Raw genomic sequence first — 238,351 nt, 5'->3', positions numbered from 1 at the left:
AGCCGCCTGCCCGCAGGACAAATTCCAACAAGCACATTCCTCAGGAGAGGGAGCGGCCTCTCTGCTGAAATCAAACCAGCCGGCTCGGTAGCTTACTGTCAATCGGTGCTGAAGGAACTTGGATTAATATATTATTTAACCATTCATTTTCCACGTATTGGCAGCAAGATCGATACAGAAGTAATATTTCTGTGATTTAGAACTCCAGAGTGAAGCAGTACCCATTAGAGTTGTTGCCCGAAATGCTGAGGGTTTATAATCTTTTCTTTTTCTTCTTTATTTTTGTATTCGGTGCACTTCCCTGATTCTTTCAGGTTGTTACAGCCGGGGTGGTATGGGGACAAGGTCCCACTGCCTATTAAATGCTACCAATGACGTTCGCCTGAATTAGCCTTTGACAACCACCTCCGACTCCTGGCTGTCACGTGTGGCTTAGCTGCTGACTCCCGCGGAACCGTTTCTACTGACAGGAGAAGGGGCAGGAACTTTAATACCAGTCGCTTCGGGCAGATGGGGCTGTCCAGCCGCGGTTGGCAGCTGGTTTAGAAGGGAAACTCTGATCTCAAACCTCCGCTGCCTTATGGCTAGACTCACTCATGGTGAGGCTTCGGGAGTAAACCCAGAGAGAAAAATCCGGAGCTGGACTTCCTAAATTGAGTTCAACGCTGCCTGGTAACTGCTGCGACGCTGCCGGTACCAAACTGTACCGGTCTGTGCCGATCATTTGTGTTCATTAGGGGCGTGGAGCGGGGGAGGCCTGCTACATGGGCAACAGCTTGCTCTTCGTATCGCACTGACCTGGATTGCGTATCTCGACAGCTGGGACACAACAGCGATGCTCAACTCTGGCCGACGGGGGCCCTCACCTCTCACTGCCCTATGAAAAGGAGCCAAATACCCGGGTGTCCGATTGTGCCCTATGGCCCTTGACCGATTCCATACCGCGTCTGTGGGAGAGGGATCCAGCAGGACTGGTAGAACCACTGACATCCTCGGCCTGGGGAAAAGGTCGTCACGGCGGTCCCGTTCCGCCCACCTGACAGAGCAGTCTGGTCTGGCTTTGGCGCCGGTGCAGAGGAGGTTCACCAGACTGATTCCAGAGCTGAGGGGTGTTAAACTATGAGGAGAGATTGAGTCACCTGGGACTGTACTCGCTGGAATTTAGAAGATTGAGAGGAGATCTGATAGAAACATATATAAAAATGAAAGGGATGGATAAGATAGAGGCAGGAAGATTTTGTCCAATGGTATGAAAGATTAGAACTAGGGGATATAGTCTCAAGATTCGGGCAGTAGATTTAGGACGGAGATCTTTTTTTTTTCCCCAGAGAATGGTGAATCTTTGGAAATCTCTGCCCGATAAAGGAGTTGAGGCTACCTCAGTAAATATATTGAAAACAAGGTTGGATATGATTTTGCATAGTAGGGGAATTAAAGGTGATGGGGAATAGGGGGGCAGGTGGAGATGAGTTCATGGTCAGATCAGCCATGATCTTATTGAATGGCACAGCAGGCTCGACGGGACAGATGACCGACTCCTGCTCCTATTTCTTATGTTCGTATCTTCTTATCTTCGACCAGGGCATGTCGGACAGAGGGCCGAGGAGGAGTACAGAGAACAGGGGAATTAGAGTATCAAGGTGAAACACACGCAGTAATTCTAGAAGCTACGTTAACCTTACCTCACGTTCGCAAGTAGTTTCTCAGTTGATTTCTGCGCAGATCTGACAAGTTCTCCCTTGGTTCTTCAATCCCAGCTGTCACACACCTGGCGCCCGCGGATAATGGCAAGGGCCCATGGCATCTAATCGGTCGGGAACGCTTGCTTAACCCCAGATCTGAGGCGGATGTTCGCTCGTTAAAGTCTGCAAGTCCCAGGCTGTGAATTCGAGCCGCCCACACTCTGGGACGTTCGAAGCTCCACCCAGCAGGTCCGGTCTGCCCGGGACAAGACGAGTTTCAGCTTAAGCGTCTCAGCAGATTCACCTGCCCAGTTGGAATCGAGGCAAAGCCCTTCCTCAGCTCCCTCCCACTTCAACTGTGAACAAGATAAGTCATGCGCTTTGCCAAGCAATTCCATTTGCAGGGAATTCAGCAAAAACTAATCTGTAAACCAGTTTCCCTGTTTCTTTTGTTTTTAATTACAGAGGTTTGGCTATAAAATTCATGTTATTTTGCATGCATTTTTTTTTTGCTGAAAAAGTTGTCGCAGAACCCCCGCCGCTCATATCACCCCCGTGTAAGTTAATTCATACCAAAGAGGAACCGTCCAATATAACGAATCAGGAAGTTTGCTTTTCTGGCTCGATGGGTATTTGCTCCTCTCGCCGGATCAGTTTCAGTCGGGTTTCGGGAGCCTGATGTTGGCTGTCTGACTGCTCAGCGGCATGTCTCTCAAATATTCGCCGGCCGCCATGGGCACTCAATATTGGGTATCTCCTGCAACCAATAAAGTGGCCACCGACTGTATGTGCTCCTGGTCTTCTGCTGCTGTAGCCCATAGTTCCTGGCGGGAAACGTCCTGTAACATCGGGGATGCCGATCGGAATACCCGAGGTAAATTTCCGTTCGAAATCTCATCGGATAGACAGGGCCCCATTTCACTTGTATATAAATCCGTTGGTCATTAGCGGGAGCAATGGAACACTTTGCAACAGGCAGCTGTGTTGAATGTAGATGAGGAAGAATTTCGTTAGCAAGAGAGTGGTGAATCTATGGAATTCTTTGCCTCTGGTGCCTGTGGAGGTCAACTCTTTATGTATATTTAAGGCAGAGTATGATAGATTCTTGATGTGCTCGGGCATGAAGTGATATTGGAGAACAGAGAACATAGAAATCTACAGAACATTACAGGCCCTTCGGCCCACAATGCTGAGCCGACCACGTAACCTCCTCTAGAAAATGCCTAGAATTTCCCTACGAAATAGCCCTCTATTTTTTTCTAAGCGCCATGTACCTCTCTAAGAACATAGAATAGTACAGCACAGTACAGGCCCTTCGGCCCACAATGTTGTGCCGACCCTCAAACCCTGCCTCCCATATAACCTCCCACCTTAAATTCCTCCATATACCTGTCTAGTAGTCTCTTAAACTTCACTAGTGTATCTGCCTCCACCACTGACTCAGGCAGTGCATTCCACGTACCAACCACTCTCTGAGTAAAAAACCTTCCTCTAATATCCCCCTTGAACTTCCCACCCCTTACCTTAAAGCCACGTCCTCTTGTATTGAGCAGTGGTGCCCTGGGGAAGAGGCGCTGGCTATCCACTCTATCTATTCCTCTTATTATCTTGTACACCTCTATCATGTCTCCTCTCATCTTCCTTCTCTCCAAAGAGTAAAGCCCTAGCTCAGGGGTCCCCAACCTTTTTCGTACTGCGGACCGGTTTCATATTGACAATATTCTTGCGGACCGGTCGACCGGGGGGGGGGCGGGAGGGTTGCCAACCTACCAGAGTAGCAGTCAAATACGTTGGGTTTACCCCGAGAAAGACTACAATGACCATGAAGCCTTGCGCGGGCACCAGTGCGCATGCGTAAAGCGTTTACGTGCCGATTTCTTAAAAATTGCTTTTGCCAATTCTGTTGGCGGCGGCGGCGGCGGGGTGTGTTAATCACGACCGGAATATAGGTGATAAGTGGCTAATACACTCAATTTCGTTTCTAAAAGGGTTTATCTGACGAATTTAGTATTAAACACACAGCGCATATTTTCCTCGCATGAATATAGCGATAAGACAAATATCAGGGGAGGACAGAGGAGCTTGAAGTGTTGAACGAACTTCCAGTAGAAGTGGTAGAGGCAAGTTCGATATTATCATTTAAAGAAAAATTGGATGGGCATATGGACAGGAAAAGAATTGGGGGTTATGGGCTGAGTGCAGGTCGGTGGGACTAGGTGAGAGTAGCGTTCGGCATGGACTAGAAGGGGCGAGATCGCCTGTTTCCATGCCGTAATTGTTACATGGTTATATAAGTCACTTATAATAGCATCGTAACATTTTAAGTAACGATTAGATATCAAACACACAGCGCATATTTTCCTCGTATGAAAATATAAAATCATTGCAACGCACCAATATCGCTGAATCAGTGGGAGCCCTGGGCTTGTTTTCCTGCAACAAGACGGTCCTATCGAGGGGTGATGGGAGACAGCGATACTCGAAGGGAGTTCCTTATGTCCAGTCTATTCCGCAATTTAGTTTTCGTTGCATTCATTGCAGAGATATATTGGAAATGGAAGCAACGTTTTCAGTGCTTTCCTGACCATCTCAGGATATTTAGCCTTGACTTTGATCCGGAATGCCGGCAGAGATGTTATGTCAAACATACTTTTCAGCCCGCCGTCATTTGCAAGCTCGAGGAGTTGATCTCCTTCCCGCGCTGACATGGATGACGCGCGGGTAATGACCTCGCGTGCGTTCAAGATCAACAGTGGGCGTGACAGGGAATGAGGAAAGGTGCAGCTGACTCCTATCGCCAAATCATATCGTTTCCTCGCGGCCCGGTAGCACATGCCTTGCGGCCCGGTGGTTGGGGACCGCTGCAATAAACATAATAGAGACCCCAAAAAAAACCTGAATTGTAAAACCTGTAAAGTGTTTGTGTTGCCTATGTGTGGGTATATGTGCATGGATGGCTGGTTCTTTACTTGTGAAGAGTAGGAGGTAGCAAGATGGCACATCATTAAAATGAGCTCAATGATGTCCTGCGGCCTCTGTCACAAGTCGGCTGCTGACACTCGTTGACTTCGATATTTTCCTGCTGCTTAAATTGGTCTTTGCGTCTCTTACCATGAGAGAGTTCTCTGTGGAGTACTGATTTCAGTAACCTGCAGTTGTCCCTGCCAGACACGTGGCCCGGCCAGCGGAGCTGCCTGAACAGCAAAGTGGCTTCAGTGTTTGGAAGTTGACCCTTCTCCCATACTTTGTGTTGGAGACACGATCCTGCCAGCTGATACCCAGATGGACCGGAGGTAGCGCTGATGTAAACTCTCGAGCATAATGTTTATGTATGTCTGTGTTTGTGTGTGTGTGTGTTTGTGTGTGTGTGTGTTTGTGTGTGTGTGTGTGTTTGTGTGTGTGTGTGTGTTTGTGTGTGTGTGTGTGTGTGTTTGTGTCTGTGTGTGTGTGTGCATGTGTGTGTTTGTGTGTCTGTGTTTGTGTGTGTGTGGGGGGGGTGAGTTTGTGTGTGTGTGTTTGTGTGTGTGTGTTTGTGTGTGTGTGTTTGTGTCTGTGTGTGTGTGTGCATGTGTGTGTTTGTGTGTGTGTGTGTTTGTGTGTCTGTGTTTGTGTGTGTGTGGGGGGGGTGAGTTTGTGTGTGTGTGTTGTGGGTGTGTGCATGTGTGTGAGTGTGTGTGTGTGTGTGTGTGTGTGTGTGAGAGAGAGAGAGAGAGAGAGAGAGTGTGGGGGGGCGTTGAGATAGTTAAATTAAACAAGTAGTGAAAAAATAGTGAGGCACTATCAGTGGATTCAGTGTCCATTTAAAAATTCGATGGCAGAGGAGAAGCTGTTTCTGAATTATTGAGTGTGTGCTTTACTTCGAACCTGTAGAGCAGCCCCAGACAGTGATGCAGCCATTTCCATTGCTCTCCAAAGTACATCTGTAGAATTATTTGAGTGATGAAATATGGCCACTGTTGTGCTTTTTGTAGCTGCATCGATATTTTGGGTCCAAGTTAGATACTGGGTGATATTGGCACCGAGGAATTTGAAATTTCTCACTCTTTCCACTTCAGATCCCTCTATGAGGACTGGTGTGTGTTCCCTCATATTGCCTTTTCTAAAAATCCACAATAGGTTCTAACGATATCTTTTCATCAACGCAAGTAGAATACTGCACTCCATGCAAGCATATGAAATTCTGATAAGGAGTACACATCACTGAACGTAAATGAAAGCATAACCCATAAAAATGAAGAAACTATCATAAGAGAAGAGAGGTAACCATTGGAAGAGTATGACTCCCCATTGTAGACATCCCCACGATTCTGAGCGGAATAGATGTCGACAAGGAAGCGTCGCAGTTGTTGACCTATTCACAGAAACAGAAAGGATCATTGCAACAATAGAGGGCAAGGTAGTTAACACATATAGTTATCAATAATACAGAATAAAAGACCAACGTGTTCAAGGTGATATATGCTGAAAATTACAAGAGAAACCGGAAACATCACAAAGAGGATAAGTCCCCGGGGCCTGACGGAATATTCCCCAGGCTGCTCAACGAGGCGAGGGAAGAGATTGCTGAGCCTCTGGCTAGGATATTTATGTCCTCGTTGTCCACGGGAATGGTACGGAGGATTGGAGGGAGGTGAATGTTGTCCCCTTGTTCAAAAAAAGTAGTAGGGATAGTCCGGGTAATTATAGATCACAGAGCCTTACGTCTGTGGTGGGAAAGCTGTTGGAAAAGATTCTTAGAGATAGGATTTATGGGCATTTAGAGAATCATCGTCTGATCAGGGACAGTCAGCATGGCTTTGTGAAGGGCAGATCGTGTCTAACAAGCCTGATAGAGTTCTTTGAGGAGGTGACCACGCATATAGATGAGGGTAGTGCAGTGGATGTGATATACATGGATTTTAGTAAGGCATTTGACAAGGTTCCACATGGTAGGCTTATTCAGAAAGTCAAAAGGCATGGGATCCAGGGAAGTTTGTCCAGGTGGATTCAGAATTGGCTTGCCTGCAGAAGGCAGAGGGTCGTGGTGGAGGGAGTACATTCAGATTGGAGGATTGTGAGGATTGTCCCACATGGATCTGTTCTGGGACCTGTACTTTTCTTGATTTTTATTAACGACCTGGATGTAGGGGTAGAAGGGTGGGTTGTCAAGTTTGCAGACGACACAAAGGTTGCTGGTGTTGCAGATAGTGTAGAGGATTGACGAAGATTGCAAAGAGATATTGATAGGATGCAGAAGTGGGCGGAGAAGTGGCAGATGGAGTTCAACCCGGAGAAGTGTGAGGTGGTATACTTTGGAAGGATAAACTCCAAGGCAGAGTACAAAGTAAATTGCAGGATACTTGGTAGTATGGAGTAGCAGAGGGATCTCGGGGTACATGTCCACAGATCCCTGAAAGTTGCTTCACCAGTAGATAGGGTAGTTAAGAAAGCTTATGGGGTGTTAGCTTTCATAAGTCGAGGGATAGAGTTTAATAGTCGCGATGTAATGATGCAGCTCTATAAAACTCTGGTTAGGCCACACTTGGAGTACTGATCAGTTCTGGTCGCCGCACTATAGGAAGGATGTGGAAGCATTGGAAAGGGCACAGAGGAGATGTACCAGAATGCTGCCTAGTTTAGAGAGTATGCATTATGATCAGAGATTAAGGGAGCTAGGGCTTTACTCTTTGGAGAGAAGGAGGATGAGAGGAGAGATGATAGAGGTGTACAAGATAATAGGAGGAATAGGTAGAGTGGATAACCAGCTCCTCTTCCCCAGGGCACCACTGCTCAGTACAAGAGGACATGGCTTTAAGGTAAGGGGTGGGAAGTTGAAGGGGGATATTAGAGGAAGGTTTTTTACTCAGAGAGTGGTTGGTGCATGGAATGCAGTGCCTGAGTCAGTGGTGGAGGCAGATACACTAGTGAAGTTTAAGAGACTACTAGACAGGTATATGGAGAAATTTAAGGTGAGGGCTTATATGGGAGGCAGGGTTTGAGGGTCGGCACAACATTGTGGGCCGAAGGGCCTGTACTGTGCTATACTATTCTATGTTCTATGAGTTGGGGTCCCAGAATAGATCCCTGAAGCACACCACTGGTCACCGACCTCCATGCAGCATATGACCCGTCCACAACCACTCTTTGCCTTCTGTGTCAAGCCAGTTCTGGATCCAAAAAAACAATGTCCCCTTGTATCCCATGCCTCCATAATTTCTCGATAAGTCTTGCATGGGGTACCTTATCAAGTGCCTTGCTAAAATCCATATACACTACATTTACGGCTCTACCTTCATCAATGTGCTTAGTCACGTCCTCAAAAATTCAATCAGGTTCGTAAGGCCCGACCTGCCTTTGACAAAGCCATGCTGACTATTCCTAATCATATTATGCCTCTCCAAATGTTCAGAAATCCTTCCTCTCACGATCTTCTCCATCAGCTTACCAACCACTGAAGTAAGACTCACTGGCCTGTAATTTCCTGGGCTATGCCTCCTCCTCTTCTTGAATAAGGGAACAACATCCGCAACCCTCCAATCCTTCGGAACCTCTCCCGTCCTCATTGATGATGAAAAGATCATTGCCAGAGGCTCAGCAATCTCCTCCCTCGCTTCCCACAGTAACCTCGGGTGCATCCACTCCATTTTCGGTGACTTATCCAACTTGATGCTTTCTAAAAGCTCCAGCGTATTCCCTTTCTTAATATTTGTATTCTCAAGTTTTTCAGTCTACTGCAAGTTATCCGTACGATCGCTACTATATTCCCTTTTCTGCAGTGAATACTGAAGCACGATATTCAGTAAATACCCCCGCTATTTCCTCCGGTTCCATAGGCACTTTTCCATTCTCACACTTGATTGGTCCTATTCTCTCACGTCTTATCCTCTTGCTCTTCATATACTTTTGAATGCCTGGGGATTTTCCTTAATCCTTTCCACCAAGGCCTTCTCATAGTCCCTTCTGGCTCTCCTAATTTCATTCTTAAACTCCTTCCTGCAAGCCTTATGATCTTCTAGATTCATATCATTACCTAGTTTTTTTTATCCTTTCGTGGCTCTTCTTTTCTGCTTGTCTAGATATACAACAGCCTTTGTACACCACGGTTCCTGTATCCTATCATCTTTTCCATGTCTCATTGGAACGTACCTAATCAGAATTCCACGCAAGTATCCCATGAACATTTGCCACATTCCTTCCGTACGTTTCCCTGAGAACACCTGTTTCAGGACCCTGTCACAATCCAATGGGAAAAGCCTGGAGCTGGAGTCCCTAAGGCAACCTTAGGTTATGTCCAACGCAGATTGGCAACGCCTGCGGCGCTTCTGGTGCCAAACGGTATCGGTCTCTGCCGTTCCTTTGGGTTCATCAGATGCATGAAGATATGGAGCTAGCTACATGGGCAACAGTTTGCTTTCCATATCGTAGTGTCCTGGCTTGCGTATCCAGTCAGCGGAACGCAACATCCGTGGTCAACTCTGACAGACAGAAGACTCCAAATACAGCGCGCCACACTCGCACTGCCAGACTGATCAGTAGCAGTTGCCAAGACTTTACCCCCTCTTCCAGAAACACTATGTAAATCACTCAGACGCTTGTGGTCTCTCCCAGTCACAGAGATACCGTCTTTCACCGCTCCTTCATCTCTAAAACTGAAAACTACCCATTTTCGTTCTTGTCATTCCGATGGGTTATCGATACAAAACTTCACTGTGATTCTCTCCACAGATGCTACCCGACTTCACGCATATTCCCCTCCTGTTTTCATACAAGAGCAGTGGACACCTGTGACTCCCCAGTGTGCAGATTTGCCAAAATGCACAGCGTCCTGCTCTCCATATTTCTCCACTAGATGAACATTAACAACGTCTGTTAATGATGCAAGTAGTGTGTTAAATACTGTGAGATGTTGTAATGGAAGTGCAGTCCGGAGTGCAACATGATTCCAGGGGAAAGCTCACCTTCGCAAGTAATCGGTACCAGATTATGAGGACTGGACATTTTCTGGGACATTCATCGTTGTAAATTCAGGTGTCTGTCAACAAAATTTTACTTTATGTCCTAATATCCAAGGAGCCTTGAATTAATTCATGTAATCTCAAACACTGAATGTTGCAATGCAGTTAAAAAGCTCTTTGTCAGTTGAGCTATTTAACATTTTGACAATGTTCTCTGTTCCCGTGGAAGATGGTCAACAGAAACACAAGGAGACTCTGCGGGCGCAAACTGAAACACTGAGAGTGAACACGATCCTGTTGAGGGAGAAGATGAAGGTTTTCCAGCTGGTTGATCGATACGCTGAGCTCACGGTCATTTCTACTGTTCGAGATCGGACACTGGTGGAACATGAGCTGCTGGCAAGAGGCAGAGACCACCAGGAGTGGAGAGAGAAACATCTCCGCGGAGAGCTGGAGAAAATCCGCATTGATCATCTGTTTCAGAGGAGTTACTTACATAGTCTTTGGGGAACAATGAAAAGATTCTTCACACGATCATTTTCGGGATGTTCGGCTGTCGTGGTCGGAGTCCCGGGGATCGGGAAAACCACAATGGTTCAAAAGATTGTTTACGACTGGGCCACGGGGAAATTATTCCAACAATTCCAGTTTGTCTTCAGTTTCAAATTCCGGAATTTAAACACCTTTAACTGTAGAATAAACCTGAGGTAACTGATTCTTGATCAGTATCCCTACTTTGGGAATATCCTGAGAGAGGCCTGGAAGAACCCAAAGGGATTGCTGTTTATATTCGACGGTTTGGATGAACTCAAGCACAAAATCGATTTCGCTGACAGTCGGAGATACAGAGAATCCAAGCACTAGTGGTGTGAAGTGTCTGAAATTATGTACAGTTTAATCCAGCACAAGCTACTCCCAGGGTGTTCAGTGCTGGTGACCACCCGTCCAACTGCGTTAGATTTATTGGAAAAGGCGGAGATCAGTTTCTCTGCTGAAATCCTGGGATTTGCTGGTGAGGAACGTGAGGAATATTTCATCAGACATTTTGAAGATAAGGCAGTAACAGAAGCTGTTTTCAAACATGTGGACAAGAACGAGATCCTGTACACCATGAGCTACAACCCCTCCTACTGCTGGATCCTCGCTCTGGCACTGGGCCTCTTCTCCACACAAAGAATCAGGGACCCGCAGCGAGTTCCCAAGACCATCAGCCAACTATATTCCTACTATATTTACAACATCTTAAAAAACCACGGCCGTGAGATTGAGAACCCCCGTGATGTGTTACTCAGGGTTGTGGCCAAGAAGAAGATTCTGTTCACAGATGGAGATTTGATCAGCTACAATCTGCAGCCTTCGCAGTTCCTCTCCGGGTTCCTGATGGAGCTTTTGGAGAGAGAATATTTTGCCCAGAGTGTGGTGTACACATTTGCACATCTCACAATCCAAGAGTTTGTAGCTGCAGTCGCACAATTCCTGAATCCACATTCCGGGAATATCCTGAAATTCCTCACTGAAGTCCACAACACAACAGTTGGGCGATTTGAGGTGTTTTTGCGTTTTGTTGCTGGTCTCTCCCCGCCCCCCCCCCATGACAGCTCGGGGCCTGGAGTACTTTCTGGGTCCATTTCCTCATGAAACAACCTGCCGGGTTATTGACTGGGTGAAGGAGGAGGTTGAACGTCAGATTCAAAACATTGGGAGTGAAGCTGGTAAAAGGAGTCTCCTGAACAGATTGCATTATCTGTTTGAGTCTCAAAATCATGGGCTGGCTCGGGCCGCAGTAGGATCTGTAGAAACACTTTCATTCCGCGGGATGACACTAACCCCGATTGACTGTGTGGTCCTGTCTCATGTCATCGGACTCTGTGATACAATAAAACAGCTGAAACTGGAGTGCTGCCTTATTCAGTGTGAAGGAATCCAGCGGCTGGGACACGGGCTGCACAAGTGCCAAGATTTGAGGTTTTTTTTTAACTGTCACTCTGAACAGCGAAACTGTTCCATTGTCTTGTTACCGGGAGCGGTGGGCCCCACAGGAAATTGACTGTTTAATAGACGATAGTAACCATTTTTTAAAGTAAGTGTATTCACAGTCTTGTAAAATTGGAGTGGCTGTACCTTGTGTAGATGTTGTGCAAATAAATTTTGATGATTTAAAAAAAAGGGTGAGCAGCTTACCAGTTCCCGGATGTAACGCACTGTTTAATTTACATTTGTCATAATGAACTCAATAGACCGCTGTAACGCCTCGTCCACGAAGACAAAAACGAATGAAGAGATTAGAAGCTCCGATAAAATATCAGGCGTGAGTCCACAGAGGTCCCGAAGAGGAGAGGCTAGAACACCGACACTAAACACGTCGTGAAGCAGCATCCTGTCACACACTCTCAGGGTCAGATACAGACTGAAGCACCCTCCGCACCGTCCCATCATACATTACATTACAGTGAAACCCCCTCACACCGACCAATCAAAAAATAAATCCCGAGTCAGACACAGCGTTAGTACACCTCTTTTATTGGCCTTCGTTAGTGTCGTGAGACCTTGGATTTGTGCCTTGGAAATTTCCAGGGTGCAGGCCTGGGCAAGGTTTTATGGAAGATGGGCAGTTACCCATGCTGCAAGTCTCCCCTCTCCAACGATGCTGTCCAAGGGAAGGGCATTAGGACCCATACAGCTTGGCACCGGTGTCATTGCAGAGCGATGTGTGGTTAAGTGCCTTGCTCAAGGACACAACACGCTGCTTCAGCTGAGGCTCGAACTAGCGACTTTCAGATCACTAGACGAAGGCCTTAACCACTTGGCCACGAACCAACACCTCTACAGCATCCGAAACAACTCACCAGTTATCAGACACATGGTCAGACACAAAGAGCAGCTCCCTCCACACCGTCATAACACACAAAACCAGGGTCAGACACAATATGAATATCCCTCCATACCGTTTCATCACAGACTACCGTAGTCAGATTCAGAGACAAGCTCCCTCCGACAAAGCAAGTCCTTCAGTGTACAAAGTGCTGACTTCTCCAGGTGACGGAGGTATGTGTTGGGGACACTTCGGGTCTAATGATCACAATACCATCAGATTCAATATAATTATAGAGAAGGATAGGACTGGAACCAGGGTTGAGGTTTTTGATTGGAGAAAGGCTAACTTTGATAAGATGCGAAAGGATTTAGAGGGAGTGGATTGGGACAATTTGTCTTATGGGAAATATGTAATAGAGAAATGGAGGTCATTTAAAGGTGAAATTTTGAGGGTACAGGATCTTTATGTTCCTGTTAGGTTGAAAGGAAGGGTTAAAAGTTTGAGAGAGCCATGGTTTTCAAGGAATATAGGAAACATAGTTCGGAAAAAGAGAGGGATTTACAATAAATATAGGCAGCTTGGAGTTAATGAGGTGCTCGAGGAATATAAAGAATGTAAAAAGAATCTTAAGAAAGAAATTAGAAAAGCTAAAAGAAGATACGAGGCAGCTTTAGCAAGTAAGGTGAAAATAAATCCAAAGGGTTTCTACAGTTATATAAACAGTAAAAGGATAGTGAGGGATAAAATTGGTCCCTTAGAGAATCAGAGTGGACGGCTATGTGCGGAGCCAAACGAGATGGGGGAGATGTTGAACAATTTCTTTTCTTCGATATTCACTAAGGAGAAGGATATTGAATTGTGTAAGGTAAAGGAAACAAGAACGGTAGTTATGGGAAGTATGACGATTAAAGAAGAGGAAGTATTGGCGCTTTTAAGTGGATAAGTCTCCGGGTCCGGACAAGATATTCCCTCGGACCTTGAGGGAAGTTAATGTGGAAATAGCAGGGGCTCTGACAGAAATATTTCAAATGTCATTAGAAACGGGGATGGTGCCGGGGGATTGGCGTATTGCTCATGTGGTTCCATTGTTTAAAAAGGGTTCTAAGAGTAAACCTAGCAAGTATCGGCCTGTGAGTTTGACGTCAGTGGTGGGTAAATTGATGGAAAGTATTCTTAGAGATGGCATATATAATTATCTGGATAGACAGTGTCTGATTAGGAACAGTCAACGTGGATTTGTGCGTGGAAGGTCATGTTTGACAAATCTTATTGAAGTTTTTGATGAGGTTACCAGGAAAGTTGACGAGGGTAAAGCGGTGGATGTTGTCTATATGGACTTCAATAAGGCCTTTGACAAGTTTCCACACGGAAGGTTAGTTAGGAAGGTTCAATCGTTAGGCATTAATAACGAAGTAGTAAAATGGATTCAGCAGTAGCTGGATGGGAGACGCCAGAGAGTAGTGGTGGATAACTGTGTGTCAGATTGGAGGACGGTGTGTAGCGGTGTGCCTCAGGGATCTGTACTGGTTCCAATGTTGTTTGTCATATATATTAATGATCTGGATGATAGGGTGGTAAACTGGATTAGTAAGTATGCAGATAATACTAAGATAAGTGGCGTTGTGGATAATGAAGTAGGTTTTCAAAGCTTGCAGAGAGATTTAGGCCAGTTCGAAGAGTGGGCTGAAAGATGGCAGATGGAGTTTAATGCTGAAAAATGTGAGATGCTACATTTTGGTAGGATTAATCAAAATAGGACAAACATGGTAAATGGTGGGGCATTGAAGAATGCTGTAGAACAGAGTGATCTAGGAATAATGGTGCATAGTTCCCTGAAGGTGGAATCTCATGTGGATAAGGTGGTGAAGAAAGCTTTTGGTATGCTGGCCTTTTAAAATAAGATCATTGAGTATAGGAGTTGGAATGTAATGTTGAAATGGTATAAGGCATTGGTTCGTCCAAATTTGGAGTATTGTGTACAGTTCTGGTCACCGAATTATAGGAAAGATGTCAATAAAATTGAGAATTGAGGTGTTTAAAATTATGAGGGGGGTTGATAGATTGACGTGGATAGGCTTTTTCCATTGAGAGTGGGGGAGATTCAAACAAGAGGACATGTGTTGAAAGTTAAAGGGCAAAAGTTTAGGGGTAACATGAGGGGGAACTTATTTACTCAGAGAGTGGTGGCTATGTGGAATGAGCTTCCAGCAGAAGTGGTTGAGGCAGGTTCGATGTTGTCGTTTAAAGCTAAATTGGATAGATATATGGACAGGAAGTGAATGGAGGGTTATGGACCGAGTGCAGGTCGGTGGAACAAGGTGAGAGTAGGAGTTCGGCACGGACTAGAATGGCCGAGATGGCCTGGTTCTATGCTGTAATTGTTATATGTTTATATGGTTAAAAGTGGATGATACCATATCAAACAGCTGAAATGGGTGGGGCATAAACAGGAATGTTATCACATAACAATTGATGTAAATGATCACCCTGATTTGGGAGACCTGAGGATGGAACAACTGCTCCAAGAAGATGCGAACAGGCACTATCAAGGGGGTGATCTTCAGTCCTCTCATCCTGAGAATCAGGGAAGTTTTGTCAAAAGATCAAAGGAAAAGTAAGATTAGGCAGAGTTTATCCCTCCTATCCTGAATCGAAAATGGGTAAGAAAAGACGGACGGCTTGAGTCCAAAGACAATTGGGAGCCTAGATTCGATGGGTTAAAAGAACAGATACAAAATATGGACATAAGATAATTTAAGACTAAAACTAGAAATAACAGCAGATATTACTCTTGTGCGTTACAGGTTTAATTGAACATGAAGAGAATAATGTATTTTACTCCGATCCACCATGACTGGGGCCACGGTCAGTCTTGTTGCAGAACCAGTACAGCGGACAAATGTGTCAATAGTGGTGTCGTTGCTTGGAAAAACTCAGTGAACAGAAACAAATCATTTCAACGGACACGGGGAATGCGGTCTAACAAACAGGAAAAGCTGAGGACACAAGCTTGTGTCATACTGGTGTGGGTGGCTTAACATACGTGGACAAAAGATACAGTTCCTATGCCATAAAGCTGTACAGGTGACATTATTCAGTATCCCAGATGGGATATATGAGTCAGTATCTAGGTCCATTTATTGAGCAGCCTTCTCAAATGTAGCTTCTATCATCATAAACTGTCCACAGGGGAATATAGTACACGGCGAGAGTAGAATGGGGAAAACACTGAAGGACACGGAGAAGAGCTTTTGTCAGGGGCCAATCCCTTTCCAGGTTTTCAATACTGTTAGAAAAATCCCTACTCCATACCCACAAGTGACGGAAGCTACACCAGAGCCTAAAAGTAGTGAGACCCAGCGTAATACAAACGGGGTAGGATTAGTGTCAGAGGAATTTGTCTCTTTGGTACCAGGGTAGCAGCATGTGCAGGTAATCTTTAATCTAACTGAAATAACGGTGGCGGAATGGTGCTCATCTACGGCAAAACAATTATTTACTCACCTTCTTGGAAGACAATTAAGCAGGAGGGAGTTTAAGCCAGTCAAAAATAGGAAAAGAGGATTGGAATTAGTGGAAGCAGGTTGTGCATCAGGGGTAGCAATGGTCAACACCAGAGATATAGCAGAATTAGAAATACAGATACAGTCTCTCCAGCAGAAAATACAGAATATTGCTGGAGGAAATTACAAAGATCAAGTACAAACTAATCAGCTCTGGCGAGATTTATCCCAGGTAACTCTGGAGGCGGTAAATTACTGAAGCTCCTTCAAGATACAACAAATCTGATTATTGACTACATAGACCTCAGGTCTAAGGAAATGCATAAAACTGAGATCTGTGATACATGTGCTAGTTGGTTGCATACCATGATTGGCACTAATTTATTACAGCTTGATGCACATCAAGTGCCAAATTAGGTCTGAAATGAGGAGCTAAAAGAATGGGTTGGAGAACCGGTGCCATTGAGTGATATTAGAAGCATTCCAATAACAAACAGAGTACTGTGATGATGGTAAAGGAAGGTTTAATGCTGGAACAGTATTCCACATTCCCCGACATGGAAATAATTCAACCTACCCTTTGAAAAGGGTTTATAGTGTTGGCAGGTATCATGAGAATACATGGATATCCTTACGTAACCCAAGAACATATGCTATTGTTGTGAATAGTACTGGGAAAGGGATAGATATATCACGATGCCATGAAGGGGGGAGACCACTGGTCTTGTCCAGAAGAAATGACAAAGTAGAAGCTTACAAATTGCGATTTCAGTACTTATGAAAATTGTTCTTTGTCTATTCTACCTGTGAATAATCACTCCTTCTTACAATATGCATTGGTGGGGCAGACATATTATATAGCAACAGAGGCCACAAATTATACCAAGGGATGGAAACAATGCCCTTTGGAAAGTCACAAAGTCGCCATAGGGAACGTAACTTTAGATCTGACCATTGGAGGACGAACCTTGGGTCAGCCAGCAGGAGACACAGTAAGGGAGGAAAACTTCAAGATCCAACACACTGATACAGATAACATCTGTGGGAATATATTGTTACTGAATTGCCACCAATTCCTCACTTGACTGCAGACTGGACAAGTGTTGTGGAGGAGACAAGGGAAATAATCCATCAGTGGACTAAGCACACTAAACTAATTAAAACACACGCTGATAAGGCAAATGAACTACTGAGTGACCCAGGCTTTTGGAGTAAACTTTGGAATTGGGGACAAATGTTCAAATACATCCATGGGTAAAAATAGTATCATATGCTGCTGCAATACTAATTTTATGTACCCTGATAAAAGTATTGCTTAATGTATATTAACAGAGAAGATGGAAGGCTGAAATATTAGGAAAAATCGAGGATAATGCTTTCATGAAACAGCAGAGGTGATTGTCAGTATACGGTGGGTGAATTTAAATAGTAAATGTCAATATTATTTATAGAATGTTAGTGTTGCACACCTACTGGGGTTCCATGGCAGTGGTATGGGCAGTCAACTGAATGAGAAGAGGATAATGATCCTCAGATAAATATTTTTGGATCACGAGGAGGGAGATGTTGGCCAGAAGAAACTGCAGTTTGATCAAGGACAGGGGAAGCAGACAGGTTAATTTGTTTCCCCCATTTTGTGGACTCTGAACAGTTTCCTGCTCTTAGATAATCTAATCAGAGCAACTGAATGTGGACACAGGAAGCTTCAGGTAATGATCTGCTAAACCTGAGATGGAAGAAGCCAGAAAGTGGTGGTAGAGAATTGCTTCTCTGAGTGGAGGCCTGTGACTAGTGGTGTGCCAGAGGGATCAGTGTTGGGTCCATTGTTATTTGTCATCTTTATCAATGATTTGGATGATAATGTGGTAAATTGGATCAGCAAGTTTGCTGATGATACAAAGATTGGAAGTGTAGTAGACAGTGAGGAAGGTTTTCAGAGCCTGCAGAGGGACTTGGACCAGCTGGAAAAATGGGCTGAAAAATGGCAGATGGAGTTTAATACTGACAAGTGTGAGGTATTGCACGTTGGAAGGACAAACCAACGTAGAACATACAGTGTTAATGATAAGGCACTGAGGAATGCAGTGGAGCAGAGGGATCTGGGAATACAGATACAAAATTCCCTAAAAGTGTCGTCACAGGTAGATAGGGTCGTAAAGAGAGCTTTTGGTACATTGGCCTTTATTAATCGAAGTATTGAGTATAAGAGCTGGAATGTTATGATGAGGTTGTATAAGGCATTGGTGAGGCCGAATCTGGAGTATTGTGTTCAGTTTTGGTCACCAAGTTACAGGAAGGATATAAATAAGGTTGAAAGAGTGCAGAGAAGGCTTACAAGGATGTTGCCGGGACTTGAGAAACTCTGTTACAGAGAAAAGTTGAATAGGTTAGGACTTTATTCCCCGGAGCGCAGAAGAATGAGGGGAGATTTGATAGAGGTATATAAAATTATGATGGGTATAGATAGAGTGAATGCAAGCAGGATTTTTCCACTGAGGCAAGGGGAGATAAAAAACCAGAGGACATGGGTTAAGGGTGAGGGGGGGGGGAGTTTAAAGGGAACATGGGGGGGGCTTCTTCACACAGAGAGTGGTGGGAGTATGGAATGAGCTGCCAGACGAGGTGGTAAATGCGGGTTCTTTTTTAACATTTAAGAATAAATTGGACAGATACATGGATGGGAAGTGTATGGAAGGATATGGTCCGTGTGCAGGTCAGTGGGACTAGGCAGAAAATGGTTCGGCGCAGCCAAGAAGGGCCATAGGGCCTGTTTCTGTGCTGTAGTTTCTATGGTTCAATGGTTCTATTCTCAAACAAATAGCCATTTGTTATATAAAGGGCATCGACTCTGGGACAATCTAATCAGAGCAATATACTTGAGACCATTCTCAGAGGAGTAGCTACTTGTTATGTAAAATGCCAGACCTGCAATCGGAAATATCGATAGACTCTGTCTGGGTTGCCTCATTTAACTGGTTTGGACCAGTCAGAGTGCAAAGACACAAATACACAAGGCTGGGGTGGGCAGAGCCATGAAACAATGTTGGCTGTAGCCCTGTACAACGACCGGTAAGCAGGTGACCCAGGTAGGTCAGATGACCTTGAGCCAACGGGATGGTAATCCAATGGTTCACTTGATGAGTTGCAGTATAAGTCTCAGGAGCTTTGGTATACTTTGGTATACTTTGGAAGGATAAACTCCAAGGCAGAGTACAAAGTAAATTGCAGGATACTTGGTAGTATGGAGTAGCAGAGGGATCTCGGGGTACATGTCCACAGATCCCTGAAAGTTGCTTCACCAGTAGATAGGGTAGTTAAGGAAGCTTATGGGGTGTTAGCTTTCATAAGTCGAGGGATAGAGTTTAATAGTCGCGATGTAATGATGCAGCTCTATAAAACTCTGGTTAGGCCACACTTGGAGTACTGATCAGTTCTGGTCGCCGCACTATAGGAAGGATGTGGAAGCATTGGAAAGGGCACAGAGGAGATGTACCAGAATGCTGCCTAGTTTAGAGAGTATGCATTATGATCAGAGATTAAGGGAGCTAGGGCTTTACTCTTTGGAGAGAAGGAGGATGAGAGGAGAGATGATAGAGGTGTACAAGATAATAGGAGGAATAGGTAGAGTGGATAACCAGCTCCTCTTCCCCAGGGCACCACTGCTCAGTACAAGAGGACATGGCTTTAAGGTAAGGGGTGGGAAGTTGAAGGGGGATATTAGAGGAAGGTTTTTTACTCAGAGAGTGGTTGGTGCATGGAATGCAGTGCCTGAGTCAGTGGTGGAGGCAGATACACTAGTGAAGTTTAAGAGACTACTAGACAGGTATATGGAGAAATTTAAGGTGAGGGCTTATATGGGAGGCAGGGTTTGAGGGTCGGCACAACATTGTGGGCCGAAGGGCCTGTACTGTGCTATACTATTCTATGTTCTATGAGTTGGGGTCCCAGAATAGATCCCTGAAGCACACCACTGGTCACCGACCTCCATGCAGCATATGACCCGTCCACAACCACTCTTTGCCTTCTGTGTCAAGCCAGTTCTGGATCCAAAAAAACAATGTCCCCTTGTATCCCATGCCTCCATAATTTCTCGATAAGTCTTGCATGGGGTACCTTATCAAGTGCCTTGCTAAAATCCATATACACTACATTTACGGCTCTACCTTCATCAATGTGCTTAGTCACGTCCTCAAAAATTCAATCAGGTTCGTAAGGCCCGACCTGCCTTTGACAAAGCCATGCTGACTATTCCTAATCATATTATGCCTCTCCAAATGTTCAGAAATCCTTCCTCTCACGATCTTCTCCATCAGCTTACCAACCACTGAAGTAAGACTCACTGGCCTGTAATTTCCTGGGCTATGCCTCCTCCTCTTCTTGAATAAGGGAACAACATCCGCAACCCTCCAATCCTTCGGAACCTCTCCCGTCCTCATTGATGATGAAAAGATCATTGCCAGAGGCTCAGCAATCTCCTCCCTCGCTTCCCACAGTAACCTCGGGTGCATCCACTCCATTTTCGGTGACTTATCCAACTTGATGCTTTCTAAAAGCTCCAGCGTATCCCCTTTCTTAATATTTGTATTCTCAAGTTTTTCAGTCTACTGCAAGTTATCCGTACGATCGCTACTATATTCCCTTTTCTGCAGTGAATACTGAAGCACGATATTCAGTAAATACCCCCGCTATTTCCTCCGGTTCCATAGGCACTTTTCCATTCTCACACTTGATTGGTCCTATTCTCTCACGTCTTATCCTCTTGCTCTTCATATACTTTTGAATGCCTGGGGATTTTCCTTAATCCTTTCCACCAAGGCCTTCTCATAGTCCCTTCTGGCTCTCCTAATTTCATTCTTAAACTCCTTCCTGCAAGCCTTATGATCTTCTAGATTCATATCATTACCTAGTTTTTTTTATCCTTTCGTGGCTCTTCTTTTCTGCTTGTCTAGATATACAACAGCCTTTGTACACCACGGTTCCTGTATCCTATCATCTTTTCCATGTCTCATTGGAACGTACCTAATCAGAATTCCACGCAAGTATCCCATGAACATTTGCCACATTCCTTCCGTACGTTTCCCTGAGAACACCTGTTTCAGGACCCTGTCACAATCCAATGGGAAAAGCCTGGAGCTGGAGTCCCTAAGGCAACCTTAGGTTATGTCCAACGCAGATTGGCAACGCCTGCGGCGCTTCTGGTGCCAAACGGTATCGGTCTCTGCCGTTCCTTTGGGTTCATCAGATGCATGAAGATATGGAGCTAGCTACATGGGCAACAGTTTGCTTTCCATATCGTAGTGTCCTGGCTTGCGTATCCAGTCAGCGGAACGCAACATCCGTGGTCAACTCTGACAGACAGAAGACTCCAAATACAGCGCGCCACACTCGCACTGCCAGACTGATCAGTAGCAGTTGCCAAGACTTTACCCCCTCTTCCAGAAACACTATGTAAATCACTCAGACGCTTGTGGTCTCTCCCAGTCACAGAGATACCGTCTTTCACCGCTCCTTCATCTCTAAAACTGAAAACTACCCATTTTCGTTCTTGTCATTCCGATGGGTTATCGATACAAAACTTCACTGTGATTCTCTCCACAGATGCTACCCGACTTCACGCATATTCCCCTCCTGTTTTCATACAAGAGCAGTGGACACCTGTGACTCCCCAGTGTGCAGATTTGCCAAAATGCACAGCGTCCTGCTCTCCATATTTCTCCACTAGATGAACATTAACAACGTCTGTTAATGATGCAAGTAGTGTGTTAAATACTGTGAGATGTTGTAATGGAAGTGCAGTCCGGAGTGCAACATGATTCCAGGGGAAAGCTCACCTTCGCAAGTAATCGGTACCAGATTATGAGGACTGGACATTTTCTGGGACATTCATCGTTGTAAATTCAGGTGTCTGTCAACAAAATTTTACTTTATGTCCTAATATCCAAGGAGCCTTGAATTAATTCATGTAATCTCAAACACTGAATGTTGCAATGCAGTTAAAAAGCTCTTTGTCAGTTGAGCTATTTAACATTTTGACAATGTTCTCTGTTCCCGTGGAAGATGGTCAACAGAAACACAAGGAGACTCTGCGGGCGCAAACTGAAACACTGAGAGTGAACACGATCCTGTTGAGGGAGAAGATGAAGGTTTTCCAGCTGGTTGATCGATACGCTGAGCTCACGGTCATTTCTACTGTTCGAGATCGGACACTGGTGGAACATGAGCTGCTGGCAAGAGGCAGAGACCACCAGGAGTGGAGAGAGAAACATCTCCGCGGAGAGCTGGAGAAAATCCGCATTGATCATCTGTTTCAGAGGAGTTACTTACATAGTCTTTGGGGAACAATGAAAAGATTCTTCACACGATCATTTTCGGGATGTTCGGCTGTCGTGGTCGGAGTCCCGGGGATCGGGAAAACCACAATGGTTCAAAAGATTGTTTACGACTGGGCCACGGGGAAATTATTCCAACAATTCCAGTTTGTCTTCAGTTTCAAATTCCGGAATTTAAACACCTTTAACTGTAGAATAAACCTGAGGTAACTGATTCTTGATCAGTATCCCTACTTTGGGAATATCCTGAGAGAGGCCTGGAAGAACCCAAAGGGATTGCTGTTTATATTCGACGGTTTGGATGAACTCAAGCACAAAATCGATTTCGCTGACAGTCGGAGATACAGAGAATCCAAGCACTAGTGGTGTGAAGTGTCTGAAATTATGTACAGTTTAATCCAGCACAAGCTACTCCCAGGGTGTTCAGTGCTGGTGACCACCCGTCCAACTGCGTTAGATTTATTGGAAAAGGCGGAGATCAGTTTCTCTGCTGAAATCCTGGGATTTGCTGGTGAGGAACGTGAGGAATATTTCATCAGACATTTTGAAGATAAGGCAGTAACAGAAGCTGTTTTCAAACATGTGGACAAGAACGAGATCCTGTACACCATGAGCTACAACCCCTCCTACTGCTGGATCCTCGCTCTGGCACTGGGCCTCTTCTCCACACAAAGAATCAGGGACCCGCAGCGAGTTCCCAAGACCATCAGCCAACTATATTCCTACTATATTTACAACATCTTAAAAAACCACGGCCGTGAGATTGAGAACCCCCGTGATGTGTTACTCAGGGTTGTGGCCAAGAAGAAGATTCTGTTCACAGATGGAGATTTGATCAGCTACAATCTGCAGCCTTCGCAGTTCCTCTCCGGGTTCCTGATGGAGCTTTTGGAGAGAGAATATTTTGCCCAGAGTGTGGTGTACACATTTGCACATCTCACAATCCAAGAGTTTGTAGCTGCAGTCGCACAATTCCTGAATCCACATTCCGGGAATATCCTGAAATTCCTCACTGAAGTCCACAACACAACAGTTGGGCGATTTGAGGTGTTTTTGCGTTTTGTTGCTGGTCTCTCCCCGCCCCCCCCCCCCCCATGACAGCTCGGGGCCTGGAGTACTTTCTGGGTCCATTTCCTCATGAAACAACCTGCCGGGTTATTGACTGGGTGAAGGAGGAGGTTGAACGTCAGATTCAAAACATTGGGAGTGAAGCTGGTAAAAGGAGTCTCCTGAACAGATTGCATTATCTGTTTGAGTCTCAAAATCATGGGCTGGCTCGGGCCGCAGTAGGATCTGTAGAAACACTTTCATTCCGCGGGATGACACTAACCCCGATTGACTGTGTGGTCCTGTCTCATGTCATCGGACTCTGTGATACAATAAAACAGCTGAAACTGGAGTGCTGCCTTATTCAGTGTGAAGGAATCCAGCGGCTGGGACACGGGCTGCACAAGTGCCAAGATTTGAGGTTTTTTTTTAACTGTCACTCTGAACAGCGAAACTGTTCCATTGTCTTGTTACCGGGAGCGGTGGGCCCCACAGGAAATTGACTGTTTAATAGACGATAGTAACCATTTTTTAAAGTAAGTGTATTCACAGTCTTGTAAAATTGGAGTGGCTGTACCTTGTGTAGATGTTGTGCAAATAAATTTTGATGATTTAAAAAAAAGGGTGAGCAGCTTACCAGTTCCCGGATGTAACGCACTGTTTAATTTACATTTGTCATGATGAACTCAATAGACCGCTGTAACGCCTCGTCCACGAAGACAAAAACGAACGAAGAGATTAGAAGCTCCGATAAAATATCAGGCGTGAGTCCACAGAGGTCCCGAAGAGGAGAGGCTAGAACACCGACACTAAACACGTCGTGAAGCAGCATCCTGTCACACACTCTCAGGGTCAGATACAGACTGAAGCACCCTCCGCACCGTCCCATCATACATTACATTACAGTGAAACCCCCTCACACCGACCAATCAAAAAATAAATCCCGAGTCAGACACAGCGTTAGTACACCTCTTTTATTGGCCTTCGTTAGTGTCGTGAGACCTTGGATTTGTGCCTTGGAAATTTCCAGGGTGCAGGCCTGGGCAAGGTTTTATGGAAGATGGGCAGTTACCCATGCTGCAAGTCTCCCCTCTCCAACGATGCTGTCCAAGGGAAGGGCATTAGGACCCATACAGCTTGGCACCGGTGTCATTGCAGAGCGATGTGTGGTTAAGTGCCTTGCTCAAGGACACAACACGCTGCTTCAGCTGAGGCTCGAACTAGCGACTTTCAGATCACTAGACGAAGGCCTTATCCACTTGGCCACGAACCAACACCTCTACAGCATCCGAAACAACTCACCAGTTATCAGACACATGGTCAGACACAAAGAGCAGCTCCCTCCACACCGTCATAACACACAAAACCAGGGTCAGACACAATATGAATATCCCTCCATACCGTTTCATCACAGACTACCGTAGTCAGATTCAGAGACAAGCTCCCTCCGACAAAGCAAGTCCTTCAGTGTACAAAGTGCTGACTTCTCCAGGTGACGGAGGTATGTGTTGGGGACACTTCGGGTCTAATGATCACAATACCATCAGATTCAATATAATTATAGAGAAGGATAGGACTGGAACCAGGGTTGAGGTTTTTGATTGGAGAAAGGCTAACTTTGATAAGATGCGAAAGGATTTAGAGGGAGTGGATTGGGACAATTTGTCTTATGGGAAATATGTAATAGAGAAATGGAGGTCATTTAAAGGTGAAATTTTGAGGGTACAGGATCTTTATGTTCCTGTTAGGTTGAAAGGAAGGGTTAAAAGTTTGAGAGAGCCATGGTTTTCAAGGAATATAGGAAACATAGTTCGGAAAAAGAGAGGGATTTACAGTAAATATAGGCAGCTTGGAGTTAATGAGGTGCTCGAGGAATATAAAGAATGTAAAAAGAATCTTAAGAAAGAAATTAGAAAAGCTAAAAGAAGATACGAGGCAGCTTTAGCAAGTAAGGTGAAAATAAATCCAAAGGGTTTCTACAGTTATATAAACAGTAAAAGGATAGTGAGGGATAAAATTGGTCCCTTAGAGAATCAGAGTGGACGGCTATGTGCAGAGCCAAACGAGATGGGGGAGATGTTGAACAATTTCTTTTCTTCGATATTCACTAAGGAGAAGGATATTGAATTGTGTAAGGTAAAGGAAACAAGAACGGTAGTTATGGGAAGTATGACGATTAAAGAAGAGGAAGTATTGGCGCTTTTAAGTGGATAAGTCTCCGGGTCCGGACAAGATATTCCCTCGGACCTTGAGGGAAGTTAATGTGGAAATAGCAGGGGCTCTGACAGAAATATTTCAAATGTCATTAGAAACGGGGATGGTGCCGGGGGATTGGCGTATTGCTCATGTGGTTCCATTGTTTAAAAAGGGTTCTAAGAGTAAACCTAGCAAGTATCGGCCTGTGAGTTTGACGTCAGTGGTGGGTAAATTGATGGAAAGTATTCTTAGAGATGGCATATATAATTATCTGGATAGACAGTGTCTGATTAGGAACAGTCAACGTGGATTTGTGCGTGGAAGGTCATGTTTGACAAATCTTATTGAAGTTTTTGATGAGGTTACCAGGAAAGTTGACGAGGGTAAAGCGGTGGATGTTGTCTATATGGACTTCAATAAGGCCTTTGACAAGTTTCCACACGGAAGGTTAGTTAGGAAGGTTCAATCGTTAGGCATTAATAACGAAGTAGTAAAATGGATTCAGCAGTAGCTGGATGGGAGACGCCAGAGAGTAGTGGTGGATAACTGTGTGTCAGATTGGAGGACGGTGTGTAGCGGTGTGCCTCAGGGATCTGTACTGGTTCCAATGTTGTTTGTCATATATATTAATGATCTGGATGATGGGGTGGTAAACTGGATTAGTAAGTATGCAGATAATACTAAGATAAGTGGCGTTGTGGATAATGAAGTAGGTTTTCAAAGCTTGCAGAGAGATTTAGGCCAGTTCGAAGAGTGGGCTGAAAGATGGCAGATGGAGTTTAATGCTGAAAAATGTGAGATGCTACATTTTGGTAGGATTAATCAAAATAGGACAAACATGGTAAATGGTGGGGCATTGAAGAATGCTGTAGAACAGAGTGATCTAGGAATAATGGTGCATAGTTCCCTGAAGGTGGAATCTCATGTGGATAAGGTGGTGAAGAAAGCTTTTGGTATGCTGGCCTTTTAAAATAAGATCATTGAGTATAGGAGTTGGAATGTAATGTTGAAATGGTATAAGGCATTGGTTCGTCCAAATTTGGAGTATTGTGTACAGTTCTGGTCACCGAATTATAGGAAAGATGTCAATAAAATTGAGAATTGAGGTGTTTAAAATTATGAGGGGGGTTGATAGATTGACGTGGATAGGCTTTTTCCATTGAGAGTGGGGGAGATTCAAACAAGAGGACATGTGTTGAAAGTTAAAGGGCAAAAGTTTAGGGGTAACATGAGGGGGAACTTATTTACTCAGAGAGTGGTGGCTATGTGGAATGAGCTTCCAGCAGAAGTGGTTGAGGCAGGTTCGATGTTGTCGTTTAAAGTTAAATTGGATAGATATATGGACAGGAAGTGAATGGAGGGTTATGGACCGAGTGCAGGTCGGTGGAACAAGGTGAGAGTAGGAGTTCGGCACGGACTAGAATGGCCGAGATGGCCTGGTTCCATGCTGTAATTGTTATATGTTTATATGGTTAAAAGTGGATGATACCATATCAAACAGCTGAAATGGGTGGGGCATAAACAGGAATGTTATCACATAACAATTGATGTAAATGATCACCCTGATTTGGGAGACCTGAGGATGGAACAACTGCTCCAAGAAGATGCGAACAGGCACTATCAAGGGGGTGATCTTCAGTCCTCTCATCCTGAGAATCAGGGAAGTTTTGTCAAAAGATCAAAGGAAAAGTAAGATTAGGCAGAGTTTATCCCTCCTATCCTGAATCGAAAATGGGTAAGAAAAGACGGACGGCTTGAGTCCAAAGACAATTGGGAGCCTAGATTCGATGGGTTAAAAGAACAGATACAAAATATGGACATAAGATAATTTAAGACTAAAACTAGAAATAACAGCAGATATTACTCTTGTGCGTTACAGGTTTAATTGAACATGAAGAGAATAATGTATTTTACTCCGATCCACCATGACTGGGGCCACGGTCAGTCTTGTTGCAGAACCAGTACAGCGGACAAATGTGTCAATAGTGGTGTCGTTGCTTGGAAAAACTCAGTGAACAGAAACAAATCATTTCAACGGACACGGGGAATGCGGTCTAACAAACAGGAAAAGCTGAGGACACAAGCTTGTGTCATACTGGTGTGGGTGGCTTAACATACGTGGACAAAAGATACAGTTCCTATGCCATAAAGCTGTACAGGTGACATTATTCAGTATCCCAGATGGGATATATGAGTCAGTATCTAGGTCCATTTATTGAGCAGCCTTCTCAAATGTAGCTTCTATCATCATAAACTGTCCACAGGGGAATATAGTACACGGCGAGAGTAGAATGGGGAAAACACTGAAGGACACGGAGAAGAGCTTTTGTCAGGGGCCAATCCCTTTCCAGGTTTTCAATACTGTTAGAAAAATCCCTACTCCATACCCACAAGTGACGGAAGCTACACCAGAGCCTAAAAGTAGTGAGACCCAGCGTAATACAAACGGGGTAGGATTAGTGTCAGAGGAATTTGTCTCTTTGGTACCAGGGTAGCAGCATGTGCAGGTAATCTTTAATCTAACTGAAATAACGGTGGCGGAATGGTGCTCATCTACGGCAAAACAATTATTTACTCACCTTCTTGGAAGACAATTAAGCAGGAGGGAGTTTAAGCCAGTCAAAAATAGGAAAAGAGGATTGGAATTAGTGGAAGCAGGTTGTGCATCAGGGGTAGCAATGGTCAACACCAGAGATATAGCAGAATTAGAAATACAGATACAGTCTCTCCAGCAGAAAATACAGAATATTGCTGGAGGAAATTACAAAGATCAAGTACAAACTAATCAGCTCTGGCGAGATTTATCCCAGGTAACTCTGGAGGCGGTAAATTACTGAAGCTCCTTCAAGATACAACAAATCTGATTATTGACTACATAGACCTCAGGTCTAAGGAAATGCATAAAACTGAGATCTGTGATACATGTGCTAGTTGGTTGCATACCATGATTGGCACTAATTTATTACAGCTTGATGCACATCAAGTGCCAAATTAGGTCTGAAATGAGGAGCTAAAAGAATGGGTTGGAGAACCGGTGCCATTGAGTGATATTAGAAGCATTCCAATAACAAACAGAGTACTGTGATGATGGTAAAGGAAGGTTTAATGCTGGAACAGTATTCCACATTCCCCGACATGGAAATAATTCAACCTACCCTTTGAAAAGGGTTTATAGTGTTGGCAGGTATCATGAGAATACATGGATATCCTTACGTAACCCAAGAACATATGCTATTGTTGTGAATAGTACTGGGAAAGGGATAGATATATCACGATGCCATGAAGGGGGGAGACCACTGGTCTTGTCCAGAAGAAATGACAAAGTAGAAGCTTACAAATTGCGATTTCAGTACTTATGAAAATTGTTCTTTGTCTATTCTACCTGTGAATAATCACTCCTTCTTACAATATGCATTGGTGGGGCAGACATATTATATAGCAACAGAGGCCACAAATTATACCAAGGGATGGAAACAATGCCCTTTGGAAAGTCACAAAGTCGCCATAGGGAACGTAACTTTAGATCTGACCATTGGAGGACGAACCTTGGGTCAGCCAGCAGGAGACACAGTAAGGGAGGAAAACTTCAAGATCCAACACACTGATACAGATAACATCTGTGGGAATATATTGTTACTGAATTGCCACCAATTCCTCACTTGACTGCAGACTGGACAAGTGTTGTGGAGGAGACAAGGGAAATAATCCATCAGTGGACTAAGCACACTAAACTAATTAAAACACACGCTGATAAGGCAAATGAACTACTGAGTGACCCAGGCTTTTGGAGTAAACTTTGGAATTGGGGACAAATGTTCAAATACATCCATGGGTAAAAATAGTATCATATGCTGCTGCAATACTAATTTTATGTACCCTGATAAAAGTATTGCTTAATGTATATTAACAGAGAAGATGGAAGGCTGAAATATTAGGAAAAATCGAGGATAATGCTTTCATGAAACAGCAGAGGTGATTGTCAGTATACGGTGGGTGAATTTAAATAGTAAATGTCAATATTGTTTATAGAATGTTAGTGTTGCACACCTACTGGGGTTCCATGGCAGTGGTATGGGCAGTCAACTGAATGAGAAGAGGATAATGATCCTCAGATAAATATTTTTGGATCACGAGGAGGGAGATGTTGGCCAGAAGAAACTGCAGTTTGATCAAGGACAGGGGAAGCAGACAGGTTAATTTGTTTCCCCCATTTTGTGGACTCTGAACAGTTTCCTGCTCTTAGATAATCTAATCAGAGCAACTGAATGTGGACACAGGAAGCTTCAGGTAATGATCTGCTAAACCTGAGATGGAAGAAGCCAGAAAGTGGTGGTAGAGAATTGCTTCTCTGAGTGGAGGCCTGTGACTAGTGGTGTGCCAGAGGGATCAGTGTTGGGTCCATTGTTATTTGTCATCTTTATCAATGATTTGGATGATAATGTGGTAAATTGGATCAGCAAGTTTGCTGATGATACAAAGATTGGAAGTGTAGTAGACAGTGAGGAAGGTTTTCAGAGCCTGCAGAGGGACTTGGACCAGCTGGAAAAATGGGCTGAAAAATGGCAGATGGAGTTTAATACTGACAAGTGTGAGGTATTGCACGTTGGAAGGACAAACCAACGTAGAACATACAGTGTTAATGATAAGGCACTGAGGAATGCAGTGGAGCAGAGGGATCTGGGAATACAGATACAAAATTCCCTAAAAGTGTCGTCACAGGTAGATAGGGTCGTAAAGAGAGCTTTTGGTACATTGGCCTTTATTAATCGAAGTATTGAGTATAAGAGCTGGAATGTTATGATGAGGTTGTATAAGGCATTGGTGAGGCCGAATCTGGAGTATTGTGTTCAGTTTTGTTCACCAAGTTACAGGAAGGATATAAATAAGGTTGAAAGAGTGCAGAGAAGGCTTACAAGGATGTTGCCGGGACTTGAGAAACTCTGTTACAGAGAAAAGTTGAATAGGTTAGGACTTTATTCCCCGGAGCGCAGAAGAATGAGGGGAGATTTGATAGAGGTATATAAAATTATGATGGGTATAGATAGAGTGAATGCAAGCAGGATTTTTCCACTGAGGCAAGGGGAGATAAAAAACCAGAGGACATGGGTTAAGGGTGAGGGGGGGGGGGAGTTTAAAGGGAACATGGGGGGGGGCTTCTTCACACAGAGAGTGGTGGGAGTATGGAATGAGCTGCCAGACGAGGTGGTAAATGCGGGTTCTTTTTTAACATTTAAGAATAAATTGGACAGATACATGGATGGGAAGTGTATGGAAGGATATGGTCCGTGTGCAGGTCAGTGGGACTAGGCAGAAAATGGTTCGGCGCAGCCAAGAAGGGCCATAGGGCCTGTTTCTGTGCTGTAGTTTCTATGGTTCAATGGTTCTATTCTCAAACAAATAGCCATTTGTTATATAAAGGGCATCGACTCTGGGACAATCTAATCAGAGCAATATACTTGAGACCATTCTCAGAGGAGTAGCTACTTGTTATGTAAAATGCCAGACCTGCAATCGGAAATATCGATAGACTCTGTCTGGGTTGCCTCATTTAACTGGTTTGGACCAGTCAGAGTGCAAAGACACAAATACACAAGGCTGGGGTGGGCAGAGCCATGAAACAATGTTGGCTGTAGCCCTGTACAACGACCGGTAAGCAGGTGACCCAGGTAGGTCAGATGACCTTGAGCCAACGGGATGGTAATCCAATGGTTCACTTGATGAGTTGCAGTATAAGTCTCAGGAGCTCCAAATACGCGGGGCGATAACTCTCCGGCTGCCAGAGACCAACCGTCGCGGATAAGGAGGACCCCACGGACACGTGGAGATCGGGACCACGAGGACCGCCTGGACATCATAGATTCCTTTCCCGGGTAATGTCTTTTTTCTCTTCATTGACTGTTCAAGGAGTGTCATGGGTTCTAGTAGGGAGCGCACAGGTAGGTAAGAGTGTGAATCCACCTGCTTTTTTAGCTGAAATAATAAAAGTTACTTGTCGGTAAATACAGATTCTCTGTGCCTCACTGATCATTACTACAAGGGGTGATTCTTATAACAAGTTAATCCCGTGATTGCACCCTTTCCCTCTTGATGGAAAATTAACAATTTAATATGCAGACTAGGGGGCGGGCATTTAGAACTGAATGTCATATTAACATGCTAATTGTGTTCGGATATTCAGTCACAGCCCGTGGTCAATGATGACGGGCGTTATTATTGACAGCAAAATTTTGTTAGTTGACGAGTTTAAATATGAACGTCACTGCTGTGTCCGAGCTGTAATAACAGTATTAGTTTAATGCGGGATGTTCTGAATAAGCAATTAGTTGATCTGTGCAGATAGTCATGGACCCGATAAAACCATTTCTCACATGATTGCCGATATGGAGGGGGTGTTTCTCCAGATGTTCCTCTGTGCTTCTCAGGGCTGTCTCCATCAAATCAGGATTGTGCACGGCCCCTATTTAACAAATACGATATCAATTCGGAGCAGCCGTGCGCGCTAAGTCGCGCGACCATCTTATCATCCCTTCTTTTCCATCCTACTGAAAGAGATTATTCCCTTTTTTCACATGTCTATCACACTTTATCATCTGCCACCTCTGCATTACAGTTGGGTAAATCGCCTGGACCTGATGGGTTCTCTGCAGAATTCTATAAATTACTTTCTTCACTGCTTTCGTCTCAATTATTATTAGAAACCATAGAAACCATAGAAACTACAGGCCTTTTGGCCCTTCTTGGCTGTGCCGAACCATTTTCCGCCTAGTCCCACTGACCTGCACACGGACCATATCCCTCCATACACCTCCCATCCATGTATCTGTCCAATTTATTCTTAAATGTTAAAAAAGAACCCGCATTTACCACCTCATCTGGCAGCTCATTCCATACTCCCACCACTCTCTGTGTGAAGAAGCCCCCCTCCCAATGTTCCCTTAAAAAACTTATCCCCCCTCACCCTAAACCCATGTCCTCTGGGTTTTTTTCTCCCCTTGCCTCAGTGGAAAAAGCCTGCTTGCATTCATTCTATCTATACCCATCATAATTTTATATACCTCTATCAAATCTCCCCTCATTCTTCAATGCTGCAGGGAATAAAGTCCTAACCTAGACAACCTCTCTCTGTAACTGAGTTTCTGAAGTCCTGGCAACATCCTTGTAAACCTTCTCTGCACTCTTTCAACCTTATTTATATTCTTCCTGTAATTTGGTGACCAAAACTGAACACAATACTCCAGATTGGGCCTCACCAATGCCTTATACAACCTCATCATAACATTCCAGCTCTTATACTCAATACTTTGATTAATAAAGGCCAATGTACCAAAAGCTCTCTTTACGACCCTATCTACTTGTGACGCCACTTTTAGGGAATTTTGTATCTGTATTCCCAGATCCCTCTGTTCTACTGCACTCCTCAGTGCCTTACCATTAACCCTGTATGTTCTACCTTGGTTTGTCCTTCCAACGTGCAATACCTCACACTTGTCAGTATTAAACTCTATCTGCCATTTTTCAGCCCATTTTTCCAGCTGGTCCAAGTCCCTCTGCAGGCTCTGAAAACCTTCCTCACTGTCTACTACACGTCCAATCTTTGTATCATCAGCAAATTTGCTGATCCAATTTACCACATTATCATCCAGATCATTGTTATAGATGACAAATAACAATGGACCCAGCACTAATCCCTGTGGCACACCACTAGTCACAGGCTACCACTCGCATCACTCAGAGAAGCAATACTCTACCACCACTCTTTGGCTTCTTCCATTGGGCCAATGTCTAATCCAATTTACCACCTCTCCATGTATACCTAGCGACTGAATTTTCCTAACTAACCTCCCATGCGGGACCTTGTCAAAGGCCTTACTGAAATCCATGTAGACACTATCCACTGCCTTCCCTTCATCCACTTTCCTGGTAACCTCCTCGAAAAACTCCAATAGATTGGTCAAACATGACCTACCACGCACAAAGCCATGTTGACTCTCCCTAACAAGTCCCTGCCTATCTAAATGCTTGTAGATTCTATCTCTTAGTACTCCCTCCAATAACTTACCTACTACCGACGTTAAACTCACCGGCCTATAATTTCCCGAATTACTTTTAGATCCTTTTTTAAACAAACGGAACATGAGCCACTCTCCAATCCTCCGGCACCACACACGTAGACAGCGACATTTTAAATATTTCTGCCAGGGCCCCCGCATTATTAGCTCAATTTGATTCGTTTAATCGTGGTAAATTGCCAGCATCATTTGACGAGGCATGTATCATTCTTTTAGGCAAAAAAGATAATGATCCAACAGTGTGTTCTTCGTACAGGCCGATTTCTTTCTTAAATGTCGATGTTAAAATTTTGGCTCGTAGATTAGACCTTCTATTGTACCTTCTATTATTTCTGAAGATCAAACTGGTTTTATTAAAATCGCCTTCCATTTTATAATATACAGTGCTTATTTAATATATTATTTTCGCCCGCAATTGGGACTCCTGAATGCGCCAGAGTCCGAGATATTTCTGATCGCGTCCAAGATATCCTGACGTGGGAGGGAGAGGAATCAGTGGTCGTGGTACATATAGGTATCAATGACGTAGGTAGAAAAAGGGGAGAGGTCCTGAAAGGGGAATATAGGGAGATAGGAAGGGAGTTGAGAAAAAGGACCGCAAAGGTAGTAATCTCGGGATTACTGCCTGTGCTGCGCTACAGTGAGAGTAGGAATGCAATGAGGTGGAGGATAAATGCGTGGCTGAGGGATTGGAGCAGGGGGCAGGGATTCAAGTTTTTGGATCATTGGGACCTCTTTTGGCGCAGGCGTGACCTGTACAAAATGGACGGGTTACACTTGAATCCTAGTGGCACCAATACTCTGGCGGGGAGATTTGCGAGGGCTACTGAGATGACTTTAAACTAGAATGGTTGGGGAGTGGGAATCAAATTAAAGAGACTAGGAGAGAGGAGGTTAGTACACAAATAGAGAAAGCTAGTAGACAGTGTGTGAGTGGGGATAGGCAGGGGACAGAGATCAGGAGCACTCAGACCAAAGATGTAGGGGACAAGGAAGAAAAAGATAACCAAGTTGTTTGCTCCATTAAAGATAAAAAGAGAGAACAAGGTGGAGAGTTTCTTAAATGCATCTATTTTAATGCTCGGAGCATTGTAAGAAAGGTGGATGAGCTTAGAGCATGGATTAATACCTGGAAATATGATGTTGTAGCTATTAGTTAAACGTGGTTGCAGGAGGGGTGTGATTGGCAACTAAATATTCCACGATTTCGTTGCTTCTGGTGTGATACAATAGGAGGGACAAGAAGGGGAGGTGTTGCAGCGGTCCTCTGGCAGAATAGATTAGTGGACTCATCTAGGGAGGCTATTTGGGTGGAATTGAGAAATAGGAAAGGTGTAGTGACGCTTATAGGGTTGTATTATAGACCACCTAATGGGGACCGAGAACTGGAGGAGCAAATTTGTAAGGAGATTGCAGGTATTTGTAGTAAGCACAAGGTTGTGATTGTGGGAGATTTTAATTTTCCACACATAGACTGGGAAGCCCATTCTGTAAAAGGGATGGATGGTTTTGGAGATTGTCAAATGTGTGCAGGATAGTTTTTTGCAGCAATACATAGAGGTACCAACTAGAGAAGGGGCAGTGTTGGATCTCCTGTTAGGGAATGAGATAGGGCAGGTGACGGAGGTATGTGTTGGGGAGCACTTCGGGTCCAGTGATCACAATACCATTAGTTTCAATATAATTATGGAGAAGGATAGGACTGGACCCAGTGTTGACATTTTTGATTGGAGAAAGGCTAACCTTGTGGAGATGTGAAAGGATTTAGAAGGAGTGGATTGGGACAACTTGTTTTATGGGAAGGATGTAATAGAGAAATGGAGGTCATTTAAAGGTGAAATTTTGATGGTACAGGATCTTTAGGTTCCTGTTAGGTTGAAAGGAAAGACTAAAAGTTTGAGAGAGCCATGGTTTTCAAGGGATATAGGAAACTTGGTTCGGAAAAAGAGAGGGATTTACAGTAAATATAGGCAGCTTGGAGTTAATGAGGTGCTCGAGGAATATAAAGGATGTAAAAAGAAACTTAAGAAAGAAATTAGAAAGGCTAGAAGAAGATACGAGGCAGCTTTAGCAAGTAAGGTGAAAATAAATCTAAAGTGTTTCTACAGTTATATAAATAGCAAAAGGATAGTGAGGAATAAAATTGGTCCCTTAAAGAATCAGAGAGGACGGCTATGTGCGGAGCCAAAAGAGATGGGGGAGATGTTGAACAATTTCTTTTCTTCGGTATTCACTAAGGAGAAGGATATTGAATTGTGTAAGGTAAAGGAAACAAGAAGGGTAGTTATGGGAAGTATGACGATTAAAGAAGAGGAAGTATTGGCGCTTTTAAGGAATATAAAAGTGGATAAGTCTCCGGGTCCGGACAAGATATTCCCTCGGACCTTGAGGGAAGTTAGTGTGGAAATAGCAGGGGCTCTGACAGAAATATTTCAAATGTCATTAGAAACGGGGATGGTGCCGGAGGATTGGCGTATTGGTCGTGTGGTTCCATTGTTTAAAAAGGGTTCTAAGAGTAAACCTAGCAATTATCGGCTTGTGAGTTTGACGTCAGTGCTGGGTAAATTGATGGAAAGTATTCTTAGAGATGGTATATATAATTATATGGATAGACAGGGTCTGATTAGAAACAGTCAACATGGATTTGTGCGTGGAAGGTCATGTTTGACATATCTTATTGAATTTGTTCAAGAGGGTAAAGTGGTGGATGTTGTCTATATGGACTTCAGTAAGACCTTTGACAAGTTTCCACACGGAAGGTTAGTTGGAAGGTTCAATCGTTAGCCATTAATATCGAAGTAGTAAAATGGGTTCAGCAGTAGCTGGATGGGAGACGCCAGACAGTAGGGTGGATAATTGTGTGTCAGATTGGAGGACGGTGTGTAGCGGTGTGCTTCAGGGATCTGTAATGGTTCCGATGATGTTTGTCATATATATTAATGATCTGGATGTTTGGGTGGTAAATTGGATTAGTAAGTATGCAGATGATACTAAAATAGGTGGCGTTGTGGATAATGAAGTAGTTTTTCAAAGCTTGCAGAGAGAGTTAGGCCAGTTAGAAGCGTGGGCTGAAAGATGGCATGAAAAATGTGAGGTGCTACATTTTGGTAGGACTAATCAAAATAGAAATACATGGTAAATGGTAGGGCATTGAGGAATGCTGTAGAACAGAGGGATCTAGGAATAATGGTGCATAGTTCCCTGAAGGTGGAATCTCATGTGGATAGGGTGGTGAAGAAAGCTTTTGGTATGCTGGCCTTTATTAATCAGAGCGTTGAGTATAGGAGTTGGGATGTAATGTTGAAATTGTATAAGGCAATGATGAGGCAAAATTTGGAGTATTGTGTACAGTTCTGGTCACCGAATTATAGGAAAGATTTCAATAACATTGAGAGGGTACGGAGGAGGTTTACTAAAATGTTGCCTGGGTTTCATCTCCTAAGTTACAGAGAAAGGTTGAACAAGTCAGGTCTTTATTCTTTGGAGCGTAGAAGGTTGAGGGGGGACTTGATAGAGGTGTTTAAAATCATGAGGGGGATTGATAGAGTTGACGTGGTAGGCTTATTCCATTGAGAGTGGGGGAGAGTCAAACAAGAGGACATGAGTTGAGAGTTAAAGGGCAAAATTTTAGGGGTAACATGAGGGGAAACTTCTTTACTCAGAGAGTGGTGGCTGTGTGGAACGAGCTTCCAGCAGAAGTGGTTGAGGCAGGTTCGATGTTGCCGTTTAAAGTTAAATTGGATAGAAGGGCCGAAATGACCTGTTTCCGTGCTGTAATTGTTATATGGTTATATTTTTCTTGATGCGTAGAAAGCGTTTTATCATGTGGAATGGAATTACCGTTTTGAAGTTTTAGAAAAAATTGATTTTGGACAAAGTTTTATTACATAGATTAGATTGTTATATTCACGTTCCACCGCTTCTGTTTTGACCAACTCTCAGTAATCCCAGTCTTTTAGCCTTAAACGTGGCACCCGCCATGGGTGTCCTTTAAGCCCCTTACTTTTTGATTTGGCTATAGAGCCAAATATAGAGCGATTACGTTTCGTAGCTGTGCTGAATTGATGGGGATTTGGAGGGGAGTTATTGTGCAAAAAGTTTCCCTTCATGCTGATAATCTTTTAATTTTTATATCAAACCCGACCACCTCCTTACCCCCAACGTTTACACTTCTTAATAAATTCTGTCAGCTTTCCGTTTATAAACTTAATTTACATAAGAGTGAACAAGTTAGTGACCTTGAGGCGTGCCCCCTTCGATAAAATTAGAACTGCCTAGGAGCATGATTTAAATATTTCCTTATCTGATGCGGTTTGGGATTCAATTCTTCAGTCAGTTAACTCAACCTCTTTATGTGCTCGCCACTGCCTTTTGCAGTTTAAAGTTATACACAGGGCTCATATGTCAAAAACTAAATTATTGTGGTTGTACCCTGACATTAGTCACGTTTGTGATAAGTGCAAAGGGGCGGGCTTCTCTTATCCATATGTACTGGGCCTGCCCTAGGCTAGAGAATTTCTGGAGAGACGTTTTTTCATCTCTGTCCCATATTCTTAATTGCCACTTAGAACCTAACCCTCTTATTGCTCTTTTTGGCACCTTGGGCGAAGTGGACTTGCACTTGAGTCCGACTAAACGTCGAACATTATCTTTTGCCTCTCTCTTGGCTGGACGGTTAGTTCTTCTTAGGTGGAGAGATTCTGCCCCACCCACTCATGCTCAATGGCTTAGTGATATTATGTCCTGCTTAGACCTCGAAAAGATTCATTATTCACTTCTTAATTCGGACACAAAGTTTAATAAGGTGTGGGGACCTTTTCTTGAATACTTTCATAACTCCTCTTTAGATTAAGTTTATCCTTAGTACTACAATCTCTTACTTTCAGCTTTTTCTGTAATTTTTACGGTTTTTTGTTGTGAATTACATTATAGTTTTGGTAGTCGGCATTATATTTTCTTCATATATATATATATATTTACAACTCTGTGGGGTTGAATGATGGGATTAATTTTCCTTTTATACATAGAAATGGTTGGCCAGGGGTTTTATCGTGGGAGGCTGGGGAGGACATCTAATCTTATATGAATTTATTTTGGGTGTGTTTTCCTTATTGTTATGAATTATATGTTGGGCATGTTTGTTTCGCGCTGTATAAATCTCCATTTCGTTGATGTTTTATTTTGTTGCTGATAAATGACAGATGAAATTTAATGGAAGAAACGGAATGTATTACATATAGACATATTAGATATACATGTAAACTGAGGGGTATTGAGTTATAAAGCGCGTTGTATGAGAAGTATTTGGGCGCCCTGGTAGAGTTCCTGGATCACTGTCGACATCTGCAGAATACACAGAAGCGATTAAGAAGGCGAATAGAATGTTGAGCTATATAATGTTCTCAGTGGAGTTCAAGTTAAGAGCCGTTCTCCTTAAGCTGTATAACACGGTTGTGAAATTCCAGACTTTCTTTGACAGAGAATTGTGGACAAAATGGAGAATCTTCCTGGCTGTGTTCTGGATAGTGGTACCTCAGAGACTTTCCAATCTGAACTCGATAACTATTTACGCACTACGTGGCAAGGAATTTGGCAAGCTTTGTTGGGCCGAATATCCTGCACTTGTCAAAAAAACTTTCTCGTTTTCTAATGTAAAACACAGCTTGATAAAACTCACCTTCATCTGCCTCTGCTCCTGGAGAGCCACTACCCGGATTAAGTTTACTCGATAGCAGTCGTGAAGCCGATGTAATGTTCGAGCGTTGGAATGTTTGCTGCACTGGTTTATTGTTCAAATAAACTCTTCCGTTCGATAGCAGAATGGTCTACACTTTTATTATCACGTCTGCAACGCTGATGTTATCACTTCTTCTCTGGAAGCATCAGTGATCTAAGATGATGAATTTACTCTGGCCGCGCTGACAGCGTCATTACCAATCTGCGCCATTGGTGATAATATTGTTGACTCTGCAGAGTCAACTGACCAAACCGATGATATCACAGTGTATCCTTGTTATTCACTGAAATGCACTCCTAAGACATCCATATTTTAAATCTCTCCTCGATGTACAAACTTCAGCTGGTGATATATCCAACTCCTTTTGTAATCACTGCAGTCAGGAGCTTAATCAAAGCAATCAACTATACTGTATATTACTGCCTCCGCTTGTTACGTGCGTGGCCCGGTTTGGCATTAATACCCCAAATAATAGCGCAAATCACAAAACAGGTGGAGAATTAGTCCAGATGCTATTGTGGTGCAGCTGCACCGCTAACCAGGAATATAGGATCACACCCTACACAGTACATCGGCGTTAATCTTAAATATGAAACTAATAAACCGTTACCCTACTGCAAGTAGATTTTAGTTTGTCAGAATAAAAGCTGGTCTCATTTCTATACAGATAATCCACTTCAGTAACGGACGGCAAAGTGAAAACCACGAGGTGGCGCAAAACAAGAGAGAAAGGAATCTGAACACAACAGGCAACAAAGTAAACTTTAGGCAGGTAGAGTAAAAGCTAGATCACAGGTTGATGCCGACTGGTTTGACATTTGACATTGATACGGTGGTTGAGAGCTGGGGTTAAATGGGCTGCAGATGATGAGTAAGAAACAGATGGTAGGTGAATGCTATTAAATGGGTGGATAGGAATCTGCCTGCATGTGCACGCTGAGAGATGTCAGCAGGAGCAGGCCTGCATAGAGCCCAGCACATACACCACCCCCCCCCACCCACCAACCATCCTCCTCTAGTTCCACACCTCCGCCGTTCCCTGACGTCCATAAGACAATCCGACTGGGTTCGATGAAACTCATTGATGTGCGATGGATGCAAGATGCACTTGGACTCCGGGTCTTATCCTTTGTGGAAAACTGTCCTAGGCAAGGTGATTCCACCAATTTGGAAGCCGCGTACTCTGGACGACCCTCCACTATCCTAGTTGCCGGAGATGCAGAGTCAGATAGATTGATTGCGACATAGACCACTTGACAGTGGGGCAGGACACTTAAAAGTTAAGTGAGATCCTGAAGGATGTTGCGGCAGGTAAGCGATTGGATAGATGCCCTTCAAATGGCCTATGAACTGGTGCAAGGGATTCTATACGCAGAATTGGATCTCAAATGGACAGCCTGACTAATTCTCAAGACTTGCGTAGTCTCGCTTGGAGCCGAAGGTGGTTAGCATGGCGACAGGAGGTGTAGATTGCAGCTAGAATGGTCTTCCGTGCACTACAGGTCCTGGCTGACGAAACCTGAAAGGAGGGTTTCTCTGTAAGGAACCATGAAGACAGCATCGGGGCAGGCGGTTCGCCAGAAATGGGCGACGATTTCAGAGATCCTGTCCGGGACGTGGAGTCGAACTATGTGTTGCAGACCTAGCTCCGTCTTAACGGCTGACATAAACCTGGAGTGGGCAATGAAATTATCGTGTTTGATGAACCGCCATTCTCAAGATCACTGTAGCCCAATCGAAAGGTGGCAAACCCATGATGAAACGCATGGCGATTTACGACTACGGGCGCAAGTGACCGGAGGGCTGCAGGTTGGAGAGATTAGAATTTGAACGCATATGGCAGACATCGATAAACTGATGTACTTCTGGCCTCGCAGAAAATCCATTCAGTCGTGCCTCCTGGGTTTCTGGAGACAGGCGAGGATTAAACCCACTGGAGTGCATGAGAACTGAGGGGCACCATCTTGTACTTGCGGTTGTCGGGAGCATCACTCTTTGTAGAGCCTCGCAGACCAGGTTATCAATGTTTCAGAAGATTGGCTCAAAGTTCTGCGAAGTTCGCATGATGGGGTGAGGATTAAATTCCGTTCCAACAGGGCTCAGGCGTTGTGTCAAGGCGTCTGAATTCGCATTCTTCGAGCCGAGTCGGGCGCTGATTGTGAATTGATCGAGGAGTAGGGTCCATCCAGCCTGACGTTGAGTGAAATGACGTGTCTGTTAAATGGACATAAGGTTGTGGAGGTCAGGTTAGATCAGGAAGTGCTCGATGTTTCAGCCGATGCCGGAATCCATTCAGGGCTCATTTACTGAAGAGTAGCTCCTTATCTCCTACTCCTTAACCGAACTGTGTCGAATTGAAATTCAGCGTGAAGAAGGCCTGCCCATAGGGTCCTTGCTGGTAGAGGATGGCACCGGCCGCCACATTAGATGCGTTTACATCTACGACGAAAGAACCGGATCGGTTTGGATAATGGAGAATGGAAGCTGTGGTGATAGGGCGTCCCTCTATCCTGAAGCTGTGTCCTCTTAGGCTAGACTCTCTCCACCATAGGAAACAACCTTTCCACATCTACCCTGTCTTGGCCTTTCAGCAATCGACAGATTTCCATGAGATCCCCTCTTCGTTCTAAATTCTAGCGAGTAGACCCAGAGCTATTAACACATTCCTCCTATGAAAATCCTTGTGAATCTCCTCTGAACCCTCTCCAATGCCGGCATGTCTTTTCTTAGATGAGGAGCACAAAACTGTCAACAATACTCAAGATGATGTCTCAACAGTGCCTTATGAAGTCTCAGCACCATAACTCAGCTCCTGTATTTTAGATCACTTAAAGTGAGTGCTAACATTGCAGTTGCCTTCCTCACCAGCGCCTCAACCTGAAAGTTAACCTTTAGAGTATTCTGCACAAGGACTCCCAAGTCCCTTTGCATCTCAGATCTTTGGATGTTCTCCCCATTTAGAAAATAGTCTGCACATTTATCTCTACTACCAATGTGCATGCATTTTCCAACATCTTATTTCATTTGCCACACTTTTGTCCATTCTCCTAAGTCTTTGGTATTTTGCTCTTCCTGCTGCCCACCATTATCAGGGTGTCGGATCACCACCAGATCAGGGTACTTCTTCCTTGCCGACCAGTATCTTTGATGTCGGTTCCTTTTACCAATATTGTGACACACGGTGCCGTTATTATTAAACGTAGCCACTGCGCTGATTCTTGCAGACCCGAATGTTCCTTCTTCCGCACAACGTCACTGGTCACCGTTGACCCCTCACATGTATCAGATACGCCCATACTCCAGAGCGTGCAATTAAATGCGACCACAGTGTCTGCTCAGAGAGTTTTCAAATGTGTCCATCACCGCTGTCTGGAGCCCCATTAGTGCCAAATGCACATCGGGAAAGTCTTACAGCACCACCAGCTGTTTACAAAGCAAACATCTATGCAGTCTCTTCATAAATGCAGGAGACTTTACACAGGTTAACCTGCGGGATAATTTACCCAAATTCTACTCACACAGCACCAAGACCACCATGGGTCACATACACTGGACCATATTTATACAAACAGATACGTCTTGTGTAATATGTCTCACCTGTCACCTGCTACCTCGTTAGGTGTGTCGAAGACGTCGCAACTTCAAGCACGGTCATCTTATTTCCCAGTCAGAATCCCTGACGCTGACTTCGTCTGGATTCAAAATAGCTCTCAGAGTAGCAGGCAGTCACAGACTATCTAGGCACAAATTCAAAAATCAGGAACACCTTTCTGATAACGGTATGCAGCTGGGCATCTGGGGCATTATTGGTGACGCGAGGATAAATAGTGTCGAATGTAGCAGTGAGTCCTCCCTTCCGAATCTCTAAAACAACTGCCACTGTCTGCAGCAGCATCAGTCACGAGAAGGACCCTGCATCCATTATAACTCGGCCCCGTGGTCTTAAACATTTGATGATGCACCACGCTCCAAAGAATACAGACTTCCTCCCCAGCATTTCTCCTTGATTCCGAGGAACATGCACTATATGCAGTTTAATGGCGTCTTTCATACATCTACCCGATCAAATCTGAACAGAATACCCCACGAACAGTCTTATTGGACATCTGTAGGGGCCTGAGGAAAGACCAATCTTCATGTTCGATTCTGTACACGTATTTTGATACAGTCACTATGCCAAAAGCCTTCTTTATATGTCTGTGTACGTATGACTTCAATCTGAGGGAATTATGCACTTGAACTCCCTGTGTTCCACAGCAGACCACAGGCCGATACTGTTCACTGTGAATATCCAAGTTCAAAATATAAAGTATAAAGTACATCAATGTTCAAAATTCACCGTCCATTTATTATCAACTTGAGTACAATATACGGTATACAGCCTTGAGATTCGTCTTCTCCCAGGTATCCACAAAATCGGTAAATTACAAAAGAACCACTTTAAAGAACAAAAACAAAGCACAAAAAAGACCCGAGGTGTGGGGGGGGGGGGGTAAGAATCGTGCAAACAGTAAGAGTAAACAAGTAAACACATAAATCATAAGTGCAGATTCTCCTAAGGTGAGTCCGTAGCTCGTTGCCAGTGACTGCAGGCCACAGTTCCAGAACCCGTTCAACTGATTTGCACTGACAAATCGCAAACATATCAAAATTAAGTAAACACGAACTCTAGGACAGTGATAGATGGAGTCCCCAAAAGTGAATTAAGAGCTGTGGAACTGGTACAGCGCTGGGACGAGTGAATCCCGTGCAGAATTTTGAAGGTTGCCGGGCAGTAACCGCTCCGGAACCCGGCGGCGTGGGGCGTAACCGTCCTGCGCATTCCACCGGCAGCAACAGTGAGAAGAGACCGGTTAAAAGTAGGCAGACGGCTGTGAAATCCTCTTCGGTGTCCATGTTTAGTCCTCGATTTGCCCGATGGTGTCCCACTCTTTAATCTGCGAAGAGTAATGTAGCCAACACGAGAGCTTGCTGTACCACAAAGAGCCGACTCAGAATTTCATCCACTGCGAGTTCCGCAGGGGAACACAGACGCGCCAGGTTATTGAAACGGCCCGGGATGCATTTCTAAAAGGCCATTTGCAGGCTTCAATCGATGCAGTTCAGAAAAGGAAGAATTAATTTAGCAGAGTATACTGCCTGCAAGAATTCCCTACTGCTCAGCAGTGTATTTTGAGTCTTACCTTGATTTGATATTTCAAAGTGCAGTTCCGTAATCTCAGCTGAATTAAACAATATTCAAGGGGCCATTTTAAGCTCAAGTTAAAGTTTACTAATTTTCATTCTTTAGTAAACAATTGTTCAGGAGAATGAATTGTTTGTTGCTCCCGATCTGATGCCGCCTATAGAGAAAAAACATCAATCATGGACTGGGTTTTGAGCAATGAGGAAGGGTTAATTAGCAATCTTGTCGTGAGAGGCCCCTTGGGTAAGAGTGACCATAATATGGTGGAATTCTTCATTAAGATGGAGAGTGACATAGTTAATTCAGAAACAAAGGTTCTGAACTTAAAGAGGGGTAACTTTGAAGGTATGAGACGTGAATTAGCTAAGATAGACTGGCAAATGACACTTAAAGGATTGACGGTGGATATGCAATGGCAAGCATTTAAAGGTTGCATGGATGAACTACAACAATTGTTCATCCCAGTTTGGCAAAAGAATAAATCAAGGAAGGTAGTGCACCCGTGGCTGACAAGAGAAATTAGGGATAGTATCAATTCCAAAGAAGAAGCATACAAATTAGCCAGAGAAAGTGGCTCACCTGAGGACTGGGAGAAATTCAGAGTTCAGCAGAGGAGGACAAAGGGCTTAATTAGGAAGGGGAAAAAAGATTATGAGAGAAAACTGGCAGGGAACATAAAAACGGACTGTAAAAGCTTCTATAGATATGTAAAAAGGAAAAGACTGGTAAAGACAAATGTAGGTCCCCTCCAGACAGAAACAAGTAAATTGATTATGGGGAGCAAGGACATGGCAGACCAATTGAATAATTACTTTGGTTCTGTCTTCACTAAGGAGGACATAAATAATCTTCCAGAAATAGTAGGGGACAGAGGGTCCAGTGAGATGGAGGAACTGAGCGAAATACATGTTAGTAGAGAAGTGGTGTTAGGTAAATTGAAGGGATTGAAGACAGATAAATCCCCAGGGCCAGATGGTCTGCATCCTAGAGTGCTTGGGGAGGTAGCCCGGGAGGTGGTGGATGCGTTGGTGATAATTTTTCAAAACTCGTTAGATTCTGGACTAGTTCCTGAGGATTGGAGGGTGGCTAATGTAACTCCACTTTTTAAAAAAGGGAGGGGGAGAGAAACCGGGGAATTATAGACCGGTTAGTCTAACGTCGGTGGTGGGGAAACTGCTGGAGTCAGTTATCAAGGATGTGATAACAGCACATTTGGAAAGCGGTGAAATGATCGGACAAAGTCAGCATGGATTTGTGAAAGGAAAATCATGTCTGACGAATCTCATAGAATTTTTTGAGGATGTAACTAGTAGAGTGGATAGGGGAGAACCAGTGGATGTGGTATATTTGGATTTTCAAAAGACTTTTGACAAGGTCCCACACAGGAGATTAGTGTGCAAACTTAAAGTACACGGTATTGGGGGTAAGGTATTGGTGTGGGTGGAGAATTGGTTAGCAGACAGGAAGCAAAGAGTGGGAATAAACGGGACCTTTTCAGAATGGCAGGCGGTGACTGGTGGGGTACCGCAAGGCTCAGTGCTGGGACCCCAGTTGTTTTCAATATATATTAATGACTTGGATGAGGGAATTAAATGCAGCATCTCCAAGTTTGCGGATGACACGAAGCTGGGTGGCAGTGTTAGCTGTGAGGAGAATGCTAAGAGGATGCAGGGTGACTTGGATAGGTTGGGTGAGTGGGAAAATTCATGGCAGATGCAATTTAATGTGGATAAATGTGAAGTTATCCACTTTGGTGGCAAAAATAGGAAAACAGATTATTATCTGAATGGTGGCCGATTAGGAAAAGGGGAGGTGCAACGAGACCTGGGTGTCATTATACACCAGTCATTGAAAGTGGGCAAGCAGTTACAGCAGGCGGTGAAAAAGGTGAATGGTATGCTGGCATTTATAGCGAGAGGATTCGAGAACAGGGAGGTACTACTGCAGTTGTACAAGGCCTTGGTGAGACCACACCTGGAATATTGTGTGCAGTTTTGGTCCCCTAATCTGAGGAAAGACATCCTTGCCATTGAGGGAGTACAAAGAAGGTTCACCAGATTGATTCCTGGGATGGCAGGACTTTCATATGAAGAAAGACTGGATGAACTGGGCTTGTACTCGTTGGAATTTAAACGATTGAGGGGAGATCTGATTGAAGCGTATAAGATCCTAAAGGGTTTGGACAGGCTAGATGCAGGAAGATTGTTCCCGATGTTGGGGAAGTCCAGAACGAGGGGCCACAGTTTGAGGATAGAGGGGAAGACTTTTAGGACCGAGATTAGGAAAAACTTCTTCACACAGAGACTGGTGAATCTGTGGAATTCTCTGCCACAGGAAACAGTTGAGGCCAGTTCATTGGCTATATTTAAGAGGGAGTTAGATATGGCCCTTGTGGCTACGGGGGTCAGGGGGTATGGAGGGAAGGCTGGGGCGGGGTTCTGAGTTGGAGGATCAGCCATGATCATAATAAATGGCGGTGCAGGCTCGAATGGCCGAATGGCCTACTCCTGCACCTATTTTCTATGTTTCTATGTTTCTATAAAAGAACTTATATAATTACGTGAGATTAGCTGATCAACAGGCTGATTGCATGTACATTACGTGACACTAGGCAAGGCAGTATCTCTACATTTTCGTACTCAAAAAGGAAATTATGTCGTTAGCTGGTAGAGTGTGGTGGTGTGGGTTAAGTGTTGGTAGTATTGCGCAGGCTGGCTGCTTGTGCAAATAGCTCTTTTTGAGTCTAGTGGTCGAGAACTGAATGACGGTTGGCCTCCTCCCTGTTGTGAGTGGGACAAAAGTCGATTAGCAAGGTCGGGGAATCCCTCTTGATATTGCTGGCCGTTTTTCCGCACCGGTCTTGGCATATGCCCTTTATGGGTTAGGCTGATACTGGAGATGTCTCTGATTGAGGAGCCCGCCTGTTTCAGTGGAGCGGTTCTCCACCATTCAGAGATACAGAATAGAAGGATTCTTTCAATTGTGCATGAATAAAAATTCGTGTCTGCTGATGTGAAGTCCAGCTTGGCGCAATCTCCTCATGAGATACAATCTCTGCAGACCTTTCTTGAATGTGAAGGTGCTTTGGGATCATGGGAGGATATTGAATATGCAGTCCCGCGAGAGTGAAACGGCTCTCAGTTTCTACTGCTCGTGGGGTTAGGTATCTGGTAGGAAGTCTCGATCTCTACTACCTCCCCTCTGTAGGTCGTATTATCTTACTTTGTGATCAGCAGAACTACTGTCTTACATTGTACAGTCGCATGTGGGTAGAGAGTAGTGCATTGAGCTCAGCATACAGTCCTTCGAGACACCAGTGTTGAGGATGATGCGGAGAGAGATATTGGTTACGTCCTAAATATCTCTCCAATGCGAACGCATTCTTTATTAGATAAAGTGCCTGACACCGCTTATAGTACTCTGAGTGCTGTCTGACCAATGACTTACCAAGCCTCAGCATAACATCCTCCCCTTAAACCTTCAGTCCACACAAGATGAATGCTGACATTTCATACCGCTGATTTGATACACCTGCAGGTGCTGAAGATGTCCATGAAGACGTCAGTGATCCGGGATGCACATTGCCTGAGTGGGATCTTGACGTCCGGCCACCTTACAAGGACTGGCTCCATGCAAAGTCCTTGTCATCTCTGCCGCTGCTGCTGCTGAGTAGGCGTCCACCATGAAGGCGTTATGTATACGGATACTGGGTCTATACAGGGTCCTTCCCATGTCTGCTACTGCTGCGTCAGTGGCTGCGCACTTGGAAGGCGTTATGTTGACGGGGACTTGCTTTCTGCAGACTCCTTCTCATGTCTATCGCTGCTCCGGCAGTGGCTGCGCACCTAGAAGGCGTTATGTGCACGGGTACTGGGTCAATGCAGTGTCGTTCTCATGTGTTGTCGCTGCAGACAGTGGCTGCGCTCCTGGATGGCGTGATGTTGCTTCCCACGGTATGTGCAAATTATTTGTTTTAGAGATTCGTGAGGGAGGCCTGACTGGAACATTCGACGCCATTTTTTCCTCGGGTCGTCAATAATGCCCTGATGCCCAGCTACATACCGTTATCAGAAAAGTGCTCCCGTTTATTGAAGTTGTGTTAGACAGTTTGTGCCATTTTGCTAGTCTGAGAGTTATTTTGATTCCAGACGAAGTCAGCGTATATTCGGACCCTCTGTGCGGCCTGGCGTTTCGTTATGCCCAGGAACGGACTTGACGTTCTGCTGTCGGAGGAAAGCCTGCGCAGTCGACCGATACCATCTCTCGCTCTCAGCTGATCGAGAGTGACAGCCTATCGGTTCTCTAGACGGGAGGCTTGGAGAAGCGACGCGGGAGCCGGTAACATCAAAAAGAGAGTATCTGGTTCCGCTCACGGTTTGCAGTGGTTGGGGGGATGGGGATGTGGGTGGGAGAGCCTGTGTGAGATACACAAGTGCTCGGTTATGGTCTGCAGTTTTTTGATGGACTGCAGATCAAGTTATCTTTTATTACACTGAAAGTGCAGACAATTGGGGTGAACGGGAAGAGTTCCAGTCCGATTGGGACTGCGGAGGGTGGCAGTGAATTGAAAGGGGTTAGGGATGAATGGGAAGGGTTGGTGTCCCATGTGAATCCTGACGGTGAGAGTGAATGGGAAGGAGTGGGTTTGAATTGCGTATCCAGACCGTGGGAGTGAATGGGATGGTGTGAGATTACTTTGTGTATGCGGGCGGTGAGAGTCAATGGGAGTGTGGATAGGGGGAGTGCATGGGAAGGGGTGTGGTGCCGCTGGATGGTGGGAATGGATGGTAAAGGGCGGGGTTTCGCTGGGGGTCAAGTGAAAGTGAAAGCGAATGGATGGCGTCCCGTTAGAAGTGCAGTCTGAGAGGTTGAGAATGTATGTGGTCCCCTTGTAACAAAATAATTATCTTCGATTCCATCCATTGATACTTCTCGACAGTCAAAGTCAAATGAGATTGGTAACTGCTAAGATTCTGCGATCCACCTTTACACCTCTGCACGTCTGTATCCCCCTCACTCCCTCCTCGTTTCCGCGATGTGACTCATTCCTCCGTTACCGCCTCCCCACCCGAGTGTCCCAGACGTGACGGAGATGGTAAATATTCAAGGGGTGTGCTCACTCTACCCTTTCCGGAGCGTCCTTCCTCTCCAATGTCCTCTCTTACATGGCTGCTCCTCCTTGCCTCTCTCTCTCATCCATACCCTTGCCTTCTAGATGCCACCTTCTCCTCCCCGCTTGCTGAACGCTCCTCTCTATCCTTACCGCCTCTCCTGCCGTCAAGTGTCTGAGGATACCAAAGTATTTTTTCAGCTATAGATTGTGGATATGACGATTGAGAGGTAACATGGCGAGGCAAGAAATGGCGGACGGTTTTAATAAGTATTCTGAATTGCTCTTAACCGTGGAAGACACCATCAGGGTGCAAGATATTAAAGAATGTCAGCAGGCAGGATTTAATTAATTGCTATTAATAATGGTTCAATGGTTCAATTTAGAATGTACTTCGGAAGATGAAATGTCTGAAGGGAGATATATCACCTGGAGCAGATGGACTACACCCCAGGGCTCTGAAAGAGGTAGCTGTAGAGGCTATGGAACCATTGGTAGTGATCCGTTATGAATCAGTAGATTCTGGAATGGTTACTGAGGACTGGAAAATTGCAATGTGCTTTTCAATCCTCAGGAAGTCAGGGAGACGAAAACAGGAAATTATAGGCCAGTTAGTCTGACTTCAGAGGTTCGGAAAATGTTGGACTACATTCTTCATGGTGGGGTTTAACAAAACTTGACACATGCTGAAACAGGCGAAATTTGGAAATACATAGTGCTCTTCAGTGGAAATCTTGCCTGGCGGATCTGTTGTAATTCTTTGAGGAAATAGCAGGCAGTGTAGACTACGGGTGGTCGGATAAGAAGTAATGGTATTACCGGAAAGATGATAGCATGGATAGTATAGCAAACAAGAGAAATTCCGCAGATGCTGGAAATGAAAGTAAAGCACATTCTATGCTGGAGGAGCTCAGCATGCCAAGCAGCATCTGTGGAAAATGGCAAACAGTTGACGTTTCGGGCCAAGGCCCGTTACTGGGACTGGAACAAAAGCGATGGAAATTCAGCATAAGCAGGTGGTGGAGGGGGCGGGAGATGTTCAAGGTAGTAAGTGATAGGTGATACCAGGAGATGGGGAGAGGTGAAGTAAGGAGCTGGGAAGTCGATTGATGAAAGTGATAAGAGTTCAATAAGGGGGAACTTGATAGGAGAGGACACAGGCGAAAGGGAAGACCGAAGCACAGTAGAGGGCAGCTGTTGGCCAGGTAAGGAGATGAGAGGAGAGAGGGAAATCGGAGGGGGGCAATGATAATGGTACGATTACCAGAAGTTCATGCCATCAGACTGGAGGCTACGCCGACAGAATATGATGTGCTGATTCTCCACTCTTGAGTGTGGCCTCATCCCAGATGTGGAGGAGGCTATGAACCTGTGTCGTTCATGCCCAGGTTGGAGGCATGGATAGAAGAATGACTGAATATCAGGTTGCAAAGATTGCGCATAAAACTGGATCTTTCTGGTTGGCTGTCGGGAACTAGTGGTGTTCCGCAAGGCAGTCGGTATTTGAACCACTTTTTTCTGTCAGATGGAATTGATCTGTGGCGAAGTTTCCATGAGATACAAAAATAGGTGGAGGAGCGGGTGGTGTTGACGGAGCAGGATGACTGGAGAAGGACTTAGTCGAATGGGAAAATGGGTAAAAACTGTGGCAGATGGAATACTGTATCATGTAATATATGCCCATGAATTTTGGTAGAATGAATAACAGCATAGAATATTTTCTAAACGGGGAGAAAATTCAATAATCAGAGGTGAAAAAAAGACTAAGGAGTCCTTGTGCAGGATTCCCTAACGTTTAACTTGCAGGTTTATCTGTGGCAGGGAAGGAAATGCAATATTAACATTTATTTAGAACAAGAAGGGTCAGAGCCGTCTCTATTTCCTGAGGAGACTGAGGTCCTTTAACATCTGCTGGATGATGCTGAGGATGTTCCTCAAGTCTGTGGTGGCCAGTGCTATCATGTTTGCTGTTGTGTACTGGGGCAGCAGGCTGAGAGTAGCAGACATCAACAGAATCAACAAAATCATTCGTAAAGCCAGTGATGTTGTGGGGATGGAACTGGACTCTCTGACGGTGGTGTCTGAAAAGAGGATGCTGTCCAAGTTGCATGCCATCTTGGACAATGTCTCCCATCCACTACATAATGTACTGGGTGGGCACAGGAGTACATTCAGTCGGAGACTCATTCCACCGAGATGCAACACAGAGCGTCATAGGAAGTCATTTCTGCCTGTGGCCATCAAACTTTACAACTCTTCCCTTGGAGGGTCAGACACCCTGAGCCAATAGGCTGGTCCTGGACTTATTTCATAATTTACTGGCATAATTTAGATATTACTATTGAACTATTTATGGTTTTATTACTATTTAATTATTTATGGGGCAACTGTAACGAAAACTAATTTCCCCCAGGATCAATAAAGTATGACTATGATTATGACTATGACTATTTCAGGAGAACCAAAATATTGAAGCAATGATATAATGCGGAAGATATATAAGATATTAAGCAAACCACGGATGGAACATTGTGAACAGTTGTCGGTATTCCAGCGACCCAATCGAATCCACCGTGCCAGACGATGCAGCCCACCGGTCCGTAAGTGAGATTCAAAAAGGACATTCAGCATTGTCCACCGGCTCAATTGAATCGCGATTCATTGGAAAGGTGAAATGAAAATGAAGTAGGGACAAGTGGAGCGGCCATTGTGTGAGTGGAGAGAGTGGGAACGTGTTCACTCCTTGTGCTTCAGCGACCATTGGGCGGGTTTAATATCCGGTAGATTTCCGCTCCATTTTTCGTCTGTTCGTACATAGTAAGGACAGTCAGAATAGCCGAGGGGCTGTGCTGTGTTCTTTGGCAGAGATGTGGGAGTTCCGGGAGACCTCTATCTCCCCTGATAACCACATTTGTACCAGGTGCAACTCTTCAGACAACGTGTTAAGAAACTGGAGCTGCAGCTCGATGGTCTTCGGCACGTACGTACAACTGAGGATGTGATTCCTTGGAGCTGCAGGGAGGTAGTTACCCCGAGGTTGCAGGAGTGAGGTGCCTGAGTGAAAGCAAGGAACTGGAAAGCAATTGGGAAGCCAGTTCATAGTACCGCACTGGTCGTTCCTCTCTGTACCACTTTATATTCTCTTGGTGTTTGGGGAGAACTGCAAGGGGGAAGCCACAGCAAGCGAGTCTCGGCGACTGAGTCTAGCCTTGTGGCTCAGCAAGGATCGAAGGGGTGGAGAAAAGAGGGCTGCAGTCTTGATATGGGACTCCATAGTTAGAGGTGTAGACAGGAGGTTCTGTGTGCGCGATAAATACACGAGGATGATATGTTACCTGCCAGGTCCGAGGATCAGGGATGTCTCGGTCAGGTACACAGCACTCTAAAGGGGGAATCTCTTGGTACATCTTGGCATCAGTGACATACTTGCGGAAGGACGGGAAGTCCTCACGAGAGAATTTTGCGAGGTATGTAGATCAACAAAAACAGGACCAGGCTAATCATAGAACAGAGAACATAGAATAGTACAGCACAGTACAGGCCCTTCGGCCCACAATGTTGTGCCGACCCTCAAACCCTGCTTCCCATAGAAGCCCCCACCTTAAATTCCTCCATAATCCCGTGTAGTAGTCTCTTAAACTTCACTAGTGTATCTGGCTCCACCACTAACTCAGGCAGTGTATTCCACGCATGAACCACTCTCTGAGTAAAAAACCTTCCTCTAATATCCCCCTTGAACTTCCCACCCCTTACCTTAAAGCCATCTCCTCTTGTATTGAGCAGTGGTGCCCTCGGGAAGAGGCGCTGGCTATCCACTCCATCTATTCCGCTTATTATCTTGTACACCTCTATTATGTCTCCTCTCATCCTCCTTCTCTCCAAAGAGTAAAGCCCTAGCTCCCTTAATTTCTGATTATAATGCATAGTTTCTAAACCAGGCCGCAACCTGTTAAATCTCCTCTGTACCCTTTCCAATGCTTCCACATCCTTCCTATAGTGAGGTGACCAGAACTGGACACAGTACTCCAAGTGTGGCCTAACCAGAGTTTTATAGAGCTGCATCATTACATCGCGACTCTTAAACTCTATCCCTCGACTTATGAAAACTAACACCCCATAAGCTTTCTTAACTACCCTATCCACCTGTGAGGCGATTTTCAGGGATCTGTGGACATATACCCCCAGATCCCTGTGCTCCTCCACACTACCAAGTATCCTGCCATTTACTTTATACTCTGCCTTGGAGTTTGTCCTTCCAAAGTGTACCACCTCACACTTCTCCGAGTTGAATTCCATCTGCCACTTCTCAGCCCACTTCTGCATCCTGTCAATGTCTCTCTGCAATCTTTGACAATCCTCTACACTATCTACAACACCACAAACCTTTGTGTCGTCTGCAAACTTGCCAACCCACCCTTCTACCCCTACATCCAGGTCGTTAATAAAAATCACGAAAAGTAGAGGTCCCAGAACAGATCCTTGTGGGACACCACTAGTCACAATCTTCCAATCTGAATGTACTCCCTCCACCACCACACTCTGCCTTCTGCAGGCAAACTAATTCTGAATCCACCTGGCCAAACTTCCCTGGATCCCATGCCTTCTGACTTTCTGAATAAGCCTACCGTGTGGAACCTTGTCAAATGCCTTACTAAAATCCATATAGATCACATCCAATGCACTACCCTCATCTATATGCCTGGTCACCTCCTCAAAGAACTCTGTCAGGCTTGTTAGATTCGACCTGCCCTTCATAAAGCCATGGTGACTGTCCCTGATCAGACCATGATTCTCTAAATGCCTATAAATCCTATCACTAAGAATCTTTTCCAACAGCTTTCCCACCACAGACGTAAGGCTCACTGGTCTATAATTACCCGGACTATCCCTACTACCTTTTTTGAACAAGGGAACAACATTCGCCTCCCTCCAATCCTCCGGTACCATTCCCGTGGACAACGAGGACATAAAGTTCCTAGCCAGAGGCTCAGCAATCTCTTCTCTCGCCTCGTGGAGCAGCCTGGGGAACATTCCGTCAGGCCCCGGGGATTTATCTGTCCTAATGTATTTTAACAACTCCAACACCTCCTCTCCCTTAATATCAACATGCTCCAGAACATCAACCTCACTCATATTGTCCTCACCATCATCAAGTTCCCTCTCGTTCGTGAATACGGAAGAGAAGTATTCATTGAGGACCTCGCTCACTTCCACAGCCTCCAGGCACATCTTCCAACCTTTACCTCTAATCGGTCCTACCTTTTGATTCCTGCAAGTCACAGGCGCCGATAAGGCCAAGAATAGAATGATCAAGCAAAATGAACGTTTGACTGAGGAACTGGTGTGAAGGCTAAGGGTTCAGCTTTCTTGCTCATTGGGATAGCTTCCACCCCTTTTTGACCTGTGCGATAAGACCGGCTACATCGGAAATGGAGACGGAACAGCATCCTTGTGGTCAGGTTTGCTAGAACAGTCAGGGAGCGTTTAGCACTCACTTGGCAGTGGTGATGGAAAATGAGTCATAGGACTGCGAATGGGGCAGTTGGTATACAAACAGGATGGGGGTTGTCCCAGCACGGGAAGGACGCCAAGGTTTTCGAGAGGGCGCAGATGAGGTTTACCAGAAATTTCTCTGTATGCGAGGGCATGTGCTATAGCGAATGGTTGGAGAAACCTGTGTTACTTTCTCCGCAGCGGTGGAGGCTGACAGGAGACGTGATGGATGTGTATACGATTATAAGAGGCATAGAGTGTCTTTATCCCAGGTAATAATTGCAATTAGCATTGCGGATATATTTAAGGTATGAGATACGACGGGCAATTTTTTAATCAGAGTAGTGGGTGCCTGGAATGCTCTGCCGAGGACGGTGGTTTAGGGGAATGCATTATGCACTGTTAAGAAATGTTAACATCGGCACATTTTTACTGTGTTTGGAGGAAAGCTTAGGGGAAATGTCAGAGGCAGGTGTAGTGATTACAGTGAGTAATGGGTGCTGAGGGTATCAGTTTAGACAGATGCGTTAGGAATATTTAAGGAACCCTTAGATTGGCACATGGGTGGTTATAAGCTGGAGAGTTATAAACTGTGTTTGGGATAGTGGAAGGAAGGAGCGCTTTACAACTCCTTTGGTAGTGTAAGCTGCTTCTTCCTTCCGCTAATCTGCAGGACATCCTGGGGCATGTAGTGGTGCCTACTACCCCGCCCCTACCCAGCGTTACATGAAGCCATTGGAACTGTAAGTGGGTTGTCACTTGAGCAGCTGGTGCATATTAAAAGTCCTGGATATGCAACTATTGACACCAGGCTGATAATCTCTGAAGAGTATTGATGATGGCTACTGTCACCCGTCTTGTAAAGATACTGCCCAGAAGAATGTAATGGCAAAGCACTTCTGCAGTAAAAGCAATGCCAAGAATAATAATGGTGAAAGACCATGATGGCCCACTTTATACGACATGGCACATAATGATAATGAAGAGCAGGAAGTGATCAATCTATGGCAGAATGCATCCTTTATTTTGGGAGGGACATAATAAATTCCAATGTATCGGTGATGCAGAACGAAGTGAATTACAGATGTATGATAGATGAACTGTCGACGTTAATTGGGAAGAGACACATGTCGTAATAACGGTGGAACAGCAGTAGCTAGGGTTCTCTGGAGCATTTCAGAGGGTACAGCTCAGATATATCGCAAAGATGTAGTCTTATTCAAAAGGGAGTATTAGGCAATTAGGAATGACAAGGGAGATCCCGGACAATATAAAAACAGAAGATAGGGCAAAACTTCATGGGAGGTTCGAGGAATCGAAAGTTTTAAACACCAATGGAAGATAATTTTAAAAAGTCATTCCGTGAGAAATGATGAAATATGAAGGAAACCTAGCGAGCAATATAAAAGATAATATGCAAACTATTTTCTGACATATAAAGAGCAAAGGGAGGCGGGAGCGGCTATTGCACCGCGGATAAAATGACGCTGGTGTTTGGATTGTCGGTGGTTGGGGAGGAGGAATTAAAGAAATACGTGATTATATTAAATGCATTTCCGTCAGTTTCCATTGCGGACAAATATAGTGCAATGTCAGAAATTATAGTGTCTTGGGATGAAGTGCGTGTACTTACAAGGAGAAGCGACGCGAGCCGGGTGGTGGAGGTGAGGGACTGGGAAAAGATCGTAAACCACACTGAGATCAGTGGAGCAAGGTAAATGAAGGATCGGGATGGGTTCAGGCCTGGAGCGAGTAGTGGGGGGAGGAGAGAAGTCGGAGAATGTCGGTGGAGATTACATGGCAGGGACTGGTGCAAGGACAGTGCGAGGGGACCGGGAACAATACAGCGCTCGGAGGAGCGAGGAGAGAGCTGCGGGCGAAGGCAAGGAGGGCAGGGGTCCACTCGTCTGCTAGAATGGGACAAACCCGGAGCGGTAAGCGAGAAGTGCGCACGGCTGCCGGAACGAGGAGAGCATGAGAGGGGGAGGGGATGAGTTGTGGGAGGTAGTAGAGGTGGGAATGGGAACGAGTGGAACACAGAGGTTCGAGCAAGGACAGAACGCAGAAGGGGTGTTGGTCGAGCGAGGAAGCGGCACGAAAGAGCGTGGGTGTTGAGGGGGAAGAGACCCTCAGTCTGGAAGAGACGCTGCTACGCCAGTGTAAGGATCTCTGGAGCACCGCTGCATTACACGGGGTGCACAGGTCAGCAGTAACTTTAGTCATTGTTTCTCCTCTAATCAGATTCAGGTTCAACATCAAGACAGGAAGTTTCAGCTTGAGTGCAGTCTCCGAGGACACTGCAGATCCAGGGTCTCACCCGAGGTACTTGTCAATGTAAAAGACTACAGAATATACTGTCCTCACCAAAGTGAGCAAAGTAATTCCCTCCAGGATATTTCCAGCCCGGTGCCCTGGTGCATCGACCCAAGCTCTTCCTGTTTGTGTAATTGTCCAGCACATCCTCACCCACCTCCAGTTAAAACCAAGAGACGAGATTGAGGAAATTAAAACTGGAGGGTCGTCATTAAACGAATAGATGGTCGTTAAAGGGCTGGGGGAGTATGAGATCAGCCAAAATGTCCCCATCCTGCGGGCGGTGATTTTGACACATTTGGTTTTTCACGTGGTCACTCTCAGTCCGGGTCTGGGATCCTGCAGAGACATCAGTTCCTTCTTCCCTGTCTCACTGAACTGATTTCTCCAAAGCCTGAAACAAATGGAACAATAAAGAGGAAATAAACAGATTACACAACAATGTCATTAACGGGGAACTAGGTTAATGCTTCAACAACACTCACAGTCAAATATCGGCAGAAACCCCGCGATTCCATTGATATTTTATCACATTGAACATTAACATAAACACTCACCCGATCCATTCCAGTCTCGGGAGCGTCAGTATGAGACTTCGGAGAGCGGGGACAGATCGGTCTGTGAGCCTGTTGAAACTCAAGTTCATCCCATTCAGTGATGGGATTGTACTGAGAGCGGAGACGAGTTCTTCGGCACCGGAATCTCTGAGACCGACATTGTAGAGCCTGGAGATGAGAGACAGTGAGGGTGAAGGACACCGAGAGACAGGAAACTGCAAAAATCCCCGGTGTTTATTCGTAACACAAGTACTAATCACATTCGTGTTCAGTGTCTGAAACACAGTCTCCCGGAGTCTGGTACTTACCACAATTTTTGTATTTTACACTCCGGGTTCCTCAAAGCCGTAGACAACAGTTTCACTCCTGGATCTCTCAGTGTATTCTCCCCAAGTCTAAGTATAATCAGGCAAATTGATGAACTAAGTGATTGAAACCGCGGGCATAAGAGAATTTCATCACTCGGGTACTTCCAAAGTCAAATCCATCAGAATATCACTGATTAGTTCACTCACCATCAATGTCCCTCACTGACCAGCTCCAGAGTATTAGTGAGTCTAAACCTGTAAATTCCCCAGATGCTAATATCGGATTGCTCTACCGCATATCCTTCACCCTGTGGCAACTCTCTTCCTATCCCCCTGAATTGGGAGGGTCAGAAGGGTCAGGGGTGAAGGGTGAGGCAATATCCACGAGTAATGGCAAAAGAGAATCCCAACAGGAGAAACTAAATAAGAAGGGAGATCCCCACAGGAGGAAAGGGATGGGGCTGTAGGTCCAACATGATGAATAGGAATGGGGCAGAGAGATCGGACATGTGGAAAGGGAAAGTGGATGAAAGGTCACACACAAGGAAGGGGGCTGGGAAAGAAACATCCTGCAGGTGAAAAAGAAGATGCAGAACAGAGGTCCCACAGGGAACATGGGGAGAGAAAAGTGAGATCCCAACCAGAAGACTGAGGAAGGAACAGTCTCACACAAGGAATGGGTATGGAGAAAAAGTTCCTACAGGTGGAAGGGGATTGGGGAACAGAGTTTCTACTAAATTTTGGCAGTATGGAAGAGAAATTACGCAGGAAGATGGACGCTGGGGAAGAGACCTCCAACAAGAGGAAGGTGGACGGGGAAGAAAGATGCAACATGAGGAAGGGGGTTCCCCGCAGGAGGAAGGAGGAACTGGAACAGAGATCAGACACGAGGAAGTAGTATGGGAAAAGAGATCCCGCAGCTGGAAGGAAGATGGGGATGAGAGGCCCCACAGGAGGATAGAGACCATGGGGATGAGTGACGTTATACAAGGAAGTGTGAGAGGGAAGAGAGATCCCACAGGACAAAGCGGGATGGGGAAGAGAGATCCCAAAGGAGGAATGGGGCTGGGGATGAGAGTTCCCACAGGAGGAATGTAGAAGGGAAAGAGAGATCTTACAAGAAGAAGTCTGGTGGGGAGATCCCACAGAAAAAAGGGGCATGGGAAAGCGGGATCCGACATGATCAATGGCGATGTAAAAGTGAGATTCGACAGAGGGAAGTTGATGGGTAAGATGGACCCACCGGATGAAGGCAGCGTGGCGGAGGACGATGCATAGGGGCATGGGAAAGAGATATCTCACAGAAGGAGGGGGCTGGGGAAGAGAGATCTAACAGGAGGAGGCAGGTAAGGAAGAGAGATCTAAGGGGAGGAAGGGGGATTTGGAACAGACTTCTCACACGAGGAAGGATATGGCGAAGAGACAACTCACAGGAGGAAGTAGGATTGGGAAGAGATGCGCACAGTAGCAAAGTAGATGGTGAATAGATCACTACTGGAGGAAAAGGAATAGGACGGGAGATCCAACCCGAGATAGGGAAGAGCGGCCCAACAGGAAGAGGTGGATGGGGAGAAGGGATCTCACAGGTGGAAGTGGGATGGACAAGAAAGACCCACACTAGGAAGGGGGATGGGGAAGAGAGACCCGATAGAAGGCGGGATGATGAAGAAGGATCCCACACAGGGAAGGTGGATGAGGAAGAGATTTTCTTACAGGCAGCAGGGATGGGAAAGTCAGATCCCACAGGAGAAAGCGGGACGGAGTAATAGATTTTCTACAGGAGGACAGAGATGAGGAAATATGATCGCACCAGAAAAAGGGATACGGAATTAGATCAGACGTATGTTAAGGCCTGAATTCAGGCGTACATTCGGAAGAGGAGATAACGCACATGTGGGCTGGGTATCAAGTATTGAGCAAATTCACACAGATAGAGTGATGGAGAAGGGCAAGTGGACGACAATCTCACAAAGGTGATCTCTCCCTCTCACTGGGGAAGTCCGTTGACCCTCTCTTGCCCCTCATCGCGATGAAGGCAAGAAGCTCTGGACCAGCTGCGACAGCCAGTGTCAGTAAAAGTGAGAAGGAACATTGTTTATGGACGTGTCACAGGCAGCGAGAAATGCGGTCATTCCAGCGATTTATTTCCATTAAACCAATAGCCGTTGTTCACTGATCAGATCAAGTCTCTGACACGCTTCACAAGGAACCACAGAACCCTTCTATCTTTGGGGAATTACAGACCGCTCCCCCGGTCATTTGTCACAATTCTGCACGATCGGACTTACTATAGTTATATCCAGATTCCTCTGCATGGAAACAAACAATGGGGCAGCTTCACTGATCAGAGTGAGAGATAAATCAAGTTACCTCAGTATCTGACACTTGTGCAGCCTGGGTCCCAGACGCTGGATTCCTTCACGCTGAATGCGGCAGCGAGTGAGGTCCAGGTGTTTTACTGTATCACACATACCAATAAGATGAGACAAGACCGTGCAGTCAATCAGGGTTAGCCGCATTCCACTGAGAGAAAACCTTTGCTCAGATCCCAGTGTGGCCTGAGCCAGTCCAGGATGCTGACACTCAAACAGATAGTGCAACGTGTTCGGCCGGCTTCTTTCGCCAGTTTCACTCCCAGTGCTTCCACTCTGGCGTTTCACCTCCTCCTTCATCCAGGCAATCACCCGGCAAGTTGTTTGATGAGGAAATCCACCCAGAAACTCCACCAGGCCTCGAGTTGTCATTGGGGAGGAGAGACCAGCAACAAAACGGAGAAATACCTCAAATCGCCCATCTGTAGTGCTGTGGGCTTTCGTGAGGAATTTCAGAATATCCCCGGGATATGGATTCAGGAACTGTGCGAGTGCAGCCATAAACTCTTGGATGCCGATATGTGGGAATGTGTACACCGTGCTCCCGGCAGAATCCTCTCTCTCAAAAAGCTCCATGAGGAATCCTGAGAGGAATTGGGAAGGCAGCAGATTATTGGTGATCAAATCTCCATCTCTAAACACAGTCTTCCTCTTAGACACTGCTGTGAAGGCCATCTGACCAACCCTGAGTAACACATCGCAGGGTTTTTGAATCTCACCAATGTACTTTTTCAGGATGTTGTAAATATAGTAGGAATATAGCTGGGTGAAGGTCTTGGGAATTCGATGCTTGTCTATGACTCTTCGTGTGAAGAAGGGACCCAGTGCCAGAGCTAGGATACCACAGCAGGAGGGGTTGTAGCTCATGGTGTACAGGATCTCGTTCTCCTCCACGTGTTTGAAAGCAGCTGATGCCACCCTCTGATCTTCCAAATGCCGCATGAAATATCTGTTCCTTTCCTCACCAACAAATCCCGTGATTTCAGCCCAGATACCGATCTCCGCCTTTTCCAATAAATGTAACGCACTGGGACGGGTGGTCAGCAGCACTGAACACCCTGGGAGCAGCTTGTGCTGGATTAAACTGTACACAATGTCGGACACTTCACAGTACGATTCGGGATCTGGACATTGGTGCTGACGTTCTGTGTATCTTCGACTGTCGGCAAAATCGGTCCTGTGTTTGAATTCATCCAAACCATCAAATATAAACAGCAGTCCTTCTGGATTTTTCCAGACCTCTCTCAGGATTTTCCCAAAGTAAGGATACTGATCCAGAATCAGTTCCCTCAGGTTTATTCTACAGTTAATGGAGTTTAAATCACGGAATTTGAAACTGAAGACAAATTGGAATTGCTGGTATATTTTCCCCTTGGCCCAGTCATAAACAATTTTTTGTACCATTGTTGTTTTCCCGATTCCTGCGACTCCGGCCACTGCTGCCGAACTCCCAGATTGCGATTTACTCCGGGAAAAGCTGCTCTGGAATAACTGATCAGCCCGTATTTTCTCTAACTCTCTGCGGAGATGTCCCCCTCTCCATTCCTCGTGGTCTCCGCCTCTTGCCAACAACTCAATGTCCACCAGTCTCCGATCTCGAACAGGAGAAATGACCGTGAGCTCAGCGTATCGATCAACCAGCTGGAAAATCTTCAACTTCTTCCTCGTCAGGATCGTGTTAACTCTCAATATTTCATTTTGTGCCCGCAGAATCTCTCTATGTTTCCGTTGAACATCTTCCATGGGAACAGAGAACATTGTCAAAATGTTAAATAGCTCAACTGACAAAGAACCTTATAACTGCATTTCAACGTTCAATGTTTGAGATTGCACGAAATAATTCCATGTATATTAGGTCAGAAAATGACATTCTATTCAGGGACACCTCAAATAACAGCAATGGATGTCCCAGAAAATATCAAATCCTTATATTCCTGTACTAATTACTTGTGAATGTAAACATTCCCCTGATATCCAATTGCAATCCCGCCTTCACTGCTGTGGACGTTTTCATTTGCAGCAACACGTCACTATTTTTTAAGCATTGCTTACATCATTAGCAGATTATGCTATTTTTGATCTGGTGTGGAAACAGAGCAAGACACACACTGTGTATTTTGGCAAAAGCTGCACACTTGAGACTCTCAGATGTCCATCGCCCGGTGCATGAAAAGAGGAGCAGAATATGTGTGAAGTACTCAAGTCGGGCAGCGTCTGTGGAGAGCATCATGAAGGTTTCGGATCGATAACCCAAGGAAGGACAAGTCATATAATTGGTAGAATTTAATTGTAGGGATGGAGGAAGGATGGAAAGATGGAGGGGTATCATCGTGAATGGGAGAGTCCACACGTGTATCAGTGATGTAAGTCGTGTTTGTGGGAGAGAAGGCTGGCAACTGGGGAGTGGGGCTGTGATTTATTGACAATAAATTCGGTAAATTGGTTTATCATCGTCTGACGTACCGAGGTACAATAAAAAATATTTTTTGTCCGCTATCCATATTGACTAGGCCCTCACATCAATACATTGAGATAGTACAAGTAAACGCAGAGAAGAATAGTTCAGGGAAACAGCGTTCACAATAATGTATAAATCCAGCTTTTTTTTTGAAGAATTCCCTGAAACAGTAAAATTCAAAACCTCAAGCTGCAGTACCGAATTGCATATGCGTGTATGGAGTGCCGAATCCCAAATTCCCTGATGAAATTATGTCCTCAGAAGTTTTATCTGGCGTTTGTGTAAGTTTTATATCTGTTGTTCCACTTCTCCCTGCTGTCTTTGGTAGAGTTAATCTAAGTGCGTTCAAGTGTACATAGTGTTTGTCACTTCAGTTCTTGTTTTTTCTTTGGGTATTTCCCATATCTGTTTCAGAACAGATATGATAACAAAAGAATATGTTAATGTGGGTATAGCGAGAATATATATTGCTTTTATTGCATTTTAACTATTGAGCTGTTTGGCCGAAATTCTTAAGTCTTGAAGTAAATTCTCTCGAATCACTTCCCTTTATCGCCTATGGAATATTTTCTGTGATTGTTGATAACCCATGTACATATATGTTCCACATTCATCCGACGCTTGTATTGTAACATCCTGCTCTGTATTATAGAAACATAGAAAATAGGTGCAGGAGTAGGCCATTCGGCCCTTCGAGCCTGCACCGCCATTTATTATGATCATGGCTGATCATCCAACTCAGAACCCCGCCCCAGCCTTCCCTCCATACCCCCTGACCCCCGTAGCCACAAGGGCCATATCTAACTCCCTCTTAAATATAGCCAATGAACTGGCCTTAACAGTTTCCTGTGGCAGAGAATTCCACAGATTCACCACTCTCTGTGTGAAGAAGTTTTTCCCAATCTCGGTCCTAAAAGGCTTCCCCTCTATCCTCAAACTGTGACCCCTCGTTCTGGACTTCCCCAACAACGGGAACAATCTTCCTGCATCTAGCCTGTCCAATCCCTTTAGGATCTTATACGTTTCAATCAGATCCCCCCTCAATCTTCTAAATTCCAACGAGTACAAGCCCAATTCATCCAGTCGTTCTTCATATGAAAGTCCCGCCATCCCAGGAATCAATCTGGTGAACCTTCTTTGTACTCCCTCTATGGCAAAGATGTCTTTCCTCAGATTAGGGGACCAAAACTGCACACAATACTCCAGGTGTGGTCTCACCAAGGCCTTGTACAACTGCAGTAGTACCTCCCTGCTCCTGTACTCGAATCCTCTCGCTATAAATGCCAGCATACCATTCGCCTTTTTCACCGCCTGCTGTACCTGCATGCCCACTTTCAATGACTGGTATATAATGACACCCAGGTCTCGTTGCACCTCCACTTTTCCTAATCGGCCACCATTCAGATAATAATCTGTTTTCCTATTTTTGCCACCAAAGTGGATAACTTCACACTTATCCACATTAAATTGCATCTGCCATGAATTTGCCCACTCACCCAACCTATCCAAGTCACCCTGCATCCTCTTAGCAACCTCCTCACTGCTAACACTGCCACCCAGTTTCGTGTCATCCGCAAACTTGGAGATGCTGCATTTAATTCCCTCATCCAAGTCATTAATATATATTGTAAACAACTGGGGTCCCAGCACTGAGCCTTGCGGTACCCCACTAGTCACCGCCTGCCATTCTGAAAAGGTCCCGTTTATTCCCACTCTTTGCTTCCTGTCTGCTAACCAATTCGCCACCCACACCAATACCTTACCCCCAATACCGTGTGCTTTAAGTTTGCACACTAATCTCCTGTGTGGGACCTTGTCAAATGCCTTTTGAAAATCCAAATATACCACATCCACTGGTTCTCCCCTATCCACTCTACTAGTTACATCCTCAAAAAATTCTATGAGATTCGTCAGACATGATTTTCCTTTCACCAATCCATGCTGACTTTGTCCGATGATTTCACCGCTTTCCAAATGTGCTGTTATCACATCCTTGATAACTGATTCCAGCAGTTTCCCCACCACCGACGTTAGGCTAACCGGTCTATAATTCCCCGGTTTCTCTCTCCCTCCTTTTTTAAAAAGTGGGGCTACATTAGCCATTACATTAGTGGGGATTTATCTGCCTTCAATCCCTTCAATTTACCTAACACCACTTCCCTACTGACATGTATTTCGCTTAGTTCCTCCATCCCACTGGACCCTCTGTCCCTTACTATTTCTGGAAGATTATTTATGTCCTCCTTAGTGAAGACAGAACCAAAGTAACTATTCAATTGGTCTGCCATGTCCTTGCTCCCCATAATCAATTCACCTGTTTCTTGTCTTCAGGGGACCTACATTTGTCTTTACCAGTCTTTTCCTTTTCACATATCTATAAAAGCTTTTACAGTCCGTTTTTATGTTCCCTGACAGTTTTCTCTCATAATCTTTTTTCCCCTTCCTAATTAAGCCCTTTGTCCTCCTCTGCTGAACTCTGAATTTCTCCCAGTCCTCAGGTGAGCCACTTTCTCTGGCTAATTTGTATGCTTCTTCTTTGGAATTGATACTATCCCTAATTTCTCTTGTCAGCCACGGGTGCACTACCTTCCTTGATTTATTCTTTTGCCAAACTGGGATGAACAATTGTTGCAGTTCATCCATGCAACCTTTAAATGCTTGCCATTGCATATCCACCGTCAATCCTTTAAGTGTCATTTGCCAGTCTATCTTAGCTAATTCACGTCTCATACCTTCAAAGTTACCCCTCTTTAAGTTCAGAACGTTTGTTTCTGAATTAACTATCTCACTCTCCATCTTAATGAAGAATTCCACCATATTATGGTCACTCTTTCCCAAGGGGCCTCTCACGACAAGATCGCTAATTAACCCTTCCTCATTGCTCAAAACCCAGTCTAGAATAGCCTGCTCTCTAGTTGGTTCCTCGACATGTTGGTTCAAAAAACCATCCCGCATACATTCCAAGAAATCCTCTTCCTCAGCACCTTTACCAATTATGTTTTACAAGCTCTAGTGAACCTTTCTTTATGTTTAATATTCATGTTTATATCTTTTGAAAATATTTCTAATATTTGAATTAATTGCTTTGGCTTAACTGCTGAAGGAGTGTAAAATTTCAATTGCCCACGAATGAACACATTCCAAGATATATTTAGTGATTCCGGATTTGATAGCCGATTTTCATTCAATTCAATAAACTAAAGACCGGATTTTAAGATGCACAAAACGCTACTGCGTTTCGAGATTCGACCTGATAATTGCCTCCGTTTTTCTCACTAGCTGCTGATGCTCTGTTTTAGTTGCTAATATGCGGTGTGATTCTCATACGCTGGTGCTTCATGAGGTATTTCAGCAGCTACAGGCACAAGCAAACACACCAGTTTCTCGTTTCAGACTATTCTTGGTTATTTATCCTGGCGGCTTATTGTGAATTCTCCTATCTGTAATATTGTATCTGTCGTAGTATACCTTGTAGAGCTCTGACCCAAAACTGAATCAGGATCAAACACAAAGTTAAAGTTATTATCAGGGTTCAGACAGGTTACCACATAAGACTCTCAGATTCCTTTTCTCCGGTCATGCTTAGCAAATCTATAGAACAATAACTGCAAACAGGATGTGTAAACTGTAACAATCCGAAACCGTGAAGTTTAAACAAACTGTATAAATGCAGATAGTAAATAATAGCAATAAATAACAAACATTACATAGCAAAATAAAAGAGCACTGAAATGTGTGAACTTTTCTTCAAGAGCATAATTGTTGAGGGGTAGTAACTGTTGTTGGACCTACTGGTACGAATCCTGATAGCAGCAGTGAGAAAAGTGCATGTTCTGGGTAGTGAGAATACTTAATGATGAATGCTGCATTTCTACGGAAAGCAGCCAGTCAATATACTGTCAATCACGCAGAGGACAACTCGGCAGGGCTTCCGTCAGACAGGGTGTTCTTCGTGAAGTTTATTGTTCTGCAGCAGCGCCACATTGCAGTATATAGCAATAAAACTGTAAATTACAGTAATGCATCCAGTAAAAACACATTCAATCACGCAGGGGTTAATTGGGCAGGGCTTCCGTCAGACAGGGTGTTCTTCGTGAAGTTTATTGTTCTGCAGCAGCGGCATTTTCCAATGCATAGTAATAAAACTGTAAATTACGGTAAGAACAGATGATCGCAATGCAGCCAGTCAATACACTTTAAATCACGCATCGATAGAAGATTGCCAAGGTATTCGATGACGTGCTGAATCTCCACAGGCTCGTGAAGAAGCGCAGGCGATGTTGTGCTTTCCTCAGAAATATATTTATATGACGTGCCCAGGACAGGTCCTCTGAGATAGAGACACCCACGAACCCCTCTCCATCTCTGAGCCACGGGCGAGAACTGCCGCATGGAACTTCAGTTTAATCTTTTGGGGTCTGCAATCAATTCCTTGGTCTTATTGACATCGAGTGGGAGAATGTTATTATTACAACATTCTGGACAATTTTCAATCTCTCGCCTGTATTGTGATTAATCTTTGATACAGCCCAGAACAGCGATCTCATCAGCAAGCTTGCGTATGGGGTTGGAGCTACTGTATGTGAGTGCTACAAGAAAGAGTGGATGCATTAGTGATAATTTTTCAAAACTCTTTAGAGTCCGGACTAATTCCTGAGGATTAAAGGGTGGCTAATGTAACCCCACTTTTTAAAAAAGGAGGGAGAGAGAAACCGGGGAATTATAGACCGGTTAGCCTAACATCGGTGGTGGGGAAAATGCTAGAGTCAGTTATCAAAGATGCGATAACAGCACATTTGGAAAGCAGTGAAATCACCAAAGTCAGCATGGATTTGTGAAAGGAAAATCATGTCTGACGAATCTCATAGAATTTTTTGAGGATGTAACTAGTAGAGTGGATAGGGGAGAACCAGTGGATGTGGTATATTTGGATTTTCAAAAGACTTTTGACAAGTTCCCACACTGGAGATTAGTGTGCAAACTTAAAGCACACAGTATTGGGAGTATGGTATTGATGTGGATAGAGAATTGGTTGGCAGACAGGAACCAAAGAGTGGGAATAAACGGGACCTTTTCAGAATGGTAGGCAGTGACTAGTGGGGTACCGCAAGGCTCAGTGCTGGGACCCCAGTTGTTTACAATATATATTAAGGACTTAGACGAGGGAATTAAATGCAGAATCTCCAAGTTTGCGGATGACACGAAGCTGGGCGGCAGTGTTAGCTGTGAGGAGGATGCTAAGAGGATGCAGGTTGACTTGGAGAGGTTAGGTGAGTGGGAAAATTCATGGCAGATGCAATTTAATGTGGACAAATGTGAGGTTATCCACTTTGGTGGCAAGAACAGGAAAACAGATTATTATCTGAATGGTGGCCAGTTAGGAAAAGGGGAGGTGCAACGAGACCTGAGTGTCATTGTACACTAGTCATTGAAAGTGGGCATGCAGGTGCAGCAGGCAGTGAAAAAGGTGAATGGTATGCTGACATTCATAGCAAGAGGATTCGAGTACAGGAGCAGGGAGTTTCTACTGCAGTTGTACAAGGCCTTGGTGAGACCCCACCTGGAGTATTGTGTGCAGTTTTGGTCCCCTAATCTGAGGAAGGACATTTTTGCCATAGAGGGAGTACAAAGAAGGTTCACCAGATTGATTCCTGGGATGGCAGGACTTTCATATGAACAAAGACTGGATCGACTAGGCTTATACTCGCTGGAATTTAGAAGATTGAGGGGGGATCATATTGAAACATATAAAATTCTAAAGGGATTAGACAGGCTAGATGCAGGAAGATTGTTCCCAATGTTGGGGAAGTCCAGAACGAGGGGTCACAGTTCAAAGATAAAGGGGAAGCCTTTTAGTACCGAGATGAGGAAAAACTTCTTCACACAGAGAGTGGTGAATCTGTGGAATTCTCTGCCACTGGAAACAGTTGAGGCTAGTTCATTGGCTATATTTAACAGGGAGTTAGATATGGCCCTTGTGCCTAAAGGGATCATAGGGTATGGAGAGAAGGCAGGTACAGGGTTGTGAGTTGGATGATCAGCCATGGTCATACTGAATAGCGGTGCAGGCTTGAAGGGCTGAATGGCCTACTCCTGCACGTATTTTCTATGTTTCTATGTTTTTTTATAACTATGTTCCAGTGTCTTTGCTCCTCTGTTTCCACAGGTGATATGTTGGTGATAATTGTTCGGAAACTTTTTAAAGTCGGCCTGGTTAAAATCCTCCAAAATGATAGGGAAGGCATTAGGGTATGCTGTTTCATTCCTGTTGATTACGTAAATCAGCTCATCTAGAGCCGGTTTGACACAGGCCAGAGGTGAGATATACACTGCTACCAAGATGATGGCTGAAAACAGCCAGACAGATAATATGGACGACGCTCGATCACTTGCTGTTTCAGATCGGATGAGCAAGAGTGAGGTAAAACCGCCACGTTTGTCCACCGCAGGGAGTTAATAATGAAGCGCAGTCCTCCACCTCTGCTTTTGAATACTCAGCAGATCGGCTCGTTGAGACGAATGTGAAGCCAACGAAATGTATTGATGACCCCAAGCCAGAAATCCAAGTCTCCGTGTAATTAAAAAAAAAACAACAGCAACGATGTACCCGAATGTCCCTCTGGTACAGCAGTTTTGCTCAGAGCTTCGATTTCCTTTATCAGACATAGTCGGTACTATTCATACCAGCAGAATAGTCGGTAGTGGAAGTTTGAAGCCTTAACCAGACATTAAATCCAGCATGGCATCCTATATTCCGCGACTGGAGACTGCTATCCGAAATTTTGAGGCTTTCAGTAGTGATAAAATTTTTTTAATCACCTTAAAACAATTTTACTTACTGTGTTGTCCTTATCATTAGCTGTATATTGCAACGGTAGCAGTCTATAGCCGGAATATTCGATCATCTCCATCAAGCTGCTCGCATGTGTCACCGCCTTAATGGCGCCTCAGAATCTGTTGAATACTCTGCACTGATCTCGTCCAAAGTTGATGCTGATATCTTTTTGATGTTGATATCTGTTTGATTTAGCTTTACTGATGACGGAGTATATACGTCAAAATCATCCACGTATAGAAGGTGTGTCAAGGTATAATTAGCTTGGTATTTTACTGATGTGATTCAGTAAATTGGAGAGCGGGATTAAAGCTGCAAAAGGACGATAGTGTGCTTAGAGAATCACCCTGAGAATTCTCTGTTTATTTTGATAATGCTGTATTTTTGTTGTTTATAGATCGGGTGCTTATTGTACGTCAATGCTTCATCAGATGTTGCAGGAATTTCATAAGAAGTGGGTGTAGCTTATATGTATGTATTCTATAATAATATACCTTCTTTTAACCATGAATGTGAGCAGAAATAAATGCTTTATGGTGGTCAAGAAAACAATATAACAACATGAAAGAGTTCTGCTTTTCTATAGGGATTGATATAGAATTACAGAATCAATACCAAATGTTCTTTACATCCTTTCATACGCTTACGGCATCATTTCATCTCTTCAACAAGTATATTGAGTTTATCTAAGTGAATCGTGATTAATTGGGAAATACATGATGTTACAATTTTATATATAGTTGGTAAACAGTTAATAGGACGATATTTTGATGGACTATTTGTGATTTCTCCTCTAGGTACTACTACCACCTTTAGGTAGGAGATATGATTTACCTTATTATTATATTTATTATTATTATGAGCCGATGTTAATAAAGTGGGTGACAATTCAATAGTCTTGGAAATATAGACTTAAAGTTGTCAGTTATGGTGGCAGTACATACATTTAGGCCTTTGCATCTGCTGCTCAATGCGAGTTGGAGAAGAGAGAATGTTTGAGGTGCACAAGAAGTAAGCAGGGAGGCTTTACACACGGCAATTAGCGTCATCCAAACTTTAAGCAGGGCGTTTGACAATCCTACCGAAAATCAACATGCTTGTGAACTGTGGCAAATTGGCCTTTTGGAATTATAATTGTCTTCCCCATAGAAGACAGATGTTAATGAGACTTAGTCTGGCTGCAGTTCTTTGACAAGTGCTGTTCCGCAGAAATACGCACTGGGATTTTCCATATCCAGATTTATTTTTATTTATAAATTACCCAAAATAAAATGTTGATTGGAGTTTGCAAAGATTAGTGATATTGTGGAGAGTGTAGAAGACTACTAAAGGAAACAGTGCAGTGTAGATTAGTTGCAGAAATGGCGTTGTTTAAATTGGTCAAATGTGAAGTGTTGAAACTTAGAACATAAACATACAGTGCACTGTTAAAGGCAAGACCATTAACAGTGTTAAGGAGCAGAGAGATCTTGGGGTCAAAGCTCATATTTCCCCAAAAAATGGATTCAAGGGCTGGTACGGTGACAAGGAAGCCACGTCGCTTGCTTGTATTTATTAGCGCAGGATCTTAGTTCAAAAGCTGGGTAGTTATGTTGCAGCTTCACAAAAATTAATTTAGGCTGAAAATTCGCCCTCCAAAATGATGCCTTTGTGTCAAAGTTTGTAGGAGTACTCAGATAGATTTGGAGAATGGGCAACACAAAACTGGCAGATGGAATACAGTTTAGGAAATTGTATGGTCATGCACTTTGTGAAAAGGAATGAAGGGGTAGACGATTTTCTAAACGGGGACCAAATTCAGAAATCAGAGCTGAAAAATTACTCTGTGGTCCTCGTGAAGGATTTCCTAAATGTTGATTTGTAGATTTTGTCGGTGGTAAGGAAGGCATGTGTAATTTTAGTATTCATTTCAGGAAGACAATAAAATAACAAGGATGTAATTTTGAAGCTTTATAAAACACAGGTCAGATCATATTTGTAGTATTCTGAGAATGGCCTACCGATGGAGATTTGTGGAAGGTAACTCAATTTCCGAGGAGGAGAACACCAAGGGCATTGAGCAGTTTCGAGTCATGTTACTGTTCAGCATTGAAGGGAGGTATTTTTCAGTGTCGTTGCCCAATGCCGAACGCAGTATCTCCTGAAAAATCACAACATCGCAAAAGGGCAGGTTTAGCATAGGTTTCTTGGTGCCCAGAGAATCTAGGCGTGATCACTCAATTGATCAAAGTGGTACGAGAAGGTAAGGGAGATCTCTCCGTCCTCTGACTGTATTTACAAATGCATGTAATTCAACACCGCATGAGATGGTTAAAGTCTCCATCAAGCACGACCATGTCCTATTCAGGACAGGGAACTCTTTCTGAACTACTACAGTAATTGCAGTCTGTGAGTCAGCTCTGGGACAGTCACAACTGATTGGCATCGTCTTGAGAAGGTGATCGTAACAGGATGTACAGTGTCTGTAGTACTCTTCCCCCTGGCGACGACCACGTTGCCCAAGTCATCAGAAGTACAGGGCAGAGTCCCGAGTCACGAAGTCGGGTCTGGTGTCCATCAATCATCTGAGAGTGCACTCACGGGCACCAGACCTGACTGTAAGAACAAGGTCAGTGCCAGGATGCAGACAGATCCTCCAGGGTCTGGAGAAGCTCACGCTTGGGTAAGTATGACCATCAATCCTAACAAATCAAGATTCATTACTTCATACAGGAAAGGGAGTTGACAAATTCAGCTTTAACCTGTGAGGCGCCCAATTTCTAAGCCTATCTGAGAAGCCGGTGAAAACCCTAGTCAAGGCGTTTACCAGCATCCATTGAAGAAAATATTAGTCAAGCATCCGCGTCCATCAAAGCAGCCGCAGAAGAGCTGCAGTAATGGTTGACGGCTGTTGATAGGTCAGGGCTGCCAGAAAAATTCAAGGCTTGGATTTAGCAGCATGATATTAGAAACAAACCATAGAAACCATAGAAACTACAGCACAGAAACAGGCCCTTTGGCCCTTCTTGGCTGTGCCGAACCATTTTCTGCCTAGTCCCACTAACCTGCACACGGACCATATCCCTCCATACACCTCCCATCCATGTATCTGTCCAATTTATTCTTAAATGTTAAAAAAGAACCCGCATTAACCACCTCGTCTGGCAGCTCATTCCATACTCCCACCACTCTCTGTGTGAAGAAGCCCCCTCCAATGTTCCCTTTAAACTTTTCCCCCCTCACCCTAAACCCATGTCCTCTGGTTTTTTTCTCCCCTTGCCTCAGTGGAAAAAGCCTGCTTGCATTCACTCTATCTATACCCATCATAATTTTATATACCTCTATCAAATCTCCCCTCATTCTTCTACGCACCAGGGAATAAAGTCCCAACCTATTCCACCTTTCTCTGTAACTGAGTTTCTCAAGTCCCGGCAACATCCTTGTAAACCTCTCTGCACTCTTTCAACCTTATTTATATCCTTCCTGCAACTTGGTGACCAAAACTGAACACAATACTCCAGATTCGGCCTCACCAATGCCTTATACAACCTCATCATAACATTCCAGCTCATAACATGTTAGTAGGGAAGTGGTGTTAGGTAAATTGAAGGGATTAAAGGCAGATAAATCCCCAGGTTCAGATGGTCTGCATCCCAGAGTGCTTAAGGAAGTAGCCCAAGAAATAGTGAATGCATTAGTGATAATTGTTCAAAACTCGTTAGATTCTGGACTAGTTCATGAGGATTGGAGGGTGGCTAATGTAACCCCACTTTTTAAAAAAGGAGGGAGAGAGAAACCGGCGACTTATAGACCGGTTAGCCTAACGTCGGTGGTGGGGAAACTGCTGGAGTCAGTTATCAAAAATGTGATAACAGCACATTTGGAAAGCGGTGAAATCATCGGACAAAGTCAGCATGGATTTGTGAAAGGAAAATCATGTCTGACAAATTTCATAGAATTTTTTGAGGATGTAACTAGTAGAGTGGATAGGGGAGAACCAGTGGATGTGGTATATTTGGATTTTCAAAAGGCTTTTGACAAGGTCCCACACGGGAGATTAGTGTGCAAACTTAAAGCACACGGTATTGGGGGTAAGGTATTGATGTGGATAGAGAATTGGTTGGCAGACAGGAACCAAAGAGTGGGAATAAACGGGACCTTTTCAGAATGGCAGGCAGTGACTAGTGGGGTACTGCAAGGCTCAGCGCTGGGATCCCAGTTGTTTACAATATATATTAAGGACTTAAGACGAAGGAATTAAATGCAGCATCTCCAAGTTTGCGGATGACACGAAGCTGGGCGGCAATGTTAGCTGTGAGGAGAATGCTAAGAGGATGCAGGGTGACTTGGATAGGTTGGGTGAGTTGGCAAATTCATGGCAGATGCAATTTAATGTGGATAAATGTGAAGTTATCCACTTTGGTGGCAAAAATAGGAAAACAGATTATTATCTGAATGGTGGCCGATTAGGAAAAGGGGAGGTGCAACAAGACCTGGGTGTCATTATACACCAGTCATTGAAAGTGGGCAAGCAGGTACAGCAGGCAGTGAAAAAGGCGAATGGTATGCTGGCATTTATAGCAAGAGGATTCGAGTACAGGAGCAGGGAGGTACTACTGCAGTTGTACCAGGCCTTGGTGAGACCACACCTGGAATATTGTGTGCAGTTTTGGTCCCTTAATCTGAGGAAAGACATCCTTGCCAGAGAGGGAGTACAAAGAAGGTTCACCAGATTGATTCCTGGGATGGCAGGACTTGCATATGAAGAAAGACTGGATGAACTAGGCTTGTACTCGTTGGAATTCAGAAGATTGAGGGGGGATCTGATTGAAACGTATAAAATCCTAAAGGGATTGGACAGGCTAGATGCAGGAAGATTGTTCCCGATGTTGGGGAAGTCCAGAACGAGGGGTCACAGTTTGAGGATAAAGGCGAGGCTTTTAGGACTGAGATTAGGAAAAACTTCTTCACACAGAGAGTGGTGAATCTGTGGAATTCTCTGCCACAGGAAACAGTTGAGGCTAGTTCATTGGCTATATTTAAGAGGGAGTTAGATATGGTCCTTGTGGCTAGGGGGATCAGAGGGTATGGAGGAAGGCTGGTGCAGGATTCTGAGTTGGATGATCAACCATGATCATAATAAATGGCGGTGCAGGCTCGAAGGGCCGAATGGCCTACTCCTGCACCTATTTTCTATGTTTCTATGTTTCTATACTCAATACTTTGATTAATAAAGGCCAATGTACCAAAAGCTCTCTTTACGACCCTATCTACCTGTGACGCCACTTTTAGGGAATTTTGTATCTGTATTCCCAGATCCCTCTGTTCCACTGCACTCCTCAGCGCCTTACCAGTAACCTTGTATATTCTACGTTGGTTTTTCCTTCCAACGTGCAATACCTCACACTTGTCTGTATTAAACTCCATCTGCCATTTTTTAGCCCATTTTTCCACCTGGTCCAAGTCCCTCTGAAGGCTCGAAAACCTTCCTGACTGTCTACTACACCTCCAATCTTTGTATCATCAGCAAACTTACTGATCCAATTTACCACATTATCATCCAGATCATTGATACAGATGACAAATAACAATGGACCCAGCAGTGATCCCTGTGGCACACCACTAGTCACAGGCCTCCACTCAGAGAAGCAATTCTCTACCACCACTCTCTGGCTTCTTCCATCGAGCCAATGTCTAATCCAATTTACCACCTCTCCATGTATACCTAGCAACTGAATTTTCCTAACTAACCTCCCATGTGGGACCTTGTCAAAGGCCTTACTGAAGTCCATGTAGACAATATCCACTGCCTTCCCTTCATCCACTTTCCTGGTGACCTCCTCGAAAAACTTCAATAGATTGGTCAAACATGACCTACCACGCACAAAGCCATGTTGACTCTCCCTAATAAGTCCCAGTCTATCGAAATGCTTGTAGATTCTGTCTCTTAGTACTCCCTCCAATAATTTACCTACTACCGATGTTAAACTTACCGGCCTATAATTTCCCGGATTACTTTTCGATCCTTTTTCAAACAACGGAACAACATGAGCCACTCTCCAATCCTCTGGCACCTCACCTGTAGACAGCGACATTTTAAATATTTCTGCCAGGGCCACTGCAATTTCTACACTAGTCTCCTTCAAGGTCCGAGGGAACACCCTGTCAGGTCCCGGGGATTTATCCACTTTAATTTTCCGCAAGACAGCAAGCACCTCCTCCTTTTCAATCTGTACAGTTTCCATGATCTCACTACTTGTTTCCCTTAATTCCATAGACTTCATGCCAGTTTCCTTAGTAAACACAGATGGAAAAAACTATTTAAGATCTCCCCCATTTCCTTTGGTTCCACACATAGCCGACCACTCTGATCTTCAAGAGGACCAATTTTATCCCTTACAATCCTTTTGCTCTTAATATACCTGTAAAAGCTCTTTGGATTATCCTTCGCTTTGACTGCCAAGGCAACCTCATGTCTTCTTTTAGCCCTCCTGATTTCTTTCTTAAGTATTTTCTTGCACTTCTTATACTCCTCAAGCACCTGATTTACTCCCTGCTTCCTATACACGTCTTACAACTCCCTCTTCTTCTTTATCAGAGTTGCAATATCCCTTGAGAACCAAGGTTCCTTATTCCTATTCACCTTGCCTTTAATCCTGACAGGAACATACAAATTCTGCACTCTCAAAATTTCTGCTTTGAAGGCTTCCCACCTACCGATCACATCCATGCCAGAGAACAACCTGTCCCAATCCACGCTTTTTAGATCCTTTCTCATTTCTTCAAATTTGGCCTTCTTCCAGTTACGATCCTCAACCCTAGGACTAGATCTATCTTTGTCCATGATCAAGTTGAAACTAATGGTGTTATGATCACTGGAACCAAAGTGCTCCCCTACACACACTTCTGTCACTTGTCCGAACTCGTTTCCTAACAGGAGATCCAATATTGCATCCCCTCTAGTTGGTCCCTCTATATATTGATTTAGAAAACTTTCCTGAACACATTTTACAAACTCTAAACCATCTAGACCCCTAACAGTATGGGAAACCCAATCAATATATGGAAAATTAAAATCCCCTACCACTGCAACTTTATATTTCCTGCAGTTGCCTGCTATCTCTCTGCAGATTTGCACTTCCAATTCTCTTTGACTATTGGGTGGTCTATAATACAATCCCACTAATGTGGCCATACCTTTCCTGTTTCTCAGCTCCACCCACAAGGACTCAGTAGACATGTTCTCTAATCCGTCCTGCCTGAGCACTGCTGTAATATTTTCCCTAACAAGCAATGCCACTCCCCCACCTTTCATTCCTCTGCCTTGATCACATCTGAAACATCGGAACCCTGGAATATTAAGCTGCCAGTCCTGCCCCTCCTGTAGCCAAGTTTCACTAATTGTTACAACGTCATTATTCCACGTGTCAATCCACGCCCTCAACTCATCCACCTTCCCCGCAATACTCCTAGCATTGAAATATATACACCTCAGAAGATTTTTACCACCACTCACAACCATTCTATTAGTGGATTTGCTTGAACTTTTAACATCATTTATTTTCACCCCAGCCACCCTGTCAGGTCTGGTACTGTGGTTCCCATCCCCCTGCAAATCTAGTTTAAAGCCCCCCCCCCCCAACAGCATTAACAAACCTCCCTGAAAGGATATTGGTCCCCCTGTAGTTCAAGTGTAACCCGTCTCTCTTGTGCAGGTCCCACCTGCCTCAGAAGTGGTCCCAATTATCCTGAAATCTGAAACCCTGCCCCCTACACCAGTTCCTCAGCCACTTGTTCATCCTCCAGAGCATCCTATTCCTACCCTCACTGGCACGTAGCACAGGTAGCAATCCTGAGATTACCATCCTCGAGGTCCTGCTTTTCAACTTCCTACCAAGCTCTCTATACTCACTGTCCAGGACCTCCTCACTCTTCCTTGCTATGTCATTGGTACCGATGTGCACCACGACATCTGGCTGATCACCCTCCCACTTCAGAATGTCATGCAATCGATCAGAGACATCCTTGACCCTGGCACCCGGGAGGCAACAAACCATCCTGGATTCTCTGTCACGACCACAGAACCTCCTATCTGCACCTCTAACTATCGAGTCCCCGATCACTACCGCTCTCCTCTTTTTCCTCCCTCCCTTCTGCACTGCAGAGCCAGACCCAGTGTCAGAGATCCGGCTACTGCAGCTAGTCCCAGGTAAGTCATCCCCCCCCCAACAGTATCCAATGCGGTATACTTGTTGTTGAGGGGAATGGCCACAAGGGAGCCTTGCTCTGCCTGCCCTTTCCCCTTCCCTCGTCTGACAGTGACCCAATTTCCTGTCCTCTGCTCCTTTGGCGTAACTACCTCCCTGTATTCTCGCTCAGATCCAGTGGACTCTGCTAGTCCCTAATGTCCCACTGTCAACAGCAGGAAAAAAAAAATCAGCTGGTACCTAGGACCACGGTTATGTCTGCTTCGGAAGCTAACCAGCATCGCCTTTTGCGGGAAGCAAAACAGATTGAAACTGCCCATGAAAAATGTGAGCGAGGTGTTATTGGTGTAATATAGAGCGCCCAAGTACCCGAAGGTCCCACACACTGGCATTGATCTGAGGATACTACTGAACAAGCCGAAGCACGCTGCACCATTGAGTGCTGGTGGGCTCTGTCGGATGCGGGGCAGGCCGGCTTGGGTTGCTTCCCAACAGTCCGCTGTGATAAAGTGCAAGGAAGAGCGAGGCGCCAGTTGCTCCAGAAGGAAGTGCGAACTGCTGAGGAGGAGCTACGTACCAGCAAGATTGATGGCATACGTGAACAGGATGGGACCAAGTAATGGAGTGCAACATCTCGTTGGGGGAAATTTTGCGAGCTGAACCCCACGGCATCACGGTCCTGATCCAGTCGGTCTATGTCGGCTTGACAAGCCCTGCGAAACTCAACTGCTGGACCAAGGCAGGAACACCTGCATGTTCTCTTTGCTGAGGGAAGAGGAGCACATCCTCAGCAGCTGCTCAAAAGCCCTGGGGCAGGGCAAGTATCGTTGCTGCCAATCAGCTGCCGAATACAGTGGAAGACACCTTGCGCATAGTCATCACCCAGGCGAAACGCCGTCATCCGGCAAAGCTTTTACTGAGGCAGGGTTAAGGCTCACATCCAACCTAAGGCTTCTGCCGACCTTCTGGGAACACCAAAGGACTGGCATTTGAGTGTCAACCAAGGGAAACAACTCTGATTCCCTGAGCACATCTGCTCGGCCTTGTATGGGCCAGACATAGTGCTGCTGTCAGTCATCAAGACTGGTGGTCCTGTTGGAGCTGATCGTTCCCGGGTAAGACAGATTGAGGAGGCCCATGGAAGGAAAAAGACAAAGTACCAACACTACCTTGTGGGGTGTTGCAGCATGGGGTGGCTGGCACACTATATGCCCATAGAGGTGGGCTGCAGCGTGTTTGCCCGTGTATCCTTCTGCGAAGCCTACAGCCGCTTGGGCGTCTCAGGATCCCAGAAGAGGAATGTCATCAGGTTAGCACAGCGGCATCAAAGCAAGCCTCAACATGGCTGTGGATCAGGAGGTGTGTTATGTGACAGAATATCACTCAGACACAAGTTGGGGCTTGATCAATTACGGCTGGGTTGACCGAATGTGTTGGATGTTGAAGGACCCGAAATACCCTGTGACCGTGGTGACATCACGATGATGTGTCTGAGTTCATCTCTGAGCAGGCTGGACTCAATTTCTAAAAGAAAAATGGATGTGCTAGCATTAGAGAGCAGATTCACAAAAATGATCCCATGAATGAAAGTGCTGACCAATAAGGAGAATTTTACTGCAGGAGTTTATAAGAATAAGATATATCCCATTGAAACCCATCCAAAATTGGAAGGCAGATATAGTGGACATAAAAAATGTATCCTATAATCCAGGAATTTAGGACTGGGGGCACATTCTTAGAATAGAAGTGTGCCTGCTCTCAACAGAAATAATGAGAAATTCTTTGCTGGCGAGTTTATTGCCGATAACGGTTGTGGAGGATGCGACTGGGTATATTTAAAGCAGACACCGATTGGCTCATGATCTATAACAGTGTCAAAGTTTACTGCGAGAAGGAATAACAATAGGATTGAGAGGATTTGTGGAGCAAATTCAATCAGCCGGATGGTCTAATTCTGCTCCTCAGTCGCATGGTCGTAGGCTGCACGTGGAGTATTGATTTCACTTCTAATCTCAAACTGTCGGAAGAACTGGAGAGGGTGAAGGAAATGTTCACCAGTATGTTGCCTGGATTCGACTGCATGTGCAACAAGGAGATGTTTAACAAACTGGGTTTGTTTACTGTGGATATTTTGAGAGATCTGATAGAGGTGTATCAGATTGAGAGACAGAAAGTTAGAGTAGAGAGCCATTACATTTTATCTGGGAGTGAAGTATCTAATACCAGAGGGCATTTGGTTTAGGTGAGATGGGTACATTGAAAGAACATGCAGGACTTTGTTTTCGGCAGTTTTCTTTTTCTTGGCAGTTGATCGGGACAGGACTGCGCAAGCACGTGTAAGTCGGATCGTGAGGCAGCGGGAGTATTTAAAAGAGAGCAGTTTGTGGAAGTCGGCAATTTTCTTCGGCAGTTGAACAGGGCAGGACTGCGCAAGCACGTGTAAGTCGGACCATGAGGCAGCGGGAGTATTTAGAAGAGAGCAGATTAATGGAGCGGGTGACATTGGAGTGGGCGACGGATTAGAGGGAGACAGAGTAGGAAGGCTTTGGCTCCTGAGGCTTCGGTGAACAGAGGCTGAGAAAGAGCTTCACTCCAAGTGAGGTAAGTCCGGGTAAGTTCCTTTAATAAATCGAATTACTGTAAGAGTAGGTAATGGAGGCAGCAATTAGGGCAGTCGAGTGCTCCGTTTGCAGGATGTGGGAAGTCAGGGCGAGTACAGTCGTCCCTGATGACTACGCCTGTGAAAGGTGCATCCAGCTGCAGCTCCTGACAAACCGGGTTAGGGAACTGGAGCTGGAGCTGGATGAACTTCGGATCATTCAGGAGGCAGAGGCAGAAATAGATGGAGTTTCAGGGAGATAGTCACCCCTATGAGTCAGGAGACAGGTAGCTGGGTGACTATCAGGAGAGGGAAGGAGAATAGACAGAATGAGCAGAGCACCCCTGTGACCGTTCCCATCAATAATAAGTACATCGTTTTGGATACTGTTGATGGGGTTGACCTACCAGGGACAAGCTGCAGTAGTTGCCTCTCTGGCACTGAGACTGGACCCTCAGCTCAGAAGGGAAGGAGGGAAAAGAGGAGAGCAGTAGTGATAGGGGATTTGATAGTTAGGGGGACAGATAAGAGGTTCTGTGGAAGAGATCGAGAATCCCGGATGGGTCTGTTGCCTCCCTGGTGCCAGGGTCCGTGATATCTCGGATTGAGTTTTCGGAATTCTCAAGAGGGAGGGTGAGCAGCCAGATGTCGTGCTCCATGTAGGCACCAATGACGTGGGTAGGAAGAGTGACGAGGTCCTGAAAGGTGAGTTTAGGGAGTTAGGTGCCAAGTTAAAGGACAGGACCTCCAGGAGAGCAATCTCAGGATTGCTACCAGTGCCACGTGCAGGCAGGTTTAGAAATAATAAGATAGCGCAGATCAACATGTGGCTGAAGACATGGTGCAGGAGGGAGGGCTTCAGATTTATAGATAATTGGGCGGTTTTCCAGGGAAGGTGGGACCTGTTCCGGCGGGACGGTTTACATCTGAACTGGAGGGGGACAAATATTCTCGCAGGTAGGTTTGCTAGAGAGGCTCTGGTGGATTTAAACTAGATACAACGGGGGAGGGGAACCAGAATGTAGGAACAGATGTAGGGAAGAAGGAAGAAAAAGAAAATAGTAAAGTTGTTTGCACCGTTAGTGATAAACAGAGAGTAAGGGATGGAAAATTTCTTAAATGCATTTTTTAATGCTAGGAGCATTATAAGAAAGGTGGATGAGCTGATACCTAGAAGTATGATATGGTAGCTATTAGTGAAACATGGTTGCAGGAGGGGTGTCATTGGAAACTAAATATTCCTGGATTTAATTGCTTCAGGTCTGATAGAATTGGAGGAATAAGAGGGGGAGATGTTACATTGCTTGTCAGAGAAAATATTACAGCGGTGCTCTGGCAAGATAGATTAGAGGGTTTGTCTAGGGAGGCTATTTGGGTGGAATTGAGGAATGGGAAAGGCGTAGTAACTCTTATGGGTGTGTATTATAGACCATCAAATGGGGAGCGAGAATTGGAGGAGCAAATTTGAAAGGAGATAGCAGATATTTGTAGTAAGCACGAAGTTGTGATTGTGGGAGTTTGTAATTTTCCACACATAGACTGGGAAGCCCATACTGTAAAAGGTCTGGATGGTTTGGAGTTTGTAAAATGTGTGCAGGATAGTTTTTTTGCAGCAACACATAGAGGTACCAACGAGAGAAGGGGCAATGTTGGATCTCCTGTTAGGGAATGAGATAGGCCAGGTGATGGAAGTTTGTGTTGGGGAGCACTTCGGGTCCAGTGATCACAATGCTATTAGTTTCAATATAATTATGGAGAAGGATAGGGCTGGACTCAGGATTGAGATTTTTGATTCGAGAAAGGCTAACTTTGAGGAGATGTGGAAGGATTTAGGAGGAGTGGATTGGGACAATTTCTTTTATGGGAAGAATGTAATAGAGAAATGGAGGTCATTTAAAGGTGAAATTTTGAGAGTACAGAATCTTTATGTTCCTGTTAGGTTGAAAGGAAAGGTTTAAAGTTTGAGAGAACCATGGTTTTCAAGGGATATTGGAAACTTGGTTCGGAAAAAGAGAGATATCTACAATATATATAAGCAGCATGCACTAAATGAGGTGCTTGAGGAATATAAAGAATGTAAAAAGAATCTTAAGAAAGAAATTAGAAAAAGCTAAAAGAAGATACAAGGTTGCTTTGGCAAGTAAGGTGAACATAAATCCTAAGGGCTTCTACCGTTATATTAATAGCAAAAAGATAGTGAGGGATAAAATTAGTCCCTTAGAGAATCAGAGTGGACAGCTATGTGAGGAGCCAAAAGAGATGGGGGAGATTCTGAACAATTTCTTTTCTTCGGTATTCACTAAGGAGAAGGATATTGAATTGTGTAAGATAAGGGAAACAGGTAGGTAAGTTATGGAAACTATGATGATTAAATAAGAGGAAGTACTGGTGCTTTTAAGGAATATAAAAGTGGATAATTCTGCAGGTCCGGACAAGATATTCCCTAGGACCTTGAGGGAAGTTAATGTAGAAATAGCAGCGGCTCTGACAGAAATATTTCAAATGCCATTAGAAACGAGGATGGTGCCGGAGGATTAGCACATTGCTCATGTTGTTCCATTGTTTAAAAAGGGTTCTAAGAGTAAACCTAGCAATTATCAGTCTGTGAGTTTGATGTCAGTGGTGGGTAAATTAACAGAAAGTATTCTTAGAGATAGTATATATAATTATCTGGATAGGCAGGGACTGATTAGGAACAGTCAACATGGATTTGTGCGTGGAAGGTCATGTTTGACAAATCTTACTAAATTTTTTGAAGAGGTTACTAGGAAAGTTGACGAGGGTAAAGTGGTGGATGTTGTCTATATGGAGATCAGTAAGGCCTTTGACAAGGCCCCACAAGGAAGGTTGGTTAGGAAGGTTCAATCGTTAGGTATTAATATTGATGTAGGAAAATGGATTCAGCAGTGGGAGACGCCAGAGAGTGGTGGTGGATAACTGTTTGTCAGATTGGAGGCCGGTGGCTAGTGGTGTGCCTCAGGGATCTGTACTGGGTCCAATGTTGTTTGTCATATACATTATTGATCTGGATGATGGGGTGGTAAATTGGATGAGTAAGTATGTAGATGATACCAAGATAGGCGGCGTTGTGGATAATCAAGTAGGTTTTCAAAGCTTGCAGTGAGATTTAGGCCAGTTAGAAGAGTGGGCCGAAAGATGGCAGATGGAGTTTAATGCTGATAAATATGAGGTGCTAAATTTTGGGAGGACTAATCAAAATAGGACATACATGGTAAATGATAGGGCATTGAAGAATGCAGTAGAACAAAGGGATGTAGGAATAATGGTGCATAATTCCTTGAAGGTGGAATCTCATGTGGATAGGGTGGTGAAGAAAGCTTTTGGTATGCTGGCCTTTATAAATCAGACAATTGAGTATAGGAGTTGGGATGAAATGTTGAAATTGTACAAGGCATTGGTGAGGCCAAATCTGGAGTATTGTGTACAGCTTTGGTCACCAAATTATAGGAAAGATGTCAACAAAATAGAGAGGGTACAGAGAAGATTTACTAGAACGTTACCTGGGTTTCATCACCTGAGTTACACAGAAAGGTTGAACAAGTTGAGGCTATAAGGCTAGAACTTGCGGGTGTGAATTGGGATGATGTTTTTGCAGGGAAATGTACTATGGACATGTGGTCGATGTTTAGAGATCTCTTGCGGGATGTAAGGGATAAATTTGTCCCGGTGAGGAAGATAAAGAATGTTAGGGTGAAGGAACCATGGGTGACAAGTGAGGTGGAAAATCTAGTCAGGTGGAAGAAGGCAGCATACATGAGGTTTAGGAAGCAAGGATCAGATAGGTCTATTAAGGAATGTAGGGAAGCAAGAAAGGAGATTAAGAAGGGGCTCAGAAGAGCAAGAAGTGGGCATGAGAAGGCTTGACGAGTAGGGTAAAGGAAGACCCCAAGGCATTCTTCAAATATGTGAAGAAAAAAAGGATGACAGGAGTGAAGGTAGGACTGATTAGAGATAAAGGTGGGAAGATGTGCCTGGAGGCTGTGGAAGTGAGCGAGGTACTCAATGAATACTTCTCTTTGGTATTCACCAATGAGAGGGAACTTGATGATGGTGAGGACAATATCAGTGAGGTTGATGTTCTGGAGCATGTTGATATTAAGGGAGAGGAGATGTTGGAGTTGCTAAAATACATTAGGACAGATAAGTCCCCGGGGCCTGACGGAATATTCCCCAGGCTGCTCCATGAGGCGAGAGAAGAGATTGCTGAGCCTCTGGCTAGGATCGTTATGTCCGCGTTGTCCACGGGAATGGTACTGGAGGATTGGAGGGAGGCGAATGTTGTTGCCTTGTTCAAAAAAGGTAGTAGGGATAGTCCGGGTAATTATAGACCAGTAAGCCTTGCGTCTGTGGTGGGAAAGCTGTTGGAAAAGTTTCTTAGAGATAGGATCTATAGGCATTTAGAGAATCATGGTCTGATCAGGGACAGTCAGCGTGGTTTGTGAAGGGCAGATCGTGTCTAACAAGCCTGACAGAGTTCTTTGAGGAGATGACCAGGCATATAGATGAGGGTAGTGCAGTGGATGTGATCTATATGGATTTTAGTAAGGCATTTGACAAGGTTCCACACGGTAGGTTTATTCAGAAAGTTAGAAGGCATGGGATCCAGGGAAGTTTGGCCAGGTGGATTCAGAATTGGCTTGCCTGCAGAAGGCAGAGGGTGGTGGTGGAGGGAGTGCATTCAGATTGGAGGATTATGACTAGTGGTGTCCCACAAGGATCTGTTCTGGGACCTCTACTTTTCGTGATTTTTATTAACGACCTGGATGTGGGGGTAGAAGGGTGGATTGGCAAGTTTGCAGACAACACAAAGGTTGGTGGTGTTGTAGATAGTGTAGAGGATTGTCAAAGATTGCAGAGAGACATTGATAGGATGCAGAAGTGGGCTGAGAAGTGGCAGATGGAGTTCAAACTCCAAGGCAGAGTACAAAGTAAATAGCAGGATACTTGGTAGTGTGGAGTAGCAGAGGGATCTTGGAGTACATGTCCACAGATCCCTGAAAGTTGCCTCACAGGTGGATAGGGTAGTTAACAAAGCATATGGGGTGCTAGCTTTCATAAGTCGAGGGATAGAGTTTAAGAGTCGCGATGTAATGATGCAGCTCTATAAAACTCTGGTTAGGCCATACTTGGAGTACTGTGTCCAGTTATGGTCACCTCACTATAGGAAGGATGTGGAAGCATTGGAAAGGGTACAAAGGAGATTTACCAGGATGCTGCCTGGTTTAGAAAGTATGCATTATGATCAGAGATTAAGGGAGCTAGGGCTTTACTCTTTGGAGAGGAGGAGGATGAGAGGAGACATGATAGAGGTGTACAAGATAATAAGAGGAATAGATAGAGTGGATAGCCAGCACCTCTTCACTAGGGCACCACTGCTCAATACAAGAGGACATGGCTTTAAGGTAAGGGGTGGGAAGTTGAAGGGGGATATTCAAGGAAGGTTTTTTACTCAGAGAGTGGTTGGTGCGTGGAATGCACTGCCTGAGTCAGTGGTGGAGGCAGATACACTAGTGAAGTTTAAGAGACTACTAGACAGGTATATGGAGGAATCTAAGGTGGGGGTTTATATGGGAGGCAGGGTTTGAGGGTCGGCACAACATTGTGGGCCGAAGGGCCTGTACTGTGCTGTACCTTTCTATGTTCTATGTCCTATGTTCTATGTTCTATGTTCTACGTTCTATAAGTTGGGTCTTTATTCACTGGAACGTAGAAGGTTGAGGGGGGACTTGATAGAGGTACTTAAAATTATGAGAGGGATAGATAGATTTGATGTGGATAGGCTTTTTCCATTGAGAGTGGGGGAGATTCAAACAAGAGGAAATGAGTTGAGAGTTAAAGGGCAAAAGTTTAGGGGTAACATGAGGGGGAACTTCTTTACTCAGAGATTGGTAGCTGTGTGGAACGAGCTTCCAGCAGAAGTGGTTGAGACAGGTTCGATGTTGTCATTTTAAGTTAAATTGGATAGATATATGGACAGGAAGGGAATGGAGGGTTATGGGCTGAGTGCAGGTCGGTGAGACTAGGTGAGAGTAAGAGTTTGGCACGGAATAGAAGGGCCGAGATGGCCTGTTTCCATGCTGTAATTGTTATATGGTTATATGGTTTATTGATTTATGCATTTGTTTGTTAGCTTGTTTTGTTGATAGAATTATGTGTACCGGGAATGTACTGCCTGGATGGTTACTCAGGCAACTATGATAGTCGTGTTGAAGGTGCTCCTCGATATGCACATGAATGCAAAGGATATGATCAATATAAGAGAGGGTATTAGGGGTTTGCTTTTGTTTAACTACAGATATAAAGAGATGTAAAATCAGTCAGCTGCACCATGTGTGCCAGTTTCACCATGTATGCCAGCTTTACCATACGTGCCAGCTGTACCATGCATGCCAGCTGCACCATGCGTGCCAGCTGCGGTACTATCCAAATATCTTCACAGAATTATGCCTCACAAAGTCGCCGACCGTCATGAAACATCTCAATCACTCAGCACATGCCATCTCGTGATTGTTACCGTCAGCAACGGGACGGGGTACAGAAGCCTGGAGCATACACTCAATGATTCTGAAACAGCTTCTTCCCCTAAGCCATCCGATTGCTAAATGGACATTGAAACCATGCACACTACCTCGCTTCTTTGTCAGATTTCTGTTGTTGCATTATCTTTAATTGAACTATTCAGTTATATATTTAACTGTAGGGGACTTACTGTCACTCATTATTTCTTTATTATCATGCGTTGCATTATACTGCTGCCACTATATTAACAATTCTCATGACATATTCTAGCGGTATTAAACCTGATTCTGATTAATTTTGATTCCTAGGTTCTGCTAAGCCACAGTCTAACATTTGAGGTGTGGTTTGAACTGAGCATTCCATCACTCACCTTTCAGTTTAGTGGGAAACTCAGATAACCCTTGGGCGAAGTTCATGTATTCCTGTGGATCAGGGCCTGTTTAAATCAAAAGCTTTCATGAAAACAGACTTAATATAATTAAAACTGTTTATTTCAATGTGACTGTGTCCTGTGTGTGGCTTTCACATACCGAGCACCTGTATTTCCTTCAGTATTTTGTCCAACTCCGGTAACTCAGTCCTCATTTGCAGAAAGGATTCCCACATCGCCCTCCGGGTCCGCGAGCCTTTCCCCATCACCAAACTGAGGAAGAGTGCAGAACTCTCTGCCCGGTTTCTCTTCTCTGTCAGTTCAGTGACTTTCTAGAAAGAGAAGCAATGAATTTATTGTGGCAGACAGAAAAGATAGAGCATGTGGAGGAAAGTACATGTTCATTGTGCCGGAAGCTCCGGACCAGATGCAGTCACTGGGCAGCCGTCTCAGACAGTAAACCTCCAGATTCTCTCATTAACTGAAGGAAAGTCTAAATCAATACAGTGTAAGAATACGGCTTTACTGACATTCCGCAGTAGATGCAACGTGATTAATATCCTCGATCTTTCAACGTGCAACATTACAGCAACAGCATGTGACAACAAGAACGCTAGAAGGGAGAGTGAAACAGTTGGAAAATCGATGACAACCATCACTGAATCATGGCTGAAAGGAGATGATAGTTGTGTGCTTACAACCAAGGATACATATTGTATCGAAATGTTAGGCAGATAGGTGGTGGGTTTAGATTGACTCTGCTGGGAAATAAAAACTTAGAATGAGGTGACATCGGATCGGACTATTTTGAAACCTTGCAGGTGGGTAGAAAGTACAAAGGTAAAATGACCAGGATGGAAACTATATACAGGCCTCTGAGCTGTAGCTAGGATGTGGTTTACAAATTACAACGGGAGATAGAAAATGCATGCAAAAAGATCAATGTTAAAATAGTCACGGCGGATTTCAATCTGCAGGTAGCTTTGGAAAATTAGTTTGGTGCTGATTTCCAAGAGGGGGATTTTTAGTATGCCTACGACATGCATTTTAAAGCAGCTTGTGATTGAGGCCACTATGGGAAAGGTGGATCTGTATTCTGAGTTGTTAGTTATACCGTATTTGATTCGGGAGCTTAAGGTGGTCGTAATATGATAGAGCACACCCTGCAGTTTGAGAGGGAGAATGTTAAGTTCAATGTATCGTGGATAAATGGAATTAAAAAGGTGTGGGAGAGGAGCTGGCCAAAGATAATTTTGAATATGACAGGGCTGATGGCAGGGCAGGAATGCTTGGAGTTTCTTGGAGCGCTTCTGGAGTCTTAGGGGAGATCATCCCAAAGATGATGATTTGTTTGAAAGGGAGGGTGAGCATCCATGGCTGGTGAGTATAATAATAATGGCCCCGTCTGTATAATAATGGATGTGCCCGGTTTAGGACTCAATTGGGTGTGGAACAGCGTCGGCTGTGGCTGAATAAGCCGATTCTTGAGCGACAGTCCGGGCACAGACCTGGGCAATGAATATGGAGATCCTGGGCTGCCCAAACATCAAGGTCCCCCTCTTGGCCTCGTGGATGTTGTCCTAAGGAATGCAAAGCAGTACATTTGTCATCAGCTTGGCTGCAGGAGCTGCCGGGAGGTGACGTGATACGTCATCCAACCGCTTTAGGGGCTCCACTCCGGATTTGTGTAGGGTTTACTTCTTAGCCTTCTCTTCTCCCGAAGATACCCACAAGGCAGTGGGATCCGTAACCCTGGATAGGGCCGATACCCGGTACTGTCAGCCAGAGCCAGCTGAGCCCGGCCCTCATGGCTGGCGAGTAAGCCAGCAAAAACCACAGGAAAGGGCATAGAATACAGCAAAAGCAATGGAAAGCTGGAGGGTGTTGAAGCCTTTAGAAATCAACTGAAGGCAACAAAAAACCCTCAAGGAGAAAACATGAAACTTGCAGGTAAGCTTGCTAATAATATAAAGGTGTTTTTCAAAATGCTCTTCAGATATGTAAAGAGTGAAACCGAGGGTATTGTAGGTACCGGACTGCTGGGAAATGTAGATGGTGTGGTAGTAACGGGGGACAAGGAATTGGTAGAAGATATTAGTACAGCAAGTACTTTGTATCAGTTTTATTTGTAGAAGACATTAGAAATGTACCAGAAATTTGTGAATGTCTGGGTGGGGGGTGGGGGGGTGGCGCAGAGGTAATGTAATTTCAGTTATTAAGGAGAAGATCCTTGGGAAGCAGAAGGTACTAAAGATTGACGTGTCACGTGGTCCAGATGGACTACACCACATTGGCTCTGAAAGAGGTAGATCAAGAATCATTGTGGAGGTATTTGTAATGATCGTTCCAGAATCACTAGATTTTGGAATCATTCTGGATGGCTGGAAATTTTAAATTTTACTTGCACCGTAAGAAAGGAAGGAGACAGAAGAAAGGAAACAATAGGCAATTAACCTAGTTAATGATTAGGAAGATGCTAGGAGTCAATTATTGACGATAAGGATTCGGGGTATTTGGAGGCATATAACAAAATAGGCCAAAATCTATTAGGGGGAATCTTGACTAACAAATCTATTGGAAATATTTGAGGGAATAGAAAGCAGGATCGACATAGGAGAGTCGGTATAGATTGTTTACTTGGCTTTTCATGGGACCTTCGTATAGGTGCCGCACATGAGGCTGCTTGACAAGATTAAAAACCAGTCGTGTAACAGGAAGGATACTGGCGTGGATACAGAGTCCATGTTTATTCCGAATTAGACATTTGGCTGACTGAAAGGAAGGGAAGAGTGGGAATAAAGAGGGTCTTTTCTTCTTGGATGCCATTGATTAGTTGTGTTCTGCAGGGGTAGGTTCTGGGATGGCTTCTTCTCGCATTGTACATCAATGATTTTGTCCACAGAATGATGGCTTTATGGCCAAGTTTGTGGAAAATGCGAAGGTAAATCGAGGATCAGAAAGCATTGAGAACGTTGGGAGTTCATAAAAGCAAAAGAACAGATTGAAAAAATGGACAAAGCAGTGCCAGTTAGTAGACAGTATAGGGAGGTATATGGGCATGCAATTCTGTAGAAGTAATGATGACGCAGACTATTCAAATTTGGGAGAAAATTCAGAATTCAGAGTTGCAAAGGGTCTTGGGAGACCTAGTACAGGGGTCTCTATTGATTGAGCCGGTGTTGAGAATGGCAAACACAGAGTTAGCAATTATTTTTGGAGGATTAGAATATAAGACAAATGTTGTAATATTTTGGCATTGGTCGAACCTCACTTTTGTATTGTGATCAGTGTTGGTAGCCTTATCTGTGAAAAGATATGATGCTATTGGAGAATGTCCAGAGGAGAATCAAGAGAATGAACCCTGGAATAAAAAGGTTAAATTATGAGGAGCAGTGGGTGACCCCGTGCCTGTACTCGGTAGAGGTTAGAAGGACAAGGGTGAATGTCATTGAAACTGACGGAATGTTGAAAGATGTAGATAGAATAGATAAGAGAGGTTGTTGACTATAATAGGGACGTTTACTGTAATGGGGATTCTTGAACTGGAAGACACAGCCAGCAAGGGTCGTTTAGAACAGATGAGGAGGAACTTCCTTAGCCGGAGGTAGCGAATCTGTAGCATTTATTGGCACAGACAGCTGTGGGTATCGAGTAATTGGGTCTATTTAAAGTAGAGGTGAGTAGATCTGCAATGTTTACCGGGAGAAAGCAGAATAATGGGGTTGAGAGAGATAATAAATCAGTAATAATGGAATGGAGGACAGGCCGAATGGCCCATTTATGCTTCTATGCTTTCTGGTCTTATGATTGACATGTGAAAACAACACAATGTCCATGCAACTGTCTCAGGATTCAGATATTTACTGCCTGTCACTAATGCTCTAGAATTGTGTCACTTCCTCAATGCAGGATGGGCTTCCTGATCAGCCGGGGAATCCTAAATTAAACATCTTCAACCATATTATCTTACCATGGATTGAAGGTCATTGATAATGCAACTAAAAAATGGATGGGTCTTAGAAATTGTTCTGAGAACAAAAAACTGCTGTGATATTCTGGAGTTCAAATGATTGATCTCCAAGATAGGTTATCAAAAGAGAAATGGAAAGATGCTCCATAATAGGAATAATGGACAATAATCATGGAACGAATCAGCATAATTTCTTGAGGTTCCACTGCACTGGAAAATAATCCCAGCTTCACTACAACTAGGTCTGAGGAGTTACAGTTGTGAAAGGGATTTAAAGATGTAATTTCCATACTACTAAATTTGAAGACTTCAGATGATGAAATTATAGATGAACATACATATTTACAGATGACTCCTCTTTACTGAACAGCGGACTTTAGATAACACCTGTCTATTATAGACAGCTCCACTGAGTCCCAATGAGAACAGAGTCACTCACAGGTGTAAATCATTTAATATTCTAATACCACTCATGGCTGGACAGTTCAGATCTTGGATATGACCATCAGTGTTTATGAGGTCCATGGACAGTGGCCTGAAATATCATGTTCATGTCTATCTTTAGGTAGGTATTCAGCAAGTCAACAGTTTTCTTTTTTTTTTTTTTGGTTTGTCCTTTATCTGCCCTTTTAGGGCAACCTAGTGATTTCTGGTGTCATGAGTTGTCAGATTCCTGTATGGTAGATCGTGTCTTATAGAGTTTTTCAAGGATGTTACCAGGAAATGTTGATGATGTCTCGGAAGTGGATGTGGTCCACCTGGGCTTTAGCACACATTCGGACCAGATATCACTTCATTCGGATATCGCCCATGCACGAAGAGAGAGGCATTGAAGCGGGTCAATATTTCACAAGCTTTAATGTTAACAAAGTTAGAGGGAAAGGAAAACAATAAACGCTACATCAAACAGGCCGTTAACAATTACTCTCAAATGGAAAAAGAAGCCAACACCGTGGCTGAAAGGAATAGCTAAATACATATAAAAAGGAAAACAATGAAAACTGGTAGACTTCAGAGACAGTTGACTCGACTGCCCAATTTCTCATGCAAGACCAAATGCAAGCAGGCAGCGAACCGATGCTGTGCTTCCGCAAAAAGAATAGAGTTAAATACCATCACAATGAAATAATACTTCGTTGACACGTGCATATTCACGAGCGCGATTGCTGTATCTGCTCAGCTGCCGAATCCGTGATTGTAACAGGAACCACTTCCCTCGGCTCCTGAGGCGCAGAAGACCTCTGTGCGCCAGAAGTCCTGGATGAGCGACTTGTCCATGTTCTTCGCCGGGATCCAAGTACATTCTTCTGGACCATACCCTTCCCAGTCCACAACGTACTGAACTTTACACGTACCGGGCGAGATACCAGGAGGTGACATAGTCCATCTACCAACCAGCAAGAATGGAGAAGTGGGGTGACTGCGCCCGTGGAAGAGGTAGCAAACAGTTTAAGCTGGGAGACATGGAATACTCGGTGAATCTTCAGTGATGCTGGTAGATGCAATCTATATGAAACATTGCTGCCTGCCTTTTCCGATTCAAGCAGTCCCACATCGCTCGTTGCTAATTTGTGGCTCTCATCTGCCAGGGGAAGATCCCTTGATGACAACAATACTGCCTGTCCTGGGACATAGATGGCCACTGCCATTGTCTCTTTATAAACTCCTGGGTCCGGTGCATTACTGGATCTCCAGCCAGACGAGTTGTGTGTCCTCCTTTAGACACGTTAGGCGCTCCGCATCATGGACAAACAGCCATCAGGAAGTTCAGCCGCCCGGGCTTGTGTCCGACTGTCAGGCGATCCTCATCTCCGCCTCTATCCTTCAGATCACCATTGGAACAATACATGAGCAAGGAAGAATGGGTTCTGTATCGGAATTGTCCTCAGATCCTTGGAACTGTCGGTAGAGAGCGTTGGCCTCAGTATTCTTGCTGCCGGAAGGATAGGTGAGGATGGAATTGAACTGTGCGAAGAGGAGAGTCCACTCACCTTCTAGATAGATGAGTTTCTTTGCATCGTAAATTTAGGGGAGATCCTTGCTATGTATGTAGACCAAGAAAGGATGTTCTGCCCCCTCCAGGCAGTGTCGTCATTACTCCCTGACAGCCAAAATTTCCCGGTTTCAACATCGGAGTTTCTCTGAGCTGCAGTCAAGCGAAGAAAAAGAAATATCCAAGAGTGGAGCCCGCTATCCGCAGAAGAGCGCTGAGAGAGGACAGTTCCAATGCCGACAATGGCTCTGAATGATTGTGATGTGCCTGGTGAGTGCATTTATGGTAGACGCGATAGAGCCGAAATTCCGGAAGAATCGCCGATAAAAGTTCGCAACCCCCATGAAGTGCGCACTTGTTTGTCTGTAGATGGTCTTGGAAACTCTATAATTGTCTGATCTTTATTCTGGTCTTTTTGAACAGTGGATGCGTTAAGTATATAGCCCAAAAAATGACTTTATGAAACTTACATGTTTTGTGCTTGGAGTACAGGCTGTTTGCAAGAAGTTCTATGTGCACCCTCCGGAAATGCGAGATGTGTTCCCGATGAAAGCGGCAAAAGATAAGGATGACAACTAAATATACAAATCTAAGCTGTTTCATCATGTCCCTGAGTATTGTTAACTGAGGCCTGGAATACAGCGGGTTTGTTGGCCACACAAAAAGGCATTGCCAGATACTCATAGTGGCCATTAGAGGTGTTAACAGCTGTTTTCCACTCATCTCCTTCTTTCCTGCGAACTAGATTGTAAGCATTGCGCAGATCAGTTTTGGAAAACATTGTTGCTCCCTGGAGATGTTCAAAAGCAGAGGCCAGCAGGGGAAGAGGGTAGCGGTTCTTCATAGTGTTGTTATTCAGGGGCCGATAATTGATGCAGGGACGGAACTTGTCATCTTTCTTGCTCCCAGTGAAGGCTAATTCTGCCGGCGAGGTTGACGGACGCATAAACCCCGTGGCCAATGCCTCCCGGACGTATTCCTCTATGGCTACCGTTTCAGGACGAAAGAGTGAAAAGAGCCAGCCCTGGAAAGGGCCAGTGCCAGGTAGCAGGTCTACAGCACAGTTGTGTGGCCGGTGTGGGGGTACGGAAGTAGCCTTCTTTTTTCACTGAGGAACTCAAGAAGTTACGCATATTTATTCCCAGACAGGTCCACATCTTTAGCTGACACAGGAGAGGATTCATGGAACGGAGCTTGAGCTGACTGGTAGACAGGGATGATGGTCCCCACTCTTGGAGTGCGTTCAGAGACCAGTCGATTCGTAGTTTATGCCGGGATTACCAGTGGAGACGAAGTACCAGTGGCTGTTCAGGCAATTCAACCAGATGGAGAGTTCTTCACGATGGTCGCCTTCGGGCACAAGTTTGCGGGGTTCGACAGAATGATGGCAGTGGCTCAAGCGCGGATGACGACCGTCCAGTCCCTTGTCGTTGGTTTGAGATGTCTATGAGACTCACGGCTGCAGCAGAGTCGATAAACTCCTTGCGGTCATGGGTCCAACACCCCCACGATAAGGCAGCAGCTAGTATTACATAATTAGAGAAAGTTTATGAAATACATAAACGACTCGTCAGGACTTCCCTCCCTACTGACGGGTACCCTCTTTTACTGGACGGTTGGAACATGCCACCTGCAGATGTCCTGTACAGCCACATTAAAGGCAGGAACCTGCTCCCCTGCGCCTTCTTGTTCTTCCTGACACAGGCGCACGCGCCACGCATGCACAGGCGCCTCCGTTGACTGGGTGCTGGGTTGTGACAGAGTGGGAGGACCGGGAGTGCGGTGAAAGATGGTGATCAGAGAGAGCGTGGGAAGCTTGAAACATACTCTCCGTGCGCCACTCAGTTACCCATCATCAACTCGAATAGCCAGGTTAGTCAGGTCATCCAGACTGTCCTACGCGTCTGTTCGGAACCCCTGTGTTCTGTCCACGCTGGAAAACAATGATGTGGGATCACTCATTCTGACCCGCCTTGACTGTAAGAATGCAGAATTTGACTGCACAGGCTCTCACTGTCCCTTTGCTTTGGCGCAGTCCAGGAGACAGTGGGCAGGTTCCTTCGCCCGTGCTGCAAAACCATCCTTCACTCTGCAACAAAATGTAGGAAAGACTGGACTGCGGGGTATCCTTGCTACCGTAAAGTGCAGAACAGGCTGATTTGAGATCCATCTGGGAGTTTGACTCATGTACGACAGTCTTCGCGCATATCAATAAAACTAGCAAACTGGGCTTGAATGCCAGCTGACACTGGGTAATAAAATACGTACAGCCATCAGGATCTTTCTGGTGGAGGAATACGGTTCCTGTCTGTCGGGTTTCGAATGCGTGAGTCAGTTCAGGTCCGACAGCGGGAATATTAGTAGCAGAAGACCTGCGAGATGCTGAGAATGAGACTGACGCGTACTGAGGTGCTGAATTGGCGAGAACGCTAATGGCTGGCAGATGACGCTGGCTGTCCGCACTAAGCTCGTGGACATCGTCCGTGAGACAGGTTACCACAGGCAACTGACTCTGATTGTCTGTGGTGAGCGGTTGTATAGTTGCTGCGAGGGATGATACCTGTTCCTCCATATGAGTCTCACTTGTCGGCACGAGATTATCTCCCTCATTGCTTCTGTAACTTTGCTCAGAACAGATTCAATTGCCTCTAGCTTGTCCCCTATCTGATCAAGCAATCTCAGAGGCAAGGTCGGCAGCTGTCTCTCTCTGCTGGGTCCACCTCTGTGTATCGAGACTTGCTGTCAGTATCTTCGGATATGACCCAGGAGCGGAGAGAGCGAGAGAGACACTAGAACTGGTCAATAGTTCACAGACGTTAATGTGAACAGAGTTAGAGGGAAAGGAAAACAATAAACGCTAGGCCAAACAGGGCTGTTAACTAAATCTCTCAAATGGAACACCAAGCCAACAATCTGGAAGAAATGAATAATTGATTTCATTTCATTTTTAACACCTCTTTATTGATACAAAACATTCTACAGATATAAAATGGTACAAGATTACAAGAAATTAATATATATAGTTAATAAAGCTGAAAAAAATTATCAAAAAATAATAATATGATAATGAAAAAAATATTTTTTATTAAAGAAAAGAAGGAAAAAGAGAACCCCAACTACTAAAAAAGGGGGGGGGGGAACAGTAACTACAAGAGAAAGAAAAGGGAAAAAGAAGAAAAAAGAGAGAGGGAAAACCCCATTAGCAACCAGCTCCTGGAGCAATACGACTTACAATCATCTATATAAATAAAGAAGAAAAATCATCAACTGCCAATTCACATTTATATAAAATAAGATTGGAAGGGAACCATATAAATTAATTCAAATTAAATGACAATATTTGGCAAAAGAGCCCCATCTTCTCTCAAAATCAAATCGAGGATCAAAAGTTCTACTTTTAATTTTTTCCAAGCTAAGACATAACATTACTTGAGAAAACCATTGAATTAATGTAGGGACAGAGGTATCTTTCCATTTCAATAAAATAGCCCTTCTTGCCAAAATGTGACAAATGCAATTACATGTTGGTCTGAAGATGAAATACCCTGAATATGATGTGGAACTATTCCAAATAATACAGTCAATGTATTAGGTTGTATATTAATTTTCAGAGCTTTAGAAATTGTAGAAAATAAAGATTTCCAAGAGGATTTTAATGAAGAACTTGACCAGAACATATGTGACAAAATGACTACTTCAGTTTTACACCTATCACAATAGTTATCTATGTTAGGAAATATTTTGGATAGTCTCTCCTTTGTTAAATAATAACGATGAACAATTTTAAATTGAATTAAACAGTGACTGGCACATATCGAAGAAGAATTGATAATTTTCAAAACTTGCAACCAATCTTCATTAACAAAGGTCATATTAAGTTCTCTCTCCCAGTCTTGTTTAATCTTTAGTGAGAGGTTACCTTTTTGTAGTAAAAATAAATTATAAATTCTACCAATGGAACCTCTCACTGAAGGATTCATATTTAAAATAGTATCCAACAAGTCAGATTCTTGCTTATATGGAAACTTAGATAAGTATTTTTGTAAAAAAATGTCTAACCTGAAAATATTGTAACAAGTGTGTCTGAGAGAGAGAATATTTGCTGATTAACTCTTCAAAAGTCATCAATCGACCACCGCAAAATAAATCTACAAAAAAAACAGATCCCCTTATTTCTCCATAAGAGAAAAATGGGATTGGTTATTGATGGTTTAAATAGAAAATTTCAATATAAAGAACTAGACAATTTAAATTGTTTCAAATTAAAAGAGTTGAGTGTTACGTACCCCGTAACTGGGTTGCCAAACCAGCAGAAATGGATCACTCAGTTGGAGTCTGGATTACTAGAACTAGGAAAGTTTTATTAAAGGAACAAGCAACATAGTAATCGAAAGGATAATAAATGCAACAGTTCAGCAATGATAAACACACATGTGCACAGAATTAAGATAACAGCATCAATCAAACTCTATCGTTGTCTAGGGGTAAATGACCAAATTTCAAAGTGACACAAAAGTTCAGTCCAATTTAGTTCAGTTCGCAGCAATCATTGCCATGGCGATGGACAACGTGGGGGGAGAGAGAGAGAGAACGGGAACGACTGATCATTCAGACACGGCTTCACTCATAGACCGGCGATATGGCTTACAAGCAGCTTTTGGGCAGGTCCTTGGTGATATCACCTGAGGTCACCGACTGTGACCCCTCCTCCAGATGCGGTCGATCCTCTGCAGTGAACCCGGCACCCAAGCGAGGGTGGACACACACCGGGTTCCCGCTGATCGTACCTTTCCACCCTGTGCGTTTAAGGTCCGATACTTCCCACCGACTCGTGAGAGGCGCACCACTTCCAGGGTCTCGTTACCTCGGGTGTTGTGTGTGTCCTGCCTTAGCGAACCTGTCCCTTTTTATCCCCCTGCTGGGGTATCACCTGTCCATCACTTCAAACAGTTCAGGGTTCAAAGGGGGAGCCGCTCTAGACAGCTCTCTATACATCTCCAGGTGCTGTTTCATTGTGTCCCTTATCTCTCTCTTGAAGACAGGTGGCAGACCAACTGCTGTTCACACAGGACAGCTAACATCTTATCTATGTGTATTCGTCACATGAGAAACTGAAACCAAATCTGTAAGGACTGTTTAATAACAGGGTAGAGATTTAAATCTGGAATTTTAGCAATTTGTAAAGGTAATGGAGCTCCTAATAATGAGGTTAAATAAAATTGTTTGATAGCTTTTAATTCCAAATCAATTCAAGCTGGTTTTTGGCTCCTATCGAGCCAATATACCCAAAAGCATAATTGTCAAATATTAACAGCCCAATAATACAATCTTAAATTAGGTAGTGCAAGTCCACCATCTTTTTTTAGATTTTTGTAAATGATACTTATTAATGCTTGGGTTTTGATTATTCCAATTAAAGGACGAAATAATAGTATCAATTTGATCAAAAAAAATTAGTTAAAAGGATAGGTATATTTTGAAAATTATTTTAAAATCTAGGTAAAATCATCATTTTCACGGCATGAATATGACCTATTAAAGAAAGTGTAAGTGGTTTCATCTAGAAAATAATTGTTTCATAGAATCCATTAAAGGAACTACATTAGCTTTATAAAGATCTTTATTTTTTTTAGTAATGATAATAGCTAAATATTTAAAAGAATTCACAATTCTAAATGGAATTTCGTTATATATAAAAACAGGAGCATTTAATGGAAACAATTCAGTTTTATTTAAGTTGAGTTTATAGCCAGAAAATTTTCCAAAATCATTTGATGTTTCCAAAAGATTAGGAATAGATTCTTCAGGATTCGAAATATACACCAAAAGATCATCTGCGTAAAGAGAAATCTTATGTGTGGTCCCATTTATTGAGATACCATGAATATTTTTAGTTTCAGGGAGTGTTATAGCCAAAGACTCCAGTACAAGATTAAATAATAAAGGACTTAATGGACATCCCTGTCTAGTTCCTCGTGGGAGTGAAAAAAGGAGACCTGAAATTATTAGTAATAACGGTAGAAATAGGATTCTTATAGATCATTTGAATCCACGTATTAAAATTATTACCAAAGCCAAATTTTCCTAATACATTAAACAAATATGTCCATTCAACTCCATCAAATGCCTTTTCTGCATCAAGAGTAATAAGACATTGGGGTATCTTGGATAGTGATGAGTATATAATGTTCATCAATCTCCAAACATTGGAGAAAGAGTACCGGCCTTTAATAAAACATGTTTGATCCGTAGAGATGATTTTAGTTAAAATAGTTTCCAAATGGTTAGCCATTATCTTAGAAAGAATTTTTGCATCCACATTTAATAGCGAAATATGTCTATGTGATGAGCATTCAGTGGGATCTTTATCTTTCTTAAGGATTGAGGAAACAGAAGCTTCATAAAAAGGAGGTAAATTACCCTTCTCAAAAGATTCATGAAATATTTTCCAAAAGATAGAGGAAAAAGTAATTTTTCAAATTTTTTGTAAAATCCTACCAAATAACCATCAAGTCCAGGAGCTTTACCTGATTGCACTGACAACACAGCTTTCTGAATTTCATGCTCAGTAGTTGGACCATCAAGGATCTATTGATCTTCGACAGTAATTTGAGGAAATTTAATCTTATGTAAAAAAAAACCTTCATTTTGGAGGAGTCTGCAGGAAATTGAGATTTATAAAGCTCGGAATAAAAGTCCTGAAATATATTATTAATGTCTTCATGATTACTTACTATATCTCCATTATCATTATGAATCTTTAAAATTTGTCTTTTAGCTCTCGCTGCCCTTAATTGGGAAGCTAAGAGCCTATTATTTTTATCCCCAAATATATAAAACTGACTTTTTAATTTAAGCAAATATCCTTCAATAGGATAAGTTAATAATAAATAATATTGTGATTGTAATTCCACTTTTCTTTTATACAAATCAACGTTTGGAGAAATTGCATTGATGTTATCTAACTCTTTAACTTGCTTAGAAATTTTATCTAATTCCACATCCTTCCTATAGTGAGGTGACCAAAACTGGACACAGTACTCCAAGTGTGGCCTAACCAGAGTTTTATAGAGCTGCATCATTACATTGCGACTCTTAAACTCTGTCCCTCGACTTATGAAAGCTAACACCCCATAAGCTTTCTTAACTACCCTATCCACCTGTGAGGCAACGTTCAGTGATCTGTAGACATGTACCCCGAGATCCCTCTGCTCCTCCACACTACCAAGAATCCTGCCATTTACTTTGTACTCTGCCTTGGAGTTTGTCCTTCCAAAGTGTACCACCTCACACTTCTCCGGGTTGTACTCCATCTGCCACTTCTCAGCCCACTTCTGCATCCTATCAATGTCCCTCTGCAATCTTCGACAATCCTCTACACTGTCTACAACACCACCAACCTTTGTGTCATCTGCAAACTTGCCAACCCACCCTTCTACCCCTACATTCAGGTCGTTAATAAAAATCACGAAAAGTAGAGGTCCCAGAACAGATCCTTGTGGGACACCACTAGTCACAATCCTCCAATCTGAATGTACTCCCTCCACCACCACCCTCTGCCTTCTGCAGGCAAGCCAATTCTGAATCCACCTGGCCAAACTTCCCTGGATCCCATGCCTTCTAACTTTCTGAATAAGCCTACCGTGTGGAACCTTGTCAAATGTCTTACTAAAATCCACATAGATCAAATCCACTGCACTACCCTCATCTATATGCCTGGTCACCTCCTTAAAGAACTCTATCAGGCTTGTTAGACACGATCTACCCTTCACAAAGCCATGCTGACTGTCCCTGATCAGACCATGATTCTCTAAATGCCTATAGATCCTATCTCTAAGAATCTTTTCCAACAGCTTTCCCACCACAGACGTAAGACTCACTGGTCTATAATTACCCGGACTATCCCTACGACCTTTTTTGAACAAGGGGACAACATTCGCCTCCCTCCAATCCTCCAGTACCATTCCCGTGGACAACGAGGACATAAAGATCCTAGCCAGAGGCTCAGCAATCTCTTCTCTCGCCTCATGGAGCAGCCTGGGGAATATTCCGTCAGGCCCCGAGGACTTATCTGTCCTAATGTATTTTAACAACTCCAACCCCTCCTCTCCCTTAATATCAACATGCTCCAGAACATCAACCTCACTCATATTGTCATCACCATCATCAAGTTCCTTCTCATTGGTGAATACCGAAGAGAAGTATTCATTGAGGAACTCGCTCAATTCCACAGCCTCCAGGCACATCTTCCCACCTTTATCTCTAATCGGTCCTACCTTCACTCCTGTCATCCTTTTTTTCTTCACATAATTGAAGAATGCCTTGGGGTTTTCCTTTACCCAACGCACCATGGCCTTCTCATGCCCCCTTTTTGCTCTTTTCAGCCCCTTCTTAAGCTCCTTTCTTGCTTCCCTGTATTCCTTAATAGACCCATCTGATCCTTGCTTCCTAAACCTCATGTATGCTGCCTTCTTCTACCTGACTAGATTTTCCACCTCACTTGTCACCCATGGTTCCTTCACCCTACCATTCTTTATCCTCCTCACCAGGACAAATTTATCCCTAACATCCCGCAAGAGATCTCTAAACATCAACCACATGTCCATAGTACATTTCCCTGCAAAAACATCATCCCAATTCACACCCGCAAGTTTTAGCCTTATAGCCTCATAATTCGTCTTTCCCCAATTAAAAATTTTCCTGTCCTCTCTGATTCTATCTTTTTCCATGATAATGCTAAAGGCCAGGGAGCGGTGGTCACTGTCCCCCAGATGCTCACCCACTGAGAGATCTGTGACCTGACCCGGTTCATTACCTAGTACTAGATCTAGTATGGCATTCCCTCTGGTCAGCCTGTCCACATACTGTGACAGGAATCCGTCCTGGACACACTTAACAAACTCTGCCCCATCTAAACCCTTGGAACTAATCAGGTGCCAATCAATATCAGGGAAGTTAAAGTCACCCATGATAACAACCCTGTTATTTTTGCACCTTTCCAAAATCTGCCTCCCAATCTGCTCCTCTGTATCTCTGCTGCTACCAGGGGGCCTATAGAATACCCCCAATAGAGTAACTGCTCCTTTCCTGTTCCTGACTTCCACCCATATTGACTCAAAAGAGGATCCTGCTACATTACCCACCCTTTCTGTAGCTGTAATGGTATCCCTGACCAGTAATGCCACCCCTCCTCCTCTTTTTCTGCACTCCCTATCCCTTTTAAAGTACTGAAATCCAGGAATATTGAGAATCCATTCCTGCCCTGGTGACAGCCAAGTCTCTGTAATGGCCACTGCATCATAATTCCATGCATGTATCCAAGCTCTCAGTTCATCACCTTTGTTCCTGATGCTTCTTGCATTGAGGTACACACATTTCAGCCCTTCTACCTTACTGTCTTTACACCATTTATTCTGCTTCTCTTTCCTCAAAGCCTCTCTGTATGTTAGATCTAGCTTTACTCCATGCACTTCTTTCACTGCTCTATCGCTCTGGGTCCCATCCCCCATGCAAATTAGTTTAAACCCTCCCGAACCACGCTAACAAACCTACCTGCAAGGATATTGCTCCCCCTCGAGTTCAGGTGCAACCCATCCAATCTGTACAGGTCCCACCTTCCCCAGAAGAGATCCCAATGATCTAAAAGTCTAAAAGCCTGCTCCTTGCACCAACTCCTCAGCCACGCATTCAACTGCCATCTCCTCCAATTCTTACCATCACTGTCACATAGCACTGGCAGCAATCCTGAGAACGCCACCCTTGAGGTCTTGTTCTTCAGCCTTCTGCCTGGTTCCCGAAACTCACACTTCAGGCCCTCATCCTTCTTCCTGCCTATGTCGTTGGTCCCAACATGTATCACGACTTCTGGTTGCTTTCCCTCTCATACCAGGATGTCGTGCACCCGGTCAGAGACATCCCAGACCCTGGAACCCGGGAGGCAACAAACCATGCAGGTGTCCTTCTCACGTTCACAAAATCTCCTGTCTGCTCCCCTGACTATAGAGTCTCCAATGACGACAGCTCTCCTCTTCTCCGTCCCACCCTTCTGCACCACAGGGTCAGACTCAGTGCCGGAGGGCCTACCACCGTGGCTCACACTTGCTCGGTCGTCCCCGCCAACAGTATCCAGGATGGTAAACTTATTAATCAGGGAAATGGCTGCAGGGGTGCTCTGCACTACCTGTCTGCTCACCTACGCTTTCCCCCCTCTGACTGTCACCCAATGACCTGCTTCTGACAGCCTCGGTGTGACTACCTCCCTGTAGCTCTCATCTATGACTGCCTCATTCTCCCTTATGAGTCGAAGGTCATCCATCTGCTGCTCCAGATTCCTTACACTGTCTTCCAGATCGCCCAGCCGTATGCACTTCTGGCAGATGTGACTCTGTGGGAGAGGGGAGTTCCCCCAAGACTGCCACATCTCACATGAGAGGCACATCACCATCTCAGGAGACATTGTAAGAACTAACTGGGAACAAGTTCGTCCTCCGCCTCTTCTCGTCGAAGCCCCTCGAGTCAAAGCCTCAAAGCTCTACTCCTTCACTGGCCGCTTTCCACTGGCCACTTCGCTTGAGCTATCCCTCTACTTATCTGTTTGAGCTTTTGAAAATGTTTGGTCACTTGACCTCGACTGCCCGATCAGCAGCTTTCTGCTGAGTCTGAGCTATTCAAATCTTGATTGTTAAAACACTTAACTGTTTAAATATCATGAGACTTTATATCTAGAGAAAGTAATTAGATGCATGTTAGGATAAGGTAATTGAGAATGGTGGAGATAAACAACAATAATAGTAATTTGTGTACGCTCCAGAATTCCATAATGGGGATAGAAAATGAGAAAAGAAAAAAGGAGAAAACCCACCCAACCTACAAGGCCCGGGAAGAAGTCGATATCAATCCACGCAAGCCCCAAAGACTGCATAAGAAGCAATTATAAACTCCACCTGCCTGAATAAAAGGTAAAAATGGAAAGAATAATCTCTGTCTCCCTCTTCTGGATATACAACTCATTGCAGTCGGCATACGGCTCATTACAATTGCGTTGAAAACAACAGTTAATTAGAAACGACCTTCAGTTTTGAAAGTAACTTTCATAATATTAGATAAGGAAGAAAAACACGTCCAAAAAAATTCTTGAAATATTTGCTCAGGAGAAAAACAATCGCCATCTTTAAATTATTAAATCTATCTTTAAACCGTAAAGAAACCCGAATAATTACTTACAAATTCTTAGCAAAGGCATACAAAGAGAAAAAGCAATTAGTTCATTTAAATGCTACAAGCAGAAAAAAATTCTAGATGGCTGAAAGTTATCTAGTCTTTTGACAGTTCCCACATTAATCTTCTGAAGTTAAAACCATCTAAACCAGTCTATAACAGAGCCAAAAGTACGTTTTAAGGCAAAGACTTTCTATACCCATCAAATCTTCCGACCTCATCACTCCTTACGTCACGAGACAATCAAACAATTGTAAATCATTTAAACTTCAGGCTTCAGACTCTTTAGGGAGAGAATTAATAAAACGCAATGCTTCGGCTGGGTCCTCAAAAATACGAACCCCAGAATTTTTGACAAAAAGCCTCAATTTAGCTGGATATTGAAGAGATGGATGCAACTGTCTTTGATGAGCCGTACGCATTGCAGCAGTGAATCCAAAACGTTTCTGAACAATTTCACGTGGATAATCTTCGAAAAAACGAATCTCAGAGCACTGAAATTTGAACAACCTGTTTCCTTGCAAGCTTAATAGTACGGTCTTTGTGTCTGAAACGAAGGAAGCGTACAACGACATGCCTGTTTTTACTTTAATCCGAGAATTTTAAAGCACCAACCCTATGAGCCATTTCAATTTCTGGCGGTTCCACACAAGCCTCCAGAAATAACGATTGAAACATTTTAGCAAACTAGTCCAGTGTGTCGGCGGATTCCGATTCTCTTTTAATCCAACAATTCTAATATTGTTCCGACGAGAGCGAGCCTCCAAATCCATGATCCATTGTTGAGCCTTTCCCAGACCAGAAGAAGTATCAGCAGCATTTCGACTCACCTCTTTAAGATCAAGGCTCAAAGAGTCGATTTTTTTCCTCCAAAGGGAGAAATCTTTCTTTTAGTTTGGTTAATCCAATAACGATATAGCTGATTTGAGACTCTAATCTATTTACCCAGGGTGGCTCCTCTGAAGTCTTGACAGCTTTTTTCGGTTTACCGTTGCCTGCTTCAGAATTTCTTTTGGTGCTTCTTGTGTTAGACACAATTATAACTGTCACTCTACAAAATCCGACTGAATAAAGTTAAAATTTCAAAATTTGAGTCAGAAAAGGGAGAAATTAAAGGCGGACAGAAAGAAACTGTGTCTTACATGTCCACAAGCGGAAGGCGGAGTCTGAATAATTAAATACAAAACGTCTACCGCTAGTCTGCAGAGTCAGTTTACTAGACAGACCAACTTCTGAAGCAAGACCGAATGCAAGCAGGCGGCTCAGGTCTCGACAAGCAGTATGATGAAAAGAATGGAGTTAAATGCCGTCACAATGAAATAATAATGAAATGACACTTGCATTTTGACGAGCGCAATGGTCGATTCTTCTGTATGCCGATCCTTGGTTATGACACAATAAGTTCAGTTACTCAGCATTCAGGATGAGGTAGTCAATTGGAATAGGCATTGCCTTCCTGGAAGAAGCCAAGGAGGTGTAGTAGATAATTAAGTCTCTGACTGTCGGCCTGTAACTATTGGAGTGTCGCAGGGATCGATGGGTGCTGGGCCTATCGGTCTTTATCATCTATATCAATGATCTGGATAACAATATGGTTAATTGGATCAGCAAATTTACAGATGATACCAAAACTGGAAGTTTAGTGAACAGCGAGGAACGCTATCATGGCTTGCAGCTGACCAGCTGGAAAATGGGCTGAAAAATAGCAGATGCAATTCAATGCAGACACGTGGCAAGTGTTGCCCCATGGTAGAACCACACAGGGTAGATCTTGCACAGTGAACACAAAATAATCTGCAGATGCTGGGATCAAAGCAGCACTAACAACACGCTGGAGGAACTCAACAGGTCGGGCAGCATCCGTGGAAATGCTCAGTCAACGTTTCGGGCCGGAACCCTTCGTCAGGACTATAGAGGGAGGGGGCAGAGGCCCTATAAAGAAGGTGGGGGGAGGGTGGGAATGAGAAGGCTGGTAGATACCAGGTGAAAAACCAGTAAGGGGAAAGATAAAGGGGTGGGGGAGGGGAAGCAGGGAGGTGATAGGCAGGAAAGGTGAAGCAGGAATAGGGGAAAACACAATGGGTAGTAGAAGGAGGCGGAACCATGAGGGAGGTGATAGGCAGCTGGGGGAGGGGGCAGAGTGACATAGGGATAGAGGAAGGGAGGGCGAGGGAATTACCGGAAGTTGGAGAATTCTATGTTCATACCAAGGAGCTGGAGACTACCTAGATGGTATATGAGGTGTTGATCATACCCCTTGGTAATTACCGATAATTACAGCAGGTGCAAGAAGAAAAGGGTACGCTGAACCTGTAGTTTCCAGTGCTCCCCACCTGAACAGGCTTTTACAACTGAAACCAGATGTGCTGGAGACAAGCCAGAAATATAATTCCCAGAGTCAGATATAAATTCTAGAACGTGCAGGCGATTATCACTATTCCCTCTGATATCAACAGTTACGTGACAATACATTAAATACTCACCTCATTTTCTTGTGCACTGAAATGCCCCTCCTTTGTCAACATCCAGCCCAGTCTTTCAACCTTTTCTTCAATTGCTTGTTTCAGTCTGTCCCTGTAGAACTTTGTTAGCTGGTACAGTCGATATTCACCCCACTGTGCCAGGAAATCAGAGATTGTAGATTCTGTAGCTGTGAATATAAAACGGATAAGGTAGACATCAACTCGAATATCCCTCATCTCCACTGCTGTCACCTTACGCAGCAAACCAATCATGTCTCGAATCTTAGTGTTAACTACATTTAGCTACAAAACACGGATTTTCTCCTGATCTTTTAAAACCAACATAACAATGCTCTGGACATCAGTTTACCAGAAGGACCAGTTCCCCGGAGACCTACTCCCAAACCACCCTCTCATCCAGTTCAATTATGGCCAATAAATACTGGGGCTGTCAATGATTCTTGCTTCTCTGAGATACTCTCTTCATCCAAGCGACTACATTCCCTTAATTCACACCAAAGGAATTCTCTTAATCTGGACAGCTGCATTTCCTCCAATACACATCATACAAATCTTCGCTTCAGGTAGTACATTTCCTGTAGTGGGGTAACCGGTGCCTCACTACACCACATGTACCACACTCACATAATATTTTCTCCTCTCTGACCAACCCTCCAAGTGCATCTATTCCTTGGCGCACTTCCCTCCATCCCCGAGTAAATTTATAATAAATTTGAATGGCCTTGACAGAGTAGATGAGGAAAGGAAGTTTCCCATGGTGGGAGAGTCTGGGGCAAACAGGTACAGCCTCAGGATAAAGGGGCGCCCTGTCAAAACAGAGATGTGGAGAAATTTCTTTAGCCAAAGGATGGTGAATTTGTGGAATTTGTTGCCACATGCAGCTGTGGAGACCAGGTCGTTGGGTGTATTTAAGGCAGAGAGTGATAAGTTCTTGATTGGACATGGTATCAAAGGTTAAGGAGGAAAGGCTGAGAACTGGGGTTGAGGAGCAGGAAAAAAAGAGGATCAGCCATGATTGAATGCTGGAGCAGACTCGATGGGTAGATGGCCTAATTCTGCTCCTATATCTTATGATCTTATATTCCCCTTCATTGTCCAATGTACCAGCAATTCCGGTAGCATTTGCAAACGTACGAACGACATTGACAACTTTATCTGCCAAATCTTTAATACAGATAGCAAACAGTGGATCCAGCACCCATAGATACCACTGGTCACAAGCCAACAATCTGAGTAGTTTTCTATCATTAACATCTGATTCCTTTCACCTGGTCATTTTTGTATCCAGTTGTGCAGATTGTTCACAAGGAAATTAATCCTGGACTTGTATATGGTGACAGATGTATACTTTGATAATAAATTCACAGTGAATTTTGAATTTTTAATAAATGCAAAGGTCAGTGAATGTAACGGCTCAAGTCGGCAATGTGTGGAGGCAATTGTTAACATTTTGACGTCATTTGTTGCAGCACAGAACACACTTGCAGGGAGGTCTTTTGACAATTTGATAAGCTGGTTGGGCCAGTCAGAACAGCGTGTGCACTTCTAGTGACAATACAACCGGATGGATGTATTTGTACTGAAGAGGGTGCAGAAAAGATTCAGCAGGGTATTGCTTGTGACTGAATATTTCAATTACAGGAGATTGTATCGATTGTTTCTGATTCGGAGTTTCGGCCCAGACATTGATTATTCATTTCCCTCCATAGATGCTGCTTGACCTGCTGAAACCCTCCTGAATATGTGTGTTACCCGTTCTCGTTACCAAGTTGAAATGTCTTGGGATTCACATTAATCCTACCCCTGATGGCCTTCTTTCATTCGTGTTTGTCTCCTGCTAGTTTATATTCTTCAAAGACTCTGCGCCATTTCCGCATAGAAGGACCTAAAGCATCCTTTTAGAAAACTACGTTCACCATTTGTCCTCAGCCCAGACTTTGATTAGTGCATTAAAATATCCAAACAGACCACAATTTTCTCTGTAATGAGCTGTCTCCTGCTCCTGGGCCATTCTCAACACTGGTAATATTCTCAGCTCGGCTACCAAAAACAGATTCTGAAAACACCCTTCATCTCCATTCCACTGCAGCCCAGAAAACCAGTTGGAAATTAATGATTGTCCTTCCAAAACCCAAAATTCTCTGTTAACGCGCAATCTCTTAAATCCCAGAAATGCTTCAATTATCTGGCGGTGACTTTCAGAAATTAATGCTAGAGGTGTCTTCAATATCAGTGCCTGTCTAGAGGTGAAACAGACTTGACTGTTCTCGTCACATAGTCATAGTCATAGTCATACTTTATTGATTCCGGGGGAAATTGGTTTTTGTTACAGTTGCACCATAAATAATAAATAGTAATAAAACCATAAATAGTTAAATAGTAATATGTAAATTATGCCAGGAAATAAGTCCAGGACCAGCCTATTGGCTCAGGGTGTCTGACCCTCCAAGGGAGGAGTTGTAAAGTTTGATGGCCACAGGCAGGAATGACTTCCTATGACGCTCTGTATTGCATCTCGGTGGAATGAGTCTCTGGCTGAATGTACTCCTGTGCCCTACCAGTACCTTATGTAGTGGATGGGAGACATTGTCCAAGATGGCATGCAACTTGGACAGCATCCTCTTTTCAGACACCACCGTCAGAGAGTCCAGTTCCATCCCCACAACATCACTGGCCTTACGAATGAGTTTGTTGATTCTGTTGGTGTCTGCTACCCTCAGCCTGCTGCCCCAGCACACAACAGCAAACATGATAGCACTGGCCACCACAGACTCCACCACTTCCATCACTCACAAGAGCTAAGTAAGCCAATAATATTAAATCGGATAGCAACTGTTTCTTCAGATACAAAAAGTGTAAAAGAGAGTTAAGAGTGGATATGGAAATCAATATGTAGTGTGCATCAGTTTTCACAGTGGAAAACACCAGCAATATGGTGAAAGTTCCAGGTGTCAGGTGTCATAGAAACATAGAAACATAGAAAATAGGTGCAGAAGTAGGCCATTCAGCCCTTCGAGCCTGCACCGCCATTTATTATGATCATGGCTGATCATCCAACTCAGAACCCTGCACCAGCCTTCCTCCATACCCCCTGATCCCCATAGCCACAAGGGCCATATCTAACTCCCTCCTAAATATAGCCAATGAACTGGCCTCAACTGTTTCCTGTGGCAGAGAATTCCACAGATTCACCAATCTCTGTGTGAAGAAGTTTTTCCTAATCTTGGTCCTAAGAGGCTTCCCCTTTATCCTCAAACTGTGGCCCCTCGTTCTGGACTTCCCCAACATCGGGAACAATCTTCCTGCATCTAGCCTGTCCAATCCCTTTAGGATTTTATACGATTCAATCAGATCCCCCCTCAATCTTCTAAATTCCAACGAGTACAAGCCCAGTTCATCCAGTCTTCCTTCATATGAAAGTCCTGCCATCCCAGGAATCAATCTGGTGAACCTTCTTTGTACTCTCTCTATGGCAAGGGTGTCTTTCCTCAGATTAGGGGACCAAAACTGCACACAATACTCCAGGTGTGGTCTCACCAAGGCCTTGTACAACTGCAGTAGTACCTCCCTGCTCCTGTACTCGAATCCTCTCGCTATAAATGCCAGCATACCATTCGCCTTTTTCACCGCCTGCTGTACCTGCATGCCCACTTTCAATGACTGGTGTATAATGACACCCAGGTCTCGTTACACCTCCCCTTTTCCTAATCGGCCACCATTCAGATAATAATCTGTTTTCCTATTTTTGCCACCAAAGTGGATAACTTCACATTTATCCACATTAAATTGCATCTGCCATGAATTTGCCCACTCACTCAACCTATCCAAGTCACCCTGCATCCTCTTAGTATCCTCTTCACAGCTAACACTGCCGCTCAGCTTCGTGTCATCCGCAAACTTGGAGATGCTGCATTTAATTCCCTCATCTAAGTCATTAATATATATTGAAAACAACTGCGGTCCCAGCACTGAGCCTTGCGGTACCCCACTAGTCACTGCCTGCCATTCTGAAAAGGTCCCGTTTATTCCCACTCTTTGCTTCCTGTCTGCTAACCAATTCTCTATCCACATCAATACCTTACCCCCAATACCGTGTGCTTTAAGTTTGCACACTGATCTCCTGTGTGGGACCTTGTCAAAAGTCTTTTGAAAATTCAAATATACCACATCCACTGGTTCTCCCCTATCCACTCTACTAGTTACATCCTCAAAAAATTCTATGAGATTCGTCAGACATGATTTTCCTTTCACAAATCCATGCTGACTTTGTCCAATGATTTCACCGCTTTCCAAATGTGCTGTTATCACATCTTTGATAACTGACTCCAGCAGTTTCCCCACCACCGACGTAAGGTTAACCGGTCTATAATTCCCCGGTTTCTCTCTCCCTCCTTTTTTAAAAAGTGGGGTTACATTAGCCACCCTCCAATCCTCAGGAACTAGTCCAGAATCTAATGAGTTTTGAAAAATTATCACTAATGCATCCACTATTTCTTGGGCTACTTCCTTAAGCACTCTGGGATGCAGACCATCTGGCCCTGGGGATTTATCTGCCTTTAATCCCTTCAATTTACCTAACACCACTTCCCTACTAACATGTATTTCGCTCAGTTCCTCCATCTCACTGGACCCTCTGTCCCCTACTATTTCTGGAAGATTATTTATGTCCTCCTTAGTGAAGACAGAACCAAAGTAATTATTCAATTGGTCTGCCATGTCCTTGCTCCCCATAATCAATTCACCTGTTTCTGTCTGTAGGGGACCTACATTTGTCTTTACCAGTCTTTTCCTTTTTACATATCTATAAAAGCTTTTACAGTTATTAAGTGTATGAAATTATCATTAGTAACGAGAAGGGTCTTGAGAAAATGAAAGGTCTGAAAGTACAAAAGTCACCTGGACCAGATGTTGCACTTTCCAGAGTTCTGAAAGAAGTGGCTGAAGTAATCGTACAGGCATTAATAATGATTTTTCAAGAATCAATAGATTCTGGAATGGTTCCAGAAGTTTGTAAAATCCCAAATGTCCATTCCATGCTTCAAGAAGGGAGAGAGGCAGATGAAAGGAAACTATAGGCCAGTTTGTCTGACGTCAGTTGTTAGGAGGATGTTGCAGTCTATTACTAAGGATGTCTCAAAATACTTGGTGGCACATGATACAATAGGTAGTAGGTCATAGCTTTCTCAGCAAAATATCTTGCCTCACAGATCAATTGGAATTCTTTGAAGAAGGAACAAATAGACAATAGTGAATCAGTTGATAGTCTGTAGTTAGATTTTCACAAGGCCTTTAAAAAGATGCCACACGTGAGGCTGCATAATTAGCTACGAGCCCATTGTAATACAGGAATGAATCGAGAATGGATAAAACAGTAGTTGTTTGGCAAGGTGCAAAGAGTGCCAATAAAGGGAGCATTTTCTGGTTGGCTGTGTGGGTAGTGGTGTTCCCCAGCGGTCTGGGTTAGGTCTGGTTCTTTTTACGTTATACTGTATGTCATTAATTTGGATGACAGAATTTATGGTTTGCTGCAAATTTGCAGGCGATCTGAAGATAGTTGTGGGGGCAGAGATTTCGAGGAAGTGGAGATGTTACAGAAGGACTTTGACTGATTAGGAGAATAAATAAATAAATGGTAGATGGAGTACAGTGTTGGGAAGTGTACAGTAATGCAATTCATAAAAAAGAAATGAAAGTGTTGACTATTTTCTAAATGGAGAAAAAAATACAAGAAACTGAGGTGCAAAATAATTGGGAGTCCTTATGCAGGATTTGCTACGGTTAATTTGCAAGTTGAGTTTGTGGTGACTAGGCAAATACAATGTAGGCATTCATGTCAAGAGACGAGCATATCGAACCAAGGATATAATGAAGATTATTTATTTTAGAAAATGGTGAAGCCTCACTGGGAATATTGTGAGCAGTGTTGAGCCCCTCATCTTAGAAAAGCTATGCTGAAACTGGAGATGGTTGAAAGGAGGTTCACAAAAATAATTGCAGGATTGAACGGCTTGTCACATGAAGAGCATCTGATGGCCCTGGGCCTGTATTCACTAGAATTTAAAAGAATGACTGTGACCTCATTGAAACCAATCGAATGGTGAAAGGACTTTTTTAGATTGGTTGTGGAGAGGATGGCTGTAATGTTGGAAAAGTCTAAGACCAGCCTCAGAAGAGAATGGCGTCCTTTTAGAATACAGGTGAAGACGAATTTCTTTAGCCAGAGAGCAGTGGCTCTGTGGACTGGACAAAATCGCAAATCAACAACTTCTTCCTCCATCTCATTACCATAAGACCATATGACAAAGCAACAGAATTAGGCCATATGGTCCACCGAGACTGCTCGACCATTCAATCAAGGCTGATCTTTTTTTTAGTCTCATCCTCAACCCCAGTTCCCGGCCTTTCCCCATAACCTTTGTTGCCATGTCCAATAAAGAATCTATCAATGTCTGCCTTAAATAAAACCAAGAACGTGGCCTTGTCATGTGACCAGCAACAATCATTATCAATTGAGTCAGGTTTTATAAAAACAAACAAACATTTATTAAACTCTGCTCAAAAATAGCGAAATGTATTTACACGACTAACTTAATCAGAGGTTAACTGCTATACGGCAACTCTGGAACTGTTCTTACAACACGCAGGAATCTGCCTCCAGCGTGTTGTGAGTGTTGCTTTGATCCCAGCATCTGCAGATTATCTTGTGTTCTGGAACAGTTCTTAAAAGGGTAAATGCTAAAACAGTTCCAAAAGTGGTAAATTCGAACACAGTTCTTAGAATGGTAAATTTGAAAGTCCAAGACATTTATACAGTCAATTGGGAGAGACTTTCCTGAAGTAAAGAATTCCTTGAAGATGTTACGTTACTGCCGATCCCAGCAGGAATCTGCCTTGTCCGCAGGATTCACGACGATGGAAATGAAATGGTTTAAAGGAACTGACATTTTCCTCTGGAGAATAGACAGTGCACAATCCTTCCTGCTTTAGCAGAGGATATACCATAGAAACCATAGAAACTACAGCACAGAAACAGGCCTTTTGGCCCTTCTTGGCTGTGCCGAACCATTTTCTGCCTAGTCCCACTGACCTGCACACGGACCATATCCCTCCATACACCTCCCATCCATGTATCTGTCCAATTTATTCTTAAATGTTAAAAAAGAACCCACATTTACCACCTCTTCTGGCAGCTCATTCCATACTCCCACCACTCTCTGTGTGAAGAAGCCCCCCCTAATGTTCCCTTTAAACATTTCCCCCCTCACCCTAAACCTATGTCCTCTGGTTTTTTTCTCCCCTTGCCTCAGTGGAAAACGCCTGCTTGCATTCACTCTATCTATACCCATCATAATTTTATATACCTCTATCAAATCTCCCCTCATTCTTCTACGATCCAGGGAATAAAGTCCCAACCTATTCAACCTTTCTCTGTAACTGAGTTTCTCAAGTCCCGGCAACATCCTTGTAAACCTTCTCTGCACTCTTTCAACCTTATCTATATCCTTCCTGTAATTTGGTGACCAAAACTGAACACAATACTCCAGATTCAGCCTCACCAATGCCTTATACAACCTCAACATAACATTCCAGCTCTTATACTCAATACTTTGATTAATAAAGGCCAATGTACCAAAAGCTCTCTTTACAACCCTATCTACCTGTGACGCCACTTTTAGGGAATTTTGTATCTGTATTCCCAGATCCCTCTGTTCCACTGCACTCCTCAGTGCCTTACCATTAACCCTGTATGTTCTACGTTGATTTGTCCTTCCAACGTGCAATACCTCACACTTGTCAGTATTATACTCCATCTGCCAGTTTTTAGCCCATTTTTCCAGCAGGTCCAAGTCCCTCTGCAGGCTCTGAAAACCTTCCTCACTGTCTACTTCACTTCCAATCTTTGTATCATCAGCAAACTTGCTGATCCAATTTACCACATTATCATCCAGATCATTGATATAGATGACAAGTAACAATGGACCCAGCACTGATATCTCAAAATGCAGGTCACTATTTCTTGAACGAAGGTTCAATAGAGGTTGATCCTCTCCAAAACCACCAAACGACATCAGCTTTACTCGACTCATCGAATTCCTGTGCTTTGGTAAGGTCTTCACTCTCCAATACTACTTACGATAGAAAGTGGAACTCCACTTTAAAACGAAACTGCATCATAAGACAATTATGCAGCATAACGGAGTATCTGACGAATTAAACAACAAACTAAACTTAAAACTCAACTGGAAAAACTAACTGTGTCACACCAGAGGTCTCCCTTTATATACCTGGTGAGAACATGTCATCATGTGACCTCACATCGGCGGGGAAATTACACCATGTGACCTCCGCAAGACCATTACATCATGCTCATCAGATACTCAATTACACCATAGTCATAAGACAGACACAAAATACCCATGAGTTATGTAACAGCCTCCACAGCTGCAAGTTCCATAAATTCACCGCCCTTTGTCTAAAGAAATTTCTCCGTGTCTCATTTTTGAAAGGACGCCCCTCTATCCTGAGGCTGTACCCTCTTGTCCTAGACTCTCCCACCATGGGAGCCATCCTTTCCACGTCTTCTCTGTCTATGCCTTTCAACATAAGACCATAAGACCACAACATGTAGGAGCATAAGTAGGCCATTCAATCATGGGCTGATCCACTTCATCCAGTCATCCCCACAATCCTGCTTTCTCCTCATACCCTTTGATGCCCTGGCTAATCAGGAACCTATCTATCTCTGCCTTAAATGCACCCAATGACTTGGCCTCCACAGCCGCTCGTGGCAACAAATTCCATAGATTTACCACCCTCTGACTAAAGTAATTTCTCCGCATCTCAGTTCTAAAAGGACGCCCTTCAATCAGGCAGCGAATGGGAATAAAATTATCCTTTTCTGGTTGGTTGTCCCATGACGAGTGGTGTTCCACAGGGGTCGGTGTTCGGATCACGTCTTTTCCTGCTGTATATAAATGATTCAGATGATGAAATAGATGGCTTTGTTGCCAAGCTTGTTGCTCCTATAACGGAGTCTGTCTTGCCTCTGCACTCGGGTTCCGATCTTGAAATTTACCACATGTTCTCTTATTCCAATGTCTACAAACTGCAAGTGTGTAGAATGATCCACGGATCCAATGCCAGAATAAACAGTCTGTGATTCCTCATTTTATGTAAAAATTGGCAGGATACATATGGGGTGGGGGGATGGGGGCGGTAACGCTGCTTGACTCATGACTACCAGCCACTCGTCAAGCCATGAACGCTCTGCATGAAGAATGTGAGAAAATGATCCCCACTGAAACCACGGATGCTGAGGAAACTCTGTAAAGTTGTCGCAGCCCGTTAAATGCAAATTACTGAACCAGCTAAATGTAGGTGGAATTGGTGATCACCAATGTGAGTGTATGGATTCAGAATTGCTTTTTGTAAGGCAGCGTACAACAGCTCCATTCGAACGGTCCAGGGTGACGGTTACTGTCCAGCAAGAGTTCTCACTCAATGTCAGCAAGTCTAAGGAACTGATTACAGCCTTCAGGAGAAAGAGACCAGAGGTCCCTGAGCCATTTCTCGTCAGACAACCAGAAGCGGAGTGGGTTAGCGACTTCAAATACCGAGATGTTATTATTTCGGAGGAACTGTCTTGTGCCAAGCATATGAGTGCAATTCTGAAGAAAACACAGCAGTGCCTCAATGTTTGAGCATTTTTCGGAGATTTCTCATCACATCTGAAACGTTGACAGATTTCCATGAATATGCAATGCAGTAAATTGACAGGCTGCATGACAGCCTGGCATGGATGCACCAATGCCCTAAAATGTAATGGATACGGTGCAGATCATCAAGCGCACAGCCCTCCCAAACATGGATCCTGCCATCATCTCCACGTTTCTGCAGGCGGTTATCCACTTATGTGACAACTGCTCTCCACAGATTTGTGTTGCCCGTACTCCTCCACTTCTCCACTCTTCTTCTTTTCATAGAACATAGAATAGTACAGTACAGGACAGGTCCATAGGCACACAATGTTGTGCCGACCCTCAAACCCTGCCTCCCATATAAGCCCCCACCTTAAATTCCTCCATATACCTGTCTAGCAGTCTCTTAAACTTCACTAGTGTATCTGCCTCCACCACTGACTCAGGCAGTGCATTCCATGCACCAACCACTCTCTGAGTAAAAAACCTTCCTCTAATATCCCCCTTGAACTTCCCACCCCTTACCTTAAACCCATCTCCTCTTGTATTGAGCAGTGGTGCCCTGGGGAAGAGGCGCTGGCTATCCACTCGATCTATTCCTCTTATTGTCTCCTCTCATCCTCCTTCTCTCCAAAGAGTAAGGCCCTAGCTCCCTTAATCTCTGATCATAATGGATACCTTCTAAACCAGGCAGCATCCTGGTAAATCTCCTCTGTACCCTTTCCAATGCTTCCACATCCTTCCTATAGTGAGGCGACCAGAACTGGACACAGTACTCCAAGTGTGGCTTAACCAGAGTTTTATAGAGCTGCATCATTACATTGCGACTCTTAAAAGTCTATCCCTCGACTTATGAAAGCTAACACCCCATGAGCTTTCTTAACTTCCCTATTCACCTGTGAGGCAACTTTCAGGGATCTGTGGACATGTTCCCCGAGATCCCTCTGCTCCTCCACACTACCAAGTATCCTGCCATTTACTTTGCACTCTGGCTTGGAATTTGTCTTGGAATCTGATGGAATATTCCCCAGGCTGCTCCACGAGGCAAGAGAAGAGATTGCTGAGCCTCTGGCTAGGATCTTTATGTCCTCGTTCTCTACGGGAATGGTACCGGAGGATTGGAGGGATGCCAATGTTGTCCCCTTGTTCAAAAAAGGTAGTAGGGATAGTCCGGGTAATTATAGACCAATGAGCCTTACGTCTGGGGTGGGAAAGCTGTTGGAAAAGATTCTTAGTGATAGGATCTATAGGCATTTAGAGAATCATGGTCTGATCAGGGGAAGTCAGCATGGCTTTGTGAAGGACAGATCGTGTCTAACAAGCATGATAGAGTTCTTTGAGGAGTTGACCAGGCATATAGATGAGGGTAGTGCAGTGGATGTGATCTATATGGATTTTAGTAAGGCATTCGACAAGGCTCCACACGGTAGGCTTATTCAGAAAGTTAGAAGGCATGGGATCCAGGGAAGTTTGGCCAGGTGGATTCAGAATTGGCTTGCCTGCAGAAGGCAGAGGGTAGTCGTGGAGGGAGTGCATTTAGATTGGAGGATTGTGACTAATGGTGTCCCACAAGGATCTGTTCTGGGACCTCTACTTTTCGTGATTTTTATTAACGACCTGGATGTGGGGGTAGAAGGGTGGGTTGGCAAGTTTGCAGAGGACACAAAGGTTGGTGGTGTTGTAGACAGTGTAGAGGATTGTCAAAGATTGCAGAGAGACATTGATAGGATGCAGAAGTGGGCTGAGAAGTGGCAGATGTAGTTCAACCCGGAGAAGTGTGAGGTGGTACACTCTGGAAGGACAAACTCCAATGCAGAGTACAAAGTAAATGGCAGGATACTTGGTAGTGTGGAGGAGCAGAGGGATCTTGGGGTACATGTCCACAGATCCCTAAAAGTTGCCTCACAGGTGGATAGGGAAGTTAAGAAAGCTTATGGGGTGTTAGCTTTCATAAGTCGAGGGATAGAGTTTAAGAGTCACGATGTAATGATGCAGCTCTATAAAACTCTGGTTAGGCCACACTTGGAGTACTGTGTCCAGTTCTGGTCACCTCACTATAGGAAGGATGTGGAAGCATTGGAAAGGGTACGGAGGAGATTTACCAGGATGCTGCCTGGTTTAGATGGTATGCATTATGATCGGAGATTAAGGGAGCTCGGGTTTTACTCTTTGGATAGAAGGAGGATGAGAGGAGACATGATAGAGGTGTACAAGATAATAAGAGGAATTGATAGAGTGGATAGCCAGCGCCTCTTCCTCTCAATACAAGAGGACATGGCTTTAAGGTAAGGGGTGGGAAGTTGAAGGGGGATATTAGAGGAAGGTTTTTTACTCAGATAGTGGTTGGTGCGTGGAATGCACTGCCTGAGTCAGTGGTGGAGGCAGATACACTAGTGAAGTTTAAGAGACAACTAGACAGGTAAATGGAGGCATTTAAGGTGGGGGCTTATATGGGAGGCAGGGTTTGAGGGTCGGCACAACATTGTGGGCCGAAGGGCCTGTACTGTGCTGTACTATTCTATGTTCTATGTTCTAATGTACTTTAACAACTCCAACACCTCCTCTCCCTTAATATCAACGTGTTCCAGAACATCAACCTCACTCATATTGTCCTCACCATCATCAAGTTCCTTCTCATTGGTGAATACCAAACAGAAGTATTCATTGAGGACCTTGCTCACTTCCACAGCCTCCAGGCACATCTTCCCACCTTTATCTCTAATTGGTCCTACCTTCACTCCTGTCATCCTTTTTTTCTTCACATAATTGAAGAATGCCTTGGGGTTTTCCTTTACCTTACGCACCATGGCCTTCTCATGCCCCCTTTTTGCTCTTCTCAGCCCCTTCTTAAGCTCCTTTCTTGCTTCCCTATATTCCTCAATAGACCCATCTGATCCTTGCTTCCTAAACCTCATGTATGCTGCCTTCTTCCACCTGACTAGATTTTCCACCTCTCTTGTCACCCATGGTTCCTTCACCCTACCATTCTTTATCCTCCTCACCGGGACAAATTTATCCCTAACATCCTGCAAGAGATCTCTAAACATCGACCACATGTCCATAGTACATTTCCCTGCAAAAACATCATCCCAATTCACACCCGCAAGTTCTAGCCTTACAGCCTCATAATTTGCCTTTCCCCAATTAAAAATTTTCCTGTCCTCTCTGATTCTATCTTTTTCCATGATAATGCTAAAGGCCAGGGAGCGGTGATCCACTGTCCCCCAGATGCTCACCCACTGAGAGATCTGTGACCTGACCCGGTTCATTACCTAGTACTAGATCTAGCATGGCATTCCCTCTGGTCGGCCTGTCCACATACTGTGACAGGAATCCGTCCTGGACACACTTAACAAACTCTGCCCCATCTAAACCCTTGGAACTAATCAGGTGCCAATCAATATTAGGGAAGTTAAAGTCACCCATGATTACAATCCTGGTATTTTTGCACCTTTCCAAAATCTGCCTCCCAATCTGCTCTTCTGTATCTCTGCTGCTACCAGGGGGCCTATAGAATACCCCCAATAGAGTAACTGCTCCCTTCCTGTTCCTGACTTCCACCCATATTGACTCAAAAGAGGATCCTGCTGCATTACCCACCCTTTCTGGAGCTGTAATAGTATCCCTGACCAGTAATGCCACCCCTCCTCCCATTTTTCCACCCTCTCTATCCCTTTCAAAGCACTGAAATCCAGGAATATCGAGAAACCATTCCTGCCCTGGTGCCAGCCAAGTCTCTGTAATGGCCAGTACATCATAATGAACTGGGCTTGTACTCGTTGGAATTTAGAAGATTGAGGGGGGATCTGATTGAAACGTATAAGATCCTAAAGGGATTGGACAGGCTAGATGCAGGAAGATTGTTCCCGATGTTGGGGAGGTCTAGAACGAGGGGTCACAGTTTGAGGATAGAGGGGAAGCCTTTTAGGACCGAGGTTAGGAAAAACTTCTTCACACAGAGAGTGGTGAATCTGTGGAATTCTCTGCCACAGCAAACTGTTGAGGCCAGTTCATTAGCTATGTTTAAAAGGAAGTTAGATATGGCCCTTGTGGCTACAGGGGTCAGGGGGTATGGAGGGAAGGCTGGGTTCTGAGTTGGATGATCAGCCATGATCATAATAAATGGCGGTGCAGGCTCGAAGGGCCGAATGGCCTACTCCTGCACCTATTTTCTATGTTTCTATGTTTCTATAATTCCATGTATGTATCCAAGCTGTCAGTTCATCACCTTTGTTCCTGATGCTTCTTGCATTGAGGTACACACATTTCTGCCCTTCTACCTTACTGTCTTTACACCGTTTATTCTGCTTCTCTTTCCTCAAAGCCTCTCTGTATGTTAGATCTGGCTTTACTCCATGCACTTTTTTCACTGCTCTATCGCTCTGGGTCCCATCCCCCATGCAAATTAGTTTAAACCCTCCCGAACCACGCTAACAAACCTACCTGCAAGGATATTGCTCCCCCTCGAGTTCAGGTGCAACCCATCCAATCTGTACAGGTCCCACCTTCCCCAGAAGGAGATCCCAATGATCTAAAAATCTAAAAGCCTGCTCCTTGCACCAACTCCTCAGCCACGCATTCAACTGCCATCTCCTCCAATTCTTACCATCACTGTCACGTAGCACTGGCAGCAATCCTGAGAACGCCACCCTTGAGGTCCTGTTCTTCAGCCTTCTGCCTAGTTCCCGAAACTCACACTTCAGGACCTCATCCCTCTTCCTGCCTATGTCATTGGTCCCAACATGTATCACGACTTCTGGTTGCTTTCCCTCTTGTACCAGATCAGAACAATCTGTTATGTTTCAATTCACTGCCTGAATCTGATCTGACTGACCTGCGTCAGTTTCTAACTGTATCTGGCCCAAGGCTACAACGATATTGTCTCATGTTGTTTTTACCCAAGACTTGCAACCTAGATCATTTATTTTGTTATTTCCCACTCAGACTAGTTCAAACCCAAACAACCAGGACAGCCGAAACACTGGGCCCAAACCATCAAAGACAGGCTGCATTCCCAAATGTAAGCCGTGGAAGAATCAAGCGGTTCATCATCTGCTGAAGGCTAGATCTGTGACATTAAAGGCTGGCGACACAGATCTGTACCAAGGGACCAAGTATGAGGTGAATGGCTATCACAAGGGTGAAAAGACAATTTCCTATGATGTTGGAGGTGACATTAGATGTCAACAACTCTGGCAGAGTTTGCAAACCATTAATTCCTACAAAGCGAAACCCAATAGAATGCATGGTAGCGATGCTTCACGACCATATTAACCCTAAGCCTCTATGCCCACATTGAAAGGAAGAATATAACTACAGCTGTGAAGATCCCTGATGCTCTCAGTGACCCTGTGATCTCTCTGTCAGGGGCCAATGTTACGATGTCTTTAAAGAAACCAAACCCCCGCAAGGCGGAAGGTGCAGATGCAGAACATGGTAAGGTGCCAAAAACTTGCGCTAACCAACCGATGGGAGTATTCAAGGACATTTTCAATCTCTCACTGCTATGGGCGAAAGTTCCCACTTGCTTCAAAAAGGCAACAATTATACCAGTGCCAAAGAAGAATAATGTGTGCTGCCTTCATGACTATTGCCCAGTAGCACTGATATCTACAGTGATGAAATGATTTGATAGGATGGTCATGTCTAGACTCAGCACTTGCCTCAGCACGGACCTGGACCCATTGCAATTTGCCTATCACCACAATAGGTCAACAGCAGGCACAATCTCAGTGGCTCATTACACGGCTTTAGACCACCTGGACAAGACAAACAGCTGTCAGGATGCTGTTCATTGACTGTAGCTCAGCATTGAAGAACATCATTCCCACAATCCTGATTGAGAAGCCACAGAATGTGGGCTCCTGTACCACCTTCTGCAATTGGATCCTCGACATTCTTACCGGAAGACAGCAATCAGTGCAGATTGGTGATAACATCGCTGCCTTGCTGTCGATCAGTATGGTGCAGCTCAGCCCACTGCTCTACTCTGTCTACAGTCATGACTGTGTGGCTCGGCATAGCCCAAATACCATCTATAAATCTGCTGATGATACAACCATTGTTGGTAGAATCTCAGATGGAGACGAAAGGGAGTACAGGAGTGTGGTATGCCAACATGTGGAGTGGTGCCGCAGCAACAACCTGGCACTCAATGTCAGTAAAGCGGAAAAGCTGATTGTGGACTTCAGGAATGGTAAAACGAAGGAACGCATACCAATCCTTATAGAAAGATCAAAGTGCAGAGAGTGATCTGGGTGTCAAGATCTCTTGAGGACCGAACCTGGCCCCAAAATACTGAAGTAACTACAAAGAAGGAAGGCAGCGTCTATACTTCATTAGGAGCTTGTAGAGATTTGGTATGTCAACAAAAAACACTCAATAACTTCTATAGATGTACTGTGGAGAGCATTCTAACAGGCTGTATCCCTCTCTACTATAGGGGAGGGGGCTACAGCATAGGATGAAAGAAGCCGCAGAGGGCCGGAAATTTATTCAGCTCCAGCTTGGGTACTAGCTAACAAATCACCCAGGACACCTTCAAGGAGCAGTGTCTCTGAGAGGCAACGTCCATTATTCAGGACCTCCATGGACCACCAGCACCAAAGGCATCCTCGTTTCGCACTTTTACCATCAGGTAGGAGGTACAGAAGCCTGAAGGCTTAGGGAACACCTTCTCCCCCACTGTCATCCGATTCCGAAATGGAAAGTGATCCCTGCATCATGTCTATTTTGAAAGAGTCCTTCAGTGTTCCAGAGTGGTGACATTGTTGGCAGTGCGTTCCAGGGCATCACAGGACACTTCAGCTGATGTGCGGGGGTTAAACTGCCCACAAGATCACACAAAGCAATTATCATCTCAACACCACACACACACATGAACAGTCACACACACACACACACACACACACACACGCGCGCGCCCAGATGCTAAAGAATTAATGTGATTCAAAACACGGAATGGGATTATCCAGTTCGAATACTAAACTAAACAGTAATGAGTGAACAATTGAAGTAAGTTCTGTATCGAAGAGTAGTTCTTTTTTGAAGTAAACTGGCGTAATCATGCCGGATGTGAAAGTCAGGCTGAGCTGGGAGTCACACGGCCTCGGGTTCCACAGCCACAAGCCCCCACGATCTTATTTTGTCCACCCAGCCGACACCTATCCGGCAAGATCTCATAGCAAACATAGGGCAGAGTTATCCTATGCATTGGCTAACATTTCCCAATCAATAAAAGATAAACCTTCAAGATGTCAGTGACTTACAGTGTAACAAAGTAAGTTGGAAAGTGGAGATAAAACAAATAAAAAACAGCAACCCTCCAATACATGAGCGAACAAGACCAACGTCTCACTTACCAGTGACTTCGAGAGTGACAGTCGCTAAGGTTTTTGGGCCACGGATTGGAGCCATGTTCACACGGTACACCCCACTGTCTGACTCGTTCACCGACTTCAGCAGTAGCGACCCGGTGGAGGTGAATAGCTCTGCTCGCGATGTATACAAATTATCAATAGACACGAGTTGATCGATCCACTGACAGACCGTTTTCCCGTTAAAGGTCCAGCTTCCACTTGAGATCTTCCCCGATGGCCACACTGAAAAGAATGCATCTCCCCCGATGGCTGCATATATTTTACTGTGCTCTACGTTGATGGTAAAGTGCTGAGACTCACCTGAGGAAGAGGAAATTCGTATGAGGGTAAAGCGACAAAGGTGCAAAAACTGGAGAAATGTACGTACAGTAGCTCAGTAATTATAGATATTTATAATCTATACGCAGCTCAATACGTAGATCGCCTCTTGTAAACTAATCTTCTGTCCACTGCTCTGTTGATTCTCTGAATACCAGCTGTCCGAGAAACCCTCACCAGCGGTTATGAAGAAACAAAGAACAAGCGCTGGAAACGGCAGCAGCGCCATATCGAGAGAACAGCATCTGCCTTCTATTACACTCGGGGACAGAACCACACTTCCTGCTCTCCGGGCTACATCATTTGCTTCAGTCGTCAGAAGTGCCAGAGCTCATTGGACCGAACCCCATCCAGCGAATCTAATTTGCTTGCACGCACATGCAGACAAACAAACACACACACACGTTTCCATCCAGGGGGTCAGTGTGGACATGGTGGAGGATTACAAATACCTGGAGATACGAATTGACAATAAACTGGACTGGTCAAAGAACACTGAGGCTGTCTACAAGAAGGGTCAGAGCCGTCTCGAGTTCCTGTTGAGACTGAGGTCCTTTAACATCTGCCAGACGATGCTGAGGATGTTCTCTGAGTCTGTGGTGGCCAGTGCTATCATGTTTGCTGTTGTGTGCTGGGGCAGCAGGCTGAGGGTAGCAGACACCAACTTCTTGGAATTTCTTGGAATGTATGCGGGATGGTTTTTTGAACCAACATGTCGAGGAACCGACTAGAGAGCAGGCTATTCTGGACTGGGTTTTGAGCAATGAGGAAGGGTTAATTAGCGATCTTGTCGTGAGAGGCCCCTTGGGTAAGAGTGACCATAATATGGTGGAATTCTTCATTAACATGGAGAGGGACGTAGTTAATTCAGAAACAAAGGTTCTGAACTTAAAGAGGGGTAACTTTGAAGGTATGAGTCGTGAATTAGCTAAGATAGACTGGCAAATGACACTTAAAGGATTGACGGTGGGTGTGCAATGGCAGGCATTTAAAGGTTGCATGGATGAACTACAACAATTGTTCATCCCAGTTTGGCAAAAGAATAAATCAAGGAAGGTAGTGCACCCGTGGCTGACAAGAGAAATTAGGGATAGTATCAATTCCAAAGAAGTAGCATACAAATTAGCCAGAGAAAGTGGCTCACCTGAGGACTGGGAGAAATTCAGAGTTCAGCAGAGGAGGACAAAGGGCTTAATTAGGAAGGCGAAAAAAGATTATGAGAGAAAACTGGCAGAGAACATAAAAACGGACTGTAAAAGCTTTTATAGATATGTAAAAAGGAAAAGACTGGTAAAGACAAATGTAGGTCCCCTGCAAACAGAAACAGGTGAATTGATTATGGGGAGCAAGGACATGGCAGATCAATTGAATAATTACTTTGGTTCTGTCTTCACTAAGGAGGACATAAATAATCTTCCAGAAATAGTAAGGGACAGAGGGTCCAGTGAGATGGAGGAACTGAGCGAAATACATGTTAGTAGGGAAGTGGTGTTAGGTAAATTGAAGGGATTGAAGGCAGATAAATCCCCAGGGCCAGATGGTCTGCATCCCAGAGTGCTTAAGGAGGTAGCCCAAGAAATAGTGGATGCATTAGTGATAATTTTTCAAAACTCGTTAGATTCTGGACTAGTTCCTGAGGATTGGAGGGTGGCTAATGTAACCCCACTTTTTAAAAAAGGAGGGAGAGAGAAACCGGGGAATTATAGGCCGGTTAGCCTAACGTCGGTGGTGGGGAAACTGCTGGAGTCAGTTATCAAGGATGTGATAACAGCACATTTGGAAAGCGGTGAAATGATTGGACAAAGTCAGCATGGATTTGTGAAAGGAAAATCATGTCTGACGAATCTCATAGAATTTTTTGAGGATGTAACTAGTAGAGTGGATAGGGGAGAACCAGTGGATGTGGTATATTTGGATTTTCAAAAGGCTTTTGAAAAGGTCCCACACAGGAGATTAGTGTGCAAACTTAAAGCACACGGTATTGGGGGTAAGGTATTGGTGTGGGTGGAGAATTGGTTAGCAGACAGGAAGCAAAGAGTGGGAATAAACGGGACCTTTTCAGAATGGCAGGCGGTGACTAGTGGGGTACCGCAAGGCTCAGTGCTCGGACCCCAGTTGTTTACAATATACATTAATGACTTGGATGAGGGAATTAAATCCAGCATCTCCAAGTTTGCGGATGACACGAAGCTGGGTGGCAGTGTTAGCAGTGAGGAGGATGCTAAGAGGATGCAGGGTGACTTGGATAGGTTGGGTGAGTGGGCAAACTCATGGCAGATGCAATTTAATGTGGATAAATGTGAAGTTATCCACTTTGGTGGCAAAAATAGGAAAACAGATTATTATCTGAATGGTGGCCGATTAGGAAAAGGGGAGGTGCAACGAGACCTGGGTGTCATTATACACCAGTCATTGAAAGTGGGCATGCAGGTACAGCAGGCGGTGAAAAAGGCAAACAGTATGCTGGCATTTATAGCGAGAGGATTCGAGTACAGGAGCAGGGAGGTACTACTGCAGTTGTACAAGGCCTTGGTGAGACCACACCTGGAGTATTGTGTGCAGTTTTGGTCCCCTAATCTGAGGAAAGACATCTTTGCCATAGAGGGAGTACAAAGAAAGTTCACCAGATTGATTCCTGGGATGGCAGGTCTTTCATATGAAGAAAGACTGGATGAACTGGGCTTGTACTCGTTGGAATTTAGAAGATTGAGGGGGGATCTGATTGAAACGTATAAGATCCTAAAGGGAGTGGACAGGCTGGATGCGGGAAGATTGTTCCCGATGTTGGGGAGGTCCAGAACGAGGGGTCACAGTTTGAGGATAGAGGGGAAGCCTTTTAGGACCGAGATTAGGAAAAACTTCTTCACACAGAGAGTGGTGAATCTGTGGAATTCTCTGCCACAGCAAACTGTTGAGGCCAGTTCATTAGCTATGTTTAAAAGGAAGTTAGATATGGCCCTTGTGGCTACAGGGGTCAGGGGGTATGGAGGGAAGGCTGGGGCGGGGTTCTGAGTTGGATGATCAGCCATGATCATAATAAATGGCGGTGCAGGCTCGAAGGGCCGAATGGCCTACTCCTGCACCTATTTTCTATGTTTCTATGTTTCTATGAATCAACAAACTCATTTGTAAGGCCAGTGATGCTGTGGGGATGGAACTGGACTCTCTGACGGTGGTGTCTGAAAAGAGGATGCTGTCTAAATTGCATGCCATCTTGGACAATGTCTCCCATCCACTACATAATGTACTGGGTGGGCACAGGAGTACATTTTCATTTTTTTTTTCTCCAACGGCGTTCAGAGAGGCGGGACTGCGCAGGCGTGTGACGTCGGCCAGTGCAGCACGGCAGATTTAAAAGGAACAGACCTCATAGAGCGGGCAGCGTAGTTTGAGGGCGGCGGAGTGAGCCAGGAGCAGAGTGAAGACTTAAGGGCTTCGGCTCAGCGGGCTTAGGCGGAAACGGGCAAGGCGAGGAAGGTTTGGCATTCATTTTCTGTTGTTATTTGAGGAGAGGGGCAGTATGAGTGTGAGGGCAGTTTGCTGTTCTCGGTGTCGGATGTGGGAGGCCCTGGAGTCTCCAAGCCTCCCGGACATCTACATCTGTGCCAAGTGCATCGAGATGCAGCTCCTAAGGGACCGCGTTACGGAACTGGAGCTGCAGCTCGATGACCTTCGTCTGATTGATTCCTGGGATGGCAGGTCTTTCATATGAAGAAAGACTGGATGAACTGGGCTTGTACTCGTTGGAATTTAGAAGATTGAGGGGGGATCTGATTGAAACGTATAAGATCCTAAAGGGATTGGACAGGCTAGATGCAGGAAGATTGTTCCCGATGTTGGGGAGGTCTAGAACGAGGGGTCACAGTTTGAGGATAGAGGGGAAGCCTTTTAGGACCGAGGTTAGGAAAAATTTCTTCACACAGAGAGTGGTGAATCTGTGGAATTCTCTGCCACAGCAAACTGTTGAGGCCAGTTCATTAGCTATGTTTAAAAGGAAGTTAGATATGGCCCTTGTGGCTACAGGGGTCAGGGGGTATGGAGGGAAGGCTGGGTTCTGAGTTGGATGATCAGCCATGATCATAATAAATGGCGGTGCAGGCTCGAAGGGCCGAATGGCCTACTCCTGCACCTATTTTCTATGTTTCTATGTTTCTATGTCTGGTCAGGGAGAGTGAGGAGTTGATAGAGTGGAGTTGCAGGCAGGTGGTCACACCGGGGCCACGGGAGGCAGACAAGTGGGTCACGGTTAGGAGGGGGAAGGGGAAGAGTCAGGTAATAGAGAGTACCCCGGTGGCTGTGCCCCTTAACAATAGGTACTCCTGTTTGAGTACTGTTGGGGGGGACAGCTTACCCGGGGGAAGTGACAGTGGCCGTGCCTGTGGCACAGAGTCTGGCCCTGTAGCTCAGAAGGGTAGGGCAAGGAAGAGGAGGGCAGTTGTGATAGGGGACTCGATAGTAAGGGGGTCAGATAGGCGATTCTGTGGACGCAGTCCAGAGACCCGGATGGTAGTTTGCCTCCCTGGTGCCAGGGTCCGGGATATTTTTGATCGTGTTCAAAATATCCTGAAGTGGGAGGGTGAGGAGCCAGAGGTCATTGTACATATAGGTACCAATGACATAGGTAGGAAAAGGGATGAGGTCCTGAAAGGAGAATATAGGGACCTAGGAAGGGAGTTGAGAAAAAGGACCACAAAGGTAGTAATCTCGGGATTACTGCCTGTGCAACGCTACAGTGAGAGTAGGAATGCGATGAGGTGAAGGATAAATGTGTGGCTGAGGGATTGGAGCAGGGGGCAGGGATTCAAGTTTTTGGATCATTGGGACCTCTTTTGGCGCAGGCGTGACCTGTACAAAAAGTACGGGTTACACTTGAATCCTAGTGGGACCAATATCCTAGCAGGGAGATGAGCGAGGGCTACTGAGGTGACTTTAAACTAGAATGGTTGGGGGTGGGAATCAAATTAAAGAGGCTAGGCAAGAGGAGGTTAGTTCACAACAGGGGGGTGGGAACGAGTGCAGAGAGACAGAGGGGTGTAAAGTGAGTGTAGAAGCAAAAGGTACTAAGGAGAAAAGTAAAAGTGGCAGGCCGACAAATCCAGGGCAAGCATCAAAAAGGGCCACTTTTCAACATAATTGTATAAGGGCTAAGAGAGTTGTAAAAGAGCGCCTGAAGGCTTTGTGTGTCAATGCAAGGAGCATTCGTAACAAGGTGGATGATTTGAAAGTGCAGATTGTTATTAATGATTATGATATAGTTGGGATCACAGAGACATGGCTCCAGGGTGACCAAGGATGGGAGCTCAACGTTCAGGGATATTCAATATTCAGGAGGGATAGACATGAAGGAAGGGGAGGTGGGGTGGCGTTGCTGGTTAAAGAAGAGATGAATGCAATAGAAAGGAAGGACATAAGCCGGGAAGATGTGGAATCGATATGGGTAGAGCTGCGTAACACTAAGGGGTAGAAGACGCTACTGGGAGTTGTGTACAGGCCACCTAACAGTAGTAGTGAGGTTGGAGATGGTATTAAACAGGAAATTAGAAATGTGTACAATAAAGGAACAACAGTTATAATGGGTGACTTCAATCTACATGCAGATTGGGTGAACCAAATTGGTAAAGGTGCGGAGGAAGAGGATTTCTTGGAATGTATGCGGGATGGTTTTTTGAACCAACATGTCGAGGAACCAACTAGAGAGCAGGCTATTCTGGACTGGGTTTTGAGCAATGAGGAAGGGTTAATTAGCAATCTTGTCGTGAGAGGCCCCTTGGGTAAGAGTGACCATAATATGGTGGAATTCTTCATTAAGATGGAGAGTGACATAGTTAATTCAGAAACAAAGGTTCTGAACTTAAAGAAGGGTAACTTTGAAGGTATGAGACGTGAATTAGCTAAGATAGACTGGCAAATGACACTTAAAGGATTGACGGTGGATATGCAATGGCAAGCATTTAAAGGTTGCATGGATGAACTACAACAATTGTTCATCCCAGTTTGGCAAAAGAATAAATCAAGGAAGGTAGTGCACCCGTGGCTGATAAGAGAAATTAGGGATAGTATCAATTCCAAAGAAGAAGCATACAAATTAGCCAGAAGAAGTGGCTCACTTGAGGACTGGGAGAAATTCAGAGTTCAGCAGAGGAGGACAAAGGGCTTAATTAGGAAGGGGAAAAAAGATTATGAGAGAAAACTGGCAGGGAACATAAAAACGGACTGTAAAAGCTTTTATAGATATGTAAAAAGGAAAAGACTGGTAAAGACAAATGTGGGTCCCCTACAGACAGAAACAGGTGGATTGATTATGGGGAGCAAGGACATGGCAGACCAATTGAATAATTACTTTGGTTCTGTCTTCACTAAGGAGGACATAAATAATCTTCCAGAAATAGTAGGGGACAGAGGGTCCAGTGAGATGGAGGAACTGAGCGAAATACATGTTAGTAGGGAAGTGGTGTTAGGTAAATTGAAGGGATTGAAGGCAGATAAATCCCCAGGGCCAGATGGTCTGCATCCTAGAGTGCTTAAGGAAGTAGCCCAAGAAATAGTGGATGCATTAGTGATAAATTTTCAAAACTCGTTAGATTCTGGACTAGTTCCTGAGGATTGGAGGGTGGCTAATGTAACCCCACTTTTTAAAAAAGGAGGGAAAGAGAAACCGGGGAATTATAGACTGGTTAGCCTAACGTCGGTGGTGGGGAAACTGCTGGAGTCGGTTATCAAAGGTGTGATAACAGCACATTTGGAAAGCGGTGAAATCATCGGACAATGTCAGCATGGATTTGTGAAAGGAAAATCATGTCTGACGAAATCTCATAGAATTTTTTGAGGATGTAACTAGTAGAGTGGATAGGGGAGAACCAGTGAATGTGGTATATTTGGATTTTCAAAAGGCTTTTGACAAGGTCCCACACAGGAGATTTGTGTGCAAACTTAAAGCATACGGTATTGGGGGTAAGGTATTGATGTGGATGGAGAATTGGTTAGCAGACAGGAAGCAAAGAGTGGGAATAAACGGGACCTTTTCAGAATGGCAGGCAGTGACTAGTGGGGTACCGCAAGGCTCAGTGCTGGGACCCCAGTTGTTTACAATATATATTAATGACTTGGATGAGGGAATTAAATGCAGCATCTCCAAGTTTGCGGATGACACGAAGCTGGGTGGCAGTGTTAGCTGTGAGGAGGATGCTAAGAGTATGCAGAGTGACTTGGATAGGTTGGGCGAGTGGGCAAATTCATGGCAGATGCAATTTAATGTGGATAAATGTGAAGTTATCCACTTTGGTGGCAAAAATAGGAAAACAGATTATTATCTGAATGGTGGCCGATTAGGAAAAGGGGAAGTGCAACGAGACCTGGGTGTCATTATACACCAGTCATTGAAAGTGGGCATGCAGGTACAGCAGGCGGTGAAAAAGGCAAATGGTATGCTGGCATTTATAGCGAGAGGATTCGAGTACAGGAGCAGGGAGGTACTACTACAGTTGTACAAGGCCTTGGTGAGACCACACCTGGAGTATTGTGTGCAGTTTTGGTCCCCTAATCTGAGGAAAGACATCCTTGCCATAGAGAGAGTACAAAGAAGGTTCACCAGATTGATTCCTGGGATGGCAGGACTTTCATATGAAGAAAGACTGGATGAACTGGGCTTGTACTCGTTGGAATTTAGAAGATTGAAGCGGGATCTGATTGAAACGTATAAAATCCTAAACAGATTGAACAGGCTAGATGCAGGAAGATTGTTCCCGATGTCGGGGAAGTCCAGAACGAGGGGTCACAGTTTGAGGATAAAGGGGAAGCCTTTTAGGACCGAGATTAGGAAAAACTTCTTCACACAGAGAGTGGTGAATCTGTGGAATTCTCTGCCACGGGAAACAGTTGAGGCCAGTTCATTGGCTATATTTAAGAGGGAGTTAGATATGGCCATTGTGGCTACGGGGATCAGGGGGTATGGAGAGAAGGCTGGGGCGGGGTTCTGAGTTGGATGATCAGCCATGATCATAATAAATGGGGGTGGAGGCTCAAAGGGCTGAATGGCCTACTCCTGCACCTATTTTCTATGTTTCTATTCAGCCAGAGACTCATTCCACCGAGATGCAGCACAGAGCGTCATAGGAAGTCATTCCTGCCTGTGGCCATCAAACTTTACAACTCCTCCCCTGGAGGGTCAGACACCCTGAGCCAATAGGTCCTGGACTTATTTCCTGGCATAATTTAGATATTACTATTTAACTATTTATGGTTTTATTACTATTTATTATTTATGGTGCAACTGTAATGCAAACCAATTTCCCCCGGGATCAATGAAGTATGACTATGACTATGACTATCTCTCACACACACACACACACACACACACACACACACACACCTGTCATGTAAGACCCTGATTTTCCTGGTGATGTTGTTAGTGAGTCTGCTTACAGTTCGTTCTACCCAATTACCATACCACCCACCTACGACTCTGGTGTTTGAGCACCTTCCCAGCTCAGCATCAGAATCAGATTTATTATCGATAGCATGTGTCGTGAAATCAGCTACTCATTTGTCACCGCTCAGGATGTATTAGTTTCATGTAAGCTCCTGAATCGGTGTAATTTGGTGGGGGAGGATATCCAAAACCAGAAGAAAGGTTCTGAGTGAGTCGTCATGCAATCATGGACGTGTTTTTACTCAAAGCGGGTGGTGAACACTTGGCATTCTCTGACTTGGAGAGCTCTGAATATGGTGCTGGTTGGGGTCAGGGAGGGGGGACGCTTAGTATTGCTATCATTCAGAATTTCCAACCGAGTCTGAAGAGTGCTTGGACTTCTTGGATGCTGTATGTATCGGAGCATGGATATGAGACAAAGTTCAGATTAGCCTTCATCGTCTCTTGGGAGGAGCGAGACGGGGGAGCCACACGTTCTGCTCCACGTTCTCATGTTTAGATCTTAGTAATGGCCGTTTCTCAAGTCCGGGTTTCGATCTTAGAAAAAGGGAGTGCAAGTCAGAATTTTCACTATCTACCTTATCAATCTCTCTCAGCATTCTTATACATGATCAATGACTATCCGGTTGGCGTGATATCTCAATGCATGTCTGCCTAACCCTGATGTAATGTACGCTGGATTTCATGTGTAATTCCCCCCAAGCCCTGTGCAGTTTAAGCTATATTTCAGATCTTGATTTTCCAAAATCGTTGTTATAACACCACCATCACCTATGTTTTCAGAGCATGCTATAGGTTCATGTCAAATTAACATTATTCCCCATATTTACTCAAATAAATCCTCCTACCAACACGAACAAAAATACACACCTATTCACCATTATTTCTGCAAAGTAGAATTTGCTTAGTGTATTCATGGAAACTGCGACTGTTGCTACAAAATATCCTTTTGAAAATCAACATGAATAAGCAACAACTATATTTTTAATTCTGTGGAGCATATAATCATTAATTTAGCTGCTGTGACCATGGCACATTTTGGTCCAACATAAATAATTGTTTGTTTTTTTGTCCCCTGTGCCTCCCTATTCTGGGAATGAAGGTGAAAGTGTTGTGAAAGTTCAGATAGTTCTGATGTTATCTCCCTTTGTAATCGGTTCATTCACCATTAACCAAACTCAATAATGTGGGTTCTCTCCACCAGCTTCCCATGTAGATAATGATTAGTGTAGTCTCCTAACTACAAAGAGAAAGACATGCTACCCATTTTCAGAATAAATTATGAAAGAGAATTAAGCAATGATACAGAGTGGTTCCCATCTATGAAAAGGGTATTCCTGTTCTCGGCAGCTTCATTTCCAAGACTTTTAATCGATGCACATAGTATCCATGACTTCTTCAATGCGCCATGTCTCAAAAAGGCGACGTGCATCATTGAAGACCCACAACACAAAGGTCTTGCCCTCTTCTCAGTGGGGCAATCGGGAATGAGGTAGAGAAGCCTAACAGCGCACACTTGACGATTCAGGAACAGCTTCTTCTTTTCTGCCACTCGATCTCTGAATGGGTACTGAACCTATGAACACTACCCTGTACTTTTTTCATGACTTGTGCCAATATATTGCACCTGATTCTGACAAAAGGAGATTCACAACTGCACACTGTGATAACTGCCGTCGGTGATAATACAATACCGGCCGTACTTTCAGTGTCTCAGTTGTAAGAGCAACTGCACAGAACGCAGGCGAGAGCACGGTCCTACAGGGGGACAGTGCACAATCCGCGGGCCTGGGGTCACTATGGAAGGCAATGGTCACTTGCGTCACCAAGCCATCTCCACCTTGCAGGTTGGTCTGATCTGATCTCGCACCTCGGCTCCCCTATCTGCAGAATCTTTACTGTCGCCTTAACGACGAGTAACACGACACGACTATGGCATCCTTGACACAGTGGTGTCAAGAAAACAACCTCAATGTCGCAAAAACAAAGCAGCTGATTGTGGACTACAGCAGAAATGGAGCCAGGCTAACCCCTATTGACATCAATGGATCCGGGGTTCAGAGGGTGAACAGCTTTAGGTTCCTCAGCATCACGTCACTGAGGATAATATGTAGTCTGTAAGAGGCGCTGTTGCACCTTTTTCACCTCAGACGGTTGAACAAGTTTAGTATGGGCCCCCAAAACCTTAGAACTTTTAGAGAGGGCACAATTGAGTGCATCCTGACAGGCTGCATCAGTGCCTAGTATGGGAACCTCAATCGCAGGACTCTGCACACAGCCCAGCGCATCTGTAGATGTGAATTTCCCACTATTCAGGATATATTCAAAGACAGGTGTGTAAAAATGGCCCGAAGGATCGTTGGAGGCCCGAGTCAGCCCAACTACAAATGTTCCAACTGCTACCATTTGGTAAATGGTACCGCAGCATAAAACCCAGGACAGCTTCTTCCACCGGGCCATCAGACTGATTAATTAATATTGATACAATTGTATTTCTGCATTGTATTGACTGTCCTGGTGTTTGTACTATTTATTATCATCTTCATGGCTTGGCTTCGCGAACAGAGATTTAGGAAGGGGGCTGCCTACGTCTGCTGCAGGCTCGCTGGTGGCTGACGAGGCCAATACGGGACAGGCAGGTCCGGCCACAGCGGCTGCAAGGGAAGTTCTGTTCTGGGTTTGGTGCTGCTGTGTCACGGTTCTTCCTCCTTCTCCTTTTGTCCTCAATGCCAGCCCTGCGTGCATTCTTGAAGGAGGAGACAGGCTGGTGAATGGTGTGTCGCCAGGCCTCGCGATCGGAGGCTAGATTAGACCACTGGCAATGGTCAATGTGACAGACACCAAGGGATTTCTTCAGAGAGTCCATGTAATTTACCATAAATAATTGCACATTGCACATTCAGATGGAGATGTAAGGTAAATATGTTTACTCCTCATGTATACGAAAGATGTAAGTAATAAAGTCAATTCAGTCATTCAATTTATTCCCGGCCAATGTACCTTCACTGGAGTGCAAGTCATAGGAGCTAGGGGTAAGACTGCTGTATTGGAGGGACACAAGTGATTATTGTGTTTTCTGTTTCACTGAGACACTGCTCATCTCTCAGTCCACCAGATGGACCGGTCGGCAGCATCAGGTACGAACAGAGGCAGCGGCGGAGTCTGCTTCGTCATTAACCGATCATGGTGCTCTGGCAGTGGGGAATACTGTGTGAATGTGGCTCCAAATAATGTCCCCATGACCTCACCGATCATCACTCTGCGAGTCGTTGTTGAGTGACATTTAGTCGTATACGGTTATGCATTCTCTAATGATTACTTTCATTTTATTCCTGTGACGAATGCGTAATGCCCTGGTTCACATCTTTACTGTTATGCTGTAGGTTTTTCGCTTGGTAGTTCTGTGGGAGGGGGCTGTTCTGTTTCAGCCTCCTTTGGTTATTGTTGAAGATAAGGTGTTGAATGTGTGCCATCAATTAGCAGGAGGTTTTCTTGATGGGGGCAATAAGGTTGGTCATGGGCTTTTGGTTCAGTGGAAGATGAAAAGAAAAAAACGTAGCATACGATCTGGTTGGAGACCGATTGTTCAAGATGGATTAAAAAATTAGATGCAACAAGATGGCGCTGCGTACGGTGGCCATGTTGCGAGCTCTGTTCCAAATCTACAGTATACTACTAATTTCTACAATTTCCTTCGCATTTTCTGTTCAAGTAGCTGACAGTCACATCACATACGATAGACTGACCCTTCTGAACATTGGAAAGACATTACTTATCCACTATGTGCCGCCTTTCCCACGCTGGGATCCCCTGCTTGTGCGATCCATGGGAGACTCATCTCGCCACTACCTCGGAGGAAGGGATGAGACGGTGAGGCTCTGCCTCTGCCTCTGGTGAGGCTGAGACGGCGTGCTAATCGGCCGCGGCTCCCTTGCATATCCCTGGCTAACGTTCAGTCCCTGGACAACAAGTTATGCGAACTGAGAGCAAAAATCTTCTACCAGCCAGAAACAAAGGAATGTAACATTTTGTGGCTCGTGGAGACCTGGCTGACGGAGGAGATACCGGACCACGCTGTTGAACCCTCTGGGTTCTCCCTGTTCCGGGCAGATAGTCAAAAAAATCTCTGGGAAGAGTAATGGAGGAGGGATATGCTTCATGGTCAAAAATGTTTGGTGCGATCCCCGGAATGTGCATGCCCTCAAATCCTTTTGTTCCCCAGAGCTGGAATAACTGGTGCTGTTGTGTAGACGCTACTGGCTGCCGAGGGAGTTCATCACGGCTGTTATCATCACAGCGATGTATATTCCGCCGCAGGCTGATACTGACCTGGCTCTCAAGAAACTGTACCATCAACACGCTGGAGACTGCGCTACCAGAGGCCGCCTTCATCACCGTCGGAGATTTAAATCAAGCGTCGCTGACGGAAGTCTCTCTGAAGCTTTGACAGTACATCCAGGTGAGCTCTCTGGGAGATAGAACACTTGACCACTGCTACTCTCCCTTCCGCAGCACCTACAAAGCTCTCCTTCGCCCAGCTTTTGGAAAATCAGATCACTCTTTGTTCCCGTTTCTCCCGACGTACGGGCAGAAGCTGATACAAGAGGCTGTCATGGATACAACTGCCCACAGTTAGTCTGACCAATCGGTCTCCATGCTGCAGGATTGCTTCCATGATAAATATTGGAATGTCTTCCATAATAGCAGGCAACTGCAGGAAACATAAAGTTGTGGTGGTAGGGGATTTTAATTATCCATATATCGATTGGGACTCCCATACTGTTAGGAGGCTAGATGGTTTAGAGTTTGTAAAGTGTGTTCAGGAAAGTTTTCTAAATCAATATATAGAGGGACCAACTAGAGGGGATGCAATATTGGATCTCCTATTAGGAAACGAGTTAGGACAAGTGACGGAAGTCTGTGTAGGGGAGCACTTTGGTTCCAGTGATTATAACACCATTAGTTTCAATTTGATCATGGACAAGGATAGATCTGGTCCTAGGGTCGAGGTTCTGAACTGGAAGAAGGCCAAATTTGAAGAAATGAGAAAGGATCTAAAAAGCATGGATTGGGACAGGTTGTTCTCTGGCAAAGATGTGATCGGTAGGTGGGAAGCCTTCAAAGGAGAAATTTTGAGAGTGCAGAGTTTGTTTGTTCCTGTCAGGATTAAAGGCAAAGTGAATAGGAATAAGGAACCTTGGTTCTCAAGGAATATTGCAACTCTGACAAAGAAGAAGAGGGAGTTGTATGACATGTATAGGAAACAGGGAGTAAATCAGGTGCTTGAGGAGTATAAGAAGTGCAAGAAAATACTTAAGAAAGTAATCAGGAGGGCTAAAAGAAGACATGAGGTTGCCTTGGCAGTCAAGGTGAAGGATAATCCAAAGAGCTTTTACAGGTATATTAAGAGCAAAAGGATTGTAAGGGATAAAATTGGTCCTCTTGAAGATCAGAGTGGTCGGCTATGTGCGGAACCAAAGGAAATGGGGGAGATCTTAAATAGGTTTTTTGCCTCTGTATTTACTAAGGAAACTGGCATGAAGTCTATGGAATTAAGGGAATCAAGTAGTGAGATCATGGAAACTGTACAGATTGAAAAGGAGGAGGTGCTTGCTGTCTTGAGGAAAATTACAGCGGATAAATCCCCGGGACCTGACAGAGTGTTCCCTCGGACCTTGAAGGAGACTAGTGTTGAAATTGCGGGAGCCCTGGCAGAAATATTTAAAATGTCACTGTCTACAGGTGAGGTTACGGAGGATTGGAGAGTGGCTTATGTTGTTCCGTTGTTTAAAAAAGGATCGAAAAGTAATCCGAGAAATTATAGGCCGGTAAGTTTAAAGTCGGTAGTAGGTAAGTTATTGGAGGGAGTACTAAGAGACAGAATCTACAAGCATTTGGATAGACAGGGACTTATTAGGGAGAGTCAACATGGCTTTGTGCGTGGTAGGTCATGTTTGACGGATCTATTGGAGTTTTTCGAGGAGGTTACCAGGAAAGTGGATGAAGGGAAGGCAGTGGATATTGTCTACATGGACTTCAGTAAGGCCTTTGACAAGGTCCCACATGGGAGGTTTGTTAGGAAAATTCAGTCGCTAGGTATACATGGAGAGGTGGTAAATTGGATTAGACATTGGCTCAATGGAAGAAGCCAAAGAGTGGTAGTAAAGAATTGCTTCTCCGAGTGGAGGCCTGTGACTAGTGGTGTGCCACAGGGATCAGTGCTGAGTCCATTGTTATTTGTCATCTATATCAATGATCTGGATGATAATGTGGTAAATTGGATCAGCAAATTTGCTGATGATACAAAGATTGGAGGTGTAGTAGACAGTGAGGAAGGTTTTCAGGGCCTGCAGAGGGACTTGGACCAGCTGGAAAAATGGGCTGAGAAATAGCAGATGGAGTTTAATACAGACAAGTGTGAGGTATTGCACGTTGGAAGGACAAACCAAGGTAGAACATACAGGGTTAATGGTAAGGCACTGAGGAGTGCAGTAGAACAGAGGGATCTGGGAATACAGATACAAAATTCCCATAGAAGTGGCGTCACAGGTAGATAGGGTAGTAAAGAGAGCTCTTGGTACATTGGCCTTTATTAATCAAAGTACTGAGTATAGGAGCTGGAATGTTATGATGAGGTTGTATAGGCATTTGGTGAGGCCGAATCTGGAGTATTGTGTTCAGTTTTGGTCACCAAATTACAGGAAGGATATAAATAAGGTTGAAAGAGTGCAGAGAAGGTTTACAAGGATGTTGCCGGGACTTGAGAAACTCAGTTACAGAGAAAGGTTGAATAGGTTAGGACTTTATTCCCCGGAGCGCAGAAGAATGAGGGGAGATTTGATAGAGGTATATAAAATTATGATGGGTATAGATAGAGTGAATGCAAGCAGGCTTTTTCCACTGAGGCAAGGGGAGATAAAAAACCAGAGGACATGGGTTAAGTGTGAGGGGGGGGGAAGTTTAAAGGGAACATTGGGGGGGGGGCTTCTTCACACAGAGAGTGGTGGGAGTATGGAATGAGCTGCCAGATGAGGTGGTAAATGCGGGTTCTTGTTTAACATTTAAGAATAAATTGGACAGATACATGGATGGGAGGTGTATGGGGGGGATATGGTCCATGTGCAGGTCAGAGGGACTTGGCAGAAAATGGTTCGGCACAGCCAAGAAGGGGCCAAAAGGCCTGTTTCTGTGCTGTAGTTTTCTATGGTTTTCTATAAGGATCTCTCCAAGTTCACGGATGGAGTCATGTGCGTCATCGGGAAGTACTTCGACGATATGGTCCACCAGAAGTCGGTCAGGGCCTTCCCGAGCCAGAAACCCTGGATCAATGGTTCCATGCAAGCAGGATTTACCGCTGGACACAGAGCTTACGTTGCCAATAATCAGCAGGAGCTCAAGAAAAGCAGCTACAATCTGTGCAAAGCCATCAAGGCTGCGAAACAACAATACAGGGACAAGACTGAGTCAAGAGTCTCTACGAATAGCACATGTGACTTGTAGCGAGGGTTGCACACCATCGCAGACTGAAGCCAAACGTAGTGGCGCCAACATCACAGCCTCTCTCCCAGGTGAGCTCAGTCGCTTTTACGCTCCGTTCGATGTCGCTAACTTTGAACCTCCAAGGAAAGCCACTGCTACAACCTGCAACGTGGTCATCTCCAAGGCTCTGGTACACAGATGTTTCCAACGACTGGATAGTCACAAGGCTGCAGGATCGGAAGGCAGCCCAGGGTGAGTACTTAAGATGTGCGCAGCACAACTGGCAGGTGTGTTTACAGACATTTTTAATCTCTCCCTCTCCCAGTGCCGTCCTGGACTTATTTTCCATCTGGCACAGTTTGCATTTTGTTGTTTGATTGTTGGAGTTTTTTGTATTGCTATATTTACGCTCTATTCTTGGTTGGTGCGGCTGTAACGAAACCAAATTTCCCTCGGGATTGATAAAGTATATCTATTTATCTATCTATCTATCTATTTGGAGAAGGAGGATGCTTATGTGAGAATGTTGTTCTTGGACTACAGTTCTGTATTCAACACCATAATTTCCTCCAGGATCGACAGGAAGCTCAGAGACCTCGGCCTTGACCCTGTCTTATGCATCTAGATCCTGGACTTCCTGTCAGATTGCCGGTAGGTGGTAAGAATGGGCTCCCTCATCTCCAACCCTCTGACTCTCAATACAGGAGCCCCTTAGGGCTGTGTACTGAGTCCCCTCCTTTACTCCCTGTATACCATAAGACGATAAGACCATAAGACAAAGGAGCAGAAGTTGGCCATTCGGCCCATCGAGTCTGCTCCGCCATTTTATCATGAGCTGATCCATTCTCCCATTTAGTCCTACTCCCCCGCCATCTCACCATAACCTTTGATGCCCTGGCTACTCAGATACCTATCAATCTCTGCCTTAAGTACACCCAATGACTTGACCTCCACTGCTGCCCGTGGCAACAAATTCCATAGATTCACCACCCTCTGACTAAAAGAATTTCTTCGCACTTCTGTTCTGAATGGGTGCCCTTCAATCCTTAAGTCATGCCCTCTCGTACTAGACTCACCCATCATAGGAAACAACTTTGCCACATCCACTCTGTCCATGCCTTTCAACATTTGAAATGTTTCTATGAGGTCTCCCCTCATTCTTCTAAACTCCAAGGAATACAGTCCAAGAGTGGACAAAGGTTCCTCATATGTTAACTCTCTCATTCCCGGAATCATCCTAGTGAATCTTCTCTGTACCCTCTCCAACGTCAGCACATCTTTTCTTAATTAAGGAGACCAAAACTGCCCACAGTACTCCAAATGAGGTCTCACCAGCGCCTTATAGAGCCTCAACATCACATCCCTGCACCTATACTCTATTCCTCTAGAAATGAATGCCAACATTGCATTTGCCTTCTTCACTACTGACTCAACCTGGAGGTTAACTTTAAGTGTATCCTGTACGAGGACTCCCAAGTCCCGTTGCATCTCTGAACTTTGAATTCTTTCCCCATTTAAATAATAGTCTGCCCATTTATTTTTTCTGCCAAAGTGCATAACCATACACTTTCCAACATTGTACTTCATTTGCCACTTCTCTGCCCATTCTTCCAATCTATCCAAGTCTCTCTGCAGACTCTCCGTTTCCTCAGCACTACCGGCCCCTCCACCTATCTTCGTATCGTCAGCAAACTTAGCCACAAAGCCATCTATTCCATAATCCAAATCGCTGATGTACAATGTAAAAAGCAGCGGCACCAACACGGACCCCTGTGGAACACCACTGGTAACTGGCAACCAACCAGAATAGGATCCCTTTATTCCCACTCTCTGTTTCCTGCCAATCAGCCAATGCTCTATCCACGTATGTAACTTTCCCGTAATTCCATGGGCTCTTATCTTGTTAAGTAGCCTCATGTGTGGCACCTTGTCAAAGGCCTTCTGAAAATCCAAATATACAACATCCACTGCATCTCCCTTGTCTAGCCTACTGGTAATTACCCATGACTGTGTCGCCACCCACAGCTCCAATCTGCTAATTAAATTTGCCGATGACACTACATTGATTGGCCTAATCTCAAACAATAACGAGGTGGCCTACAAGGAAGATGTCATCTCTCTGACACAGTGGTGTCAAGAAAACAACCTCTCCCTCAGTGTCGTAAAAAAACAAAGGAGCTGATATTGGATTACAGGAGGAATGGAAATGGGCTAAACCCTATTAACAGCAATGGATCTGGATTTGAGAGGGTAAACAGCTTCAAGTTCCTCAGATTCCACATCACTGAAGATCTCACGTGGTCTGTACACACCAGCTGTGCAGTGAAAAGGGCGCAACAGCGCCTCTTTCACCTCAGGCGGTTGAAGATGTTTGGTATGTGCCCCTAAATCCGAAGAACTTTCTACAGGGGCACAACTGAGAGCATCCTGAAATGCCTGTTATGGGAAATCTAACTTCCTCAATCACAGGTCTCTGCAGGGAGTGGTGCGGATAGCCCAGCATATCCGTAGTTGTGAACTTCCCATGATTCAGGACATTTACAAAGACAGGTGTGAGAAAAGGGCCCGAAGAACCATTGGGAACATGAGTCACCCCAACCACAATCTATTCCAGCTGCTGCCATCCGGGAAACGGTACCGCAGCACAAAAGCCAGGAGCAGCACGCTCCGGGACAGCTTCTTCCACCAGGCCATCAGACTGATTAACTTGAATTGAGTGTTACATTGTTACATTCTATGTTACATTGACCGTTCTATTTATTATAAGTTATTATAAATTACTGTGATTGCATATTGCACATTTAGATGGAGACATAACTTGCAGATTTTTCCGACTCATGTGTGTGAATGATGTAAGAAGTAAAGTCAATTCAATTCTGATCAATCCTGTCACCAATGATTTTTTAAAAGCTCCATCTTTGTCCGGTGTCCTTTACTTGTGTAACATTTTGCGAGTTTTTGTCTTATGCCATCGGAATTTGTTTTTGCAACATTTCGGTCTTTAACTTAAGTGTCTGTTCTATCTGTTTTGTGTAACAACCTGGTAATGAGGTCACTGGCACACAAGCCAATTACACATTCTCATTCACTCACAAGTGGTCCAATCCAACCATTTGACTTCCATTACCATTTGCGTCATACATAATAGTTGTTCATCCATCGTTGACGTCGATGAGGACCTCAACACCATTATGATGGTGTCAAGACTAGAGCTTGATTTGGATTTAAGTGAGGGAGAGTTGCGTAGCGTCAGCCTCACTCTCTCTTCCCAATTCCCATCTGGATCCAGTGGCAAGACAGAGTCGAGACATGATAATACATTCCTGGAGGCAATCTAAACAGTCGGCACTTAGACAGCCCCAGGCAGTTCACTTCGGGAAAGGGGGGTAATAATGGATATGACGCTGGAGAAGTAATGATGGGAACAATGAAATGGCAGATGATCTAAATAATTATTTTGCTTCAGTCTTCACTGTGGAGAACACCACAGTCTGCCTGAAATTGTACAGTGTCGGGGCAGGATTGACTGTAGTTGCTATTACTAATGAGAAGGTGTTGGGTAGTTGAAAAGTCTTAAGGTAGATAGGCCACCCAGACCAGATGGGCTATGCCCTATTTCATGAAAGAGGCAGCTGAAGACATTATGGAGACATTGATAGTGATTATTTAGGAAGCACTAGAATTTGGAATGATGTCTGAGGACTAGAACATTACAGAAGTTACCCTGCTCCTTAAGAAGAGAGGGATGACAAAGAAGGGAAATTATAGGCCATTTACCTGACTTCAGTGGTTTGGGACTTGTTGGGGTCCATTATTAAGAATGATGTTTTGGGATACTTGCAGGCACATGGTAAAGTAAGCCAAAGTCAGCATGGTTTCCTTAAGGAAATATCTCCGCCTGACAAGTCTCCTGTCATTTTTGAGGAAATAACTGAGAAGATAGACAAATGAGATTCAGCGGATGTTTGATAGTTGGATATGCAGGAGGCCATTGATAAGGTGCTGCACAATCGAGAGGCTGCTTAACAAGATAAAAGCTCATGGTATCACAGGAAATATGGAAACATAAAAAGATTGCCTGATCGGCAGGAGGCAAGGAGTGGAGACAAAGGTGTATTTTTTGATTGGCCGCCGGTGGCTGGCGATGTTTCTCGGGGGTCAGTATTGGAATTGCTTATTTTCACGTTCAAAGCTCTGAGTTGCAAAGGGAATTGTAAGTCCTCTTGCAGGGTTCCCTGAAGGCGAGATTATAAGTTCCGTCCGTGAGGAGGAAGGAAAATGGAACGTCAGCATTCATTTCAAGACGGCTAATACAAAAGCAAAAACTGCCGCGCCGAGCCTTTTTAAGGCACACGAGGTCCCCAAAGCGTTAATTTGAGCAGTTTTGGGTCCCTTACCTAAAATAAAACATGCTGACATTGGAGAAAGTTCACAGGTGTTCACAAAAATGAATGTGGTATTTAATGGCTTATCGTATGAGGAGCGTTTGATGGCTCAGGATCCGTTCAAACTAAAATGAATGATGATTTCATTGAAACCCATCGTATGTTGAAAGGTCGAGATAGGGTGGATGGTGCGAGGACGGTTCGTGTACTTGGGAACCTGGAACCAGAGGTCGTAACCTCACAAAGCAGGGATGCCCATTTAGAACGGAGGTGAGGAGGAATTTCTTTAACCAGAGTGTGGTGAATCTGTGGAATTCCTAGTCACGGGCAGCTATGGAAGGCCATGTCACTGGGTCTGTTTACGGCTGAGGTTAGTCGATTCTCGTCAGGACGAAGGTTACGGGGAGAAGACAGGAGAATGGGGTTGAGAGGGAAATGGATCAGACGTGATCAAGTGGCGGAGCAGACTCGATACGCCCGATGGACGAATTCTGCGTCATGTCTCATGGCCTTCTCTAAGGAAGGATTTGCTGGTCTTCCAGAGGATCTACAGGAGGTTTTCGAGAATGATCCCGGGAGTGAAGGTGTTCGTGCATGAAGAGCGTTTGATGCCGCTACACCTGTACATGTCATGATGGAGTTTATGGGGGGGGGGGGAATCGCATTGAAATCTATCGAATATTGAAAGGCCAAAATAGACTGGAGATGGAGAGGATATTTCCTATAATGAGGGAGTTTAGGACCAGAGGGCAAAATTTGGATTAGATGAGGCTCTCTTTTTAACAGCGATGAGGAGCAATTTGCTTAACTGGAGGGTAATGATTCTGTGAAATTATTTGCTGCTCGACTACATTTTTTTTTTGCGGCACTGAAGGATCAGGTCTGGACTATTTTTCTTCTCTCGTGACTGTATCATACTGACATCTTTATATTTTTGATACAGGTGTCCCCCGCTCTTTGAACGTTCGCTTTATGAAACCTTGCTGTTACGAAACACCTACATTAGCTACCTGTTTTCGCCCCGAGCAGCCAAGTTCCTCCCCTGGAACTGCATTCTAGCCAGCATTGCTTAAACACTTGTCTGTGAGCAGCCGTTAGCAAGATGAGTTCTAAGGTATTGGAAAAGCCTAAAAGAGCTCGTAAGGGTGTTACACTTAGTGTAAAACTAGACATAATTTAAGCGTTTTGATCATGGTGGACGAAGTAAGAACAAAGTGAATTTGGTTTGTGGAAGCTGACGAAGATGATGTTGAAGAGGTTTTGGCATCCCATGACCAAGAACTGATAGATGAAGAGCTGATGCAATTGGAAGAGGAAAGGACAACAATTGAAACCGAATGCAGTAGCAAACGGACCGAAAGTGAAGTCGTCCAGGAACTGAATGTGAAGCAACTGCATGAGATTTTCACAGCAATGATTGCAGAAAAGTACGATTTTAATTTTGAAAGGGTACGTAGGTTTAGGGCATATTTGCAGGATGGTTTGAATGCTTACAAAGAACTGTATGATAGAAAGATGTGCGAGGCTAGCAGTCAAGCATACTGTCGTTTTTCAAGCCTTCCACATCAGCCACAGCAGATTGCCGATTGCATCGCTTCTGATCTGGGCCGACATTTACGTGCAGGGCGGCACCTAATTAATGAGCTTGTATATTTCGGCTTTTTTCTTAAAGATGTGTTGGGTACGTCCCGGCTACCGCTGCACCGCTGCATTCTCCACGGATCGGTATCGATCGGCAGCCTGGAGGTTGGGACCTCTGCACCACCCCAACCTCCGACAACTCAGCCTAACAAACCACCATCAGTGTGCTCGGGCTGTCTTCCCAATTCCCGTAAGTGATACTACACTGTACATACATTATTTCTACTTTATGTAGGCTGTGCATTTTTACGCGTTATTATGCGAAAAACCCATTTAAGATCTCCCCCATTTCTTTAGGTTCCACACATAGCCGACCACCCTGATCTTCAAGAGGACCAATTTTATCCCTTACAATCCTTTTACTCTTAATATACCTGTAAAAGCTCTTTGGATTATCCTTCACTTTGACTGCCAAAGCAACCTCATGTCTTCTTTTAGCCCTCCTGATTTCCTTCTTAAGTATTTTCTTGCACTTTTTATACTCCTCAAGCACCTTGTTTACTCCCTGTTTCCTATACATGTCATACAACTCTCTCTTCTTCTTTATCAGAGTTGCAACATCCCTTGAGAATCAAGGTTCCTTATTCCTATTCATTTTGCCATTAATCCTGACAGGAACATACAAATTCTGCACTCTCAAAATTTCTCCTTTGAAGGCTTCCCATTTACTGATCACATCCTTGCCAGAGAACAACCTGTTCCAATTCACGCCTTTTAGATCCTTTTTCATTTCTTCAAATTTGGCTTTCTTTCAGTTTAGAACCTCAACCCTAGGACCAGATCTATCCTTGTCCATGACCAAATTGAAACTAATGGTGTTATGATCACTGGAACCAAAGTGCTCCCCTACACAGACTTCCGTCACTTGTCCTAACTCGTTTCCTAATAGGAGATCTAATATTGCATCCCCTCTAGTTGGTACCTCTATATATTGATTTAGAAAACTTTCCTGAACACACTTTACAAACTCTAACCCATCTAGACCCCTAACAGTATGGGAATCCCAATCAATATGTGGAAAATTAAAATCCCCTACCACCACAACTTTATGTTTCCTGCAGTTGCCTGCTATCTCTCTGCAGATTTGCTCCTCCAATTCTTGCTGACTATTGGGTGGTTGCATGTAATTGCATTCATTACACTATTGGCCAGAAGAGCTATTTTGTTGAAATGGAAAGATGCTTCTGCTCCCACTTTGATACAATGGTTCTCTCAGGTGATGCTATGTCTTAGTTTGGAGAAAATCAGAAGTCGAGCTTTTGATCCTCGATTTGATTTTGAGAAAAGGTGGGGTTCATTTGCCCATTACTATCACTTGATTTGAGTTAATTAATATGCTTTCCTTCTGATTCTTGTCTAAATGGATTTGAGTTGGCGAATGGCTGTTTTTCTTTTATGGAAGCTTGTATGACGTACTGCTCTGGGGTTGTGCTCCCAATGAGATTTTTTTTTCAGTTTTTTTTAGTTAGTAGGTGTTTTTTTTCCTTTCAAAAAATACATTTTTAACACCTTATTTTTTAAATTATTATTGACATATTGTTTAGCTTAGTTAATCAGTTATTTGCTAATCTAATTCTTTATTGTATATATTGACTTGATTACTTTAGTGCATTTTGTTTTTGTTGATCTTTAATGATGATTAATAAAAATGTTAAAAATGAAAAAAAAAGAAACAGACCCTGTCTATTCCCTGGACTCTTACATTGCCCATAAAAACCGTTGTCATAATGCTGTCAGCGTTTCATCTGTATCTGCCTGATTCAGGACATCCTGATCCCTTACCTCATAAAAGTTTCCATGGGAAGAAGAGTAATTCGACCTGTTCCTGTACTCTGTTCCTGTGCCTGTGCCTGTTTGATTGTTCCAGTACCCAAGGCCGCTTTACAGGATTGATGAACCCATTAGATGGCATTTCTCTCTGTTCCCCTTAGCGCCCGTGTATGTCTCTTTCACTGGTCTTTTTGGCTATATTTGCACCATCAGGACAAACGTTTAATTGTACAGATCCCAGTGATCATACCTGTGTCCATTCTGATTCTGACTGATGATTACTGATTGTCGTCTTCTTGATTACACTTTTATCCCGGTGCAGGAAGCCTCCATCTGCTGGTGATTCTATGAATTACACACAACAAGCAGACAGTAAGTCATTGAGAGCAGGATTACTTTGCAAGGTATGATGGTATCTCCATCCCCTGTATCAGAGCAGCAGTTGGCTTAGGGACCAAGCTTCCCCCATTACCATCAATTTCCACGTCATGTCTGTGTGTCTGTCCAGTGATATCTAGCGCATCCCAATGATAGAGTCACAGTGCAATACCCGACGGAATCAGACACTTTGGCCCACTGAGACCATGCTGACGATGATGCCCACCATGATGGTCCTAATTTCCTGTGATGGGCCCACATCCCTCCATGCCATGCCTCTCCATGTACTCGTGCAAACTGCTTCTGCCACTTCCTGCGACATCTCACTCCACATAATCAGCAGACTCTGCGTGAAGAATATTGCTGTTCATATTCCTTATAAATCTTTCCCTCTCACCCTAAATTGAATTCTCTCGTTTTGGTCTGCATCTACAAAAAGGAAACCTGCGAAGAGTTCTGTCACCGAACCAGGTTCATTAGCTTGTACTAGATACGGTATGGCACATCTCCCAGCTGGCCCATCCACACAGTAAGTCAGGAATCCTTCCTGGACAACAAGCATATTTTGCCCTGTTTAACATTTTTGAATCAGGAGGTGAGAATCAACATTAGGGAAGTTGATGTCAACAAAGACAATGACTCTGCGATATTTGCATCTTTCCAAAACATGTCAACTTATCTGCTCCTCATTGTTCCGGTGGGCTTTTTAGTGGTGGTGGGGGTTTGGGACTATAGAATCCACTGAGAGTGATTACTCTTTCCCTTCTCTGAATTTCACCCACACTAGACACCCCCTCCCCCTTCATTTCTGCAGCTGTGGATTACCAATTCCACTTGTCTTCCTTTCACTTCTCTCCATGTGCCTTTGAGACAAATAAACCCTGTTACATCAGACATCCAATCCTGCCCATCTAACAGTCATGTCTGTGTAATGGTGATAACATGTATCATCCACAGACTGAATCAAGTTCTAAATTATTTTTATTTTAAATATTGTACTGAAGCAAACAGATTTCAACCCATCCAGTGATGTCCTTTCCACGGCCCATCATTCCACAGACTCTCTGACATCTACCTTTATATCAACTGCTCCACTATCTGACCTAACATTCTCTTTCCCATCCCCTGACCAACCGAGTTTAAACTGACCTCGGAAGCTGTACCAGTCCTGCCTAGAAGGACATTGATTCATTCCAAGTACAGGTATAACCCGTCCCTACAATACATTGTCAAATAGGAACATAATTTCCATCTAAATCACCCTTCTTCTTAATCACAGATTCATATGCACTGCAAAATTAATTAGCAGAAAAGTACTCAATGAGGCCTGGTGTATATAAATGTAAATTATTTGTTGGCAATTGCTAGTTTGGACTGAAGGAGAAGTGCTGTTGGATGGTTCTGGGGTTCTCCATGGGAGCTATTCGGCTGTACCTCGGCTTAACAACCGACTAGGCTTACTGGACTAACTTGAATGTTGAAATGCCAAGCATAAGCAATTGTCAATACTTGGCAATTTTCCTCAAATAGAAACCATAGAAACCCTAGAAACTACAGCACAGAAACAGGCCTTTTGGCCCTTCTTGGCTGTGCCGAACCATTTTCTGCCTAGTCCCACTGACCTGCACACGGACCATATCCCTCCATGCACCTCCCATCCATGTATCTGTCCAATTTATTCTTAAATGTTAAAAAAGAACCCGCATTTACCACCTCATCTGGCAGCTCATTCCATACTCCCACCACTCTCTGTGTGAAGAAGCACCCCCCCCCAATGTTCCCTTTAAACTTTTCCCCCCTCACCCTTAACCCATGTCCTCTGGTTTTTTTCTCCCCTTGCCTCAGTGGAAAAAGCCTGCTTGCATTCACTCTATCTATACCCATCATAATTTTATATACCTCTATCAAATCTCCCCTCATTCTTCTACACTCCAGGGAATAAAGTCCTAACCTATTCAACCTTTCTCTGTAACTGAGTTTCTCAAGTCCCGGCAACATCCTTGTAAACCTTCTCTGCACTCTTTCAACCTTATTTATATCCTTCCTGTAATTTGGTGACCAAAACTGAACACAATACTCCAGATTCGTCTCACCAATGCCTTATACAACCTCATCATAACATTCCAGCTCTTATACTCAATACTTTGATTAATAAAGGCCAATGTACCAAAAGCTCTCTTTACGACCCTATCTATTTGTGACGCCACTTTTAGGGAATTTTGTGTCTGTATTCCCAGATCCCTCTGTTCTACTGCACTCCTCAGTGCCTTACCATTAACCCTGTATGTTCTACCTTGGTTTGTCCTTCCAACGTGCAATACCTCACACTTGACTGTATTAAACTCCATCTGCCATTTTTCGGCCCATTTTTCCAGCTGGTCCAATCCTCACTGTCTACTACAACTCCAATCTTTGTATCATCAGCAAATTTGCTGATCCAATTTACCACATTATCATCCAGATCATTGATATAGATGACAAATAACAATGGACCCAGCACTGATCCCTGTGGCACACCACTAGTCACAGGCCTCCACTCAGAGAAGCAATTTTCGACCACTACTCTTTGGCTTCTTCCATTGAGCCAATGTCTAATCCAATTTACCACCTCTAATTTTCCTAACTAACCTCCCATGCGGGACCTTGTCAAAGGCCTTACTGACGTCCATGTAGACAATATCCACTGCCTTCCCTTCATCCACTTTCCTGGTAACCTCCTCAAAAAACTCCAATAGATTGATCAAACATGACCTACCACGCACAAAGCCATGTTGACTCTCCCTAATAAGTCCCTGTCTATCCAAATGCTTGTAGATTCTGTCTCTTAGTACTCCCTCCAATAACTTACCCACTACCAACGTTAAACTCACCGGCCTATAATTTCCCGGATTACTTTTCGATCCTTTTTTAAACAACGGAACAACATGAGCCACTCTCCAATCCTCCGGCACCTCACCCATAGACAGCGACATTTTAAATATTTCTGCCAGGGCCCCCGCAATTTCAACTCTCGTCTCCTTCAAGGTCCGAGGGAACACTCTGTCATGCATTTCTCATCAAAGAATCAGCGGAGGGTGAGGGCTCTGGGAATGGAACCAATAAATGAAATAAACAGATAAAAACCAATTCACTGGTCTGTAGAAAAAGCAGATTTATTCCATCCTTATGTTGTTTTAGGATCTATAATAGTGAAAAAGAGAGTGAAGTGTGTTTGAAGTTTCAAACACAACTTGCTACGTGTGTGATTCTCACAGCTATGGAAAAATATGCACCATAATATTTAATTTGGAGTTGCTTCCTGTGCAAATATGAACAATGGTGCTTGTGGTTTCCATCTACAATCTTACATGCAAGGTTTCAAGAGTAAATTGTGGACATTCACTGAGAATATAGCACGTTGCTCATGCTAATGAATTGGCAATGTGATACAATAATTGAAATCAGTTCACAGCACATAGTTTCACCAATGAATGAGCTATGAAAGAAGAGCCCCAGACATGAGACTAATCTCTTGACACCATTTGTAAGAGTTTTTTAGCTGCTTCCAATCAGTCATGTCAGGTGTGTGATGGAATACGTTTCACTTTCCTGGGGAGGAGTATGTCCTCACAGTTATTTTGCAAGTCCATTGTTACTGTGAACAGGTAGGAAAGTGGAACTGAGGCTAAGACAGATAGATCGATACTTTTCGACCCCAAAGGAAATTGCAGTGTCACCGTAGCATTACAAATGCATAAATATTAAAAGAGAAGTAAGAAAGAAGTAAAAATAAGTTACCTCAAACAATCTAACTGAAGGGGATATCCACTTCCCAAGTTATAGAGTGACTCATTAGAGAGCTTAATGGCCGAGGGATAGAATGACTTCATAAAACACTCTTTGGAGCAGTGCATGCCTTAGCCATCACTGAAGGTGCTCCTCTGTTCAGCCAAGGTGACATGCAGGGGGTGAGAAACATTGTCCACAATTGCCAGGATTTTCCATAGCATCCTTTGTTCTAACTCAGCCTCCAGTGTGTTCACTTTGACTCATATAACAGAGCCAGGCTTTCTAATCAGTTTATTGAGCCTGTTGGCATCACCCGTTTGATGCCATTGCCTCAGCACACCAACGCATAGAAAATTGTTCTGGCAACAACAGACTGGTAGAACATGTGAAGGAGGGACCTGCATACTACAAAGGACCTCAGTCTCCAGAGCAAGTAGAGGTGTCTCTACCCTCCTCGTACACAGCCACTGTGTTGGTCTCCACACAAGCCTGTCATCCAGGTACTGGTAGATTCCCACCACATCCATACCCTCACCATCAATAGTAACAGGGAGCGGTGCTGGCTTAGTCTTCCTAAAGTCCATCACCATCTCCTTGGTCTTACTGACGTTAAGCTGCTGATGATTCAGCTTGCACCTTTTGACAAAGTCCTCCACCAGGGCCCAGTACTCATCCAACCATCTTCCCTTTACCCAACCATTGCTGAGACGGCAGAGAATTTCTGCCGATGACATGGCTTAGGGTTGTATCTGAAGTCCGAGCTAGGTACAGGGTAAACAGGAAGGGATGCAGTGTAGTCCCCTGTGGGGCCACAGTGCTGCTCATAGCCATGTCTGACACACAGCTCTGAAGCTGCACAAACTGTGGTCTGCCAGTCAGGTAGACCCACATAGTCCAATGGAGCATCGAATGGTCAAATGGCCACATCATTGGGCTTACGTACATTATGCTCACTGTATGAGGATTATAACGGAACAGTAACTATGGGTCTTGCCACTGTGATGGGATCCTGAATTACCCCTATGAACTGTGCTTTTGATGAGAGAGAGAGTTATTTAACACCAACAGCTTGTTTGTAAAAGAGAGAGAGAGATAGAGACGAAGACTAACGGTTAGGCTGTCACTTTAAGGCACTGGAAGTAACTTTGGATTTCTACTGAGTTGGAGTTGGAGACAGCACCGAGCAGCTCTTAAGTTGCTATGGTGACCGAAGGCGGTGTTATTTAATGGACACTTGATGTCCTGACTTTCGGCAGGCTGTTGATACTCCTTCAAGGACTTTTTGCCTGCTTGTATTCCTTCACAGAGAGAGGAAGGGGGAGTTAATTGAGTGACAGTTGATGCTCAGCACGGGAAGATAAAATAGGAGGTCAGATGATACAGACCTCAGACACATGTTTGGACACTGAATGAGCATTGTTGTGCCCGCAGGAAAAGTTGGTTTTGGAGGATCGATCAGGCGGATCGATCCAATTGCTCTTGCAGTGGAAAGAGGAAAAGGGTTGACTGGTGAGGAGTTGTCCATGTGTCCACCCTCGCCTGGGGGATAGCTCCACCACAGAAAATGAGTCCCCTTTGTTAAGGTCACAGTCGGTGACTTTTAAAGGATTTTGAAGGACAACAAGAAGATCGACGGTGTCAGCTCACCTGAAGACTCAAATCTCTCCCTCTCCCTCTCTCCATCACTACTCAACTCAATACCATGAACTGAACTGAACTGAACTTAACTCATCATCGTAAGACTGTATCTTTTTACCCCTAGACTTAAAGAAGCTTGGTTTTTCATACATATGTTTCCACACTTACTGATATACTTACATATATATATAATCATTGCTAACCTGATTGATTTATCTATATTTATATTACTGTATTGTGTAGTTACTAATAAATATTGTTAGTTTATAGCAATACTGGACTCCAAAGTGTTTTCCATCTCTGCTGGTTCTTTATTCCCGTCACAGGGTTCGTGACAAAATTGGGGCCTGCGTCCGCGATATTAACAAGTTGGTCAGGAGGCTGGTTTGAATTGATTGGGGAAAATTCCTTTTGATTTGGTTGTGTGGAAATACAGCTGAAATGGATGTTATTGTTGAGGAGTTTATGTTGGAACTGTTACGAGAATACACATAAAATTAAGATGTTTGCTGGCCTGGGCTAGCATCAGTGGCATCAGCAGTTGGTCTGCCACCTGCCCTCAGGGGAAGGAGAGATAAGGAACAATGGAGCAGCGTCTGGAGATGTGTAATGAAGGGATGTGGGAGGAAGAGCTGTCTGGAGCGGCTCCCCCCTTTGAGCCCTGAACTGTTTGAAGTGATGGACAGGCGATACCCCAGCAGGGGGATAAAAAGGGACAGGTTTCGCTAAGACAGACACACACGCCACCCGAGGTAACGAGACCCTGGAAGCGGTGCGCCTCTCACGAGTGGTGAGAAGTATCGAACAACGCACAGGGTGGAAAGGTACGATCAGCGGGAACCCGGTGTGTGTCCGCCCTTGCCTGGGTGCCGGGTTCACTGCAGAGGATCGACCGCATCTGGAGGAGGGGTCACAGTCGGTGACCTCAGGTGACATCACCAAGGACCCGCCCAAATGCTGTTTGTGAGCCATCTCGCTGGTCTGTGAGCCATCCCGCTGGTCTGTGAGTGAAGCCGTTCTGAATGATGAGTTGTTCCTATTCTATCTCTCTCTTCCCCCACGTTGTCCATCGCCATGGCAACGATTACTGCGAACTGAACTACTAAACTGGACTGAACTTTGAGTCATTTTGAAATTGGTCATTTACCCCTAGACAACGATAGAGCTTGATTGATGCTGTTATCTTAATTCTGTGCACATGTGTGTTTATCATCACTGAACTGTTGCATTTATTATCCTTTCGATTACTGTGTTGCTTGTTTCTTTAATAAAACTTTCTTAGTTCTAGTACTCCAGACTCCAACTGAGTGATCCATTTCTGCTGGTTTGGCAACCCAGTTACGGGGTACGTAACAGAACCAACCCCGGAAGCGATGGATGATGCTGCAAGGGTTGTGCTATTGGGAGTTGCTCAAAAGTTAAAACTAAAGGTGACCACTAAAATGAGGAGAGCTCACTTACAGACGATGATAGTCCAGCTTTATATAGATAAGTGAACGTTTGATGAGGAGGTGAGTTGTTTGTTGGAAGGAAACCGTCTGAGGATGAGGTTCAGTTGAAATTGCAATTGAAATTAAAACAGCTCGAGGCTGTTGAAGCAGAAAAGAGGAGGGTCCGTGAGGCTAGAGAGGTAGCAAAACAGAGAGAAGAGGCAGCAAAATGGAGAGAAGAGGCAGCAGAACGGAGAGAAGAGGCAGCAAAATGGAGAGAAGAGGCAGCAAAACAGAGACAGCTCGAGAGAGAGAAATAGCAACGTGAAGATCACGTGGCAGAAAGACAGAGACAGTTTAAAAGGGAGAAGTTGCAGCAGAGAGGTTTACTGTCAAACCCTGATGATTTTTACAGCTCAGAAGGGCTTGTTTTGTGTGATGAATTTAAAAGGTGTTCCTGTTGATGTAAGGGCATGCCCAGATGCAGAGGATGCCGCTGCCTTGCAGGGGTCTGATAAGAAAGCAAACGAAGTTGTTTTAACCCACAAGCTTGAGTTTACTCCAGATGAGAGTTTGCCAGAAAATAGCTGGGAGGTTCAGGGTGACCTTGAATTTGAAACTGGGACAAGTGATGACAGCCCAGAAGAGGCAGTTGTTCCAATTGAATGTGTTCAGGTTGTGGAAGTACCTGTAAGTTCACAGGATTCTGAACCTTATGTTGAGGCTCAGTTAAAGTCTGAAGTGTCTGACTTGGTTGGAAAGGAATGCAGTCTTTGTGTGTCAGATGATCTTGGTTCAGTGAATAAGGGGTTAACTTTGGTACCAGTGGAATGTGAGGATTCTCAGTCACTTGTATTAGACCGTGTTTTAAAAGTTGGTGAAGAAGTGGAAATTGATGAGGTCAGTGTTGCTGAAAATAATGGCAAAAGTGCTATTCCTGAACTTTTGGATAAAGTGCTGGAAAAGGTTGGATTGGTTGTGCGACCTTTGACCCTGCTTGCAGGACAGAGGCCTGCTGAGAAGGGATGTACTCCTCTGTTGAATTTTGTTTGGACATTTGAGCACCTGCAAGGTTATAATGTTATTCAGTGTAATGTTGTGGAGAAGAAGGAGGAAGTTTGTTATGGTTTTGGAGTGGAAGTTGCTATGGAAGCAAGTCATAGTGAAGGTCGGAGAAAGTTGATAAAGGGATTGTTTGGCCTCTTTCATAATGTACACATGATTCTCATATGCCTGATAATGGTGCTAAGTTTAGTAAACAATGGAGGCATGTTGACACCTCTCCAAGATAAGAGTGTTTCAGCTATTCAGCTGATGAGTAAGCAGCTTGTGAGGTCTATGATAGCAAAACCAGAGGCTTAAATTATGATGATGTGTCACAGACTTTTCTACCTTCCAGATTTCAGCAGGACTTAGAGGGTATTACAGCTGATCAGAGTAAGGTGTATGAGAAAGGTTTGTCTTTATTGAGGAAGGAATGTATAGAGGAACCGAAGCAAGATTGTGAAATGGTGGCTTTTTGTGAAATGGATTGTGAAATGGAGTACATTCAGTCAGAGACTCATTCCACCGAGATGCAACACTGAGCGTCATAGGAAGTCATTCCTGCCTGTGGCCATCAAACTCTACAACTCCTCCCTCGGAGAGTCAGACACCCTGAGCCATAGGCTGGTCCTGGACTTATTTCCATCTGGCATATTTTATATATTATTATTTAATTATTTATGGTTTTATATTGCTATATTTTTACTCTATTCTTGGTTGGTGCAACTGTAACGAAAACCAATTTCCCTCGGGATCAATAAAGTATGACTATGTCTATCTCTATGTCTATGTTAAGGAACATAGCTCTCACAGGAGAGGAGGTTCAGTGAGAGTCAGGAGGATATTACCTTAAAGATGGGGTGTTGATGAGGAGGTGGAGACCAGCCACTGTGCCTGCAAGTCACGTGGTGGTTCTGAAAGTTTACAGAGCTGAAATTTTAAACATGGCTTACAGTATGTCTTTAGGTGGACCCCATGGAGTGAGAAAGAAAGACAGTAAATTGGATTGTGAAGGAATTTTACTGGCCTAGTTTAAGGAAGGATGTAGTGAATTGTGTGGGCCCATTGCGAAAGACTGTAGCTGGTTATCAGTACGTGGTAACAATTGTGTGTGCTGTGTCTAGGTCCCCTGAAGCAATGTCTTTTGAAAACATCTAGGCCAAGACTGTGGTAACAGCATTCAGTAAGTTTTTCACACTGGTAGGTCTGCCCAGAGAAATTCAATTTGACCAGGGCAGTAGCTTTACTTCGGGAACATTCCAGGGGATAGTTAGAGAATTGGAAGCTTAAACACATGGTGTCATCTACATATCATACAGAGTCCAAGGAAGGCTTGGAACAGTTCAACTCAACTCTTAGGACCATGATTAAAGTACATTGTGTGAGAAATAGGAAAAATTGGGATGAGGGCTTCCCCTCCTCTTATTTATTGTTGAAGATTCGATTCAGAAGGCATTGGAGGGTAGTTTATTGAAACCTGTATTCAGTTACAGGCCAAAAGGACCTTTGACCCTACTCAGAGAACTATGGTCTGATTTAGAAAGATGTGTCAGTGTGTTCAAGTATGTTTTAAAATTCTGGAAGGGATTTAGTAAGCTTTGTGTCCTTGCAAAGGAAAGTTTACAAGATGGTCAAAGCAAAATAAGACACTTGTTTGCTAGAATTGCAGCTAGAAGAATTGTTATGGAACAAAATGGAGTCATGGAATCTGATAATGGAGTGGAAAAATATTTTTACCCACTAAATCTAGTCTCACCAAAAAGTCAGAATTCCATTGTTTTGGAAAATATTACTGATAAGCTCCATCAGTTGGACCTTAAACCGCAAAAACAAGTAAAAGGACTAATTGACATTTTGAAATGGTGCGCAGGTGCAGTGCATCACGTCATTATAAATTCAGCCCAGCCTATGAAACGGCATCTTCACAGAGTGAACTTTGAGAAAAGTAAAATGGTTGAAGAAGAAATTAGAAACAAGGAAGAACAAGGAAAGAGAATGGATGACTGTATTGATAGAGTGGGGAAGGCTAAATACCTTATTAAGATTGACTTATTAAAAGGATACCGGGGTGTTCCTTTGACAGAGAGGGCTAAAGATATACCAGCATTTGTGACACTGTCTAGACTGTATGAATACAATGTTTTACCCTTCAGGATGAAAAATGCTCCAGAAACGTTTCAAAGAATAATCAATTCTGTGATTAGAGGGTTAGAAAGCACAGGAGTTCTTATCAATGATTTAGTGGTCTGGAATGACACGTAGGAAGAGCATATTGCAGCTGTAGAGAAATTGTTTGACAGACTTTCCAAGGCCACTCTTACCGTGAACCTCGCTAAGAGTGAGTTTGGCCAGGCCACAGTTGCATATCTGGCTTATGTGGTGAGCCAGGGCCAAATGGCTCCTGTGCAGGCCAATGTTCAAGCTATTGATGAGGTTCCTGATCTGACTGGCAAGAAGCTTTAAGAAGGTTTTTAGGAATGGTTGGGTATTATCATAAGTTATGTAAGGACTTTGCTGACATCGCTCTACCCCTAACAAAACTCCCGGGGAAGAGTGAAAGATTTGTATGGAGTGATCTTTGCCAGGAGGCATTTGAACATCTGAAAGGGATACAGAGAGAGATGATGAGAAATAAATTAAGGGAGTTGGGGATGCAGGAATTCACATTAAAAGGGTTGCTGGGCATGGGTGAGAGAGCACGTCCGGGTATTTTTAGCGTTTTTAAGGGGTACAGGGGTTTTTTATAGAATATGATGAATAAACAGGAATAGGATACTAGGATGGTCAAAGATGGGAGGGGGTGGGTGTGTGTGTGTGTGTGTGTGTGTGAGAGATTGGGTGAAGGGATTTAGAATGTATGTCTAGTGCACATTCTGGAGCAGAGGGTGGCGGTAATGCACCATTAAGCTGGATGCCAACAGCCGTAAAACAAGATACAGACAGAGACAGACAGAACATCTGAAAGCCATCCTGTGTTATCAACCTGTGCTCAAAGCACCTGATTTTTCAAAGCCATTTTTTATAGCAGGTGTTAGTGATGAAGCTGCTGGGGCAGTACTGTTACTGGAAGGAGTGAATGACATTGAACATCCAGTAGCTTATTTATCAAAGAACTTTAATGTCCACCAGAAAAATTATTCAACTGTTGAAAAGGAATTATTAGCATTTATTCTGGCCTTACAACATTTTAAGGTCTATGTTAAAAAAAAGAGACCTCAAAATCTTTCTGTTGCCCAGAGACCACTTGTGGTTTACATGGGTTATAATCCGTTGGTGTTTCTAACTAAGATGAAGGATAAGAATAGAAGGTTGTTAAATTGGAGTCTGATATTGCAGGAAGATGACAAAACTCAAACATGTGAAATGTCGAGGGTCTGTTATAGCTGATTAGTTATCCAGATATTAGGTTGGAAACTGTACACAGTTTTGCTCTGTCATCTGATGATTTTTACCTGTACTATTTCAAACTCTAATTTACATTTAGGAAAAAAATTCGTCTTCGTCAATTTTTTTTTTCCTCTGAGGAAGGGGAGTGTGATGGGATCCTGAATTACCCCTATGAACTGTGCTTTTGAAAAGAGAGAGAGAGAGAGAGAGAGTTATTTAACACCAACAGGTTGTTTGTAAAAGAGAGAGAGAGACAAAGACTAAGGGTTGGACTGTCACTTTAAGGCACTGGAAGTAACTTTGGATTTCTACTGAGTTGGAGTTGGAGACAGCACCGAGCAGCTCGCAAGTTGCTATGGTGACCGAAGGCAGTGTTATTTAATGGACACTCGATGTTATGATTTTCGGCAGGTTGTTGATACTTCTTCAAGGACTTTTTGCCTGCGTGCGTTTCTTCACAGAGAGAGGAAGGAGGAGTTATTTTAGTGACAGCTGATTCTCAGCACGGGAAGATAAAATAGGAGGTCAGATGATACAGAACTCAGACACATGTTGTGCCCGCAGAAAAAGTGGGTTTTGGAGGATCGATCAGGCAGATTATCCAATTGCTCTTGCAGTGGAAAGAGGAAAAGGGTTGACCGGTGGGGAGTTGTCTATGTGTCCACCCTCGCCTGGGGGATAGCTCCACCACAGAAAACCGGTCCCCTTTGTTAAAATCACAGTTGGTGACTTTTAAAGGATTTCGAAGGACAACGAGAAGATCGATGGCATCAGCTCACCTGAAGACTCAAATCTCTCCCTTTCTCTCTCTCTGTCACTACTCAACTCAATACCATGAACTGAACTGAACTGAACTTTACTCATCATCGTAAGACTGTATCTTTTTACCCCTAGACTTAAAGAAGCTGGTTTTTCATACATATATTTCCACATTTACTGATATACTCACTTATATATATAATCATTGCTAACCTGTTTGATTTATCTATATTTATGTTACTGTATTGCGAAGTTACTAATAAATATTGTTAGTTTATAGCAATGCTACACTCCAAAGTGTTTTCCCTCCCTGCTGGTTCTTTATTCCCGTCACGGGGTACGTGACGCCACAGCTACTCTTATGTACATTATGCTCACTGTATGAGGATTATGACGGAACAGTAACTATGGGTCTTGCCAGAGCTGCTCTTAACCAGAGTGTAGGTAACAATAAATGTACCCTCCCTATATTGGCGATAATGAAATGAAAAGTAATTAAATAATATGCTGGCTGCTGTCCTTTCAGGAAGGGAACCTCCTCTCCAAATATCCATCAGGAAACCCCAACATTGGAGATCATTTATACCGTCCTCCTAGAAATGACTTAGTGATACTTTTAATACAATGGTATTTAGAAACAGGAAATGAGGCCGATCTTGCACGCAATGTCACATCACACAAACGTATAAACGAAACAAATTCCCAGGTGCCGCCACCCTCCCGGGCCCCGGTCTCAGTGATCCCAGAAACTGAGATCAGTGCGAAGGGTGAACCAACCTCCTGCCACTGGAAACACTGGTGAGTGGAGATGGTCTGGGCTGCGCTGTCCTTAAAAATCCGTAGCTCTGGCTCGACGTTCAAAACTGCAAGGGAAGGGGGACAATTTCATTAATATTTCAAACAGCAGTGGGTGCGGGAGTAATACAGTACTAAGCAATTTTGTTAATTAAAATCGTGGAAGAACACCTTTAAGAATCAATATATCACATATCCATTGTCTATTTGATAATTTAGTAATTTCCGAGCATTACTGTTCAATTACTGTTCAGTGCCTTGATAGTGTGAGTGGACAGTGATGGAGAGGAAGACGATGGATGACTTCTCTCAGTATATTACCTCGTGTATACCCTCCTGATTCTGATCCCAGCAAGTCAGCGTTATGGTTGCAGAGGTAAATTAACAAACACGAGTAAGTTTCAGCTCCATTTGGAAAACATTAACTAAGCTCACATCCAGCTCCTGGGCTCAGTGATTGCTCGGAATCAAGCTGTTCGCTGCAACTTGGACTTTTGGAGTAAATTTGTCAGTTTACTCACTTTTCTTATGTCCATGTCTGGTAACAGCAACTATGCTTTGTTTGGCCCTTCTGTCTGTGCTTCAGAGGAAGCATAGCGAGATCAGGCCCAACACAATATTATGCTTCAGTCGCATTATACTTTTCACAACACAACTCGTTTATTACCCACAGCAAACTCCAGATGATAGGGGCCGGGGTTACTGTAACATCACTGGCCCCCAGACACCAATAGAATGCGCATGGCTTGCTAAGTATTCGATTGTTTTTCTCTTGTTATTTCCCACAGATACTGATTGTACACATTCAAACTGTAGCTGGGCTGAAATTGGCAAAAAAGGACGTGAAGAAGCAGATCTGCTCCTGATTATTGCATTTAAAAAGAAACCACATGTTCCAACCTGGATGCAAGATATTGATGAGGCTGCAGAGTAGGCAAGCTATATTTCATTCAGAGCTTGAGATTTGGTTTGTCACCCAAAATACTCGAAAACTTCTACAAATGTACCGAGGAGAGCATTCTGACGGGCTGCATCACTGTCTGCTGTGGGGGAGGAGGGTGGGTCCACTGCACAGGACCAAAATGAGCTACAGAAACTTGTGAAATTAGTCAGCTCTATCATGGGCACTAGCCTCCGTAGTATCAAATACATCTTCAATGAGCGGTGCCTCAGGAAGCCGGCGTCCATCATGAAGGACCCCCGTCACGCAGGACCTGTCCCTTTCACGTTGTTCTCATCAGGAAGGAAGTACAGAATTCTGAAGGCACATTCAGCGATTCCAGAACAGCTTCTTCCCCTCTGCTATCCAATTTCTGAATGGCACAGAGCCCATGAACACCACATCACCACATTTTTATTTGTTGTTTTTACACTACATATTTCAACTGAAATAGTTAATAGACATACATATACTGGCTGGAATCCAGTATTTTTCTGTATATTTATTGTAAGGTTAAAGTTAAATTGGACAGCTATATGGACAGGAAAAGAATGGAGGGTTATGGGCTGAGTGCAGGTCGGTGGGACTAGGTGAGAATAAGAGTTCGGCACGGACTAGAAGGGCCGAGATGGCCTGTTTCCGTGCTGTAATTGTTATATGGTTATATGATTATATGAGATGCCCTCATTTCAGAGGGAAATTGCTCATGGGTAGACAGTTAAATTTGGAATTTTAAGTTAACATTTTGGAAGATTGGAATATTTGGGGAACAATCCTAAATGTTGTTTTTACTCAGAAAACTGCCTTCTTTTTACAGAACATAAAATATGTTGCTCAAGACTTTAGACATAGTGATTTTTGCGTCTGAATTTCCTTTAAAAATGGTTATGATGTAGTGTTTGTCATGCAAAATACCAATTTAAATATTAGGCTGGTTCAAAAAGCAGTTTGGCATTAATTGCCTCACCATCTTAACATACACATTTATCTAGCTGCTGCTGGATTGTTGAGTCAAAATGATTTGGGCAGTCAGCCCTGACACTGTGGGGCTGAGATGTAGTTGTAAAGCACTCTAAAATTTTCTACCTCCCTTGCAGATAACGTTCACGTACTGGAGAAAAGCACGGATGCCATGATATGACAGCAGATTATCTCCAGGGACCATTTGTATCAAAACGGAAATGGAGAAAGTGGAAGGAGATCAGATAAAGCAATACACAAGAACAAAGACACAAAACAAAGGGGAAACATCCTTTTTTGTGTGTATAGATTAATATCCTGTACAGGATGGCGAGCAGAGAACCATGCATTACGGTTACAGTCATGAGGGTGAAAGTTCACTCAAAATTACCCTGAGGGGAATAGGAAGGCTGACGAATCAAGGTGATTTAAATGGGCAGGAATGGCTGCTGCAGACTGGCAAGATCGGAAGGCAGAAGGAACAACAGGTTAGGCTTACGGGTCTACCAAAGAAGAAAGAGGACTCAAATATGTACTACGCTGGGGAGAACAGTGTGACGGGCGTGGACAAAAACCTTCTGTTTTCCAGAAGTTGCGAATGTACAGTTCTGAAATAAAATTTTCGAGATGAAGCATTGCAGAGTGAATAATAATTATCAGCTTTTAGGCCCAATGATTGAACAGCTTTCAGGTAATGATGGCCATGGAAAGGTTACAGTACAGTGGGACTAGGCTCACGTGAACATTGAGCCGGACAGTGACTCGCACAAGAGGCATATCGGTTGAGGTGGTTACACCAAGCATTTTTCGATTATTATAAAATATGATGTTATTATAAAATAACATTATAAAATATTCACAGGAAGACATCAAACGCCAGGATAGTAGATGGAAAGGGCATTAAAGGACATGGATAAGTGATTCCTTCAGGGCCCAAGACCCTTCAGATTTTTCAAAACTACTAGAAAACTGACTGTCCCACATCCTGAGGTAACTGAAACGATCCCAGAGTCCAGGGTAACACAGAGGGGTTGCGAATAGGGTTAGAAGATGCCAGCAAATTTGTCACTTTGGTATCAGCATACCAGCACCTGCAGGTAGTTTATATTCAAACCAAAATAATGGTGCTCACCTGCAACAAGACAGTTATTTACTTACCTTCTTGGAAGGCAACAAAGCAGGAGAGAGTTTAAACCTGTCAATTACTGGGAGCAGGTTATGCCTCAGGGGTACTCACTGTCAATACCTTAAATACAATAGAATTAGAAAGCTAGATACAGCCCCTTCAGTAGAAAATACAGGATATTACTGCAGAAGGTTATCGAGATCAGTAGCAGACTAATCAGATTGTCCGTGGTGTATCCCAGGTAACTCTGGATGTAGTGAAGCCCCTTCAAGATACAATGAACCTGGTTTCTGACCACATAGACTCAACTATGAAGGAAACACAGAAGATTGAGATTTGTGCCAAATAGTCTACATGATTAATAGCCATGATTGGCACAAATTTATTACAACTTGATCCATATCAAGTACCAAACTGGGCATCAGGAGGCAGAGAAAAGAATGGCTTGAAGACAAGGTACCCTTATGTCACATTACATGTCTTACACGAACCAACAGTTCACTGGGTACAGATGGTGATAGTAAAGGGAGGTTTTATGTTACTGCAGAGTTCCACATTCCGCAACAGGGGAATAATGTAACCTGCCCTTTGAAAGGGATTCACATTGTTGTCAAGTGTCATGAAAACTCTTATAGGTCAGTACTGATGAGAATTGTTTATTGTCTATTCTGCCCGTGAATAATCAAGTCTTTCTTGCCATATGCATTGGTGGGACAGTCATATTACATATCAACAGCAGGCACGAGTCTTCCAAGGGCTGGAAACAGTGTCCCCTAAAGTAAATTTTACCTCTATCTGTATATAATGTGATTGTAGCACACCTGCTGGGTGTCCATGAATAGTCAACAGAATGAGTGGAGGATCATGATCCTAAGATTAACATCCTTGGATCAAGATGAGGGAGATGTTGGCCAGACGGAACTACAAGAGTAAACCCTACATCAGACTACCTTTTGATGATTACAGCTTCATATTCAACACAAATATACACTCAGTTCTAATCGACAAGCTCCAAAAACCTGAGTCCCTGTTCCTTTCTCTGAACTGGATTGTTAACTTCCTCACCGGGAGAGCACGGTCTGTGCAGATCGGAAACAGCTTCTCCACCGTCCTGACAGTCAACACTGGTGCACCTACGTGCTTAGCCCACTGCTCTACTCTCTCTATACCCATGACTGTGTGGCTAGGCACAGCTCAACAGTCAACTAGAAGTTTGCTATTGTTGGCAGGATTCCAGATGGTGATAAGGAGGTGTGCAGCTGTAACATAGATCAGCTGGGTTCCGGTAACATCATCGTTCAGAATGGCAGCTTAAATCAACAGCTTCTCCGGAAAAACGGATATTTTGCCCCGTTAATGCATCAAATCTAAGATCTTTCGAACATATCTGAATTGATAAGAGGGGCAAGAATGGAGAGAAAGAATGGAGATAAAAAAAAGCACCACAGCAGAGCCTATGGAAGAGAGAGGTACAGTGCGTGGCTCTCCTACATGTACGCCTGGCGACGAAGCTGACGCTGGGACTCGTTCAGGCGAAGCGGCAAATATGATAAAGATTCTGGAAGAGATAAGGGAAGTTCAAAAAGATATAAAGCAGCAACTCAATGATATAAAATCTGAGCTCGCCAACGTCAATCAGAAAATAGAGGTGGCAGAGACTCGAATTGAGAAAGTGGAAGATCGCGTGCAAAACGTGGAACAGATACTTATCACGTTCAAAACGTGGAACAGATACTAAGTAAGACAATAAAAATATTAAGTCAACAGGGAAGTAAATTGCTTGACCAGGAGGGAAGATCACAATGGAAAAATATCTGGATTTATAATGTTCCCGAAGGAGCGGAGGGATTGTCGATGATGGAGTTTGCTGAGAAGTTGCTGTGGGAAGCGCTGGAGATTCCCCCAAATATGGAGATTGAAATTGAGAGGGCGCATCGTGCGCTTGTTCCAAGATCTCCTGGAAACAGAGAAAGTAAGTTGCGGTCAATAATACTTAGATTCCTTCGATTCAAGAGCAAGGCGGAGATTCTACAAAGGGTCTGGGGAAAGAAGAGTGTTTTCTGGAACGGGAAGTTAATATACTTCCATCATGATTGCCCCTCGGCGGTCCTACAGGAACGGAAGGAATATTCCAAAGTAAAACAAAGATTAAAGGAAGAAAAGATTAAATTCCAAACCCCGTACCCTGCTAAAGTGAGGGTGTTTTATGAAGAAGGGATACAGCTATATCAGATGGTGGAAGAGACGACTACAGACATGAACAATAGAGGATTGCCTGTTAGCATGGTCATACCGAGGAAAGTCTGGCTGAGCAGTTGTCCTGAGCTGTTTGGGAAATAGTAAGAAAACCGAGAAAGCAGGGGACGGGAGAAGGATGAGATAAGGATGTTAGGAAGAGACTGTGAGTTCGAAGACAGCCCTCACCTCCTCCAGAAGAGCCATAAGGTTTGACTAACTTCAAAAGTGCTGATAAACTAAACGGAAGCAAAAATAGACGGTGATATACCTATCTCGAGAAATATGTATTATAATGTTGATTTTATAATACTCAATTTAAAAAAAACATTCATTCACTCCTTTTTTCCCACCTAAATGAGAATATATACATGGGAGGAATACACAGGGAAATCACTTTCGTGTAATGGACATAAATTTTTTTACTTACTTTTATAGGTACTGCAGTGGGGGCCCTCGACTCACAGGTAGGAGGGGCTATCCCCTCACAGCTAGTCATTTCTTCGAGCTCAATCCAGGGTCATCTAGAGACCCCAGCCTTGGAATCACACCTTTGTTACCTTTTTTTTTATTATTCACGTTTCTTGGCTCTTATTTGTTCAGGGAGTAGATCGATTAAGTTATATTCTACAAATTTCAATGATATACTAACAGATAAATGGCTAAGGACAAAGTAAAATTCATTTCTTTGAATCTCCATGGGCTGTTAAATCCGATCAAATGCAGTAAAATTCTATCAAAAATGAAAAAAGAACAAGTCCATGTAGTATATTTACAGGAAACTCACAAGTGATAATGAGCATGGAAAATTAAAGAGAATGGGCTTCACTAATTTGTTTTTCTCCTCATATAAATCAGGACATAGAAGAGGAGTTACTATTCTCATCTCAAGCAAGCTAAATTTTGAAAAAGTATTCGAAATGGGAGATAAGGAGGGCAGATATATTCTGGTAAGGGGGAATATAGACAGAAATCCACTTACTTTATTAAATATATACGCACCTCCAGGAAGTGATATTATTTTCTTCCAGAAAATTACTAATATTATGGTAATGGAAACAGAAGGTCTCTTGATATGTGGGGGAGACTTAAATTTACAATTACAACCAAAGTTAGACTCTTCCAATAGAAAAACTTATGAAACAAAGTCCTTACATAAGAAAGTTAATACTCTTTTTGTGGATGTTGGTCTAATTGATATCTGGAGGGACCTTTTCCCCGACAGAAGGGATTACACTCATTATTCTGCCCCCCATTCAGTACATACAAGAATAGACTATTTCATAACATTTGGAAAAGATAGAGACAAAATAATCACCTGTGGAATTGGGACAATAGATGCAAGTGACCATACCTCTATATATTTATCTGTTTATTTTGACCTACAACCAAAGAATACTGTTTGGAAACTAAATTCAAGTCTACTCAATGATCCCTATTTTAAGGAACAAATTAAAAAAAAAGAAATTGGTCTTTACTTAGAATTCAATGATAATGGAGAGGTTCATCTCCCATTCTATGGGGTACTCTGAAGGCTGTCTTAAGAGGGAAAATTATAGCGATATCTCCGTATGAGAAAAAAATAAAGAATAAAACATGAGAGGAATTACAAAATAAGCTGGAGAAACTAGAAAAAAAAACACAAATTGAGTTTGGCACAGGATATACTAGAGGAAATTTTAAAAATTAGGAATGAAATTAATAGTTTGGCTACACAAGAAATTAGAAAAAGTTTAATGTTTCTGAAACAGAGACACTATGAAAGTGGATCAAAATCTATGAAAATACTGGCGTGGAAACTGAAAAAAAAGATAGCAGAAAATACAATTCATATGTGATAACAGCACATTTGGAAAGCGGTGAAATGATCGGACAAAGTCAGCATGGATTTGTGAAAGGAAAATCATGTCTGACGAATCTCATAGAATTTTTTGAGGATGTAACTAGTAGAGTGGATAGGGGAGAGCCAGTGGATGTGGTATATTTGGATTTTCAAAAGGCTTTTGACAAGGTCCCACACAGGAGATTAGTGTGCAAACTTAAAGCACACGGTATTGGGGGTAAGGTATTGGTGTGGGTGGAGAATTGGTTAGCAGACAGGAAGCAAAGAGTGGGAATAAATGGGACCTTTTCAGAATGGCAGGCGGTGACTAGTGGGGTACCGCAAGGCTCAGTGCTGGGACCCCAGTTGTTTACAATATATATTAATGACTTGGATGAGGGAATTAAATGCAGCATCTCCAAGTTTGCGGATGACACGAAGCTGGGTGGCAGTGTTAGCAGTGAGGAGGATGCTAAGAGATCAGGGTGACTTGGATAGGTTGGGTGAGTGGGCAAATTCATGGCAGATGCAATTTAATGTGGATAAATGTGAAGTTATCCACTTTGGTGGCAAAAATAGGAAAACAGATTATTATCTGAATGGTGGCCGATTAGGAAAAGGGGAGGTGCAACGAGACCTGGGTGTCATTATACACCAGTCATTGAAAGTGGGCATGCAGGTACAGCAGGCGGTGAAAAAGACGAATGGTATGCTGGCATTTATAGCGAGAGGATTCGAGTACAGGAGCAGGGATGTACTACTGCAGTTGTACAAGGCCTTGGTGAGACCACACCTGGAGTATTGTGTGCAGTTTTGGTCCCCTAATCTGAGGAAAGACATCTTTGCCATAGAGGGAGTACAAAGAAGGTTCACCAGATTGATTCCTGGGATGGCGGGACTTTCATATGAAGAAAGACTGGATGAATTGGGCTTGTACTCGTTGGAATTTAGAAGATTGAGGGGGGATCTGATTGAAACGTATAAGATCCTAAAGGGATTGGACAGGCTAGATGCAGGAAGATTGTTCCCGATGTTGGGGAAGTCCAGAACGAGGGGTCACAGTTTGAGGATAGAGGGGAAGCCTTTTAGGACCGAGATTAGGAAAAACTTCTTCACACAGAGAGTGGTGAATCTGTGGAATTCTCTGCCACAGGAAACTGTTGAGGCCAGTTCATTGGCTATATTTAAGAGGGAGTTAGATATGGCCCTTGTGGCTACGGGGGTCAGGGGGTATGGAGGGAAGGCTGGGGCGGGGTTCTGAGTTGGATGATCAGCCATGATCATAATAAATGGCGGTGCAGGCTCGAAGGGCCGAATGGCCTACTCCTGCACCTATTTTCTATGTTTCTATGTTTCTATAGAATTAGGGATCCAAGAACAAAAGTGAGAAGAAATAAGCTAAGTGAAATTCATGAAGCTTTTGAAATGTTTTACAAAACTCTATATTCCAAAGTTCCAGGGGGAAGCATAACTCAAATTGACACCTTCCTGAATTCTTTAGAGTTACCCACTTTAAGCAAAGAACAAAATAGAACGATGACTGCTGACATAACTGAAGCTGAACTAAAAACTGCAATTAGTAGTCTTAAATTAAGTCATCAGGATCAGATGGATATACGGCAGAGTGGTATAAAGAATTTAGAGATGAGTTAATTCCTGTTTTACTCCCCACACTGAACTGGGCTCTAAGAAAGGCGCAAATGCCACCCAGCTGGAAGGAGGAGATAATCTCAGCTATACCGAAAGAAGGCAAAGATAAAATGGAATGTGAGTCATTTTGACCAATATCTTTTCTTAATGTGGATTATAGAATATTTACCTCCATCATGGCCAAACGCTTAGAAGAGTTTCTACCCACACTGATACATAATGATCAGACAGGTTTTATACAACAACGCCAAACACAAGACAATATACGAAGGAAACTTCACATTATGGATCATATTTAAAAAAATGAAATTGAAGCAATAGTGATAAGCGTGGACACTGAAAAGGCATTTGATTTGGTTAATTGGAATCTCCTTTACAGAGTTTTACATAGGTTTGGTCTACATGACACAATTATTAAAACTATACAGGCACTATATGACAATCCTACTGCCAGGATTAAAATCAATGGATATTTATCTAATAGTTTTACCCTAGAAAGGGGTACGAGACAGGGATGTGCATGGTCACCGCTACTCTTCGCATTATATCTGGAACCATTAGCTCAATACATCAGACAAAATGAAGATATCAGGGAAATTACTATTAAAGAGACAGAGCATAAATTGTCCAGTTACGCGGATGACATTTTGATCTATCGAGGGCAACCAACAGACTCTTTACCTAAATTGACGTAATCCTTTGAACAATAGAACATAGAAGAGTACAGGCCCTTCAGCCCACAATGTTGTGCCGACCCTTAAACCCTGCCTCCCATATAACCCACCACCTTAAATTCCTCCATATACCTGTCCAGTGGTCTCTTAACCAATTTCCCTCGGGATCAATAAAGTATGACTACGACTATGACTATGACTATGACTAAACTTCACTAGTTCATCTGCCTCCACCACTGACTCAGGCAGTCCATTCCATGCACCAACCACTCTCTGAGTAAACAACCTTCCTCTAATATCCCCCTTGAACTTCCCACCCCTTAATATGGCCAATTATCAGGATACAAGATCAATGTAGATAAAACCCAACTACTTTCATATAACTATAGCCCACCAAGAGAAATTGAAGAAATTGAAAGTAGATATCCATGGCATGGCAAACAGAGTCTGTCAGATATTTGGGCAACATTATGCCAAAAGATTTGGCAAAATTGTCAGAATGCAATTATCAGCCTATATATAAATAAATTAAGGAAGATATAACAAGGTGGAACCTAATCCCTTTTCTTGGTCTCAGTTCAAGGATTGAATCTATTAAAATGAATACACTGCCCAGACTACTATATCTCTTTCAGACCCTACCAACAGAGATGTACCAAACTCAATTCAATGAATGGAACAAGATGCTATCAAGATATACATGGCAAGGTAAAAGGCCTAGAGTTCATCTCAAAACTTTGCAATCAGCCAAGGAAAAGGGGGGATGGGGCCTACCTTCTCTTAGAGATTATTATTTTGCAGCACAGTTGAGAGCTGTGATATGCTGGTGCAACCCATCATATGACGCTCAATGGAAAAACATTGAGGAGAGGATACTTTCTATCCCCATGCAGGGAATTTAGGCTGATAACAACCTACAAGGTTACATAAGTACTATTGATAACCCATGGGTAAAATAGACTCTTAAAATATGGAAAACTATTATAAAAGAATATAAACTAGAGAGAGACATTGCAATTCTTAAATGGTATGCATATGACTCAGATTTTACCCCAAATTAACTGGATGCTAAATTTAAGGACTGGACAGCTAAAGGAATAACAGCTATTTGCAATATAATGAAAGAAGGAACACTGTTCAGTTTTGAAATGCTCAAAGAGAAGCACTTATTAGAAAAACAAGACTTTATCGGTATTTACAGATGTGACAGTACGTTAATAAGACGGTTAAAAATGTAAACAAGGCAAGTACCTGTCTGATAGAGCTATTTAGAAAAGTATATAATTCAGACGACGGTAGTAGAATCATTTTTTTCTTAAGATTATGAAGACATGCAGTCCTCTTTTATTGTCATTTATTAATGCATGCATTAAGAAATGATACAATATTTCCTCCAGTGTGATATCACAAAACACAGGACAGACCAAGACTGAAAAAACTAACAAAACCACATAATTATGACATATAGTTACAACAGTGCAACAATACCATAACTTGATGAAGAACAGTCCATGAGAACAGTAAAAAGTTCAAAGTCTCTCAAATGGCCCACATCTCACGCAGACGGGAGAAGGAAGAAAAACTCTCCCTGCCATGCCCGACCACAGTCCGATTCTGAGTCGTCCGAAAACTTTGAGCCTCCAATCAGCTCTCCAACACCGAGTACCGAGCACCATCTCTATTCGAACGATTCGACCTCAATCTCAGTCACCAACAGCAGGCAAAGCCAGGGATTTTGAGGCCTTCCCTCCGGAAGATTCACGATCGCGCAGTAACAACAGCAGCGAACTTGCGTTTCAGAAATTTCTCCAGATGTTCCTCTGTGCTTTCACATCTGTCTCCATCAAATCAGAATTGTCCACGGCCCCTATTTAACGGATATAATATCATTTTTCACCGGAGGGCTGCGCACGCGCGGCGCGCTGCACTCTCTCCTCCCGCCATTTCAAGCCTGTATAAGGGTTTGTCAAATCTTAAAACACATTCGACTTCATACATTAAAACAAAATGGGAGAAGGAAGGAAGGATAATAATATCTGAGGAAGACTGGACAATAATATGGAGGTATCAATGGAAGTGTCCCAGTTCACAGAAATGGAGGGAGTTCCGGTGGAAAAACTTGATAAGGTATTTTATTACACCCTCTCAGAAATCCCATTGTGATAGTAAACCCCCTGCATGCTGGAGAAATTGTGGAAATCAAAATGCAAACCATTATCATATTTTCTGGGAATGCCCCACTATGAAAGACTATTGAAGTGGGATACACAATGCCCTACAAGACATCTTTAAATGTGAAATGCCCATAGAGAGTAAGACTATATATTTTGGGTATATACCTCAAGAATGGTTGAAAAGAGATAAATATTTAATGAACATACTGCTGGTGGTTGGTAAAGAGACCCTGACTAGGAAATGGTTATCACAGGAGAGCCCAACTCTAAATGTATGGTTGGAAATTACAATGGACAGTTACAAAATGGAGAACATAACAGCAACATACATCAAAGTTGCTGGTGAACGCAGCAGGCCAAGCAGCATCTATAGGAAGAGGCGCAGTCGACGTTTCAGGCCGAGACCCTTCGTCAGGACTAACTGAAGGAAGAGTGAGTAAGGGATTTGAAAGCTGGAGGGGGAGGGGGAGATGCAAAATGATAGGAGAAGACAGGAGGGGGAGGGATAGAGCCGAGAGCTGGACAGGTGATAGGCAAAAGGGGATACGAGAGGATCATGGGACAGGAGGCCTAGGGAGAAAGCCGGGGGGGGGGGTGACCCAGAGGATGGGCAAGAGGTATATTCAGAGGGACAGAGGGAGAAAAAGGAGAGTGAGAGAAAGAATGTGTGCATAAAAATGAGTAACAGCTGGGGTACGAGGGGGAGGTGGGGCCTAGCGGAAGTTAGAGAAGTCAATGTTCATGCCATCAGGTTGGAGGCTACCCAGACGGAATATAAGGTGTTGTTCCTCCAACCTGAGTGTGGCTTCATCTTTACAGTAGAGGAGGCCGTGGATAGACATGTCAGAATGGGAATGGGATGTGGAATTAAAATGTGTGGCCACTGGGAGATCCTGCTTTCTCTGGCGGACAGAGCGTAGATGTTCAGCAAAGCGGTCTCCCAGTCTGCGTCGGGTCTCACCAATATATAAAAGGCCACATCAGGAGCACCGGACGCAGTATATCACCCCAGTCGACTCACAGGTGAAGTGATGCCTCACCTGGAAGGACTGTTTGGGGCCCTGAATGGTGGTAAGGGAGGAAGTGTAAGGGCATGTGTAGCACTTGTTCCGCTTACACGGATAAGTGCCAGGAGGGAGATCAGTGGGGAGGGATGGGGGGGACGAATGGACAAGGGAGTTGTGTAGGGAGCGATCCCAGCGGAATGCAGAGAGAGGGGGGGAGGGAAAGATGTGCTTAGTGGTGGGATCCCGTTGGAGGTGGCGGAAGTTACGGAGAATAATATGTTGGACCCGGAGGCTGGTGGGGTGGTGGGTGAGGACCAGGGGAACCCTATTCCTAGTGGGGTGGTGGGAGAATGGAGTGAGAGCAGATGTACGTGAAATGGAGGAGATGCGTTTAAGAGCAGAGTTGATAGTGGAGGAAGGGAAGCCCCTTTCTTTAAAAAATTTTAAAAATGTTGAATTTCCAGCATCTGCAGAATTCCTGTTGTGAACATAACAGCATCTGTTAATCATAAATTGAAACAATTTGATTCATACTGGGAAAAATGGTTTAACTACATACCACCTCATAGGCCTGATTTTATTCTCAAAAGTCAATGAATATGTTGTAAAAAAAGATCACTCCCTACTCTGTACATAGTTTTCTTCTTTCGATTCTTCTTTCTTTCCTCTCCTTTCTATAAGTGTATACCTCAGATAAGTGTTATGTGGAGATTTGTGACAAATATGATTATATGATATATATGTACAGTATCTGAAATACATCTTATGGAAACGTTTGTTTGATGATGAACTTCAATAAAAAATAAATTACAAAAAGAGAGATAGATCAGCTGGTTGAACAGTACCAAAACAACAAGCTTGCACTCAGATCGGTAAGACCAAGGAATTGATTGATTGTGCATTTCAGGAAGGGGAAGTGGAGGGAAGAGCAGTGAAGGGTGGTGCTAGCAACTTCAAGTTTCAGTTTGTCACAATCTTTGAAGATCTACGCCGGCTATAACATCTGGATACAACTACAAATAGCATGACAGCCGCTGTATTTCATCAGGAGTTTGATGCGATCCTGGATGTTACCAGACTCCGGAAAATGTTAACGGATGCACCACAAAACAACAAGTTTCACAACGTACGCCAGTGACATTGAGCGCTGATTCAGTTCTCGGTATCGATTTTGAGAGGGTCTGAGACCAGAGGTCACAGCCTCAGAATGGAGGGACGGAGATGAGGATGAATGTCTTTACCCAGAGAGTTATGAATCTGTGGAATGCTTTGCCACAGGCAGCTGTGGAGACCAAGGCTTAATGTGTATTTAAGGCAGAGTTTGATAGATTCTTGATTAGTCTGGGCATGAAGGGATACGGGGAGAAGGAAGATTAGACCAGCCGTAACGTAATGGCCGAGCAGACTGAACGGACCAAATAGCCTAATTCTGTTCCTCTGTCTTATGGAGTAGGTCTGGGCTAGCTTGTCTGCAGGATATTCAGGGATGGTTAAGTCGTGTGGGGCCCTGGTGAACTTTTTAAATTACAATAAATTTGGGAGGCGGGATCTGGCTCCCGTTATCCTCGCATTGTAGTGGGCGGCGGTAACGCTATAAAGAGGAAGAATCAGGAATCGCAGGCTGTACATAACGACAGAGGGAGTCAGATCTGTATCTCATCGCCTTGCCTGAACGGGCCGACAAGGCAGAAACTCATACAAGTGGAGCTGCGTCCGGAAAGTACAATTTCTCCATCTTTCCGTTCGGTGAATTGAACTGGGGACACTCTGCCCGATATCAGACCAGCAACACTCCGCGACGGGCGCAAATACTCACGGAGGAGCCGAGAGCCTCTCTCGACGGGCGAAAACTTTGCCCCAACTCCGGACCGAGGTAACACTGAATGCGGAAGCACGGAAGGAAACGGCCGCCCGCTGGCGGTATGCGCATGCGCGACATGATATCCGAGACCGTGTGCTTCCCGGCGCAGCAAATTCCGTTTGACTGGCTCTACACTCAACCCTGGAGCATCGGACAGCAAAACTACAAACATTCGGATGCTCTTTATCGATGGCAGCTCGGCATTCGATACTATCATCCCCTCAAACCTAATCGATACGTTTCAAAGTTGCTGGTGAACGCAGCAGGCCAAGCAGCATCTATAGGAAGAGGCGCAGTCGACGTTTCAGGCCGAGACCCCTGAAACGTCGACTGCGCCTCTTCCTATAGATGCTGCTTGGCCTGCTGCGTTCACCAGCAACTTTGATGTATGTTGCTTGAATTTCCAGCATCTGCAGAATTCCTGTTGTTTTCGATACGTTTCAAACTTGGTCTCAATATCCCCTTGTGCAACCTGGACACGCCGGTTGCTGCCTTGCAGACGCCAGTCAGTTTTATATCGATTGTTATTGCTATTAATTAATCATTGCCCGATGTCAGTTATCGAAAAGTAACTAATCATGTAGGGGTCGTTTAGCGGATAGATTCTGAAATGGTTTCAGTAGTGGGAGAGACATATTTACAAATTAAGGGGCCAATCAGTTAAAATCAAGGTGTGCAGAAGTTCCTTCTCTCAAAAGAGTACTGAATCTCTGGAATCCTCTGCTCCTACTTGTGGTGGGGACCAGTTCATTATCGTGCAGATTCACAAAAGTTTGTTTTCATTCAGTTCAGATTGGCAACAACATCTGCTCCACAACCTCATCAGCACAGGTCACCACGAAACTGTGTGTTTAGCCCCCTGCTTTACACCTATGACTCTATGGCTAAGCACAGCTCCGATCCATATTCAAGTTTGCTGACGACAGCCATGTCATAGGCCGAAACAAGTGTGGTGATAAATGTAGGAAGGAAATTGAAAATCTGGCCGAGTGTTGCAAAATAACAACATCTCACTCAATGTCAGCAAGACCAGGGAGCTGATTATTGTCTTCAGGAGGAGAGCCCAGACGTCCATCGGGGCATCAGAGGTGGAGGGGGTCAGCAACTTTTTATTCCTCACTGTTACTATTTCAGAGGACCTGGCCTGGGCCCAGCAGGTGCGTGCAATTATGAAGAAACTACCGCCGTATCTCTTCACCCTGAGGATTTTGTCAAGATTCTTCGGCAGGACATATAAAACTTTGACAAATTTCTATAGATGTGTGGTGGAGAGTATATTAACAGGCTGCACCGTGACCTAAGAGGGAAACACCAATGCCCTTTAAGGGAAAGTCCTACAAAGAATTGTGGATAGAACCCAATGCATCACAGGCAAAGCCCTCCCCACTATTGAGCATTTCTACATGGACAGTTGTTACAGGAAAGCAGCATCCAACATAGAAACCATAGAAACTACAGCACAGAAACAGGCCTTTTGGCCCTTCTTGGCTGTGCCGAACCATTTTCTGCCTAGGCCCACTGACCTGCACACGGACCATATCCCTCCATGCACCTCCCATCCATGTATCTGTCCAATTTATTCTTAAATGTTAAAAAAGAACCCACATTTACCACCTCATCTGGCAGCTCATTCCATACTCCCACCACTCTTTGTGTGAAGAAGCCCCCCCAATGTTCCCTTTAAACCTTTCGCCCCTCACCCTTAACCCATGTCCTCTGGTTTCTTTCTCCCCTTGCCTCAGTGGAAAAAGCCTGCTTGCATTCACTCTATCTATACCCATCATAATTTTATATACCTCTATCAAATCACCCCTCATTCTTCTACGCTCCAGGGAATAAAGTCCTAACCTATTCAACCTTTCTCTGTAACTGAGTTTCTCAAGTCCTGGCAACATCCTTGGAAACCTTCCCTGCACTCTTTCAACCTTATTTATATCCTTCCTGTAATTTGGTGACCAAAACTGAACACAATACTCCAGATTCGGCCTCACCAATGCCTTATACAACCTCATCATAACATTCCAGCTCTTATACTCAATGCTTTGATTAATAAAGGCCAATGTACCAAAAGCTCTCTTTACGACCCTATCTACCTGTGACGCCACTTTTAGGGAATTTTGTATCTGTATTCCCAGATCCCTCTGTTTCACTGCACTCCTCAGTGCCTTACCATTAACCCTGTATGTTCTACCTTGGTTTGTCCTTCCAACGTGCAATACCTCACACTTGTCTTTATTAAACTCCATCTGCCATTTTTCAGCCCATTTTTCCAGCTGGTCCAAGTCCCTCTGCAAGCTCTGAAAACCTTCCTCACTGTCTACTACACCTCCAATCTTTGTATCATCAGCAAATTTGCTGATCCAATTTACCACATTATCATCCAGATCATTGATATAGATGACAAATAAAAATGGAACCAGCACTGATCCCTGTGGCACATCACTAGTCACAGGCCTCCACTCAGAGAAGCTATTCTCTACTACCACTCTTTGGCTTCTTCCATTGAGCCAATGTCTAATCCAATTTACCACCTCTCCATGTATCCTAGCGACTGAATTTTCCTAACTAACCTCCCATGCGGGACCTTGTCAAAGGCCTTACTGAAATCCATGTAGACAATATCCACTGCCTTCCCTTCATCCACTTTCCTGGTAACCTCCTCAAAAAACTCCAATAGATTGGTCAAACATGACCTACCATGCACAAAGCCATGTTGACTCTCCCTAATAAGCCCCTGTCTATCCAAATGCTTGTAGATTCTGTCTCTTAGTACTCCCTCCAATAACTTACCTACTACCAACGTTAAACTCACCGGCCTATAATTTCCCGGATTACTTTTCGATCCTTTTTTAAACAACGGAACAACATGAGCCACTCTCCAATCCTCCGGCACCTCACCTATAGACAGCGACATTTTAAATATTTCTGCCAGGGCTCCCGCAATTTCAACACTAGTCTCCTTCAAGGTCCGAGGGAACACTCTGTCAGGTCCCAGGGATTTATCCACTTTAATTTTCCTCAAGACAGCAAGCACCTCCTCCTTTTCAATCTGTAGAGTTTCCATGGTCTCACTACTTGATTCCCCCAATTCCATAGTCTTCATGCCAGTTTCCTTAGTAAATACAGACGCAAAAAACCTATTTAAGATCTCCCCCATTTCCTTTGGTTCCGCACATAGCCGACCACTCTGATCTTCAAGAGGACCAATTTTATCCCTTACTATCCTTTTGCTCTTAATATACTTGTAAAGGCTCTTTGGATTATCCTTCACTTTGACTGCCAAGGCAACCTCATGTCTTCTTTTAGCCCTCCTGATTACTTTCTTAAGTATTTTCTTGCACTTCTTATACTCCTCAAGCACGTGATTTACTCCCTGTTTCCTATACATTTCATACAACTCCCTCTTCTTCTTTACCAGAGTTGCAATATCCCTTGAGAACCAAGGTTCCTTATTCCTATTCAATTTGCCTTTAATCCTGACAGGAACATGCAAACTCTGCACTCTCAAAATTTCCCCTTTGAAGGCTTCCCACCTACCAATCACATCTTTGCCAGAGAACAACCTGTCCCAATCCACGCTTTTTAGATCCTTTCTCATTTCTTCAAATTTGGCCTTCTTCCAGTTCAGAACCTTAACCCTAGGACCAGATCTATCCTTGTCCATTATCAAATTGAAACTAATGGTGTTATGATCACTGGAACCAAAGTGCTCCCCTACACAGACTTCCGTCACTTGCCCTAACTCGTTTCCTAACGGAAGATCCAATATTGCATCCCCTCTAGTTGGTCCCTCTAGATATTGATTTAGAAAACTTTCCTGAACACATTTCACAAAGTCTAAACCATCTAGACCCCTAACAGTATGGGAGTCCCAATCAATGTATGGAAAATTAAAATCCCCTACCACCACAACTTTATATTTCCTGCAGTTGCCTGCTATCTCTCTGCAGATTTGCTCTTCCAAGTCTCGTTGACTATTGGGTGGTCTGTAATACAATCCCACTAATGTGGCCATACCTTTCCTGTTTCTCAGCTCCACCCATAAGGACTCAGTAGACAAGCCCTCTAATCTGTCCTGCCTGAGCACTGCTGTAATATTTTCCCTCAATCACATCTGAAACATCGGAACCCTGGAATATTAAGCTGCCAGTCCTGCCCCTCCTGTAGCCAAGTTTCACTGATTGCTATAACATCATAAATCCACATGTCAATCCACGCCCTCAACTCATCCGCCTTCCCTATAATACTCCTAGCATTGAAATATATACACCTCAGAAGATTTTAACCATCACTCACAACCTTTCTATCAGTGGATTTGCTTGAACTTTCAACGTCATTTATTTCCACCCCAGCCACACTGTCAGCTCTGGCACTCTGGTTCCCATCCCCCTGCAAATCTAGTTTAAAGCCTCCCCAATAGCACTAACAAACCTCCCTGAAAGAATATTGGTCCCCCTGTAGTTCAAGTGTAACCCGTCTCTCTTGTACAGGTCCCACCTGCCCCAGAAGAGGTCCCAATGATCCTGAAATCTGAAACCCTGCCCCCTACACCAGTTCCTCAGCCACTTGTTCATCCTCCAGAGCATCCTATTCCTACCCTCACTGGCACCTAGCACAGGTAGCAATCCTGAGATTACCACCCTTGAGGTCCTGCTTTTCAACTTCCTACCAAGCTCTCTATACTCACTCTCCAGGACCTCCTCACTCTTCCTTGCTATGTCATTGGTACCGATGTGCACCACGACATCTAGCTGGTCACCCTCCCACTTCAGAATGTCATGCAAGTGATCAGAGACATCCTTGACCCTGGCACCGGGGAGGCAACAAACCATCCTGGATTCTCTGTCATGACCACAGAACCTCCTATCTGCACCTCTAACTATCGAATCCCCTATCACTACCACTCTCTTCTTTTTCCACCCTCGCTTCTGCACTGCAGAGCCAGACTCAGTGCCAGAGATCCGGCTACTGCAGCTTGTCCCAGGTAAGTCATCATAGCACCCACCACCCAGGCCATGTTCTCCTCTTGCTGCTGCCGTGAAGAAGAAGGTACAGGAGCCTCAGGACTCACAACTCCAGGTTCAGGAACAGCTATTGTCCCTCACCCAGCAGGATCATGAATCAAAGGAGATAACTTCACTCAATTTCACTCATCCCATCACTGAAGTGTTTCCACAACCTATGGACTCACTTTCAAGAACTCTTTATTTGATGATATTTTTGCTCATTTTTTTATTACTATCATTGTCACGTACCCCGTGATGGGTTAAAGAACCAGCAGAAATGGAAAACACTTTGGAGTCCAGTATTACCAGGAGATTTACCAGGATGCTGAATGGTTTAGAAAGTATGCATTATGATCAGAAATTAAGGGAGCTAGGGCTTTACTCTTTGGAGAGAAGGAGGATGAGAGGAGACATGATAGAGGTGTACAAGATAATAAGAGGAATAGATAGAGTGGATAGCCAGCGCCTCTTCCCCAGGGCACCACTGCTCAATACAAGAGGACATGGCTTTAAGGTAAGGGGTAGGAAGTTCAAGGGGGATATTAGAGGAAGGTTTTTTACTCAGAGAGTGGTTGGTGCATGGAATGCACTGCCTGAGTCAGTGGTGGAGGCAGATACACTAGTGAAGTTTAAGAGACTACTAGACAGGTATATGGAGGAATTTAAGGTGGGGGCTTATATGGGAGGCAGGGTTTGAGGATCGGCACAACATTGTGGGCTGAAGGGCCTGTACTGTGCTGTACTATTCTATCTATCTATCTATTACTATTAACTAATGGTATTTATTAGTAATTACACAATACAGTAATATAAATGTAGATAAATCAAACAGATTAGCGATGATTATAAAGAAGTAAGTGTGGAAATATATCAAAAATCAAGCTTCTTCAAGTCTAGGGATAAATAGATAGTCTTACAATGATGAGTAAAGTTCAGTTCAGTTCGTGGTATTGAGTTGAGTAGTGATGGAGAGAGAGAGAGGGAGAGATTTGAGTCTTCAGGTGAGCTGACACCATCGATCTTCCCATTGTCCTCTGAAATCATTTAAAAGTCACCAACTGTGACCAGATCAAAGGGGACCGTTCTTCTGTGGTGGAGCTATCAGCCCAGGTGAGGATTGGACAAACAAACAACTCCCCATCGGTCACTCCCTTTTCACACTGCAAGAGCCACTGATCAATCCTCCAAAAACCCACTTTTTCTGTGGGCACAACAAAGCTCATTCAGTGTCCAAAAACATGTGCCTGAGGTCTATCATCTGATCTTCTATTTATCTCAGCATACTGAGTACCAACTGTCTCTCAAATAACTCCTCCCTTCTCTGTCTGTGCAATGTCCTTGGGAAATGTAAACATACTGTGAGTAGTCTTCGTCTCTCTCTCTCTTAAAAACAAGATGTCAATGTTAAATAATTCTCTCTCTCTCTTTTCAAAAGCACACTTCATAAGGGTAATTGAGCACAGTTCTTAGGGGTAATTCAGGACCCTGTCACATCATCATCATCATTATTATTTTATTTTCACTTTTTTATTTGCACAATTGTTTTTATCACAGTGTTTGCTTGTCGGCCTTGTTGGGGATGGTCCTTCGTTGATTCTATTCCGGTTCTTCAATTTAATGTGTATACCCACAAGAAAACAAATCTCAGGGTTGTATAGTGACCTGTGTGTAATTTCATTGCATATTTCAAAGTAAGTTTATTTTCTGATCTCCCAGGCCTGATCACTACTTCCACCCTTCTCTCCTCCATCGTTCATCACCCTCCTCACCTGGATCCATCTCACACTTCGCTAAATCTTCCCAGCTCTGCCCCCACCCCTTCCCCTCACCATACTAATCACCGTCCCCTGACTCAGTCTTGGCCTGAAATTTCCCTTCAGCTGTTCATTTCCCTCCACAGATGCCGCCCTGATGTTTCTGCCGGATCCTCAATTTTGTGCATCCTGCAGTCTCTGCTCATCTGCTGACCTCTGCTTTTTGTGAGGAGGCTGACTGAGTATTCACTGCCCTTTTGAGTCTCGTGATTCACAATACTCTGAGGGAAGACAATTCCCCTCCTCCCAGTCCTGAACAGTCCACCCCTTTTCTGAGACTGTGGTCCCTGGTTCAACCAATCAGTTCAATCAGTTTGTCTCTCAGACCTACATTCTCTAAACGGAACAGTTCTCGCATTTCATCTTTCTTCTGGGATGACAACACCACTCTGGGATCACTAGGAAGAATGCCCTCTATAACAAATATTATCTAACCTCTTTTTTAAACCACTGTGTAATTATTTTCCATCTTCCACAGCCCTGTGTGACTCCGAACGCTCACCTCCGTCCACTTGTCACTACTTCCAGCTTCTCGCCTCCCCTCTCCTGGATCCAGCTCTCGCTGAATAGTTCGGCCCTTTTTCTCTCGTCATCTCCCCTCCACTTACAGTCCAGAGGGAGAGCATCGACCCAAAATCTTGACTGGCCATTTCTGTCACCAGATGTTGCCTTTGCGGCTGAGGCCCAGTCCTGATGAAGGGTCTCGGCCCAAAATTTTGACTATTTCTTCTTTTCTGCAGATGCTGCCTGGCCTGCTGATTTCCTCCTGCGTTTTATGTGTGTTGCCTGAGGTGTTCCAGTAGTTCATTATTTGCACAACTAAACTCTGTGAGGAAAGAGAGCAGGATTTTACACAGTATTGTGGGTGCAGTCTGAAGGAAGAGTATGAGGATAGTTTCAGTCTTATACCCAGTAACTCCTCCAGTAAATACCTTTCACCTCCCTCCCTACCCACTGCACATCAGTCCCTCACCATTTAAACACACTCAGTGTTTCTGTGTCTCCTGCAGAAGTGGGTAACCTCTCCTTGCCAGCTGACCTGTCCCCATTCACTCAGTTTCCCTTTGTCACCCTGAAGCCTCTTGATGATACAATCACTACTCAAATCTCAGGGGGTTTTCTCACTTTCAGTTGAGTTTAATTGCTGAGTGCACAAGTACAGGGTGCTACAGGCACAGCGAAACACTTACTTGCAGTAGCATCACAGATTTGTTATTGCCCACAACCATCAGACACTGGAAGCAAAGGAGATAGCGTCACCCACCCCATCACTGACCCGTTCCCACAATCCATGGAGCCACCTTCAAGGACCTTTCACCTCATGTTTCTGACATTTTTGCTCAAGTATTTATATATTATTATTATTATTTTCTATTTTTTTGGATTTGCACAGTGTGTTCTCTTTCCTACATTGTGTCAGTCCTGTTGTGTCTGGTCTTTCACTGAATCTATTGTGTCTCTTACATTGACTGTGTATGCCCACAAGACAATGAATCTCAGTATTGTATAAGGCAACGCATTGTACGTTGATAATAAATTTATTTTGAATTTGTACTTTGGAATGTAGATTAGATAAATTATACAGATCTGTGTCACACAAAATTAAAAAAATGAATTTTGCACCATTTTGCCATATAAATATGAATTCACTGTCAGAGATTCAGAAATGTACAGGTACAGAGGAGATGTCAGGGGTAGGTTTTTTACACAGAGAGTAGTGAGTGCGTGGAATGGGCTGCCGGCGACGGTGGTGGAGGCGTAAACCATAGGGTCTTGTAAGACTCCTGGATAGGTACATGGAGCTTTGAAAAATAAAGGGCCATGGGTAACCCCAGGTAATTTCTAAGCTAAGTACATGTTAGGGTTCAGCTTTGTGGGCCGAAGGGCCTGTATTGTGCTGTAGCTTTTCTATGTTTCTATGTAGGATTTGGTATCTCAGCCAAATTGTTGAGCGAGTTTGGGAACAACTGGGCTCCAAGCCCCAGTCTCTACACTACCCACTGGGACATTCTGCAGGCCCAGGAAGGGTCTGGTTATTCCTTCGATTTGAACACACAGACAACAGGAACAGGAGCAGGTCACTCGGCCCATCCAGCCCGTCCTGTCATTCAGTAAGACCCCGGGCTTGTCCGTTGTTGACCCCCAACACCCCTCCCATCCCCACTTTGCCCAGACCATTGTAGCAGGTCAACAGTCTGCCGGTGTTTGCCCCCCAATGTGGTGAATCCCTCTGCTCGCCACCACCGTGGGCTCAGACATTTCCACAGATGAGCCCCTTCTGTCCCCACCGGGACAAACATCCTGTCCGCCCCCTTTCACACCATCTTCATCCTTTCAATAAAATCCCCGCTCCCCCCCAACCCCCACTTTCCCTCCTTCTTCTGCCGGGATCCCTCCCTCCCTCCCTCCCTCCCCAGGAAGCCGGCATCAAGTCGATGGGCCGAGCAATCTGCTCCTACCTCTCAGCGGAATATCAGACTCCGGCCGCAGGAGACGCTTCTCAAACTTTTTTCCCAAAAATATACTTTATTCAGAAATATTACAAAATAAACTTCTTTACAAAAAACATTCGTTGACTCTCAGTCCTTATTCAAAATAAGGATGTTTACAATAATTCATTCGTTGACTCTCAAACCTTAGTCAAGAATAAAAAATTATTTACAATAAAAACCAGGCGTTGAATCTCATTCCTTTACCGAAGTTCCTTTACGGTCTATAACTTTCCACAAGTCCAGCCACTCCAAAGTTACGATGTTGATTCATCTATCCACACCGCTGATGAGGGGAATACTCCTCCCCACACGACCCGTCCCGCTCCCGCGGGTGACGAACCCTAACCGGGCTTTCGCGGTGGCAGCACCAAGTTTGAGTGCATCCCTCAGCACGTATTCCTGCAGGCGAGAATGTGCCAGTCGGCAGCATTCAGCCACGGACATCTCCATGTGCTGGTAGATCAGGTTTCGGGCTGACCAAAGAGCGTCCTTCACCGAGTTCATGATCTGCCAGCAGCACCGGATGTTGGTCTCCGTGTGCGTCCCCGAGAACAGCCCGTAGATCAGGGAGTCCCCAGTTACGCAGCTGCTGGGGATGAAACGTGACACTAGCCCGTCCATCCTCCTCCACACCCTCTCTGCGAACTCACAGTGTGCGAAGAGGTGGGTCACAGACTCTTCCTCACTGCAGTCCTCCCGTGGGCAACGGGGTGCGGAGACGATGTTCCGGGCGTACGGGATGGATCCGACAGGGAGGGCCCCTCTCACCGCCAGCCAGGCGAGGTCCTGGTACCTGTTGGTGACGTCTGGCACCTGTAGGTGAGGTCTGGTGATGAGGCATTTTGCCAGATGAACTGGACGGTCTGCTCGGGGAACCACCCCACTGTGTCCATCCATCACGTCCTTCTCCTGCAGCGCCTGCAGGACATTACGTGCTGACCACTGCCTGACGGCCCTGCGGTCAAAGGCGTGGACCTGGAAGAACTTTTCTACGAAGGACAGGTATGGTGGCATGCACCTGGAGTCAGGGGAGGTAGGGTAGTTCCTTAATGAAGATGTTACTTCAATATTCACCAGCCAGAGGGATGAGGACAGCGTTAAATGGGCAGATCTGCTGGAACATGTCGATATTAAGGGAGAGGATGCACAGGGACTTCTGAAAAACATTAGGATAGATAAGCCCACTTGTGTGGTCAGGATAACCCCAGGTTACTGCGGGAAGCGGGTGAAGAGATCGCTGCATCTTTGGCAATAATCTTTGTGCTATCATTGACTGCAGAATTAGTGCCAGGAAATTAGAGAATGGAAAGTATTATCCCTTTGTTCAAGGAAGTGAGTAGGGATGCCTCTGAAAATTATAGTCCAGAGAATCTTACTTCATTGGTGGGCAAACTGTTGGACAAGATTCTTAGAGACAGGATTTATGAGAACTTGTCAAAGCAGAACCCGATTGGGGGAGGTCAGTTTGGCTTTGTGAGGGGCAGATCAAGTCTCACGAGTCTGGTTGACGATGTGACAAAGGACATTGATAAAGGTAGAGAAGTTGATCTGGTATAAATGGACTTTAGTAAAGCAGTTGATAAGGTTCACCATGATGGTCTCCTTCAGAAAGTAAGTAAGCATGTTATCCAGAGAAAGTTGGCTGGTGGATTTGGGATTGACTTGTCCATGGAAGGCAGAGGAAGACATTTTCTCACTAGAGGTTCTCGCTGTTGACCAGTGGTATTCGGCACGGATCCGTTCCGGGATTCCCTTGTTTTAGGGCTTTTTATATAAACGATTTGGATGAGGAAGAAGGGAGGAGTTTGTATCTTTGTAGATAATATGGGGGTTGTTGGAGTTATGGATAGTGTAGAATATTATCGTAGACTACAGCGTCAGGATGCAGAACTGATCTGAGAAATGGTAGATGGACTTCAACCTCGAAAGGTGTGAAGAAATTCACTCTAGAAGGATGAATTTTAAGGCAGAATGCAAGGCTTATGTTAGGATTGTCTGCAGTGTAGAGGAACAGAGGCATAACGGTCCAAATCCATAGATCCCTCAATGTTTCTTCATAAGTTAGGGTGGTTAAAAAGGCATATGCGGTGTCGGACTTTAGTCAGGGCCTTGAGTACAAGAGCCACCAGACAATGTTGTAAATCTAAAATCCCTGGTTAGACCACACTTGGAATATAGTGTTTAGTTCTGAGCGCCTCGTTGTAGAAATTATACGGAAGCTTCAGAGAGGCTGCAGAGGAGGTTTACCAGGAGGCTGCCTGGTTTACAGAGCACATCTTATGAGGGCAGGTTGAGCAAGCAAGGGCTTTTCACTTTAGAGTGGAGGATGAAAACCAACTTGATAGGGGTGCACAAGATGAACCGCAGAGGAGAACAAGTGGATAACCAGAGACTTTTCTCCAGGGTGGAGACGGCTGAGATGATTGGGCATAATTTTAAGGTGATTGGAGAAGAATAGGGGGAATGTCAGAGGCAAGTCTTTGTACATAGAGATTGAAGAGAGCATGGAATGACCTGCACTACATTTGTCTGTCATTCACGTGCCAATCTAAGTTGTAGATAGGCACATGGATGAGGGACAAATGGAGGGCTATGTAAGAGGGAACAGCTAGTTTGATCTTGGAGGAGTTTCTAAGATTCTGTGAGCCGAAGCTACTGAACTGTGCTGTAATGTTCTATTGAATCAAATTTGATGAACACTGAGGAACATTATCCAGGCAGATTAAGACCGATGTGAAAACAATCAGGTTGCTGTCATGGGGAATTTAGACTTTCCCACTATCAACTGGGTTTTTCTTAGTACAAGTGATATAGATGGGTCAGCATTTGTCAGGTGCATGCAGAAGAGTTTCTGAAATCAGTATGCAGGTAACCTAACAAGAGGGGAAGCTTGTTCCAAGGAAGCAGGTTCGTGGGTCTGGTAAGTCTGACAGAAGACACTGATTACGAATAAGCACATTGATTATTTAATTACAACATCCTTTAAATTTGAAGAAATCTGGCCACCTTTCATTCAATATTTTCATAGGATCTGATTTTTGTACTGATTCTCCTCCAGCTAATTTTTCAGAACCTTGGATTTGATCAGAGAGTCTCTCTTTTTTTGGGTTTTCTCTCAGGTTGGACTGCCCAGTCCTTTTTTTTCCTGTTTAGAATAGTGCTTTTTTTTCTTTTTTTATATAGATTTTCTAATAGTCCTTCCTTTATTCATAAATTGATAAGAGGAGAATGATTTACATTCTTTTTATTCTGTATTATACATCCTGTATCAAATTTATACTTTGTAGTTCAACACTGTGATTCTGATACTGTTTATTTTACCTTCTGTATGTATTGTTATTGACATATATACCAGAGATATTCTCCTCCTGTTTATATACACACTTTTTTTTCCTAAAATCAATACAAGGATTGAAAAAAGGAAGACTTATTTATTTACAAACAGTAAAAGGTTCTATCAAATCTCCGCCTCCCCACACAAGTTACACAAGCTACAAAACTATATTCCACAAACAGATACTTTGCTAGGAACGCACATGGGCCCTTCGATATCCGCAGCAGACTTTCCTAATGTTTCTTCAATGATGGTCGCAACCTCAGTGTGGACACTGAGGATGAAAGAGGACCGAGCCTCCCACACCTGCCGTTCTTTTATCCCTGAGATACCCGAAGTTGGACACCGGTGCCGAGGCACACAAAGTAACCAATGAGAAGCTGCCGCTGCATCATTCATGCGGGCTAATCGATGACCAGCACAGTAGAAGCATCTATAGAAAACAAGTAAACTAAGCCCTCACATGACAGAGCTGTAGAGGACCTGGTGCTGGGTAATGAGCCTGGCCACGTGATAAACATTTCACTGTGTGAGCAGTTCTGAAACAGTGAACACAACACCTTAAGGTTTAACATAGCTACAGATCCCTTCCTGTTTACCCTGTATACCTCGGACTTTAGATACAACACTGAGTCCTGCCATCTGCAGAAATTTTCTGTGGGCTCAGAATTAGTTGGGTGTATAAGGGGAGGATGAATACTGGGCCCTGGTGGAGGACTTTGTCAAATGGTGCAAGCTCAATCATCTGCAGCTCCACATCAGTAAGACAAGGGAGATGGTGATGGAATTTATGAAAACCAAGCCTGTACTGCTCCCTGTTATGACTGATGATGAGAACGTGGATGTGGTGAGGACCTACAAGAAACTTGGGGTCAACAGATGTGAGTGGGGTACCAACACAGAGGCTGTATTCAAGGAGGGACAGAGTTGCCTCTACTTCCTAACGAGACTGGCCCTTTGGAGTATGCAGACCTCCTCTTCACATGATCTACCAATCTGTTGTCGCCAGTACAATGTTCTATGCCGTGGTGAGCTGGGGCAATGACGTCAACATGGTGATACCAACAAGCTCAATAAACTGATGAGCAAATCTGGTTCTATTATAGGAGTTAAACTGGAAACGCTGGAGGCTGTGGTAGAACAAAGGACCCTCTGGAAAATCGTTGCAATTCTGAACAATGTTTCCCGCCCTCTGCATGCCACCTTGGCTGAACAGAGGAACATTTTCAGTAATAGACTAAGTCAACTGCGCTGCTCCAAAAACCACTATAGTAGGTCACTAAAATGAGCCAACCAGTAGCCGGGGAAGTGATGACGCTTTCCTGTTAGACTGTTATTAACCTCTGTTAAACAGAGTTCTGTTTACCAGACCCTGCTATTGCCAACACCCTGTACAATACTTCTATCACTTCTTATCTGGATGGTGCAAACTTGGAAATCTTGTAAGGTTTGACTTGTAAATTTGGACATCTTATTTTTAAGGTTTTATTCTTTCTTACTTCTCTTCTAATATTTGCATATCTGTGCACTTGTAATGCTACTGTGGTACTGAAATGTCCTATCCATCTTTCTGTAAGGATATGCATGGACCTGGCGAGAGAGTAATCAACTGAAAAGGGTAAATTATGAGAGCAATCGGCAGGAACTAAGGAGAGTTAATAGGGAAAAAAACTGCTTTGGGCAAGTCCACATCCAACATTTGGAGGGTGTTTGAAGTCTAACTGCACTGAGTACAGGACATATATCTTACAGTCAGAACGAACGACACGGATCGCAAGGTCAGAGAACGAGGGATGTCGAGGAAAGTCAAGATGAAAAAGGAAAAAATATGAAACTTCAGAAGCCAGCATCAAACAGAGCCCTGGAGAATTAAAAAGAAGCCAGAACCCTAGAGGGAATTATGAAATCCAGGATGAGCCATGAAAAGTCCTAGGCAAGTAGGATTATAGACAATCCCAAGGCAATCTATAGATACATCAGGAGGAAGAGGACAACCAGGGAGAGGGTAGGACCACTGAAGGATAAAGGGCAAACATTTGCTGGATGTAAGGGATGTGGGTGAGAACTTTTCATCAGTATTTATCAAGCAGAAGGTGGTAGAGAATGGGGAGATTATTGCCAAGAGTATAAACATGCCAGAGCATTTGGAAGTAAAGGGAGAAGTAGTGTTAGGTCTCTTAAATTAAGCTGGGCAATTCCCTAGTGCCTGATGGGATATACACCAGCTTACTGAAGAGGTTGCTGGGGTCTTGACCAGTATCTTTGTGTCCACCCTAACCACAGGTGAGGTCCTGGAGGACTGGTGGATAGCTAATTTTGATCTATTATTCAAGAAGGGAACGAGGGTTAAACCTGAAAACTATTGACCCGTTGAGTCTCACATCAGTGGTAAGGAAGTTTCTGGAGAGAATTCATACAGATTTATGAGCATTTATGAAAAAATGGCCTAATTAGGAAGAGTCAGCATTGCTTTATGTAGGGCAAGTCTAGACTCACTAACGATGGAGTTTTTGATGTGCTGACAAGGTTATTGACGAAGGATGAGGTATAGATGTTGTCAGCATGAATTTTAGTCAGGTGTTCGAGTAAACTCCCGCATGGGAGGTTGATCCAGACTGTTAAGTTGCATGGGATCCATGGGGAATTGTATTCAAAACTAATTTGTCCACAGAAGACACTGGGAAGTTGTTGAAGGGACTGATTCTAACTGGAGGTTTCTGATTAGTGGTGTTCCACAGGGATCTGCACTGGGATCTCTGCAGTTTGTGATTTATATAAATGACCTGGATGAAAATGTGCATGGGTGCATCAGTAAATATGTAGATGATACAAAGATTGGCGGTGTGATAGTATAGCTGACTGGCAAAGAATACAGTGGGATATCCTGTAGAACTGTTACAGATATGGGCAGAGAAATGGCAGATGCAGTTTAACCCAGCCAAATCAGAAGTGTTGCACCTTTGTATGTCAAATTTAAAAGGAGACAGTACACTGTTCTGGGCAAGAACCAAAAGAATATTAACAAGTTTTAATGAATAGAGGGATCCTGGGGTCCAATTTCATCACTCTCTGAAAGTAGCTACACAGGTTGATAGTGTGGTTAAGACGGCAAATGTCATGCTTGTCTTTGAGACCAGGCTCATTACACAACTCCAGATCCACTACAGCTCTTTCATGTAAGGGGGAGGAGGTGGGGGTCATTAGGCTCCCTGCTGGTTGAAAACTGTTTCAACCGTGCCGGTCATTGATTGGCCCGCATGAATGATGCAGCAGCTCCTTTCCTTCGGTTACCTGTTGTGCCACAGCGATGGTGTCCGATTTCAGGTATCTCAGGGGTATGAGGATAGCAAGTGTGGGTGGCTCCATTCTTCCCCAGGCACTTGTGCTCACACTGACATCGCGAACCTCACTGAAGAAACTTTGGGGAAGTCTGTTGCAGATATACATAGGCCCATGTGCACTCTGAAGGCTGATTTATACTTGTGCGTAGTAGCCTACGCCGTTGTGAGCATTTATACTTGTGTGTTGGTGTGTCTGCGTCGCTCTGCAATTCATCACCAAAACGCTAGTTGGCGGTGGTTTCTATACCACTGTGTTGAGTTTCTTCATGTACTTCAAGCAATGGTGACTGAAACTGAGTGCATCATGTTAGAGTTGGAGCGAATTAATATTGAACAAGAGTAACTTTTATTGAAATTACTGCAACGCAGTAAAGAGAGAAGATGTCAAAGGAGATGCTGTGTACGACCATTGAACGGATTGAGGCAGAAGGAGGGTGAATTTTCTGTGCTTGTCCGGCCACTGAGAGACACAGACGAGGAAATGCATTTCAAATATTTTCGGATGTCAGCAGGTAGATTTGACGATTTGGCACATCATCTCCAACCATTTATTTCGCATCAGTGTACTCACAGTATGCCTATAGACATTACTCAGAGACTGGCAATCACCATTCGAGTTTTAGCTTCAGGTGGAAGTCAACAGGCTGTAGCTGCTAGCTACAAACTGGGGTCAAGCACAGTGTCCTCCATAATGTCGGAAGTCTGTGAAGCTTTATGGAAAGCATTGCAGCCGGAATTCCTTCCCTGCCCTTCAGTCGCCCAATGGGAAGCTATTGCAACTGATTTTTGGCGACTATGGAACTTTCCGAACTGTGTCGGCAGTATAGACGGAAAACACGTGAACATCAAGGCATCGCCGCACACCGGGAGCAACTACTACAACTACAAGGGCACACACTCCATTGTCCCGATGGCTGTCTGCGATGCCAGATATCAGTTTACCATGGTGGATGTAGACGGATACAGAGGGGAAAATGACGGGGGCATCTTCAAGGAGAGCAGATTTGGTTCTATGCTGCTTGAACACAAACTGAACCTGCCCCCACCAGCCAATCTTCCTGGAACAGGAGTCAAAATCCCGCATATAATCGTTGGTGATGCTGCATTCCCCCTACAGAACAATCTCATGCGTCCCTTTCCAGGTATGTCACAGACATTGTATTCAGTAAGAATTAATTTCATGTAATACTGCTTACTTTGTGTGGTTTTATATATATATTCCCCTAAATGTTTGTAGTGATCACAGCTACATTAGCACATAATGATTTCCTATTCATTAATAGGAAGTGTTTTATCTATGCTCTATGTTTTATCTTTTACGTTTTGCTAAATAGGGATGAACATGACCATGGAAAAGCGGATGTATAACCTGTTATAAAATCAAGCTGTTATTTATTTGCAGTAACATGCACAATATTATACAAGGTGCAAAGTGTTATATAAAAAAACAAAATGAAATATGCAATTGTTTATCGTTTCTGCTGCTGCCTCTCAAATAGTAGCTTGTGGACATCAAACATTGCCTGTGGCCTGTGCTCCTCCGGCAGCCTCCGCAGCATGTCTGCAACTGTTTGCCCAAACCTGGAGAACTCATCATTTTCCTGCAACAGTCTATGTTGCAGTTCCACCGTACGTTCATCCAACTGGGCGACCTGCTTCTGAAACCAGTCATGTCCTTTCCTCTTCCTCTTCTGTGTTGTCCTTGGGCTGGGGGACAGAGGGGATGTCTCACTACTTGATGATGATTCTGCACGTGAAGATGGAATGCCCGCTGGTTGGTTTTCCTCAGCAACTGACGAGGTGGACAACCCTGAGGTCAAATCATTTCCATCCTGTGATTATGAAAGAAATTGCAAATAGTTTAAGTTAGTCTTTGTAATTATACATACAGGTAATATATGCATTGTGTCTGTACATGGATTGGCAGAGCTATGAAAACGAGAAAACGGCATATGGCTACATTGGCAGAATACCGGTTATTGCGTTTGCTTTATGAGCAAGCCAGATACCATTAAAGCCTATCACATATTACATTTTTGTTTCAAGGAAGAATTATCTTTGCGCAAATCAATATGCTGTGTTTACAGCTGGACAGTATTGCTGGCTTGCTAGCTAGCCTAAACACTGACTACAATAGAAAGGTTTATGATACAAAGAACATGTTATATTTACCTTGTTGTCGTCATAATTTGATTCTGTTTCCCGGTGCTTAATATGTGGTGCCAGCCAGGAAAGAGGCAAATAAAACACTGGCATTTTGTTTTTTCTGCCTCGGTCCCCGCTCCTCTTGGAGAGTCTTTTCCGGGCGCGCACGTACTTGTCCCTCAAGTTTTTCCATCTCTTTGTGCATTCCGTGACGTCCAGACCAATGTTTTTGGAAATTTCTTTCCACGAATTTGATGCCATTTGGCAGTCTTTATAGTCTGGCGATGAAGAGTCGTACAAATGTACATATTTTCGGACTTCCTCCATTAACCTCTTCTCGATATGGTCCATTTTCCAAACTTACGTTCTTCTTCTCTCTTCTCTCTCAATTCTGAAATGGCAGAGAAGGATAAGCAACTGGAAACGTATAGGGGGAAATGTGATGCTACCAAGCGGAACAATCACAGTTGTTGCGGTCTGCGTTGCCGCGACACGTAGTTACATTTTGGGAGAGGTGCACGTCAGGCTACGGCGTAGGGATCTGCTTAGGCACTGCGTAGGGTTCGCGGTGATGCCGTACCTACGGCGTCGATTTAACACAGAAGTTTAAATCAGTGTTAAGGTACCCTGCACCAGTTACCTTTCAACTTTTACCTTGACAGGCACATACAAACTAGACACCCTCAACATTTCACTTCTGAAGGCCTCCCACTTACCAAGTACTCCTTTGCCAGAAAACAGCCTGTCCCAAACCACACTTGTCAGATCCTTTCTGATACCATCGAAATTGACCTTTCTCCAATTTAGAATCTCAACCCATGGTCCAGACCTCTCTTTTTCCATATTTACTTGGAATTTCATGGCATTATGATCTCTAATTTCTGTCACCAGCCCTGGATCATTTCCTAACACTTACTGCACACTTCTACATCAGGAATTCTATGTACTGATTAAGGGCAAATATGACAAACTCTATATATAATCATAACCATATAACAATTACAGCACGGAAACAGGCCATCTCAGCCCTTCTAGTCCGTGCCGAACACTTACTCTCACCTAGTCCCACCGACCTGCACTCAGCCCATAACCCTCCATTCCTTTTTTGTCCATATACCTCTCCAATTTTACTTTAAATGACAATTATCAAACCTGCCTCGACCACTTCTACTGGAAGTTCGTTCCACACAGCTACCACTCTCTGAGTAAAGAAGTTCCCCCTCGTGTTACCCCTAAACTTTTGCTCCCTCTCAACTCATGTCCTCTTGTTTGAATCTCCCCTACTCTCAATGGAAAAAGTCTATCCACGTTAACTCTATCTATCCCCCTCATAACTCTATCCTAGGGGTCCCCAACCTTTTTTGGACCGCGGACCAGTTTAAAATTGACAATATTCTTGTGGACCAGGGATGGGGGGTTCAAGTAGGGTTAAACTCACCTCAACATGTCTTTTACAGTTAGGGTTGCCGACTGTGTCACTCCTAAATAAGGGACAAAAGTAGCAGTCGAATCCTGACGAAGGGTCTCGGCCCGAAACGTCGACCATACCTCTTCCTATAGATGCTGCCTTGCCTGCTGCGTTCACCAGCATTTTTTGTGTGTGTTGACGGGACAGTTGTGTTTACCCCGAGAAAGACTACCGTGACCATGAAGCCTTGCGCAGGCACCTGTGTGCGCATGCATGACGTGCGCATACGTGTACGTGCCAATTTTTATTCCACAAGTCAGTTTTGGCAATTCTGTTCAGTGAAACTACACTGTACATACATTATTTCTACTTTATATAGACTGTGTAGTTATCATATCATTCCTGCTTTTACTATATGTTACTGTTATTTTAGGTTTTTATCTGTTATTTGGTATGATTTGGTAGGTTTTTTTTGGGTCTGGGAATGCTCAAAAATTTTTCCCATATAAATTAATGGTAATTGCTTCTTCGCTTTACGCCATTTCGGCACGAAAGGTTTCATAGGAACGCTCTACATTAACAGGGGAAATACGGGACAAGGGCAGTCCTGTATGGGGCAAACCAATTTAGCTTAATATATGGGATGTCCCGGCAAATACGGGACAGTTGGCAACCCTCTGTTCAAGTTCAAAAGTACGTGACAGGGAATGAGGAAAGGTGCAGCTGACTCATATGGTTTTCTAGCGGCCTGGTAGTACATGCTTTGCGGCCCAGTGGTTCGGGACTGTTGCTCTACTCCAACTAGTCCTTTTACAGTATGGGAGTCCCAGTCAATATATGGAAAGCTAAAATCACTTACTGAATCAACCTTTGTTTTATGGCATGGTCTGCAATCTCTCCACAAATTTGTTCCTCTAAATCCCTCAGACTGTTGGGTGCAGCCAAGTCCCAATAATGGCTACGATATCATAATTCGCTGTCCTGAGCTCATCTGGCTTTCCTACGATGCTTCTTGCATTCTGATATACACAGCTCAGCACATTCATCACACCATGCTCAGCCATTTGGTGTGAAGAAAACAAACTCTCCCTCGTTGTCACAAAAACAAAGGAGCTGATTGTGGACGACAGGAGGAATGGAGATAGGCTGACTCCTATTGACATCAATGGATCTGGGTTTGAGAGGGTGAACAGCTTAAAGTAACTCGGCATAAATGTCACCAAGGATTTCACATGGTCTGCACATACCGGCTATGTTGTGAAAAAAGCACAACAGCACCTCTTTCACCACAGGCGGTTGAAGAAGTTTGGGGATGGGGCCCCAAATCCTAAGAACTTTCTGCAAGAACACAATTCACAGAATCCTAACTGGCTGCATCACTGCCTGGTATGGGAACTGTACTTCCCTATGTAACGTTCCGTTATATTGGCTCGTATATGTCTAGGGGAAATCTCACCCAGCACCCGCCTCAACACTCCCCACAGGGTCGGTTCCCGCCCGAATCAAGCCCAAACATCAATCATTAGCCAACACACCCAGTAAATTTTAACAAGTACACTTTATAGATATTACTAATTCTATGACATTAATATAAATTCGATACAGAAAGGGAAGTAATGGAAAAAAAACGCCAACACTTATCAAAGTCCAAGTTCTTCGTGCACAACCGTTGGAGCTCAATCGAATCCGGACGACCACCCGGATCCTGTCAACTCACGGCTCGGGACCATCCGGAGTGATCGACCGGAGCCTTTCCGCACATTCGCCATCCTCCCCGTCTCTCCTCCAACTCCCCGCCAAAAACCCCGTCCGCCATCCTCCCAGTCTCTCCTCCGACTCCCCGCCAAAAACCCCGTCCGCTATCCTCCCTGTCTCTCCTCCGACTCCCCGTCTCTCCTCTGACTCCCCTCCAAAAACCCCGTCCACAGTCATATGATACAGCATTGTATCCGAAAACAAAACGATACATGACCACCCATTGTTTAATAGCACCCTGCTATCTCTAATAACCCAAGCAACTCTCTAGTTAAGAGTCTTTCTCAGCATTCCCCAGTATAACATAACAAAAGAAACCATTTTAAATTTAACAAAAAAGACCCCATACACTCTCCCCCCACCAATAAAAGTCATGCCCTCATGACGTTAACAGAGTTCACTGGTGCTCCGTGTAAAACCCAACCCAGGTGCATAAAGCAGTGACATAACTTTCCAGGGCTGTAGAGATCACACCCTGTTCTCCCGGCGCTGTATAAGTTAGTCTCTCCGGGGGATGCCTACTCCTCTGAGGCCTCTGTACTCCCTCTGCTGACTCTCTCTGTTGAGACACCCCAGGTGGCCCCCCGGGCCTATCTGTCGGACCCTCCCCCTCACTGGGACCCTTCAGCACCTGTGAGCCCTCTGCCTCAGGTTCTGGTTCCACCCTCTCCTCCCCCAATCCTGGCTGTAATACACGCAGCTCTGCAACACCCTCCCTCGGTTCCCCTAACTCAGTGATGGAAGGGCCAGGAGCCTCTTCTCCCGGCACCGGGGAATCAGCGAACGGAAACAGGTACCGCACATCCGAATCATCATCTTCCGATGACGTATCCCTTCTCGAGGTGGGGACCAGCCCCGTCTTCTTCGCAGCGGGCTCTTCCCTCACCCCGCGCCTTCGCAGAGTCCTCGTAGTAGCTGTAACCTCCCATTCGGGCTCTGGGTCTACCTTCACCTCTCGACCCAGAGGCAACAGGTGGTTCCGATGGAGTACCTTGACAGGCCCCTTCCCATCCTCGGGTCTCACCCGGTAAACAGGGAGATTTGGCATCTGATTCTCCACCACATAGGGGGTGGCTGCCCAACAATCCGCCAACTTGTGCTTACCAGGTAGTCCTAAATTCTGGATAAGGACTCGGTGTCCCGGCAATAGCTGGACGAACTTTACTTTCTGATCGTTCCTCTTCTTATTCCGCTGGTTCTGCTTGGTGGCTGCCGCCTCAGCCAACTCGTACGCCCTTTTCAACTCTCTCCTCATATCGGACACGTACTTCAGACATGGCTTCGAAGGTATTTCACCCACTTCAGTCCCAAAACACAGATCAATGGGCAACCTCGCTTCCCGTCCGAACATCAGATAATAGGGCGAGTACCCCGTAGCATCATTGCGTGTGCAATTGTAACAGTGAACCAAATGGGCGATGTGCTGACTCCACCTACTCTTCTGTCCAATCTCCAAAGTGCCGAGCATGTCCAGCAGGGTCCGGTTAAACCTCTCAGGCTGAGGATCACCCTGCGGGTGATAGGGGGTGGTTCTGGATTTCTCAACCCCAAGCATACCCAGCAATTCATGGATAAGCCTGCTCTCAAAGTCCCGTCCCTGATCACTATGGATCTGCCGGGGAAGGCTATAATGAACAAAGTACTTCTCCCATAACACCTTCGCCACTGTAGTCGCTTTCTGGTCCTTAGTAGGAAAAGCCTGCGCATATCTAGTGTAGTGATCCGTGAGGACCAAGACATTCGCGGTGTTGCTGGTGTCTGGCTCAATAGACAGGAAATCCATACACACCAGATCCATGGGTCCCGCACTCTGCAAATGGGACAAAGGAGCCACCTGCTCAGGCAAGGTCTTCCTCCTGATGTAACGACTACAGGTCTTACAGTATTCTTCCACCTCCCCCCTCATCCGGGGCCAGTAAAACTGGTCCTTGAGTAATTCATAGGTCTTCTCTACGCCTAAGTGCCCGGAATCATCATGTAGTGCCTGGAGCACAGTCTTCCGATACTTCTCAGGCATGACCAGCTGCCAGCGCCGGGGGTGGTCCGGCGGCGGTGACCCGGTACAAGACGGGGTTCTTCAGCTTCAACCGAAGCCACTTCTTCAGTAGTAGGGGAACGGAGGCGTGCTTTGCCTTCTCCACCTGCCCCATATCACCCTGTCTAACCGCGTACCAGATAGTGCCAATGCTCGGGTCATCACGCTGAGCCGCCTCCACTTCCTGGGGGCTCAACTCCAGCAGCTGCCTGTTCCTCAGAGCAGTCAAATTACAGTAAACAGTGGGTAGCGCGTCATCGTCAACCCCCAATTGATCTACTGCCCGATCCATTCCCATCTGTGCTCCTACTTCCCCATCGCTCCCAACTTGACACATGGCCTTTACTCCCGGGGCAGGGACACTCTTCCACTCCTCAGCCATGCCCGACGAGACAGGACATCTGCATCGATGTTCCAACTCCCCAGGCGGTACTTCAGGCTGAACTCATAGGCAGACAAGGCTGCTAACCACCGGTGCCCAGTAGCGTCCAGTTTTGCCGAGGTCAGGATATAAGTGAGGGGGTTGTTATCAGTTCTCACCTCAAACTGGGCCCCGTATAGGTAGACACTCAACTTGTCCACCACCGCCCATTTCAACGCCAAGAACTCCAGCTTGTGAGTGGGATAGTTTCTCTCAGATGGCAACAAGCTCCGGCTGACAAATGCCACCGGCCTCAATCCATTGCCCTGTTCCTGGTACAGGACAGCCCCCAGACCCTCGTGACTGGCATCAGTGTGTAGAACATACGGCTTCTGGGGATCAGCAAAAGCCAACACTGGGGCCTGAGTCAGGGCCCTTTTTAGAGATTGGAATGCCTCCTCACATTGAGCATCCCACCTCGATCCAAAAGGCTCCCCCGGGTTCAAGTATCCTACCTCCGGCCCTCGGTCTCCCTTCCTCTTCCTCCCCACAGGTGGATAACCACACAACAGCTGGTTCAATAGATAACTCATTTTCGCATATCCTTTCACGAATCGCCAGTAATACCCACAGAACCCCAAAAACAAGCGTAAGGCGCTCACCTTCTGAGGTCTCGGCCAGGTGGTTACTGCAGCTATCTTACCCAGATCAGTGGCCACTCCATTTCGCGAGATTATGTGCCCGACATAACTGACGACGTCATACAGAACTGACATTTATCCAAGGAAAGTTTTAACCCTTCCTCCTTCAGCCGACTCAGCACCTTCAGCAGCCGCTCCTCATGTTCCTCCAACGTAGCTCCAAACACTATCAGGTCATCCAGGTACACCGATACCTCCAGCAGGTTCATGTCCCCCACGGTCCTCTCCATGAGCCGCTGGAAGGTGGCTGGGGCCCCCGATATGCCTTGGGGCATTCGCTCAAACTGGAAAAATCCCAGGGGGCGGATAAAGGCCGTCTTCTCTTTATCAGTCTCACTCATCGGAATCTGGTAATACCCACTCCACAAATCCAATACGCTAAACCACTGCACCCCACTCAAACAGGCCTGTGCGTCTTTCACCCTCGGGACCGTATATTGATCGGGAACAGTGCGCCGGTTCAGGGTCCTGTAGTCCACACACATGCGTACCTTCCCATTTTTCTTCCTTGCCACCACTATGGGGGATGCATAGGGGCTTCGGGACTCCGCGATAATCCCTGCATCCTTCAACTGCTGCAAGTGCTGCCGCACATCTTCCACATCTGCTGGGGCCAACCGCCACGACCTTTCTCTAAACGGGGTGTCATTTGTCACCCGGATAGTGTGCCGAGTGCTCTTGGAACATCCCACATCAAACTCGTCCTGAGAAAAGACATCCCCTAACTTCAGCATCTTCTCCACCAGCCTGCTCTTATACGCCGGCGGTAGAGGGGAGTCTTCAAAATTAAAGGCCTCCTCAGTCAGCCGCCCCCAGTTCTCCAATAGTTTTCTTCCAGTGGGCTTCACGGGGGCGCTGGACATCACTGTCACCGGGAACAAGTGCGCGAGGGGCATCCCGCGCTTAAAGGTGATCTCCCGCTCCGTTATGTTCCTTACCATCACCCCCATCCGTCGCGCCTGTACAGCTGAGGGCCTCTGCAATTCAGGTCTCACCAGCGCCCCAGCCGGGAACCGGGACTCCCCTTCCAGGTCGTCTGGGGTACCTACTAGCAGGGCCTCGCCCGCCGGTACTCCGGGGAATCTGGGGGTCCCCATCACTAATGCCACCTCCCCTGGCCGTATCACCTTAAGCCTCATCTGAGTGCACCACACCGTCCCTCGTTTGCACTCAGGATCCAGCCCCTGCGGGTCACCCGCTCCTTCGTACACCGCTCGGAACACTGGGTGTACTGAGAGGGTCTCCAGAAAGTTCTCCCCCGCCTTCTTCTTACAGGCTCCCAAGAGCCGTCGCACCAGAGGGGAGTTAGTCCCCACTAGCAGGGCAGCACCTTCAGTTTCCACTGGGTCCGGACAGACCAACACCAGCGTCTCAAAGGCTTCCGACACTCCCACATGTCCCTCCAAAAATTCCAATCTCACTGACAAGTACCCATCGTAGGGGTAATCACCATCACTTATGCCCCAAATCTCCAGTGCATTAAACGGAGTTACTGGCAAATGCTTCAGGTATTTGTTGTAGAACGACCGGTACAGTAAGGTAATCTGCGACCCGGTGTCAAGGATGGCTTTCGCAAAGATTCCCTCTATCCGTAGGGACATGCTGGAACGGGGTCCCACCAGTCCATCTGGAATTTGGGCTTGTACTTTCTGGGGTTCCATAGCTGTTTTCTGGGAACGTGTTCCTCCCGAGACTCCAGTCCGTTCCATCACTGAGCCTCTCCTAAGTTTCCCGACACCTCTCCCTTCTTAGTGGCCCGAAGCCACTTCTTCAGTAGTAGGGGAACGGAGGCGTGCTTTGCCTTCTCCACCTGCCCCATATCACCCTGTCTAACCGCGTACCAGATAGTGCCAATGCTCGGGTCATCACGCTGAGCCGCCTCCACTTCCTGGGGGCTCAACTCCAGCAGCTGCCTGTTCCTCAGAGCAGTCACATTACAGTAAACAGTGGGTAGCGCGTCATCGTCAACCCCCAATTGATCTACTGCCCGATCCATTCCCATCTGTGCTCCTACTTCCCCATCGCTCCCAACTTGACACATGGCCTTTACTCCCGGGGCAGGGACACTCTTCCACTCCTCAGCCATGCCCGACGAGACAGGACATCTGCATCGATGTTCCAACTCCCCAGGCGGTACTTCAGGCTGAACTCATAGGCAGACAAGGCTGCTAACCACCGGTGCCCAGTAGCGTCCAGTTTTGCCGAGGTCAGGATATAAGTGAGGGGGTTGTTATCAGTTCTCACCTCAAACTGGGCCCCGTATAGGTAGACACTCAACTTGTCCACCACCGCCCATTTCAACGCCAAGAACTCCAGCTTGTGAGTGGGATAGTTTCTCTCAGATGGCAACAAGCTCCGGCTGACAAATGCCACCGGCCTCAATCCATTGCCCTGTTCCTGGTACAGGACAGCCCCCAGACCCTCGTGACTGGCATCAGTGTGTAGAACATACGGCTTCTGGGGATCAGCAAAAGCCAACACTGGGGCCTGAGTCAGGGCCCTTTTTAGAGATTGGAATGCCTCCTCACATTGAGCATCCCACCTCGATCCAAAAGGCTCCCCCGGGTTCAAGTATCCTACCTCCGGCCCTCGGTCTCCCTTCCTCTTCCTCCCCACAGGTGGATAACCACACAACAGCTGGTTCAATAGATAACTCATTTTCGCATATCCTTTCACGAATCGCCAGTAATACCCACAGAACCCCAAAAACAAGCGTAAGGCGCTCACCTTCTGAGGTCTCGGCCAGGTGGTTACTGCAGCTATCTTACCCAGATCAGTGGCCACTCCATTTCGCGAGATTATGTGCCCGACATAACTGACGACGTCATACAGAACTGACATTTATCCAAGGAAAGTTTTAACCCTTCCTCCTTCAGCCGACTCAGCACCTTCAGCAGCCGCTCCTCATGTTCCTCCAACGTAGCTCCAAACACTATCAGGTCATCCAGGTACACCGATACCTCCAGCAGGTTCATGTCCCCCACGGTCCTCTCCATGAGCCGCTGGAAGGTGGCTGGGGCCCCCGATATGCCTTGGGGCATTCGCTCAAACTGGAAAAATCCCAGGGGGCGGATAAAGGCCGTCTTCTCTTTATCAGTCTCACTCATCGGAATCTGGTAATACCCACTCCACAAATCCAATACGCTAAACCACTGCACCCCACTCAAACAGGCCTGTGCGTCTTTCACCCTCGGGACCGTATATTGATCGGGAACAGTGCGCCGGTTCAGGGTCCTGTAGTCCACACACATGCGTACCTTCCCATTTTTCTTCCTTGCCACCACTATGGGGGATGCATAGGGGCTTCGGGACTCCGCGATAATCCCTGCATCCTTCAACTGCTGCAAGTGCTGCCGCACATCTTCCACATCTGCTGGGGCCAACCGCCACGACCTTTCTCTAAACGGGGTGTCATTTGTCACCCGGATAGTGTGCCGAGTGCTCTTGGAACATCCCACATCAAACTCGTCCTGAGAAAAGACATCCCCTAACTTCAGCATCTTCTCCACCAGCCTGCTCTTATACGCCGGCGGTAGAGGGGAGTCTTCAAAATTAAAGGCCTCCTCAGTCAGCCGCCCCCAGTTCTCCAATAGTTTTCTTCCAGTGGGCTTCACGGGGGCGCTGGACATCACTGTCACCGGGAACAAGTGCGCGAGGGGCATCCCGCGCTTAAAGGTGATCTCCCGCTCCGTTATGTTCCTTACCATCACCCCCATCCGTCGCGCCTGTACAGCTGAGGGCCTCTGCAATTCAGGTCTCACCAGCGCCCCAGCCGGGAACCGGGACTCCCCTTCCAGGTCGTCTGGGGTACCTACTAGCAGGGCCTCGCCCGCCGGTACTCCGGGGAATCTGGGGGTCCCCATCACTAATGCCACCTCCCCTGGCCGTATCACCTTAAGCCTCATCTGAGTGCACCACACCGTCCCTCGTTTGCACTCAGGATCCAGCCCCTGCGGGTCACCCGCTCCTTCGTACACCGCTCGGAACACTGGGTGTACTGAGAGGGTCTCCAGAAAGTTCTCCCCCGCCTTCTTCTTACAGGCTCCCAAGAGCCGTCGCACCAGAGGGGAGTTAGTCCCCACTAGCAGGGCAGCACCTTCAGTTTCCACTGGGTCCGGACAGACCAACACCAGCGTCTCAAAGGCTTCCGACACTCCCACATGTCCCTCCAAAAATTCCAATCTCACTGACAAGTACCCATCGTAGGGGTAATCACCATCACTTATGCCCCAAATCTCCAGTGCATTAAACGGAGTTACTGGCAAATGCTTCAGGTATTTGTTGTAGAACGACCGGTACAGTAAGGTAATCTGCGACCCGGTGTCAAGGATGGCTTTCGCAAAGATTCCCTCTATCCGTAGGGACATGCTGGAACGGGGTCCCACCAGTCCATCTGGAATTTGGGCTTGTACTTTCTGGGGTTCCATAGCTGTTTTCTGGGAACGTGTTCCTCCCGAGACTCCAGTCCGTTCCATCACTGAGCCTCTCCTAAGTTTCCCGACACCTCTCCCTTCTTAGTGGCCCGGGGGCCCTCCCCCCTCGGAGCATCTCATCTCTCACAATCCCTCCGCAAATGACTCGCTTCCCCACAGCTGTAGCACACCCCTGGCCACTCACATTCCCGCCGGAAATGCCCCTCCCTCCCACAGTTATAGCACCCGCTACCCGCCGCCTCTCTCCTCCCGGTACGCCCCCCCGGGGACCCCTTGGATTTCTCTGATCTCACCCCGGCTACCACCTCCTGAACCGCTGAAGACCGTCCCTGGGGGTCCGAGCCCCCTGTTTGGCCCAAAGCACTCTCCTCCGCCCGTACCTCTCTAATCAGCTGCCCGAATGATGGAGGGGGGCTCCTCTTATATGACTGCCAGATACTCCAAGCCACCCTGTCATCCTCCCGGGAACCTCTACATATCTGGCTCATCCTCAACTTCGCTACTTCGTCCGCCCTCACTATCCCTCGGCGCCGCAGCCCCGTAAGCTTCCCTTCCAGCCGGAAAATGTATTCTGAGAGCTTTTCCCCTGTTCTCTGCCCCATCTCTTGAAACTCCGCTAAACATTTCCAGGGATCTCCTGACAGTCCAAACACTTCCTCCAAAGCGTCCAAACACTCCGACAGTGAAGTCAAAGGGCGTTCCGCTCTCAAATCGCGGACCACACAGGCCGCCCCGCCCCTTAAGCTTTCCACCAATCGCTGTCTCTTTTCCTCATCCGAAACTGGCCACACCTCTAACAACTGGGATGTATCCTCAACCCAGGTCTCATATTCATCCTCCCCTTCCGGGGTGGGCCTGGCTCCCGAGAAAATTCTCAGCTTCGGGCAGGGCCCCTCAACCCTTCTCGCCAGGGAGGTAATGGCAGCCGCTAACTCGGAGGTCTCAGCCCTAACTGGGGGACGGGGCCTGGCCAAGCCTTCCCACTCCACACCTCCACCCCTGGCTACTGGCACCTCCCCTGGGGCCTCATCTAGCTCCTCCTCCGGCACCTCCTCACTTTCGTCCTCCGGGAGGGTGTGGAGACCCCACAGCCCTGCCTCCCCCTGGACGTGGACTGTCTCTGGTAGTTCCAACGTCGTGACGTCGGCACTCGTCCGCACCAACATCCAGCTGGACTCCAGCTCTTTCCCACCCCTTCTAGCTACAAGTTCTACCTGCCCGATACCTTTAATCATACTCAACCTTCGCACTAGTACATCTGCCGGAATGCGAAAATCAACCCCACTTAGCACGCACGCATGATTCACCGGTACCCCTCCAATTCACACCAACTTACAATCCTATCTCGATCCATCTTCGCACCACTTAACGTGACGACTATTACAGCTTTACCGAAAATCCAAATCCCGGACAAGCCCCCACTTGTAACGTTCCGTTATATTGGCTTGTATATGTCTAGGGGAAATCTCACCCAACACCCGCCTCAACACTCCCCACAGGGTCAGTTGCCGCCACTGCCCGAATCAAGCCCAAACATCAATCATCAGCCAGCACACCCAGTAAATTTTAACAAGTACACTTTATAGATATTACTAATTCTATGACATTAATATAAATTCAATACAGAAAGGGAAGTAGTGGAAAAAAAGAGGCGCCATACTTATCAAAGTCCAAGTTCTTCGCGCACAACTGTTGGAGCTCAATTGAATCCGGACGACCACCCGGATCCTGTCGACTCACGGCTCGGGACCACCCGGAGTGATCAACCGGGGCCTTTCCCCACGTCCACCGTCCTCCCCGTCTCTCCTCCGACTCCCCATCCCCCACCATCCTCCCCGTTCCCCCACCGTCCTCCCCGTCACTCCTCCGTCCTCCCCGTCTCTCTGACTCCCTGTCTCTCCCCCGACTCCCCGTCTCCTCGTCTCTGCTCCGACTCCCCGTCTCTCCACCGTCCTCCCCATCTCTCCTCCGATACCCCTCCAAAAACCCTGTCCACAGTCATATGATACAGCATTGTATCCCAAAACAAAACGATACATGACCACCCATTGGTTAATAGCACCCTGCTATCTCTAATAACCCAAGCAACTGTCTAGTTAGAGACTTTCTCAGCATTCCCCAGTATAACATAACAAAAGAAGCCATTTTAAATTTAACAAAAAAGAAAGACCCCGTACACCTAAATCATAGGACCCTGCAGAGGGTGGTGCGGACAGCCCAGCGCATCTAGATGTGAATTTCCCACTATTCAGGACATTTACAGAGACACCACAATCACAAACTGTTCCTGCTGCTACCATCCAGGAAACGGTACCACAGCAAAAAGACCAACAGGCTCCGGGACATCATCTTCTACCAGGTCATCAGACTGATTAATTGATTTCTATGTTATATTGACTGTCCCGCATACAAACGATTTATTATAATTTACTATAAGTTACACATTGCACATTTAGATGGAGGCGTAACGTAAGCCTTACCACTAGAATATTAGTCCCCTCTTGCTATGTTCCCCCCTAACTAACAAATCCCCTATCACCCTTTTGACTTTCCTCTGCCAGGTAATCCCCCCAACAGTTTCTAAAGTGGTCCACCTGTTGTTGTGTGGGATAGCAACAAGAGTACTCTGCGATGGCTGTTTAACCTCATTCCCTTTCCTGACTCTCACCCAGTTTCCTGTGTCCTGCAGCTTGGGTGCAACTCACCTCTCTTCATGTCAAATCTATAACCCCCTCCAATTGCTGGATGATCTGGAATTCATCCACTTCAAGTTCCAACTCCTTAAAGTGCAGGGTTACAAGCTGCAGCTGGATGCACATCTTGTAGGTGAGGGGATCAGGGACACTGTCCCCACCTTCTCACCAATGTCCCCTCTAATTTGTAATGACCAGTGTGCACATGAAGCTTGTATTGTACATTTTTTTTTACCCAGTGACAACATGTGCACAGTGAATTTTATATAGAGGGGTATTCATTTTAACAGCTAGCAAATCATTGTCGATAAGAACTTTGATCTCCTCTGGGTTTGATCAAGTTCATCAGCACTCTCACACAACCTATGTAGCAGGCCTGTACAGGGTTATGAAGGATTTTCTCACCAGAGCTTTTGCAGACCGTCCATATGTGATTTCCTTGTTAAATGATGCTTTAAAAAGTCAGATTTCCAGATACCACTCCACTTCTTCCCCCTTGCAAATTCTCCAGCAACTTTTGCATTGCCACAATACACACAGGTAACACCAACAACAAACAACAGGAATTCCGCAGATGCTGGAAATTCAAGCAACACACATAAAAGTTGCTGGTGAATGCAGCAGGCCAGGCAGCATCTCTAGGAAGAGGTGCAGTCGACGTTTCAGGCCGAGACCCTTCGTGATGCTGCCTGGCCTGCAGGTAACACCAGTTTGTTTTGTACATAAATATTTTCCCCTGAACCTTCTCCCAAGTGACTGACGGTGGTGAACGCACTGATGACAATGCCAATAAATATAAAGGGTAGGGCAGTAGTCTTTCTCATTGGAGTCTGGTACATTTGTGATGTGAAAGCTACTTGTTGCCCAGGGCAAAGGTGTTTGATATTGTTATGTACCCACACAGAATGGGTCAAAACATGTTCTCACGGGTAGAAGGGTCCAGAACAAGAGAAGGTAGAACAAGCAACACACACAAAATGCTGGAGGAACTCAGCAGGCCAGGCAGCATCTATGGAAAAGAGTACTAATGTTGAATTCCTCCGGCATTTTGTGTGTGTCGCTTGGATTTCCAGCATCTGCAGACTTTCTCTTGTTTGTGATTGGAGGTAGAACAAAGGTGATTTTCTCACCTGGTGATGTAAAAGATTTTGTTCCTTTCTCCGAGTTTCCAATCCTTGCATTTAGATAGTTGGAGCTCAGCTCTGTCTGAGATCCATCGGTTCCCATTCCCTCATCAGCCGGAAGCTCCCCGGGGCCCGTGTACGGATCGTGGGGCTGAGCGAGAGGAGCGAGAGGGACGAGAACAGGACTGTGCCGGGATTGTGGACCTACGGTGTCCGGATCTCATAGCAACTGTCCCTCAAGTGGTGTAAAACGGCTCTTACCTTCAACTGAACCACCAAAGGCCTTTTGTATACTGCGCGCATGCGCGATATTCAGGAACTTCCGCAACCCTGACGCCTGCGCATTCGATCGGTGCTTCAGCGATAGCGAAAAATATAACGCAGAGCTTTCTGAGTAATCACGGTGCCATTAAAAGTTTAGGCAAGCACTGGTTCCATGTCCATACTGTACTCAGTTTTTTTTTTGTGTAGAAAAATCAGCAGCTCTTTTAATGCAGAAAGCAACTCCCATAAACAATGCAATTAATATCAGCAAACTTTCCGCGTGTTTAATGCCAAAGTAGAACCTTCTTACAAATGCAGATACAAAACACAAGAGATTCTGCTGTTCACATCAAAGTTGCTGGTGAACGCAGCAGGCCAGGCAGCACCTGTAGGAAGAGGTACAGTCGACGTTTCAGGCCGAGACCCTTCGTCAGGACTGGACTTCGTTGTACCTCTTCCTAGAGATGCTGCCTGGCCTGCTGCGTTCACCAGCAACTTTGATGTGTGTTGCTTGAATTTCCAGCATCTGCAGAATTCCTGTTGTTTGCGTTTTTAGATTCTGCTGTTGCTGGAAATGTAGACACATACACACAAAATGCTGGAGGAACTCTGCAGTTCAGGCAGCAACTAAGCAGAGGAGTACACAGTCTAGGCATGCTGAAGGGGCTCGGCCTAAACGTTGTCTATTTATTCCTCTCCATTTTTGCTGCCTGATCTGTTGATCTCCACCAGTATTTTACAGAAATTAACCAGCTTTCTTTTTCAATTAACCAGTTTCCAAATGTTTCTGACATTTAATTTGTAGCCACATCCTGCTGGTCTGATTCCTCTTCCTCCTCCTTGTAAACTCTAGGTCCCATTTCTTTCTGCAGCCCCAAAGCCCTGACGCAGGCTGGCAGCTCTTTGCTTTCTGAGTCTGTTCCATCGAAGATTCACTCGCTAGTCTGCTGTCAGACTTTATAGGTGCATTGCAACAACCCAGATGTCTGAGGCACAGTCCTTTGAAATTGGTGAAAATGATCCAAAAAGTTGAAATGAGCAGGAGGAAGGAATTTAACCATACTAGTTCAGACCGCTGAAGAATGTTAAAACCACAGTGTGCTCATCATCTTATTCAGCCTGGAGAAAATGATGCAGAAATTCATACAGGTGTATAAGATGATGAGGGGCATTGGTGGTGTGGATAGCAAGAGGCTGTTTCCCAGGGCTGAAATGGCTAACACGAGCGGGCATAGGTTTAAGGTGCTTGGAAGTAGGTACAGAGGAGATGTCAGAGCTTTGGATCATCGGGATCTCTTCTGGGGAAGGTGGGACCTGTACAGATTGGATGGGTTGCACCTGAACTCGAGGGGGAGCAATATCCTCGCAGGTAGGTTTGCTAGCATGGTTCGGGAGCGTTTAAACTAATTTGCAAGGGGGATGGGACCCAGAGTGATAGAGCAGTGAAAAAAGTGCATGGAGTAAAGCCAGATCTAACATATAGAGAGGCTTTGAGGAAAGAGAAGCAGAATAAACGGTGTAAAGACAGTAAGGTAGAAGGGATGAAGTGTGTGTACCGCAATGCAAGAAACATCAGGAACAAAGGTGATGAACTGAGAGCTTGGATACATACATGGAATTATGATGTAGTGGCCATTACAGAGACTTGGCTGGCACCAGGGCAGGAATGGATTCTCAATATTCCTGGATTTCAGTGCTTTAAAAGGGATAGAGAGGGTGGAAAAAGGGGAGGAGGGGTGGCATTACTGGTCGGGGATACTATTACAGCTACAGAAAGGGTGGGTAATGTAGCAGATCCTATTTTGGAGTCAGTATGGGTGGAATTCAGGAACAGGAACAGAGCAGTTATTCTGCTGGGGGTATTCTATAGGCCCCCTGGTAGCAGCAGAGATACAGAGGAGCAGATTGAGAGGCAGATTTTGGAAAGGTGCAAAAATACCAGGGTTGTTATCATGGGTGACTTTAACTTCCCTAATATTGATTGGCACCTGATTAGTTCCAAGGGTTTAGATGGGGCAGAGTTTGTTAAGTGTGTCCAGGACGGATTCCTGTCACAGTATGTGGACAGGCCGACTGGGGGAATGCTATCGTAGATCTAGTACTAGGTAATGAACTGGGTCAGGACACAGATCTCTCAGTGGGTGAGCATCTGGGGGACAGTGATCACCGCTCCCTGGCCTTTAGCATTATCATGGAAAAGGATAGAATCAGAGAGGACAGGAAAATTTTTAATTGGGGAAGGGCAAATTATGAGGCTATAAGGCTAGAACTTGCGGGTGTGAATTGGGATGATGTTTTTGCAGGGAAATGTACTATGGATATGTGGTCGATGTTTAGAGATCTCTTGCAGGATGTTAGGGATAAATTTGTCCCGGTGAGGAAGGTACTGAATGGTAGGGTGAAGTGAGGTGGACAATCTAGTCAGGTGGAAGAAGGCAGCATACATGAGGTTTAGGAAGCAAGGATCAGATGGGTCTATTGAGGAATATAGGGAAGCAAGAAAGGAGCTTAAGAAGGGGCTGAGAAGAGCAAGAAGGGGGCATGAGAAGGCCTTGGCGAATATGGTAAAGGAAAACCCCAAAGCATTCTTCAATTATGTGAAGAACAAAAGGATGACAGGAGTGAAGGTAGGACTGATTAGAAATAAAGGTGGGTAGATGTGCCTGGAGGCTGTGGAAGTGAGCGAGGTCCTCAATGAATACTTCTATTCGATATTCACCAATGAGAGGGAACTTGATGACGGTGAAGACAATATGAGTGAGGATGATGTTCTGGAGCATGTTGATATTAAGGGAGAGGAGGTGTTGGAGTTGTTAAAATACATTAGGACAGATAAGTCCCCGAGGCCTGACGGAATATTCCCCAGGCTGCTCCACGAGGCAAGGGAAGAGATTGCTGAGCCTCTGGCTAGGATCTTTATGTCCTCGTTGTCCACGGGAATGGTACCGGAGAATTGGAGGGAGGCAAATGTTGTCCCCTCATTCAAAAAAAGTAGTAGGGATAGTCCGAGTAATTATAGACCAGTGAGCCTTATGTCTGTGGTGGGAAAGCTGTTGGAAAAGATTCTTAGAAATATGATCTCTGGGCAATTAGAGAATCATGGTCTGATCAGGGACAGTCAGCATGGCTTTGTGAAGGGCAGATCGTGTCTAACAATCCTGATAGGGTTCTTTGAGGAGGTGACCAGGCATATAGGTGAGGGTAGTGCAGTGGATGTGATCTACATGGATTTTAGTAAGGCATTTGACAAGGTTCCACATGGTAGGCTTATCCAGAAAGTCAGAAGGCATGGGATTCAGAGAAGTTTGGCCAGGTGGATTCAGAATTGGCTTGCCTGCAGAAGGCAGAGGGTCATGGTGGAGGGAGTACATTCAGATTGGAGGATTGTGACTAGTGGTGTCCCACAAGGATCTGTTCTGGGACATCTACTTTTTGTGATTTTTATTAACGACCTGGATGTAGGGGTAGAAGGGTGGGTTGGCAAGTTTGCAGATGACACAAAGGTTGGTGGTGTTGTAGATAGTGTAGAGGATTGTCAAAGATTGCAGAGAGACATTGATAGGATGCAGAAGTGGGCTGAGAAGTGGCAGATGGAGTTCAACCCTGAGAAGTGTGAGGTGGTACACTTTGGAAGGAGAAACTCCAAGGCAGAGTACATAGTAAATGGCAGGATAGTTGGTAGTGTGGAGGAGCAGAGGGATCTGGGGGTACATGTCCACATATCCCTGAAAGTTGCCTCACAGGTGGATAGGGTAGTTAAGAAAGCTTATGGGGTGTTAGCTTTTATAAGTCGAGGGACAGAGTTTAAGAGTCGCAATGTAATGATGCAGCTCTATAAAACTCTGGTTAGGCCACACTTGGAGTCCTGTGTCCAGTTCTGGTCGCCTCACTATAGGAAGGATGTGGAAGCCTTGGTAGGGTACAGAGGAGATTTACCAGAATGCTGCCTGGTTTAGAGAGTATGCATTATGATCAGAGATTAAGGGAACTAGGGCTTTACTCTTTGGAGAGAAGGAGGATGAGAGGAGACATGATAGAAGTGTACAAGATAATAAGAGGAATAGATAGAGTGGATAGCCAGCGCCTCTTCCCCAGGGCACCACTGCTCAATACAAGAGGACATGGTGTGACAAAAGAACCAGTTATCAGAAGATTGATGCCGATAAGAGGATAATAGGGGAACATGCAAGGTGCTAATAAGAGAGAGACGAGAGAGATTACCGAAAGGAGACACGGTTCCGAGTATTGTCAGAGACCGGTGGCTTTGAACCCTGAACTGTTTGAAGTTTGATGGATAGGCGATACCCCAGCAGGGGGATAAAAAGGGACAGGTTCGCTAAGGCAGGAGACACACGACACCACGAGGTAACGAGACCCTGGAAGCGGTGTGCCCCCACAGGTTGCTGGGAGTTTTGGAGGTCTGGTCGCGGGACCAGCCATAGACGCACAGGGTAGAAAGATACAATCAAGCGGGAACCCGGTGCATGTGTGTCCGCCCTTGCCTGGGTGCCGGGTTCACCGCAGAAGAACGATCGTATCTGGAACGGAGGGTCACAGTTGGTGACCTCGGAAGACATTACAAAGGGCTCGCCCAAAAGTTAACTGCGAGGAATATCGAAGGTCTGTGTGGAATCCGTTTTGAACATTCATTCACTTTCGCTCTCTCTCTTCTCCCCGCCCCAACGGCACAACAGCAATTACTGCGAACTGAACTGAACTAAATTGAACTGAACTTTGCGTCACTTGAAACTGATCATTTACCCCTAGACTGCGATAGAGCTGGATTGATCCTATTATCCTAGTTCTGTGTACATGTGTGTTTTATCATTGCTAAACTGTTGCATTTATATTCTTTTGATTAGAGTACTGTGTTGCTTATTTCTTTAATAAAACTTTCTTAGTTCCAGTAATCCAGACTCCAACTAAGTGGTCCATATCTGCTGGTTTGGCAACCCAGTTACGGGGTACGTAACAATGGCTTTAAGGTAAGGGGTGGGAAGTTCAAGGGGGATATTAGAGGAAGGTTTTTTACTCAGAGACTGGTTGGTGCGTGGAATGCACTGCCTGAGTCAGTGGTGGAGGCAGATACACTAGTGAAGCTTAAGAGACTACTAGACAGGTATATGGAGGAATTTAAGGTGGGGGCTTATATGAGACAGGGTTTGAGGGTCGGCATAACATTGTGGGCCGAAGGGCCTGTACTGTGCTGTACTATTCTATGTTCTATGTTCTAAGTTTTTTTAAACAAAGAGTGGTATGTGTGTGCAATGCACTGCCAGCGACAGTGGTAGAGGCAGATACAATAGGGACTTTTGAAAGACTCTTACATAGTAGATTGGTAGATGGAGCTTAGGAAAATAGAGGGCTATGCGGTAGGGTAATTCTCAGCAGTTTCTAGAGTAAGTTACATGGTCGGCACAACATTGTGGGGCAAAGGGTCTGTAATGTGCTGTAGATTTCTATGATTCTATGAAATTCAAGGGAAATCTATCCTATGCAGTGGTGACCAGCTGCAACCTGATATCACAGAGAGAGTGAGAGGAGAACGGCAGGGAAAGATTTTGATATACTGATATGGAACAGAAACATGGGCAGGGACAAGATGGGCCGAGTGGTCTCTTTAGTGTATACTGTGTGTGGTAGAGACAGAAAGTACCTGAGACACGGGATTTGATACAGAACTGATTTATGTTTCACAGATCCACAATATTAAACATCAGTCTAGTTTAAGGCTAACATCAACAGAATGGACTCCTCCAATGCCCAGTGACCAGGGTTCAGTCCTGGGTGCGATGAGCAGCCACAAGAACTGCAGAATCTGACAGTAACAGTCCCTCAAGAACCTGCAGCTGCCCTCAGTCACCATGCTGGTTAAACATTTAACACAGAGCTGATTTGAACTTCCTCCCTGATGTGAAGTTGCTGGTGTTGCAGCAGCTGGGATGATTGAGCAAGACTCTTTGCTCACTCCGGACAGAAATGTGGCCTCTACGTATTGTAAACTCACCGGAGCGTCACAAGGTGGGTTAACTGAATGAGTCCCTTCGCAAACACGGAGCAGGTGAACGGCCGCTTCCCAGTGCGAAGCTGCTGGTGTATCTGCGGTGGCCGACTGAATCGCTTCCAAAGTGAGAGCCAGTGAATGACATCTCACTGTTATCTACGCCATGGCAATGTATCCAATCAGATCACAGACATGGACACATGTTCAGGGTCTCCTTGTAGCAAGTGGGGTGCTGTCTTCTCCAGCATCTCCGTTTCCACATTCAGGGATCGGTGGCATTCAAGTGCTGGTGAACTGACAGATACAGCGGAACTAACGTGCTGTTGTGTTTGTGATTCCCATACACAAATCCTTTCACTTTGCTACACTGCAAAATGTTTACAAAGCACATCAGTGGGTGAAGGACAACATTTCAACTCAGATAATTTTAGTCTCCATGGTGCCTTCTGATAAAAACACTGTCACAGCCCAAAGCAATTTAGAGGAACAAGATTTCATCTTCTAATTGGCTACAGTTCTGGCATCAGGTACAATATCAAACTCTCTGCTTCCCTCTCTGTATCAAAATGGATTATTCCTCCCCTTCATCAGTCTGTGACTTGGCTCAGTTTGTCTGTCTCCTTCGCATTCTGACCATGCACCACACACCTACAAAGATCACAGTTTATTTATACGGCTGCGACTAGAGACTTTCTGATCATTATGTCCCTCCTGGCATCTGACGGTGGTAAACTCAGAGTCAGCAATGGTATTGAACCTCAGGAATAGGTTATCAGGCTTTTTCTTTGGAGATCGGTAAACTGCCGGTAGTGTGTGGTTGGATGAGTAGGTTGTTTTCAGACTGGAAGGAGGTAACATTTGGAGTACCCCAGAGATCAGTCCCTGACCACAGTTGTTCACAGTTTAATGGCCTGGCAGGGGCAGCGAGCTGTGAGATGGCCCATTCTGCTGGTGATGCAGAAAGAGTGGAGTTGGGGGTGAGGAGGCTATTCACCTGCAACTTGTAGCTTTGCAATCAGTACATAGTGCACTGTGGGGCTGCAGTGGCGGGTTCCATTGCTGGGATCAGTTTACAGTCACTGTGGGTTATGAGGATTTTGTGAATAAAGCGCCATTCTCCAATTTAGAATCTCAAGCCAGGGAGCAAGCCTATTGTTTGTATATTTAAGTTGTATATGTGGCATTGTGATAACGAGATACTATAGCCCTCCACGACCTCTCTATCCAGTCCTTTCAATATTCAACTTCATTTGTAAATTTGGCCGCAGGGCCATCAATACTGTCCTCCAATACATTGACATAGAAAGTAAAAAGAAACGTTGCCAACACAGACCCCTGTGGACATCTGGGGTAGTAATCTCAGGATTGCTGCCTGCGCCACATGCTAGCGATGAAAGAATAGCACGATCAGGTGTATTAATGTGTGGCTGAGAGACTTGTGTAGGGGGCAGGGCTTCAGATTCCTGGATCATTGGGGCCTCTTCTGGGGGAGGTACGAGCAGTACAAAAAGGACGGGTTACAGCTGAACCCAAAGGGGTCCAATATCCTAGCGGGCACATTTAATAAAGCTGTTAGTGAGGGTTTAAACGAATTTGGCAGGGGGATGGGAACCAGAGTGATTAGGCGGAGGAAGAGGAAAACAGAAATAAATCAAAGATAGCGTGCAACAGAGATTATAGAAAGAACAGGCAGGAGATAAAGTTTAATCAAAGCCAGTGGCATGAGTTACAGGACAATAGAGTTGTGGTGCAATTAAAACAGAAAGCAACAAATACTGGACTGAGAGTGTTGTACAGTGTATTTGAATGCATGCAGCACAAGGAATAAAATGGATGATCTTGAAATTCAGCTACAGATTGGCAAATATGACATTGTGGCCATTTGTGAAACTTGGCTAAAGAATGGCTGCCATTGGGAGCTGAACATCCAAGGATATACGGTGTATCAGAAAGATAGGTTAGTAGGCAAACGGTGTGGCCCTGTGTACAAGAAATAATATTAAATCATTGGAAAGAGATGACATAGGATTGGAAGGAGTAGAGTCTTTATGGATTGAATTAAGAAATGGCAAGGGTAAAAGACCACTAATGACAGTTGTATACAGGCCTACAAACAGCAGCTGGGATATGGATTACAAATTCAGCAAGAGATAGAAAAGGCATGTCAGAAAGGCAATGTCATGATAATCTTTGGGGATTTTAACAAGAAAGTGGATTGGGAAAACCAGGTCTGTACTGGACCTCAAGAGAAATAATTTGTTGAATGTCTAAAGGATGGCTTTTTAGACTAGCCTGTTGTTGAGCCCACTAGGAGATCGGCTGTGCTGATTTGGGTGTTGTGCAATGATCCGGAGGTGATAAGAGAGCTTAAGGTTAAGGAGCCCTTCGGGAACAGTGATCACAATATGATCGAGTTCACATTGAAGTTTGAGAGGGAAAAATAAAATCTTATATGTCAGTATTTCAGTGAAATAAAGGAAATTACAATGGTATGAGAGGGGAACTGGCCTAAGTTGACTGGAAAGGGACATTTGCAGGAAGGACAGCAGAGCAGCAACAACTGGAGTGTCCGCAAAAAATGAGAGAAATTGCAAGACAGATCTTTTTTCAAATAAGAAGAAATTTTCAAAGGGAAGAAGGACACTACCATGGCTGACAAGTGAAGTCAGAGCCGAAGTAAAAGAAAAAGAGAGGGCATAGAAGGAAGCCACAGCTGGTGGGAAGATAGAGGATTGGGGAACTTTTAAAAACTTGCAGAAGAAATCTAGAAAGGTCATTCGAAAGGAAAAGGTGAATTATGAGAGGAAGCTGGTGACTAATATTAAAGAAGATATTAAAAGCTTTTTTAAATATATAAAGGGTAAAAGAGAGTCAAGTGTAGATATAGGACCAATACAAAATGACACTGGAGATATTGAAATGAGAGATACAGAGATGGCAGTGGAACTGAATGAGTCGTTTGCATCAGTCTTCATAGTGGAAGATGTCTGCAGTATATCGGAAATTCAAGAATGTCAGGGAAGCGAAGTTTGTGTGGTGAGAATTACGACTGAGAAGGTGCTCAGGAAGCTTAATGGTCTGAGTGTGGATAAATCTCCTGGACCTGATGGAATACACCCTCGGGTTCTGAAGGAGGTAGCTGGGGAGATTGCGGAGGGATTAACGATGATCTTTCAAGAATCGATAGATTCTGGCATTGTACCGGATGACTGGAAAATTGGCAATGTTACCCTGCTGTTTAAGAAGGTGGGTGACAGCAGAAAGGAAACTGTAGCCCTGTTAGCCTGACATCTGTAGTTGGGAAGTTGTTGGAATGGATTGTTAGAGATCAGATTACGGAGTACCTGAGACACATGACAAGATATAGTTTCCTGAAAGGAAAATCCTGCCTGAATAACCTACTGCAAATCTTTGAGTAAATTATAAGCAGCATACACAAAGCAGATGCAGTAAACATGGTGTACTTGGATTTTCAGAAGGCCTTTGACAAGGTGCCACACATGAGGCTGCTTAGCAAGATAAGAGCCCATGGAATTACATGGAAGGTAATAGCGTGGGTGGAGCATTGGCTGGTCAGCAGAAAACGGAGAGTAGAAATAATGGGATCCTATTCACGCAGAAGCGCCAACTGGATTGGAGTAAGAATTTTGATAGCGTTCCCCAAATTAGGCCACGTCATGGTGTCAGGAAGCATAGGTCCAGGGGAACTTGGCTTTGTGGATACCGAAATGACCTGACCACAGAAGGCAGAGGGTGGTGGTAGAGTGAGCGTATTCTCTCTGGAAATCGGTACGCAGGAGTATTCTGATCCGTAAACCCTGTCTGTTGTGATTTTCACTTCACTCGGAAGGTGATGCGAATGTGGATGCAGGTTCAATTGCAGCATTAGAAGTTTGTTTGGGTACATGGATGAGGAAGATATTGACATCTAGAGTCTGGGTGCATGTGGATGGGTCCAGACAGAAAATGGCACAGACTAGTTGGGCCGGAAGCCCTGCTTCTGTGCTGTAAGAGAATGAATTACATTGTGTGTCCTACACAAGTCCATTTCCCAGGAGACTTAAATCATTCCAACGAAATGTTATTAAAAAAAATGCAAATACAGGAAACACTCAACAGATAAAGAATATCTGTGGAGGGGAACAAAGTTAATGCTTCAGCCCCAACACCCTGTGTCAGAATGGCTTCAAACAATTTCTGATTTGATTTAAGGTCTCCAGCATCTTGACTGTTCCTTTAATTTCCAGTTGCTCACAGACAGACGACAGTGAGTGGGAATTTCCAAACACGGTGAGAATACTGAACTCGAGGTAGATAACCAACGATGCGAACACAGAACAGCTCATTCCAGGTACTCATTACCTCTGTGTATTGAGATTATCTTGCAGGTCTGTTCAATCTCTCTGCTCTTTTCTATCTGTGGCCATTCAGCCCCTCTAACAATCAACAAGATGACGGCTGCTCTCCCATCTCAGCCACATGTTTCCGTCCGATCCTCATTCCCTCAATCCCTTCGGTCTCCACACATCTGCCGGCCTCTGTTTTATGTGAGGACGATCACTGAGTCTTCACCGCCCTCTGTGGTGGGGATTTACAGATATTCATCACCCTCGGAGTGGAGACATTTCCCCTCATCTCAGTCCCGGACAGTCCACCCCCTTTTTCAGAGACTGGGATCCCTGGTTCAACCGGTAATGATGTTGTGCATTTCAATGTGCTCACCTCTCAGTCCTCGATTCTCTAAATGAAAGGGTTATCACATTTTCTCTTTCTTCATATGATGACCCCACCACTCCAGGGATCAGTCTGGTGAATCTTCATTGCACTCTCTATAACAAATACTCTCTAACATCTTTGTTAATGCTCTATGGAATTATTTTCCATCCTCTGTAGCCCCGTGTTGCCCCAACCACTCACCTCCCACCCCCGTCACTATTTCCTTCCCACCTCCCCCCTCACCTGGATCCACCTCTCACTCCCCAGCTCTTGCCCCATCCCCACCCCTCACCTCTTTTCTCTATTTCCCGTCCACTCTCAGTCAGAGGGAGGGTCTCGGCCCGAAATGTTGACGGTCCATTTCCCTCCACAGATGCTGCCCGACCCACTGAGTTCCTCCGGCAGTTTGTTCTTTGGTCTGTGTAACCTGTGTTAGTGTGGGGAGCGGGATTTTACACCATGTTCCAGGTGCAATCTCAACAAAGCACAAATAATTGTCACTTTGCCCGGACCATTGGCCCCGCTTGCAGGGCAACAGTCTGCCAGTGTTTGGCCCCAATGTGGTGAATCCCTCTGCTCGACACCATCGTGGGCTCAGACATTTCCACAGATGAGCCCCTCCTGTCCCCACCGGGACAAACAACCTGTCCACCCCCTCTCTCACCGTCTTCATCCTTTCAGTAAAATCCCCCCTCCCAACCCGGGGAGTCGGCATCAAACCGATGGGCCGAGCCGTCTCCCCTACCTCTCAGCGATACATCAGACTCCGGCCGCAGGAGACGCTTCACAAACGCCCCAACTTCCCTCGGAGGGAAATGGAAATAAATCAGAAATCGGGACATTTACTTTTGGATTTGTTCCGCTCTGACGGGGAGTCCACCGCCAGCGCGGAATACGGATTCAACGGGGATAACGCCCTCTCGCCTCGTCCGCCTCTGCTATTGGGTGCAACCACTGATTGACATTCCTGCGCACCAATGGCAATAGCGCAGTTCCTGAAGCGTTGCTTTTCAGCGGTGGGGGAGGAGTGGTCACGCGATTAACAGTTCAGCCGTTAAACCGATAAAGCTCGAGGTCAGCAGTGCGTGAGTGACGTAAGATACCTCGCACGTGAGGGCAGATCCCGGTGTGGGGAACCCACGTGTGACGTCAGGCACGTGCGGGGGGGGGGGGGGCTGTGTTACCTCACCGTGGGAGAGCACTTGTATTTAAAAACACCTGAATGGACGTTTCTTATAATTTCAGTGGGACAACAACATTAATGACGGATTTCATCACTGAATCCAGTGTTGTGAGATGTAAAGTCCCCCGTTATGTGTCCGGCTGTGCCGTGTTGGTGGTGGAGTGGGCAGCGGGGTGTTTGTATCGACTTGGGTCACAACACCAGAATTGCCAGCGGGGTCCACACACAGTGTATTAGTCAACAGAAAACCTCTCGTCCCTGCAGTCTTTGTCTCCTGGTAAACTCAACACCTTGACAATGTGAACTATAGTTACCCCTTCCTCACCCGCCCCATTTTTATTCAGATATTTCCCCCCTTCCTTCTCAGTCCTGAAGGAGGGTTCAACTGGAAACGTCGACTGTTGACTCTTTTCCATAGACGCTGCCTGACCTGCTGAGTCCGCCAGCACTTTGTTTGTGTTGCTTTGGATTTCCAGCATTTGCAGACTTTGTGTTTGTCATTTACCTCCCCATTGTCCTCCCGGCCTCCGGCGACCAGTACCTCTGTAGGGACCGCCGGCCACTAGTGGCGCTGTGAGGAGCTCCGACACCGGCGGCGATGTGCAGACCTCCGGGTACTGGTGGTGCTGTGGGGACCGGTGGCGATGTGCAGACCTCTGTCCACTGGTGGTGCTGCCGTGAATTTCCTGCTAAACGCTGGCGTGATGGCGACCTCCGCAATTGCCAGCGGTGAGGAAGGACAATTCCGGGATTGTGTAAATTGGGCATCTGCTGCAGTGGGAAAGGGCCGGGACCGAGGTCTGCCGGGCGGCTGGAGGCTCCGGGCTCTCCGGTCCCGCAGCCCCGGTTTTAGCTTTGCACCTGAGCCCAGGCTGTAGAATCAGTTAGTTGTGGTTGTGCTGAAAGGATATTCGTTGAAGATCACTGTCGGTGATACTTCGTGTGTGGAGTGGAACAACTTCGGAGATAAAACCTACTACTGTTGTTATCTTGTACTGTATTGCTGTCATGGAATCTGTGGAATATTGACGTAATGGCCTTCTCACAACATTCACCTTTTGGATTACAGATATCTCTCATTAATTAACCTGAGCATTGAACTGAACTATCTTACATTCCATCTTAAGACTGTATCCAATTACCACCTAAGCTTGAAGAAGTTTGGATTTTATATTTATGCACTTGTATATGCAAAAGTTCTGCTAACCTGTCTGATTTACCTGGTTATATATCACCGTATTGCGTAGTTACTAATAAAAATAGCATCACTTGAAAGCAATACCAGACTTCAGGTGCTTTTCCATTTCTGCTGGTTCTTTAACCATTGCAGGGTACGTAACAGACACCAGTCAGATGCTGTTCGGATTTCAGACAAAATTAGCGAGTAAATGGTTGAGCATAGTGCGCTAATGTGCTGAGCTGTATAAATCAAATGCAAGAAACATCGTGGGAAAGCCAGATGAGCTCAGTGCATTGAATTATGATATTGTTACCATTACTGGGAGCTGGTTTCACCCAACAGTCTGAGGAATTGAGAGGAACAAATTTAGAGAGATCAGAGACTATGCCAAGAAACAAAGATTGATATAGCAAGTGATTTTAACTTTCCATATATTGACTGGGACCCCCACATTGTAAAAGGACTAGATGGGGTAGAGTTTGTCAAATGTACCATAGAACCATAGAAACTACAGCACAGAAACAGGCCCTTTGGCCCTTCTTGGCTGTGCCGAACCATTTTCTGCCTAGTCCCACTGACCTGCACACGGACCATATCCCTCCATACACCTCCCATCCATGTATCTGTCCAATTTATTCTTAAATGTTAAAAAAGAACCCGCATTTACCACCTCATCTGGCAGCTCATTCCATACTCCCACCAATCTCTGCGTGAAGAAGCCCCCCGCTAATGTTCCCTTTAAACTTTTCCCCCCTCACCCTTAACCCATGTCCTCTGATTTTTTTCTCCCCTTGCCTCAGTGGAAAAAGCCTGCTTGCATTCACTCTATCTATACCCATCATAATTTTATATACCTCTATCAAATCTCCCCTCATTCTTCTATGCTCCAGGGAATAAAGTCCTAACCTATTCAACCTTTCTCTGTACCTGAGTTTCTCAAGTCCCGGCAACATCCTTGTAAACCTTCTCTGCACTCTTTCAACCTTATTTATATCCTTCCTGTAATTTGGTGACCAAAACTGAACACAATACTCCAGATTCGGCCTCACCAATGCCTTATACAACCTCATCATAACATTCCAGCTCTTATACTCAATACTTCGATTAATAAAGGCCAATGTACCAAAAGCTCTCTTTACGACCCTATCTACCTGTGACGACACTTTTAGGGAATTTTCTATCTGTATTCCTAGATTCCTCTGTTCCACTGCACTCCTCAGTGCCTTACCATTAACTCTATATGTTCTACCTTGGTTTGTCCTTCCAATGTGCAATACCTCACACTTGTCAGTATTAAACTCCATCTGCCATTTTTCAGCCCATTTTTCCAGCTGGTCCAAGTCCCTCTGCAGGCTCTGAAAACCTTCCTCACCGTCTACTACACCTCCAATCTTTGTATCATCAGCAAACTTGCTGATCCAATTTACCACATTATCATCCAGATCGTTGATATAGATGACAAATAATAATGGACCCAGCACTGATCCCTGTGGCACACCACTAGTCACAGGCCTCCACTCAGAGAAGCAATTCTCTACTACCACTCTCTGGCTTCTTCCATAGAGCCAATGTCTAATCCAATTTACCACCTCTCCATGTATACCTAGCAACTGAATTTTCCTAACTAACCTCCCATGCGGGACCTTGTCAAAAGCCCTCAATCAACAGAATTCCCATTGTAGAAGTGTGCAATAAGCTATCAGGAAATGATGCAGGGCTAGCGACAGAAATTATTGTAGGGGAACACATTGCACCTCGTGATCACAAAGGCATGAGATTTCAAGTAAATATAGAAAAGAGAGGTCTGGACCATAGGTTGAGATTCTAACTTGGATAAAGGGAAATTTTGATGGTATCAGAAAGGATCTGACAAGTGTAGTTTGGGACAGGCTGCTTTCTGGCAAAGGAGTTCTTAGTAAGTGGGAGGCCTTCAGAAGTAGTGAAATTTTGAGGATGTAGAGTTTGTTATGTGCCTGTCAAAATAAAAGTTGAAACGCAACTGGTACAGGGAACCTTGGTTTTCCAGAGAAATTGACGCCCCGGATATTGTGTTCCTCTAAATGCCTCAGACTGTTGGGTGCTACCAAGACTCATTAGTGACTAAAATATAAAAATTCCATGCCCAGAGCTCATCTGACATTTTTTCAGTCATCTTCTGTTAGTTTCTAAAAGCTTCCCAATAGTTTTTGCTCTTTTGTTTGCCCTATCTTTGGCTTTTACATAGAACAAACATAGAACATAGAATAGTACAGCCCACAATGTTGTGCCGACCCTCAAACTTCCATATAAGCCCCCACCCTAAATTCCTCCATATACCTGTCTGGTAGTCTCTTAAACTTCACTAGTGTGTCTGCCTCCACCACTGACTCAGGCAGTGCATTCCACACACCAACCAGTCTCTGAGTAAAAAACCTTCATCGAATATCCCCCTTGAACTTCCCACCACTTACCCTAAAGCCATGTCCTCTTGTATTGAGCAGTGGTGCCCTGGGGAAGAGGCGCTGGCTATCCACTCTATCTATTCCTCTTATTATCTTGTACACCTCTATCATGTCTCCTCTCATCCTTCTTCTCTCCAAAGAGTAAAGCCCCAGTTCCCTTACTCTCTGATCATAATGCATACTCTGTAAACCAGGCAGTATTCTGGTAAATCTCCTCTGTACCCTTTCCAGTGCTTCCACATCCTTCCTATAGTGAGGTGACTAGAACTGGACACAGTACTCCAAGTGTGGCCTAACCAGAGTTTTATAGAGCTGCATCATTACATCGCGACTCTTAAACTCTATCCCTCAACTTATGAAAGCTAACACCCCATAAGCTTTCTTAACTACCCTATCCACCTGTGAGGCAACTTTCAGGGATCTGTGGACATGTACCCCCAGATCCCTCTGCTCCTCCACACTACCAAGTATCCTGCCATTTACTTTGTACTCTGCCTTGGAGTTTGTCCTTCCAAAGTGTACCACCTCACACTTCTCAGGGTTGAACTCCATCTGCCACTTCTCAGCCCACTTCTGCATCCTATCAATGTCTCTCTGCAATCTTTGACAATCCTCTACACTATCTACAACACCACCAACCTTTGTGTCATCTACAAACTTGCCAACCCACCCTTCTACCCCTACATCCAGGTCGTTAATAAAAATCACAAAAAGTAGATGTCCCAGAACAGATCCTTGTGGGACACCACTAGTCACAATCCTCCAATCTGAATGTACTCCCTCCACCACGACCCTCTGCCTTCTTCAGGCAAGCCAATTCTGAATCCACCTGGCCAAACTTCCCTGGATTCCATGCCTTCTGACTTTCTGAATAAGCCTACTGTGTGGAACCTTGTCAAATGCCTTACTAAAATCCATATAGATCACATCCACTGCACTACCCTCATCTATATGCCTGGTTACCTCCTCAACGAACTCTATCAGGCTTGTTAGACATGATCTGCCCTTCACAAAGCCATGCTGACTGTCCCTGATCAGACCATGATTCTCTAAATGCCCAGAGATTCTACCTCTAAGAATCTTTTTCAACAGCTTTCCCACCACAGGCGTAAGGCTCACTGGTCTATAATTACCCAGACTATCCCTACTACCTTTTTTGAACAAGGGGACAACATTCGCCTCCCTGCAATCCTCTGGTACCATTCCCGTGGACAACAAGGACATAAAGATCCTAGCCAGAGGCTCAGCAATCTCTTCCTTTGCCTTGTGCAGCAGCCTAGGGAATATTCCGTCAGGCCCCGGGGACTTAACCGTCCTAATGTATTTTAACAGCTCCAACACCTCCTCTCCCTTAATATCAACATGCTCCAGAACATCAACCTCACTCATATTGTCCTCACCATCATCAAGATCCCTCTCATTGGTGAATACCAAAGAGAAGTATTCATTAAGGACATCGCTCACTTCCACAGCCTCCAGGCACATCTTCCCACCTTTATCTCTAATCTGTCCTACCTTCACTCCTGTCATCCTTTTGTTCTTCACATAATTGAAGAATGCTTTGGGGTTTTCCTTTACCCTATTCACCAAGGCTTTCTCATGCCCCTTTCTTGCTCTTCTCAGCCCCATCTTAAGCTGCTTTCTTGCTTCCCTATATTCAATAGACCCATCTGATCCTTGCTTTCTAAACCTCATGTATGCTGCCTTCTTCCACCTGACTAGATTGTCCACCTTACTTGTCACCCATGGTTCCTTCACCCTACCATTCTTTATCTTCTTCACCGGGACAAATTTATCCCTAACATCCTGCAAGAGATCTCTAAACACTGACCACATGTCCATAGTACATTTCCCTGCAAAAACATCATCCCAATTCACACCCGCAAGTTCTAGCCTTATAGCCTCATAATTTGCCTTTCCCCAATTAAAAATTTTCCTGTCCTCTCTGATTCTATCTTTTTACATGATAATGCTAAAGGCCAGGGAGCGGTGGTCACTGTCCCCCAGATGCTCACCCACTGAGAGATCTGTGACCTGACCCGGTTCATTACCTAGTACTAGATCTAGTATGGCATTCCCCCAGTCGGCCTGTCCACATACTGTGACAGGAATCCGTCCTGGACACACTTTAACAAACTCTGCCCCATCTAAACCCTTGGAACTAATCCGGTCCCAATCAATATTAGGGAAGTTAAACAACCCTGTTATTTGTGCACCTTTCCAAAATCTGCCTCTCAATCTGCTCCTCTGTATCTCTGCTGCTACCAGGGGGCCTACAGAATACTCCCAATAGAGTAACTGCTCCCTTCCTGTTCCTGACTTCCACCCATACTGATTCAAAAGAGGATCCTGCTACATTAGCCACCCTTTCTGTAGCTGTAATAGTATCCCTGACCAGTAATGCCACCCCTTGTCCCCTTTTTCCGCCCTCTCTATCCCTTTTAAAGCACTGAAATCCAGGAATATTGAGAATCCATTCCTGCCCTTTTGCCAGCCAATTCTACGTTGGCTTTGGCTTCTCATTTCAGCCACGTCTTCCTGCTTTTCCAATGCTTCCACTTCTTTGGGATGTATCTATCACTCAGCTCCCAAATTACTCCCAGAAACTCCAGCCATTGCTGCTCCATTGTCATTCCTACCAGTTCCCCCTTCCAATCAACTTTGGCAAGCTTCTGTGTCAAAGAACCATGGAGGAGGTCAGTACAGAAACATGCCCACTGTGGACAATCAGAATGGTAATCTACATGAGGAGACAAATAGATGGTGGAGATTTTAAGTAGTATTTTTGCATCTGCATTTACTCAGTAGATGGACACAGAGTCTATAGAAGTGAGGCAAAGCAGCATCAACTTCATGGACCCTGTGCAGATTACAGAGGTGGAGGGTTGTCTTAAGGAAAATTAGTGTGGATAAATTCCCCAGGGCCTAACAGGTTGTTCCCGAGGATCCTGCGGAAGAAAAATGCAGAAATTGCGGGGGCCCAAGCACAGATATTTAAATCATCATTAGTGACAGGTGAGGTACTGGAAGATTGAAGGATAGCCAATGTTGTTGCACTGTTCAAGCCAGGCACTAAAAATAAACTAGGAAATAATACATTGGTGAGCTTGCCAGCAGTAGTGGGAAAGTTACTGGAACGTATGTGCAGGAACCGGATATATAAGTATAGCGGACGAGTAACCCCACAGTGTAGCGTCTGTTCCCCAATTGACTCCCAATCGCCAAGGGTGAACCGCCGTCAACCCTGCCAACAGTGCGATTGCTTTGGTGTGGATACGGTGCGATGCATCCCAGTATAAGCCCACAACACAAAATATCAAACAATACACAATGTGTGAGTAAATGATTGCACTTTATAGTTATTTCTCAGTGGTGTGTTTGTAGAAACAGATAAAATAAAGGCGCCAAATCAGTACATTTATCATAACAAACACTCCATTGGTTAGTTCCCCCCTTATCTGCAGTTAAAACCCAAACATTTCAGTTACAGTGACCCATTACATCATTAGGTAACATTACAGAGAAGCCATTTCATTATAACGCTACAGAGACGCCATTTTGTTAGCCTTAACCATTAACATTAGTTAACCATATAACCATATAACAATTACAGCATGGAAACAGGCCATCTCGGCCCTTCTAGTCTGTGCCAAACTCTTACCCTATCCTAGTCCCACCAACCTGCACTCAGCCCATAACCCTCCATTTCTTTCCTGTCCATATCTCTATCCAATTTAACTTTAAACAACAACATAGAACCTGCCTCAACCACTTCTTCTGGAAGCTCATTCCACACAGCTACCACTCTCTGAGTAAAGAAGTTCCCCCTCATGTTACCCCTAAACTTTTGTCCTCTAATTCTCAACCCATGTCCTCTTGTTTGAATCTTCCCCACTCTCAATGGAAAATGTCTGACTACGTCAACTCTTATCTTACTATCATCTGCATACTTACTAATCCAATTTACCACCCCATCATCCAGATCATTAATATATATTACAAACAACATTGGACCCAGTACAGATCCCTGAGGCACACCGCTACACACCGTCCTCCAATCTGACACACAGTTATCCACCACTACTCTCTGGCGTCTCCCATCTAGCAACTGCTGAATCCATTTTACTACTTCCATATTAATGCCTAACGATTGAACCTTCTTAACTAACCTTCCGTGTGGAACCTTGTCAAAGGCCTTACTGAAGTCCATGTAGACAACATCCACCGTTTTACCCTCATCAACTTTCTTAGTAACCTCTTCAAAGAATTCAATAAGATTTGTCAAACATGACCTTCCATGCACAAATCCATGTTGACTGTTCCTAATCAGACCCTGTCTATCCAGAAAATTATATATACCATCCCTAAGAATACTTTCCATCAATTTACCCACCACTGACGTCAAACTCACAGGCCAATAATAGCCAAGTTTATTCTTAGAACCCTTTTTAAACAATCGAACCACATGAGCAATACGCCAATCCTCCGGCACCATTCCCATTTCTAATGACATTTGAAATATTTCTGTCAGAGCCCCTGCTATTTCTACACTAACTTCCCTCAAAGTCCTAGGGAACATCTTGTCCGGACCGGGAGACTTATCCACTTTTATATTCCTTAAAAGTGCCAGTACTTCCTCTTCTTTAATTGTCATACTTTCCATAACTACCCTACTTGTTTCCTTTACCTTACACAATTCAATATCCTTCTCCTTAGTGAATACCAAAGAAAAGAAATTGTTCAAAATCTCCCCCATCTCTTCTGGCTCCTCACATAGCCGTCCACTCTGATTCTCCAAGAGACCAATTTTATCCCTCACTATCCTTTTGCCACTAACATAACTGTAGAAACCCTTTGGATTTATTTTCACCTTTAACTTGCCAAAGCAGCCTCGTATCTTCTTTTAGCTTTTCTAATTTCTTTCTTAAGATTCTTTTTACATTCTTTATATTCCTTGAGTACCTCATTAACTCCAAGCTGCCTATATTTATTGAAGATACCTCTCTTTTTCTGAACCAAGTTTCTAATATCTCTTGAAAACCATGAGTAAAAGTTTGAGAAAGAATTGCGTGTGTTATTGTATCTGTGGTACTGGTGTTCTTGCATCGGGTTGATCCACCTTGACAGTATTGAATGCTAAAGAAATGGCTTTTTAGAGCAGCTGATGGTTGAGCCTACTCGGGGAACTGCTATCTTAGATTGGATGTTGTGTAGTATCCCTGATCTTACGAGGGAGGGTCATGTAAAGGAACCATTAGAAGGCAGTGATCATAATATGATTGAATTCCTACTGCAATTTGTGAGGGAGAAGCATAGGTCACATGTGTACTTTTGCAATGGAACAAAGGAATTACAGAGGCATGCCAGAGGTGATTCCCCAGTGGATTGGAGAAGGATACTGGTGGGGATGACACCAGAGCAGAAATGGCTGACGTTTCTGGGAATAGTTCATAATGTACAAGATAGACATGTACGGCAGAAGTAGTTCTCAAGCAGTGGTGCTAGGCTACTGTGGTTGACAAAGGAAGTCAAGGACTGTATAAAAGCATATAGGGTAGCAAAAGTGAGTAGAAAGTTAGATAATTGGGTAGCTTTTAAAATCCAACAACAGGCAAATTAAAAAAAGGTATAAGGGGAAAGGTGAAATATGACAGCAAACTAGACAGTAATATAAATCAGTTATAAAAAATGCAAAAGGGAGCGAGAGTTGATATTGGACCACTGGAAAATGATGCTCATGGGGTAGAAATGGGGAAGAGATGGTAGATGAACTTGATAGGTACTTTGCATCCTTCTTCTCTGTGGAAGACACCAGCAGTGTGCCAGAGATCCGTGAGTGCCAGGGAGCAGGAGTGAGTGCCAATGCTATTGCAAAGTTAAACGTGCTAGGCAAAGTCAGGTTCTTAAAGCGGATATGTCACTTGGATCAGATGGACTACATCCCAGAGTCCTGAGAGAGGTTGCCGAAGTGATAACAGATGCATTGGTCATGACCTGTCAAGAATCACTTGATTCTGGTATGGTCCCGGGGGACAGGAAGATTGCAAATGTCAATCCACTCTTTGAGAAGGGAGGAAGGCAAAAGAAAGCAGATTATAGTCCAATTAGCCTAACCCCAGTGGCTGGGAAAGTGTTGGAGTCTATTATAACAGATGAGGTTTTGGGGTACTAGGAGACTAATGATAAAGTAAATCAAAGTCAGCATAGCTTCTGTACAGGGAAACCTTGCCTGACAAATCTGTTAAGAGTTCTTCAAGGAAGTCATAAGCAGGGTGGACAAACAGGAGGCAGTGGATGTCATTTACTTGGATTTTCAGAAGGCATCTGATAACGTGTAACACATGAGACTGCTTAAAAGGATAAAAATCAGAAGAAACACGGATAGAGGAATGGCTGACAGACAAGAGGCAGCGAGTGGGAATAAAAGGGACCCTTTCTGGTTGGCTAAGTAGTGACTAGTGATCTTCAGGGGTCAGTATTCGGTCCGCTATTATTCACATTGTTTGTCAATGATTTGGATAATGGACCTGATGGCTTTGTGGCAAGGTTTGCGAATGATACAAAGATTGGTGGAGACGCTGGTAGTGCTGAGGAAGCAATGCGATTGCAGCAGGACACAGACAAATTTTGAAGAACAGCCAAAAAGGTGGCAGGTGGAATATTGGGAAATGTACAATAATGCATTTTGGCAAAAGGAACAATAGTGAACTATTATCTGATTGGGGAGAAGGTTCAAACAACAGAATTACAGAAGGAAATATGAGTCCTTGGGCAAGACTTCCAGAAGGTTAATTTACAGGTTGAGTCCATGGTAAAGAAGGCAATGCTGGTGTTTATTTAAAGTGAAGTAGAATATATAAGGAAGGAGATAATGCTGATACTTTATAAGACACTACTTAGGTCGCACTTGAGAAAATAAGAATGTAAGAAATAGGAGCAGGAGTAGGCTATCCAGCCCATCAAGCCTGCCCCGCCATTCAATAAGATCATGGCTGATCTGTCCGTAAACTCAGCTCCATCTACCTGCCTTTTCCCCATAACCCTTAATTCCCTTACTATGTAAAAACCTATCTAACTGTATCTTAAATATACCTAGTGAGGAAGCCTCAACTGCTTCCCTGGGCAGAGAATTCCACAGATTCACCACTTTCTGGGAAAAACAGTTTCTCCTCATCTCCACCCTAAATCTTCTCTCCTGAACCTTGAGGCAATGTCCCCTAGTTCTAGCTTCACCTACCAATGGAAACAACTTCCCAACTTCAATCTTATCTACCCCTTTCAAAATTTTGTATGCTTCTATAAGATCCCTCTCACTCTTCTGAACTCCAGAGAATATAGTCCCAGGCGACTCAATCTCTCCTCATAGGTTAACCCCTTCATCCCTGGAACTCCTCTGCACTGCCTTCAAAGCCAGTATATCCTTCCTCAAGTATGGAGAGCAGAACTGCACACAGTACTCCAGGTGCGGCCTCACCAGTACTCTCTAGAGTTGCAGCATGACCTCCCTGCTCTTGAATTCAATCCCTCTAGCAATGAAGGCCAATATTCCATTAGAGTTAGAGTATGTGGGACCCATATCTCAGAAAATGTGTGTTGTCATTGAAGAGAGTCCAGAGGATGTTCAAGAAGATGATTCTGGGAATGAAGGGGTTAAGATATGAGGAGCGTTTGCCAGCCTTGGGCCTGTACTCCTGCACTGATTTATGTTTAATAAATGCGGCTGTGGGGGGGGGGGGGGGATTGTTAAATCTTACTGAAACCCACCGAATGTGGAAAGGTCCAGACAGGGTGGATAAGTTTAGGACTTTTCTTATGGTGGGGGTAGCCGTAACAGAGGGCACAGCCTCAAAACTGAGGAGTGACCTTTTAGAGTAGTTAAGGAAGATTTTATTTAGTCAGAGAGCAGTGAATCTGTGGAATTCTGTGACACAGACGGCAGTGGGGGCCAAGTCTGTGAGTACATTTAAGGCAGAAGCTAATAGTTTGCTAATCAGTCAGGGCATTACAGGATGTGCCGAGGAGGCAGGTGCATGGGGTTGAGTGAGAACCGGGATCAGCCACAATAGAATGGCAGAACAGACTTAATGGGCTGAATGGCCTAATTCTGCTCCTATGTCTCATGGTCTTATACTGCTAGTGTCTTATACAGTGAAGATTGATACAAAATACTTACAGTATTACATTCAGCCACTATTTCTTTTCTCTATTACTAACTCGTCAGCATCACCTTCCAGCGATACAATATCAACTCTTGCCTCTCTTTTACTCTTCATATACATGAACAACTTTTGATACTTAATATTATTCGCTCACTTATCTTAATTTTTCATCTTGTCTCTCCTGTGTGTTTTATTTTAGTTGTCTCCTGCTGGTTATATAAAAGCTTTCCAATCCTGTAACTTCCCACTATTTTCTTGCTATATTATATGACCCTGCTTTTGCTTTTATCAAAAACAGGAGAAAATCTGTGGATGCTGGAAATCCAAGCAACACATACACAAAATGCTGGAAGAACCTAGGAGGCCAGGCAGCATATATGGGGAATAGTGAACAGTCAACGTTTCGGGCCGAGACCCTTCATCAGGACTGGGAAAAACAGATGGGACGTCAGAGGAAGAAGTGTTGGGGTGAAAGGGGTGGAAGTAGTGGTAGGCGACAGGTGAAACTGGGAGAGGGGGTGTAGTGAAGGAAAATACTTCTTAGGATATAATTTCCTTCACGATTCTCAAAAGATCATTGTTAACGCCTCCACATCTCTTCAGCCACCTCTTTCAGATCTCTGGGGTCTACACCATCTGGTCCAGGTAACCTATTTACCTTCAGACCATCTCTCTTTCCCAAGAACCTTCTCCCGAGTAACATAACTTTACACATTCTGACCACTGACATCCAGGACTTCAATATTCCTGCCAGTGTCTTCGACAGATCAGAGTGATGTACAATATTTATTCAGTTCATCTGCCATCACCTTGCATCCCTACCCCATTACCACCTCTCCAGCATCATTTTTCAGTGGTCCATTATTCACTTCCGCCTCTCTTTTACACTATATGCACCAAGAAAAATTTGGTATCCTCTTTCATATTACTGGCTACCTCACCTAAGTATTCCATCTTTTCCTTCTTAATTATTTCAGTTGCATTCAGTTGGTTTTTAAAAGCTTCCCAATTCTCTAACTTCCTAGTAATTTCTGCTCTGTGCCCTTTTTTTTTCTGTTCTCTTGTCAGCCACGGTTTTGTCACCTTACCTTTAGAATATTACTTCCTCTTTGTGATATATATATCCTGTGCCTTCCGAATTGCTTTGAGAAATTCCAGCCATTGCTGCTCTGTTTTCATCCCTACCTGTGTTCTTTTCAAATCAATTTTGAACAACTTTTTCTCTCATGTCTCTCTAATTCTCTTTATTCCACATCTCACTTTAGCTTCTCCTTCTGAAATGCCAGGGTGAATTCAATCATATCAAGATCATTTGCCCCTACGGGTTCTTTGAACTTAAATGACCTAATTAATTCTGGTTCATTACAACGCCCAATCCAGAATAGCTGATTGGCACGCATTTTCTATCTCCCATTGTACTTACTACTGTTTTGAGGTCTCTATACAATTCACATCAGGGATTTTATCTTTACATTTGCTGTTCCTTAATTCAACCCACAGATTCTACACCTTCCAACCTTATGCCACCTCTTTCTAATGATTTTATTTAATATTTTACCAACAGAGCCACACAACCCTACTACCAGCTTGTTCTTTCAAGAAACATATAACTATCTGGGAAACAAGAGGACCTGCAGATGCTAGAAATCCAGAGAACTACACACAAAGTGCTGGAGGAGCTCAGCACATCAGGCAGCGTCTATGGATGGGCATCAACATTTCCGTCCAAGACCTTTCATCAGGACTTTTGATACCCAGGTATGTGGAATATCAACAAACAAAGAAAATAGAAAGTAGTGCGAAATAGGGAAAACCTTTGACAGTGGAAAGCGGCCAGTGTGTGAGTGGGCCAGTGAAGGAGTGGAGCTTTGAGGCTTTGACTTGAGAGGCCTCGACGAGAAGAGGCGGAGGACAAGCCAGCTCGCAGTTAGTTTTTACAATGTCTCCTGAGATGGTGATGTGCCTCTCATGTGAGATGTGGCAGTCTTGGGGGAACGCCCCTCTCCCACAGAGTCACATCTGCCAGAAGTGCATACGGCTGGGCAATCTGGAAGACCGTGTAAGGAATCTGGAGCAGCAGCTGGATGACCTTCGACTCATAAGGGAGAATGAGGCGGTCAAAGATGAGAGCTACAGGGAGGTAGTCACACCTAGGCTGTCGGAAGCAGGTCGTTGGGTGACAGTCAGAGGGGGGAAAGCGAAGGTGAGCAGACAGGTAGTGCAGAGCACCCCTGCAGCCATTTCCCTGAATAATAAGTTTACCGTCTTGGATACTGTTGGCGGGAACGACCGACCAGGTGTGAGCCACAGTGGCAGGGCCTCCGGCACTGAGTCTGACCCTGTGGTGCAGAAGGGTGGGACGGAGAAGAGGAGAGCTGTCGTCATTGCAGACTCTATAGTCAGGGGAGCAGACAGGAGATTTTGTGGATGTGAGAAGGACACCCGCATGGTTTGCTGCCTCCCGGGTGCCAGGGTCCGGGATGTCTCTGACTGGGTGCACGACATCCTGATACGAGAGGGAAAGCAACCAGAAGTCGTGATACATGTTGGGACCAATGACATAGGCAGGAAGAGGGATGAGGTTCTGAAGTGTGAGTTTCGGGAACTAGGCAGAATGCTGAAGAACAGGACCTCAAGGATGGCATTTTCAGGATTCCTGCCAGTGCTACGTGACAGTGATGGTAAGAATTGGAAGTGATGGCAGTTGAAAGCGTGGCTGAGGAGTTGGTGCAGGGAGCAGGGTTTTAGATTTTTAGATCATTGGGATCTCTTCTGGGGAAGGTGGGACCTGTACAGATTGGATGGGTTGCACCTAAATTTGAGGGGGAGCAATATCCTTGCAGGTAGGTTTGCTAGCATGGTTGGGGAGGGTTTAAACTAATTTGCGAGGGGGATGGGACCCAGAGCGATAGAGCAGTGAAAGAAGTGCATGGAGTAAAGCCAGATCTAACATACAGAGAGGCTTTGAGGAAAGAGAAGCAGAATAAACGGTGTAAAGACAGTAAGGTAGAAGGGCTGAAATGTGTGTACCTCAACGCAAAAAGCATTAGGAACAAAGGTGATGAACTGACAGCTTGGATACATACATGGAATTATGATGTAGTGGCCATTACAGAGACTTGGCTGGCACCAGGGCAGGAATGGATTCTCAATATTCCTGGATTTCAGTGCTTTAAAAGGGATAGAGAGGGCGGAAAAAGGGGAGGAGGGGTGGCATTACTGGTCAGGGATACTATTACAGCTACAGAAAGGGTGGGTAATGTAGCAGGATCCTCTTTTGAGTCAATATGGGTGGAAGTCAGGAACAGGAAGGGAGCAGTTACTCCATTGGGAGTATTCTATAGGCCCCCTGGTAGCAGCAGAGATACAGAGGAGCAGATTGGGAGGCAGATTTTGGAAAGGTGCAAAAATACCAGGGTTGTTATCATGGGTGACTTTAACTTCCCTAATATTGATTGGCACCTGATTAGTTCCAAGGGTTTAGATGGGGCAGAGTTTGTTAAGTGTGTCCAGGACGGATTCCTGTCACAGTATGTGGACAGGCCGACCAGGGGGAGTACCATACTAGATATAGTACTAGGTTATGAACCGGGTCAGGTCACAGATCACTCAGTGGGTGAGCATCTGGGGGACAGTGACCACCGCTCCCTGGCCTTTAGCATTATCATGGAAGAGGATAGAATCAGAGAGGACAGGAAATTTTTTAATTGGGGAAAGGCAAATTATGAGGCTATAAGGCTAGAACTTGCGGGTATGAATTGGGATGATATTTTTGCAGGGAAATGTACTATGGACATGTCGTTGATGTTTAGAGATCTCTTGCGGGATGTTAGGGATAAATTTGTCCCGGTGAGGAAGATAAAGAATGGTAGGGTGAAAGAACCATGGGTATCAAGTGAGGTGGAAAATCTAGTCAGGTGGAAGAAGGCAGCATACATGAGGTTTAGGAAGCAAGGACCAGATGGGTCTATTGAGGAATATAGGGAAGCAAGAAAGGAGCTTAACAAGGAGCTGAGAAGAGCAAGAAGGAGGCATGAGAAGGCCTTGGCGAGTAGGGTAGAGGAAAACCCCAAAGCATTCTTCAATTATGTGAAGAAAAAAAGGATGACAGGAGTAAAGGTAGGACCGAATAGAGATAAAGGTGGGAAGATGTGCCTGGAGGCTGTGGAAGTGAGCGAGGTCCTCAATGAATACTTCTCTTCCGTATTCACCAATGAGAACTTGATGATTGTGAGAACAATATGAGTGAGGTTGATGTTCTGGAGCATGTTGATATTAAGGGAGAGGAGGTGTTGGAGTTGTTAAAATACATTAGGACAGATAAGTCCCCGGGGCCTGACGGAATATTCCCCAGGCTGCTCCACGCGGCAAGAGAAGAGATTGCTGAGCCTCTGGCTAAGATCTTTATGTCCTCGTTGTCCACGGGAATGGTACCAGAGGATTGCAGGGAGGCGAATGTTGTCCCCTTGTTCAAAAAAGGTAATAGGGATAGTTCAGGTAATTATAGACCAATGAGCCTTACATCTGTGGTGGGAAAGCTGTTGGAAAAGATTCTTAGAGATAGGATCTATAGGCATTTAGAGAATCATGGTCTGATCAGGGACAGTCAGCATGGCTTTGTGAAGGGCAGATCATGTCTAACAAGCCTGATAGAGTTCGTTGAGGAGGTAACCAGGCATATAGATGAGGGTAGTGCAGTGGATGTGATCTATATGGATTTTAGTAAGGCATTTGACAAGGTTCCACACGGTAGGCTTATTCAGGAAGTTAGAAGGCATGGGATCCAGGGAAATTTGGCCACGTGGATTCAGAATTGGCTTGCCTGCAGAAGGCAGAGGGTGGTGGTGGAGGGAGTACATTCAGATTGGAGGATTGTGACTAGTGGTGTCCCACAAGGATCTGTTCTGGGACCTCTGCTTTTCGTGATTTTTATTAACGACCTGGATGTAAGGGTAGAAGGGTGGGTTGGCAAGTTTGCAGATGACACAAAGGTTGGTGGTGTTGTAGATAGTGTAGAGGATTGTCAAAGATTGCAGAGAGACATTGATAAGATGCAGAAGTGGGCTGAGAAGTGGCAGATGGCATTCAACCCAGAGAAGTGTGAGGTGGTATACTTTGGAAGGACAAACTCCAAGGCAGAGTACAAAGTAAATGGCAGGATACTTGGTAGTGTGGAGGAGCAGAGGGATCTCGGGGTACATGTCCCTGAAAGTTGCCTCACAGATGGACAGGGTAGTTAAGAAAGCTTATGGGGTGTTAGCTTTCATAAGTCGAGGGATAGAGTTTAAGAATCGCGATGTAATGATGCAGCTCTATAAAACTCTGGTTAGGCCACACTTGGAGTACTGTGTCCAGTTCTGGTCACCTCACTATAGGAAGGATGTGGGAAGCATTGGAAAGGGTAAAGAGGAGATTTACCAGGATGCTGCCTGGTTTAGAAAGTATGCATTATGATCAGAGATTAAGGGAGCTAGGGCTTTACTCTTTGGAGAGAAGGAATATGAGAGGAGACATGATAGAGGTGTACAAGATAATAAGAGGAATAGATAGAGTCGATAGCCAGTGCCTCTTCCCCAGGGCACCACCGCTCAATACAAGAGGACATGGCTTTAAGGTAAGGGGTGGGAAGTTCAAGGGGGATATTAGAGGAAGGTTTTTTACTCAGAGAGCGGTTGGTGCGTGGAATGCACTGCCTGAGTCAGTGGTGGAGGCAGA

At 44.7% G+C, this 238,351-nt stretch overlaps 2 protein-coding genes across 6 annotated transcripts; both read right to left on the bottom strand.

The window, feature by feature from the left end:
- Window positions 1-56,112: 56,112 nt before the first annotated feature.
- Window positions 56,113-176,141, bottom strand: LOC134343793 (NACHT, LRR and PYD domains-containing protein 3-like). Of its 4 annotated transcripts, XM_063042528.1 has the most exons (11): window positions 176,003-176,141; window positions 161,581-161,666; window positions 148,650-148,744; window positions 124,361-124,678; window positions 107,302-107,468; window positions 87,799-87,970; window positions 87,639-87,704; window positions 60,649-62,386; window positions 58,279-58,365; window positions 57,971-58,138; window positions 56,113-57,807 (listed from the first exon to the last, which is right to left on the bottom strand). In XM_063042528.1, the coding sequence occupies exons 3-11, from the start codon at window positions 148,657-148,659 to the stop codon at window positions 57,720-57,722; spliced, it is 2,814 nt and encodes a 937-aa protein (XP_062898598.1). In that variant the 5' UTR covers window positions 148,660-148,744; window positions 161,581-161,666; window positions 176,003-176,141; the 3' UTR covers window positions 56,113-57,719. The 4 variants fall into 4 exon arrangements, with proteins under 4 accessions (XP_062898598.1, XP_062898599.1, XP_062898600.1 ...); XM_063042529.1 differs by lacking the exon at window positions 58,279-58,365; XM_063042530.1 differs by lacking the exon at window positions 124,361-124,678.
- A 17,362-nt stretch (window positions 176,142-193,503) lies between these two features.
- LOC134343339 (uncharacterized) lies at window positions 193,504-209,013 on the bottom strand. 2 transcript variants are annotated; one of them, XM_063042025.1, is made up of 3 exons: window positions 208,951-209,013; window positions 194,207-194,570; window positions 193,504-193,866 (listed from the first exon to the last, which is right to left on the bottom strand). In XM_063042025.1, exons 2-3 carry the CDS (start codon window positions 194,528-194,530, stop codon window positions 193,504-193,506), a joined length of 687 nt encoding a protein of 228 aa, XP_062898095.1. In that variant the 5' UTR covers window positions 194,531-194,570; window positions 208,951-209,013. The 2 variants fall into 2 exon arrangements, with proteins under 2 accessions (XP_062898095.1, XP_062898094.1); XM_063042024.1 differs by having other exon boundaries at window positions 208,696-208,977.
- Between the last annotated feature and the right edge of the window lie 29,338 nt (window positions 209,014-238,351).

Source organism: Mobula hypostoma, chromosome 3 (assembly GCF_963921235.1).
Source record: "Mobula hypostoma chromosome 3, sMobHyp1.1, whole genome shotgun sequence".
NCBI lineage: Eukaryota > Metazoa > Chordata > Chondrichthyes > Myliobatiformes > Myliobatidae > Mobula > Mobula hypostoma.
The sequence above is the reverse complement of the archived record's forward strand: the minus strand, read 5'-3'. Positions and strand labels throughout refer to the sequence as shown.

Bases quoted from the DNA above. Each gene is read 5' to 3' on its own strand.
- LOC134343339 (XM_063042025.1), bottom strand. From the start codon at position 194,530: ATGGACCATATCGAGAAGAGGTTAATGGAGGAAGTCCGAAAATATGTA. The intron at 193,867-194,206 runs GTAAATATAACA...TCATAATCACAG, and splicing joins CAAATTATGACGACAACAAG to GATGGAAATGATTTGACCTC.
- LOC134343793 (XM_063042528.1), bottom strand. The intron at 87,971-107,301 runs GTGAGTATTTAA...TTCTCTTTCTAG, and splicing joins TCAGTGCACAAGAAAATGAG to AAAGTCACTGAACTGACAGA. The intron at 58,366-60,648 runs GTAACTTGATTT...GATTATACTTAG, and splicing joins CACAAGTGTCAGATACTGAG to ACTTGGGGAGAATACACTGA.